General features: G+C 35.2%; 4 protein-coding genes and 5 long non-coding RNA genes across 27 annotated transcripts in view; 1 reads left to right on the top strand and 8 right to left on the bottom strand.

Moving 5' to 3' along the window:
• LOC127845345 (uncharacterized) overlaps window positions 1-43 on the top strand; it is a 1743-nt gene extending 1700 nt beyond the window's left edge. Inside the window, exon 4 of the long non-coding RNA XR_008033184.1 lies at window positions 1-43. This exon is cut by the window's left edge and continues 118 nt beyond it. This is a non-coding gene — a long non-coding RNA (uncharacterized LOC127845345).
• A 6109-nt stretch (window positions 44-6152) lies between these two features.
• Window positions 6153-9653, bottom strand: LOC127845344 (ATP-dependent DNA helicase Q1-like). Its single transcript, XM_052376209.1, has 3 exons — window positions 9188-9653; window positions 8778-8919; window positions 6153-7892 (listed from the first exon to the last, which is right to left on the bottom strand). Exons 1-3 carry the CDS (start codon window positions 9458-9460, stop codon window positions 7627-7629), a joined length of 681 nt encoding a protein of 226 aa, XP_052232169.1. The 5' UTR covers window positions 9461-9653; the 3' UTR covers window positions 6153-7626.
• A 28166-nt stretch (window positions 9654-37819) lies between these two features.
• LOC127845346 (uncharacterized) lies at window positions 37820-39825 on the bottom strand. The gene is made up of 3 exons (XR_008033185.1): window positions 39552-39825; window positions 37998-39252; window positions 37820-37927 (listed from the first exon to the last, which is right to left on the bottom strand). It is a non-coding gene; the product is annotated as an uncharacterized LOC127845346 (long non-coding RNA).
• A 9309-nt stretch (window positions 39826-49134) lies between these two features.
• Window positions 49135-56533, bottom strand: LOC127845513 (uncharacterized). 2 transcript variants are annotated; one of them, XR_008033245.1, is made up of 7 exons: window positions 56436-56533; window positions 51911-51960; window positions 51179-51244; window positions 50840-50903; window positions 50228-50321; window positions 49862-49906; window positions 49135-49646 (listed from the first exon to the last, which is right to left on the bottom strand). It is a non-coding gene; the product is annotated as an uncharacterized LOC127845513 (long non-coding RNA). The 2 variants fall into 2 exon arrangements; XR_008033244.1 differs by lacking the exon at window positions 56436-56533 and adding an exon at window positions 52118-52212.
• A 467-nt stretch (window positions 56534-57000) lies between these two features.
• LOC127845388 (uncharacterized) lies at window positions 57001-60857 on the bottom strand. Its single transcript, XM_052376267.1, has 2 exons — window positions 60596-60857; window positions 57001-60229 (listed from the first exon to the last, which is right to left on the bottom strand). Exon 2 carries the CDS (start codon window positions 60221-60223, stop codon window positions 57815-57817), a length of 2409 nt encoding a protein of 802 aa, XP_052232227.1. The 5' UTR covers window positions 60224-60229; window positions 60596-60857; the 3' UTR covers window positions 57001-57814.
• Window positions 60858-129233: 68376 nt separating this feature from the next.
• Window positions 129234-133096, bottom strand: LOC127845556 (uncharacterized). 2 transcript variants are annotated; one of them, XM_052376571.1, is made up of 2 exons: window positions 132979-133096; window positions 129234-132491 (listed from the first exon to the last, which is right to left on the bottom strand). In XM_052376571.1, the coding sequence occupies exon 2, from the start codon at window positions 132478-132480 to the stop codon at window positions 130786-130788; it is 1695 nt and encodes a 564-aa protein (XP_052232531.1). In that variant the 5' UTR covers window positions 132481-132491; window positions 132979-133096; the 3' UTR covers window positions 129234-130785. The 2 variants fall into 2 exon arrangements, with proteins under 2 accessions (XP_052232531.1, XP_052232533.1); XM_052376573.1 differs by having other exon boundaries at window positions 132887-133023.
• An 11890-nt stretch (window positions 133097-144986) lies between these two features.
• Window positions 144987-286297, bottom strand: LOC127843761 (golgin subfamily B member 1-like). 17 transcript variants are annotated; one of them, XR_008032324.1, is made up of 54 exons: window positions 285974-286296; window positions 281675-281824; window positions 259836-260051; window positions 258830-259042; window positions 258469-258576; window positions 256273-256419; window positions 255013-255096; window positions 241227-241361; window positions 240135-240293; window positions 238588-238650; window positions 233989-234072; window positions 232381-232464; window positions 229889-229963; window positions 227787-227816; window positions 223936-224082; window positions 219954-220037; window positions 219079-219237; window positions 217621-217767; window positions 215175-215192; window positions 213006-213164; window positions 212484-212504; window positions 208982-209065; window positions 204768-204830; window positions 203603-203770; window positions 201900-201983; window positions 201174-201353; window positions 200361-200444; window positions 199527-199694; window positions 196925-197008; window positions 195537-195641; window positions 192365-192427; window positions 191793-191855; window positions 187832-188074; window positions 186707-186874; window positions 185660-185953; window positions 184987-185238; window positions 184429-184671; window positions 175474-175557; window positions 172977-173060; window positions 170715-170856; window positions 169919-170112; window positions 168347-168514; window positions 167854-168021; window positions 166636-166755; window positions 166008-166139; window positions 164905-165156; window positions 163775-163947; window positions 162159-162233; window positions 161407-161571; window positions 158919-159021; window positions 156951-157139; window positions 151849-151941; window positions 146653-148582; window positions 144987-146507 (listed from the first exon to the last, which is right to left on the bottom strand). XR_008032324.1 is itself a non-coding variant. In XM_052373508.1 (54 exons), the coding sequence occupies exons 1-53, from the start codon at window positions 286142-286144 to the stop codon at window positions 150072-150074; spliced, it is 6948 nt and encodes a 2315-aa protein (XP_052229468.1). In that variant the 5' UTR covers window positions 286145-286297; the 3' UTR covers window positions 144987-148582; window positions 150062-150071. The 17 variants fall into 17 exon arrangements, 15 of the variants coding, with proteins under 15 accessions (XP_052229468.1, XP_052229458.1, XP_052229463.1 ...); XR_008032325.1 differs by having other exon boundaries at window positions 144987-146609; window positions 146900-148582; XM_052373508.1 differs by adding an exon at window positions 150062-150077 and having other exon boundaries at window positions 144987-148582; window positions 285974-286297.
• Window positions 202171-203567, bottom strand: LOC127843763 (uncharacterized). Its single transcript, XR_008032326.1, has 3 exons — window positions 202689-203567; window positions 202395-202639; window positions 202171-202345 (listed from the first exon to the last, which is right to left on the bottom strand). It is a non-coding gene; the product is annotated as an uncharacterized LOC127843763 (long non-coding RNA).
• LOC127843764 (uncharacterized) lies at window positions 245085-247164 on the bottom strand. Its single transcript, XR_008032327.1, has 3 exons — window positions 246751-247164; window positions 245614-245714; window positions 245085-245241 (listed from the first exon to the last, which is right to left on the bottom strand). It is a non-coding gene; the product is annotated as an uncharacterized LOC127843764 (long non-coding RNA).
• Window positions 286298-288358: the final 2061 nt, after the last annotated feature.

The raw sequence follows: 288358 nt of genomic DNA, 5'->3' as shown, positions 1-288358 counted from the left end.
AAACAATGTGTGAACCCAGACTGATTTGTCTTTTAATAATAAGCAAAGGCAAGTAAAATTTAATTCTGAAAGTTAATTTGATGATATTGTCTAAAACAATATACAGCTAGGAAATCAGTTACCCACCCAAGTGGTGAAGTCATTGTTCACCCAATTATTTTCTCAAAAATGCATTGTTTAAAGGCTGTTTTTGAACCCGTTAAATTTTTATTTCTGTTTTAACTGAAAGCTGCTTATATTATTACTTTATACTGCCTTGTTTGATTAATAGTCTTTAATTACCATTACCATATTTTATCAGAAGCTCATTCTCATAATTGTGAAAATTGCACTATTAAAAATAATTGTCCCAGACTTTGAAATTTGTATCCAATATCTTTATAAATTTGATTCATATTTTCTAACTTCACTTGGTTTTTGGTACTTTACCAATAATGTTAATTTATTGATAGAAGGGCTCTGAATCATAAATTCTAAATTATATGACAACCACAACTAATTTAATAGTGTAAATTTCACAAGTCTGTGAACCAACTTCTTTAAATGTTTAAAATATGAATAATATATTGTCAGAATGTTTAAATGACTTGCTTGGTAGAACAGAGATATATTTATAGTTTTAAGTAAAGGAATATTAAATGTTTCAGGTCTAACAAACAAGACTGGGTTTTTTTTGAACCACGGAAAAATCTGCAGGGGGTAAGTTAAATACAATATTTTATGTACAAGCTACTGATAATCAACTTCTCACTAGTATGTAAATGTAAGTTTATTTGACAATGTGATTTGATCTGTTTTTAAACTGTTATATGATGACCTAAAGTTAGTGCAACATACTGATGCGCCAGATTTCTTTTCAGTGTTAGTGTATGGACATGAATAGTTGAAGTAGTTTTTGATAAATCTAAATTGTGTTACCGATACACATGATATAGTTCACACAGAATTTTATTAATACTAAATGATTTATATGGTATCTTTTGTCGTTCAATTGCTAGTCAAATTTATATAATAAAACTAGAGTATTGCATGTTGCCTCAAACAACAATGTTCAACCCCAAATCAAAAACTGATAATGGTCATTTCAGACAACGAATGTGTGTGCTGAAACAGTAAATACGGCCGCACTAAGACGTTTAAGGACCTACTTTGAGCTAAAAGAGTCTGAGATACAGGAGATCATACAAAAAATAAGTGAGTATTATTAATGATTAATTGCATTATGCACCAGTCATTTGTATCCACTGCACCCACCATCCCCTGGGAGTATAGAGCCGTGTTTTTACATGTCCAGTTTTCCAGCACTGCAGTGGAAACTGCATCTGGGGAGTGAAGTTTTAAATTAGCTAAGCTATCTCTTCAATCCTTAACAAATATGTATGATATTGTATTATATATGTACATGGTATATGTGTATGTTTTCAAAATAAATATTGTTTAAACTAAACTGCAGTATTTTTGGTAACACAACAGAAACAGTGGGAGATGATAAATGTAGCAAAGGGGTGGGTGATTTTATAAAATAAAAAATCTAAAACAGCTATCAATAAGATATTTTGTTATTGTAAAATATATGACTAATTTTTATTCAATTTGAACAAATTAATTTTTTGAAATGACTACTAATAATGTATAAAACACTTTTTAAGAAGTCTATGATATATAAACATACATTTATGTTTGCTAAAATATAATTATATTGCATTTCTTTAAAAGAAAAAAAAACTGATTTATCAAGCAATATTATCATGTATTTGTTTTATTTATTTTTTTATTATTTTACTTTTTTTGCTTCAATCAGGTTCCAGCTCTCCAAGAGAAGTAGCAGGGCATATATTGTCTTCTCCAATGAGAGGAAGTATCATTGTTGAACTTTTAAATGAAATTGAATATGCAGCAAAAGAATGCTGCAACAAGGACAGTGTTTTGGCCCAAAAGGATTTCTGTGACCTGGCTGAATTTAAATGGCATGAACTCATTGATGAATTATTAGAGCAACAGCCATTGCTAGCTGATGTTCTCTTGGCTGTGTCTCTACCAACTTCTAAGATAGGGAATACAAAATCTGTCCAGAGCCTTATACCGGTCATATCTACTGTGTTTGGAATGTTGATGAAAACACGATACCAGGAGTTGTCGTTAGTTCAAAAGATGATCGCAATGACTTTAGCTAATGAACAAACAAGCCAAAAAGTACAATTTGTTTCAACTGTGTTTGGTGTTTTTTTTTTCAAATGTTATGTTAAAGCCCAATAGCACAAAATATGAGTTTAAGACCTTGTGTATAGAATGCAATATTGTGAAGTGTGCAATTTATATTAAATCATTGTATGAGTAACTCAAGAGAAACTATCATTAAAGAGTTGCCCAACTCAGCTGTGAATGAATGTTTGTTTCATAAAATATTCAATGTATGCATTTTGAATATATCTTTATATGTTTTAAATATTTCACAATATCTAAATACACATACAGATAAAAACATACCAGTTATTTCAAAAAATCTTTCTTAACTAGAACTTTGCAATATATAGTTTCTTGCAATTTGATAAAAAACCAGTAATAAATCGTGTTATATTTTTTTAACATTAAGTTTGTGAAATTGGGCATTTGAATGTTTATGTTCCTGTTACTGTTCATGACACATGTTTTGTTTGGAAATTTAATAAATCTTTTGGAACATCTATTTAATAGCGCTGTCCCAGGCACTTAAGGTCCTTGATGTTTTAGCTCAACTGAGCTCAGATGAGCTCATAGGATCGATGAATGTCCTTCTTCTCTTAACTCCCATTTGATGTTTTGTTCTGCTTATATATCCAGAAACTTTGTCAGGATTTTTGTTTGGAGAAGTTGTAGGTCAAGTTCAAAGACGGGTCAACAGGGGTAAAAAACTAGGTCACTATGCCATTAACAAATATTGGCTAGCTGTACTTAGGTGATTGATATAGGGCCATTATGGCCCTCTTGTTTTAATTCTACCCTTAACACAATCAGGAAAAAGTTTGCAAATCTGCAAATCTTGCAAATTTGTTATTCTTATGTCTTGTCCATTTGAATTGTTTTTGTAGTTCTATATGTAATTAGAACTTCAATTTCATTAATATACCTTAGGTAAACATGTGTTAAATTTGATGTCAAAAGTGATTTCCCAGCAGGATTCTCAGGGTTTGTAATTCTTCACTAATAAATCATTTTAAGCCTTATATAGAAGCCAAAAAAATGTTCCTGTCGATTTCATGAGTCAGTCAGGTATCTCCAAACAATAGAAATTTTAAAGTCAACATTATAAAAGATAAATTGCTCTTCTACACAGCAGATGTCATAAATAAGAAATAAAAAAAAATGTACCTTGTGAATGTTAGTTTGTTGTTTTTTGTTTATACTTTGGATTTGTTTATTTGTTATTTATCCTTAAAGTATCATAGAGCTTCAAAAACCGAACACACTGAATTAGTTAAAGCTGAAAGTTGTTGCTTCAATCTTGTTTTAATATTACTTTACATTTAATGACAATCATCTTTTGACCAAATTTTAAAGAAGAACCAATGGAATGTTTTTCTGTTTGGAGTCACTGTGACCTTGACCATTGACCTAGTGACCTGCAAATCAATAGGGGTCATCTGCAAATCATGGTCAATGTACCTATGAAGTTTCATGATCATAGGCGTAAGCGTTCTTGAGTTATCATCCGGAAACCATTTTTCTGTTTCGAGTCACTGTGACCTTGACCATTGACCTAGTGACCTGAATATCAATAGGGTTCATCTGCGAATCATAATCAATGTACCTATGAAGTTTCATGATCATAGGCGTAAGCGTTCTTATCATCCGGAAACCATTTTACTATTTCTAGTAACTGTGACCTTGACCTTTGACCTATTTACCTCAAAATCAATAGGGGTCATCTGCCAGTCATGATAAATGTACCTATGAAGTTACATGATCCTAGGCCTTAGTGTCTGAGTTATCATCCGGAAACCATCTGGTAGACGGACGGACCGACGGACCGACATGTGCAAAACAACATACGCCCCCTTCTTTGAAGGGGGGCATAAATATGAATTATTCAATGACTACATTTGTATAAAATGTATCCATATTTTTTTATTTTCACTTAATAGAATGCCTTTCAGTTAAATGGAAATATAAGAGTATTACTTAAATGTGTTTGGTTTAGCTTTTCAAACCCATTTTAGTTGATTTATTCAAGGTAATATTAAAATAAAAATAAAAAACTTCAAATGAATCATAGACAAAAATGTTTGATCAGTGTAGGTGTATGACAGACTTCAACCTTTGGGTGTCACTCTGAGCCATTCAGGCATGTTGTATACCATGGATCAGATATCGGGACACTTTAATAATGAACTAATTGATGCCATTGCCAGTGGAAAGAAATTCAGAATTGTTGGGGACAACATTAACTTTCATGTAGGTTTAACCCATGAACGTAAATCAAGAGGAAATGCAGCTCATATGGAGCATTGGTTTGGGTCAATGGCTATCATACAAAACCTAAGTTTTAGTCACCTTTCCCACCATACACCAAGATGTGACCTGCGAGCACTGCCTGTGTCAGTATTCTTGTTAGAAGAAAAGGATATTCAAATACTGAAGAAGAATATCTCCCAGCTGATTTCCCGAGTCATGACAGAGTTCTTCCCCTGGATGAAGTTCGCAAAAGAAACGGCAAACAAACCAATTCTAGGCGAGTTTGCTGAATTTCCAGAGTTTAGAAGAAAAAATCAAGTCATTCCTCTCCCAGTGATGTCGAAAAATGAACAGAAATATTCAGATGTGGTAGAAATACTAGATTCCTATGAAAATCTTGTAAAATCTGTTTGCAACCAGGCAAAAGTTGAAGCAATGGAGGTGCACATTGGTGGAGACCAACTCACTCGAGAAAGATTTTCAGGAGCTAAGCGCTTAAGAGCAGCAGCACTTACTGAAATGGAGAGATTTCACCATTTGACACCAATTACATTTGAGCTTTTCCATTTACAGATGTCTGTTCTCACTTTGTTTTATCAACAACTCTATAATACAACAAACACAGAGCCCTTCACACTCCATGCACAAAAGATTCGTATGCTTCGAACAGATGCTGATGGTAATGACGTCAAAAACCATTATAATCATTGCAAAGAGCTGGCAGTATCTTTTATCAAATCGTACATAATTGAGGCAGCATGTGAGCAATTTGGCATTAATGACTACAATACTGTTCCTGATATTCATCTGCCGAATGATGATGACTCAGTCTCCTCTTGGCTATTGGAAGTAGTTCAACCAGTTACAGAAAAAATTCTCGATGCTTGTAAACTTGATAGTGACTTGGACCATGGATACTGTGACAAAGCATCTGACTATGCGAACCTTGTTCTACAACTAGGTGTTCTGTTCATGGAATTGAATGATGTGGTAAAATACCCAGACAGAGATAGATTACTGGCAGTCCTGAAAATACTTATGGTCATCTTAAAAGGACATAACACCAGATCGAAGTATGCTCTTGAAATTCTTCGTTTATTGTGTCAGCAATTTGCTTTGTTAAGTGAGAGTCAGGCATATTCTAGTTTGTATGGAATGTTTGTTAATACTGGGGGGAAACTTGATACAAACAGTCCAGCTGATTTAGAAATGGAACACCTGGTTAGATTGACAAAAGGTCATCTGAAAGCGATGTGTTCTAACAAGTCCGAGTCTTCAGTGCGGAAACGAAGTTGTGCATTTTATGGTATGAAGAAAATCTGTGACAACTTTGATGAACAAACAAAAGTTGTTCATCGTGCTCAAAGGCACAAAGTGTTGTCATCTGTTGAAGATGAAAAGGCAATTATTAAAGACCTGAGAAAAGTGAGGCCATTTCAGCATGTGTGTGGAAGACAAATTGCTTCAATGAAGCACTGTCCCAAAAATCCGGTAAAGAAGATTAACACGGAAGAACTGCACAAATGGATTTCCCAGAACCAAATTAAGTTTTATTATGAAATTGGACGTTAAGCAATATGGTAACATTGTTATGCTTAATAGTTCTGAACTCTTTATTCAAATTACATAGAATGTTTAAATTTTACAAACATTTTTATAGAAAAGGAATTTGTATTACAGAAACTGTTTCCCATAAGGCCGAAAAAAACAATCTTGTTTCTGGTCACCAGATTGACCCTCTTTTTTCTATTCCCACCCAATCTTTTTGATTGACACTTTCTTTAAATATGTCAAAAGTCAATTATTTATAAATAAGTTCTTTTTAAGGTATATTTGATTTATTTTTAAAGTAAAATAAGCATAGAAGCACAATTAAGAACAGAACACACCTTTATTAGGTAACTTATACTACATGGTATATCGTTACAATCAAATGTTAATTTATAATCATAAATCACGAAACTCCCGTACCATTCTCACACATTTTCACCCATACGCACTCTCCTTACTAACATTTGCATTAAGTCAACATAGAATATATAAATTTTCATCAAACATAAATGATAAATAAATCAACCTAATCAAATATATTTAAGATATTTAAAATATTCGAGGATAGACTTTCCTAAAAAGATGTGAAAATTCAATTAATCAACAAATCTTATTTTTAATAAAACTATTATTTTTTGCAGAACAGATTAAGCCAAATTTAAGACTTCAATTTTTACAGTGAAGAAAAAAAAGTAAATGATGCTGATAGTGTATATCACGAATCAATACTTAACAATAAATACACACAAAGTGTATATAAAATAATAAATGTACTTAAATGTTTCAAGAAGGTCCTATTCATATAGAACCGGTAAATTACTTTAAAAAATTCATTTACAAGATTTAAGCTTATGCTTTAACAATGAAAAAGTTAAAACAAATATACTATACTCGCTGCTATTTTAACAAAAATGCAAAGACACATTATGCATAAATTACAAGATTTAACTATGTGTTAGCAATGAAATCAATAAAAAAATAACAATCTTATGATTTATAGTTTAAAAAAATAAAATGTCACGCTACATGTTAAACAAATAATACTTTGCAATATGAAACAAATAAAAAACATGGTTTAAATTTGATACAAATACTATACTTTTTTGTAACAAAGTCTAAATAAGATTATAACCTTATATGTTGTTAAAAATGGCAATATGAATGTTAAGAATGACTTTCAGATACACTATTGGACCAAGATTGATTAAAAACATCTACTACTTGTTGCCTAAAAATATGCCCGTACATATTTTGGAAAACTCAACTATCTGCCGAAGAAGTTTAGTGAGCTATTCAAAACTATCCCTCAGTAATTATTTACATTATTAACATTTTTTTTGTGGAGAGGAAAAACCTTACCTTCCATCCAACAGTTAGGAAAAACACCAGATTTCAAAATGGCATTAAATAAATCAGGTGAGAGGATAAGATATCAAATGATTCTACAAAATATTCGTTCGTTAAGCAGTACAATCATAAAATACAATTTTATCATCCAAAAATAAAAATAAAAACAGTTGCCAACTAACCAACCCTATTTTAAGGGGATGGTGTGACCAGCAACAGTAATTGTAATAAAAATTAAAAAAAGCTTTGTGCTTACGTGTCATGGTGAAGTTTAAGAAAACTAAGCTATGTATGCTTTTAGTTAGCTGACAGTTTACTAAAATCATATTCTATCCCCAGTTCATTATTGCACAAATCACAACAAATTGAAAACTGTTTGACTTCCTGAGTTTCAAAACCAAAATACTGGTTAACTAAACTTCTTCGGCAGATAGTTGAGTTTACACAATAGTCCTTCATTTCTCTGGTCATATGTTCAGATGCAATGTCTGATTTGTTAAAGAAGAGAATGGCCAGGGCATCATCATGGCTTCTTCCTGCTCTGCCGATCTCTTGTATATAAGCTGCAAATATAATGTGTGTATATATTAGTGTTTTTCCCAGGCCCTCTTAGCGTGGCGATGTGCCATGCCGCCCTCCCGGATCGCCACCCTATTCAAAGGCAAAACTCGCCACGTGCCCTTATCGATAACATCTTTATTGCCTTATGACCTTATTTGTCTTCAACTTAATGATAAATGTTGTAATCACATTATAATTGATAAGTAAAAATAACCTATACAAGTATACCCATAGCCGTTATCATTGATAAGTAATTATCTATAACAGTACTTTCATAGCTTAAAAGGAACCACGCGTATGTCTGCCCTTTTTTGCATAAACGGCGCGTTAAAATGCCCTTTTTGAATTTACTGCAACATGGCCCTTCGCCCTCCTGGGAAAAACACTATATACATATATGAAGATTTTCAAGATATTCATTGGTTTACAATTGTACATTTTGGTAAAAATGTTAGGAAAATTGTTTCTAGTTTTAGGAAAACTTTGTTAAAAGGTAATAAACAGCTCCAGAAAAAATTAGGATTATATGTGACATTATGTGTTATGTTTGAGCTGAGAGCACAGAATAGAACTTAAAGCACAAAATAAAATTATATAAGCTCGGGTCAGTACTGAGGTCAGTTTGTTTGCATCAGCAGATCAAAACTTTGTTAACTTGTTTGTGCTCAATGCTCAATTCTGTGCTCATTGCTCAAACTTCAAATTGTTTTGTTGACTTTTATATCTAATATTGGAGCTTAATTATGCTAACATTATGACCAATGTTGTTGAATGCTGTGTTCGTTACACTACTTTTGGTATAATACTCAAAGCATTTCAATGTTGATAAATATCTATGAAATAAACTTTTTTGAAATTGTTTACTATTTTTAAATACCTAAACTTACTTTCTAAGGAAGTAGGAGGTCCAGCATGAATCACCCTCTTAACATGCCTCAAATCTGCACCCATGCCTAGAGCCACAGATGCAATTATCAGTCGGATCGTAGACCTTTCAGTCTGTACCGTCTCAACAATATGTTTCTTCAACTGAAAATTATTTAAAAGAAACAACATATAAATACTTTGCATGTTGATGGCTCAAAGATTAAACTAGATCCATTCATAATAAAACATCAACTTTACTAAATAGTTTCTGACAAGTAACAATTAAACTAGTGTCATATTTACTGAAACTACATATTTAAAATATGTAAATTGGGCAATTTAGAAAAACAAAATAATGCAATTTTATACTATGATTGATTTTCATATTACTGACTGTATTTTTGTAAATCTAAATAATACAACATCGTACCTTCCCATCAGAGCCTTCCATAGATGAATGGTACATCATGACTCTTGCAGTTTTCTCCGATGGTTTTCCTGAGTAGAATTCATCACCAAGTATTTGCTTTGCAAGTTCATATCCATAACCAATCCAATTAATTGTCTTACAATATACAATAGTTATTTCAAAATTATCAATCTCACTCTTCAGTTGTTGCAAAACCGGTACAAATATATAGTCATATGGTGTAAATGAGGTATTCCCTTTGGAGTTTGGACTAGGACGATTCATAACGACCATCTTAATGTTGTCTTTTGCAGGGCTAGCACTTACAACTTCATAGTTAGTCAAATGCAGACATTTTGCAATTTCAGTTTGACCTGCTTTTGTTATTGTTGCTGACAAAGCAAGAATTGGGCAACTTACAAGAGACTTCAGTTGGTATATTCTTTTAAAGTCCTTCCTAAATTCTCCGCCCCATTCAATAACACAATGAGCCGCGTCGATTACAAGAAACTTGTTATAATCTTGAAATTTAACAGAGCGAAATAGTTTGTTCACTTCAAGAGAGTTTAAAACAGTCTCTGGATGAAAGAAAAAATATTTGGTAATTGATAAGTCAACAGTGTCTATACTCATAGACATAGAAAAAGATTGTCCATAGAGTTTCAGTATTTGCTGTTCTATTATGGCATTTAAAGGCACAATAACAATCACAATACATTTTGGAACAATAAAAGGTAAAATTTCGTAAATTAATGATTTGCCATAACCAGTGGGTAGAGCACAGATGCAGTCTTTTTTTGATAGTAATGTTTGTACTGCTTTAAACTGTAGTGGTTTGAGCTCTGATATATTAGTTTGGAATTCTGAACAATATTTCTGCAATGCATCTGTAATTGACTGGCTGTTTATAACCTGAAAAAACGAAGAAAGAAGTGTAGTGTCAGGGCTAGTCTAAATTATTAGACCTTTGTTACACAGGATTATTATCCCACCATGGAAAATTACAAGCATCTCGATTTAAGCTCAGTCGGTAGTCATAATAGAATAATGATGATCACAGGTTTTAGTCCCGCACATGTCATTTTCTTCCTCTTGTGTATTATCCGAAATTACATTTTCCATTAATTTATCCGAAAACTATTCAACTTATGAAGAATGAAATATCTCATACAAAATCAATCGTTCCGTGAAAATGATTCATACCATTGAAATAATTAATAATAATACTGATCGGGAAATAAATACTTTCAAAACGAACCACCTTTTAATATTTGCTAGTTAACTTACTATTTCCATCGCGTCCGCAATTACTTCGTCTGTGCCTGACTCTTTGTATACAAAGGGGCAGGTAATCCAGACTATATGGACGTGGTGTTTTTTTATAACAGTAAAATATTTGTTTAAAGCATCGAACGGATCCAAAACGTATTTCGGATTGTGTGTTTGTCATGCATAACACCTTAAGAACAGACACTGGAAGTGTATATCGTTGTAACTTTATTGTTATTAGCATTGGATTAAAGTTGCCTTTGAGGTAAGCTTGTCGTTTACAGTATACTAAATTGATTTTCTTTTTGACTCCTGTCAAAGCTAAAATAATTGCATTAATCTATTCTACAGCACAGTTTCAGCTGCAATCGATATTTTAATTATCCAAATACAAAGGACACGCAAAACTGCGTACTGCGCATGCGCGAATGGGACAGTATAATTTTCGAACATTCCGCACGTGATTGCTAAGGCAGCGGGATACAGTATTTTTTTGTCAGTAAATGTTTTCCCGATGGCGGCACGTGATTGCTATGGCAGCGGGATACAGTATATTTTGGACAGTAAATTTATTCCCGCTGGGTCTGACAGTATTTCTATGTCACGATGGCCAATAGGAGTTTAGCATTGTAAATAAAAGTGAGGTATAATAATATGTAATGAAATAGATGCAGGCGTGTGAATTTCAGTGTGAACATTATTTCGTGCTCTCATGACCGTTTTGACTTCGCGTCTTGCACCGTTCGTTTTCATTTTGCTAAATTTACCGTGAACGGCCACCGGAAAAACTTTGCTAAACCGAAATTTCGCAAACTTAAGTACCCTTTTTCTTAAAGATTTGCTACTTTGAGACATAGTATGCGATAAAAGTCTTATCGTTGATTAATAATTGGTTATTTTCACTCAAAAAACGCGTTTTCTTCACTATGAAATTTATAAGCAAAGTTGGGGTTCCCATGGGATTTTTGCATTTTCCCATGGGATTTTCGATTTTCCCATGGGATTTTTTCTCCCATGGGATTTTTTTTCTCCCATAATTTGCAAATGGGAGAAAAATCCCATGGGATTTTGAACATTTTAAAAAACGTGTTTTATTTGCGTTTGCAGGTATTTTAACGTTATTTAAGGACTGTATATTGGTTTTATGCCAATTATATATAAAAATATATAGTAATAAAAAAATCCCATTTTAAAATGGGAGAAAAAAATCCCATGGGATTTTTTCTTATTTTGAGAGATTTGTTCATGAAACTTTCAGAAACATCATATTTTATGAAATGATGAACAACTACGATATTTTAATGCGTTTAGTCGTGTTTAAAAAAAAAATCCCATGGGATTTTAAAATCCCATGGGATTTTAAAACCCATGGGATTTTTTCTCCCATAGGATTTTTTCCAATGGGATTTTTCAGTTCCGTAAGCCGAATAAGTTTCTTAATGCGAAAAACAACAATAAAGGAAATAATAATTATAATTTTGAATAATAAATTGAATAATATAAATAACATTAATATTTTTAAAATGAGTTACAATTAAAGGTTTATGCTAGTAGAACTTATCATTTCTTGTTCGAGCAGATGGTTGAGTCCAATTGGTGAGTATGCCAGCTTAGAACCAGTATAAATGCATCGCAGACAGACAACGCTGTCATACTGTACACACCGCTGAGAAACAATCTTTATTGCATTTCATTTTGCAACAGAAAATGAACTCCGTAGTATAATTGATCTTATATATGCCCTCTGCTTTTGAAAGCGTGCAACACATTAACATAACAATAAGTCCATGCCAAAAACTATGTGCAAATTCCATTCAAAGCTATATACACATTATAAAGGTCAGATGACCCGCGTCATGCGAAAATGGGTCTTATGTCATATGCGGCCAAAGTTGGTCCATCCTAGCTTGTCCAACCGCGCAGTCTGGTCAGGTTCTACGCTGACTGATATATAAAGTCAAGCCATGATTCGTGGTCTCATATCCAAACTCGGTAGCTCCTGTGCGAAACTTTCACCGGAAACGACGGCACCGAGACGGGCGCTCGAACTTTGCGGATGCGCGTTATATGTTATATATAATAGCGCGATGTGTTTGTTCTTGCCTCAAATTAGTAAGCCCAATCAGCGTTTTATTGTGTTCTTTGCTTCTACTATTAACAAGAACTTCAACCGATACGAACATGAATTTTATTTTAATATGTTTATTTAATGCTCGGAAAACTCATTGTATATTTAGACTACTACTTATAAAACAAAGTCGGGTTTTCAACATCTGTTTTCGGCATATAAATTGTTATTCCAAACCAGATTTTACGCACTTTACTGTACAAAATACCGTTAGGGCCACCGTGGTTACTCATTAAAATCCAGAGGGCGAGAATGCGAGAACGCGAAAGTACGATGACGACAGTGCGACAATACGATGGCGACAATGCGTTCGTACGATTGCGAAAACGCGCTAGAACGATGACGACAATGCGACAGTGCGACAATACAATGGCGGCAGTGCGATAGTACGGGGGCGACAATGCGATAGTCATATCGTACTGTCGCCGTGGTATCATCGCAATGTCGCCATCGTTCTATCGCATTGTCGCCATCGTATTGTCGCACTGTCGCCATCGCATTTTCGAATTGCCGCCATCATACTATCGCGTAATCGCATTGGCACCATCGTACTATCGCACTGTCGGCTATCGCCATCGTATTGTCGCACTGTCGTCATCGTATTTTCGAACTGTCGTCATCGTATTATCGCACTATCGAACTGTAGTATTGTCGCCATCGTACTATCTCACTGTCGCCATCGTATTGTCGCACTGTCGTCATCGCACTGTCTGATTGTCGTCATCGTATTATCGCGTTCTCGCATTGTCGCCATCGTACTATCGCATTGTCGCCATCGTATTGTCACCCTGTCATCATCGTATTGTCACATTGTCGCCATCGTACTATCGCGTTCTCGCGTTCTCGCCCTCTGGATTTTAATGTGTAACCACGATGGCACTAACGGTATTCCGTAATACTGCTAAAGCACAGTATGATTAGGTCACTCCCAATGCAGAAATCTCTATGTCTATTTTAGTAACAACACATGTCTATGGAAGGATATTTAGGTAAAAGTTACATCATTTGTGGTGAATATTTACATTATGACTGATGCTTATTCTAATTTGCTTTATGACAATTCCAACATGCTTTTTGTCTATTCGTTTATACTTGATGATTGCTGCAACATTACACCATTCATGATGAATATTTACATTATGCGTGATGTTTATTCCAACATGCTTCATGACAGTTCCAACATGCTTGTTCTCTATCGGTTATACTTGATGATTGTTTCAACATGCTTGGTGACTATCCAATGTTTGTGTTCATTATTCCTGAAACCATTCATAATCGGTTTTGCCACGAGGCGTCATTAACAACGGCAGTTAGCAACAGGCAGTAAGCAGAATGCAAGTTACTAAATTATGACAACAGGTGGCGCGCGTTTATTTTCCGTATGTTGAATAAATTACTTTTCGGAAAAAAAGCGAAAACATCCGAATCATTTTGACTAGTAAACTGAATAAGCTGAATTAGTTCCCTTCGTTATATAATCTCCATTAAACTAAATACGTTCATTATTGCCATGAAGACCAGTAGGTTTACACAATGAATTGACTGCCGTGAATGTTTTTGATATTTGTAAGATGCAATTGGCACTCAAGAAATTATACATGTATTTTATTCAGAACATAACGGGGCTGATGTGTTGGAATTGTGGCCCTTCCCTAGTCCAAATAATTACAGTAGACGTAATCTACCGATGTGCATTGCATATCGACCTCATATTTATAAAGTAGCCCAAACCCCCATTGCCACAGACCTGTGCGTGAAACTTTCAGATTTCTCTAGTCTGTTTACCATGCTATAATTACAATTTCTATAAACACATATTTATCATTTTATGACTATATAATGTCTGTGGTATAAAGAGAAACCTGAAAGTTACAAGTACTCGTGTCTAGTACTGTACAACTATTGTACTCCTCGTTGAGAAAACAACTACTTCATCTACATGTATTAAAATATCATAAAACATAATTTTCAATCAAGTTGGAAAAAACCAATAAATAAATGTCATATAAACAGGTTTGTCATGAACGCTCTTGGTTACCAGAAAAATTCCCACGCACGGATTTCAACCGTCATTGTTTACAATCAATTAAGTGCATAAGTACTTGAATTTGTATAGTGTTTTTTAAAAGTGTCCAGCTACAGGTGGTTAGCGTGTGGCTATAATACTAATTAGTGAAAACATATTTTGGAATGATAAGTAATCATATTATAACGAAAAATCAACTTTTCTTAAAAAAAAAAGTTAAATATATATTCAACAAGGTATCCAACTCGAAATCATCCGAAAACGGGATGCATCGTTTTAAACAGCCATTACTTCATCAATTTTGCAGTGATGTTCACGATCTTGGTCTTATTCAACGCAGAAATAAATTTCCTTTCTGGAAATGTATATGTCTTGCAATATTTTTACAAATACTGGGTCAACTTTTAAGAAATAACACGATACACAACTCGCGTGACCCAGCTGTGATCGATCAGACAGTATTCATGACTGAAATCTTCACGGGGAAAAGGGCATTTTCCCTGCAAAGTTCACGAACCTCGATACCATAATTCAATAAAACGTATGAAAAAAAACATTCTTACCGTGCTTGCCGTAGAAATATGCATCAAAACTAACTGTCCAGCGCATTTTCAAACCTTTGTTTACATACATTTCAACCAACTGACATTTTACACACAAGAGTGATTTCATTGCTCCAATGCGGAGTTGTGTCTTTACAACTGGAGATTTCATTCATAAATACGGTCTGATCGATCACAACTGGGTCAAGCGAAGTATGTATAGCTTTATTTCTTAAAATTTGACCCAGCATGTGTAGAAATATAACAATATATATATATACATTTCCTAAAAGGAAATTCATTTCTGCGTTGAATAAGACCGGGTCATGAAAATCGCTGCAAAATTAATTTAGTAATGGCTGCTCAAAACGATGCACCCCGTTTTCGGATGATTTCGAGTTGGATACCTTGTTATATATAAAACGATAGTGATTTTATTTTATAGAAAATTTGATTTTTCGTTTTAATATGATTATTTAACATTCAAAAAGATGTTTTCACTAATTATTATCATAGCCACACGCTAACCACCTGTGTGTCCAGCACGTGTGCCGGGAGAACAGGTCTTAATATATTTTTTGTTAAGCTCTATAATATTTATATCCAATCTGTATGAAAAAATGTCGGTGAACATTATTCCGGTGTTAATTTTTGAAAATATTGAGGCATTCGTTAATTATGGATCTAAAACGGAACATTAATCCGCAAAAAAAACACCGGGCATATTGCATATTAGATCGGACACATGAAATTATTTCGAAAGAAAGCAATAAGAGTTTCAATTCTACATGAGTAAGTTTCGCTGTGCACGATTACGCTCTTACTGCTCGTATATATTTGACTCTTGGCAAATACCTAGTGTTTTATTTTGCTTAATCTAAATAGTGTCATGCATCTATATATACTTAAAGCAGCATGACCAACAGCTCTTTCATATGTGAAAGAGATTGACACGAAATACCTACCCATCTATAATAAAGTTTATATGTGCACTTCAATATTATTGTTTTATAGCATTTTATGTGGTGCAATATAAAAGTACTCTAGTAAATTTGAAATTATGTAATCGATTTCCTCTCAACATACATGCAAAGTTCCAGATAACTTTTTCAGCAAAATCTTGGTTTACACTCTATAATAATCCAGCCTTAAAGTCTATTATTAATTCTTTTTTTTCAGGTAAATATAATTTTTGGCACATCCGCATTTAGGTTTATAGTCTAAGAAGCGCTCATGACAATTGCCGGGTTACAGCAGACTTTTTGCGATAAAAGGACCAGATAATGGAAAACGTTCGGCTTTTCGACTGTTGTAAAGATGGTCTGTTATTCATAATAACGTTAAAGTGCTGTTGATTTCATAATTGTAATGAGGGCCTAGACGAGTGGGAACTCATTGATAAAATGTTTACATTATATGCATTGATATTGAGTTTTACGAATGATCACACCTTTTGAATTCTTATTTTATTTTTCCAATGTGTAACCGTATGCACAGAATTTAAGTCTACTTTTTTACTAAATTTAATTCAATTTTTTACGACTTTAAAAGGGATCTATACACGCTTTGGTCAATTGACAAAATTGAAAAAAGTTGTTTCAGATTCGTAAATTTTCGTTTTAGTTATGATATTTGTGAGGAAACAGTAATACTGAACATTTACCATGGTCTAATATAGCCATTATATGCATCTTTTGACGATTTTAAAACCTAAAAATTATAAAGCGTTGCAACGCGAAACGATTGAATAATTTGGAGAGTTCTGTTTTTTGTCGTTAAATTTTGTGAAACTACGACGATTGCTTATATAATGTATAAAATACGTCAAGTATGTGTACTCGGCGGAATAGCTCAGTAGGCTAAAGCGTTTTTACTTCAGGACTCTGGCAGGACTCCAGGGGTCACTGGTTCGAAACCTGCTCCGGGCAATGTTCTTTTCCTTTTTTTAATTTTATTCTTGATTTTTTACTGGAGCTTTTACGATCCAATGTTTACATTTATCAATACATGTATAAAGCATTTAACGAATAAGTTAAAAAATGCCAAAATCTGTGAAAAGGCCCCTTTAAGCGTCTTATCTGGAGCTCTGCATACATGCATTAGTAGCATATATTGAAATATATCCATAGACTTTCTTTGGTTATTGAAGGTAAATTACTGTACAAAAATTATGGTTAGTCATTAACCAAAAAAAAGTTAAGTCTACAAACACGCGGTTAATTTCGGTTCAGTAGCAAATATCTTACAAAGGTGCGCAACTTCTCCTATAACATAACATTTCCGTTATACGCCGTAAATTTCCGTAGTCCTCCGTAGCATTTCGGAATGACTGTCAATTGACATCATTGTATCATGCATGATAGTATGTTGCTTTGTGCTTGGGTGAAACTCACATCTTACCATCGCGTTAATTTATTAAACGCATTAATATTTGATTCCATTATGCACTGCGCCTATTGCACAAGTCTCTCTGCACAAACCAACATACACATATGCAGCATGCAATTAACGAACAAAAATGTTGCATCTGTACACATGCATGATACCATTAAGCAGAATGTAAATAGACATTGGACATCAGGCAAGATGTAAGTGTCATCAAGCATGAAAAGGTGTCTACATACTAATTGAAAGTACCATCAAGAATCATGACACAGTCACAAAGAAAGATGTAATTTTTACCTAAATACCCTTCCATATTTGTCGGCACTGTGTGTTTGCTTAATTTACTGAAGAACGTCTACTGGTAAATCTTACAAAAAAGTGATACATAAAACTGAGTAGCAATTTTTTCGGCGTTGCTGTTTAACGTCAAATTTGGCCTTTCAACGAACTTCTTAAAAGCCCATTGAATTTTAATGAAGAAGTTTCCCGCTTGTAGGTCCGAATGAATTAAATCAAATTTTGCAATTGGCAATTTGATAGAAATCCCCATAAAACATTGCACATAGCTTTCTGAAATAAACAGGCCACATTGAACGCATTCACGATATCCAACAGCTCTCTTTGCAAAGACCTATCTAGTGTTTCTTGGCCGTGTAAGATCTATAATTAGAACATCGTCACCTTAACATCTATTAATAGAAGAGCATATTTTGGGGAAACAAATTCAATAAGAGTATAAAACGTCCACGATCAATAATGTGTAGTTTGTTAAAGATATCACGGCAGTAAAAACATAGCACTTTAAAGAGACCACAATCTGGTACATTTGGTCAATTGTTGCGTCCGTGGCGGACAATACATTTTTAAAAAGAAAGCGTACAAAAAAGCAAACACAAAGTTCTTCGTAAGCTTTTTTTAATCTTAAAAACACATAATCGACAGTCATTCCAGTCAAATACAATACTAACAGTCAGCACTCTAGAGATCAAAATTGCGGATATAAATATTTAATTCAGGGATATCAAGTGTATCAAGTTCGAATTCCGGAAAAAATAGCCGGTAGTCTGGGGCATTAGGTCCCTTACAGGGATAAAAGGTAAATCCCCGCCCGAGCCGTAGCTAATTGATTTATTGTAGTCTTTCTAGTTGCAATTTCTGGTGAGTACAATGCGGAATATTACGGATATTTGCAACATGTCGAAGATTTTCGGAAAGTAGCGAAGAAGTTTTCGTCAGTTAATATTCATGTCCTTGCCGGCCGCTAACTTATCAGAATCAATAAAAAAGAACCAGGAAAAATCGGTACCGATCGCAAATTTCCGGAATTCCGATAAAGCTTCAACATTATTTGTTCTCAAATGATCGCGTACTCGAACGAATCTGTCCCTACGCCTCCAACTCCCTTTAAATCTCATCGGACGTACATTGATCTCAAAATCTATCCTTGACGACTCAAATCATATTTCCTGAATAGTTTGGCCTATTGACGTCCCTGTTATTATAACAATGGTCTTTTGGATAAACAACGCTAAGTTGTTGCAATATAATAACCTTTTAAAATAGTTACCGGTTTTCATTTAATAAAATGATTAAGTCATATTCGAGATTTCAGCGATTGCCAATATTTTGCTTTTGTTTCTCATAAGCATATGGTGCTTGGTATCTGCTATTGACTCCTATGTAGATTGCAAATATTACATAACCCTTACAGCGGCCGAGCGCAGATATCTGCACTTGGCCGCTAAAAAGAAAAATCTTTACGCATTAATTTAATTCAAATCTCATTATCATAATCAAAATCATCATCATCGTCGTCGTCGTCACTACTACCACCACCACCATCATCATCATCACCTTCTTCTTCTTCTTCTTCTTCCTCCTCCTCCTCATCATCATCATTAACAACAACAGCAACACCAACTTAACATCATCATCAAACAACAATAAACATCGGTAGCATACAATGTGCTTCATCAACCATACATAATTATATGCGTTAAAACACCATAATAGAACAGCATGAATGAAGCTGTCTATTACTCTTTTATATTTCCTATACCAATATTTTTTTTTTCGTTAATTGAAGGACTAGTTGAAATCTTCTATAAAAGCCCCCCCCCAAAATAATAAAAATAATAATAACCCTAGCAAACAACAATAAACATAGGTTAGTTAGTATACACTGTGCTTTAGCAACCATGCATATTGCATGTTAATGACTTCGGACCGTTGTGATCAAATTTAAAAAAGCAAGATGGTATGTATGCGGCACACAACACATAGATAATTATAGTTTTATACCTTAAACGTAGTTCATCAAAATAAAGATAAGTTATTATCTATGTAATACTTAAATTAGGTTTATAACGTATGCATATTTGTCTACAACTTGTGAAATGTGATTCGTAAGCCGACGACAACATTATCATTCGGACCCTTCTCCCCACCTAACAATCGAGATTAAACACCTGTGGAGATCCCGATCTTATCAATGAATAAACCGGTTCAATGATGTCAAGTCAAATAAAACATACTATTACTATCCAAATAAATATCTATCAAAAATGTAAATTGATATACCTACTTAACTACAACTAAACTTAAACGATTAGCAAGAAAAATATATAAAGAAGAAGCAGGCAAAGTAGACAAATTAATTGTAACATATGTTTTCTCAGTCTCCCACTGTTGAACAATATAAATAGTATTTATCGCCACCCCAAAAGGGATCTTTATCACAAGTTTGGCTCAACTAATATATAATTGTGACAGGACAAACTGTCAACAAATACCTTGTTAATGTTTTATACATAACTCCAATCAAAGGTAAACTTCCAAGGAAACTGCGGCATGTTAAAACTGTTGATTATGACAAAATGGTGTTTAGTACAAATCAGTACAATAGCGTCTGTTATGTGGCCTATACTAATCCAGTTAAATAAAACTTTAATCGCAGACAAGTTTAGATTCTTTACACCTTTAAGAAAATATATATAACAGTTCTTTCCTGTTTTAACATAATGATACATTTAAAAATAAATTATGAAGCATCGCTAGCAATAGTAGAAAGAGAAGTAGAAGGAGAATTATTATCATTAGTAGCAGTAGCAGCAGCAGCAGCAGTAGCAGCAGCAGCAGCAGCAGTAGCAGTAGCAGAATCAGTAGCAGTAGCAGTAGCACTAGCAGTAGCAGTAGAAGTAGCAGTAGAAGTATCAGTAGCAGTAGCCGTATCAGTAGCCGTATCAGTAGCAGTAACAGTAGCAGTAGCAACAGCAGCAGAAGCAGCAGCAGCAGCAGCAGCAGTAGCAGTAGCACTATCAGTAGCAGCAGCAGCGGCAGTGGCAGTAGCAGTGGCAGTAGCAGTAGCACTATCAGTAGCAGCAGCAGCAGCACTGGCAGCGGCAGTGGCAGCGGCAGTGGCAGTGGCAGTGGCAGCGGCAGTGGCAGCGGCAGTGGCAGCGGCAGTGGCAGTGGCAGCGGCAGCGGCAGCAGTAGCAGTAAAAGTAGCCGAAGCAGTAGCAGTAGCGGCTTTTTGCTTTTTTGTTTTAGAAGTGTTTGTCGTATAAGAAGAACGCAAGGAAGACAAATTAATTGTAACATGTGTTATCTTAGTCTCCGTTGTAGTAGTATTTGTTGTATCTACACAGCCATTTTTCAGTCACCTGAGAGACATGTTTTTATAAGAGATTTAATTGTGGACCAATACATCGTGTATTTATATCAGTGTACCCACTGGGACACCACATGGGGCGAGGATTAACAGATAAACTAGGCCTTCAATTAATTATGCGCCTAGAGGCAAACAATACTATAACTTACTGATAATTTTAGGATTGGGATGTGTTTGTATCTTATTTGAAATTAGCTAGCTTAATTCAAAAACTAATTATAGCCTCAATATTATCACAAGAACATCATCACATATTCATTGTGCAATATATAATCATATCACCATCACAATATGCCAGAGCGTTAGTATTTATTGTGCATACATATCCTACAGCAACATTTACAAAACTTATTAGAAACCAACCACTCAAGCTTTAATTAAGATTGATTTCAATTTATATTATGACATACATTAAAGATCACTGTCAATTAATTAAAAAATAGCTTGATGCTTCGTACTCAGCGATTTAAATAAAAGAAACGTTGCGTACACATTAATTGGGGTTAATAAAAAAAGTCTGCAATTAAAATTATCAAATTTAAATAATACTAGATTTAGTTTTAAATTGTCGCTCAAAAAATGTATCAGTTATATCAGTTACTAGGGAATCGATGTGTTTAATCTCCGCAATCCAATAATAATTACGGTGTTTGTATGACAAATTAATAGCTATTCGTCATTGAATGTATGATACTCATAAAAATATTGAAACAATAACCACAACAACAACAACATATGTGATTATGTATATATCTTCTTCAGATACTCTGTGTCATACTTTCAAAATTATCCTCATAAGATTCATAATAATAAAATAAACACTATTGCAATCTTAGTAAAAACCAACTTAGCCGTTATGCTAATGATTTTATGTTCAGTATGCGTGTACATTTCAATATTATATAACAACAAGTGTTCACAAATACCTATGTTTAATAAATATTAAAAACATGAGAACCAATGAAGGTATTGCATTTTAATAGACTAGTTTTACCGTGTGTGTACATTCATATAAAATCTTTTGAAAATCACACTTGAGATAATGTCTTTAGGTTTTGCTATTTCTAATAGATTTAAACACCATAAAACCACCGTATTTTCTCTTACATTCTAAATTTTCTTACATTTCCTTTTTAAGCCAAAATATTTATGTTTTCATGATTCTAAATTTTCGGACATACGGATTTTCGTACAGTCAGTTAAACAGCGCTATTTTATCAGATTTTGGCCCTGTTTTTGCTTATCTGATGACCCTTCGGTCATGCATTTTTACAACCGGATTAAAGTAATAAAACAGAATCATGCCTAAGGGCAATCGACCATTACATTTGCGTACTTGGGTAAATTACCTTGTAAACCTCTAATAAGCAATGGTTCCTTCCAACAGCGTTTGAAATGATATCGTATTAAGAAAGCCAAACGTTTATTGTTTTTACTTTTTAAATATTATTTCAGTTGATTGCAAAGCTGTTAAGTTGTATTTTTAAAGTAAAGAACGAAGGGAACAACACAATAAAATTATGTACACTGATGTATTATTTCTACTTCAATTAAATAATTGACAAACAAACATAACACACTTGTCTCTAAATATTTTTCGTATTTAAATTTTCCAACACGAAAAACAATATCTTTAAGTGAACGGAAACTTATAATTATTACGGCATAGAGTAAAAGCAGAGTTGTCTGAACCATAAGTAAAATAAAAAATAAAAAATGACACAGCTTATTTTTCCCTCAAGTGTTAATGATAATATGGATAAACAATTAAAAATACATAAAGTCAATTGTGTTGATTACTCGTTATTGAAATATTGCAATGTCAATTATAAGACATCTGATTAAAAACAAAATGTATGGTGGAATACCTAATCTGGAAATACAAACTAATGATACTATTAATGCACCAACAACAATCACATCTTTTCAAGCGCAATCAGAAAACTGCTACAGCTTTGTATTAACAAACATAAATATGTTTGTGCTTATAGATTTAGATAAACTTCACATCTTTAAGCGTGCTATGAATTGAATATAATTTATATTTAAAAGTTTTGCTACTCTGTTGATAACTAGCAACAGCAAAAAGGAAGATGCCATTTTTTATCATCTAATTTTATTTATATTTCATTGTTTATTTGTTTATGATCACAAGGATTGTTTGGATAACAGAGTGTGTCTAGATATACCGGTACCCTTAAAAATATTTTTATGAATTGCAATGAAGCGTAGAAATTAAACAGGCCCTAATACAGACACCATTTTTAGATGGTCGCTTTAGCGACCGTCTAATGTGCTTGATGTAAAATTCAGGTCGATACGGCCTGGGTATGATTAGCCTAATTCCCGCTTACACTACGCGCGAAGAAAGAGTTGTATAATTTATGCAAGAGGTTTGAGTTCTCCAATTATGTTTATTCACAAATGGAAACATTATATTAATATCGTGTTAAATGCAATAGTTTCGAATGGTGTTTTATAGAAAAGAATAAAAAAAACAATGATCGTATTGCACGTGTCGCGGAGGAGATTGTTTATGAATGATTAAAATAGTCCACTTTCTGCTGCGTCTGCGTGACGTAGTATTTTCGCTCATCTCATTCATAAATCTGAGGCTGGCGATAAACAAAGGGGAGTCCGGGTGAGAATTACGCACTAGTATAAGGTTACGCTTGTTTATATTCACAGGTCTCAATTAATAACACGTTGACCACGAGTTCAACAATTATTACCGGGATACGATAGACAACATAAAAATGATTCATTATCGCTGAAACTGTTAAAAAACATTTAAATATAACAAGAATATTCTCTAAAAAATGTAGTCTTGCTGTTTTGAAATAAGGTTTGGAATTTTGGTTTCTAAATAACTTAATTAAAAACAAAAGTTTAATTATAGTGTTTTTTACTTTTAGTCGCATATTTACCGCATTATAATGTGTGTTATAATAGGCAAACCATACATTAGTAAAATTCAATCTGCCTTCGCACATAGAAGGAATGGGTCAATTAGGTGCTGCGTTTCCTTTGCTTACTTCAGTTAGAGGTCAATTCTTTACGTAAAAGCAATCACAAGGCCCCGGCTTCAGAGGAATTGCGGAGCGTTCTTACATAATTAAAGTCGTAGTCGCATGGTATTTGCGTTTAGCGTCCTATTTGGTCACGTGGTTCTTTTTCGCGGGTGTTTTGGCATTCATGATATGAGGCTATTAATAGATGCGCCTGTCGATAAACAAAGGAAAGTTTACGGGCGATAACAACGCAATAGGTTACGCTCTCACATACAACTCAATGACGTAGCACAGGTCGTAAATTGAGAGATTTGGGAAAAAGTTGACGCTTATTTATATTCTCAATTTATAAAACGTTGAACATAAGTTCAACAATAACTTCAGCGATACGATAGACTAAAAAAAATCATAATCGCTTAACCCGAATATAACAAATAGTTTATAATAATAATACGAATGACCTGTTTCATAACCTCGTTGAAGCTACTACATCGGGTATTTCTGGAAAGCGTTCTTGGTTCTCAACACATAGCGGCGATCTTTTGTATTTACGGGTGCTAGCAACGCAATAGTAAAAGCTTAGTAGAAGGGTTAGCTTGTTTATATTCACAGTTCTCAATACATTGACAGTTGGATATGAGTTCATCAATTACTCAGGCATACTATAGGCAACCTCGAAAATGCTTTATAATCGCTAAAACCGAAAACAACTAAATATATTATATTAAATATATTTATAAAAATACATGTCTTTTAAAAATGTAGTCGGCGTATACGCCGACTTTGAAATAAAGTTAGCAATTTACTTTTCTAAATAATTGAATACAATTAAACAAAAGTTAAACTATTGTGTTGTGTTTTTCACTTGTAAGCTGCATATTCACCGCATGAAATGTGTGTTAGCATTGTCAAACCACACATTAGTGTGAGTAAATAAAAAATATACTACGGGAGAGCACTTCATATGTGTCCTCATATGCCTTGTTATGAGTATCTTTCTTCATTATCGAAATATATCGTATGTTTATATTTGATTTAAACGCAGTTTTCTTTCGTCACATTTAAATCACACGTCAATAGCGCCGTCATGCGAAAATGGGTCTTATGCGTTTCGGCAAGCGTTTGTTAAACCCAACATGTGCTCTTGCGCAGTCAGGCCATAGGCGACGCTGTTCGCTTTAAAATCACTCAATATGTTATGTTTCTCCTTACCAGAAGGAGGGATAGCTGAGTGGGCTATTTATATGATGGGCGCATATGGAATAAGACCCATTTTCGCATGACGAGGGTCATTACAAATCTCATTGCGAATTGAAAATCCCACATTTAAAAACAATGCTTTTTGATACAAAATTGAATTCAAAATAGCAAACTTGTTAATAATGGCAGCCTATCGACGCATTAAGGAATGATTTCCAGACGTGCTGACCAAGTACGGCAAACATTGTGGTATGATAATTAAACGATTTTCTCTTATCGTGACACTATACTATTTCGCTAATGATTGTTTTCTCATCTTGGAGGCGAAATTGAAATTCTGCGAGATGGATTGTAACGCGTAATTGTAACAGGGCCACAATTTGTGTCGTTTGAGCATACAGAGAGTAGTCCGGAATTTCTTACACTGAACAGTGCTACATCCTTTGAATTGAGCACATACGCAGTGATGTAGCAAAAATTCAGAGGTTGTATCTCGAATCAGCTTATTAAATATTCGAAAATATTCATGCGTGTCTGTTGGCGTTATGTTAAAGTCACTAAGATGAAAACTGAAACAGCTTCGCCTAAAAGCGCATTAGTGCTCTATACCTATGTTTATGTTAGCGTTGTTGACACCGTGTGAACTGCTCGGGTAACAAGTAAAGCATAAACAGCAATGTTTATATACTTTTATTCCTCCATATACAAGATACGAAGATTATTGTATATTTTGAATTTGTATATGGTGTCAAAAATCAAAAGTTTTGTACACGGAACTATCATTATGAATTTATATTCTTGGTGAGATAGTCATTTGATATTAGAAAAAATATTCCTTTAATATGATGGTGACTGCAAATTTTCTTTATATTAAGTTCTCATTACCATTTTCATCATACTTTCTTTGCTTTCAGAACTTCCAAAAAAGCATGCTGTTTTTATTTTGTCTTAGTTATTTCTACGAAATAATAAGGATGATAAAAAGTGCACACAAAACTCGACCCGTGCGCTATGACACACACTTTTTTAAGTTGAATGGCGTGTGTTCATTTCAAACTTGCGATTGATTTTGAAAAATGAATTGCGTGTTAAATTATGCGATTAGCGAACATCTTCAGTGCCTTCAGCGCTTTGATTATCGGAATGCGATTATAGTTTCAATAGCAACTCGTAACGCTTTTTGGATTGAATGTGTAATGAATACTTTTAGCGACAAATTAACTTGGTCAAATACTGCATCTTAAACGGATAAATAAAATTGAAACCATTTATTTTCAATATTATCAACATTATTATTTAGTTATTAATATATTAAGCAGCAAACTCTATTAATCAAAAAGATTTGATATAACATCCGAATTCACTGCAAAAATGAGCTGAGCGATAGGTTTTACGGTTGTTGAAATTGTTCATGATGAGAATGACGATGACGACGATGATGACGATGACGACGACGAGGAGGAGAACAACGACGATAACAATGACGATGATGATGATGATGATGACACTGATGATGATGATCACGACGATGACGACCATAACGATGTTGTTGGTGATAGTGACGATAATGCTGCTGCTGTTGCTGATGACGATGCTGCTGCTGATGATGCGGTGGAGGCGGAGGAGCAGGACGAGGACGAGGACGAGGGCGACGACGATGATGATGATGATGATGATGATGATGATGATGACGATGATGATGACGCTGATGATGACGATGATGATGATGATGATGATGATGATGATGATGATGATGATGATGATGATGATGATGATGATGATGATGATAATGATGATGATGATGATGATAATGATGAGATGATGATTATGTTGATGATGATGATGATGATAACGATGATAACGATGATAACGATGATGTTGATGAAAATAACGATACTGTAAGTAGTAAATTAACTCATTAATTGTTATTATAATACACAAGCACATGCTAATGGATCTGTATCCGCAAGGCGGTCAAATGAAAACTCACTTGGTATAAATATGAAAAATTGAATCAAAATATCATAATGCGGAGTGTTAAAATGTGTTCAAATCTAGCGAAATTGTTGCAGTACTTTTCTACCGAAACCAATGCTTAGCCCAGTTATTTTAAAAATAATTTCAAAATACCACGATACACGTCAATTGGCTAACAAATACATTTGTAAGTTTTACCTCACTCAAAAACAGTATTTATTGAAGACAGGGCGTCAACAATGTCCGAGTTTCTTCAACGTAGCTTAAGTACCTAAAGTACCTTTCCGTTTGATTTATCGAGGATCCTGGGTCCGCACCCACAGTCTTTTAAAGTGTCTGCATTAAAAAAGATAATCATTGTTGTTCGTAATAATCTTTGACAGCTCATAAAAACATGTAAATCCTCAATTCGTAGAGTTTCAGAATGATTTCATTTATTTAAAAAATAAAGACGGTTAACATATTTTATACACACATATATTAGTAGCTATACGCCATATAACATAGGACATAATGTATATTATAAATCAAAGCGCTGGAGGCACTGAAGTTGTTCGCTGTTGTCGTCCTTGATTAGCTTGTTCGCATTGCATATGCTTATCATTGTGCACAGGCTAATCTTATTTGACGTGCATTAAGCCTCGTTTTCCATGAAAGCAGCCAATATGTGCATATTTTAATGATAAACACTAGACTGGCCAATGGCGTTTACAAGCTGGTATATACATTCACTGCTAGAGCAGAATCATTTGTCGTCTGCTGCAGACAGGCAGTGGTAATCGTTCCTAGCAGAGTGAGTTGTGGTTCTTGCCGTACTTAAGTCTTCTAAGCACCTACTGATTTGCATTTATTACCCATTCTCTTGAAACGCCGACTAATAAAGTGCGATAAACCGCCTTTAAGCACTTGGCACATTAACAAATAAGAACATTCCACACCTAACCGAGAACCGACGTCTTTAATCGCGAAACTATTACAAGAAATTGAATACCGCCAGAAACAACAATGAGCTCACTTCCATTAAATATAAATACACTATATTCATTGCGTCCTAAGCAATCAAACATATTAACCGAAAATACCAGCGAATACAGTATTATATATCGCCTCATACATGCGAGAGCGCCACGATGAGTGAAGAGTGTGTATGAGAGTTTGTTTACAGGTCCTACTGGCCTCTTCACGAGATTTGTGTAGCCCGACCTGAATGATGAATGAAATGGATGTAGTAACAGTTATATGAACACGATATATCCGTACCAATATCCATGTGAGCACATACTAATAATAATTAATTTTTTAATCGCCATTAGCTTGAAAATAAACGTTAATAGATACAACAAAGACCAATTCGGAGACTTTAAAATTTTTAAATTACCTCCCCTGCAATAGAAAATATATATGGAGACTCGCATTCTATGGAAAATCAAAATCTCAATATATCTTTCTCCGAATTTTTTTTCTGGTAAAAATCATCTTAAATTTAGCTGTATATTGGTATGTAATTAATTAAACAAGAGTTATAAAAAGGCATCGCAAAAAATATCGCGTTTTACTTGAATAAGTTACCTCCCTTAAGCCTATCGGAATATCAAAAATACGTATATAAACAAAACGCGTTCCTTGCATAAGTGATAATAAAGCGCGTGTCCGTGCCACTCGTCCTCCAAATACTTACTAAATATAGTACAACGTATCTACAATCATTGCGACTAACTCAAACCTCAGTAAATAAGTAATCAGGATAAATATACGTTTAGGTAATTAAGATATAAAACATACATATAAAAATTTACATGTTCCCTGTCTGCCGAACCCGATCCATGGACTATAGCCACAAGAGGTTCCTATGTACCTATGTAGCCGGATTGCGCCCTCAGAGCGCCCAAAGACCTATAGATTACTATAGGATTGTAATCTATAGGTCTTTGGAGCGCCCAACACCGACACAGATCACGCTACTCTCCGGTCAAACACAATACTACATAGGACTGCTGCCTTTGTCACCATATTATCAGAATCATTAACGTGCAAAATGGAAACTTTCAACTGTCCTTTCACTTCATACATAAGCCATTGCCGATCTTCAATGATCGCTTATTTCCGAGAGATGCATTTTATTTTTTTCAAACTTCGAATTTTGAAATATGTTTAACTTATTCATTTAGATTACATTATTTTCACTATAAATATTGACTTTGATCCAATTATCATCTGAAAAATACGATTTCGCGATTTCTTCAAAGATCGAGCGAGCCTTTTTACCTGTTTACTTATATATATCTAATTTAAGGGTACACAGATGTGAAGTTGTCGTGGCCGAGTGGGTAAGGCGATGAATAAGAAATCTTTTGGGATTTTCCCGCGCAGGTTCGATTCCTGCCGACATCGCATACTTTTTGCCACGCCTTTTATTTCTTTTCTAACGTAATTTGATTTAATATAGCACATAACCTATGTTTATTGTCAAATATGTTAAAAATTGAATGCACATCCTTCAATTTTAAAATTAAAACAACGTTATGGCTAAATTGATTAATTTACTGCTGAAAATACGAATGATGCATGTTGCATTTTTATTTTTATTTCAAAAAGTAAACGGTAAATCTGTCTATTTTTTGGTATTTTTGCTGTATATAGTGTTTCTATAAAAACTTAGTTTAAAATATAACTTAAATGATACTATTTTGAATTTTATGACACTTTGTTTTTAACCGACCCAATTTTTACTTGGCTGAAATCACTTACATTTCATGGCGCTATTCCATAGATTAAAATTTGTAAAAAATAAATGTCTGTAAAAGAATACTTATTTCATCTTGTTTAAACTTTAAACACCTTTACTGCATCTGTACACACCAACTGCATGCCCATATTTGGAAATTTGAATGAATTATGGAACTTTTATATACCCCAGGGGTGAAAATAAACTGGACAAAAGCCGAGCGTGAGGGTGGTTTTGAAAAAATCGGTTTATTTTTTTTAAGCGTGGAAAGCCTACCTACAAATTTGCATGTAGTTTAGTGAAATGATGCTGATTAGGAAAATAATTAATTAAATTATATTTGGATATGTGCCCATTAGAGGTGCGCAAGCTTAAAAAGGTAGAATTACCGAAATTCCCGTTCTTACACGTTGTAGCATGGATCGGGTATTGAACACGATACACATGTGTATTAGCACCCTACTGTAGTCCCGGCGGGGTTATCAACTGCACCGATACACCGGTAATCAACCAGGGGAATATCATATGAAAAAAGAACTATCATGCATGTTTAATTTGTTAAAGTGTGTCACAAAATTTCCCTAACTGCCGATGTCGGCTATAATTTTGGTATAAACATGCAAAGAAATTAACATATATATAATGTTAATGCCGATATGTTATTGGACATTTTGTATGTCAAATGTTCATTATTTGTATTAAAATTAAGACGATTGTATTGAACACGATACACGTGTGTATTAGCACCCTACTGTAGTCCCGGCGGGGTTATCAACTGCACCAATACACCGGTAAGCAACCAGGGGAATATCATATGAAAAAAGAACTATCATGAATGTTTAATGTGTTAAAGTGCGTCACAAAATTTCCCTAACTGCCGATGTCGGCTATAATTTCGGTATAAACATGCAAAGAAATTAACATATATATAATGTTATTGCCGGTATGTTATTGGACATTTTGTATGTCAAATGTTCATTATTTGTATTAAAATTAAGACGATGCTTATTTGCCAGAAAGCGTTTATTTCAAATTCAAAACAAGCAATAATCATACATAATACCAAAATATAAAACTAACAAAATGACAACACTCTCGCTTAACGCCACGTTCAGAAGCACGCGCACTTAACAAAACTATTGCAACTAATGCAAGCTGTAATTAATATGTGACTACTTGCTATACAACCAGTATCATGCGAAAATTGATCTTATTTAATTGTGGTTCCCTCTTTGAATTTATGTTGCCTGTCGACTTTTAGAATAATGTGTCAGTAAGAAATGTATTGCTTGCTCTACAACCAGCATCATGCGAAAATGGATCTTATTTAATTGTAAATCCCTCTTTGAACTTAAGTTGTCAGTCGACTTTTAGAATAATGTGTCAGTAATAAATGTTTTTCTTCAGTTTCACATGTTTTTTCAAGAAAATTTAGTGAAAGATGCAAATGTGTCTTATTTATTTTTGTCTGTGTCTTCAATGTATCTTATTTATATGTGACTGCGTGCTTATTTTTTTTTCAAGAAATGAAAGATGCAAATGTGTCTTATTTTAATTTTATCCATGTCTTAAATGTGGCTTATTTATATAAGATAAAATGATATACTGCCAGTGTCATGCAAAAAAGGATCTAATTTCTTAATATCCACATTCACGCTTTGTTCTTTATTAGCACCGTCTTTAATTAGGCTATCTATTTAAAGTACAGATTACTGTGAACTTAATAATTGTGCAACGGTGATGTTGATCCATTATCGTTGTTAATTTAAAATGTAGACAACAAGTTAGCAATTAATGAAATCAGTTATTTTGGAAGTAAATCTAATTTTTTCTGTACAGTAGCCAGGTGGATGTGTATTGAGCGGATAAGATAGGGATCACCACAACAAGTTTCTAATACACAGTATAGACTTCCCCTATTATTGTATTTGTTATTTACCTGATTGGAATAAATAAAGTGTTAAAGATCATTTCATGTGAAAAGCAGAATTTCTGACATAATTTCAATCGTTTTGCTTTTATACAAAATTTCATGGAACAATGAATATATTGGCGCGATGGAACACAATTTATAAATCAAGCTGACAGTATAGCATCCGTTTTTAATTATGTGTAATTTAATTCGCATCTCTCCCTTAACTCGTTCAATGACACGTGAACTTATATCAATTATAAAACATCACGTGCATCATTAATTTTTTTTTTTAATTATGAAAACATATTATATGTTCTACATGGTTTTGTTTAGGTTTTTTTCTCAACCAGAGAGACATTATAAAACATAGTTATATATAAAGCGCTTTACTTTTCTAAATTACATAAAGATATATCGATTTTTTTGTTAAGTGTACGTGCTTGACATATTTATAAAAAGGCAGTGTTTATTTTTGTAATAAAATCGAAAATTGACATTTAATTTGATGCAATCCACATTGTTTAGCGGCCAAGCGCAGTATTCCGCTCTCGGCGGCCGATGGTGTATTGCAATATATACAATGAAAAGCTGGGTTTCTGACATAATTTCAATCGTTTTGTTGACGCGGAAGTGCTTTTTGGTGGCCAAAAATACTATTGTTCCCTTTATTTAAACCTAAATCAGTATTTTTTTACACTTGAAGGTTTGTACAGCGGGGATTTCGGTACCGGCGCGGGTTTATGTGCTTGTTAAGAATTACCGAAATCCCCGCTAAGAGGCAACATATGCTGATTTATGCTTTGATTAAACATTGATAACTAAATTGCAAAAGTGTATAGCATATTGTAAATAAGGTAGTACGATATCATTTGTTTCATCAAATTTGTTTGGAAAATACTTTCTGAAGACTTATTATTACTATGTCATGTTATATTTACATATACTTTTGTGTAACCAATGTTTTAAATGTACATTTTACCTTTTTTACATTCGTTTACACATTTTTCACATTAATAAACTATTTAATAATGGAAAAAATATTCTGATAAGAGTGTTTAAATGATTAACACTAATATGATTGTGTACAAATCAACATTAATGCAAAGCCAAAACCCAAACATAATGACATATAGACCCTTTAAGGCGTAATATGGGGGATTGGCGTAAACATGGGTGATTTCGGCTCTGGGCGTACGAATGTAGCAGTACCGAAATCCCCGCTAATTATTTTCCAAAAGAAGTAACCGAATGGGAGATAATACATATCACTGGTTGCTAATGAAAAAAAAACACTATAATAATTTTGTTGACACTTGAAGGTTTGTACAGCAGGATTTCGGTACCGGCGCGCGTTTAAGTTCTAGTGTAGAATTACCGAAATCCCCACTGAGAGGCAACTTAATGCTGTCAAGAGTGCTTAATAATTAAAATTAATATCATTTTTTTGCACCTTAACATTCATGTGAAGTCAAAAACCATTCATACCGATGACCTATTGACCCTTTAAGGCGTAAATATGGGGATTTCGGTACTAGGCGGGCGAATGTAGAATTACCGAAATCCCCTTTTCATCATCGCACATTAGTGTAACATAAATGTTAACACGATATATGTAGGGAAACTCATATGATTCGCGTAATGTGAAAATGATTATTATGCTATAATTCGACCACGAAACTTGACGTGACTTAATACCGGACATTATGGAATGGAGCTACGCTGGCCGTATTTGACATAAGACCCATTTTCGCATATTATCTTATCAATGCTTATATGAATTTGATTGCTATAATCTAATGCGTATTCGACACGGAATTATTGCCAAGGTTTTTCATTTTGTCAATATTTATCATAGCAGGGGACATTGCTGACATCAATATGGATACTGTTTTCATTTTCTGTCGAGAAATGATATGACTTATTATCAAGATTATTTTATAGTACGGTAGCGTTCTCTACACAAGTGAGATTTATTTGTACTGGTAAATTGCTCTTATACTCACCATTCGGACTCGAAGATCGGCTCGAATAAAAATGTTAGTCGCTTAAAAGTACAAATTCATCATATTGAGCACGATTATTATTATTATTATTATTATTATTATTATTATTATTATTATTATCATTATTATTATTATAATTATTATTATATAGCTTTTAGAAACTTATACCTTAAAAAAAATCCCATTGGAAAAAAATCCCATGGGAAAAAAAATCCCATGGGACAAAAAATCCCATGGGAAAAAAAATCCCATGGGATTTTTATATTTTTTTAAAACACGATTTAACGCGTTGAAATCGCGAGAAATGCTCATCATTTGTTAAAAGGTAGTGTTTCTGAAGGTTACATGACTAAATCTCTAAAAATCAGAAAAAAATCCCATGGGATTTTTTTTTCCCATAAAAAAATGGGATTTTTTTTCTATCAAAGTAAATTGAACGAAAATAAGCACAAATACTTTAACAATGCTTAAAATCGATAACTAAGCACAAACGAACGTGTTTTATGTTTTTGAAAATCCCATGGGATTTTTTCGCCCATAAAAAAAGCTGGAGAAAAATCCCATGGGAGAAACCAAAATTCCCATGGGATAATGAAAAATCCCATGGGAAAATACAAAAATCCCATGGGAACCCCAACTTTGCAAATAAAGTTCATAGTGAAGAAAACGCATTTAACAAGCAAAAATAACCAATTATTAATCACAAGTTAGACTTTTATCTTATACTTTATCACAAATAAGCAAACCTTCAAGAAAAAGGGTACTTAAGTTTGCGAAATTTCGGTTACGCAAAGTTTTTCCGGTGGCCGTTCGTGACAGTTCAGCAAAAGTAAAAATAAACACATATAATTGGTTTCAGATTTGTTTTTTAACGTTCGAGTAAAAATCAGAATAATTAAAACTGAAACATTATTGCAAACAATAAATTTACTTTTGTTTAAATATGATTTTGCTTAGTAGAATACAAACCACAATATAAACATGACGTCGTTACATGTTTTCGTGACACTCTTGATTTTTTTAATTTGTTAACTGTAAACTTGTTTGAATTGCATATTTTAACTGTGAAAATCTAACGTGTTATTACTGCAAACTGTAATACATGTTTCTGTTTTGTTGTGATATTGGAAACACAAGGGAATGTTTTGACTTGCGACCTTGTACTCCGTAAACTGAAGTTGAATTTTGTAGACATTTATAAAATCAATTTAATATCATAATAGTGGGTTTATTTTATAAAGCATTGATTTGTTTGATCAATTGCATTTTACATCTATACATGCCTCGGTAGGTGATTAGTTGATTATTTTTAAACCATTTCCTGATGTATGTTATACATAAACATATCATGATGTTTTAATAATTTTTTCATTGTATATGCAATTGTGTATTTTGTACTCATTTACTAATTGATAAATATAGTTGTATATAAATGTGTAACACACACATTTTTAGTTGTGTAATATGCTGTACATATATTGTCTATTTTCTACTTTTTGAACTGTTCGTATAATTGAATGTAAATCTAATATTCATATTTTATTGTGATGTAATCACAATCAGTACTGATGGGTAAGTATGTTGCATTGATAACATCCTATCTTCCTAATTGGGTATAAAAGAGTTTTAAATGTTTCAATCATTAGGTAAAAACTTCTGTATCGCTTTGTATTGATGTAAGGTATATTTTCCGACTAACTTAGTGTAACATAACTTTTCCAAAACGGTTTTGTGCTTTTCAATATATTGTGCTCACTATTGTATGTGTACAATAGAAACGTGTCATTTTTAATTGATCATAATTTTATCATGTGACTTGATGCATTGACTGAAGATTGTTTAAACATTGTCTGAAACACTTGAAACGTTTGAAATAACTTCTTGTTCTTGGAGTATGTAGTTGTCTGCATTTTCACAAGTGTCTCCTGGTTTATGCATCATGTATACTTGAAACAGGTAATAAAACTATTTTATTTAACACTATATATTCCTCTTATTTGAAATGAAATGTTTCTTTTCAGCGTTTTACAACAGCGTAATTGTTGCAATTAATTAATATTTATAAAAAATATTTTGGGATATGGAACATTTAAATTTAAACGTTTAATATTTTGTCGGAAATATTATGATTTTAAAGACAAGCCTGATATGTTGTTATTTAATTCTTGTTTGCACACCCAGCAGATAGACATGCAACCATGCATTTGTTATTTAATTCTTGCGTCCACAACCAACATATAGACATGCAACCATACATTTGTTATTAATTGATAAACATCATATTAGCATTGCGACCATTGTACATGTGCCTTACTCATAGACATATACCTAGCAAGTTAAGGCGACATTTTCTACTGCATACATTCCATATTACCTGTCATACATTCTGTAATAAAGAAAATAAACAAAAACAATTGTGTTCTGTTATTGTTTTCCTTGCAAGCAATAGAACAAAAGCGTAATGCCAATTGCAGAGCAGTACAAGGGTCTTGACTCTTTTATCAACATTAAGAATTATTTCCGTCGACATGAATACGGCATCATTTTAATGTGTGTGCAATAAACAACTTGGCTGAAATACGAACGATAGAAACAAACATAACACTGATAACGGTGTAATGGGTTGTCAATAAAATGGCAATATACATTTTTCCCTTAATAATTATAAAATTATTTATTATTTGGTTGGTTTATTTTCAAAGAAAACCTGAAGGCGTGCAGAAAGTCACGTGTACAGTGACAAGATGAAACTACGTACTCGTCGATTTTTCCGCAAATATTCATCACTTAATTCTAATCTGTTAATCTTTAGACATTAGACGAAAATATTCTGTATTGGCATTTCAAATACTGTCTGAAGTTACACCTTTGCACAGCGCTTGCATTGAAACTTCAAGTATGTCATCACTTTTAAATGTTAATGTGCACAACACATTTTCCAAGCACAGTGATCCGTTTATTTTTAAGTTATTTGCCATGGGCATGACTGTTATGCCTGTAAGCAAGCGGTGCAGGGGTAAGTTATGTGGTCATTTTACAATGATTCTAAATCATTTAAGAAAACTATCAACTGAAGCAATTGGTGACAATACATTTCACTTTCATCAAGCTAGTAAAATGGCGTCAATATGTTTATTTATTGTCGGCACAACATCGCTGTTAAAAATATACATGTACACAATCGAGGACCTTGGCATCCATTTAGAGAGGACAAAACAGAGAATTGTGTGTATATGTAAATGAACAATAAAGTCATGTCAATGTAACTGTGGTAAGTGCACAGGTATAGTGCCGGCCTATAACAATGATATATATTCAGATTAGAATTTCATTTGGACGTAAAAGTACTTTAATTAAAATGACATAATTAATGTCGAAAATATAATTCTGCGTTACCGGAAGAGTTTCATGTTTTTGTTTCCAAATAAAACCCGTAAACTAGTAAAATAGTTGCCAAAATAAATAGATGTCCAGTTTACAATTGTGAGGCAGATGATTACTATTTTTGTGTACTGCAGACAAATCTTTTGACTATTGTTAAAAATAGTATTGTTTTAACAAGCGCAAAACACTGAAAAAGACTGCGTATGCTAGTTCACCGTTAAATTTTCAATTCAAGTGACAGACGTTTAGTTTGGCTGCTTATTAAAGCGGCAATAATGTCGTTTTTGAATAAACGCACCACCAAGGCGAAGCTTCAAAATTCTGAACGCTATTTATCGTACGAAAAACAACAACAACATATATACCTGTATGATTTTAATATGAACATCAGATCACTACAAATACAAGTTAATCCAATAAATAATGAGTATAGAACATATGATAATAATATTGAACCTCAGATCACTACAAATGAAAGTAAAATTAATCAATAATGAGTATAGAACATTTGATAATAATATTGAACCTCAGATCACTACAAATGCAATTAAAACTAATCAATAATGAATATAGAACATTTGCTAATAAAATTGAACTTCAGATCACTACAAATGCAAGTAAAACCAATCAATTTTGAGTAAAGAACATATAATAATAAAATTAATCTCTTAAATTATACGTTTGTTAGTTTCGGCATTTCAGTATTCAGTCTGTGGTGTTAATTTTATTTAGCCAGTTTACGAAATAACACTTACTGTATACACGCATGCGAAAGACACATTCAACTCTGGCCAGACACAAAGTCAATTCCCCTGCAAAAGCATGTACACAAACCGTCGTAGTCGCGACCGCAAGACTGGTTGCGCTTCCTTGAATCCCGCGAAAATCTTGGCTGGTAGATGGGATAAGGTCAATGGCGATGCTCCATCTAGGAAAACCCACTGCGCTTCATGTTGGCGATTATAGACTAAACAAGATAACTCATTCGTACTCTCGTGGTCGTACGATTGAATTACTTCGTCTTTGGAAATTGAGTGAAATAATTCAAAAAGCATTATTGGGAAGAACAAAAGAATCATTACGCCTACGATGTATGGACCTAGGAAGCATAAAGTCCATTTGTCGTGAGTTATGTTACAAACCGGATCCGAATATTTACTTGTGGTGTAATAATATATTATTTCACAACACGAATATTGAATAAACGGTACTGGATATTGAAGGTAAAGTCCAGCATAATATTCGAATCCAGATTTAGCTCCAGCGATCTCTATTAAATAACAAAAAGATATTTGTTCAAACTGGTGCACCTCATTTACTGTTTCATTAACCACTAGCTCCGACAAAGCTTTTGCAACATTTATCATGGATTCATTTGCACCAAAGTTCACAATACATTTTGATGTAGTGTATGCCTTAAAATCCACATAAGGGATCTAAATCGTTTCTGCGTCTAGAAGACCAAATGTAAGCAACCCAAAGTCGACATTCCAATTCAGATACGGATATGTTTCACCCGCCGTGGAATACGTCCAAAAACAGAGTTTTGGTTTCAAGACTTGTGGCTCAGTGTGTTTAATCACATTTGTCCCATTATAAAATTGTATTCCAAACTTGATAAATTTCGAATTCATTTGGCGCAAACGGTCCACAAAGAATATCTTGCGTTGCTCCCAGATACTAAATTCGCACAATGGTGGATCTTCGGTGAAAACGCGAGGCTCTATAACAGTTGCTGTCGGGCTGCTGATTTGGAATAGCGCGCCATCTGGCGTTAGGTTAACTTCCGGGAGCAACATAGCGCCTAGCACAGCGCACACATAACATTGATATGTTACTTGCATTGTTGTCCTGAAAGAAATGTGTAACTGGATATATTTACTAAACGTTGTTGATTGATAAATATTAAACGGTCAACAATGTTACGGTATTTACAAATTGAAATGTTAATCAACAGTGCCATAAACATTTTGTTCGAATTAAACTTTAATTTAATAGTTCCATCGTTCGATAGGATGTTGTTGAATAAGGCACGTCTATATTTTTTAATGTTTTATAACTTAATAAACATTAAAACGTTAGTTACTTAAATATACCGTTTAAGTAATAAACTGCACATCCCCAATGATATTATGTTTGATAATACATACCTACCGTAAACTGTTTTTCTTTAAGCACAATAATATTGACAATATACACGAACAGAACGATTTATAATAACTTTCGAATTGTTTCGGACAGCTTAACATCCAGTTTGATTTTTTCTGTTTTAATATATATACTGTATGTATTAGCATTACATAAATACTTAACACAAAAATGCATAATTACGATTAGGCTTACTGCTTCGTTAAACTTGCACAATTTAAATTTGAGATGTAAACATCTGTTCACAAAGAATTCGACAAGATAGTTAAACAATTCTTATCGGATTATATATTCATCATCGCAATTTTAAACTTCCGCTTTAACACTTGGGTTAAACAAAGCCGAGTAGTTTCGTATTGATCATGTTCGGTAGGCAATGTACAGCGAAATGGTTCTAGAACAATGGGTAAAATCATATATTCCCCTTTGAACTTGAATTCAGTAAAATAGACTTGGGTTTCATAACGTGTATTGTGCTACAAATTTTTGACAAAAGCAGCATTTAAACATTTAAATTTGCCACACTTAAATAAATGCATAACTATGTATGTGTGCGTTGAATACATGTATAATAATATTTTTAACAAACGTTAGTATATTGGAACGGTGCAAATCCCTTTGCTGAATCTCTAATATGGCTTCAAGGGACCTTTTCGCTTTTTGGTAAATTGACAAAATTAAAAATAGTTGTTTCAGATTCGCTAATTTTCGTTGTAGTTATGATACTTGCGAGGAAACAGTAATACTGAACATTTACCATGCTCTAAAATATCCATTTTATGCATTTTTTAACGATTTAAATTATAAAGCGTTGCAACGCGAAATGATTGAATAATTCGTCCAGAGAGTTCTGCTGTTGTCGTTATATTTTGCGACAGAACGAGGATTGCTTATATGAAGTATAAAATACATCACTTATTGTATGAGCACGGATTGCCATGTGGTCTAAGCATTGGACTTTTACTCCAGGGGTCATTGGTTCGAGCCCAGTTGAGGTTTTTGTTTTTCTTTAATTGTATTCTTGTTTTTTACTGGAGCTTTTTAGATCCAATGTTTACAATATCAATATAAAGCATTAAATGACCAACCTTAATATCTGCCCAAATCTGTGAAAAGGTCCCTTTAAATTATAAGAGTTGCTGCTTAACAAACTGGTGAACGTTACAATGACTAAAACGTTCATAAAAACAAAAGGTATAACTCTATTTTATTCAGCAACCATATCGAGCGATGTGATAGACACAGATAATGCATACTCTATTTAACAGATTGATCTTTTTTACCATTACAACAACATGTATGTTGGTCAAAAATATTTTAAATTATAGTCAATGAAAACTTCCAATTATTTTGTCAAAAACCTTTCCTCGTGTAAAAGCTAATTTTGCAAATATGATCGAAAGAAGCAAACTTTTCAACCTGAAATACCGAAAAAAGGATCTTTCGAACAAAGATGGTCGGTCAAGTGAAAACAAACAAGTATCGATGCCGAAATGTATTGTTAAAGAAAAACAAACAACACAAAACTATACATTAAGCAGCACAGCTTGGTATTGCCTTTGTATTCGTCAACATCTTTATAAGGTTTCGATATACTGTTCGCACTTTTTATATAACATAGGAAATTTCTCAAACATTATTATTTACTTGCGCAAGTCTCTTATTTAAGCCGAGTGATAAATGAAAAACAAAATACAGCACACCGGAAGATGACCTTCTTTTTATACACTCACAGCAAAACATACAGCACACATGAAAAATGGGTCATCATATACAATAACAAGAAAAATACAACACACCAGGAGAATGTGTCATCATATACAATAACAACAAAACATACAACAAATCGGAGGATGGGATCACACACCAACAGATGTTGTCACAACATACCGGAACATACGTCGCAAACAACCAGAAGATGTGATCTAAACATAACGGAAGATAAGGGTCACAACACACCCGAAAATTGATTACAACAAACCAGAAGATAGAGGTCACAAGACACCAGAACAAATTGGTCACAACACACCATAAGATGGGGGTTACAACAAAGCTGAAGATAGAGGTCACAACATACAAGAAGATGGGGGTCACAACAAAACAGAAGTTAGGGTCACAGCACACCAGAAGATGTGGTTACAACAAAACAGAAGATAGAGGTCAAAACACACCAGAAGATATGTGTTACAACACACCAGACGATGGGGTCAAAACAAACCAGAAGATAGAGGTCACATCACACCAAAATATGGGGTCACATCCCACAGAAGATGAGGTCATCGCATAGAGTAAAATAGGATAAGGATAGGTGAGAAGGTTTAACGACTTGATATACTGATGTTACAGTATAGCATTAATTCGAAAAGTACAAAAAATGTACTTCTTCAGTATTTAAAATTGTGAAAAAACACACATAGTGTTACAACTGAGTCAGTTTACAAAGTAACCATGCTATCGAGGAAAAGAAATTACATTTTTACTATGTATACGATACAAAAATTCCTCATACCTTAGTAAGCCTGACGCAATATTTTTAACGGAATAAACACATTAAAAAGTAAAACATATTTTAAAGCAAAGCTAAACCCTATGTTTCTACGACAAAACATGTACTTCCAACCCCGACTGGCTTCTCCTGTTAAATGTTTGCATCCTCAATCTGATTTTTAATGACCTTACTTCCGTCTATAAACTTGACTTCCAAAACCCTTAGCAACTCACCAATTGTTATGACGTCAGTTCCCTCAGATTCTGAGACTGCGTCAAACTGGCCAATAATGTAGTGTCAGCGTGCAAAGTCCGTTTCAGAACCTTTATTTTATGCTTTCCGGTGGTTTATAGAGAAATATCAGTGAATTAAAACTGATATTTCACTGTTTTAAACGGTGAAAAATAACGGTAAAATATCGATATTTTTTCACTGTTTTACTGTGAAATGACTTCATTTTTTCGACGAAATGACGTCATAAATCAAGCGAAATTATCCAGTTAAACTCTTTCACAATGTAAATAAACGGTGCAAAAAGCATAAAATAAAAAGAAAATTTGTTGGATTCAATGGATTATCGATTTTTACTCACTCGTGATCATAAAAAAATATTTTTTCACTCGTGAAACAATTATTGTATATGATCACTCGTGAAATAAAATCGATATTCCATCGAATCCAACAAATATCCTCTATGAATATACACCGGAAAATGTTTTTGATTCAAATAATGGAACAAGTTCCTCGGTATTCCTGTCTTGTGCCCCATTTGCGTACTTTTCAAGCCTTGTGCGTTGCAATCATTCCTTCCAAAGTATAACGAGGAACGTAGATGACGATGCAATTTATACGGATATTTCTGAACATTGTAAGAACATTCGAAACCCCTACCGTGATTTTGTTAATTGTACCGATACCATTCAGTGTACATCGACACTCTTATAAAAAAGTACTGGCAATATTTTTTTAATAAATCAAACGAATCATTCGTGATTATACAACTGGGGCATTTTGCTCAAAGCTAAAAACCAGTCTCGAAGGCACATCCACATTGGAAGCGGAGGTTTACCGTTAAGAAGTATTCAGCTATGACCCTATTTTCTATCTAGAGAAAGGGTGCTGTGACATCAACGAGACCCTCTTGGTCATAAGACTGAATATTTTGTCTTTTGGTACACTGAACAATTTAAAATTGAATATTGGGCAATATGCCAATATAATAATTCCGACTATGTAAGGGCCCGTGGTGGATAAGTTCTATTTCGGCTGCTTTACATTGCATTCCGGCTTTTTGTATACTAACAGTGGATTGTGCTCATGTTACTTGAGACCAGATTGCGCTTGATGTTTTCCGATGCAGCACAATTGCACAGAGACATTGGTGCCGATTGCCATTCGGTCGTATTAGGTACATCTGCCGCTCGATGAACATTGTCACCTGCTCGCGATTGGACACTTCTTGAGCAGACAATGAGTAAAACCATCGAGGTGATACTCCGTTGGATTGCATTTCTGGGGGATTGTCGAATCTAAACCGTTGATATCAAAGATACAAATGCAATACACGGGTATGCAATTTCTAAAAATATGAAGAATTTCCATGTAACTGTTAAAACTGTATATCAGGTTAATAATCTTGACAGGAAAAAATATAACTCATAAACCTACTTTTACTAATTTTCCGGCTTGATAACGTTTTGAAACTGAACGACTAATTGTTTCTTTTTAAACTGTCTTTTGGCAGTAGATAGTTACTCGCTTAATTTTCTAAAGAAGGCCTTTAACTGTTAGTAGAGTAAAACTATAAATATTGTAACGCGAATCCGTACCTTGGCGTTCCGATAAAAATATATCTTTGGCATGTTACATCTTAGAAGAGGGACAAACTTTCTCGGTGTACAAATAACAGACGAAATAGTATACAGTTATTTCATGGATGCGCGGTGAACAGTCAATCGGCCTCGGGCAACAGTTCCAAAGTCATGCCTGTTACCTTGGGACAACAGTTTTGACTTTTCACCAAGCATCCATGAAATAACTGTTTTATTACATAATCAAATTTCAAAGTATACACGAGCGGGCAACAGTTCAAACTATTGACCGGTCAACAGTTCGAAATATTCACCGGTAATAGTTTAAAACATTGCAACATTACTTTTACGACGAGGAAATAGCAAAACATAATTAATTATCATTTATATAAGGCATTAGGTAATAAATGAATTTGATTAGCAACTGTATTTTATTACAGTTCGTACGTCAAGTTTGGTGTCGGTCCAATTATCTTATTAATAATTGTTTGAGAAATAAATGAATAAATAAATTAATTAATAACTATCAACGCATAGTCGTATGTTTAAAGTAATGTTAATGTTTAAATGTAAGACGCAGTCGTCGATCTAATCTTCTCAATTATTAAGATTCAGCATCTATTATTTACGCTTCCATCCTTGATTCCTCTATCCTCCATCTTTTTGTTGTTAAAATGTTAGTGTTTTAAGTTTCCAAATGATAGTAAGTTATATTTTTTCGTCAATAAATTTAGAAGTTGTTGACCGAAAGTTCCAACGTTAAAAGCTTGCGTTCCCGTTTTGTCATCATTTTTATACTATCCTGCGCTCCGATACTTGCGGATCTTGCGGCATGCTCGCAGCCAATCAAAACACTTCCTTACAATGACGAACCTCTACGTTTCGGAAAATTCCAAAAAGACTCCATCAGCCCGAAAGAAATAAACCCGTTGCGGATATTCTGAAAGTACTTAATACACGCAGGCCATAATCTGTTCGGCTGCCTTTTTCGACAATAACAAAAAGTGGAGTGTAGCCACAACAGTAAGGCACAATATTTGGGGAACGTCTTTTTTCCATTGTCTGAAATGTCTCTTTTCCATTGTCTGCAAAAAGGCAGTGAAACACCAAATTACGCAACATTTTTATTCAGCAAAACAGTTCAACGCTAAATAGTTTGTGCATGATGTTCAAAAGATTTAAGTTACATTTAAAAGCGAATACGTTTGTTCGTAATATGTACGGTACCGACGGACTAATACATTTAAAACAAAAAGTCTATTTTTTCAGTTCTTTCCTTCTAGAAGTCTAGCCACGGCGTGAGAAAATAATATTTCAAATTGCATTCGTTAGCACACCTCATCCTTTACCACTAAAGATTATTTCAAAATCGAATTATTGTTCTTGACTATAAAATGTCTATAGTCTTTACTAAAAGTCGAATATGGCCACAGTAAATAACACTGAAAATCGCACCATCGTTCATTTCTGAAAGTCGACTATGGCCACAGTAAATGGCTCTTAAAATGAGACCATCGTTCATTACTGCAAGTCGAATATGGCCACAGTAAATGACTCTTAAAATGACACCTAAGTTCATTACTGCAAGTCATCTATGGCAACAGTATATGACTCTTAAAATAACACCATCGTTCATTACTCAAAGTCTACTATGGCCACAGTAAATGACTCTTAAAATGACACCATCGTTCATTACTAAAAGTCGACTATGGCCGCAGTAAATGACTCTTAAAATGACACCCATCGTTTATTACTACAAATCGACTATGGCCACAGTAAATGACTCTTAAAAAGACACCCATCGTTCATTACTACAAGTCGACTATGGCCACAGTAAATGACTCTTAAAATGACACCACCGTTCATTACTGGCAGTCGACTATGGCCACAGTAAATGATTATTGAAATGTCACCACTGCTCATTACTGCAAGTCGACTATGGCCACAGTAAATGACTCTTAAAATGACACCATCGTTCATAACTGAAAGTCGACTATGGCCACAGTAAATTACACTTAAAATGACACCATCGTTCATTACTGCAAGTCGACTATGGCCACAGTATATGACTCTTAAAATAAGACCATCGTTCATTACTGCAAGTCGACTATGGCCACAGTAAATGACTCTTAAAATGAAACCACCGTTCATTACTTAAGGTCGACTATGGCCACAGTAAATGACTCTTAAAATGACACCATCGTTTAATACTAAAAGTCGACTATGGCCACAGTAAATGACTCTTAAAATAACACCATCGTTCATTACTGCAAGTCGACTATGGCCACATTAAATGACTCTTAAAATGACACCATCGTTCATTACTTAAAGTCGACTATGGCCACAGTAAATGACTTTTAAAATGACACCATCGTTCATTAATGAATGTCGACTATGGCCACAGCAAACGACTCTTAAAATGACACGATCGTTCATTACTGAAAGTCGACTATGGCCACAGTAAATGACACTTAAAATGACACCATCGATTATAACTGGAAGTCGACTATGGCCACAGTATATGACTCTTAAAATAAGACCATCGTTCATTACTGCAAGTCGACTATGGCCACAGCAAATGACTCTTCAAATGACACCATCGTTCATTACTGCAAGTCGACTATGGCCACAGTAAATGACTCTTAAAATGACACCATCGTTCATTACTGCAAAGTCGACTCTGGCCACAGTAAATGACTCTTAAAATAACACCATCGTTTATTACTAAAGGTTGACTATGGCCACAGTAAATGACTCTTAAAATGACACCATCGTTCAATACTAAAAGCCGACTATGGCCACGGTAAATGACTCTTATAATAACACCATCGTTCATTACTGAAAGTCGACTATGGCCACAGTAAATGACTCTTAAAATAAGACCATCGTTCATTACTGCAAGTCGACTATGGCCACAGTAAATGACTCTTAAAATGACACCATCGTTCATTACTTCAATTCGACTATGGCCACAGTAAATGACTCTTAAAATGACACCACCGTTCATTACTGGCAGTCGACTATGGCCACAGTAAATGACTTTTAAAATGTCACCACTGCTCATTACTGCAAGACGACTATGGCCACAGTAAATGACTCTTAAAATGACACCATCGTTCATTACTGAAAGTCGACTATGGCCACAGTAAATGACTCTTAAAATGACACCATCCTTCATTACTAAATGTCGACTATGGCCACAGTAAATGACTCTTAAAATGACACCATCGTTCATTACTGAAAGTCGACTATGGCCACAGTAAATGACTCTTAAAATAAGACCATCGTTCATTACTGCAAATCGACTATGGCCACAGTAAATGACTCTTAAAATGACACCATCGTTATTAATTCAATTCGACTATGGCCACAGTAAATGACTCTTAAAATGACACCACCGTTCATTACCGGCAGTCGACTATGGCCACAGTAAATGACTCTTAAAATAACACCATCGTTCAATACTAAAAGTCGACTATGGCCACGGTAAATGACTCTTATAATAACACCATCGTTCATTACTGAAAGTCGACTATGGCCACAGTAAATGACTCTTGAAATGACACCATCCTTCATTACTAAATGTCGACTATGGCCACAGTAAATGACTCTTAAAATGACACCATCGTTCAATACTAAATGTCGACTATGGCCACAGTAAATGACTCTTAAAATAACACCATCGTTCATTACTGAAAGTCGACTATGGCCACAGTAAATGACTCTTAAAATAACACCATCGTTCATTACTAAAGGTCGACTATGGCCACAGTAAATGACTCTTCAAATGACACCATCGTTCAATACTAAAAGTCGACTATGGCCACAGTATATGACTCTTAAAATAAGACCATCGTTCATTACTGCAAGTCGACTATGGCCACAGTAAATGACTATTAAAATGACACCATCGTTCATTACTGCAAGTCGACTATGGCCACAGTAAATGACTCTTGAAATGACACCATCGTTCATTACTGCTATTCGACTATGGCCACAGTAAATGACTCTCAAAATAACACCATCGTTCATTACTAAAAGTCGACTATGGCCACAGTAAATGACATTAAAATGACACCATCGTTCATTACTGGAAGTCGACTATGGCCACAGTAAATGAATCTTAAAATTACACCATCGTTCATTACTGCAAGTCGACTATGGCCACAGAAAATGACTCTTAAAATGACACCATCGTTCATTACTGAAAGTCGACTATGGCCACAGTAAATAACCCCAATTATCTATGTTTAAGCATTAATACGAAAATGTGAATGAGATTTTGTATAAAGACAAAGGCGCTCTTATGCCATTATAAGCATTGATACAAAATTGTGAACGAGTTTTAGGCAAACCACATAGGCGCTCTTATCCGCCATATAGCCATTAATACGGAAATATGAACGAGATTTAGTCAATATACATAGGCGCTCTTTTCCCTTGATAAGCATTAATACGGAAATATGAACGACATTTTGTTAAAACAAATAGTCTCTTTTATCATCCATATAGGCAATAAATACGGAAATTAGAACGAGATTTAATGAAAAGACAAAGGCGCTCTTATCCCATTATAGGCATTTATTCAAAAGACATAGTCGCTCTTATTCGCCATATAGCCATAAATACTGAAATATGAACGAGATTTAGTCAAAAGACATAGGCGCTCTTATCAACCATATAGCCATAAATATAATACAATGTAAGAGTACTATATTTTACACTTGTATGTATAATGAATATTCCTGATTCACGTATGAGTTTGAGCGCTCATTAACCTGTTTAACCTGCCCAGTAGTTAACATTGACCGTTCCAAAGCGGTGACACCGGCTTTATTGTACTCTTTTTGTATTTTGTTTCGTTTTGTGCCGTTCTGTTTTGGCAATTCATCACCTGCCATGAATAAAGGACCACGTACGTATGTATAATACAGGGTAAGATCTTGGATCCCAAAAGGTACATGGTGCTGCTAGAAAGAAGCAGGGTGGCGATTCGGAACAGAAACTGACATATTCATATAATATCCAGGTATTTTATTAATCAAATACAAACATATTGTCATTAAGAAACAAATTATCTATGGAAAAACCTATGATTGCGTCACTATACACACGCACATACGTTTGCAAATGTTTTGCTAAGATTTGCAGTAGATTTACGCTTGTTGCAAGAAAGATATTTATTGTTGCATGCATTTATTATTGCATGTAGAATACGCATTTAATCCGAATGCACCAACTCTTGTAAGTAGACAAAATTACACCTCCCTTATGATGGCTTTTTACCCCTCTAAGACAGTGAAGGAATATTATTTTGGCGATGTCCGGAGGTGTTTATCAATAATTATTTATTACATTTCATTAAACTTAATATGAATGTGTTCAATCATACAGCGGTGCACGCGTAATTAATTTATTGCCCCTTAATAGATTGAAATTCAGGAAGGTTGTACGTCCGGAGCTGTTTCACAGTACCTATTTCACGAAACTTAAAACAAATATACATCATCATTCGCCGATATTGTTTCTGTGTGGTTCTCCGTCCTTCCACTTTCAATGTCCGGAGCTGTGTGACAGTAACTATTGCATGAAAGTCTATAAAACTTAAATGTCATCATACTGCAGTGGTGCACACTTAAGTTCTGTCCGGATCGATAACTCAACAGTTAACAGTAAACCGGTGTCTGTAATGCAACGATCCCACTTTTGTCCTTACACATCTTCCGACCGTACGGTGTTGTCAGCCATGTTGAACTTTTCTGCAGGATGTTAGCGTCTTTGTGTTCACCAGGCTTTACCTTTGAAATAGATTGCAACAAAATCCAATCTGGTACGACATATTGACTAGGATTCTCACACAGTTTTTGAGTACCATGAAAGTTGTGACATAAGCTACAAGAAAACATGCTTTTTAACATGAATATACATCTACTATCCAGAAAAATTTCTTAAATGAAATTTCATGAGCACCTACAATTTCATCTGTAAAATTTATGTTCCGTGTTTTACTTACGTCTATCCGCTAGGGCGCTTGACCAATATTCTTTTATGCTCGAGCCTGCATTAACTAAAAACACATCAAGTTACATAACAAGTCAAACTTTTAAAGTGTCAAAGGCTACGAAGACACTTATAAGTAATTGTTTTATTTCGATGATACGATAAACTTTTACTAATCATAAATTGCCTGTGACTAGTAATTGTATTAATGGCTTGGTTATGCTAAAACACGTTACAGATATCTCTTTTAACCATTTTGTAAAACGTAAATCCGAATGAAATTTCTATGACATTTATACGAAAAGAAAAACCTAATATGACTGCTATATGTTTTTACAAAACTGATCATTGTAGTATTAATGATATGGACAATACATACGGTGAGTTGTTGCCAGGCTTTATGCTGTGAAAATACTTTTGGCCACCGTTCGTTGCAGAGCCTCTGTGGCCTCTTTATAACTACATCCAGTCGCCTGCAGTTTTATGATTTGAAACAAACGATTATGAGAATATTTAACAAATTTTACATACATGTACTGTGAAATATTTTCTTTACGAATATGTAGTTTACTTTGACACCAAAGAAGAAAATAATTTTTGTATGACATTCGAAACCGATATACTTTTTTCAATTAATTATATAACTTTAAATTTTTGCCTTTACTATTTATATTGTTCGGACTCGCCTTTAAAAACAGCGTAAAATTAAAACGGGATTCTATGTCTATTGACAGTCTAACAGGCATGTTATATGGAGATATTGTACTTTTTAAGACTTTGTTCTTCCCATTAACATTTAAAATATTTACATTTAACGAATTAAATTTACACAAACACAGCGCAAGTTTATACTTTCGTGAATAAAATGTGGTTGTGCACAAAATGAACAAAATGTTACGCACTCTTATAAATAAAATCATGTTTTGAAAACGTATATATTATTGTAAGATAATACTTGTTACAAAAAATAATCAAAGACCATACTCTATACCTCGTGCATGATCACTGAACACGCTTCCTTGACGAGGACGGATTCTGTATACGATGAAACTAGTCTGTAATTTAATATAGAAATGGTATTGGTTTTAATTTTTATAAGTTTAAGTTTAGTTTTTAACAAATGTTGATGGCAGTCTCGATCGAGCACGACCTTAGATGTATATCTTTCCACATACTAATTTTTAACCTTTACAAAATCGGTCATATGCAAGATTATGTTTATTTTTCACTTTCTAAATCCATTGTAAATGGCCCAATGATTATGTTATGGCTGACTGGAATAGTTCATGAAAAAAATCAATACTCAATAAAAAAATATAATACGAAATACCTTTTGTTCTTCTTGAAAGCTGATTTCAGCTTTTCGTTAGCTACGAGCTTTACCAAAGGGTGGTTCCTGTAAATGTCGTCATTATTGACAGTTTAAGTAAGCAATCAATTTCCCATGTTTTGTGAAATTTGTATGAAATCAAAGAAAGGGAAAGTTTTACATTGTGTATGGTACCGTTTGTCAGGAGAAATTGTGAATAAGCGAATAACACATATTTTTTCTTTACAATCGAACCTCGACTTTAATCGTTGATTGATTCAAAATATTTCGGCTCTTATCCTAAATATAAAGTGGTTATATGAATAAGGGAACACAGATAGCTTTCAAAATAATTGGTATTTTGAATGCCAAGCGCTTATGCAATATACAGTTGCCATTGCTAGGCATTGTACTGTACTAAGTGCCTGTTCGTAATGCAACCGGATCATTGCGATACTTTGGTCTTTACGAATTTCTCATATAGAGTTTATCTATTTCGTTCGGAGCTCATAGAATTCGAAGTAGCTCTTGACTTTGGGCAAGTAACAGACGCATAAAGACCAATTCCACAACACCGTCACACATAGGTTTCGGTGGCAAGACCGAGTTCGAATACTACGCCGTTTACAAAGCATTTCTGCTGTTAAAGTCAGTTTTTGTAAGCATTAACGCACATTTTGAATAAGCTTAGTGTATCAGTGCATTGAATTTAATTGCAGAAAAGCTACCTTATTTATGACAATTACAACTTACCCGTTTTCTGAAAAGGTATCTTGGATGTTTTTCTCCACGACAGTCAGTGCCTGAATTACATGAGGAAAAAACTGATAAAAAAGAACCAAATGATTATAGAATGTACACTGTTTCAAGAGTATGACAATACGTTAATGAAATTGTGCATTAATATTTGAATATGATAATCAATAGGCATGCAACGGAGAGTAATGTATGAATTAATACCTCTAACGCGAAAACGCAAAATCCATATCCGAAGGAACTTTTTGGTGCCGCGACTACGTTTGTAATAAATTTGCAATGGTTAAGCAAGCACAAAATGTCACTGAAATATATATAAAAAAGATCGGAATGAAATGGCGATAGAACTTCGACCAAATTCCTATGAACTTATGTGATCCAATGAAGAGTAAAATATATATGACTTTCTTTTACAATATTGTAACCACTAGAACATGTAGAAATCCTATGAAACCATTGCTCACTTTAAGAGTCATTTACTGTGGCCATAGTCGACTTTCAGTAATGAACGATGGTTTTACTGTGGCCATAGTCGACTTGCAGTAATGAACGATGGTGTCAGTTTAAGAGTCATTAACTGTGGCCATAGTCGAACTGCAGTAATGAACAGTGGTGACATTTAAAGAGTCATTTACTGTGGCCATTGTCGACTTCCAGTAATGAACGGTGGTGTCATTTTAAGAGTCATTAACTGTGGCCATAGTCGACTAGCAGTAATGAACGATGGTGTCATTTTAAGAATCATTTACTGTGGCCATAGTCGACTTGCAGTAATGAACAGTGGTGAAATTTTAAGAGTCATTTACTGTGGCCATAGTCGACTTGCAGTAATGTACGATGGTGTCGTTTTTAGAGTCATTTACTGTGGCCATAGTTGACTTGCTGTAATGAACAGTGGTGCCCTTTTAAGAGTCATTTACTGTGGCCATAGTCGACTTTCAGTAATGAACGATGGTTTTACTGTGGCCATAGTCGACTTGCAGTAATGAACGATGGTGTCATTTTAAGAGTCATTTACTGTGGCCATAGTCGACTTGCAGTAATGTACGATGGTGTCATTTTAAGAGTCATTTACTGTGGCCATAGTCGACTTTTAGTAATGAACGATGGTGTCATTTTAAGAGTCTTTTACTAAGGCCATAGTTGACTAGTAGTAATGAACGATGGTGTCATTTTAAGAATCATTTACTGTGGCCATAGTCGACTTGCAGTAATGAACAGTGGTGACATTTTAAGAGTCATTTACTGTGGCCATAGTCGACTTGCAGTAATGTACAATGGGTCATTTTAAGAGTCATTTACAGTGGCCATAGTCGACTTGCAGTAATGTACAATGGTATCATTTTAAGAGTCATTTACTGTGGCCATAGTCGAATTGCAGTAATGAACGATGGTGTTATTTTAAGAGTCATTTACTGTGGCCATAGTCGACTTTTAGTAATGAACGATGGTGTCATTTTAAGAGTCTTTTACTGTGGCCATAGTCGACTAGCAGTTATGAACGATGGTGTCATTTTAAGAATCATTTACTGTGGCCATAGTCGACTTGCAGTAATGAACAGTGGTGACATTTTAAGAGTCATTTACTGTGGCCATAGTCAACTTACAGTAATGAACAATGGTGTAATTTTAAGATTCATTTACTGTGGCCATAGTCGACTTGTAGTATTGGACGTAGGTGTCATTTAAAGAGTCATTTACTGTGGCCATAGTCGACTTGCAGTACTGAAAAATGGTGTCTTTTTGAGTCATTTACTGTGGCCATAGTCGACTTTTAGTAATGAACGATGGTGTTATTTTAAGAGTCATTTACTGTGGCCATAGTCGAATTGAAGTAATGAACAGTGGTGACATTTTAAGAGTTATTTACTGTGGCCATAGTCGACTTCCAGTTATGAACGGTGGTGTCATTTTAAGAGTCATTAACTGTGGCCATAGTCGAATTGCAGTAATGAACGATGGTGTAATTTTAAGAGTAATTTACTGTGGCCATAGTCGACTTTCAGTTATGAACGATGGTGTCATTTTAGGAGTCATTTACTGTGGCCATAGTCGACTTTTAGTAATGAACGATGGTGTCATTTTAAAAGGCATTTACTGTGGCCATAGTCGATTAGCAGTAATGAACGATGGTGTCATTTTAAGAGTCATTTTTTGTGGCCATAGTCGACTTGCAGAAATGAACAGTGGTGACATTTTAAGAGCCATTTACTGTGGCCATAGTCTACTTGCAGTAATGAACAGTGGTGACATTTTAAGAGTCATTTACTGTGGCCATAGTCGACTTTTAGTAATGAACGATGGTGTTATTTTAAGAGTCATTTACTGTGGCCATAGTCGAGCTGCAGTAATGAACAGTGGTGACATTTTAAGAGTCATTTACTGTGGCCATAGTCGACTTTTAGTAATGAACGATGGTGTTATTTTAAGAGTCATTAACTGTGGCCATAGTCGAACTGCAGTAATGAACAGTGGTGACATTTTAAGAGTCATTTACTGTGGCCATAGTCGACTAGCAGTAATGAACGATGGTGTCATTTTAAGAATCATTTACTGTGGCCATAGTCGACTTGCAGTAATGAACAATGGTGACATTTTAAGGGTCATTTACTGTGGCCATAGTCGACTTGCAGTAATGTACGATGGTGTCGTTTTTAGAGTCATTTACTGTGGCCATAGTCGACTTGCAGTAATGAACAGTGGTGCGCTTTTAAGAGTCATTTACTGTGGCCATAGTCGACTTTCAGTAATGAACGATGGTTTTACTGCTGCCATAGTCGACTTGCAGTAATGAACGATGGTGTCATTTTAAGAGTCATTTACTGTGGCCATAGTCGACTTGCAGTAATGTACGATGGTGTCATTTTAAGAGTCATTTACTGTGGCCATAGTCGACTTTAAGTAATGAACGATGGTGTTATTTTAAGAGTCATTTACTGTGGCCATAGTCGAATTGCAGTAATGAACGATGGTGTCATTTTAAGAGTCATTTACTGTGGCCATAGTCGACTTTTAGTAATGAACGATGGTGTCATTTTAAGAGTCTTTTACTGCGGCCATAGTTGACTAGCAGTAATGAACGATGGTGTCATTTTAAGAATCATTTACTGTGGCCATTGTCGACTTGCAGTAATGAACAGTGGTGACATTTTAAGAGTCATTTACTGTGGCCATAGTCAACTTACAGTAATGAACAATGGTGTAATTGTAAGATTCATTTACTGTGGCCATAGTCGACTTGTAGTATTGGACGTAGGTGTCATTTAAAGAGTCATTTACTGTGGCCATAGTCGACTTGCAGTACTGAAAAATGGTGTCTTTTTGAGTCATTTACTGTGGCCATAGTCGACTTTTAGTAATGAACGATGGTGTTATTTTAAGAGTCATTTACTGTGGCCATAGTCGAATTGAAGTAATGAACAGTGGTGACATTTTAAGAGTCATTTACTGTGGCCATAGTCGACTTCCAGTTATGAACGGTGGTGTCATTTTAAGAGTCATTAACTGTGGCCATAGTCGAATTGCAGTAATGAACGATGGTGTAATTTTAAGAGTAATTTACTGTGGCCATAGTCGACTTTCAGTTATGAACGATGGTGTCATTTTAAGAGTCATTTACTGTGGCCATAGTCGACTTTTAGTAATGAACGATGGTGTCATTTTAAAAGGCATTTACTGTGGCCATAGTCGATTAGCAGTAATGAACGATGGTGTCATTTTAAGAGTCATTTTCTGTGGCCATAGTCGACTTGCAGAAATGAACAGTGGTGACATTTTAAGAGCCATTTACTGTGGCCATAGTCTACTTGCAGTAATGAACAGTGGTGACATTTTAAGAGTCATTTACTGTGGCCATAGTCGACTTTTAGTAATGAACGATGGTGTTATTTTAAGAGTCATTTACTTTGGCCATAGTCGAGCTGCAGTAATGAACAGTGGTGACATTTTAAGAGTCATTTACTGTGGCCATAGTCGACTTTTAGTAATGAACGATGGTGTTATTTTAAGAGTCATTAACTGTGGCCATAGTCGAACTGCAGTAATGAACAATTGTGTCATTTTAAGAGTCATTTGCTGTGGTCATAGTCGACTTTCATTAATGAACAGTGGTGACATTTTAAGTTTCATTTACTGTAGCTATATTTGACTTGCAGTAACGAAAAATTGTTTCAGTTTTAGTGTCATTCACTGTGACCATAGTCGACTTGAAGAAATGAGCAATGTTGTCATTTTAATAGTTATTTACTGTGGCCATAGTCGACTTGCAGTAGCGCTCATCACATGCACGCGCACTATCAAGTTGCCTGATTATATATTTATTATCGATGTACATTAAACTTATAAACCATACGTGTAGTACACCATACACATCCATATTTGACCATTGCAGATATAAGACTAGTACCAGTACATATAATTTCATTCGTATTTAAGAATGGAATTTATGTTACTTTTTATCTTTTAGTCCTCCGACGTCTTTCTAAAACTAAATGTTCTATAACCGGTCTTTCTCTTCCATAACCGGTCTTTCTCGTCTATGGCCATACAACTATTTTCCATAGCCGAAACAGCCTATCGAAACAGCCAATGGAATCAGGAACATGGAAAAGAGTGTTTCCCCAATATTTGAGCATATGTACATAAATAAAAACTTTGAACATTTTCAAGCGACAGGTGGCACAAAAAGCAAAACTAATTTCAAATGATGGGGGATTTACACATAACAAATGCATTCCCTAGTGGCAATAAGTAAGTTTTTAATCCGTATTGTCTTTTTGAGTTGTATTAAAAACAACAGAAGTGGGTCCAGTGTGGCTGGAATAGTTTTCATGTTTACAAATAAATGTTGCATGATTTCGAAAACTGTCAATTTGAGTTTATGTATCATGCAATGTCTGGAAAGCTTCTTTCATGAATAGGACGTCATATAATAAGCTTGTATGCTATTGCTTCGATGCTTTATCAGTTATATGAACTTAATATTACACTACAGTATGCTGAAATGCGATCTTATCTACTACATTGACAGGAGCACACGACATTTGACGCATGGTCTGATACATGTGTTTGTTGAATGACAAGAAAACGATGTTGCCTAAGTTTTATTTGATTAATCCGCATACACAAACACAATGTAAGGAATACAATTATGTGCAACAGTTATGTGACCATAGCACGCGCGTTATCGACTAGTTAAAATGACTGCATTTTAACGCATGACATTATTTGTTGTAAGAAAACAATACGTGTTATCATATGGTGTAAAATGTTTGCAAGTAAGGTTTTGTGTGAATGTATTATGGACAAGCATACTTTCAATTGTACAAAACACGTTGTTCATTTGCTTGCTATATTACAATAATTGTGAATTTTGAAAAATACTGCTTCCTTGAAGAATCCTCGAAAACAACATCACACAATATCAAACATTAATACTTGATAAAATCCTTTGGTGTTTTTATTAATTACATTACGACATTTTGTCGTTGAGACTAATATGACGTTATTTTTATAATGTACACACACACACACATATGTGTATATATATATATATATATATGATTTTGATTTGTATACGTCATTACGTCATTTTACACTTTGCCATCACAGAAAATAACTGTTATTAAAACAAGTATAAAAATACATGTTTGGGCGGCAAAATGTTGCATTCATTAAAAAATATTCCACATATTTATTCGAATTCCTCAATTATTGTTAAAAAATATGACAAAATCAAAGCGTGACTAAATGCATTTTTGCAGCTTGCTGCACTGTGGTTAAATCAGTTGTACATAAGCTAATTTACGAGTTATATCTAGTAAGCATTTACACGCCATGTGATATCATTAACCTTCACCTATCACACGTCAATTAAACCGCTTTTATCACCTTTCAAACACTTCATGCGCAATTTTCAAGTTGTACTGTCTGACAATTCCAATAACGTTCAATCGACTTTGCAATCTTTGTTTCTTCTACTTGTCTTTTAATAACGTCACTTTCGTCGATAAAAACGACTTCCAACACCCTTGGCAACGCACCGACTATCACCACGAAGACAACGTGCATGACGTCAGACCTCTCCGAGGGAGACGATACGTTGAACTTGTCAAGTATGTACAGAGTAACAACCCATAATGCTATAATTAGGGTAATGCTTAATAGTAATTTGAGCACATGTAAGTATAAAGGTCGGTGTTTGTTAATCAAATATTCAAACAGACTCCTTGGTATTCCGCGCAGGTTCTTTCTTTGGCGTGTGCGATGGATTGTTGTGCCTGGAGGTGTTCCTGAAGTGTTTTGCACGTCGTTGCCACACACTGTGTCATCGTATGGAACCTTCTGTGATGTATTTTCATACGCAGAAGACTTAATATGGGATTCGGAAACCACAGACTGTTCAACGGCGATTGAAAGCAATTCCAAGTACACATTCCCGAATGATCGAATGAGGCGAGTTACATAGTACAAAATAGCTACAACAAAAAATAAATATCCAAAACTAGAAGAAGGGAACACTACAACTGCTACAAAGCACATTATTGTTATCTGCGATATGAATATGAAACTTTCCAGGAAGATCAAACACAAAATATACAAAAACAGACAGAATAGTATGGAACACGTACAAATAATAAACACGACAGAAAATTTGCAAGAAAACACTATTGAACCAAAATGATAATTTATCTGATCTAATATGGAAACGATATAACCCTTCATTAAAATAACGCCACCGCTAAAGAATGGTACGGCGTTGTAGATAAGGCAAGTAGCGAACTCAAGGAAACTAAGGACGGTCACTGGTATAACGAGTAAAATAAACGCAATTTTGTAACGGACTATTAACCGTAGAAACCGCTTTTTGTTTACATAGCAGACTCTTTTCCAAAATAAACCATTGAAAAGCATAAGAAAGCTCCCTCGACAAAACTCGGAAGCCCTACTGTATCCGGGTGCTGTTTCCGGTTCAAGCATAGCCATGCGCAACACCTCGTCAACTCCAAAAAATAATGGCGACCAAGTTCTCTTTGTCGGCGTTCCGTTTTCAATGATTTGCTTAAAACTGTTTGGCGCAACGATGATAATAATACCAAGAATATAGAATAACCCCAAAACTACCCAAGGCCCTCCTAGAATTGGAACAAATGTTTGCCGTGCGTGTTCATATTTCGCAAGAATAGTCAGGAATCCTAATGGGGTACCTTTTGCAACCAGATCGTCCACTGTTACTGTGTTCTTTGAACCAATGCCGTCTTTGAACAGAAGCACCCTTACAAATAGCAACACGGGAGCAATAAGAACACACAACAGTCGGCTCAGCCTTGAATATGTTAACGGGCGATTTTCTTTCAAGTCCGATAGCAGCCTTGAAGGCAGATCGAATAATCTGAGAGGAGGTCTCCCGTCTAGAAATATCCACATGTCCTCTTCTTGTATATCTTGACATAACGTTAAAGGAGTATCGATGAGACAATTGAAGTCATATGGCTGACATATTTCGTGTTTGCCTACTGTAGTTAAGAATTGAAAGACGAATATAGGACAAAACGCTAGTAAAATTATTCCGGCAAAATATGGCCCTGTTGTACATAGAGTCCATTTCTGCTGTTTTTGATTACATTCCGGATCTGAATACTTTCCCTCGGTGTAGGAGTAATCAAAAATGCAACACGAGTATTGAAATACATTAGTTGGAAAATTAAAGTATAGTCCTGCAAAATTGTCAACTTTTGGAAGTTTTGTCAGATAGCAGAAGAAATGTTTTCGATATGGATGCTCGGGATTATTTGTAACAACAATCTCAAATAAGGCCTTTGCTACATTAATCATGGATGCGTTGTCTCCAATGATTAATCGACAGTTTTCCGTTCGGTTAACCGGTATCACATCTAGAGCCAAATAGTCGAGTTCGAGTGTTCGTGCATCAAGCAGGGAGAATGAAACGACACCATAGTCTATGTACCAGCTTAGATATGGATAATTCGATTTATCGGTTGAGTATGTCCAGACCCAGTTATGCGGCAATATCACGTCGTCGGTGTGACTCAATTCCACGACTGATTTCTCTCTTATCGTTAGGTTGAATTTCACGAATACTGGATCTGATTCGTGAAACTGCACGTCAAAATAACTCTTGCTTCTTTCCCATGCACTGAACTTGCAAAGTGGCGCGGAAGTGTTATCACCATTCTCGATCTCTCTTGCATCGCTGACTATTGTGCCATCTAAGATGCAATCGCCTTTTTGGTACACTGTTACCAGTAGTATAGCGAGTGGTACGTGAGGAATTCGAATCCAAGACATCATGTCGATCTGTAAAAAAACAATTAAGCAGTATTGAACACAGTATAATGTGTATCATATTTAAATGACTTAATATAGTTGATTTGTATTGGACTTGTGTGTATGCCTTTAACGTTTTAAAGGCATATATCGTTATATCGTTTTCATATAAGATTCGAGTCTCGAACTTAACAACCGCATCGAAAGTATCGTATCATACTAGCCGTAACATAACAATTAGTCTATAAGAATTCCCGACCGGAATGACAAGCATGTATAAATATTTCGTAGTTTTGGAAACTGAATGTTTTCGTAGCGAGAATAATACAGTTAATTAAACGTACATTTTTTTCTAAATGAATTAATATTTTTAGTATAATGACAAATTGTACTTACAGAGCACGCCGATGCACCTTTCGTTAACGTTTTGTTGAAACCGAGTTTGTGAAAACAGTAACCGAATATATGCAACAATTTTAAAAAATCCGCAATACTAGTATACTCTTTGTCACTTTACGCTTCACAAAACCCAATAGCCAACTCTAACTAGCTCATCCCATTGAGATTGGCCTTTTAAATCATTCATAGTTTCTGGTATCGGTAAAACCCCGATTTAAATGTTGATTTAGCAATCCAGCATGTCACCTGTCGTTGTCAAGTTAGCCTTCATAGCATATTCAGGCCCGTATCCAGGATTTTTTAACTGGGGGGTGGGGCCAAAATTGGGATGGTGCGGGAGGGGTTTCCCCTCCCTTATATTTTTTTTATTTGGCACTGTTCAAGGTGAATTTTAATGCGTATAAAAACCTTATTTTGTGATATAAAGTTATGGTATATTACAAGTAAATCAACATCTTTCTGAAGTCTAAAGATTTCAGAAATGTATGATGTTTGGTGAAGAAGGAAAAGCAACCTTTGAAAATCAAAAACCTTTATTTATATATGTGACATAAAGAATGACTCTAGAGGAGGTTTGATTTCAAAGATAAAATACTATTATGGTTATATGTCAGTAAAAATACCCAAGTAGTATTTTTTCTTTGAAATCAAACCTCCTCTAAAGTTTCAAAGTAAATAAATAATAAAATGTTTATCATCTACAACACAGTTTGCACAGAAATGTAACTTAAAGTATGACTTTAGAGGAGGTTTGATTTCAACGAGAAAATACTATTATGGTTATATGTCAGTAACTGACATATACCCAACTAGTATTTTTTCTTTGAAATCAAACCCCCCGGTCCTGTCAGCGAAATAACCGGGACGGTAGAAAGGTGTTTAGTCGTAACAAGTTATATCATAATGCACAAAGATCCTGCATATACTGAGGCTTATGTTTTGTTTGAATATTTATGCAAGTGCGCAAAGTAACGTCCCAAATTAGCCGTGCAGTCCGCACATGCTAATCAGGGACAACACTGTTCGCATTAACTTGATTTTTGCTAAGAAGAGGCTTCTTTTAAACAAACAATACCAAAAGAGCGGAAATTGTCTACCCTGACGAGCTTATGCGAACTGCACAGGCTAATATGGGACGAAACTCCACGCAAATGCATTAAGACCAGATTTCCCAGAACGAGGCTTAATTTATTATATTAAAAAATAACTACGACAAAATAGCTATAAGTAAATATAATTTTATGAATTTTATGTCGGAGTTCAGTTTATAATTGTACATAAATTGTACAACTTGACAAACCCCACAGAATCCTTCGTGATCAAAAAATTACTATACAGTTTACGCCGCACTTCATCAGCGGAAAATGTATGTATGAATAAATTGTTATACATGAATATTAAAATATTCACCTAGTTTACCATCCTGCGCTTGATGTGCGTCATCAGCTACATGTACATCTATTATGAACAGTCGTTCTACGGATATCCTCTGCTGTGCTTCCTGTAATCTGATATTATGACACGAGGATGTAGCACAATGTAAACGTTGACCCAAAAAATATGATAAAACATCCAATCCTAGATATTTGAAAACATATATAGCCCACGACTCAGATAATATGACACTAAACCGGATTGAGGTACTGTGTTAGAATACCATTTCCTGCTCTTATTTTTTTCCCAGTGAACGGAAGTCAATCAAATGACTAGAAAGGTATAGAGGTAATATCCTATATCAAGACATGAATTGCCGTTTTGTTGGTCAATAATATCTTGAACAATCGCGCGATTTTCATGAACGAACGTCATTAATTCGTTCACGGTTTTTAATTTGAAGGTTACAGACTATATAAGATTTAATTCTTCCTTAGGAAGATTTCTATATTCCTAAGGAAGAATTCGTGACTTTAGATCCTCATGGTACGTAATAAAGAAAACATAGCCTATGGGCTTATCTCCACTGGCGAGTAAATTAGCGCTAATCCCCTTGTGTATCAGGGGCAATAAAACACATCTGCGCATTTGTTTTGCGGGAAAGTGTACTATGGGCCCTTTCATATGAAAAAAATTTGCAGTAGGCCCATTATTTAAAAAGTCATAACTCGACAGCCGGCTGGGGGGGCCCGGGCCCCTGGGCCCAGTGCCTGGATACGGGCCTGATATTTGTACCTAACTAAACCTTAAGAATCTTATCAAAATAAGGCCATATTTGATCAACTTTGTGTGATAACACGTAAGACTTGAGACACTTTAACACAAAAAGTATAAATCAATAGTTACCCACGAGAATTCATAAAGGGATTCATACATTTTTTAATCCCTAAGTATATATAATAGCGCGATGTGATTTTTCTTGCCTCAAATTAGTAAGCCCAATCAGCGTTTTATTGTGTTCTTTGCTTCTACTATTAACAAGAACTTCACGGATACGAACATGAATTTTATTTTAATATGTTTATTTAATGCTCGGAAAACTCATTGTATATTTAGACTACTACTTATAAAACAAAGTCGGGTTTTCAACATCTGCTTTCGGCATATAAATTGTTATTCCAAACCAAATTTTACGCACTTTACTGTACAAAATACCGTTAGGGCCACCGTGGTTACTCATTAAAATCCAGAGGGCGGGAATGCGAGAACGCGAAAGTACGATGACGACAGTGCGACAATACGATGGCGACAATGCGTTCGTACGATTGCGAAAACGCGCTAGTACGATGACGACAATGCGACAGTGCGACAATACAATGGCGGCAGTGCGATAGTACGGGGGCGACAATGCGATAGTCATATCGTACTGTCGCCGTGGTATCATCGCAATGTCGCCATCGTTCTATCGCATTGTCGCCATCGTATTGTCGCACTGTCGCCATCGCATTTTCGAATTGCCGCCATCATACTATCGCGTTATCGCATTGGCACCATCGTACTATCGCACTGTCGGCTATCGCCATCGTATTGTCGCACTGTCGTCATCGTATTTTCGCACTGTCGTCATCGTATTATCGCACTATCGAACTGTAGCATTGTCGCCATCGTACTATCTCACTGTCGCCATCGTATTGTCGCACTGTCGTCATCGCACTGTCTGATTGTCGTCATCGTATTATCGCGTTCTCGCATTGTCGCCATCGTACTATCGCATTGTCGCCATCGTATTGTCACCCTGTCATCATCGTATTGTCACACTGTCGCCATCGTACTATCGCGTTCTCGCGTTCTCGCCCTCTGGATTTTAATGTGTAACCACGATGGCACTAACGGTATTCCGTAATACTGCCAAAGCACAGTATGATTAGGTCACTCCCAATGCTCAAATCTCTATGTCTATTTTAGTAACAACACACGTCTATGGAAGGATATTTAGGTAAAAATTACATCATTCGTGGTGAATATTTACATTATGACTGATGCTTATTCTAATTTGCTTTATGACAATTCCAGCATGCTTGTTGTCTATTCGTTTATACTTGATGATTGCTGCAACATTACATCATTCATGATGAATATTTACATTATGCGTGATGTTTATTCTAACATGCTTCATGACAGTTTCAACATGCTTGTTCTCTATCGGTTATACTTGATGATTGTTTCAACATGCTTGGTGACTATCCAATGTTTGTGTGTTCATTATTCCTGAAACCAGTCATAATCGGTTTTGCCACTAAGCGTCATTAACAACGGCAGTTAGCAACAGGCAGTAAGCAGAATGCAAGTTACTAAATTATGACAACAGGTGGCGCGCGTTTATTTTCCGTATGTTGAATAAATTACTTTTCGGAAAAAAGCGAAAACATCCGAATCATTTTGACTAGTAAACTGAATAAGCTGAATTAATTCCCTTTGTTATATAATCTCCATTAAACTAAATACGTTCATTATTGCCATGAAGACCAGTAGGCCTACACAATGAATTGACTGCCGTGAATGTTTTTGATATTTGTAAGATGCAATTGGCACTCAAGAAATTATACATGTATTTTATTCAGGACATAGCGGGGCTGATGGGTTGGAATTGTGGCCCTTCCAAAGTCCAAATAATTACAGTAGACGTAATCTACCGATGTGCATTGCATATCGACCTCATATTTATAAAGTAGCCCAAACCCCCATTGCCACAGACCTGTGCGTGAAACTTTCAGATTTCTCTAGTCTGTTTACCATGCTATAATTACAATTTCTATAAACACATATTTATCATTTTATGACTATATAATGTCTGTGGTATAAAGAGAAACCTGAAAGTTACAAGTACTCGTGTCAAGTACTGTACAACTATTGTACTCCTCGTTGAGAAGACAACTACTTCTACTACATGTATTAAAATATCATAAAACATAATTTTCAATCAAGTTGGAAAAAATCAATAAATAAATGTCATATAAACAGGTTTGTCATGAACGTTGACGTCGCTCTTGGTTACCAGAAAAATTCCCACGCACGGATTTCAACCGTCATTGTTTACAATCAATTTAGTGCATAAGTACTTGAATGTGTATAGTGTTTTTTTAAAGGTGTATGTCCAGCCACAGGTGGTTAGCGTGTGGCTATAATGATAATTAGTGAAAACATCTTTTAGAATGATAAGTAATCATAAGTTAAATACATATATAACAAGGTATCCAACTCGAAATCATCCGAAAACGATATGAATCGTTTTAAACAGCCATTACTTCATCAATTTTGCAGCGATTTTCACGATCTTGATCTTATTCAACGCAGAAATAAATTTCCTTTCTGGAAATGTATATGTCTTGCAATATTTTTACAAATACTGGGTCAACTTTTAAGAAATAACACGATACGCAACTCGCGTCACCAAGCTGTGATCGATCAGACAGTATTCATGACTGAAATCTTCACGGAGTAAAGGGCATTTTCCCTGCAAAGTTCACGAACCTCGATACCATAATTCAATAAAACGTATGACAAAACATTCTTACCGTGCTTGCCGTTGCATTATGCATCAAAACTAACTGTCCAGCGCATTTTGAAACCTTTGTTTACATACATTTCAACCAACTGACATTTTAAACACAGGAGTGATTTCATTGCTCCAATGCGGAGGTGTGTCTTTACAACTGGAGATTTCATTCATAAATACGGTCTGATCGATCACAACTGGGTCAAGCGAATTATGTATAGCGTTATTTCTTAAAATTTGACCCAGCATGTGTAGAAATATAACAAGATATATACATTTCCTAAAAGGAAATTCATTTCTGCGTTGAATAAGACCGGGTCATGAAAATCGCTGCAAAATTAATTTAGTAATGGCTGCTCAAAACGATGCATCCCGTTTTCGGATGATTTCGAGTTGGATACCTTGTTATATATAAAAAGATTTTTTTATAGAAAATTTGATTGTTCGTTATAATATGATTATTTATCATTCAAAAAGATGTTTTCACTAATTAGTATCATAGCCACACGCTAACCACCTGTGTGTCCAGCACGTGTGCCGGGAGAACAGGGCTTAATGTATTTTTTTGTTAAGCTCTATAATATTTATATCCAATCTGTATGAAAAAATGTCGGTGAACATTATTCCGGTGTTAATTTTTGAAAATATTGAGGCATTCGTTAATTATGGATCTAAAACGGAACATTAATCCGCATAAAAAAACACCGGGCATATTGCATATTAGATCGTACACATGAAATTATTTCGAAAGAAAGCAATAAGAGTTTCAATTCTACATGAGTAAGTCTCGCTGCGCACGATTACGCTCTTACTGCTCGTATATATTTGACTCTTGGCAAATACCTAGTGTTTTATTTTGCTAAATCTTAATTGTGTCATGCATCTATATGTACTTAAAGCAGCATGACCAACGGCTCTTTCATATGTGAAAGAGATTGACACGAAATACCTACCCATCTATAATAAGGTTTATATGTGCACTTCAATATTATAGTTTTTTTAGCATTTTATGTGGTGCAATATAAAAGTACTCTAGTAAATTTGAAATTATGTAATCGATTTCCTCTCAACATACATGCAAAGTTCCAGATAACTTTTTCAGCAAAATCTTGGTTTACACTCTATAAAAAAGTCCAGCCTTAAAGTCTATTATTAATTCTTGTTTTCAGGTAAGTATAATTTTTGGCACATCCGCATTTAGGTTTATAGTCTAAGAGGAGCTCATGACAATTGCCGGGTTACAGCAGACTTTTTGCGATAAAAGTACCAGATAATGGAAAACGTTCGGCTTTTCGACTGTTGTAAAGATGGTCTGTTATTCATAATAACGTTAAAGTGCTGTTGATTTCATAATTGTAATGAGGGCCTAGACGAGTGGGAACTCATTGATAAAATGTTTACATTATATGCATTGATATTTAGTTTTACGCATGATCACACATTTTGAATTCTTATTTTATTTTTCCAATGTGTAACCGTACGCACAGAATTTAAGTCTACTTTTTTACCATATTTAAATCATTTTTTTACGACTTTAAGCGTCTTATCTGGAGCTCTGCATGCATGCATTAGTAGCATATATTGAAATATATCCATAGACTTTCTTTGGTTATTGAAGGTAAATTACTGTTCAAAAATTATGGTTAGTCATTAACCAAAAAAAAGTTAAGTCTACAAACACGCGGATAATTTCGGTTCAGTAGCAAATATCTTACAAAGGGGCGCAACTTCTCCGATAACATAAAATTTCCGTTATACGCCGTAAATTTCCGTAGTCCTCCGTAGCATTTCGGAATGACTGTCAATTGACATCATTGTATCATGCATGATAGTATGTTGCCTTGTGCTTGGGTGAAACTCACATCTTGCCATCGCGTTAATTTATTAAACGCATTAATATTTGATTCCATTATGCACTGCGCCTATTGCACAAGTCTCTCTGCACAAACCAACATACACATATGCAGCATGCAATTAACGAACAAGAATGTTGCATCTGTACACATGCATGATACCATTAAGGTAGCGCACCTCTAATGGGCACATATCCAAATATAATCTAATTAATTATTTTCTTAATCAGCATCATTTCACTGAACTACATGCAAATTTGTAGGTAGGCTTTCCATGCTTTTTAAAAAAATATACCGATTTTTTCAAAACCACCGCACGCTCGGCTTTTGTCCAGTTTATTTTCACCCCTGGGGTATATAAAAGTTCCATAATTCATTCAAATTTCCAAATATGGGCATGCAGTTGGTGTGTACAGATGCTGTAAAGGTGTTTAAAGTTTAAACAAGATGAAATAAGTATTCTTTTACAGACATTTATTTTTTTACAAATTTTTATCTATGGAAGAGCGCCATGAAATGTTAGTGATTTCAGCCAAGTAAAAATTGGGTCGGTTAAAAACAAAGTGTCATAAAATTCAAAATAGCATCATTTAAATCATATTTTAAACTTAGTTTTTATAGAAACACTATATGCAGCAAAAATACCAAGAAATAGACATATTTACCGTTTACTTTTTGAAATAAAAATAAAAATGCAACATGCATGGTTCGTATTTTCAACAGTAAATCACCCAATTTCGCCATAACGTTGTTTTAATTTTAATAATTGAAGAATGTGCATAAAAATTGCAACATATTTAACAATAAATATAGCTTATATGACATATTAAATCAAATTACGTTAGAAAATAAATAAAACGCGTCGCAAAAAAGTATACGTCGTCGGCAGGATTCGAACCTGCGCGGGAATATCCCAAAAGATTTCTAGTCTATCGCCTTAACCACTAGGCTACGGCACCTAATAGTAGGCTCTTCAACCTTCGAAGAAATCGCGGGAAATCATTAGAGGTGCGCTACCTTAAGCAGAATATAAATAGACATTGGACATCAGGCAAGATGTGTCATCAAGCATGAAAAGGTGTCTACATACTAATTGAAAGTACCATCAAGAATCATGACACAGTCACAAAGAAGGATGTAATTTTTACCTAAATACCCTTCCATACTTGTCGGCACTGTGTGTTTGCTTAATTTCACTGAAGAACGTCTACTGGTAAATCTTACAAAAAAAGTGATAAATAAGACTGAGTAGCAATTTTGTCGGCGTTGCTGTTTAACGTCAAATTTGGCCTTTCAACGAACTTCTTAAAAGCCCATTGAATTTTAATGAAGAAGTTTCCCGCTTGTAGGTCCGAATGAATTAAATCAAATTTTGCAATTGGCATTTTGATAGAAATCCCCATAAAACATTGCACATAGCTTTCTGAAATAAACAGGCCACATTGAACGCATTCACGATATCCAACAGCTCTCTTTGCAAAGACCTATCTAGTGTTGCCTGGCCGTGTAAGATCTATAATTAGAACATCGTCACCTAAACATCTACTAATAGAAGAGCATATTTTGGGGAAACAGATTCAATAAGAGTATAAAACGTCCACGATCAATAATGTGTAGTTCGTTAAAGATATCACGGCAGTAGAAACATAGCACTTTAAAGAGACCACAATCTGGTACATATGGTCAATTGTTGCGTCCGTGGCGGACAATACATTTTTAAAAAGAAAGCGTACAAAAAAGCAAACACAAAGTTCTTCGTAAGCTTGTATTAATCTTAAAAACACATAATCGACAGTCATTCAAGTCAAATACAATACTAACAGTCAGCACTCTAGAGATCAAAATTGCGGATATTAATATTTAATTCAGGGATATCAAGTGTATCAAGTTCGAATTCCGGAAAAAATAGCCGGTCGTCTGGGGCATTAGGTCCCTTACAGGGATAAAAGGTAAATCCCCGCCCGAGCCGTAGCTAATTGATTTATTGTAGTCTTTCTAGTTGCAATTTCTGGTGAGTACAATGCGGAATATTACGGATATTTGCAACATGTCGAAGATTTTCGGAAAGTAGCGAAGAGGTTTTCGTCAGTTAATATTCATGTCCGTGCCGGCCGCTAACTTATCAGAATCAATAAAAAAGAAACAGGAAAATCGGTACCGATCGCAAATTTCCGGAATTCCAATAATGCTTCAACATTATTTGTTCTCAAATGATCGCATACTCGAACGAATCTGTTCCTACGCCTCCAACTCCCTTAAAATCTCATCGGACGTACATTGATCTCAAAATCTATCCTTGACGACTCAAATCATATTTCCTGAATAGTTTGGCCTATTGACGTCCCTGTAATTATAACAATGGTCTTTTGGATAAACAACGCTATGTTGTTGCAATATAATAACAGTTTAAAATAGTTACCGGTTTTCATTTAATAAAATGATTAAGTCATATTCGAGATTTCAGCGATTGCCAATATTTTGCTTTTGTTTCTCATAAACATATGGTGCTTGGTATCTGCTATTGACTCCTATGTAGATTGCAAATATTACATAACCCTTACAGCGGCCGAGCGCAGATATCTGCACTTGGCCGCTAAAAAGAAAATTCTTTGCGCATTAATTTAATTCAAATCTCATTATCATAATCAAAATCATCATCATCGTCGTCGTCGTAACTACCACTACCACCAGCACCATCATCATCATCATCTTCTTCTTCTTCTTCTTCCTCTTCCTCCTCCTCATCATCATCAACAACAACAGCAACACCAACTTAACATCATCATCAAACAACAATAAACATCGGTAGCATACAATGTGCTTCATCAACCATACATAATTATATGCGTTAAAACACCATAATAGAACAGCATGAAGGAAGCTGTCTATTACTCTTTTATATTTCCTATACCAATATTTTTTTTTCGTTAATTGAAGGACTAGTTGAAATCTTCTATAAAAGCCCTCCCCTCCCCCAATAAAAAAATTAAAAAAAAATAACCCTAGCAAACAACAATAAACATAGGTTAGTTAGTATACACTGTGCTTTAGCAACCATGCATAATGAATGTTTATGACTTCGGACCGTTGTGATCAAATTTAAAAAAGCAAGATGGTATGTATGCGGCACACAACAAATAGATAATTATAGTTTTATACCTTAAACGTAGTTCATCAAAATAAAGATAAGTTATTATCTATGTAATACTTAAATTAGGTTTATAATATTTGTCTAAAACTTGTGAAATGTGATTCGTAAGCCGACGACAACATTATCATTCGGACCCTTCTCCCCACCTAACAATCGAGATTAAACACCTGTGGAGATCCCGATCTTATCAATGAATAAACCGGTTCAATGATGTCAAGTCAAATAAAACATACTATTACTATCCAAATAAATATCTATCAAAAAAAGTAAATTGATATACCTACTTAACTAAAACTAAACTTAAACGATTAGCAAGAAAAATATATAAAGAAGAAGCAGGCAAAGTAGACAAATTAATTGTAACATATGTTTTCACAGTCTCCCTCTGTTGAACAATATAAATAGTATTTATCGCCACCCCAAAAGGGATCTTTATCACACGTTTGGCTCAACTAATATATAATTGTGACAGGACAAACTTTCAACAATTACCTTGTTAATGTTTTATACATAAGTCCAATCAAAGGTTAACTTCCAAGGAAACTGCGGCATGTTAAAACTGCTGATTATGACAAAATGTTGTTTAGTACAAATCAGTACAATAGCGTCTGTTATGTGGCCTATACTAATCCAGTTAAATAAAACTTTAATCGCAGAAAAGTTTAGATTCTTTACACGGTGTACGGAAGAAACCCCCTCCGGAAGAAACCCCCTTCGCTAAAAACGGCAGGGCGGAAGAAACCCCCTCGCTAGTTTTGCATAGGCGGAAGAAACCCCCTCGCTAGTTTTGCATAGGCGGAAGAAACCCCCTTCCATAGCGGAACAAACCCCCTTCCAGACGATTTAGTTAAATTCAAACGCACGGTAATTGTTTACAGAAATTCACTTTCATTTTCAGAAAAGTCCTTTTTTGCAACAACAATCTGTTTAATGTTTTCTAGTATATGCTTGCTTGATCTTTGTAAATAAATGTTAATATATGTCATTCTATTTTTGTCTATTTTATCCTTCAATAATAATTATTTCACCCATTCATACATTATTCGTTTTATTACCATCTTGATGAATTCTTCACAGCTTGTGTGAACAAACGGCCGGTACATTCCTTTAATCAGATTTTTGCACCTTCATTCAATTATCACGATAACGATATTTGAGTTTCACAGATTGAATATTAAGTGTGTATCATTAACAACATCATTAACAACTTGTGAACAGACGGCCGGTACATTTCTTTACTGTAAATCCGAAACACACTCCCGTAAGTTGGTGTTAACGCGTTTTTAATACGAAACACACTTCCGAGTGTAAATGTTACCGCAACGTTGAAATATTTTTGCAGTGTAAATTATATTTTGTGTTGACTCTTTTTCTCAATAAAAAGGGCGCGAACATTATGCAGCATAGAAAGCGTGGGTGTATTGAGCGTTGTAACAAGCACACAACTAGTCAGGGGATTGATGCATGTTCGGAGGGAATATTTCATCAAGTCTATAAATAGTCACTTATGCCGAAATTTATTTGATACAAGAGAATAAATGGCAAGGTTTGTGTTAAAGAAATTATAGAGAGCTTTTATAGCAAGCATGCAGTAATAGAGTCGGGTTGAAACGGATGTATTGGGGAATCGTTCGAGTCGGGATTTTACTACCTCTGCGGGAAAGACTTAACACTTAGGAAGGGGGTTTATTCCGCCTCTCTGAAAACACGAAGGGGGTTTATTCCGCCTGTCTGAAAACTTGATGGGGGTTTGTTCCGCCTATGCAAAACTAGCGAGGGGGTTTCTTCCGCGTATGCAAAATGTGAAAGGGGGTTTCTTCCGCTACGCCGTTTTTAGGGATGGGGGTTTCTTCCGAAGGGGGTTTATTCCGGTAATCTCTTTACACCTTTAAGAAAATATATATAACAGAATGTCCTGTTTTAACAAAATGATACATTTAAAAATAAATTATGACGCATCGCTAGCAATAGTAGAAAGAGAAGTAGAATGAGAATTATTATAATTAGTAGCAGCAGCAGCAGCAGCAGCAGTAGCAACAGCAGCAGTAGCAGAAGCAGAATCAGTAGCAGTAGCAGTAGTAGTAGCACAAGCAGTAGCAGTAGCAGAAGAAGTAGCAGTAGAAGTAGCAGTAGCAGTAGCAGTAGCCGTATCAGTAGCAGTAGCAGTAACAGTAGCAGTAGCAACAGCAGCAGAAGCAGCAGCAGCAGTAGCAGTAGCACTATCAGTAGCAGCAGCAGCGGCGGCAGTGGCAGCGGCAGTGGCAATAGCATTGGCAGTAGCACTATCAGTAGCAGTAGCAGCAGCAGCACTGGCAGCGGCAGTGGCAGCGGCAGCGGCAGTGGCAGTGGCAGCGGCAGTGGCAGCGGCAGTGGCAGCGGAAGCGGCAGCAATAGCGGCTTTTTGCTTTTTTGTTTTAGAAGTGTTTGTCGTATAAGAATAACGCAAGGAAGACAAATTAATTGTAACATGTGTTATCTTAGTCTCCGTTGTAGTAGTATTTGTTGTATCTACACAGCCATTTTTCAGTCACCTGAGAGACATGTTTTTATAAGAGATTTAATTGTGGACCAATACATCGTGTATTAATATCAGTGTACCCACTGGGACACCACATGGGGCGAGGATTAACAGATAAACTAGGCCTTCAATTAATTATGCGCTGAGAGGCAAACAATACTATAACTTACTGATAAGTTTAGGATTGGGATGTGTTTGTATCTTATTTGAAATTAGCTAGCTTAATTCAAAAACTAATTATAGCCTCATTATTATCACAAGAACATCATCACATATCCATTGTGCAATATATAATCATATCACCATCACAATATGCCAGAGCGTTAGTATTTATTGTGAATACTAATACTACAGCAACATTTACAAAACTTATTACAAACCAACCACTCAAGCTTTAATTAAGATTGATTTCAATTTATATCATGACATACATTAAAGATCACTGTCAGTTAATTAAAAAATAGCTTGATGCTTCGTACTAAGCGATTTAAATAAATGAAACTTTGCGTACAGATTAATTGGGGTTAATAAAAAAGTCTGCAATTAAAATTATCAGATTTAAATAATACTAGATTTATTTTCAAATTGTCGCTCAAAATATGTATCAGTTATATCAGTTACTAGGGAATCGATTTGTTTAATCTCCGCAATCCAATAATAATTATGGTGTTTGTATGACAAATTAAAAGCTATTCGTCATTGAATGTATGATACTCATAAAAATATTGAAACAATAACCACAACAACAACAACAACATATGTGATTATGTATATATCTTCTTCAGATACTCTGTGTCATACTATCAAAATTATCTTTATAAGATTCATAATAATAAAATAAACACTATTGCAATCTTAGTAAAAACCAACTTAGCCGTTATGCTAATGATTTTATTTTCAGTATGCGTGTACATTTCAATATTATATAACAACAAGTGTTCACAAATACCTATGTTTAATAATTATTAAAAACATGAGAACCAATGAAGGTATTGCATTTTAATAGACTAGTTTTACCGTGTGTGTACATTCATAAAAAATCTTTTGAAAATCACACTTGAGATAATGTCTTTGGGTTTTGCTATTTCTAATCGATTTAAACATCATAAAACCACCGTATTTTCTCTTACATTCTAAGTTTTCTTACATTTCCTTTTTAAGCCAAAATATTTATTTTTTCATAATTCTAAATTTTCTGACATACGGATTTTCCTACAGTCAGTAAACAGCGCTATTTTATCAGATTTTGGCCCTGTTTTTGCTTATCTGATGACCCTTCGATCATGCATTTTTACAACCGGATTAAAGTAATAAAACAGAATCATGCCTAAGGGCAATCGACCATTACATTTGCGTACTTGGGTAAATTACATTGTAAACCTCTAATAAGTAATGGTTCCTTCCAACAGCGTTTGAAATGATAACGTATTAAGAAAGCCAAACGTTTATTGTTTTTACTTTTTATATATTATTTCAGTTGATTGCAAAGCTGTTAAGTTGTATTTTTAAAGTAAAGAACGAAGGGAACAACACACTAAAATTATGTACATTGATGTATTATTTCTACTTCAATTAAATAATTGACAAACAAACATAACACACTTGTCTCTAAATATTTTTCGTATTTAATTTTTCCAACACGAAAAACAATATCTTTAAGTGACCGGAAACTTATAATTATTACGGCATATAGTAAAAGCAGAGTTGTCTGAACCATAAGTAAAATAAAAAATAAAAAATGACACAGCTTATTTTTCCCTCAAGTGTTAATGATAATATGGATAAACAATTAAAAATACATAAAGTCAATTGTGTTGATTACTCGTTATTGAAATATTGCAATGCCAATTATAAGACATCTGATTAAAAACAAAATGTATGGTGGAATACCTAATATGGAAATACAAACTAATGATACTATTAATGCAACAACAACAATCACATCTTTTCAAGCGCAATCAGAAAACTGCTACAGCTTTGTATTAACAAACATAAATATGTTTGTGCTTATAGATTTAGATAAACTTCAAATCTTTAAGCGTGCTATGAATTGAATATAATTTATATTTAAAAGTTTTGCTACTCTGTTGATAACTAGCAACAGCAAAAAGGAAGATACCATTTTTTATCATCTAATTTTATTTATATTTCATTGTTTATTTGTTTATGATCACAAGGATTGTTTGGATAACAGAGTGTGTCTAGATATACCGGTACCCTTATCAATATTTTTATGAATTGCAATAAAGCGTAGAAATTAAACAGGCCCTAATACAGACACCATTTTTATCGGAATGCGATTATAGTTTCAATAGCAACTCGTAACGCTTTTTGGACTAATGAATACTTTTAGCGACAAATGACTTGGTCAAATACTGCATCTTAAACGGATAATTAAATTGAAACCATTTATTTTCAATATTATCAACATTATTATTTAGTTATTAATACATTAAGCAGCAAACTCTATTAATCAAAAAGATTTGATATAACATCCGAATTCACTGCAAAAATGAGCTGAGCGATAGGTTTTACGGTTGTTGAAATTGTTCATGATGATAACGATGATGACGATGACGACGATGATGACGATGACGACGACGAGGAGGAGAACAACGACGATGACAATGACGATGATGATGATGATGATGATGATGATTACGACGATGACGACCATAACGATGTTGTTGGTGATAGTGACGATAATGCTGCTGCTGTTGCTGATGACGATGCTGCTGCTGATGATGCGTTGGAGGCGGAGGAGCAGGACGAGGGCGACGACGACGACGACGATGATGATGATGATGATGATGACGATGATGATGACGATGATGATGACGATGATGATGACGATGATGATGATGATGATGATGATGATGATGATGATGATGATGATGATGATGATGATGATGATGATGATGATGATGATGATGATGAGATGATGATGATGTTGATGATGATAACGATGAAAACGATGATGTAGATGAAAATAACGATACTGTAAGAAGTAAATTAACTCATTAATTGTTATTATAATACACAAGCACATGCTAATGGATCTGTATCCGCAAGGCGGTCAAATGAAAACTCACTTGGTATAAATATGAAAAATTGAATCAAAATATCATAATGCGGAGTTTTAAAATGTGTTCAAATCAAGCGAAATTGTTGCAGTACCTTTCTACCGAAACCAATGCTTAGACCAGTTATTTTAAAAATAATTTTAAAATACCACGATACACGTCAATTGGCTAACAAATACATTTGTAAGTTTTACCTCACTCAAAAACAGTATTTATTAAAGACAGGGCGTCAACAATGTCCGAATTTCATTAACGTAGCTTAAGTACCTAAAGTACCTTTCCGTTTGATTTATCGCAGGATCCTGGGTCCGCACCCACACTCTTTTAAAGTGTCTGCATTAAAAAAGATAATAATTGCTGTTTGTAATAATCTTTTACAGCTCATAAAAAACATGTAAATCCTCGATTCGTAGAGTTTCAGTATGATTTCATTTATTTAAAAAATAAAGACGGTTAACATATTTTATACACACATATATTAGCAGCTATACGCCATATAACATAGGACATAATGTATATTATAAATCAAAGCGCTGAAGGCACTGAAGTAGTTCGCTGTTGTCGTCCTTGATTAGCTTGTTCGCATTGCATATGCTTATCATTGTGCACAGGCTAATCTTATTTGACGTGCATTAAGCCCAGTTTTCCATGAAAGCAGCCAATATGTACATATTTTAATGATAAACACTAGACTGGCCAATGGCGTTTACAAGCTGGTATATACATTCCTAGCAGAGTGAGTTGTGGTTCTTGCCGTACTTAAGTCTTCTAAGCACCTACTGATTTGCATTTATTACCCATTCTCTTGAAACGCCGACTAATAAAGTGCGACAAACCGCCTTTAAGCACTTGGCACATTAACAAATAAGAACATTCCACACCTAACTCCTAACCGAGAACCGACGTCTTTACTCGCGAAACTATTACCAGAATTTGAATACCGCCAGAAACAACAATGAGCTCACTTCGATTAAATATAAATACACTAGATTCATTGTGTCCTAAGCAATCTAACATATTAACCGAAAATACCAGCGAACGCAGTATTATATATGACATCGGTCTTATATATCGCCTCAGACATGCGAGAGCGCCACGATGAGTGAAGAGTGTGTGTATCAGAGTTTGTTTACCTACTAGCCTCTTCACGAGATTTGTGTAGCCCGACCTGAATGATGAATCAAATGGATGTAGTAACAATTATATGAACATGATATATCCGTACCAATATCCATGTGAGCACATACTAATAATAATTAATTTCTTAATCGCCATTAGCTTGAAAATAAACGTAAATAGATACAACAAAGACCAATTCGGAGACTTTAACATTTTAAATTACCTCCCCTGCAATAGAAAATATAAATGAAAACTCGCATTCTATGGAATATCAAAATCTCAATATATCTTTCTCCAAAAAAAAAATTCTGGTAAAAATCATCTTAAATTTAGCTGTATATTCGTATGTAATTAATTAAACAAGAGTTATAAAAAGGCATCGCAAAAAATCTCGCGTTTTACTTGAATAAATTACCTCCCTTAAGCCTATCGGAATATCAAAAATACGTATATAAACAAAACGCGTTCCTTGCATAAGTGATAATAAAGCGCGTGCCCGTGCCACTCGTCCTCCAAATACTTACTAAATATAGTACAAGGTATCTACAATCATTGCGACTAACTCAAACCTCAGTAAATAAGTAACCAGGATAAATATACGTTTAGGTAATTAAGGTATAAAACATACATATAAAAATTTACATGTTCCCTGTCTGCCGAACCCGATCCATGGACTATAGCCACACGAGGTTCCTATGTACCTATGTAGCCGGATTGCGCCCTCAGAGCGCCCAACACCGACACAGATCACGCTACTCTCCGGTCAAACACAATACTACATAGGACTGCTGCCTTTGTCACCATATTATCAGAATCATTAACGTGCAAAATGGAAACTTTCAACTGCCCTTTCACTTCATACATAAGCCTAATTATGATCGTTTATCGGAGTAACGGTGATTTCGATATCCGAGCCTTAAAAAGGTAGAATTACCGAAATTCCCGTTCTTACACGTTGTAGCATGGATCGGGTATTGAACACGATACACGTGTGTATTAGCACCCTACTGTAGTCCCGGCGGGGTGCTCGTTATCAACTGCATCAATACACCGGTAAGCAACCAGGGGGATATCATATGAAAAAAGAACTATCATGCATGTTTGATGTGTTAAAGTGTGTCACAAAATTTCCCTAACTGCCGATGTCGGCTATAATTTCGGTATAAACATGCAAAGAAATTAACATATATATAATGTTATTGCCGGTATGTTATTGGACATTTTGTATGTCAAATGTTCATTATTTGTATTAAAATTAAGACGATGCTTATTTGCCAGAAAGCGTTTATTTCAAATTCAAAACAAGCAATAATCATACATAATACCAAAATATAAAACTAACAAAATGACAACACTCTTGCTTAACGCAACGTTCAGTGGCACGCGCACTTAACAAAATTATTGCAACTAATGCAAGCTGTAATTAATATGTGACTACTTGCTATACAACCAGTATCATGCGAAAATTTATCTTATTTAATTGTGGTTCCCTCTTTGAATTTATGTTGCCTGTCGACTTTTAGAATAATGTGTCAGTAAGAAATGTATTGCTTGCTCTACAACCAGCATCATGCGAAAATGGATCTTATTTAATTGTAAATCCCTCTTTGAACTTAAGTTGGCAGTCGAATTTTAGAATAATGTGTCAGTAATAAATGTTTTTCTTCAGTTTGACATGTTTTTTTTTAAAGAAAATTTAGTGAAAGATGCAAATGTGTCTTTTTTTCTGTGTCTTCAATGTATCTTATTTATATGTGACTGCGTGCTTATTGTTTTCTTCAAGAAATGAAAGATGCAAATGTGTCTTATTTTAATTTTATCCATGTCTTAAATGTGGCTTATTTATATAAGATAAAATGATATACTGCCAGTGTCATGCAAAAAAGGATCTTATTTCTTAATATCCACATTCACGCTTTGTTCTTTATTAGCACCGTCTTTAATTAGGCTATCACTATTTAAAGTACAGATTACTGTGAACTTAATAGTTGTGCAACGGTGATATTGATACATTATCGTTGTTAATTTAAAATGTAGACAACAAGTTAGCAAATAATGAAATCAGTTATTTTGGAAGTAAATCTATTTTTTTCTATACAGTAGCCAGGTGGATGTGTATTGAGCGGATAAGATAGGGATCACCACAACAGGTTGCTAATACACAGTATAGACTTCCCCTATTATTGTATTTGTTATTTACCTGATTGGAATAAATAAAGTGTTAAAGATCATTTCATGTGAAAAAAAGGATTTCTGACATAATTTCAATCGTTTTGCTTTTATACACAATTTCATGGAACAATGAATATATTGGCGCGATGGAACACAATTTATAAATCAAGCTGACAGTATAGTATCCGTTTTTAATTATGTGTAATTTAATTCGCATCTCTCCCTTAACTCGTTCAATGACACGTGAACTTATAACAATTATAAAACATCACGTGCATCATTAAATATTTTTTTTTAATAATGGAAACAAATTATATGTTCTACATGGTGTTGTTTAGTTTTTTTTACTCAACCAGAGAGACATTATAAAACATTGTTATATATAAAGCGCTTTACTTTTCTACATTACATAAAGATATATCGACTTTTTTGTAAAGTGTACGTGCTTGACATATTTATAAAATAGCAGTGTTTATTTTTGTAATAAAATCGAAAATTGACATTTAATTTGATGCAATCCACATTGTTTAGCGGCCAAGCGCAGTATTCCGCTCTCGGCGGCCGATGGTGTATTGCAATATATACAATGAAAAGCTGGGTTTCTGACATAATTTCAATCGTTTTGTTGACGCGGAAGTGCTTTTCGGTGGCCAAAAATACTATTGTGCCCTTTATTTAAACCTAAATCAGTATTTTTTTACACTTGAAGGTTTGTACAGCGGGGATTTTGGTACCGGCGCGGGTTTATGTGCTTGTTAAGAATTACCGAAATCCCCGCTAAGAGGCAACATATGCTGATTTATGCTTTGATTAAACATTGATAACTTAATTGCAAAAGTGTATAGCATATTGTAAATAAGGTAGTACGATATCATTTGTTTCATCTGATTTGTTTTGAAAATACTTTCTGAAGACTTATTATTACTGTGTCATGTTATATTTACATATACTTTTGTGTAACCAATGTTTTAAATGTACATTTTACCTTTTTTACATTCGTTTACACATTTTTCACATTAATAAACTATTTAATAATGGACAAAATATTCTGATAAGAGTGTTTTAATGATTAACACTAATATGATTGTGTGCAAATAAACATTAATGCAAAGCCAAAACCCAAACATAATGACATATAGACCCTTTAAGGCGTAATATGGGGGATTGGCGTAAACATGGGTGATTTCGGCTCTGGGCGTACGAATGTAGCAGTACCGAAATCCCCGCTAATTATTTTCCAAAAGAAGTAACCGAATGGGAGATAATACATGTCACTGGTTGCTAATGAAAAACAACACACTATAATAACTTTGTTGACACTTGAAGGTTTGTACAGCAGGATTTCGGTACCGGCGCGCGTTTAAGTTCTTGTGTAGAATTACCGAAATCCCCACTGAGAGGCAACTTAATGCTGTCAAGAGTGCTTAATAATTAACATTAATATCATTTTTTTGCACCTTAACATTCATGTGAAGTCAAAAACCATTCATACCGATGACCTATTGACCCTTTAAGGCGTAAATATGGGGATTTCGGTACTAGGCGGGCGAATGTAGAATTACCGAAATCCCCGCTATAAGTTTAGCTGCACTTTTAGTTTTTTGTGTAAGTAAGCGTTATGCAATATATACAATCTACATAACATCAAATAGCATATAACAGGCACCATATGTATATGAGAAACAACAACAATTTTTTTTTAAACATTAACGTCAAGTATTACTAAACTTTTTGAAAGAACTTTTTTATTTACCACGGCCGGAGTTCATAAAAGCTCATTGGGATAGTCTTAACCTTAGTTCTTCTGCAATTTTCCGATGCTGGTATTTTGCAAAGAAACACTTAACATCTGAGCAATACAAAAAAAACATGAAAAAAAAAACATACTCAAAATAAAATATTATTTCACGCTTTGAAATTACTATTTTTCAAGATATTCAATATACATGTTATTGTTCATGTACACGGTAGCGGTAAAGTGTATTTGTCTACGACCGGCCGCTTCCGATGTCAGTCGCTGAAATCACGAATAAGACTTAATTATTTTATAAAATGACAACGTTTAACTATTTTAAACTGTTAGTATTTTGTTACAATATAGCGTGTCTTTTTTATTCGAAAGATCATTTTTATAATTAAGGGGTGTCAATAGTCAAAATTATTCCGGAAATCGTATTTGAGCCGTCAAGGATCGATTTTGAGATCAATGTAAATGTTAAAGGGGATTGGGGCGTAGTGACAAATTCGTTCGAGTGCGCGATCATTTGAGAAGAAATGATGTTGACACCGATTTTCCCTGGTCTTTTATTATTGATTTCTGATAAATTAGCTGCCGTCACAGACATGAACATTAACTGACGAAACCTCTTCGCTACTTTTCGAAAATCTTACAATTGCAAATATCCGCCATCTTGAAAATTAAAATGATCGATTAGCAAATTAAATCACTGCAGTAGCGCATTGTAAACGCTATGTTTAGCATATTTTATATATATATATATATATATATATTTATATATATATATATTGCTCATTTGCTAGATTACTGGTGACTGGTTTTAATTTTCTTAAGTCAAACGACATGCATATTTCATTTTATGTGCAAAAGACGTATCACAATATGTTTTCGGACATTCATTGTCCGATACGATATGGTTCGACGATTTAATTTATTTTTGACGTTGTTAATTACATTGTCAGTTTTTTTTATAGAATGACATATGCACATGCATAAAATTCCGCATGTACTCACCAGGAATAGCAACTAGAAGACTACAATAAAACAATTAGCCACGGCTCGGGCGGCTGATCTCCCTTTCATCCCTGTAAGGAACCTACTTTCTCAGACTCACGGTTTTATTTTCCGGATTGTAAACAATTGACAACCCTGAATAAAAATTAATATCCTCAATTTTGATCTCTAGTGTGCTGACTGAAGTATTGTCCTTGACTGGAACTACTGTCGATAATGTGTATTTGAGATTGAAACACGCCTTTGAAGAACTTTGTGTTTTCTTGTTTTATGCTTTGTTGTTTTTCAAAATATTTTGTCCGCCAAGGACGCAACGATTGATAAAATGAACCAAATTGTGGTCTCTCTAAAGGGCTATGTTTCTACTGTCGTAATTTCTTTTACGAACAACACATTACTGATCGTGGACTTTATTTGATTGTTTAGACTTTGGTACGATGCGATGTCAGTCCATCCGTGAAGATAAATTGCTTTGCGCCCGTTTGTGATCTATTCCCGATACAAAAGTCCATGCGTCACCCGTTTACGATTACATAGGTCCGTTAAGAGCGTTCCAATTGAGAAAAATGGGTTTTTAAATAGGCTTTTTCTATGTCCTCGCTGTTTTGCAACCGCACACGAACACATGTCAATGCGGTCAATGAAATTCAACGATCAACACGATCACCAAGATCAAAGCTCTTCGTTACGAAACGATACAATTGTGGTACACTGTATATCTATTATATTATAATTTTCGCAAAGCAAACAATGAGTATGATTTCATATCACGTAGGTTTTATCGTCTTTTTTTCTGTGAATATGCTGTCAGATAGGCCATCAAAACGAAAATCCAAAATTAATTGTACGCACAATTTAATATATACTACGCTAAGCTATGCTATGCTATGCTCTGCTCTGCTCTGCTCTGCTCTGCTCTGCTCTACTCTACTCTACTCTACTCTACTCTACTCTACGATACTTTACTGTACTCTACTGTACTCTACTGTACTCTACTGTACTCTACTCTACTCTACTCTACTCTACTCTACTCTACTCTACTCTACTCTACTCTACTCTACTCTACTCTACTCTACTCTACTCTATTCTACTATACTCTACTCTACTCTACTCTACTCTACTCTACTCTACTCTACTCTACTCTTCTCAACTCAACTCAACTCAACTCTACTCTACTCTACTCTACTCTACTCTTCTCTACTCTACTCTACCATACCATACCATACCATACCATACCATACCATACCATACCATACCATACCATACCATACCCTACCATACCATACCATACCATACCATACCATACCATACCATACCATACCATACCATACCATACCATACCATACCATACCATACCATAATATAATATAATATAATATAATATAATATAATATAATATAATATAATATAATATAATATAATATAATATAATATAATATAATATAGTGTCTCCATCGTGGATATATGTTTGGTGTAATTATTTTCACGCCTGCGCAGGTACTTCGTTAAATTAGTGTATTTCATCATATGCACAGTGTCACCGTAAACTATGTACCGTAGACGTGCCGCGTCTGGAAAAGGTTATAAGTGACTGTATTGTTCGGTTAAATATTAACGTGTATTTGCAGAAAAGAAACATATTTTAACCGAGTCGATTTGCTAAGCCGATTTAAGTGTTATCCAGAAGTATCCAGAAATATCACTATTGAATTTGTCATCGTTTATTGAATTGATTTGAATTTAATCTATTAAGATTAGTGCAAATTTTAAAAATAATACACCTTTTTTGTACCAAAAATCTTAAAACATTCACTATGCACACTAATTAGATATACACATATATAAACAATATAAAATGTAAAATGTTCCATTATTTTATATTTTTCGCATGATATTTGTTATTTTCTCGAATTATTGTTTACCAAATCAATTATGTTATGTATATGGTGTGTACTTTTTGGGCTGGAATAATAATTATTTCTCATTTCACAATAATCAGAATCAAATCACTGATTGTTTTTTGTTTTTATCCCAATATTAAAACAAAAACGTCTATGATCGAAAAATGAATAGTATAGTGGACAATTTTCACTGTTTTCAGGTTTTTTTGCTGAGTGTTCGCTGACTTATTCTGATGAAATCAAATCGACAGCATATGTGATATTAATATTGAGAGGAACAATTGTATTCACCAGACAATGAAATACTGCAACTGTGTATAACGTGGAATAAAAAACTAAAAAACACCTAAACATTCTCTTAGTTCGTGAAGTTGACGCAACATTGAATATGATGACGTCTTTTAAAAGACTGTGAAACTATATGAAGATGGCCGATGTGTGTATACATGTATATCAAATAGAATAATAAATATTGAGCGCTCTTGCATTTTGTGTGTTCCATCATTTATAACGGTTATCTCATTCTATTTGATCTGTGTTAACCGTCAACCGCATTCGGTAATGCATAGCTTATATTAACACAATCAGGAAAGCGTGTTTCGAAAAATCCAAACAATTTTCATCATCGCACAATAGTGTAACATCAATTTTAATACAATATATATAGGGAAACTCATATGTTTCGCGTAATGTGAAAATAATTATCATGCTATAATTCGACCGAGAAACTTGACGTGACTTAATACCGAACAATACGGAATGGAGCTACGCTGGCCGTATATGACATAAGACCCATTTTCTCATATTATCTTATCAATGCTTAAATGAATTTGATTGCTATAATCCGATGCGTATTCGACACGGAATTATTGTGAAGGTTTTTCATTTTGTCAATATTTATCATATTGCTGACATCAATATCCATACTGTTTTCATTTTCAGTCGAGAAATGATATTAATTGTTATCAAGATTATTTGTATAGTACGGTAGCGTTCTCTACACAAGTGAGATTTATATGTACTGGTTAATTGCTGTCATTCTCACCATTCGGACTCGACGATCGGCTCGAATAAAAATGTTAGTCGCTTAAAAGTACAAATTACTCATATTGAGCACGATTATTATTATTATTATTATTATTATTATTATTATTATTATTATTTTCTTTTTTTATTATTATTATATAGCTTTGAGAAACTTATACCTAAAAAAATCCCATTGGAAAAAAATCCCATGGGAAAAAATCCCATGGGTTTTTAATTTTTTTAAAACACGATTTAACGCGTTAAAATCGCGAGAATTGTTCATCATTTGTTAAAATGTAGTGTTTCTGAACGTTACATGAATAAATCTCTAAAAATCAGAAAAAAATCCCATGGATTTTCCCATAAAAAAATGGGATTTTTTTCTATCAACGAAAATTGAACGAAATAAGCACAAATGCTTTAACAAATCTTAAAATCGATAACTTAGCCTAAACGAACGTGTTTTATTTTTTTCAAAATCCCATGGGATTTTTTCTCCCATAAAAAAAGCTGGAGAAAAATCCCATGGGAAAAACCGAAATACCCATGGGAAAAAGAAAAAACCCATGGGATTATTAAAAAATCCCACGGGATTCCCAACTTTGCAAATAAAGTTCATAGTAGAGGAAACGCGTTATTTTAGCAAAAATAACCAATTATTAATCACAAGTAAGACTTTTATCTTATACTTTATCACAAATAAGCAAATCTTCAAGAAAAAGGTTACTTAAGTTTGCGAAATTTCGGTTTCGCAAAGTTTTTCCGGTGGCCGTTATAATAGATATTTAAGAGCATTGTCAATGGTCAGTATTACTATTTCATCAAAAATATCATAACTAAAATGAAAATTTGCGAATCTGAAACAACTTTTTTAAATTTTGTCAAATTATCACAAAGTTGGACGTCCCCTTTAATAAATGAGCCAATGGTACTTCCGAGGGGGCGCAAAGGACCGGATATTGTGAACATTCACGGATAATTTTACAGGGTGAGTAAGTTTTATACGTTTAAGTCTGCATGCCAATCTGCCTTCAAATGATGTATAACTACATAATAATATAAACGTACCAAAAGGAAGTAAAAAGTAAGTAATCATTTTTAGTTGGTCGCGTAGCGACCTGCTAATGCTGTTACTCTAAATTTCAAGTCGGTTCGGCTTCTCTACGGAGAGCCTATTACCTGTCACATCCGCGCGAGAAAGAGTTGTAGAATTTATGCAACAGGTTTGTGTTCTCCAACTATATTCATTCACAAATGGAAACATTATATGAATATCGTTTTAAATGTAATAGTTTTTTTAGTAACAGAGCTTATATAGAAAAGAATCAATAAACAATGATTGTATTATACATGTCGCGGAAGAGATTGTTTATGAATGATTACAATAGTCCACTTTCTGCTGTGTCTTCATGATGTAGTATTTTTGCTCAGCTCATTCATAATCCGAGCCTATTAATAGATGCGGCTGCTGATAAACAAGGAAGAGTCCAATTGCACGGGTGATAAAAACGCAATAGTATAAGGTTACGCTTGTTAATCTGAGGCTATTAATAGATTCGGGAAAATATAGCAATTGTATGAGGTTTCGCTTGTTTATAGTCTCAACTTATAAAACGTTGAACATGAGTTCAACAATAACATCAGGGATACGATAAACAACAAGAACAATGCTTCATAATCGCGAAAACCGAAAATAACAAACAATTAAATATATCACGAATGATCTGTTTCGTAACCTCGTTCATTCTTTTACAGCGGGGTTTTCTGGGAAACGTTATTTTGTTCTCAGCAGCGATCTTTTGTATTTACGGGTGCTAACAACGCAATAGTATAAAACGTTGGAATGAGTTCACCAATTACTAAAGGTATACTATAGACAACCTCAAATATCCTTTATAATCGCTAAAACCGAAAACGACTAAATAAAACAAGAAATATCGTTTTTAAATGTAGTCGGCGTAAACGCTGACTTTGAAATAAAGTTTGCAATTTACTTTTCCAAATAAATAAATAAAATGAAAACAAAAGTTTAACTATTGTGGGGGTTTTCATTTATAAGTTGCATATTCACCGCATGAAATGTGTTGTTAGTGTCAAACCACACATAAGTGTAAGTATATAAAAAATATACTACGGGAGTGCACATCATGTGTGTCTTCACATGCCTTATTATGAGTATATTTCTTCACTATCGAAATATATCGTATGTTAATGTTTGATTTAAACGCAGTTTTCTTTCGACACATTTAAATCACACTTTCATAGCCGCGTCATGCGAAAATGGGTCTTATGCGTTTCGGCCAGCGTTTCTTAAACCTAACATGTGCATTTGCGCAGTTTGGTCAGAGACTATGCCGTTCGCTATAAACTCACTCAATACGTTATGGTCTCATTATGTAACTCCTGACCAGCATGAGAGATTAGCAGGCTGAGTGGGCTATATATATATATATATATATATATATATATATATATATATATATATATATATATATATATATATATATATATATATATATATATATATATATATATATATATATATATTTATAAACAACTGGAAGCAAGATGATTTGTGTCGTATAAACGAATCTGCACCAAAACTAAATTTAGGTTCACATCTTACATGCATGATCAGTTGTCAAACGAAAGTACGATTGATATTCAAATGCATTATTTTTTTCTTTTCGGGATATTGTTTTAGTATGTTGATGCTGCATTAACAAATATGAGTGTATATGAAATGAAAAAATAAACAACGGTTGCGATAGACACCTTTAAACTGCTAGATGCCCATAATATCACTTTAAAACGAATTAACTCTTTTATTATCCGACAGATGATATAACCATCAACGTTAAAATTTAATTTTATTTTAATTGGCAACACTGTAGCGCCCATCGTTGTTTTGAGTCAACAATCTAAACAAGCAACATAAATATCGTCTTTGAATCGTTTCATGTACTCAATAATGTCATTCGACATATGATATAATGCAATCAAATTAAGCAAATGTTTTTAAAAAGAAATTGTTTGCTACACCATGTAACGAAACTCGTGATCATTAATACATTCCTCACAGATAAACAGATGTCCCCTACTTGATTAATATTGTCGGAAAACGAACAGGATTTCCTTATATTTTATTAGTTTTCGTTAGTTTTATTTTCAATTATTTATGTAACCGTAGAAACCCCATTTTAAGTGTGACGAAAAACAAATGAAATAACGTGAATATTCACTATATGCCCATCTATCTTCATTCTAGTTTTGTAAAACTACTTTAAGTATTTTTTTATTTCTAGAAGGATCCAGATATATAAGTTATACCTCATCTTTAAAACTTTTCGGGTTATGTTAGAATACAGATTTTAAGGGCGGATGGATAGACGGACGTACATGCATCAAAAACTGAAAAAAACTTGCATAATTCCCATGCGGCCATCTGTTAACATATCGAGTTTCATCAAAATAGCTTACGTATTTTTTTACATGATCATGGTTTTAGTTTTCCTTACTTCTGCAACCATGGCTAATGTGATTTTTTTCTGACGAAAAAACCTCAAGAAATAACGTTCATATTTCCTATGTTGCTCACTATCAAAAAAGGTTTTGTCAACCTTGCTTATGCACGCTTTGAGTTATCAAAGTACACATGTATATATTTCTTGTCGAAAGGACACATGGACGGACGGACAGATGAACGAACTGAAATACTGTGCATATTCCTTATATGGCCCTCAAATAACATACATCTAACTAGTTTATACACGTGAAAAAAAACGTGCATATTTCACACATTGCCATTGAGTTATCGCAGGATCCAGAAATTAGTTTACTCTTCTTAATCTTAAAAACCACACTTTTGTCTGCCGGAAAAGAACTGTAATGCTATACATATTCCTCACATTACCCTCTATCCACGTACATACCAAGTCAAATCAACATAGCTAAAGAACGTTTTTGAGTTATCGCAGGATCCAGAATTGGACTGGCAGACGGGCCCACGGACGAACCCGGGATAAACCTATAGTCTTTTCCCGTAGGAGACTCAACGGGTAATAAAAGTAACATCTTTCTAATAGGTCCAAAGTTGCGTGTATGACACAAGTTCAAGCTTTTCTTGGCGAACAAACTTTACATTCGCACATACCCAAATCTCCGTAGTTTATATGACGTAATTTAACACAGAACCGAATATGTAAAGAGATATCTGTGACCTACAAGCTAGGAGACGATTTGTTTGAGAAATCGAAATGAAATGTTCCTAAAATTGATTCATAAACCTGAACATATTAAGTCTCACGAAAACACAATCAAAGTATGCATATGCATAAAATATGAGACGGTGATGATAAAAATAATAATAATTGAAAGGTTACACACACACACCCTTACGCACACACACACGCGCACACACAAGAAAGAAGATTTAACAAAAGTGATTTAAAATCACACAAACACTAAATTGTCTTGACCCAAACGGAAAAACAATTTATAGGAACCAAACCAACTCCGTGAAACACACAGATTAGATGTAACATGTCACAACATAAATGGTGACAGGGTCACTCAATATTACACACTTAATCACCCGTAATTCAACAGTTCTTTTAGATAATATAAACGTCTTTATCTAAATACAGGTATACAGTTCTATTTTATCACCTCACCTTAGCACAACATGATCATGTTGAGCTATAGCGATTCCGTGATGTTCGTCTTCCATCTGGTAGTGCATGATGTGAGGATGTACGTGAACTTTTTTCTTCAAATCTCCTTCTTAACCGGTGGGCAGACTTTGACAAAACTTAATAAGCATGTTCCTTAGGGGTCCTCTACATAAGACAATCAAATCATTCCGTACCGTTGGTTAATTGGTGGCGCGAGGCTTTTTATCCTCTGAAACCACAAGACCCACATGTTCATACTTGGTTTGTAACCTCGTACTGTAGTCCTTCACACAAATTATTTAAATTAAGCACCTCGCGCCTCAGTGGTCCTCTCTCCATGGGTCAACTGTTTACATGTAGACTTAAGTGCGGTAAATCTTTTTATTTAACATCTCTAATATTCGGCAGTCAGTATACTCTTGATTTCGTCTTCGAAGTTTATTCAAATTATGCCGCTATGGTCCAAACTGGCCTTGTCCACTCTGAGCTTACAATGGTATATTAAAGGGACTGTCAACCACGAATGACCAAAAAAGAAAAGTTTTAAAATATCGTATTATTTTACAATTATAAGTTTATATTGATTAAAATATCACGAATGGTATAAAATTACTTGAAAAAAGTTGTTCTCAGTATATTCGGTAATAAATTTTACTGGGTATGTCTACCAGGTAACTACCAGTTAACTATAAATAACGCAAGTAGATTGATCATCATCGTCACGTGGTTTAACCCAGGAATGCAAATTGAGCATACGTAGTGAATTGCATATATTATATATATATAATGATCAATCTACTTGCGTTATTTATAGTGTATATATCGTTATGTCACATATTTTCGCGATGTAATTTCGATTTCACATTGCGAAATTTTATTACCGAATATACTGAAAATATGAACTTTTTTCAAGTAATGTTATATACCGGTCGTGATATCTTAATCAATATAAACTAATAATTGTAAAAAATACGGTATTTTAGAAATTTTCTTTTTTGGTCATTCGTGGTCCACAGTCCCTTTAACCCTTTCCCACTCGTATGCAAAGTGACAATAGCTATATGCAAACAGCATAAAACCAGAACAGCCTGCGAGTAACTCGCAGTGTGTAACTATATATTTATTATATTCAGATTATATTCCTATGAGCTCGTGACTATTCGAACAACAATGTACACATGTAATCGATTTTGCTTCGGTGCAGCAAATGATAAAGGAAAATAGTTAATTTGTTATCCATTAGTAGATAAAATGATTTTTTTGAATTCACCGTACTATATGCACACCTAAAAAGCAAGGTGTAAAAATTAAAATTGAATTGCCATTTAAAAGATAAATACGTAACCTCGCTATAAAGCTTGAATGTTGCAAAAAATACAATAGACACTATGTTACAGTGCGGAATATTCTACACTTATTTTCTATATAAATCCATGTGTGTACATTATTTTGTAAACAAAACATTATTTAATCAGACAATAATCTACAACTTAACGATATGAACATACATAAGGCAACAACAATGTGAAGCTATCTATATTTTAAATCAGGAACAATGATAGCTTTACCAAGATGCTTTGTACTGTATATTTCAGGTCAAAACTAGTTACAATAAATGCAATCACAAACATCTGTGCTTAACGATTGCTAAATTCCAAAAAGAATGATAACGTTATAAACACATCGATAGATAGATACAGGAATAATAAAACTCCCTAAACGTAACTTAATGCCATCATCATACCATCTGATCGCCTGTTATATAAGACAAGGTTCCAATTGCCACAATAACAATACATGTCAAAACACGTATAAATATAACGCGACTCAACAAATAAAATGATTTCAGCTGTGGTCGCGAAAAGTCATTACACGGCTTTTGCGATTTTAACCCAATTTTCAGGCATGTACTTCCATACATAAACACATTTAGATACACATTTAAATAAACAAACAAAGGTTAAACATTACGAATACAGTGATGGAAAAGTAAAGCAAATCAAACCGTTTTGAAGACGCGGACGTATTTCGCAGCCTAAAATACGAATCTATACAGACCTTATCTACCCTGGATGCATTTGTTTGGAGATCTGACGGATGACAGTTATTTGTTATGTTTCTAAAGTACGATATGTTCATCAGGTTCAGATCATTTGACTTCATAGCAATACAATCGCTAAAGGTCAGATTGTTCATTTCAGCGTTTGCAATGCCGGCGTTGTTCATGTCTGCAAAGGATAACTCTACACTCGGACACTCGTGCACAGGAATTGCCAAACTGGCAACAAAATAGACCTGATTACAACCCGTGACAATCGGCTTGACTTGAGGCCCGAACACTGCTACATTGGCAAACACAGGCACGGTTATCAGACGTCCGCTGATCGTCACATTAAGATATGTCAGCCTCGTTGACATTTCCCGCACAATTTTGTGTAAAGTTTCCATTGGACATGTGGAACTTACCGCTAAACGCACAATTGCGGAATTCAAATTCATTTCACGAACTCGACACATTTCGCAGGAAATATTGTATGCCGTTAAGACGTACTCTTCAAGAATTCTCGCAAACTCAAGAAAGTCACGTGATGTCGTTTGGCCTTTTAATTGGACATACGTCAATTCTGTAGGAACTGGAAACAAAATTGCCATACCAGTAATTTTAACAAAGTTCACACATTGACCATCGATCGCCATAGATCCTCGTGGACAAAGGAGCGTTCGGCATTTTTTCTGAAAATACAAGACAGTTATCATTTCATGCTATGCGATAAATGAGTAGACATACCAAGTTAATTTTAATCAAGTATGGATCAAATAAAAACTGATAAACTTTGATAATGTCATTCTCAGTCATAAAAAATAAAATTATTTATTTGTGTTTTTTTAAAATTAATATCAGTTTTTTCACGCGGTCTGTCTAAACGTGTATGCAGATTTTGTTTCAAATGATATCTGGGCGCCTCTCGTATTCCAGCTTCAATAGAAAGTGTCAATTTTTAAGGCGTTGTGACATGATATTAATCTTGTTAAAAAACACGAGCCTTCAGACGCTCAGGCTTATCGCGCATATTAAAATTGGATTTTGATTCACCATTTTACCATGAAATAAAAATGCTTGATTACTGAGTAAGATGAATTTTTATGGTACGTGATTACATATAAAACTTATATTTGGCCGATATTTTGCCTTGATAATTTTCATATAAAAACAAAATAAACAAAACCTATTTAAAGTATGTCTTTTCAACAAAAGCAATGCACCATCCTACTTTATGTTTCTATTCGAAGAAAACATGATTTATTTCGGCTGGTAAGACTCCAAAGTACAAGGTTTGTATAGGCTTAAATAGCTGTTGTTATGCAAAGTTCTCACTGTCGTGCGATTTTCTACGAACGCCGCGATTTGCCATACGTAAATAATTGATGTCTTTAGATACTTCAGAATTAGATACGATGTGATTGATGCGTGCGCATGCGTTATGATTTTTTTAATCCGCCCGGGTGCGATCTGTTCACGAGTATATAATTACAGGTTTCACGATTTTAACGGCTTAAACTTTAGTTCAAATTCGCAAACATACAGAATATTGGGGGTCGTCGATTCTGTCGCGATACGACACGATTTTCCGAATATGTGCGTTCTAGTACGAGGTGATACGTTGTATTAAGTTTATAAGGAGTCAATGCGCTCCGTGACGAAATGATATGATGGCCGTTTCGATATTGTATACGATTTTACAAAAACAATTCAAGATAAAAGCCACAACTCGACCCGTATAATATAAATATCGCAATATTTCGAATCAGAATATGTGCACAAGATCGATTTGGAAGTACGAATCCATTAAATAAGATTTGCGGCACTTTTTAAACAATAATACGATCTGATACGATTTATAACGACATGTTCATTGTGCACATTTTAAACCGTTCCAACAATTTACATCGAATAACACGATTTAGCAGAAATCAAGTTCAAATTATACCTGATAAGATCTTATAGAATCACCACGATATGGTCATTATTAAGACCACAATATAAATCGTTGCGCCTATCGTGATAGTGGGTACGTAGCCTATGGATAAATACAGTGACCATCCTAACAAAAATGGCGATGCACAAATCCAGTGAATAAAACGCATGCAAAGCTTCCAATTAAAATTGGTTCAGTGTTCATAAAGACTATATACCAACCGTAATGTAGTCATAGACTTCTGTCACCTTACAATATTTATCACTCGTCTGCTGGTGTGTGTTGACCGACTTTTTGTAGTCAATAAGTGTAGTTATCAGCAAGTTTTTAAATATTCCCATATTCTTGCTTCCAAAATAATCGAAATTACATAAGTGGGTAATATTGCTATTTCCATAGAGGGGATTATTACACAGGTAACAATCTGCGTTAGCATATGCAATCAGTGTTTTAGAAGACGGTCTATATATTATTATGTTATTAGCGTTATCAGTACAGGCATCCATTCGGACAGAATCTAAGTCATTTGTTTGTACACATTGTCGGTGTGGGCTGAGCACGCATCTAGTTACTTTCTCTTTTGGTGGGACGGCCACTACTAAACAATTGTTACGGACAAAGTTGTCCCGGTCCTCCGGTCTGTCGAACGTTTGGAAAAACAGACCATCGCACTTATTTAAACGTATATCCCACCTTATGAAGGCGGTTACTCCATGACACAGCGCACAGTCCTCATTACGGTACACCCGCCCTTTGGATTCGGAAACTATAATGTCGAGGAATCGCGAAGCCTTTCCGCACAGCTCCGTGCTTTTATGAAAAATATTTCCAGGAGGACATGAGGAGATGATTCTGTAGCCATATTGTTCAGAAGGGTCGACGATGCTAAAATTTATGCCGTACACATTATACCAGGGTACACAGGGGATAATTGGCGGTTGATCTGGGACGTCAAATGTAACCGCATCGGGGCAGCAATTTTGAAACGAGTAACAGTCAGCTTCACAGGAGCACTCTTCGCAGCACGGGGTCACATCCGGATGGGTATTCAACTAATACAATATAAAGATATTCAAAAACATACTTATAAACTAAGAAAATGGTTTTCTTAGTATTGTGTTTTCAATTATATAAATTATTTTTGTAATGGTTTAATAAGGGATAAATTACAACGAAAAAAATATATTCGTTTTTTTAACATTTCAATTTTATGAGAAAAGATCACTAGAGTAAGCGACTTAATATATAGATATATATATAAGTTTATAAGCAAACAATCTGGAAAAAGTATGTTAAGCAAAGCATTCAGTAAGTAGTTATTATATCTGTCTATGAAAAGTTTTGATCGAAAAATATATCGCCAAGAGTGCTGATTATGATCGAGATGTGTTTTGTGCTGTACGCTGCATTTGGTGTTCTAAATCGAACAACGGAAATCATTCAGTGAAATTAACGGTAAATATATTTTATGTATTTTATGCATGTAGGTTTGCTAGTTAGTTTTTGTTGACGATGATGCTGTCGAGAAAATGTACGCATATTATTTTTTTTAAATAAATTATAAACGTGATTTGTTGAGTTTATTCTAACGATATTGATCGCTTTCAAAGTGGTTTCTAGACTGTTATAAGCATTCTAAAGCAGTTGTTTATTTATATATTTTTAACAATTATATATAAGTATTTATTTATGGAAAAGATTTAATTTTCACCTTGGAACATGAAACCGAAGTACGAAGGAAACCAAACAAAACTCTATAAACGTTATTTAGAGAACATATCTTATTATTCTTCAGATGACATTTCAAATACTAAGCTAATAAACCGTATTGTAGAACGTTGTCTTTTCTTTTTTTTATGTCAAGGAACCAATCAGAGCATGTACATATTTGGCAAAAGTCAATAGGTATCATAGACAAATATAAAAGCTTACCTGTGATGCATTTGCATTGCAGAGATTGCTGTATGGACACACTTCTTTAAAGCTTTGGATATATTGTTCTGAATGTATCCCGCACACACAAGAAAGTACGTGGTTCAGTATGAGAACCACGCATGTCCTTTTCATTTTGTAGTTTCTTCTTCCAGAAATTAACATTATTTAATTCTATGAAAGTCGCGTGATTGGTGTTTAGGAAATGATTAAAGATGAATACACTAAATAGGCATTGGGTTATACCAAGCTAGTCATTTACTATTTTTCTGCTCTTAGTTAATGATATTGTTTCGAATTATGTTTAAAGAAAAATCAAGCAAAGAAGAATTCAAACGCGTCTATTTATTCGCAATATATTTCCTAGAGAAACGTTCAGCACGTCTCAATGGTGAAAAACAAACAGCATTGTCAAATGTTTCTTACGCCACAAAAATATATTAAAGAATTGAAACGAAAGCGAACGTTTTAAACAGGAGCATGTTCGAAAGAGAAAACAGTTTCCAACTAAGTGATATATACGTATTTACGGGTTACTCATTTGTCCAATACAAGGAAACCATACGCTATACAACCAACGTATTAAACAAGCATTGGACACAACGACTGTATTATCAACGCCTTTCACAATTGTCCAACCAATAGCATCTAAATATAAGCAAACTATTATTGACCAGATAACGAACACATACAGTTAGATCCAGTAAAAGAAAATATCCTTTTAATTGCAGAACAAATCTTAAATTTCTTGTCGATGTCTTTCTAAATCATAAGATTTTTGTTATAAATTTCCTTTGTGTATCACTTAATTCTCCCGACAAATAATGATGACATCAAAGTCAAAGACTAATGTCCTTTCATTTGGCACCAGCTGCGTGCCGATATTAAAGATGAATGATAATTTAGATTAAGAATTGAATGATGAAGTAAATTGTAATATTACTAATGTGTATGAAAAAAACACAGTATATCATAATGTGGTTATGATATTTTGAATGTTCAAGAACCGCAATAAAAGTAATGAAAATCATTTCTAATATGAAGATAGCAAAACCAATAGAATAACCATTACAAGTAATCCACATGTTAATTGAATTGGTCATACATAATATTAAGGCACTTAAACTATAACAAATCATTCAAATTATGCATATATTATAGAAGCATATAGTTTTATTACCTATGATAAATTAACAATAATAGGAAAATAAATAGTACATGGAAATAAATCACAGCATTGTGCAGTATACTAACAAAATTGTAGAGGACCAACCATTTAATAACATTATTTCTAAGGACATGCAATACATCTAATTGTGACACTGACATTCTTAAGTAAGGGTAACATCGGTTCTAGTCATGAAACGTAACTATGTGTATCATCGATCCTAAACATACTAATAGATCATATATATTTTACGAAACGTTTCTTTAAAAGTAGTCTTATGAGCTATATGTAAGAACCAACTTGTGACACTGTCGTTTTAAGTAACTTGTATCGTATTTTGCATAGATAAGTGAGCGTTTTGTCTTGACTTTACTTTGGTATTGCCGTTGATCGTCTATCAATTAATGTTACCATCAACGTTAAAATATAATTTTAGTGAAGCGCCGATTATGTTTAAAGAGAACCATCTAAACAACCCATATAACTTTCTGTCTTTGAATATTTTCATTTAATTCATCAATGTCAGTCGACGTTTTTTTAAACGCAATTAAGGAAAACAGGTTTAGAGACTGAGTATATAAGTGGACTTAAGAAAAGTACCGCCTTTGAATATGTTGTCCGAGAAAAGCTTTGGTGCAAACCCATTAAACTAGGAATACAAGGTACCAAGTTTGATATTGTTAAAACGATATACTCAGTAATCATCGGTTAAATCTAGAGTTAAGTATTGTAAAAGATACAATTGAGATTTCGAAAGTATTCTAGGGGATAGGAATGAGAATCAGCGATTTAGTTTTTTATCTTGTATATAATTAAGAATCATTCTTTTCTGACTGTTGTATTATTGTAATAGATGTAGATAATTTCAGACTACTAGTATTTCTTGTGTTACACGCATGTGATATATATGTTTCTTTCCATTGCTCGGCAATTGCAACATAATCTGAATGTATTTAATGAATATTGCAGAAGTTTGAAGTTAGTAATGAACACCAATAAAACTAAAGTTATGATTTTCAGGATAAGAGGGACGGCACACAGTATATAGTTCCACTACAATGATACTGAATTAAAGATACGTACGAAGTTGTATTACCGTGTTGTTGTATTAGCACTTGGTGGTCCTTTTTCTGATGAACAAAGAACAATAGCGAGCTGAAATGTGAAGCTGATATTTGAATAAATATCTTTAAAAATGTACTCGAATTACTGTGAAAGACTGTCTAGATTTATTTGATAGACTTTAATAACCGCTGCTCAATTATAAAAGCGAAATGAGGGGGTTTGCCATTTGCGAAAAACGTATTTCAATGCACTTTTATCAAAGTCTGCTTGGTTTAAAAAAAGTTCTCAAAATGATATTAAATGCGTCGAACTTTGGCGTTTAAAACTGTAAAACAAGTAGATATAATAACATGAATCAAAAATGGGCTAAAATATTACGCACTAATATTAATACATTCATAGGAAAATATATATAGTTGTTTATTGACTGCGAAAGATAACCCAACAAAAAAAAGGGAGGTCCCTACTACGTGTTTATTAAACAAGCTTGATTTTTACGATGCCTGGTAAATCCAGGATGTTGAAGTACGGATTAGTGAGTGTAACGACCATTGAAATATAGGAGGAAAAAATCGGGACTGAAAAATGGTGGTCGTCTTAGCGAGTTAGTCTTAATACCGAGGTGGTCGTAAAGAGAGTTTTTTCTGTAGTTTATAGTTGTGGTAGTAGTTTTGGTAGAGGTAGTGGTGGTCGTAATGGTAGCGGTTGTGGTTGTAATAATGGTAATAATAGTAGTAATTATTATAGCAGTAGCAGTAGTAGCAGATGCGGTAGCCTTAGCTGTATCTGTTGCTTAAGCTGTATCAGTAGCTAAAGCAGAAGCAGTAGAAGTAGCAGTAGAAGTAGAGGCAGTAGTAGTAGTAGTAGAAGTAGTAGTAGTAGTAGAAGTAGTAGTAGTAGTAGTAGTAGTAGTAGTAGTAGTAGTAGTAGTAGTAGTAGTAGTAGTAGTAGTAGTAGTAGTAGAAGTTAGTAGTAGTAGTAGTAGTAGTAGTAGTAGTAGTAGTAGTGTAGTAGTAGTAGTAGTAGTAGTAGTAGTAGTAGTAGTAGTAGTAGTAGTAGTCGTAGTAGTAGTAGTAGTAGTAGTAGTAGTAGTAGTAGTAGTAGTAGTAGTAGTAGTAGTAGTAGTAGTAGTAGTAGTAGTAGTAGTAGTAGTAGTAGTAGTAGTAGTAGTAGTAGTAGTAGTAGTAGTAGTAGTAGTAGTAGTAGTCGTAGTAGTAGTAGTAGTAGTAGTAGTAGTAGTAGTAGTCGTAGTCGTAGTAGTAGTAGTAGTAGTAGTAGTAGTAGTAGTAGTAGTAGTAGTAGTAGTAGTAGTAGTAGTAGTCGTAGTAGTAGTAGTAGTAGTAGTAGTAGTAGTCGTAGTAGTAGTAGTAGTAGTAGTAGTAGTAGTAGTAGTAGTAGTAGTAGTAGTAGTAGTAGTAGTAGTAGTAGTAGTAGTAGTAGTAGTAGTAGTAGTAGTAGTAGTAGTAGTAGTAGTAGTAGTAGTAGTAGTAGTAGTAGTAGTAGTAGTAGTAGTAGTAGTAGTAGTAGTAGTAGTAGTAGTAGTAGTCGTAGTAGTAGTAGTAGTAGTAGTAGTAGTAGTAGTAGTAGTAGTAGTAGTAGTAGTAGTAGTAGTAGTAGTAGTAGTAGTAGTAGTAGTAGTAGTAGTAGTAGTAGTAGTAGTAGTAGTAGTAGTAGTAGTAGTAGTAGTAGTAGTAGTAGTAGTAGTAGTAGTAGTAGTAGTAGTAGTAGTAGTCGTAGTAGTAGTAGTAGTAGTAGTAGTAGTAGTAGTAGTAGTAGTAGTAGTAGTAGTAGTAGTAGTAGTAGTAGTAGTAGTAGTAGTAGTAGTAGTAGTAGTAGTAGTAGTAGTAGTAGTAGTAGTAGTAGTAGTAGTAGTAGTAGTAGTAGTAGTAGTAGTAGTAGTAGTAGTAGTAGTAGTAGTAGTAGTAGTAGTAGTAGTAGTAGTAGTAGTAGTAGTAGTAGTAGTAGTAGTAGTAGTAGTAGTAGTAGTAGTAGTAGTAGTGTAGTAGTAGTAGTAGTAGTAGTAGTAGTAGTAGTAGTAGTAGTAGTAGTAGTAGTAGTAGTAGTAGTAGTAGTAGTAGTAGTAGTAGTAGTAGTAGTAGTAGTAGTAGTAGTAGTAGTAGTAGTAGTAGTAGTAGTAGTAGTAGTAGTAGTAGTAGTAGTAGTAGTAGTAGTAGTAGTAGTAGTAGTAGTAGTAGTAGTAGTAGTAGTAGTAGTAGTAGTAGTAGTAGTAGTAGTAGTAGTAGTAGTAGTAGTAGTAGTAGTAGTAGTAGTAGTAGTAGTAGTAGTAGTAGTAGTAGTAGTAGTAGTAGTAGTCGTAGTAGTAGTAGTAGTAGTAGTAGTAGTAGTAGTAGTAGTAGTAGTAGTAGTAGTAGTAGTAGTAGTAGTAGTAGTAGTAGTAGTAGTAGTAGTAGTAGTAGTAGTAGTAGTAGTAGTAGTAGTAGTAGTAGTAGTAGTAGTAGTAGTAGTAGTAGTAGTAGTAGTAGTAGTAGTAGTAGTAGTAGTAGTAGTCTGTGTAGTAGTGTAGTCGTCTGTAGCAGTAGCAGTTGTAGTAGTGTCGCAGCCAGTAGTCGTTGTCGTCGTGTAGTAGTAGTAGTCGTAGCTTAGTAGTCGTAGTAGTGTATGTAGTAGTAGTAGTCGTAGAGTGTAGTGTAGTCGTACGTCGTAGTCGTCTAGTAGTATCAGATAGTCGTCGTAGTCGTCGTCGTCGTCGTATGTCGTCGTAGTAGACGTAGTACGTCGTAGTCGTAGTAAGTGTAGTCGTAGAGTGTAGTAGTAGTAGTGTAGTAGTAAGTAGTAGTGTAGTAGTAGTAGTAGTAGTAGTAGTAGTGGTGGTGGAGCGTAATTTAGCAAATTACGTAGCGCCATGGATTCTGACAAATAGAAGAAATAGTCTTGCCACTTAAACATATTCTTCATGGTTTATATATATATATAGGCTTGACATGATCTTAATTCGCTTCACAAAAGCAGCTTTGGACATTTCTGTCAAATAATTTTATTATAAATATCATAGAATTCGCTTATTGTGTGATAAAAATGACCTCCTTGCCAATTTCGACGCCGAGTTTTCTCGACTAGACAATTTATCTGCACGTTTTGCAACGTGTTGATCTTAGTTTGGAAATAACCAAAACATATTGCAACCAAAGGCGTCATCTTCCCAGCATATTATTGCACCTTCTCGTTTTATTTCGCGAGTCCTCGTGATTTCCTATTGCGGCCCGGTCGGATATCATACGCGAACATTCGATAATACGATAACAATGAGCGAAATCAAGGGACGATTTACAAAAATAGCATGCAAACATTTTTGGCAAAATACAGAAGTAAGATTATTTTTTTCAATAACAATTCTCAAAAAAACTGTTTTCAGATATTGTCTGTAGGACAACAAGCATATGAACACCGAAAACCCTTTAATAATTACAAAGATGTATTTATACGGGCAAAAGCCCGCGAAGCGGGCGTTGACCGTTCATACATATGGAAATTTAGACATAAAAAATACACAAAGGGATGCATCTCAAAAAAAAATGCCACGCGACATATATTTTTGCGATGCTTTTTATGAACTTGAACAAATCAAAAATACTTTGACATATGCTAAATCACACGTTAATACATACCTCAGGAAAAAATATATCAATGACATCATTATTGTGTAGCGAATCGCACTAAATATTCACGCATTATATGTTTTGTCCGCTACTTGAGACCATTTCAGAATTAAGATTACACAATTATCTCCTCTGAATACTCTTCTTCTTCATGTTCTGTCTCATAGACTGGCTCACACTACAGTCTTAACCAAACACAAATGTTTTACCTGAATCTCCGATTTCTTTCGAATTTATTTGCTTTAATCTCATTTTTATCTTATTGTTATTATTATCCTGACAAATCACAAACGCTTGTTAAAAAATAATTTGTTTTTAACATTAAAGTTGGCATCTATATTCTAGCAGTATTCTCGCGGTATTTCAATAATGACACCCTACTGTTAACTTGTCAGATTTCGTGACGCATTTTCCATTCGCTCTCAGACAGCAGTTTTAAGTGTGATCATGAGCAATATTCTGGTAAGTTGTGGTTGTTATCCATCAGAAATACCTAAATTCACAAAATTTAACGATATTCCGATTTAACTTTTTAGTCGTTTAGCTTATTTTAAACGTATTTACACCTCGTCTGCTCGCACTTTGCCGATATCCCGAACTTTGCCGTTACTAATCATCCAGATTCGAAATGAATAAAATCCACAAAATTGACATTTAGAAATTGTCTGCAGATTCGAAAAGAAAAGAAAAGAAAAACAACAACATTGACATTTAGAAATTGTTTAGAAACTTATCCAATTTTAAGATATTTGTTGGTTTTCCGTTTTTAGAAGCTTTTTGCCAAGGCAAGAGCTGGGCATCACACAACTCCAGCCATTCTATTGAGCAAAACTGACAGTTTTGGTTTCCAGAAATAAACAAAGAAGGGATTCCTGAAATATCGATGTTTTCAAGCTATACACACAGTTATTTGTTGTAGTGATCTTATTATTTATTGGTTCTGTTGGTTTACTTGGATGGAACATTTGTAAACTTTTATAGAACTTTGAAAAGTCTATATCTGTCTATCTATAACAAAAACAGCAATGGCATTATACGATCAGATGTGCAAACATTGTCAAAGGGTTGTTAAATTAACAATTTGAAGGCAATGATGCTGAAGAAATATGAAGGTTCCCTTGCAAATTTAGTCTGTATATTGACAAGTGTCTGCCAGTAAATGTCAAACTAGTAATACAAAACTTACCACAAATATGTAAAAGAACTAAGTACCTGTTGCGATCAGTTTAAGTAAGATAGTGTTATTCTAAACAGTAGCAAATAGCTTGTTTAGTTAGTGCATAATGCCATTAATATGATTTCCTTTCTATTGTGTAATAAATAAATTTGTTGTAACTTGTTGTACCATGAGAAATGTTTTATGCACTAGAACAAAATCAGCATTGTTATCCCCACGCTTTTCGGAGAAAAATTGGGGATATTGTGGTTATCTCCGTCTTCCGGCCCGGCCGTCTGTCCGTCCTGGCCACTATCTCCTCCTACACTGTAAGCACTAGAACCTTGAAACTTACACATCTGGTAGCTATGGGCATATGTGCGACCCTGCACTATTTGGAATTTTGATCTGACCCCTTGGTCAAAAGTTATGGGATGGGGCCGGGTCAGAGATTTTCATTCATTTTTTTTATGTCATTTTACATTAACTTCTTCATTTCTACCCCGATTTATTTCAAATTGATCATAGAGCACGCCCACCCAAAATTGCATTTTACTATTATTTATGTATAATTTCTTCATTTCTACACCGATTCACTTCTAATTGATACTGAACTTCTCTTATGACAATACGGCAAATCTCAATTATGCATGGCCCCCATTACCAACCCTGGGGCGCCCCGCCCACATAGACCACACCAATCCAAAATTGCCTTTTACTATAACTTCTTCATTTCTACATCGATTTACTTCAAATTGATACTGAAACTCTCTTATGACAATACGGTAAATCTCAACTATGCATTGCCACATTACCAACCCTGGGGCGCCCCGCCCACATAGACCACACCCACCCAAAATTGCCTTTTACTATAATTTCATTATTTCTACACCGATTCACTTCACATTGATACTGAACTTCTCTTATGACAATACGGTCAATCTCAACTATGCATGGCCCCATTTATATCAACCCTGGGGCGCCCCGCCCATATAGGCCACACCTATCAAAAATTACCTTTTACTATAATTTCTTCATTTCTACACCGATTCACTTCTAATTGATACTGAACTTCTCTAATGACAATATGGTAAATCTCAACTATGCATTGCCCCATTACCAACCCTGGGGCGCCCCTGGGTCAAACATGCGGCGTGGGGATACGCGCCGGCCTCTGCAGCGCCATTTCTAGTTAATTTTGTAAAAGGTTATAAAATGCTACTTCATTGATTCCACAGTTTTTCAAAAGCTAACATCACTTTGTAACTTCATATACGTAAATATTCTTGTAAGTTGATGACAGTGTTAAAGTATTACTGATTGTGTAACTATTATTTTATGTGCAAATAAATGATGTGAAGCGTTTTGTATCTCCACAAACAGGGTTCTTAATAAGAGCAGGCCGCCGGCCAAATCAGCCGTTTGAAATCAGATTTTGGCCGGTTGAAATTTGCTCAGATTTGGAAAATCGGCAATTGAATTTGCGTGTCTTTTCGGTAATTTGGTCACTATTTCCTATTTAGCAAAGACGTCGATTCATTATCTCCCTTAACGCATTACAACAACAACAATGAAAAGGCGCATATTGGAATCGGTCAAAAGCAGTAAAATATTTTGACGTTCTGTTCATCACATGTTGAGTTAAAATTTTACAAAAGTAATAAAGAGCTTTTTCCAATTATCTTTTTGAAGTAAAAAAAAGCTAAAATTCATAAAATGCACACAAAAATGCTCAAATTTAAGTGACTGGTTGACCACGAAAAAAAGCCATAAAATGGCCCAAAATGCAGAAATTCAAGTGCTCAATTTTTAAATTTTCAGGGGGAGCATGCCCCCGGACCCCCCTAGTAGGCCTGTTGGTTTCACATTTGGGCCTGTTGGCTCAAAAGTTATTGAAAACTCTGCACACAATACCACACACCTTTTTATATAATATGTACTGAATATATATACTAACATTATTTACATGCTTCTGCTAGCGGCTTACCCAAGAAAGACAATGACTTCTTTAGCATAAGAATTCCCGGGTACATTTCAGTAAATTTTCTGTACCTGGTGTACATCTAAGTATACTTAAGAGTACCCCGGGTACATTTAAGTAGTACCAGAACCGACAATGAGTAGTACTTAGTGTCTTAAGGGTGATCTAAAGAACGCTCCCACTTAAGGGATCAATACAGAGACCTCCCAGCTACTAAGCAGACACCATATCCACTATACCGCAGCCACCGAACCAGCTTTAAATTCCTGCGGCTAGAAAACACACACAATTATAAGATGCTGGATCTTAAAGCTAGGAACATGTTACTCATTTGAAGATTGAATTTTTTGGATGCATTACTTTATTTTTGAAACAATTATACTATTTTGAACACAATAATGTAAAATATTATTTATTAAAAATACATGGTTATCAAAAACGCTTTTGCCCGTAAATTAGGTAGCACCAATAAACATATTAGTCTAGTAGGAACGAAGGTCCACGGTGCATGATGGGGACCTTTTTTTAATATGCTGATTATGTTCTACATTGTCTTGAGTAAAAGAAAAAAAGAAAAATAATTATGCCCACGGGGTCTAATGCCAAGATGGCCGCCAAGATGGCCGACCAAAATCATGGGAAATACCTTTTTTTCGCTAATGGCACAAACAGCATATATTTCCATGATTTTGGTGAGCATTTTAATTTAAGCAATTGAGAACATATTATTCCTATTAAACCCATACGTTTTGGTGAAATATTAAACATTTTATTAAACACATGACCGTATCAATGAAAAAAGGTACAAACAACATGTGTGTTTGTGCTAATGATATGTTTCAAATTGTACTTGAACAAAAGTTTAGATACACTTGTCATCCTAACTACAGTAATACATACTTATCGGACTAAGAAATATACATTTATAATATTTCATGTGAATAAAATCAATAATTGTGATTTGTAAGACAAAAAAAAATGGGGCGGGGTTTATGACGAATGTAAAGAGAAAATGCCTAATGTGCATATTGATATATTTTGAGATATACTAGGCTTGTTAACTTGTGTAAAAGTTTACCAAAATCATGGTAAATACATGTTGTTTGTGTCATAAGCAATCTTGGATTTAGACCCCGTGGGTGTAATTATTTTATTGGGAACAAACATTTTTTTTACCCAAGACAATGTAGAATATCATCAGCATATAAAAAAAGGTTCCAATCATGCACAGTGGACCTACGTTCCTTCTAGTCTAGTATGTTACTTCCACCGATTGAAAATATTTTTTCACAAATATCACCATAAACATCATCATATTTTGGCTTGCTTAACTTTTCTTCGATGTTTCCTTATAGATGCTCTGATCATATATTGATAATACTGTCACCCTGTAAAACATAAAGTGGCATATAGGGACATTCACTCCATTTGTTTAATGCTTACCTCTTTTCTCTATCTCGTTCCTACGAAATACCTACTGGAGGGAAAGACTCACTTGCTCGTGGGAACGAGTAGCTATGTCATGGGAACGACTTACTAAGTCGTGGGAACGAGATAGAAAAAAAGAGAAGTGCACAACTAAATGTATGAGGAGTGCAATGAAAAAAAGCGATGCAGTAAATAAAGAAGGGTTGCATTTAACAAAAGAGGAAATAATTTTAGCTATCTCGAGGGATCGAGTTATTCAGCCAATCAAATTTTGCGTAACATGTGCAAATATTCTAGAAGCATATATATAGTCGGCGTGGTATGAATTAACACCGGATACATGTGAGTTTAGTTGGTGGTCACTATACCGGACAGATGGGGTTTTCCTTTTGGCACTCTGGCTTCCCCTACAGCACAGGACCACACCAACATTAGAATATATTTCAGTAAAAAGTTTTCAGGTTTTTTTTCAAACATGTATCGACACAGTGTTTTCTTTAGCCCTGAATGTCAATGATTGCTTTCTAAACTATGTTTATTATTGCAAATCCACGTTGTTGTGTAGTTGCTCTCTTTTTGTCTTCACGACCGTGGGTACAATTATTGTGTATGACATTCAGAACTACTTTGATTGCGCAAATTCATACATTTTGATCAACATATACAATTAAATAAAATCGCGTATGTGAAAAAGCACAGCTTGAGAAATTTAAAAAAGTATAACACATAATAAAAGACACTAGTAATATTCATGATATGAAAACATTATTTGAAGCACAGCTTGAGCAATTTATAAAAGTATAACACATATTGAAAGCCATAAGTTATAATCGTGATATAGAAATAGTATGTGTATGATACTGAAAACTACTTTGATTGCGCTAATTAATACATTTGGATCAATGTATATATAATTAAATAAAATCACGTGCATGCACAAGCACGGCCCGATTGCGCTAATTAATACATTTGGATCAATATATATATATATAATTTAATAAAATCACGTGCATGCACAAGCACGACCCGAGCCATTTATAATATTATAAAAACACACATGTTAAAACATTAGTAACAATCGCGATATATAAAAACTGTGCTGATTAAGTGCTATGTATACTATTTTTATTATTAAGAAATGAATTAAATATTGTTTTGTTACATTAACCACTCAGTAATAATCGTGATATATAAAAACTGTGCTGATTAAGTGTTATGTATACTATTATTATTATTAAGAAATGAATTAAATATTGTTTTGTTACATTAACCACTCAGTAATAATCGTGATATATAAAAACTGTGCAGATTAAGTGTTATGTTGTTTTTTTTATTATTAAGAAATGAATTAAATATTGTTTTGTGACAATTAACAACTCAGTAAAAATCGCGATATATTAAAACTGTGCTGATCAAGTGTTATGTATACTATTCTTATCATAAGGAAATGAATAAGATATTGTTTATGTTACCATTAATCACTTAGTAAGTCTTGTACAACGTGTTATATACGGTTATTAATATATTTTCCTTTTTGCTTTTATAATAACTTCAGCCATAAATAAGATTTTTGTAATACGTACTGATTATAAAAAGATGTTATTAAATTTATACGCATATAAAGTTTAATTGACGCAATTGATCATCAACCTATGCATACTGAGCAGGACATTATCGATAGTTTTTGTTCATGTGCACATGAATAGTGAATGTTAATTGACTCGAATAATATGTACTGATTATTAAAAGATGTTATCACATTTTTACGCATATAAAGGTTAATTGACGCAATTGATCATCAACCTATGCATACTGAGCAGGACATTATCGATAGTTTTTGTTCATGTGCACGTGAATAGTTAATGTTAATTGACTCGAATTAGTATATAATTATGTATACGGAGCTAAACTCATCGATAGTTGCGTGCATGTGTACTTGAATAGTTTCGAAAGAATGCTTATTGAAATATATTAATAATCAATGTAATACAACAAAACCTGGAAATACTGTACAAAACACTGTTATTGTATTGTATGATGTATATGTTACTTAACATTTAACCTGTTCGTAAATGTAAACATACAGTATTATTGTGTTCAGGTTAGAAAGAAACAGTAACTTTTGTTTTTCGTAATTTTGTTCATGTTTATGCTTTTTTTAAATATGTTCTACTTATAAAACATGCATAAAGTATTTAGAACACACAATTAACTCAAACAGCAATTTAATATGCTGTTTCCCTTTTTTAAGTTGTACAGTATTACTGTACGCTAAAGATGTTATATCATTTTTTCTTAACATTACTTAACATTTAACCTGTTCGTAAATGTAAACATACAATATTATTGTGTTCAGGTTAGAAAGAAACAGTAACTTTTGTTTTTCGTAATTTTGTTCATGTTTATGCTTTTTTTAATATGTTCTACTTATAAAACATGCATAAATTATTTAGAACACACAATTAACTCAAACAGCAATTTAGCATGCTGTTACCCTTTTTAAGTTGTGCAGTATTACTGTGCGCTAAAGATATTATATCATTTTTTTATATTTTGCTCATAAAATACTAGAACTTGTTTCTACGTACAATTAACAAATTAAACATGAACTTGTGCAGGTTTTTTTCATGACTATCGTTCACCCTGTACTAAGAAATGCGCATTTTAACCGCTTCTTTGTTAATTGAAATATTCGTGCGTTTTTTGTGTTATGCTTTTTGTTTGTTTTTGTTGTTTGTTTTTGTCTAGCTATATAGACGCTTAAGTAGCATAAAAAACTCCATCTACCATTTAAAACGTTATTTATCATCGATAATTATAAATCCTTCGCCATTTATTAAAAAAGTAACTAAAATGTTAAAAAGAAGAAGGATTAAGTAATTGTATTTAAAAACTACAACATGTTCTTTGAAGCATCATCTCTGTCTTTGTTAAATTTCGTTTTTCGACACTCAACCGACAAAAACTCCAACAATATAAATATCTAACTTTTTAAGTCGCATATTATACTTTATACGTATTATACAACCTACCTTTTAGGATTCTTTAATGACATACAAGACACTATGACAAACACTATGAATCACACAATTCAAATATCAGTTGACATAAAATCAAACTTGATTAAAAACAAATGTTATAACATGAGCTATCTATTACATAAATGGAAACCATAATACTAACATTAAACGTGAGGGGTTTAGGAAACAAAGATAAAAGAATGCAAGTGTTTGAATGGCTATACGGTCTTAATTATTCGATTTATATGTTACAAGAGACACATTTGAGTAACTCTAATTATGAACAATGGAAACAAGACTGGTCTGGCCGATTTGTTTATAGTGGATATAAGTCAAATAGCGAAGGTGTAGGGATATTTTTAAATCCAAATAGTGACATGGAACTAGTAAACTTCACTGAAATTGTTATTGGAAGGTTAATAGCTATAGACATTAAAATACAAGATATTACCATCACACTTATTAACATTTACGGGTAAAACAAAGATGATCCATATGTATTCTCAAAACTAAATAGCTTTTTATTGTCAAATGCTGATAAAAAAATTATTATAGGCGGAGATTTTAATACTGTCTAAACAGGACTTGACAAGAAAAACGGTAATTTTAATACCCATAAATCCCGCAGAAAATCTCTAATAGATTTAATGGCCACCAATGAACTCAGCGACATCTGGAGGATAAAACATCCAGACAAAAACCAATTCACATGGCACTCCAATTGTAAATTACATATATTCTGCTGACTTGACTTCTTCTTGATATCAAATAACTTATGTAATCTTATATCAAAATGTAACATCAAACCTGGATATAAAACGGACCACTCTCTTGTACAGTTAAACATAGATACCTTACTCTTAGGAAAAGGACGTGGGTACTTTAAAATTAATAATGCCATTCTACTAGATGTTGAATATCAAAACAAAATAAAGCAAAGTATCAATGATATAACGAATTTAAATAAAGAATGTAATCCAAACACAATGTGGGAACTTATTAAAAGTACAATTCGTAATGAAACAATAACATACTGTTCAATAATTAAAAAAAATCTAAAAAGGAAGAAGAAGAGTTAATAAAAGAAATCACGACACTACAACAAAATTAAATAAATTGTAACTCTACTGATTCTATAGAAAATATAACAAACATAATAAAAGCTAAACAACAATAACTAGAACACATTTATGATAAAAAGGTTAATGGATATATTTTAAGATCAAAAGCTATTCAGGTCGAAGGAAATAAAAAAAATCAGCATACTTTGCCAACCTAGAAAAACAGAGAGCCGAAAAGAAAACAATTCATAAATTGATTGTTGATAACATAGTGTTAAAAGATAAAGACAAAATATTAGAAGCAGAAGCCAACTATTATGAAACACTTTATAAACAGAATCATACAGAAGAAACTGCATCGGAATTTTTTAATGTACCTATAAATAAACTAAACGAAGAGCAAAAAGAACAATGTGAAGGCAAACTTACTGATTATGAATGTGGTTGTGCATTATTAGAAATGGCGAATAATAAAAGCCCAAGCTCTGACGGACTGACTAATGAATTTTATAAAATATTCTGGCCAACATTAAAAGAATACTATACCAAATCAATTAACTATTCTTTTGACAATGGTGAACTAACTGCTCTACAAAAACAGGGTATAATTACACTTATTCCTAAGTCAGATAAAAACTTGGATTACATTTCAAACTGGCGACCAATTAGTCTATTAAACATCGATTACAAAATTGCAACCAAATCTATAGCTAACCGGTTGAAAAAAGTATTAAATAAAATAATTAGTTATGACCAAACAGGTTTCATGAAAGACAGATATATAGGTGAAAATGTTAGATTAATATTCGATGTAATTGAATATCTTGAAAGTCACGATAAGCCTGGACTGTTATTCTTTGCAGACTTCGAAAAAGCATTCGACAGCTTGAACCACTCTTTTATCTTACATTGTCTTGATCATCTCAATTTCGGACCAGCTTATTCGATGGATTAAAGTATTTTACACTAATATAAATAGCATCATTATAAACAATGGTAATCTTTCTAGAAGCTTTAAAATAGAAAAAGGAGTTCGGCAAGGTTGTCCACTATCGTCGTCCTTATTTATTTTATGTTTGGAAATTCTATCGAATTATATAAATACTAATGCAGTGATTAAAGGAATAAAAATCAATGACCAAGAAATTAAGCAAACCTTTTTTGCGGACGATGCAACTTTTGTCAATGATGGATCAGCAACGACCTTTGAAACACTAGTGGAAACCCTCCATAAATTTAGAAAAATATCAGGACTAAACCTAAACTCAACAAAATCCACTATAATGAGAATAGGATCTCTAAAAAAACTCAAACTTAAAATATTGTACCGAAAAAAAGTTTACTTGGACATCTAATGGGGCAAAAACTCTAGGAATGAATTTTTATAATCAGCATAAACTTAATATAGAAAAAAACTTAATGCCAAAAATTAAAGACTTTGAAGCCTGCTTAAAACAGTGGCAACATAGAAAACTTACCTTAATGGGAAAAATTACTGTTATAAAAACGTTTGCGTTACCAAAGTTAATTTATCCATTTTCGGTTCTCCAAAATCCACCAAAGCAAGTAATAGATGGATTAATAACAACTATGTTTAAATTTATTTGGGATGATAAACCAGACAAAATCAAAAGAAAACGATTACATCAACCTTATGAAAATGGAGGCTTAAAACTTACAGACATTAATTTCTTTTTGAACGCGATTAAAGCGGTCTGGGTTAAACGATTGCTAGATGAAAACAATCATGGCAAATGGAAACTCTTACTACACGAAAAGCTCAAACATTTTGGTACCAGTCTAATATTTGAAAGTAACTTAGATGAAGCTATAATTCATGACATTAGTAAAGGAAATATATTTTTGAAAGATATACTTACCGCATGGCAAAACATCAAGAACGAATATAACTGTTCAAAAGGGGGCATTCCTTTAAGTAAACATGTCATAGGGAATAACAAAAATATAAAAATAAATAACAAATCCATATTTCTGGTAAACTGGTTTAACAATGGGATAAAATTGGACACTAATATAATTATCAAAAAAATACATATTATACGTTTAATGATATACAACGCTTATATAATATAAATCCACTTGAAGTTTTAAATTATTATTCACTATTATCTGCGATTCCCACAGAATATAAAACATTATTGCAAACACAAGGGATTAACACTATAACAATGTCGGAATAAACTTTTGGTAATTTGATAGATAATACCAAACAAATAAATAAAACACTTTATAACATACAACAAAAAACACAAAATACAATTGATAACTGTATCGAAATGAAATGGGACAAACAATTGAATCTTAAAGAAAATGCAGACTGCAAAAAAATATATATACGATTCCATTTAAGTCAACGATTGATACATATCTACGCAATTTTCAATACAAGTTTTTATCTAGAATAGTACCAACAAATAGATTCTTAACCAAATGTGGACTGAAAGCATGTAGCTTGTGTGATTTTTGCCAATCAAATATTGAAACAATTAACCATTTATTTCGGGAATGCACCTACATTCAAGAAATATGGACAAAACTGCAACACTTTCTGAAAGATGTGAACATTTACATACAATTTAGCAAAGAAATAGCCTTCCTTGGTTTTATGGACAAAAAAGTATACAATCATGTTCTAAATTTTACACTAATTTTAATGAAAACGTTTATATTTAATATGAAAATAAAAAAATGCATCCCAAATTTCAATATTTTTCTAAATTATCTCAAGATAAAAATACAGACAGAAGCAGAAATTGCCCTCATTAAAAACAAATATGAAACACATAATCAAAAATGGATCCACCTCATACAATATTTTTCAACCAACAGAATTTCTCTTTAGTACAAATTATTTTTTGCCCATGCTGTCAACCATTTAAACCTATGAATAAAATGTCAACCGCAAAGTACTAACAATACCATAATCAAGAAATATTGTACTATGTATTGTAAATGCTTTTAAATTACTTGATATTTTTCTTGGACCATTTAAACAAAAATATGTATTGTTTGTATGTATGTAAGTGCGAACGTGCATGCGTGTACGTGCGCGCGGGTGTGTGTGCGTGTGTGCGTGTGTATGTAAAAGCGAGTGTGAATTCACCTGAGTGCATGCCTTTTTTTTGCCTCTCATGAAATGATTAATACTGACAATGAATGTAGTATTTGTGTGAACTATATGAATGAATGCACTGTATATTGTTTTACTCTTTTGAAAATCAAAAAAAAATATGAACGAGTGATCAATATATGTTATATTATATAACCAATGTGTTATGTATGAACATGTAAATGCTGCATATGTATATGTCAAACATGGTAAAATAAATGAAAAAAATAAAATATTTCAGTAAAAAAAAAATAGCTGGACATTGCAGTTTTAATCCACAATTCGTAATTCGTAAATTTGTTCGTGTGTCAAATAGTTAATTAATAAGGAGTGCTGGGAACACACCGGGCCCTCATATAATGTAGCCTCGGGCGTGGAAGTACCTCATAAACTTCGAAAGACACACAAATTTAACACCGAAAACCCACGCAAAATCTGCGAAACCTCAAGACAACGTATTAAACACCAATGTATCAATGTGTAACGCATATTCTGGCAATGAAATAAAGATATTTGACAAATAAGGTTCAATGAACAAATTTAAATTGGGGTTTAATTTGAAGTTGATTTTCCTTTGATTCAATTCGCTTCATTTCTTTAGGTTTAAAGATTACACAATTGACGATATGAAAGTCCTTTCTGAAAAAACCTTACCGTCATCTCGTTTCTGTCGGCCATGATGATCATGGGTTAAGGTTAAATTTATATAGGAAAAAATTTGATTTGCTGACTAACACATGTAAACAAATAAGCGAACTCTTTCCCTCGAGATAGCTAAACTTCTTTCCTCTTTTGATTATTTCACCCTTCCTTAATTTACTGCATCGCTATTTTTTTCATTGCACTCCTCTTTTATTTAGTTTTAAGCTCCTCTTTTTTCTCGTTCCCTCGACTTAATGAGTCGTTTCTACGACATGGTAACCTTGTTCCCACGAGTTAGTGCATGAATGTTGTTCCCTTGAGTTAGTATTCCGTGTGAACGAGATGAAAAAATAGAGGAATGCAAATTTAAAGCAAGCAGAGTAAATCTCACCTCTATGCCACTGTAAAAATACTTACACGCATATACACTTATATCTTCTCTAACCATCATTTATTGGTTAATAGGTGAAGTACAAATCATCATTTGTTATTTTACAAGCTCACACTTCAATCACATGACACGTTTAGATTCCGGCGTTTGGGTGTTTTGGAGTTTGGTTGATGGTCAACATATCGGAAACAAGTCCAGTTATAAGCAGTTTATAAATAAGCACATGTATGAACTATTTTTTTACGTGTAAGGGGATAATGCAAACAAATACAAAGCAAATGCAATAAGCCGATCAAGTTTGATTGTACAGATATGAACATTCCTTGTGCGAATCAGAATACAATATTTAAAGCATACGCATGTATACACGAAATTAATACATTTGCCGTTTTGACGTTTTGTCATCGTGATGACTGTTTAACCTGTCGCATTGAGAAAAAAACATCAAAAACGACGTAAAGTCAAATATCTGTTGAATCCGTTGTTGTTTTAGCACATTTCACTCCGATATAATGCTTGATAGGAGGCGCCGTCGTGCAAAAAGTATCACCGTAACAAAATATGCAAGGTGCGGTGTTACCTCGACGTGAAACCTTTGGTAATATTATCGCTCTTATTTTATAGATGTAGGAAATATGCATATTAAGGCAGTGCATGGACTGTCATTGTCCCTAAAGCTGTCGTTTCTAACGCCGTAACAAAATATGCAAGGTGCGCTGTTACCTCGACGTGAACCCTTTGTTAATATTATCGCACTTATTTCATATAGGTGGGAAATATGCATTTAATAAGGCAGTACATGCGCTGCAATTGTCGCTATAGATGTCGTTTATTAACTTACGTGTTAGTTTTAGCGCCGCGATAATGCAATGATACAATTTCATTAAAAAGGCAAATGCACCGGGAAGTAAAATATTCTTCCAAGTTATTTTACAATAAGGAATAACAATTTTGTAAAACAAATACGAAATTGATAACATAAATTTAAATAATAATAAACTCAATCAACATGCGAACACATGTGACATGAGGAAGAACTGCGGTTTCGTTGATATAGTTAGCCAGCAAACAAAACTATACGTTATAGTATTTAAAAAATCGCATACATATATAATTTTCTTATTAACTTGTTTATATATCAACAACATAATGATTGTTGCACTCATATGTATGAGAAATTGGAAAGTATTTACCGTCGGATCGGGAGAGTGCGGGAGGAATAAGGCCAAAATATACGTCTAAGTATTTACCAGCCCGACTCATTTATTGACGAAGCCCAATTATGTAAGCACGAAATCATGCAAAAGTCAAAAGAAGTATACTTTCAACGTCAATATTATTATTGAATGACCCAGGGGTCTTGCTTATGGTGTTATCTCTTTTGCACTTCATATGAACAACATATTGCAAATCACTGATCTTAAAGCAGGTGCTTAACATATACATGAGTACTTGGAATAAAAGTAAGTGTCGGTTTTCGAATCATGTAAATTCGATGCTAATGCAGTCCATCACAATACTCACAAAAAATGACATTATAAAGCGCATTTTAAGTTTAATCCAAGGTTCATGTTTCCGAGCTATAAACTTATCTTTTAATGGATAAAACAAAGTATCAGGAATAAGCCATTAGAAAAACATGTATTTATAATGCATTAACAAACGAAGGATAGTAATTTAACGCCGCTAAATACATAGAGGATATTTGTTAATGTCAGTGTTAGATCGTTTGTTATTTCACCCGTGATCATAGAAAATATATTTTCACGCGTGGCGCACGATCTTAAACTGACATGAACACATTTTCTGTTTCTTTAATGCCCCTTTTTCAAGAAAATAATTAACAGTTGTTTCCCTTTCGCTGAAAAGTTACCCTTTCTCCCGTTGCGTTCCCTCAATACATTTCAATACACAAAATGACGTCATAAATCCAGCGAAATAATCCAGTTAACCTCTTTTACAATGTAAATAAACGGTGAAAAAAGCATAACATAAAAATAAAATATGTTGGATTCGATGGAAAATTGATTTTAATTCACTCGCGGTCATAAAAAAAATACATAGTAAATATTGATATGATAATCTAAAAATAGAAAAAGTAGTTCCGAAAATGTGTTATTTTCATCGGTGAAAATAACAATTTATTTATTTTAACTGCTGTTATTTCACTGCATGAATGTCATATTTTATCATTAGGTATAAAAGAATAAGATATATTCATTCTTTTTCGGTTTGTGATCCCTGCGATTCCATCGGGACTTTTTGCCCACTGTTTCTTTGCGAGCAAACAATCTACGTAATTCCATTTAAACGTTAATTTTATATACAAAAATTGTGCGCAGCATTTTGTAACGTAGTGGTAAAATTGTTTCTTGTTCGAACTAAAACAAATTAATTAAACAAAACACTAAACCATTGTGAAATGCTTAACCTTAGTATTTAACTCCAGCGTGATTAGGTCACTTTCTCACTAGGCTGGGATAGAGTGTCTTTGACTTGTCCGATTCGTTTGCTGATGCCAATCTTCACGTCTTTTTTAAGTTCGTCGAACAACGTAGTAGTCAGTGAAAATGCAATATCTAAAAAAGTAATGTTTTAACATGAATTTATTATTTTATAAAACCATAAAATTTCTGTATTTTAAGTTAAAAGACAAATAACTACATTGCATAAACATTTTAACAATAAACAAGGTAAGTTTAACACAAAACGTTATTGCGTTGAAACGATATGCAATTTGTTTTTTTGTGGATAAATAATCCTTTTGATGAAATCGACTCCGATATAACAAAATTAACCCAATTATGCCAAACAAAAGCACATCACTTTAGGGGAAACGGTTGTGGCCATTTTTTGTGTTGATTAAAATTTTCAACATTTTAATGTTTCTCCAAACTTACCGTAAAATTATCGCACGTTTCGCAAAATCAAACACAGTTTCTTTCACAAACAAATGTGCAAATTAAGTTGCGTACAAAAGGCGAACAAAATAACGGAGTGTACTGCTTAATTACGAACAAAGTACTAATGGATAGTAATTATCTAAGTATATGAACCGATTGAGCATACGCTGTGACATACACAAGGGTCTATCATTCCCACTCCACCTAAATACTCATGGTTTTTATCATTTGTTACGTTGTGTGGTTGACTTAAAGCATTGATCAGGAAAAATTCTACTTAAATTTGAAAAAAAACACTGACTTACAGTGCATATTACTACTATATCTAAAATGTATTCAACTATACACATTTTCGGATATCCGATAAGCAGTTATATAAATATATATATATATATATATATATATATATATATATATATATATATATATATATATATATATATATATAACAAAGTCTCTATTAGCCTTGTTGTATTTAAACAAAAACGCTGTATTATGTTTTGCCGAAGCTTTCGACCTCACGGAAAATCAAGAATAAAATTTAAAAAAGGAAAAAAAGTAGCCGGTATCAGGGCTCGAACCAGTGACCCCTGGAGTCCTGGAGTTAGTCTGAAGTAAAAACGCATTAGCCCTCTCGGCTATTACGCCGGGCATACACAGTTTAAGTATTTTATACCTTATATAAGCAATCTTCGTAGTTTCGTAATTTACACGACAACAACAGAACTCTCCAAATTATTCAATCGTTTCGCGTTGCAACGCTTTATAATTTTTAGGTTTTCAAATCGTCAAAAGATACATATAATGATCCCTTAACAACAATGTACGGGTCAACAGGGCTGTCTTGATGACTACCTCATTCGTGAGTAAAAAGTATTGCTCGCAGATTTATTTTTTATTATTTTCATCAATGATCTGCTTGTATATTTTGAATTTGTATATGGTGTCAAAAATAAAAAGTTTTGTAAAGTGAATTTTCATCATGAAATTATATTCTTAGTGAGCAACACTATTCATTTAATATGATGGTGAATGCAAATTATATTCAGTTCTCAATGCCATTTTCATCATATTTTCTATACATTCAGAACGTCCAAAAAGGCCATGTTGTTTTTATTTTGTCTAAGCTATATCTATGAAATAAATAGGATGATAAAAAGTGCACACAAAGCTCCACCCGTACGCTATGACACATTATTCATAAATGTGAATGGCGTGTGTTCATTTCAAACTTGCGATTAATTTTGAAAAATGAACTGCGTCTTAAATTATGCAACAGCGAACAACTTCTCTGCTTTGATTTATGATTGTTTGAAGTACAACAGGGCTATTCTAAACAGTGACATCAAGCTTGTTTAATGCATTCATTTATATAGTTTCTTGTGCAATAAATAAATTGGCAGTTACTTTTTGTTCTATAATAAATCATTCTTACCCGTGTAAAAAAACAGCATGATTTATTTATTATATACTAAATGATGTTTCTTGTACGGTAGTATTTCGAACATACTGCATTCTGAGCTGTATTGTATTTGTTTTTCATACATGCATTGAATGGTTTATGATACATAAATCATAGATTCCACGGAAGTTACAGATATAAATGTTATCTGTACCTATGAGGATTTATATATGTTTTTTTACAAAATACTGCAGATGTGGGCACTGGGCTGTATGGTTTTGTTTTGCTTGTTTTAGGCAAAGTTCCACAAAAATACGAACAGACTAAACTTAGTCGGCAATTTATTGCAACACGCGCAGTTAAGAAAACAAGAATTATAGTTTTCAGAAAATGTTGCGCTGTACGCGAGGACGAGCGACGGTTGTATAAAAATGAAACAATACACATTCATGTTAAGTTTAATTACGTTTATTATGTAAATTTTGTTTTACAGACATCGGGAATTTTACAGCCGATAGTCAGTTCATAATTGATAAATCGTTAAAAAAAACAAGATTTCATTATTTTATTATGTTGTGGCTGACCTGGAGTGTGGCGTGTGACCTACCGGGAGCGCGGGAAGGAGCATGCGCAGACGGAATAGACGCCGAAAAAGAAAGACGATTGTTGAAATTAGCTTTTGCATTATAATCATTAAAGTATTGTTATATCTTGATCTGTGTGTTTTATTAGTACGCGGAAGTCAAATCACAGGATTAACAACATTGGCGACGGGGTTAATTGCGGAAATCACCGGGTTTCAGGGTGCACTAGAACTATCGCAGTTTGCGGTGGTACACAGGGGTGGAGCGCAGTTTGTGCAGGGAATCTTCTAGCAATCGCAGGTTGCGGAGGTGCACAGAGGTGTTGCAGTTTGCAACCAGGGGCCCTACTGCAGTGATAAGGAGGGAGGTGCTTGGAACATGGCTGCTCACATACGTCTAACCAGTTTGGTTGGTATGTATAGTATGGTGGGCCCTTGTTGCCATTAATTAAGTGAACATTTGTTAACATCGTTATAAAAAATTTATAAAAATAACAAAAACAACTTGGTTTTAATACATTGGTTTTACTATTTTGGTAACTTCAGATTGAAACTAAAGAGTACAATATATACATAACAAAACTCTGTATAGTTTAAATAGACTTGCAACACACCCGTGCTTGTTTCATTTAGTTCATAAAATAAATAAAAATGGTTGTTCAAATTAATACTGCATCAGAGGCAGAGTTACGTGCAATTCCGGGGGTGGGACAAAAGACTGCGAAGGTTATTGTTCGATTAAGGGAAAAACATGGGTCTATGACACTAGAGTTATTGTCATTAGCATTGGGAAGAACCGTCCCCAGGCATGTGCTGGAGCTCGTGGAGTTTCCCGAGGCAGAGCAGGATTTCAGTTTAGTCGTTTCAGATGACCTTAGCGAGCAGTTTGCATAGGTTGAGCAGTTTGTTCTCTCACTACCAGCAGGCGTACAGGTCCAGTCCCCAGGTACAGCCAAGCTGGATGTTGCAGTAAGGCTTAAAAGCACATTCTCTGCCACCAAATTAGAGAAAGGCCAGCAGCAAGTCGAACAGAAGCCTAATCTGAAAAATGTTGACATTTTGCAGCCGAAAAAAGATGAAAAATCATGTAAGCCCTTGGAGCGACAAAGCGGTGCACGATACAAGAAACACGAGACTAGTGACTCCGAGAGTCATTCACCGGTGCGAGCAGAGAAATGGCGTAAAGGTGAAAAATCCAGGACATCTGGCCATTTAAGGCGTCGCCGTTCCCATGATAGTTTATCAAGGGAAGACGATGACAGCGACTGCGATGACAGACGGTCGGTTCGCAAACATACCCGCCATAGTCATGCTCCATCCGGTGGGAGGTCAAAGCGCAGGAACCACTCCAGCGACTCAAGTTCAAGATCGGGGTCGAGACACGGTGGTAAAGCAAGGAGTCATCGTCATGGGCATGGTCGCCGTAGGTCAAGGTCATCAGGATCCAGGTTCTACTATCGGTCGAGTTCAGAGTCTGGTAGTTTATCAGAGGATGATTACCACTCTAAAGTCCATGGTGATCCCAAGTAGATGCCGAAGAACCTACGGTATGATGAACGTACCAGTTGGCTGTCATTCAAACAGAATTTTGACAGCTACAGAAAGGTGTACAAATGGTCCGACCATGAATGCCGGGATTACCTCAACTGGTGTTTAGAAGAAAAGGCTCTGGACTACTTTACCATCGAGACGCGCATGGGAGAACGTTTTTCTTTCCGCGACATTATGAGAAAGATGGAAGGGCGCTTTGGTTCCAAGGAACTACCCGAGACCAGTAGAGCCGAATTCCAGCAGGCTACACAGCAGCCGGGGTAATCCTTAGAAGATTGGGCGGATAGAGTGTTAACTCTGGCAACGCCTGCTTTTAGGGACCTTCCAGATCAGTTTGGTCAACGGGAGGCAGTTTCTAGGTTCTGTCAAGGTTGTATTGACAGGGAAGCGGGAAAGCACGCCTGCTTTGAACGACCACGAACGATTCAACATGCTCTTGATCTGGTACGACATCATCAGTAAGTTTCGCAAGTGGTTGATGGCAAGAAGGCCAGGAAATATGACCAAGAAGTAACGGTCAATGCGGTTCAGTCCCCGGGAGACGTGAGAATGGAGAGACTGGAAAAGGCGATTGAGCAGTTAACTTGTAAGTTTGAAGCTAGCATCAAACAGTTCAACAAATAACAAGGACATGAAGTTCCCACAGAAGACCTTTAGATGTTTTCATTGTAATGGCAGGGACCATATAAAAAAGAGACTGTAGGGAGTATCAGGAATCCCTTAAACAAAAGTCTGGAGGTCAAGTGGTTGAAAGGAGTCCACAGAAGCCTTTAAACTCAAAGGGGCCGGTGGCGTAGGCCAGGCACCGCAGCCCGATGTAGATAGAGGCCATTTGTTAGCGCCGGTTGAAGTGCAGCAGGATACTTCATCTCGATTGGTGGCGGAAATAGAAGAGGGCAAATCCGTGTCAGCAAGTGGAGGGGAGACGATAGCAGTCAAGGTCGTGATGGCAGGGTCCTCTTATGTGAATATGTTGGTGGGAGACCGGCAGGTTAGGGCTCGGGTAGACTTTGGGGCGGATATATCCATACTGTCTTCAGAAGTTTATGACCGGTTAAAGCGGAAACCAGGCAAGGTCAAGGAGATCAACATGCAGCTTGCTGATAAGAATTCTATTCTAAAGGGATTTGTGACACAGCCTATCCATGTACAGCTGGGAAAACAGTCTTCCAGGGAAGGGATATGCGTTGCGCCAATCAGCGATAAGATGTTGCTGGGACATGACCTGCTGTGTCACTTCAAGGCATTGATTGATTTGCACTCAGACTGCCTATTGGTCAATGGCGACAGTATACCTTTGAATACGACAAACCGGTGGTTTCAAGGACATTGGTACCTCCAAATTCGGTTGTAAGAGTCCGCTGTACATTGGAAGGAAGGTAAGGGGCACATTACATGGAACGAGTGAAGAACATGACCGTGGCTGGTCAGCTCGATTCATATCCCTGGGATACCGGGGGGGCGAGCCGTTCTCTCGGTTGTATTCGGCGCCATCGGAAGTTAAAGGTGTGGCTGCGTTGTTGGCGGAACTTAATAGAAGGTGACAATACGGCACATTCTTGAGGTCACCACAAGGAACGCCTTAAACCTGTTTTGTGCGATCCCCATGGGGCAGGTTGCCCTGTAGATCGACTGAGGTAATGGATGGCCCCCAATGTATGCCAGTTGTGCAATCCAGGATGGACACGAGGAACCACATCCCGACAATTTGCAGTTTATCGTTTCCGGATGTGGTTCCAGGGAGCGGTCCTCAACGATCAAGACGGGGGGAGTGTTGTGGCTGACCTGGAGTGTGGCGTGTGACCTACCGGAAGCGCGGGAAGGAGCATGCGCAGACAGAAAAGACGCCGAAAAAGAAAGACGATTGTTGAAATTAGCTGTTGCATTATAATCATTAAAGTATTGTTATATCTTGATCTGTGTGTTTTATTAGTACGCGGAAGTCAAATCACAGTATTTATAACAGTTATATAATTTAAAAGGTCCAATACGTTTAAAGACATGTTGTCGATTGTTCGATGCTTTTGTAGGTTCTACACTTTATTATGCGCCATAAGTTTTGGGTTAACCCAGGTTTAAAGATATTCAACGTGTGTATTTAAAATTGTGTAAATCAATTAAATGTAAGGAAGTCTGTTTCATCTTTATTAGGTGTATTCGGCGAGTTGAGGCGATTTGTTTACCTGAGGAAATGTGCGACACGCTTAAGGATTTGAGAACACTCATAAGAATTTAAATGGGTTGTTATGGTTCTTTTAATATTTCAAGAAACGAAAGATACTGTTTGTATTGAGGTAGTCGCGATTTAGTAGGCGTGTACCATTCTAAATGCATTTGCCCACGTTACATTATCATAAGGCGAATATTTCTCGATGAAAGATTTTACCTTAGACCTTCATTATACAAATTCAATTCACTATTGGGATCTGCTAACGAAAACGTTCTTAAAAATGTTACAAACTATAAAAATATGCACTAGATATACGAGAATCGGCCACCGTCTAATTCATGTATAAATCACACTCCATGTATATGTCACAGAGTCTGTACAATGTAATTGTATTAAGGTTTGTATTTTTTTTTGATAAAAACGTAACCTGAACGAACCGCCCATCGTGTATTTACGCACATTATTTTCTAGATTATGTACTTTGTAATGATCTCCAGTGAAACTCTTGTCTTGCTCGTCCTGTCTTGCTTGAAAATTCAAGCTATAAGAACGAAGGGCACCTTTAACAATACCGCCTTACATTCAATGTAGAATGTATTGGTTATAACTACAAACACTTTAAGTATATTTTATAATCATCTTAGACAAGAGTGAGATAAGAACTTACGCCTAGTCACCGTTTATAATCCTTCGCAATAGTTGTCACTTAACGACATGCCGCCCATAGTCATATCTTACAGCAGACTTATTGCTCTATGCTATATTTAGCTGGAACTTGATGACTTCATGTCCTTCGAATATTAAAAACTTTTTTGTATTAAGTGCTATAAAAATTGCCAATATATGACTAAAACAATACTTAAAATAATATGCGCTTTATTTGCTATCAAAATTGGTTTAAACTATGTCTAAAAAGCTATGGAGAAACTTATGATCAGAGATCAAACAAGACATATATTCAGTTTTTATCACGGCCGACCTAAGACTCAAAATAATGCCGTGGTTTAAATGTCCACGCTTGTCTCACAATTCCAGAATCGTACTATTGACTTTTCTATATTTGCTCCCTCCATTTGTCTTTTAATAATGTCACTTTCATCGATAAAAACGACTTCCATCACTCTTGGCAACGCACCAACTGTTACCACAAAGACCACATGCATGACGTCTTCCCGTTCAGAAGCAGCTGAAACATTAAATGTATTCATAATATAAAGTGTCACAGCTGACAAAGTTATAATAAGCGTAATTTTAAAAAGTAGCATGATGACCTGAAAGTATATAGAGCGATACTTCCGGATCAAGTATTCAAACAAATTTCTAGGAATTCCATGGAAGCTTCCTTTCTGGCGTATTTTTTTAGACTTATTTGTAAGGGAAGTTCTTTCTAGGGTTGCATCGTCATTAACAGACACATTGATGCCTGAAACTTCTACATCATAAGCTTGAGCTACAACATTATTGCGGGTGTCCAAAATAAAACACTTTTCAACAGCTATGGACAGTAGCTCCAAATAAAGATTCCCAAATTGTCGAATAAGTCGAAAAAGTACAATATGGCTACAAAGACAAAAATATAGCCAAAACTGGAAGAAGGAAATACTACAGCTGCTACAAAGCACATTATTAGTATCTGCGATATGAATATAAAAATATCAAGGAAAATTAAACTTGTCACATATGAAAACAATGTAAAAACTATAAAACAGATAACACAAATAAAGACAAGAACAGATTTGGATGACAACAACCTCGAACCAGGATAAAACTTCCTTTGTTCCATAATGGATACCACAAAGCCTTTTATGATAATGCCTCCACCGTTAAATAACGGAAAAGCATTGAAGATAAAGTAAATAACAATTTCCAAAGAACAAAATATATTTAACAGTAAAACAATTGTAAAGAACATGAGTTTATGTCTGTATAACTGCATAAAATGCACATTTTGGGAGAAGAAAAGTCTACGCCAAAACATCCGCTGAAAAGCATCAGAAAGCTGTCTTTACACAATGCAGTCGCCCTGTAATATTCGGGCTTAGTTTCCGGTTCAAGGTGAATCATACATAATACTTCGTCAAGTCCGAAAAATAACGGAGACCATTGTCGTTTTGTCGGCATTCCATTTTCAACAATCTGTTTCAAACTTCTGGGAATTACCGTTATAATAATTCCACGAATACAATAGATGCATATAACTGTTATCGGCCCTCCTAGAATCGGTACAAATGTTTTTCGGCCATCATCAGCCGCGGCTAGAAAAGACACGAATCCTAAAGGCTTGCCTTTAGAAACAAGATCACCTACAGTTATTGTGTTAATTGAACCAATACCGTCTTTATACATTAAAAATTATTAAAACAATAACACGGGTACACTAAGCACGCACAAAAATCGTCTCAGACGGGAAAACATTAAGGAATGATTATGTTTGAAGCCGGATACCATTCTCGAAGGCAAATCTGACAAAGTCAATGGTTGTTTTCCATCAAGGAATATCCATTTGTCGTCTTCTTGTCTTTCTTGAGATAAAGATGCAGATATATTCAGTCTGTCGTGGTCATATGGTTAAATGATTTCCGATTTTGACATTGCGCCGAGTATATTGAATCCAAATAACGGAAAGAATATCAAAATAGAATTCCGACAAAATACGGTCCAGTAGTGCACATTGTCCATTTATTCTGCTTTTGGTTGCATTCCGGCTTTGAATGTGTTCCGTTAGCGTAATCATAGTTTAATTCACAGCATGAGTATGCAAAGATATTAGTTGGAAAATTAAAATAAAGTCCAGCAAGATAGCCGATGCTGGTACTGAAATCTTTTAGTAATGTCACATAACAGAAATACTGTTGTTGAAATCTATGTTCGTCATTCGTGTATTTGAAACCTCTTCAGAAAATGCCGTCACTGCGTTCATCATTGACATGTTATCACCAAATATTACTTTACACTGAAGAGAATTTTCATCTGGTATTGATTCGACAGCCATATATGTAAATTCTAATGTCCTTGCATCTAGCAGGGAAAATGAGACTATACCGAAGTCAATAAACCACCTGAGGTTCGGATATTTTGAGCGCTTGGTTGAGTAGGTCCAGAATCAATGATGTGGCAATACCACGTCAGCATGGCTCGACTCCACGACGGAGGTCCCAATGATTCTCTGTCGGAATTTGACGAATGCTGGATTCGATTCATGGTATTGAATATAGAAAAAGTGTTGGCTTTCGTTCCACACCTTAAATTTGCACAATGGTAAAGTATCATTGCTTACATTCTCCTCGGCGTAACTGCTCATGGTTGGAGTCAAAGCGACTTCACCGAACGTATCCACTGCTTAAAGCGCTATGGCAAATAACAGGTGTAAACTTCGAACCCCCTTCATGAGGTTTTTGCTATAAATTTGTCAAACATACTGGTGTTTGTATCGATACGAAACGTCTTATTCAAAGTTTATGATTTTCATTTTTTTACAAAACGATATACTTCTACTTTTGCAAATACCCGACGCATTTTATATGATAATCAATATAGCAAAGATACCATTACATTTTTCTTTAACTATTTTCAAACAACCATTTTGCATTTTCTTTTGCGTTATACAATAGTTATATGAAACATTATTAGCAAAATATCGAATACAATTATTTGCGCTTTTCATATATTATTTTCAATGTAAATTCTGATGTACTTACTGTGTACTTATTTAACAGTCTGATCTCGATACTTTATACATATGGGCGATCCTTATATGCCTTGACGCAGATAAATATGGAGTTAAAAAATCTTCAGTAAATTGATCTATAACACCTTTGTATTGTCTTTAACACTTTCATGTGATTTTTATTAACAGCTTTGACTTGGTATAGGTCAATAGAGACAACGGAACAAAAACAACTACTCTGCCATGCGCATTGGTTAAAATGACTCCATTCACGTTTGTCTATTCGGACACCACAGGGCGGTAGTTAAACATTAATCGCACAGTTAAATCTTCCCGAATGCCGCGTTTCACAATTGTGAAATTTGAAGTAAATATGATAAATTACCTATAACTTCCGTCATATGATTAAAAAAAATTATATACACGGGCTTATTCGTTTTAAAAACGTAATATTATTGTAAATTGTATTCCCGGTTTTAATTTTTACATTCCTTAAGAATGTATTTAATTTTATTTCAGTTAGCTTTAAATTAAAGCTCGGATGAAGTTTGCTTAACATAATTTTTAGTATTCCTAGATTTAATGTAATCAACAACCGTGTTTTCATATTCTGACTTGAACAGTTTTTGTTACTTTTCATTGGTCAATCAGTATTCACGTGACATACTTATACATACACATGTGTATTTGATTAATCTTTTTTGTCCGCAGGCATATATTGCAAAATAGTGTAGCCATTAAAGATGACACTTAGAAAGATTAGTATGCAACGAGCTGTGGCATTATCATGCATGGATAATGCCCTTGTAAGTTCATGTTAATGTCTTTAACAAAATCAAGTTAATCACTGTAGTGTTATATTTCTAAAGCATATTATATTCCAAAATTATTATAACTAGAACTTCCATTAAACCGTCGCATTTAAATTCAAAATACACACATTTAAGCTACGACATTAAAAAAGACACATTTTTTTTATAAATAAATGCAGAAAAACAAGTCACACAAGAGAATAAATGACTGGCCCCTACGTCCTTACGACATTTATATAGAATTCGTGTTAAAAAATATTTTGAAATCAATACTGTGTTATCATCATAAGACGTTCATAGATAGTCCATTCTGTCTTCCCCTGAAAATTTGCAGACCAAGTATTGACCCTGAAATTCTGCGATATTGAATATAATGCGTTATTGTAACTGGGCCGACATGTATATCAATGTTGCGTATGAACATGCAAAGAACAGTCTGGATTTCTCTACACTGATCAGTGTTACATACTTGACGCTGTTGTCATTCATCTCCAAAACGACGCAGTGATGAGACCAATGTTATATGGAATTTCTCTCAAATCAGTCTATAAAATATTCACAAATTTTCATTCGGGTCTACTGGCGGAAAAGTTTTCCAGAATTTAATTAGCTGTTGATTAAAGGCATGTAAGGTGAACTGCAGAGTTAGCAGCTTCCTCGAAAAAACAACAACAGTTATTTCGTGCGTTTGAGTATAGAACACAACCAATCAGAAATAAAATGTAAAGCAAATATGCTCGAAGCAGTTTCAAAATCTCGTTTTTTAAGTGTGTTCTGAAAGTTGTCAGCAGGCATGGGTCTGTTATACGTGGATTGTTTCCTTATAGTCAGCGAACAGAAACAAAACATGTGAAATTAGGGATGGAAGGTAAATTATAAACAACGATAACATTTTCCGCTCGGTAGGGATGTTAATGTGTATATACTTCAAAATTATAGTCGTGTAACAACCTTTTTTGAGATGGGTAACTTTAGTATACTTCCCTTTATGTTTATCTTCCTTAGTTAAGTTTCTTTAAAAAAAAAAGTATGTTTAAAGGTAAATATATCTTCCGTGAAAAATGTCGAGTTTGTTTAAAATAAATGTTTACTTGTGAGATTGTATAGGTGTGTTCTTTAAACATGTCTCAACGCGAGAGTGTCTATGAAGACCATTTGTGGTTCATTTTCCCAGTACACTTACATGTGATCGGCTCATTTTAGAACGTTTAGTCAGTCATTAATGCATTACTGAAATGTTATCACGCTTAAACCAGTTTCGATGTGTTTGAAAAAATAAACACAATCATCATTTGGTTTTATGTAGCAATACACTTCGAAAAAATTTTATTTCAATTTCTTTTTTAAATTGTGTAGGTAATTTAACAGGGAAGAGGACAATTACAACGAGCGAGGCATGGTATAGGGGACATAACCCATGGTTATGGTTAGGTTAGGGTTAGGATTAGGGGTCGGGTAAGGGTTAAGGTATGGGTTAAGGCTAACTCTAACCCAAACCTGACCCCTAACTCTAACCCTAACCCTAACCCTCTAACCCCCACATGCGCATTACTATACCATGCCTCGCTCGTTGTCGTTGTCCGCTTCCACATTTAACAGACCCATTCTTTGTCAAAAAATCTTGGACATTTCTTCACAGCTATCACAGGTGGTCAGATTTCCGGTTAAAATATACGTGGTTTGTTACCAATCCCATCTGTAATCATTGTTTTATGTGTTATGTTTGTGAATCTGTATTATTCTATTATTATTGTACTATTGAATTATGTGTTATTATGTATGATTATACAAGTAAGAACAATTTCATTTGATTGGTTTTATCAAGCGATTGAAAAGACACATTTGAGCACAAGTGTATTTCGATTCTAAGAAAATATAACAAGTAAATAAAAATATTTTGGAAAAAGTATTATACATTTACGTTTAGAAAATAAACATGATGCAAATATAAACCATAATTTAACACAATATAAAGGCTTTATAAGATTATGTATTTTTTTATTTTGTAATTTATACTCAATATACTTAATAACTTAACAAATATTAAAATTTAAAACAATAAAATGTCACAATGTTGGTAGTATGAAAACGGCCCTGGTTCAAATAAGTTTCAACACAATAAGTAATTCATATACATAAGCACAACATAAACAAATTCCTTATTATATAAAACTCAATTATAGCCTTAATATGCTTGAAAAATTCGCACTTTCTTTTAATTGTAAATGAATTATTGATTGGTAAAATAAACCTACTTTAGCGCGCGCTGTGTGAGGCAAAAGTGCACAGCTTTTATCTCAATGGTGGCTACAATTTCCATAACAGATTCGGTTTGTCTATTTCTATGAATTTTGAATTTGGTACCAGCATTTTAAATTGCGAAGATTTTAATACTTGTGCAGAATTGTTTGTCCTTGAGTTTATAAGTAAATTCAATACTTAATATGTAAGTCCCACTCAGCAACGCTCTGACCGTAACTAAAAGTATCACTTGATTTTGTCAGAGAATCTGATGACGTCAGCTTTCGGCATTTTGAAACTATAAACATGCCAAACACGCGTTACGTGAACATTTCGGTATTTCAAGTTAGGAGCTAAGAACTTGTTTTACACCGTCCAAGGTCTTCGGTTATTTCAGACCGATTCCTCCAGTACCTCAGAATGGACTGTTCAATCTTGTTCTCCTCTAACTGTCGTTTTAACATATCATTGTCATCTAACATGATAATCTCCAAAACTCTTGGCAACGCACCGACAATAACTATGAATATCACGTGCATGACGTCAGACGACTCCGATGGTTTTTGCATTTTATATTTGGCCATTATTGACATCGTCAAAATAACTAATATTATAATCAGCGCGAAGTGAAATATCAGCTTCAAAACCTGAATATGTACGGGTCGATGTTTGTTGACTAAGTATTCAAAAAGGTCTTTTGGTATGCCATGCGTATGTCCCTTCTGATGTGTTTTCCTTGGAGGTTGCTCAAGTTTTATTCTCTGCAACGTGTTGTGTGGAACTTCAATAACAACGTTATTCACACGAATGTTTCGGACACCCGTAGCCCGCACGTTGGAGATTTCTATTGTTCCGCGTTGAATACACACGTGGTTAACATGGACGTCCAGATCCTGTGATTTCTCAACAGCCATTGATAGCAGATCGAAATAAGTTTCCCCAAATCCTCGAGCAAGTCGAAACAGGTAATACAGCAGAACTACAAAGAAAAACAGATGACCGAACGCAACGGAAGGGAAAAGAATGACTGCTACAAACTTAAAAATAGCAACTTGTGAGATGAACACAAAACTCTCAAGGAAAATCAAAATAAGTATGTATCCAAACAAAGATTACAGAACTACACAGATTAAGACACAAAACAAGAATAATGGAGTCGGACAAATGCAGCTCAGCCATTTATAGTACCGCCGTTGAGCCATTTTTGTCAATACTGCTCCTTTAATTATAATACCGGTAATGTTGATTAATGGAATCAGGTTATAAACGACACACAGTACTATTTCCATTAAACAAAGGAATGCAACAAAAGGCAAAACCACAAAGAATAAACACCCAGTTGAGCGTTTTAATCGTTGTATCCTCTTCTGCTGCATATAAAACAATTTGTGCCAAAATGACTTTGTGAACATCATATAAAAGCTCCCCCGACAGACAGCTGCCGCTCGGTGGTATCCGGGCTCCGTCACTTGCTCTATTTGCGCCATGCAAAGAATTTCATCAAGACCGAGGAAAAACGGCGACCACGGTCGTTCCTTTGGCGTTCCATTCTCTATCACCTGTTTTAAACTTCGAGGTAGGACAAGCAGAACGATTCCGATGCACACGTAAAGAATCATAGCCCCGGTCGGACAACCAAGTATTGGGACAAACACCTCTCGGGCATCAGTTGAATTCGCAAGAACTGAAAGAAAGCCCAGTGGATTGCCTCGTCTAACCAGATCATCTACAGTTATCTTGTTATTAACTCCCATGCCGTTTCTGTACATAAATAGTTTGATATACAGTATGACTGGAGTAAAAAACATGCACAGAAAACGTCGCAATCTCGAAAAAAGAACCGGATGTGCGGTTTTGAATCGTGTCATACTTTGTGCAGGAAGATGTGATAATGTCATAGGCGACTTTCCATCGAGGTAGACCCATTTACGATCATGTTCATTATTAGAAAAAGAACAAAGTTCAGACAAACTATCGTGGTCAAAGGATTTAATAATTTCGTCCGTTCCCAAGCAGTGCAATAAATCCAAAACAAGAATTGGAATGTACATAAGTAAACTAACGCCAACGATATATGGACCAATGGTGCACAGTGTCCATTTCTCTTGTAACGTATCGCAAACCGGTTCCGAATACTCGCTTAAGACGTAATCATAAGTAATAACGCAGCAAGAATATTTCAAAGACGGCGTTGGGTAATTCAAGTAGAGTCCGGCATAATATCCGAGTCGAGACGTAGCTCCTTTCATTTCAGTCAAATAACAGAAGTATATTTCTTCAAACACATGAACGCCGTTCACAGTTTCATTATCCACAAGTTCAGCCAGGGCATTCGCGATATTGATCATGGAGTAATTTGCACCAAAGTCTACCAAACACCGTGACGTTGATCGACTCCTGAGATCAACGAAAGGGATTTCTAGCGTTTTCGTGTCGAGGAGGTCAAACGTAAGCAGCCCGAAGTCGAGATTCCAAAACAGGTACGGATATTTTGTAGTCGCTGTCGATGACGTAAAGAACCAGATGTGCGGCTTCAATACCTGAGGTTCACATTTTTCAACAACAAAGTTGTCCGCGAATTGTATTCTAAACTTAACGAATTTTGGATCTAGTTGACGCAGTCGGCTTTGAAAATAAAATTTAGAATTTTCCCAAATATAGAATTCACACAAGGGAATTTGTTTTGTTACAGCGGGTCCATTTAAAGATGCGATGCTTTCGGGTATATGGAGTTCAGCCGTTGATGGCATGAAGAATGTCCAACACCATATTGCGCCCAGATTTTTTTTGAATATATGATACTGCATTGTTTAAATATCTGAAAACAATTAATGACAGTTTATATTAAGACAATCGGGTTTTTGACTCGGAGCAATAAGGGCAATGAGGTTCGGCTAGATCACATTAGTAAATACAAAGGTCCCAGTGTTGATAAATAACCTATTGTTTTTTTTTATGTATTTCTTTTTTTAAAATAATATTTTTTTATAATAAAATCACATCAAAGCAAGTAAAATAATATTGTCATAACAATTATATTATTTTATAAGTAACGACATGATTTATGAATTATTGTCATATTGTGTCGTCTTTTACATGTATTTACATAAGACATAACCGTAACTTTAACGCGGAAGACAATACATATATTTCTACATGAACTTGAAAGATCATTGTTTATATTGGTAAAACTGCAATATATAACGCACTTACTAATTAAGTCCCAATTTTCATATCCAGTAACATTTATTTAACTTTAAAAAGTTAACAAGTAAGACCGTGTTAATATTATACGGCGAACTTACTCTGAAATAACGTTGTGCTCAACAATCGCTTTCCTTAAATACAACTTGTTACTTAGGTTACAAAATTAAACAACATGTTGAAGAAAAACGGCATTGCTTAACTAGGTAAATAATCTTCCTTGATGCTATCATTTTACGAACATTGGTAGGATGTTTATTTCAACTTAAACTACCTGTACAATCGGAAAAATATTGGGCAATAGAGTGATTACTAATGAGGATATACATGTCCGTCGTGCTTACTGAGTTAACAAACAGAACTAAGTCACTTTGAAAGATAGCATAAAACCACACAAAAAATCGTGTTTTTTTTGTTTTAAATATACAACATGTGAAGGTTTAAGCAATACAAATTGTAAAACGAAATTAACTTTTGAATTTGTTTTTAATTTTTAAACATAATGTCCTGAAACTATCCTATAATCAAGTTAATAAATGTTATCTGTGAAGCACACAGATGATTGTTTATTAAGTGATCGCAAATCAAACTGGCTTCGTGGATGGGAGATCTCGATCGAATTATTAAGAACAATTTTAAATATATATTGACCTTAACAGAAGTTGACAAAATAAAAATACAACCGCATGCAGATGTTCGGAACAAAAATAGTATGTCTCCTCTTTGCTGGACTGTAAAATGGGGAATTTGGAACGATTGTGCTCAACACTTGTCAACAAGATTCAACAAGTGCCGCAACACTCCGGTCATTTTTACCTTAAGTGATTGGTTTACTAATTGACCATTTAGTCGATAAGTAATTTTGTCATGCTATAATGTTGCTCTAACTGTGTGTTCAAAACCAGTTTCACTAAATCTATAAGAGTGTATATGAGTTCAAATCATTCATTTGGTTCTCAATATATGACATTTGACATACACATCTTAAATCTATCTTCAAGATAAAAATCGCATACAAGATATTCTTGAAATAAGATGTGTACTCATGGCGTGCAGTCAGTCGCGTAACTTAACTGACAGGTTTTTGAAAAGCAAATGTAGCCATGGGCAGAGATTTTTTTATTAAACGCATTTACTGTTGTCAGTACCCTTATTATATCCAATAACTTGGAAATAAAATGTTCATTTTCAGATGGTGTTTAAACAGAATCTAAAAACTTTCTTAGTGATGATTATTATGACAATCAACGTTACTCAAACTGACGACGCAAAGTAGTCTCACCAGTATCATAAAGCATTACTAATGCTGATGATATTGCTATTACTTTCTTTTCTATTTTAAGATTTGTTCACTTATGTATTTTATATTCAATGCGGAAATGAATTAAGACAACGTGCGACTGAAACATGATTACAAAACGAAATAGCAGGAACAAAATAGCAGGAACATAAAATAGTTCATGACAACCGAGTCCTTCGGAAAATTTATACCAAAAGAGAGGACTGGACAAGAAGGAAATGAAATTCAAAGAAGATTACTAAATGTGAATTAAAATATATGTAAGATAGCCTCTGCTGTATTACCAATCAACATACAAATAATATGCTTATAACGTAAATTTGATTATAAAGACAATTCTATTTTATTAACGAACATTTTTTAGATAATAGCCAGGTAATTTATTTACTTTATCCGTAAATTAACTGGAATCTCGACTTCGGCTGCGTGCTCGCCATATACCTTCTTCAAACAAAGACGATAGAAATACCCTTTGAAGCTCTGAAGACTGAATCAAATCCAAGTTGTTTTGTTAACTACGGTGCAAATGAATCCATGATCAATGTTGCCAATGCTTTATCGGAACTTGTGGTTAATGAAACAATGCGAGAATTACACGAGTTTGAACATATATTTCTCTGCTATTTATCTGAAATCAATGAAACGAAATCAGCATGAGGGTTTAATGCTGGTATATGCATTAATTATCCGGCTGCATTTGTACAATGGTCTTGCTGAAAGATGGACTACCATTACAGCGTTGAACAATATTCAAAAATCGGTGTGCAACAAAACAACGGGAGAAATAGACAATATGTGCAATTGGCCGATACATATATCGTGTGCGTCCTTATTTTGTTTCACTGTCCTATACTGGAATTCCAATTACTTCATGCAATATCGTTGGAAAAATTCGTTCAGTTAAATGTTCAAGAGGATATGATTGATTTCACAATCGAAATGCATAAAATCAATATTGATGCCCACTGGATTTTCCTCGACAGAACTACGCCTTTGACCTTGTCGCATCTATCAGCAAAGCAGGTGGCGGTATTGAAGAACGGGCATACGAGCGTATGCTCGCGAATACAATTATGGATATTAATACATTTTTTTCAAGTAAAATTCATTTTAATTACTACATATTAATACTTACCTGCTATCTAATAGCTACTACCTCCAAGGTGGGTAATTTATCCGGAAATTTCTGGATCCGCCGCCTAATGCCCGCGATTGAGACTAGGTCGGAACATAGTGTAAGGTTACCTAGCTAAACCGATGCCCCGCAATACACATTCCTCTTCCAATATATACAAAAATATTAGTCGAAGAGCGGGGTGAGAGGTGGGACTCACCGATAGCAGGTAAGTATTCAGTTATTAAAATGAATTTTACTTGAAAGATTTGCTTTAATGTCATACATACGTTACCTGCTATCTAATAGCTGAATTTGCAGCTGCGGCTGGAAGTTTCGCGTATAGCGCCCCAATCCCCATCATAGCAAAACCCATATCCAGGGTTATCAGCTAATGATAGCAGAACCCATACCCATGGCTAATCTTCGTTAGTACGGTATTGACTTTGACCTCTCGGATAAGAGTAAGTACGTCTATGTCGTAAAAGACACTACCGTTTGTGAAACTACAAGGGGCCCAACAAATACATGTTGTCTTGTTGGCACTCAAGAGAACGAAGATAAAAGGAGGAGAAGGTGGTCGGATTCCGCCAGAAAGCATATTGGAGCACGTCAGAGAGTGGGGTGTGATTATATACACACCCACGAAGCTGAAAGAGCTCGAAATGCATGCGGTCTGCTCTTAAAAAGGGATGAATCCATGGATGAGAGAAAAGAGTAAGCATTTCATTGTTGAGGCTACCCAATGAGAAATATAAGCAGCAGACACATCGCTCCCCCACCCCTTTTTAAAGGAATGAATAGTCTTTTGCGAGAACCTCGAATGAACTTAACTCTGCTGAGGTAAAACTTCAAAGCTCTGACTGGGCAGAGGAGTCTATCTTCATCTTCATGTCCACAAGTTCAAGAAAGACTTGGGACCTTGAAGGGTATAGAAGCCATAGAGGGGAGAATATTTAGCAAGGAATCCTGGCTGACACATCAAAGTGACGGAGCCATCGGATCAAAACGAAGATTGCCGTCTTCGATAGAAAGAGCATGCATTTCACTTCTCCTTTAGGCTGAAGCCATAGTTAGAAGGAAAACGGTCTTCCAGGTCAGGAACTGTAAAGAAGCCTGATGAATGGGTTCATATGGAGCCTAAGTAAGCGACCAAAGAACGCAAGTCAAATTCCATTTAGGGGTAAGGGAACGAGAAACAGGCCGTTGAAGTTCCATGGCTCGGAACAGTTTCGAAATGGCTGGGTCTTGTGATGACTTACGAAAAGCCAATGAAGCGAAAGCATAGATCTGTATCCTTTGATTGGGGTAAGAGAAAGTTTCTTATCATCAAAGAAATAGATGAGAAAAATCCGCTATGCGTCTAGCAAAGGGATTGAGGGGATCAATTGTCCTTGAATACACCAGTCAGAGAAGAGCTTCCAAAGAGCATCGTAGACTGTTCTGGTGGAATTTCCCCTTGCAGAGGCAACGAGGGTTTAATCCCTAACAGAAAACCTGTTCTTCTGTAGGGATTGCCGGTTAACGGCCAGACATGTAGTGGAACATGTCTGGATCTGACTGAAATCTGCCTCTCTGAGATAGGAGATCTGACTTGTGAGGAAGTTTCACAAGAGACTGAGAAGGTCGTTGAACCAGAATATCCTGGGCCACCAAGGGGCGACCAGGAGGATCTGGCGAGAGCTCACCATAATTTCTCCAACATTTGGGGAATTAGAATGGGTGAGAGATAGGCGTAAGCGTCCAGTTGGTCCCCAGCAAACGAAAGAGCTTCTACCTCGCTGCTGGATCGTAAACTGGACTCACGTACAGAGGAAGTCTGTGGTTGACTCTGGTCGCAAACATATCGACCAGTGGATAACCGAACGTGAGAAAAATCTGGTTAGCCACTTCCTTATGAAGTGTCCAATCAGACGGAAGGAACTGGTGTTTGCGAGACAAACCGTCCAACAGGGCGTTGAGGCGACATGGTATGTGTTTGGACGAGAGAGATGTTGAGGCTTTTGCAAATAACGAGTAAGTTCCTGGTTTCCGGACATAGGAAGTGAGAGTGTTTTCACCCCTGTGCCTGGATGTAAGCCACGACTGATGTGTTTTCTGTTGGCACAATCACACAGGAGTCCCGATGATGTGATTGGAAATGAGATACAGCTAGAACAAGAGATGTGTTTGTCAGAAACACAATGCCCCCTACTTCGCCGCTTTGATTTGTGTTTTTGTTTTTTTATTATATCCCTTAAACGAATATAACTTCCCTTGTAAAAATGAGCTGTACCTGCCAAATGATAAATATAAATTATCTTCCTTTAAAGCTTGTTACTTTCCTTGGATTTGTTTTTTTATCTTTGACCTTGAAGGATGACCTTTACCTTTCACCACTCAAAATGTGCAGCTTCATGAGATACACATGCATGCCAAATACCAAGTTGCTATCTTCAATATTGCGAAAATTATGGCCAATGTTAAAGTTTTCGGACGGACGGACGGACCGACAGTTAAAATGTTTTATTCCACCCTATCGGTGGCATAATAACTGCTCGCATTTCGAGATTGTTGATGTGCAGTTGAGAATACTGAGGAGACCACATTCCTGTGTTTATCAGGCTGAGTGGTTCCAGGTGAGCGCCCCAAACTTCCTTGCTCGCATCCGTATGAGATGTAAGGAATGTACTCCTGCCAAAAAGAGTCTCCTAGTCTAGCCACCACTGAAGGACGGAAGGATGGGAATCTGTTAGCAGATTGTCCGAAGACCATTTCCAACAAGCTGAGAGATAATGCTGAAGAGGAGGTAGGAAGAGACGTCCCAGCAGAATGCCCGTTGACCGGACCGGTCATAGAATGCCCTGTGACCGGACCGGTTAATGACCGACCGGTGGCCGAAGCCACGTGGTCAAGGACGGGTGGGGAAAAGTCGCGGCAAGCCGAACTTTCCCCACTCCGACCAGACTTGAAAGTCGGTTGACTAGAAAAGTGTTGAACACTTTTAACTCAATGACCGGTCTCGAGTTATCGCTTTTCTTCAACCTGGAAAAAGGCGACTGTAAAATCCTTGAGAATAAGGGTCTTGAACCATTTCTATCGCCTGTTATTCCAAGAATCCGAGAACGGAATATGGAATTTGTGGATGAGGAGAAACCAGATCTATTGGGACGCGGGAAAGTGGAGGCCTTTTTTCGAATTGAAAGGTGAGGCTTTTTGTAACAAGGAAATGAACCCACGCGTCCGAAGTAATTTGGAGTAATCGATTAGCAAAGTGCAGAAGTATGGCCGTGACTGGTACCTCCGGCATCGGAGGTGGTGGCGGTATAAAGGTGGGATCCCTAGGGCTGACATTGGGAAGGTCCGCCCTTGCCGGTCGAAGGTTGAAAGTCTTCTGATCCGGCTTGGGTTTGCCTTTTTTCCAAGAATCCTTACCAGAAGACTTCTGTATGAAGACGGCCTGTATAGGAAGACGGCCTGTCAGGGGCCGAATGTGGAATAGGAGAAGGCCTTTTAGACAAAAAGTTGTTCGGGGGCTTAGAAGCTGGACTCTTAAAAACCCCTTGGCGCAGGCCAGAGTTGTTTCTCGCTAAAGAAGCAAATACCTGGCCTTCCCTGTCAGCCGTGATTGTCGCCTGTATCCTGCCTCCAAAAAGGGAATCTGCTGTGAAAGGAGCAGTTCTGAGCGAGTTCACGCCTGGCTCCAACAGGAAATTTTGAGGCAGGGAAGAGAAGATGATATCCCTTTAGATCCTTAGCATCTCAGACATTAAAGACGCAGCATTATGTGATAAAAACTGCGTAGTCCGCGAAAGATTAAGAAATAAGGCAATGAGTTCCTCTGAAACTGAGTCCGATAGCTCCCAAGCCATCTTCAAGGCTGTGGCCGCCATGAGGTCTAGCTGGTAGTGAGACCTATGGATCGGCGCTCTCTCAGTTCCCTATACTCCAACATTGAGTAAGGAAGTGAGATAGGGATAGAAGCAAGTGGCATAGTAAGCGAAAGCTTGCCGAACCATCTGCAAGACCAGTGGTCTGCATGTAGCAAGCTGAGACAGAAGAAGGAATACCAGATGGAGGTATTTCGTAAGCTTCTAGCATCAGTGGTTCATTACCGGCACCAGAATGAAAATAGCTTGGGAGGAAGGCCGACCAGAGACCAAGTCTGCGGAGTGACTTTTGAAACAGCCAGTCGCCGGTAGAGCATCAGTTTTGAAAGGCACAAAGTGTCCTGAAGACTGCTGAATCCATTATTTTCTTGGATTCGATGGAGTTGCAGCCTGGGAGTATACGAATACTCCCAGAAGATACCCTTGGGCTGAAAAGTTAACCGTAGTGGCGAGTGTCCCCTGACCCTGGAGCCTGAGAGTTAAACGAACTTAAGTTCGTAGACAAATTAGGCCCAGTGGCTGTAGAAACGGCTGAAACGTGTGGTTGAGGCCAATTAGAAGACCGACACATGTGGAAGGGAGTCCTGAGATTCCGTCAAGGAATAAGACACTGAAGTCTCCTGAAGTAGCGTTTCCGCGAGCGTTGGCGTGATCGCTTACGAAAGGATCGACGTCGAGAACTGCTGGAATAAGGAGAGCGTGCCCGATGTCCACTCCGGTAGTGATGAGGGCTTGTCGAAGCAAACGATGAGTCCCGCGACGACGAGTCAGAGAAGGAGGAATGTCCGGAGACATCTGACGATAAACGTTTACGTCTGTGGCTAGGGGTAGGAAAGCTACTGCGCCTACGGTTGTGAAGTGCCGACAACGTCATGTTAACGTCTAGCCGGATGTTGTAATCCGGTGTCTCTCTCTCTCTCTTCTTTTTCATTGTTTTCTTTCTGTTTTATGTTTCTTTCTTTTCTAGTTTTCCATTTTCTTTTCCCTTTTCTCTTCTTTCTTTACCCGGTGCCCGGTAACCGGTGTCCGGTGACCGGTACCCGGTGAACGGACCGGTCATAATATGACCGGCGACGTCACCGGGCAATGCCTGGTGCCCGGTGAACGGACCGGTCATAAAATGACCGATGGCGTCACCGGGCAAAGACCGACATATGGCCGGAGCCACGAGGTAGGCGTCAGACCGACGTATGGCCGGAGCCACATGGTCGACGTCACCGGGCAAAAACCGACGTAGCCACGTAGTCTGGCCAGTAACCGTTGCCCGGCACAGGAGCCAAGTGGTCAAGGACGGGTGGGGGAAAAGTCGCGGCAAACTTAACTTCCCCCACTCCGACAAGCCAGACGCCAAAGAGCCACAGGGACGGGATGTTTTCCACGATTTCGGCTCTGGAACGTCCTACGGTTCGTAGCCTTACGCCAGTTCCCATCTGACCATTCTTCTTGTAGAATTGCATCTGCGATCATGCGTGCAGCAGGTACATGAAAGACAAGAGTAATACATATGAAAACAATTAACTGGCCATCTACCAGAGTGTCATGCGGCACAGTAAATTCATTATTGCACATAATGCAAATGATTAATATTCTCTCAGTTTATTATTCTAAAAGAGAACGTTACGTGCACGCTTGAATACACTCTGCCCTCTCATGACCACAAAAACCGCGATTGGGCATAAATTAAACAAAAGTGTGATACAATTCAATGAAAATAAAACGGATAATAAGTTGATAGACAAATATAAAACTTCTCTAAACAAAAACCCGACGTGAATACAGTGAACAAATCGAAATTTAAATCAATTTTCAAAGACAACAAAATGGCGTTGTTTATAGGTTACGCATGCGCAATTAATTTCCTTCTATATTACATATAACAGTTGAAGTTCCATTTCAATTTTTACCATGACCAAGCGTTTCAGCACTATATCATTATACATCATTGGACAGATAAATGCATAATCTTTTGAAAAAAAAATGTCATCAAATTCTATCAAGTTGACTGCATGTAACCCTGCAAACAGGAGTTCCGGTTTTGGGTTATGTGACCTTTAAGAGCACCCAAACCCTTCAAATTTGAATTAAAGGCACTTTTCCCATCGGTATAGTCTGTTATGAGAAAGATCACAAAGTTACGGTACAATAACACACAGATTTATTCATAAAAGTTGCCGTTGAAAGCGTCATGCGTAACAGCGTTTCGCGTCGAGAATTAAGGTAGAAAAGCCAAACTTGGTTACATCATACATGCAGCACTTAGACTCCATAAAAGGCATCACTTTCGATTCTAATACGCAAATCTGATTAACATATGACTTAATAAGTGAAAAAAATCATCAATGGCAATATTTGTGCGTCAAAGCAGGTTTTAAACCGGATTCGAACAAACTTTTTTTTTGGCACATTTTAGGTAAAATCCATGTAGAAGCAGCATTTCTGATCTCATTTGACCCAACAAAAGGGCTTGCCTGCATGGAAAAACAAAACACTTCGACTTCCTGACTAAAAAAAGTCATCGTCAGACATCAGCTTTAAGTCTTTTGTCACACCTGGACCTATGATTCCTCGGCACGAGTTCTGTCTCGGACAGGCTCCGGAAAGTGTCAGTCTGGCCCGGGTGCTCAATTCCGTGTTATCTGAGAAAACACAAGGTTTTTTGTGCACATTTACCCATTACGGTGCCAACATATGTCAGTTAGATACAATTAGAGTAAGCTTTCAATAGTCTTTGTTGCTTTGTTTGCTGTAAATGGTTAATTCACCACGCCGGCATCACATTGTCGGGTACACTGGCAAAGTTATAGCCACAAAATGTGGTTTCAGAGCTGCAGTAAATGTGTAACACCCAATTTTCCTAATTATGGTGACAAAAGTGTGCCAGGATATCAAAGAAATCATTTTACAATAGATTTAATTGAAAATAACGGCGTACTAACCTGCAAAGACGCCGATCCTCTCGACACGACTGGGCGAGTGTGGAGGGCCATCTCCGAATCAGTCGTGCTGTACAGTTTTTGATGGCCTGTCACTGCAGCCGGACTTGTAAACCTATTGGACGACAGTTCAGGCAGAGCTATAGACCCATTTCGACACCGACTACAAATGCACACTTAGGTTTACGCATAATATTGAGGTCACTTAAATACAGATTCCCTAGTTTTTTTCACGCAGGGTCTATCACAACAACATTCTTCCAGGAAAGAAAGCACAATTCTATTATCATTTTTGTGTTTTCAGCTGAATACTTGATTTTACTTGAGCAAGATATCCAAACAGGAAAAATAAGGCAAAGTAGTGCTATTCTGAGTAGATCTGCCTGACGGGGTTGAAGACGAAGGCAGCTAGCAGTGTCGGTCCAAAATTGGCGGGCATTTTTAACAGTAAAAGGCTCAAAAAGTAAACAATAATAATAATAACACATGAAATAAAGACATGCATAAGGTGCATTATTGAGATTGATGCAAATAAATGTCAAAATGTCACTGAAAAACAATATCGAGTGTCTAAGTAGTCTTAGAATATGTCTCCGGAACAGGTTTCGGTGTGATTTTCCAGCATTTACCCCCCTTATGACCCAAAGTGCAACATCCCAATTGCGAACAGCCCTAATTTGGGTCAAAATGACATCTGGCGGTTAAGTTTTGCAATACAGAGAGTTCTTGATGGTCAATTGTCAAAATTCTGGCAGACGACTAACTTTCTCGGCAGTTCTTAAAGGTTACGCATGCGCAATTAATTTCCTTCTATATTACATATAAAATAGTTGAAGTTCGATATCAATTTTTACCATGACCAAGCGTTTCAGCACTATATCAGTATACATCATTGGAAAGATAAATGCATAATCTTTTGAAAAAAATGCATGTCATCAAATTCTATGTGTTGTAACTCAAAATATTTACCTTAGAATAGGCAAACCAGTTTTGACAGATGTGGAAGCGACCATTTTGAGCTCAAATAGTATGACCTACATTCAAAGCCGGGAACCATGAACAGAAAAAGTAGAGCACAAAAATGGCTATTTTTCTTATTGCTTACAAATATACCTTCAAATTGATACCAAAACGTACCATTTGCAATATACTTAACAAATCCTAGGCAGCATGCACTGAACAATGTGTGCTAAGTATCAAGTTGACTGCATGTTACCCTGCAAACAGGAGTTCCGGTTTTGGGTTATGTGACCTTATATTCACGCATCCGGAAGAAGAATGAGTATTGTGGGGCATAGGTTTAGCTAGGTTACATTACACTATGTTCCGACCTAGTCTACATCGCGGGCATTAGGTGACGGCTTCAGAAATTTCCGGATAAATAATCCACCTTCAGAGGTAGTAGCTATTAGATAGCAGGTAACATATTTATGACATTAAAACTCTTGGTCACTGTATTACTTTTTGCTAAATCTGTCACTATTTGCACGTTCCTATGAAAGGCCTTAGCCTGTTTTTGTACACCACTCATTATTGTTTGTATTACGACATTATATGTACTTTTTTCTGCTCGCGTATACAATTGATCTTTCTTGTTTGTAAGTGTTGTGTTCATCTCAGAAGTTGCTATATTATTTTTTGTTGTTGCAATCATTATTCTTCCATATGTTGCATTTGGTCATCAGTTTTTCTCAGTAGTTATGATATATTACATATTTAGACTAACTCAAGGATTCGGAGATACTCATTTCGACCTGCGGACGATGGTCGTTAAGAAATCATTTGAATTGGACGTTCTTTACAACAATTTGTCACTCCAAAATGTAAATTTCTCAATCACAAATGGGCAGGCAACGGATGTCAAGAGTGTCAATGTAAATAACGTTGTCATTGACGTCGCACATAACACGCTTGAGAGAATTAGAATCAAAAACCCCGAATAATAACCGACAAAAAGAAGATGCCCATTGAATACTAAGAGATCTTTTCGAGTATCTTGAAACCAAACAACGCACCGTTCATATTCAGTTCCTAAAGCCCGTGTCTCACTTCGATAAAAAGCTTTTGGTAAGTCGATACTACCCAAAGTCAAAATGGCGAGGACATCGTTGTTGTCGGACTTCATGCACGTGATCACCATAGTAACCGTAGGTGCGTTGCCACGAGTTTTAGAGATTTGGATGAAGATGAAACGGTAACAAGGCAACTGGAGGAGAGCACGATTGGGCGTTCTATCCTTTGGTACTGAAGAAATTGCGTGGACTCTGCATGTGTCTGATCATCGTTTGAATAATTCTGAGTTTCATTGCTTGCTTACTATTTCTTACTCTTTCTTGGATGATTTGAGTATTATCTTTGTTTAAAACAATGCTGTTGTGTGCCATTATATATCGCTGTGTTTTACAACGTATTTGATGCTGTATACCAATCTGTATTTTATCAAGCAAAATGGAAAATAAGCAAGAGAAACCTTAATTTCTCATAGGGTGGGCTTTTTTTATACAAAACCTAACCAATATATTAAACAAGATGTAAATTAAGCTTTACGTTGCAATCAACTGTTCTTGCTTTATCTTAAATATAATGTTAATGGGTTCGGCCATTAGCATTCAAAACAGTATGCCAAGAGGTAGATTGAATAGTATACCGTAGTTGCATATAATATATACAGGTGTCTGTCCCTGAGCCAATTCTGAAGTGATGACTCAATGATTTTGTGATACTTAATCTGGACCTGCTAATAATGGCCAACAAGGTTTCGTTGCACCTGGACCTTTTCCAACGTGTCAATCCATGATTCAAGTTTGCAATTTGCATGTTCGAAAAACATTTAGCAAAAGATTATAGTGCTCAGACACTGCCTTTCACACACATACATTTCAGAAAAACTAAGTTCATTTATCTTCGCTTTATTGACAATCAAAGTTTTGTGTATACTCGTAATAATCTGTCAACTAGACATGATCTGTAGCCAAACATTTTAACTAAAATCGTGCATCAATATCAAACTAATCTACAGTTCAGCACACAAATCAAGTTCTAAGTGTTCTAAATATAGGCATATTCCAGCTCAGAATCTCTGTGGCTCTTTGCTCTAAACTCTAAGACATATAGTACCTCACGTCAAAACTCATGAATCTAAGATATCACAGTTCCATTATTGGAATAAGCGTGAAATTTCTATTGAAATCAAATACAATGTATATTCAAATTCAATTAAATTGTCAAAAATAATTTTCTTCCCTTTTTGAAATTATTTTATGATTATGGGAATCTCCAACACATTATCTATTTCAAGACGTATTTTACTTATTTTTAAGTCCTCTTGAAGGATGTATTTAGAGAATTGTTGAGACTTCTAAACTAATAATAAAACTAGAAAAAAAACACTGATAAATATCCTATAAAATTATCACAAGCGTTACATTTCAAGAAATGAAATAAAACAAAATAAATATGATATTAAAATAGTAATAACAACAGAGTTAAGCTGCAAAATGTTTACCAGTAAAATACAATATGACACCATTGTACCCTGTTAGGGCAAAACAAGAACTTGTATAATTATTGAAAAATAGACACATGGTATTAGATTACACTAGCTGAATTAGGAAATATGGAAAACAACCAAATCAAAAAATGTGCATTGTACTGTAGGTGTATATAGCACTTAGTTATTAAATAAACATGTGTTACTTGTGACAGATATTCCTGCTGAAAAATGAAATGGCGGAGACAGTGGTGTCATAAAGAATGTATATACAAGTGCATTTTATAAAAAGGTTAAGAAACATATAACATACAACTGGCAGTCTCAATAAAATCCTTTCACATATACAAAACAATAGTTTTGCTTAGTAAGCACATAGCTGCATATAAATATGGACGGACCTAGATAAAATGATCTTGTATCAGTAAAATAATCAGCTTCATTATGCAGTACATCTATAAAACATACTCATCTAATATATTATACTACTATACAATTCAAAGATTGTGGTTGCAAGTAACTCACTATCCAATTGACTGTCATCCCTAAAAATATATCAGGAATCACAATAATACTTGCAAGGACAACTGTTTGATTTATAAGACCCTCAGAATTTAATCAAAACAAGGGCTGTTTGTAAAACATGCATGCCCCCCATATGGGCTGTCCGTTGTAGTGGCAGCCATTGTGTGAATACGATTTTTGTCACTGTGACCTTGACCTTTGACCTAGTGACCTGAAAATCAATAGGGGTCATCTGCGGGACACGATCAATGTACCTATGAAGTGTCATGATCCTAGGCAAAAGCGTTCTTGAGTAATCATCCGAAAATCATTTTACTATTTCGGGTCACCGTGACCTTGACCTTTGACCTTGTGACCTCAAAATCAATAGGGGTCATCTGCAAGTCATGATCAATCTACCTATGAAGTTTCATGATCCTAGGCGTATGCGTTCTTGAGTTATTATTAGAAAACCATTTTACTATTTCAGGTCACCGTGACCTTGACCTTTGACCTAGTGACCTCAAAATCAATAGGGGTCATCTGCGAGTCATGATCAATCTACCCATGAAGTTTCATGATCCTAGGCGTATGCGTTCTTGAGTTATCATCCGGAAACCATTTTACTATTTCGGGTCACCATGACCTTGACCTTTGACCTAGTGACCTCAAAATCAATAGGGGTCATCTGCAAGTCATGATCAATCTACCCATGAAGTTTCATGATCCTAGGTGTATGCGTTCTTGAGTTATCATTCACAAATCATTTTACTATTTCTGGTCACCGTGACCTTGACCTTTGACCTAGTGACCTCAAAATCAATAGGGGTCATCTGCGAGTCATGATTAATGTACCTATGAAGTTTCATGATCCTAGGCCCAAGCGTTCTTGAGTTATCGTCTGACAACCACCTGGTGGACGGACCGACAGACCGACATACAGACAGACCGACCGACATGAGCAAAGCAATATACCCCCTCTTCTTCGAAGGGGGGCATAATGAAGACTAAAAAAGATCTTGATAATTACCAATTTAATTAAATGAAGATCACACAGAATTCAAAAGAGCTATATGATTATTAATCTTATTAATCTAAATTCATACATCTTATGTAATTACTTTGATCTACGTTTTTTTAACAATCACTTTCTTAAAGGATAAGGCCAAATATTTAATTACAAAAAGCATTTCAGTTCTTTTTTTCTTTTTCCACAAACACAATCTATAGTATAACAACCGTATAATAACCACAAGTAGTAAGCTATCAATACAATTAGTTATAGATTATAAATAAAACCAGATGATTTATAAATAAATAATAAAAAATAGTACATGTACAAGGTAAAAGAAAACATCACAGATACTTTCCACAACATTCAACAAAAATGTAAATAACATATCGCTTTTTTTTTCATCTCTTACATACATACAAAGACATTTCACAACCAACAGTATTTCAGAGCAAAACTATGCTCCTCGCAATAACACAGTTCAATACTTGCCTTAATATCTTTGCAATGGCAAAGGTCAGCCTTAATATCTTTGCAATGGCAATGGTCAGCGAAAAGCAAATGAATTAACATTCGAAACTGGACGAAATAGTATTCAAATGGCAAACTGACCACGTAACTTTGCAATTTATTAACATGTAAAATTAACACGAATTCTGAAAAATGGATATCACACAAATATGAGCAGCTTTCAGCAGAATGGAGGGAATACTGTAAAGGTCTCTCAACATTTAATCAGTTACATCAAGCTTTTCCCAACATGTCACACTTATAATATTGTTTTAACAAAATTGTGAACCCATGCATTACTTTGCTTTGTTCCTTTTATTGAACTCTGCACAAAACCAGTCTGAAAGTGTGACAATGTTTCTTTGGTGCTAGAAGGACAAGTACTGCAACTGTTCAACAACTGAGACAGTATAATACTGGACATGTGCATATTCATCAAAGAGTCAAATAGTTTCTAATCAAAATATGCTTTCAATTTAATAAAAATTTATTTATAAACCTAACTAAATGAGCGGATAGAAAATATTTTCATTCATGTAAAGAGAAAAGAAAGAAACCAAGAAAAACCTGAAAACATAAATTCTCTTACAGTGACAATTTCAAAATTAAAAATTGAAAACTGAAGTCAATAAGATTATTTTTTCTGTACATGTTTAACCCTTTCTCAGATCTCAACAATATCAAGTGGTGTTTTACTCAGACTTAACATACTTTCATTAAATTGTTTCACCTTGAAAGGTTCTAGACACAAGAACAAACCTAACATATACAAATGGGACAACACAAGAACAAACCTAACATATAAAAATGGGACACTGTCCAGTAATGGTGTATGAAGCACGGTGGGTGGTGGGTGGGGTAAGTGCTATCGTCGAGGGCTGGCAACCAATGATTTAGCCTGGCCCAGCTGCTGGGTGAGCTCGCGTACTTTGTCAGACCAGTACTCACTGCTCTGCTGAAGCTGGATGGACAGCTGAAACACAAAATAATGCTCTCAGGTTGTAATTTAAAATAAAAACAGGGATTAATGCATGTGCGTAAAGTGTCGTCCCAGATTAGATGTGCAGTCTTATCAGGGACGACACTTTTCCCTTTTATGACAGTATAAAGGAAGTCTCTGATAAGCCTGTGCGGCTTCACACGCTTATCTGCAATGACACTTATTGCACATGCTTTAATCCGAGTTTCCCAGAACAAGGCCACATAAATTAATAAGGAACAAAATCATTTGAGTAACATGTTTATCTGCATGAACTCATAAACAAAGAGCATGTAAGGTATTTTCCGACAATCTTTACATCCGTTTAAACACACAGCTGAATTTTTATTAAATTTTGCTTACTGTAAGTGTTTAAGAAAACCACATTTTATAATAAGATAATTATCATGCATATCTGTTAAACATGACATGATTTTCCTGTCTTAATTTCAAATAATTATTAATAAGAATGTTAGAAATAAGCTGAATACTTTAAAATAGACATGCTTGTATGTACTGCTTTTGTGTACAGAACAATATGGGCCTTGCTCTGTGAAAAAGGGGTTAAATGCATGTGTGTAAAGTGTCGTCCCAGATTAGCCTGTGCAGTCCAGACAGGCCACAGGCTAATCAAGGACGGTACTTTCCGCTTTTATGATATATTTTGTTTAAAGAAAGTCTCTTTTTAGCAAAAATCTAGTTTAGGCAGACAGTGTTGTCCCTGATTAGCCAGTGTGGACTGTACGGGCTTATCTAGGACGACAGTTTACGCACATGCATTAAACCCCTTTTTCACAGAGTACGACTCATATTGTTTGATTTATATCATTTACAACTACATACTATATATCATATTAAAAATAACTTATGGGTGTCATTCTATAAAGTCTGGACTTTCATCAGCCTTTATAAACAAATTCCAACGATGGCAACAAATACCAACTTCAGTTACAATATAACTGAACTTCACAATGCTTATTTCAACCTGACCAAACAATTTAACATTTTTCCAATCAACCATTGATTAAAATAATCAATTTGATTAAACACCGAAGTATTTAAAAGCAGTCATCTGCAAAACACATCCATCTTTGTTAAATTGGCAAACTTGTTAAAATTGAATTCAATAGAAAGGAAAGAAGTTGAAACATGTTGTGAATGAAAATGGTTTTGCTTTTTTATTGTCATACAACGAAACTAAAAAGTCTACAAATAAGTGAACTATCACATGAAGTAGATTACAAGATGCCAGTGATTTTTTTAAAAATGTTTCTCACTTGAACTTCAGTTGAAGGCCCACTTTATGTATTAACTACGAGTTTAATGAAATAATGTAAAAGCAATATTTCACTTCTAAAAAGCATGGTGCAGGTTAGAAATCAATAATTGAAAATGTAGCAAATTAACATGGTTAAACAAGCAAAAACTTAACAAGAATTATATACAACTAAATAATTACAGTGGACAACATACTTGTTGCAGACTAGAGCTGTGGAAAGTCAAAACAGTGCTCAAAATTAATTGGAAAGGATGAGCCGATGGAAATGAAGCTATGAAATTGCAACATGATTATAAATATTAATATTAAATGCTTGCTGATTAAAATATATCAAACAATACAGAAAATGCTAAAAAGAAATAATTATTTCTTCCCATCGACAATGAATAATACTTTCTACATGACTTTAGAAAATATTTGCACTATAAGTAATGTTTTTCAAGTGTGCTTATCACCAGAAATATATTTCAATTATATGGAACAAAATATTACATGAAAAGCAACATTGCGAATATCAAGTGTGTTTCTGGGGCCTTCACTATGTTTTTTACGGGGAAATGATTCAGAAGCAAAGTATGTATTTTACGGGTACTAAAAGCAGAAAAGCCTGCGGACAAGGCAAATGACTTACTGAAATAATTTATTCCCATTAAGTAAGAAGTTTACTGTCTTAAAACACAGCTTCTTAGATTAAAACTTCCCACAACAAACAATATCAATTTAGTAAATGTCCACAGACTTTTACATAGATGTCATTTCACATGTTCAACACAACAACATGATCTTAAGATTAACAAAAGATCACACTTAATAACTGCTCAATTCTGCATTAAAGAAGTTTTATATGACAAAGCATCATACTCTAAAGACCACTACTTGAAAGTTCCTCTTCGAACAAAAACTTAACAATGTGCAATTTCTTATCTACTGCTGATAATTGTAAATGATTTGAATAAAGAATAAAAAGTAAAATGTAGAACTTGTTAATTATACCTAATTCTTCAAACTCCCACTTTGACTGAAAGCTCCCAAAATGTAGAGCTTTTTGAGAGTAAGAGTAAATGAATGACATTTAAGATCTATAACATGCTGCCATACAGCTAAAACTCAAACTAGGGTTCAAAGCCCTGCAAAAATATAATGTCTTGGCAAAACAATTTATTTGTATATAGATCATTCTGTAGAACTACAATCCCATATGACCTTGACCTTTGACCTCAATTTTCATAGGCATCTAACTTCATATCCAAGCTACCAGTACACAGATCTACATTGTCATAAGTAAAAGCTTTCTCAAAATATTATGAGGAAGCACATTTTCTGCTACAAGCCTTGTGACCTTGACCTTTGACCTGTTTCCCAAAAAATCCACAGTCATCATTCATTTTTCAGAAGTAACCATCGTAACTAGTGAAATAATCACAGGTCAAAACCTTCTCTTGATATCATAAAAAACAACAATTTATTGATACAAGCTCACGTGACCTAAACCTTTACATGGGGACCTAGCAATGTGTCTTCTTTTCCTCCCATGTCACCACCACCCCAATTTTGCATTATTGTAGCTAATAGTTTTTTTCAATTAATCATGCCAAAACTATTTTCCTGTTCAACTTGTGTCTTCAAGGTCAAGGTGTCATCCTTTTCTCAGAAGAAACCACAATACCAATTTTGTTTATCTCAGTCAAAGCAATCTCAGAACATCTTAAAGGAACAAGTTAACTGTGACAAGCCTTGTTACCTTGACTTTTGACCTTTCATTAAACACCATACTAATGTGTGTGGATGAAGGTCAAAGAGTTCCAACCCACACATGCAAAACAATACATCAATACTTAATTTCCTCAAACATTACATAAATTATGCCTTTTTTCCAAAAAAATTCACAGACTTACTCTATGGAATAATCTTACACTGTTATAAAATTGAAAGTTGATCCCACTTAAAGCTAAATCTTTTCAAGTTTGCCCTTTGAGCTCACCTCTCCGACACGCTGGATCCAGTAGTTCTTGTCCATGGAATTGGGATCCGAAACTCCGTTCTCCTCCATCACCTTCTTGTAAGCAGCCCGGGTCTGTAACCATAGCAATCATGACGGTTTGATCAAAACTCAGTCTATGTTTCAACTATTATCTTTTATCTTATTATATAGAGGCTTTTATTCATAAGATGTATTAATATTTATCCATATGGTGTATGCTGTATGAAATTCAAATTCAGCATTCTTACATAGTGATTTGATTATTGTATCAGGGGTTTTATCCTATTGTTGAACCTGCCAAATATTGGCTTTTTCCCTTTATAGTTTTTACTGACAGAATAAGAATCATTGATGTGAAAAATAATTTATTCTTCTATGGTGAGACACATAACTTCTTGGTTGTTAAGTGGGTATTTTCGGAAAAACAAACTGTTCTTTGTGTTAAAATCAGTTAACATTGAAAGAACTTCTAAACTATGAAAAACTATATGACAAATCAAACTGACAAATGAAAATGACAACTGGATCTTAATACAATACCTTTACATGTATGACCTATTAGATTAAAATGAGCAATCAAGTTAGAATCAAAGATTATACATGTATGCTAAACTACTTTAATATTTTCATACACACAATCAATGCAAACAGAACATGTTTTTCTAATTCATTTTCCTTTTCAATATCATACTTTTCTTAGTGGTATTGATTGGTACAAAAATCCAAGGTAGCAAAACTATATTAAACACAAAACTTTGCTGTTAACAAGTCATGACCAACAAAATATCAACAATCATTTTGAATATGAATAAACTATACGGTTGTTTTTTTAATATTAACATTTAGCTGGTGTTAGAATCTATCTAAAGGCCTACTTCAGCCATAGTAATATACAGCATTATAACATAACCTATGTGACAAATTATTTTACAATAATCACAGAACTTTATATACATATAGGCCAAGATGCTCAAACACAAACCAATGATGAAAACTGCCTTAAAATTTTATATCTAAAAAAAACTGAAATATTAAAAGCAACATTTTTGTGAAAAAAAAAATTTTTAATAGCAGCTTATTTTGACTAACTCAAAATAAAATTACTTTAATTCTATACAAGATAAATGTAATCATCATTATTCTTAAAACTGTTAGCCATGCTGGTTATCAAGGTCTTGAGAAACTTGCCCCAGCTTGAGAAATACAGAGTCTTGGTCAGTAAGAGAAGGTAGACAACCTATAGCCCAACAGACTGAACCGTTACCTTTTCATTGTCAAGGACATATCGGGAATCCCTCTGAAAGGCATGCACACACCACTATACTTGTGAACATCCACTACCAATTATTGCTATGACAAATGAGGCTACACATGCTTTGTGACCAGTAGAGTTGTGCATGATCAGGAAGCAAACAACCAGCCAATGATAATGCACCTTCATTTAAATTGTCTAATCAAAAAAATTAACTGTTTATTTTAATGCCTCAATTTTTTTTTTACCATTGTCTTAAAGCAGATTTTAAGACTAAGTTCGATTGATTTATTAAAAACATGTGTATGTCCAGTTATGACCAATTCTAATGCAAACTAGAGCTTTGTCACAGACGTGACGTATACCCCCACGTGCCACATTGACAGAGACTATTTTGCATGCTGTCTTCACAAAACAAGAGAATCTAATTTATGGCAATTTTTAAGAATTATTTATGGCCATTTTGACCTTTGAACTCTTGAATTCTTTCGCATGACATGCCGTCCAATTACTGTGAACAAAATTAATGTACACAGTCATTTTGAAATCTCACAATGAATTACATAGTTATGACCAAGACAAGCTCATTTATGGCCATTTTTCACTTTTGAACTCCAAGTGTGACCTTGACCTTGGAGATATCGACGAAATTCTTTCGAATGACACATTGTCCAATGATTGTGAACGAATGTACCAAGTAATTTTAAAATCTCACAATGATCGAATGACACAGTTATGGCCCTGACAAAATCATTTATGGCCATTTTTGACCTTTGAACTAACAGTGTGACCTTGACGATATCGACGTAATTCTTTCCCGCGACACACTGTCATATGATGGTGAACAAATGTGCCAAATGATTTTAAAATCTCACAATGAATGACTTAGTTATGGCCCGGACAAGCTCATTTATGGCCATTTTTTACCTTTGAACTTAAAGTAAGACCTTCACCTTGGAGATATCAGCGTAATTCTTTCGCGCGACACACCGGCCAATGATGGTGAACAAATGTGCCAAATGATTTTAAAATCTCATAATGAACAACATAGTTATTGCCCCGGCAAGCTCATTTATGGCCATTTTTGATCTTTGAACTAAAAGTGTGACCTTGACCTTGGAGATAAGGACATAATTCTTTCGCGCGACACACCAACCCATGATGGTGAACAAATATGCCAAATGATTTTAAAATCTCACAATAAATGATAAAGTTATGGCCCGGACAAGAATTTGACCCTTGAACTCCAAGTGTGACCTTGACCTTGGATATATTGACATACTTTTTTCACACGACAAACCGTCCCATGATGGTGAACAAATGTACCAAGTTATTTAAAATCTAACAATAAATGACATAGTTATGGTCCGGACAAACTTCTGTTTAAAACACACTAAGTGACCCCGTGACCTAGTTTTTGACCCGGCATGGCCCATATTCAAACATCACCTATATATCATCAAGATACAACTTGTGACCAAGGTTGGTGAAGATCGGATGAAATTTCGGGACAGACAGACAGACAGACCGACAGACCGACCGACAAAGTGACTCCTATATAGCTCCCATTACCAATGGTAATGGAGGTATAATGATCTAATTACTGTCCAATAAAAAAAGTATTTTGTCATGGTCAACTTTATAGTCATCTACAAAAGGACTATTATAGCAATAAACAAATGCACATCTACATGTATAAGTCATTCTTAATGTTGCTGTATTATGTATTTTAAAGCTATTAAATACACATGTTTTAGTTATTTATTTTTTAATTCACTTCATATGACATGGTTATTTACCTATAAATCATTAATATTATATTTAAAAAAAAAATCTTTTGATGATATTAAAGGTGCAATTTTACTGGCATGGCTACTAAATGATAATCTTATTTCTAACATGACCTTTTTGTTCATATATCAAGAATATGGCGATACACTACATATATAAAACCCCATATCTACCAAACCAATTTAGCATTTTTCAGATCAAATGTGAAGTTATGAATCGATACAGGGTGCAAAGAATATTAGTAATACGATGCAGTTATTTCCCTTTGTGTACCATTAAGTACATTATATATCTTACTACGCGATACCTACCCCATGATCCCCCTAATCAAAATACAATACAAAATACATTAACATTTCAGTTGAACTTTGTCTAAAATATAGACAATAACACTTTTGTTACTCAACCTGCTATAATTGCATGAATAAATGTAAGAACTTTGATTTTGTATATATTTCTCAAAAGTGCATGTGTAACCTCAAAAAAATCGTTTAGTCGCATGCTTGCATTTCTTTTAAATTTAATTTTCATCAATAAGTACTACAAAAGAATGGCTATATGTTACAAAAACATACACTACTGAATTCATTGATTCATTTAAGGTGCATTTGTTGGCTTAATCCATTATAACATGGCTAGGATTTATAACCACTTTCTCAGACTTGAGGCTCTTCCAAAATGTACAATTAAGAACTTATTTTTTCCATGAGCAGACGTAATCCCTACACAAGGGTGAAATCAGGAAACCCTGTGGATATTTACATCCCATTTATTTATTTTTTTATCTCAGTTGTCCAAATAACTTTTGTTTAACCCTTTCCCACTTAGAAGCAAAGAGCAAATAGATATGTGCATACAGCACAAAACCAGAACAGCCTGCAAGTAACTCGCAGTGTGTTCAGGTTTTATGCTGTTCGCTGCTCATCAGTATCTAAGGGTTTTAAATGAAGCCTTTAAAACTTGAATTAAGTAAAAAGGGTCTTTAATTAACTATAACTTTCTAACGGTAATACATGTACAAATGCGTCATAATACAAATGGACCGTGCTCTGTGAAAAAGTGATATAATGCATGTGCGTTAAGTGTCATCCCAGATTAGCCTGTGCAGTCCACACAAGCGTATCTGAGATGACACTATACGCATAAACTGGATTTTTGCAAAGAAGAAACTCTCTGTAGAAGAAAAATACCATGAAGGGGGAAAGTCTTGCATTAAACTCCCTTTTCATATTTAAGTGGTGAAGGGTTAAACAATTAAACACAATGGATAGTTTAATCTTTCCGTATTTAAATGTTCTGAAAGCAAGGCTTTAGGACATGGTCCTGGCTATTAAGTCAATTTCATTTTGCATTTTCAGACCACTTGCAGGAAGAGCAGTGCTATATAGATAACATACTGGGGGTGAGGCAATAAGACCAGGTCCTTCCTTATTGCCCACAATTTTATAATGGACATTCAGAGCCCTTGAAGGAAGAGCAATAATACATAGATAAGATTCCTTACTGAGGTAAATAGATCTGAGATGTTCTTACAGTATATTTGTGTTCCTTAATGCTAGCTTATGAACAGAAACAAATGAGCAAAAGCAGGTGAGCAGAAACCTTGAAGCGCATGAAGGCAGGGGTCTTTTAATGGAGTTTCAATTCCTTAATAATTATTGAAGCTCAAGCAAACGCACAAGGCATGACAAGGCCTGCATAGAGTGCAGGAACAAAAGTAGAGCATTGACTCATTCAAGCTACACTCAGAGATAAAGGGGGCTTAAGGCATGTGTGTAATGTATTGTCCCAGATTAGCCTGTGCAGTTTCAACAGGCTAATCAGGGACAACACTTTCCGCTTTTATAGTATGTGTTGGTTGAAAAGAAAGTCTGATCTTAGCACAAATGAAGTTTAGGAAACAAGTGTTCTCCATCACTATAAGAGTGCACAGGCTAATATGGGACAACCAAATTACGCACATGCATTATGCCCCCTCTTCAAAGAGCGAGGTTCATTTTCTTATATACTTGGGTTTCCTTTCATCTGGGAGGGGTGGGTCAACAATTGTTTTACTTACAGCGCGTTCAGGGTCCTTAAGTGGAGAGCTGTGTTCTATGAGCAGGTGTTTCTTGGCCTCCAGCTGGGTCTTGAGGCTGTTGATGGTCTGCTCCTTGCTCTCTATCTGCAGCTCCAGGGTCTGCCGTGTGCCGATCTCTCGCTCAAGGTCACTGCGCAGGCGCTGGTTGTCCTTCTGCATGGAATTCAGCTGACAATCGGGACAAATGGTGTAAATTATATTTATATTGTAAAGTTCATTAGAGATGTTCTATAACTAAAAACTGTTTAGTTGGAAAACTTCTTGTGTATGCTTCTAGAATCAGTTATAAAGGTGACTGTATCATATCAGAGACGTAGGAAAACATGCCTCTATAAGTGTTTTTTTTCTGCATTGAAATAATCCAAAAATGAGTTAAGCTGTATTAAAATACATTTTTGTTACTTGTCCAAACAATAGGACTGTTTTTGTAAATTATTGATTTAAGAAAGCGCATTTTCAGAAAAAGATAAAATTTGTGTTTAAACTTCACAACAATTTTGGCATGGAGAAACAAGAGCTGTCACCATAGGATGACTTATGCCCCCTATAAACGCTTTACAGAAGTTATGAGAATTTTTCGAAACCTAAACGCAGATTTCGAAACCTAAACACGGACCCTTAGTTCAAGGTCAAGGTCACAGGGGTCAAAATTTGTGTGCGTATGGAAAGGCCTTGTCCGTATACACATGCATACCAAATATGAAGGTTATATCTCAAGGGACATAGAAGTTATGAGCATTTTTCAAAACCTAAACGCAGATTTCGAAACATAAACGCGGACCCTAACTTCAAGGTCAAGGTCACAGGGGTCAAAATTGTTGTGCCTATGGAAAGGCCTTGTCCATATACACATGCATACCAAATATTAAGGTCATATCTCAAGGGACATAGAAGTCATGAGCATTTTCTGAAACCTAAACGCTGATTTCGAAACCTAAACGCGGACCCTAAGTTCAAGGTCAAGGTCACAGGGGTAAAAATGTTTATGTGTATGGAAAGGCCTTGTCCATATACACATGCATACCAAATATGAAGGTTATATCTCAAGGGACATAGAAGTTATGAGCATTTTTCGAAACCTAAACGTTGATTTGGAAACCTAAACGCGGACCCTAAGTTCAAAGTCAAGGTCACAGGGGTAAAAATTTGTGTACTTATGGAAAGGCCTTGTCCATATACACATGCATACCAAATATATAAGGTTTTATCTCTAAAGGGACATAGAAGTTATGAGCATTTTTCGAAACCTAAACGCAGATTTCCAAACCTAAACGCGGACCCTTAGTTCAAGGTCAAGGTCACAGGGGTAAAAATGTGTGTGCGTATGGAAAGGCCTTGTCCATATACACATGCATACCAAATATAAAGGTTATATCTCAAGGGACATACAAGTTATGAGCATTTTTCGAAACCTAAACGCTAAGTGTGACGGAAAGACGGACAGACAGACAGACAGACGGACAGACAGTCCTATCACTATATGCCCCCTGTTCTTCAAAAAGGCGCATAAAAAATAAAAACAATCAATGGCAATGACATGTTATGACAATAGCACAACATTTACACGATAATATGCGTGTTATGACAGGTTACAACTTGCAAGAACTCACAGAACAACTTGTGTGTTTAACATACTTATTATGAAAAGTGAAAAAAAGATATCACTGTGACATATTACAAGCTGTCTACAAGCTCTACATGATAACTAGAAAGTTGTGTTGGGTCATAACTTGAAAAACTTGTAGCTGAACTTGTATAATGTTTTAACCCTTTAGTGAAAATGGCTTTTGCAACCAGCATAAAAACCAGAACAGTGTGTTCAGGTTTTACCCTGTTAGCTACTCATCAGTATCTTAGAGTTGGAAATGAAGCCTTTCAAACATGAATATATTAAGAAAGCACTTGAATTTAATTTGATTGTCTAAAGGACTTCCCCATTAAGGTTACCTGTGAGTTGAGCTGCTGTATGTTGTCAATGTTCAGTTTGAGGCGGTTGTGCAGGTCCTCTATAGTGGCCATCTTGCTGGACATCTCTTGGTCCTGCTCCATTCTACACACAGAAAAATGGGTATTACATCTTTTATCATGCTTTCAGAATTGTGCATTTGTTGCGTTTTTTTAATAGCTGAATGATTGTTTAATAACGGAAAACCAAATGATCACTAAGTTTTCTATAGACAGACATCCACAATGTTCAATTATGCAAGACAAAGCCAAATCATTTTTATTGACTGATAAACGATAACAATTTTGAAATAAGTTTTTGAATAATCAACTTGATTGCTGCAATTTTTATCTGTTTTAATTATAAGTGATCTTTGAAGTTATACTATCTTTGATGTTTTACTATCAGTTCTAGAAAAGAAACATCCCTCACAATGATAGGCATTTTTAAAGGCTAAAATCTTTATGGTCACAATATCAGTGAAACTGATGGATGATCCCCGATGATGCGCTTTGTAAATGTATGTGTTAATAAACACCTAAAAAATCTATTATTAGCCTTGGTGACCTTGACCCAGTGACCTCAAACCTCATCAAAAGGTAGAGCTCCATGCAAGGTACCTACATGCCAAATATGAAAGCGATTGGTAAAGTATTGAAGGCGCTATGAGAAACGGTAGCAAAAGTGTAACAGAAGGAAGTCTTTTATTAGCCACGGTGACCTTGACCCCAGTGACCTCAAACCTCATCAAAAGGTAGAGGTCCATGCAAGGTACCTACATGCCAAATATGAAAGCGATTGGTAAAGTATTGAAGGCGCTATGAGAAACAGTAGCAAAAGTGTGACAGAAGGAAGTCTATTATTAGCCACGGTGACCTTGACCCCAGTGACCTCAAACCTCATCAAAAGGTAGAGGTCCATGCAAGGAACCTACATGCTAAATATGAAATCAGTTGGTTAAGTATTGAAGGCGCTATGAGAAATGGTAGCAAAAGTGTGACAGAAGGAAGTCTATTTTTAGCCTCGGTGACCTTGACTTTGAACTCAGTGACCTCAAACCTCATCAAAAGGTAGAGGTCCATGCAAGGTACCTACATGCTAAATATGAAAGCGATTTGTTAAGTATTGAAGGGGCTATGAGAAATGGTAGCAAATGTGTGACAGAAGGAAGTCTATTATTAGCCTCGGTGACCTTGACTTTGACCTCAGTGACCTCAAACCTCATCAAAAGGTAGAACTTCATGCAAGATACCTACATGCCAAATATGAAAGCGATTTGTTAAGTATTGAAGGCGCTATGAGAAACGGTAGCAAGTGTGACAGAAGGAAGTCTATTATTAGCCTCAGTGACCTTGACCCCAGTGACCTCAAACCTCATCAAAAGGTAGAGGTCCATGCAAGGTACCTACATGCCAAATATGAAAGCGATTGGTAAAGTATTGAAGGCGCTATGAGAAATGGTAGCAAAAGTGTGACAGAAGGAAGTCTATTTTTAGCCTCGGTGACCTTGACTTTGAACTCAGTGACCTCAAACCTCATCAAAAGGTAGAGGTCCATGCAAGGTACCTACATGCTAAATATGAAAGCGATTTGTTAAGTATTGAAGGCGCTATGAGAAATGGTAGCAAATGTGTGACAGAAGGAAGTCTATTATTAGCCTCGGTGACCTTGACTTTGACCTCAGTGACCTCAAACCTCATCAAAAGGTAGAAGTTCATGCAAGGTACCTACATGCCAAATATGAAAGCGATTTGTTAAGTATTGAAGGCGCTATGAGAAACAGTAGCAAGTGTGACAGAAGGAAGTCTATTATTAGCCTCAGTGACCTTGACCCCAGTGACCTCAAACCTCATCAAAAGGTAGAGGTCCATGCAAGGTACCTACATGCCAAATATGAAAGCGATTGGTAAAGTATTGAAGGCGCTATGAGAAACGGTAGCAAAAGTGTGACGGAAGGAAGTAAGGAATAACAGAACTACAAACTGACAACTATATGCTCCACCGAAAATATTTTCAGGGAGCATAATAACAGTTGGAATCACAAGTAAAATGTACACTGCATACACATAACACTATAAATCACAAAGCACCTAATTTGCATATTAGAATCAAAGGAGCTGAATGGAAATGCTAAGACCCAAGAAAATCACACCCACAAAATACAGATGAAAATACAAGTCATTTGGGAAATGAATCAAACACACACATTGGAAAATGCCAATGCCTCGGAAAATACCAATTATAAATGCCAATTAACACTTTCCCCCATAAGAAGCAAACTGAAAATGGCTTTTGCAACCAGCATAAAACCAGGAGAAACTCGCAGTCTGTTCAGGTTTTATGCTGTTTGCTGCTCATCAGTAGCTAATGGTTGGAAATAAAGCCTTTAAAACTTGAATTTGGTAAGAAAGGTATTTTATTGAATGTTACTTTCTAAGGGACTACAAATGCGTCAAAATACCTATGATAGTGGTAAAGGGTTATACATACTCGTGTTCCTCGAGTCGTGACCTCAGCTGGTTGAGGAGCACCTGTTGGTGGCTGCTGTGGTTCTGGAGCGCCTTGAACCTCTCCGCCTCGTTACGCCGCTCGTCAAGCTCGATCTTCAGCTTGTTGTTCTGCTTCTGGTACTTGTTGATCTGATCCAACATTTGTCTGAAATCACAAGGCAAAATGTATTGAACTGCAAGCTGGTTCAAGTCGATAGCTGCTGCCCACATAACAAATACGCTAAGGTCATTGTTTTACAAAGTCAACAACAACTGTTGGCTAACGGATCTTGAATCTGTGTAAAATAGTCTAGAGATGATCATTAAAGCTGAGATATTGCATACTTGACGTCCGCTACATTTTGTCAATAAATCACTGAAAGCTTGGTTCAATGTACAAAATTCCTGCACAACTACGCAATTACCGTGGCCACTTGGGCCACTTGACTTAGTGAATGTTAACATGTGCTTGATGCTAGGCCAGTGCAAGTAAGTCGTAATAGAGCGATGGAAAAGATGTCAGCCTCGTCAACAAGAGGTCCCAAGTTTGATGCTAAGTCAGGCAGCATTTTCAAAATATTGTAAGTGTAGTATATATCAATTTATTATCTCCCTTTTCATTAGGTAGAATAGGTCAATGTTACTTCATAAGTAATAGTTCATCACGGGTAACCCCCTTAAGCCATAGGCTCTTGATGCAGTGAAGCTTAATCAAATAGGCTTAAACTAAAACAAGCAACAACTTCTACTTACTCTTTCTCAGCAGTTAGCTGCATGATGGCCTTGCTCTGTTCTCGAATCTTGTTGCCAAGTTTCTCATTAGCATGTCTGAAATAACAGTGTAACAAGTAGACATCAACTTTGACTAAAGGAATAACACGTTACCGCTGAAATCATTTGACATTTGTATTTTAAAAGAGATCTCTTCTAAGCATTAACTACCATCAAAGACAACACAATTGTGCACAAAACCAACCAATGAAAGTTTATTAATACTGAAACTGAAATATATTTACCCTTTCCCACTTAGATACGTATTTTCACACATTTGTAGTCCCTAAGAAAGTTATATTTAATTTAAGACCTCTCTTACTAGATTCACGTTTTTAAGGCTTCATCTCCAAACCTTTGATACCAATGAGCAGCAGCAAACAGCATAAAACCTGAACAGACTGCGAGTTACTCGCAGGCTGTTCTGGTTTTACGCTGTTTGCACATAGCCATTGCCACTTTGGCTCTGAGTGGGAAAGGGTTAAATAATAAAAGATGCATCCTACTGCTAATAGTTCATTATCAGGTGAATAAAAAGAACTTGATCAGCACACAAATAAACAGAGCCGGCTTTGCGAAACACAATGCTGCACTTCGAAGCTGCACAGCAGCTATTTTAGAGAAAATGGTCCAAGGCAAGTAAATTTATCAAAAATCAATGGACTGGAAACGTAACTAAACGCTTGATTTGTAAAGCATTTAATAGTTAAACTCACACACCAAATAGGTCGGTATCTAAAAGCATTTCTTGGGGAAACAAGAGCTGTCACCATAGGATGACTCATGCCCCCTATAAATGCTTGATAGAAGTTATGAGCTTTTTTCGAAACCTAAACGCGGACCCTGAGTTCAAGGTCAAGGTCACAGGGGTCAAAATTTATGTGCGAATGGAAAGGCCTTGTCCGTATACACATGCATACCAAATATGAAGGTTATATCTCAAGGGACATACACATGTAGAAGTTATGAGCATTTTTCAAAACCTAAACGCAGATTTCGAAACCTAAACGCGGACCCTAAGTTCAAGGTCAAGGTCACAGGGGTAAAAAAAATTGTGCGTTTGGAAAGGCCTTGTCCATATACACACGCATACCAAATATGAAGGTTATATCTCAAGGGACATAGACGTTATGAGCATTTTTCGAAACCTAAACGCAAAGTGTGACAGAAAGACAGACAGACGGACAGTCAGACAGACAGACAGACAGACGGCCAGTCCGATCACTATATGCCACCTTTTCTTCCAAAATAAAGGGTATAAAAATAAGGAAAAATTTATTTTGAAGAAAATTTCTAAGGCATGTTACATTATAAAAAATCAATGGATTGGAAACAAACTCGTACTAGATCTGTAAGTCAATCAGGTTATTTACACATTAAAAATCAGTTAAATAACTCCAGAAATGGAGTCTGGAGGGATTGACAGACGGATGTATGGACAGGACAGAGCAACTGCTAATTGCAAACCAACCATGGCCATAAAAAATATTACTAAATAGTTAATTATTGTTAAGATTTGTGTAAGTACGAGCTCTCCAAAGTTAAGATCTAGAGTGTTAATTATTTTCCAAAAAACACTATAAAAACAAGTGCCCTACTTCTGTTCCTGCACCCATGTGTTGACGTTCTGCACCACCAGCTCGCTCTCCTTGTGTAGCCGGTCCCCGTTGGTACGCGACTCCTCCAGGGCCATACGCAGGCCCTTTATCTCCTCGTTGGCGCTGTGGTAGTTCTGACGCATCAGATCCAGCTCATTCAGAATCTTCTCAGACTGTAACCAATAATGACGCTAATAATGTATGATTGCATTTCTTATCCAATCAAAGAATGCACAAATTACATACCTTATAAATTGTACACGTTTTTTCATATACTGCTCCATTAAATGATCTATTCTAAGCATAAACAAAAGCTGTCTCCATAGGATGGCATATGCACACAAAAAAATGCTTTGATAGAAGTTATGAGCATTTTTCGAAACCTAAACGCAGATTTTAAAACCTAATCACGGATCCTAAGTTCAAGGTCAAAGAGGTCAAAATGTGTGTGCGTATGGTGTGCCTTGTCCATATACACATGCATACCTAAACATGAAGGTTACATCTGAAGCGACACGACAGAAGTTATGAGCATTTTTCGAAACCTAAACGCAAAGTGTGACGGACAGACAGACGGACGGACAGACAGACAGACAAAGCGATCACTATATGCCCTCCTTCAAGGCCAGAAAAAAAATATTTTGGTAATGTGTCTGGTATATCTTTTTGACTACAAAATCTTTATAGCTTAAAACTATTTCTACAAATTAGGTGTTAAGTTGAATAATACCAAAATCACTTAAGACATTGTAGCAATTTAGAAGGGGGGGCTTATAAGAAGCTCTTACACAGTCTAGCTATATGAGCTTGCTTTTACTGCGACGCTTTACAGCACTTTTCTTAAACACTCAAAGGCCTCATTGGTGTCAATTCTGAGACCAGTATTTTCTAAATGGTGTAACAATAAGCTATCAGCTAACTTACTGTTTAATCAAACAGGTGGCCATGGCGTAGTGCATATGGTGTTTACCTAGCAACCGGGATGTCAAAGGAGTCCCTGCTAAGAGAGTGTCTTTTCACCCATTCCCAAACACAGATACCAAATACTGGTTCGAGCCAGGAAATAGACTCGAGAACATTTCATAAACCTAAGGCTAAATCAAACGACTGAAAAAATCACCGCTACCCACCTCGTTACATCTCAGCTTGTATTTCTCGTGGAGGGCAGACAACTCCACCTTGACGACGACCAGCTCCTCCTCTTTGGCGGAGAGCTCCTGCAGACTCTGGCGGTTCCTGTCCTGGGATTGGATGGCATCCTGCTGCAGGTCTGCATACTTCATCTCGAAGGACTGGAGCTCCGTTTCGGAGGCTCGCGTGTGGTCCTGTAGCTTCTTCAGCTCGTTCTTCAGCTGCTTCGTCTTCTGCTCGTACTGGGACAGCTGGAGATATGGCATGGAAATTGTGATAATTTGCGAGTATAATGATAGGTAGGCTAAGGGTAGATATGTGATAGAATATGCAATGAAATTTGTGATGGATAAATGAGAGTACATATCAGAGGTATCCAAAGAATCTTTCACAAATTTTTGTCATATTTAAACAAAATTTTACTGTTTTACCATTTGCATGTCAAAACAGTACTGTCTGGCCAATTAAGTTGATACACAAGCAAAAAATGATATTGGTAAAAAAGCAAATGTGAAATGATGCAGATAGTAAATCTGTATTTATAAGAGGCTTTTATATCTTTTCATGGAGATGTCATCACAGAAAAAAGTATTCAAATAACTCATTATAAGCAGCAAAGAACTTAATAGCATAAAAATGAGGACTGGCTCTGGCTCTTTAAAAAATCTGAAGGCATGTCATACATATTTTTGTTTGAGTTGAATTTTTGGCAGAAACATGGTCAATCAATTAGATTATCTTTTTAACCTTTTCACCTATAAGAAGCAAAGTGAAAATTGCTATGTACACACAGCATAAAACCAGAACAGCCTGCAAATAACTCCCAGTCTATTCAGGTTCTATTAGGTTTGCTGCTCATCAGTATCTAAGGATTGGAAATGAAGTTTTGAAAACTTGAATCTAGTAAGAAAGGCCTTTAATTTAATTTAAATTTCTGAAGGACTACAAATGAGTAAAAATACGTATCTATGTGGTAAAGGGCTAACATACAGTTTTCCATGTTCGTTTCAGACATAAGTTTGTCAAACCTTGCCAATATTTTTTAGATTTGCCTCACACGTTTCACTGAATTTGGAATGCTTTTGTTAAAAGAATGACTCACATCGTCAGCCATGGCCTCGTTCTGCTGCTGTACCCGTGAGATCTCGTTGCGGAGCATGGCCACCTGCTGACTTTTGTCTCCCAGCTGCTCCATGGACTCCTTGTGGTTGCCCTGCACCGTGGTCAGCTGGACCTGTGTACAGATGGGAAGAGATATATTGACAGGAAACGGTCCACAAACCTCTGGATTTTAACTCCAGAGTGCTTATAACAAGACCAACACACCAACCAAACCTCTGGATTTTAAATCCAGAGTGCTTACCACTAGACCCACACACTCACCATTTAACTTGAAATGATAGCATTGCATAAAACAGATTTAGGGTCATAGCTTGTACAAAGAGGTGGTGGAAGTTCTGTGAAATAAAAATAGTTATTTTTCAGCATTTTCAACATTTTAATTTAACATATTACAGTATATAAACGTTGAACATTTTATTTGTGCATATTAGTGTACATGCGAACATTTCATCTGATATTACACTTCCTTTGCTGATCATCAATCCCCCTCTGAGTGAACCACAATACAGAGGTGTGGTTTGAGAACCAAAAAGGAGCAGTTATGGGGCTTTTCCTGACCTTTACCTCCACCCCCCTCCATATGTTTTCATGGTGATTATTCTGCTCACCTTAAGGTCGTGTAGTCTCTCCTCATTCTGCATGAGCTGCGCGTGTGCCTTGCGGTAGTTCTCCTGGCTCCGCTCTAGATCGGCCTGCAGCTGCTGTAGGGTCTCCTCGTAGCGCTTGATCTGGGGGAGGAAACAGAGGGACCGAGTGGTAACCATGGAATATAGAAGAATCTAGGAATATGTTTACCCCCTAATTTTGCATATTTCACACACTTAAATCACACACAAACAAAAAATTGTCTCAAATCGTGTCTTGGGGGACGCATAATATTTAAATCATGAAAATTGACGCAGATAAAAAAAAGGCAAATTTTGTTTCCCAAATTCTCCTGTACTGGTTCACAGCGTAAATAAGTTCAGCGCATAGTTTGCAGGTGAACAAATAATACACAAATTATTTTTTTCCAAAACTAGACTGAAAACCACTTTCTTTTAAATATAAATAGGTGAGACTTTAATTCTCCTTATGATACTACTTACTTTTTTATCGGCTCACTTGCACAATTTTTTATAATTCTTTGGCCAATGCAAAGAATTTAAATATCCACGAAAAACCAGCAATAAATGCACTGTTCTCAAAAACCTCTTTCAATAAATATAGAATAAAAATAATACACTAATACATAAGAAATTCATAGTAAGCTGGTTTAATAAAACCAGTTGTACAATGGCATGTATCAATACAAGATTTTTCCACTCTCAGTTATCTGCAGCCCCCAGCACTTTTCACTTCCAATAAACTTTGGCACAAAGCACTTTCCAGTCCCAATAAACTACGGCCCTCAGCACTTTGACTCCCAATAAACTTCAGCCCCCAGCACTTTCCACTGCCAATAAACTTCAGCCCTCAGCACTTTCCACTCCCAATAAACTTCAGCCCTCAGCACTTTCCACTCCCAATAAACTTCAGCCCATAGCCATTTCCACTCCCAATAAACTTCAGATCCCAGCACTTTCCACTCCCAATAAACAACGGCCCCCAGCACTTTCCACTCCCAATAAACTGTGGTCCCAAGCACTTTCCACTCCCAATTAACTTCAGCCCCCAGCACTTTCCACTCCCAATTTACTTCGGCCCTCAGCACTTTCCACTCCCATAAAAAGTTGCCCCCAACACTTTTCACTCCAAATAAACTTCAGCCCCCAGCACTGTTCACTCCCAATAAACTTTGGCCCCCATCACTGCAGCCCTACTCCCACACTTAACTATGGCCCTACCTCCTGCTGGTGCAGCTGGTTCTGTTTCTGCTGCTGCTGCAGGTTCATCCTGGCAACATGGAGCTGCCCGTCCCTCTCTGCCAGGTCCTCCTTCAGTGCCTGGATACGCTTGCTTTGGTCCTCCAGGTCGTCTCGCAGCTTCTTTACCAGTTCCTCTCGCTCCAGGAGCTAGATAAGAGAACAGAGAGTAAAATTATGAATACAAACATAGAAACGAGAAAACTTAGAGGACAACTGTGAATATAAACATGAGAAAAAAAAGTTTGTCTTTATCAAATGAGGGCCTTCTGTGTTGTACACAAATCTGTATAATTCAGTAAAAAAACAAAAATACTTGTGTTGTGTCACACTTAAAACCTGTTTTATAATTTTAAAAATAAAACTTAAAATGTTTTGTGGCTAAACAACCCTTATACATGCACAAAACAAAAGAAAACAGACAACCAAACAGAGAACCAATAGCCTTGCTGACAACAAATCACCCCAAACCCACCTTGTTGGAGAGCTCCTTAATGTCCTTGTTGTTGATCTCCATGGTATCTTCGAGGTCAGAGTTGGCCCTACGGGCTGCCTGAAGCATCTGCGCTGTCTCCTGGTGCCGGTCCCTTTCCCCACGCAGCTCAGTCTGCAGCTGGGTCAGGATCGAGTCTTGTTGCTCAACCTGCAAGCAGCAGTGCCAAGTTTCAAGTTTCTTCATAATCTTAAGATTACATGTTATAAAATGCTGTTTATGTAACAAATTTACTAAATAACAAAGCAGTAGTAAACGTTTTAAGTTTCATCATGTGTGACAATCTTTAGATAACTTACTATGAGATGCTGTTTATTTTAACATGAAACAAAAACAGTTTACAAATTAACCAAAAAAGGGTTGAACAATTAAAAACCATGTAATATAATGCAGCAATAAAGCAAAAATCATTGAGGTGTTTGGAAAATCAAATATAATAGAAATGTTGAATTGTATTACACTTTTTAACTCTAGTTGTTTATCAGTGAGTACATTTGAGCTTGTCTCAGGGAAACGATGCTAAAAACATGTGTGTAAAGTGTCATCCCAGATTCGCTTGTGCAGTCCACACACAGGGATGACACTTTCCCCCTAATTTGGATTTTTCACTGAAATGACACTTCCATTTAACAAAAAAGTATCACAAAAGTGAAAAGGGTTGGTCCTGATTATAGCACACTGCACAAAGTGGAAAGGGTTGGTCATGATTATAGCTTGTGCACACTGCACAAAGTGGAAAGGGTTGGTCCTGATTATAGCTTGTGCACACTGCAGTGGAAAGGGTTGGTCCTGATTATAGCTTGTGCACACTGCACAGTGGAAAGGGTTGGTCCTAATTATAGCTTGTGCACACTGCAGTGGAAAGGGTTGGTCCTGATTATAGCTTGTGCACACTGCACAAAGTGGAAAGGGTTGGTCCTGATTATAGCTTGTGCACACTGCAGTGGAAAGGGTTGGTCCTGATTATAGCTTGTGCACACTGCACAGTGGAAAGGGTTGGTCCTAATAATAGCTTGTGCACACTGCAGTGGAAAGGGTTGGTCCTGATTATAGCTTGTGCACACTGCACAGTGGAAAGGGTTGGTCCTAATTATAGCTTGTGCACACTGCAGTGGAAAGGGTTGGTCCTGATTATAGCTTGTGCACACTGCATAGTGGAAAGGGTTGGTCCTGATTATAGCTTGTGCACACTGCACAGTGGAAAGGGTTGGTCCTGATTATAGCTTGTGCACACTGCACAGGCTAATCTGGACAACACTACACACACATGCATTAAGCTCCTTTTTTCAATTGTTAAACTGTGCTTCAAATCTAAGATTCCTCCCAACTTCTGGTTTTCACAAGCCCATAACCAGTTTTCACATGCCCAAAACCATTTTTCACAAACCCACAGCCATTTTTCACAAGCCCACAACTGGTTTTCACAAGGCCTCAACGTTTTTCACAAGCCCACAACTGGTTTTTACAAGCCCACAACAGGTTTTCACAAGCCCACAACCAGTTTTCACACCCCAACAACCCATTTTCAACATTTTCTAACCCCCCACAACGCACCTGTTCAGTGAGCATCTTCTCCTGCTCCGTTGCACCCTCCAGCTCCACCTGACACTTGTGGGCCTGCTGTTTGTACGCCAGCCCCTCCTGCACCGCCGCATGGTGGTCCTCCTTGACGTGCATCATGTCCTTACGCAGCTTGTCTATCACACACTTCTGTTCCTCTATCTCCTCCTCAGAGTTTGAGTTGCGGTCTGAAATAGGTACCGGTATATATAAGTGTGTTTGTTTTTTGAACATTTTTTTTACTATTTATTACAGTCTTATCATAGCGGTCAGTTTACCTACTCACACTTATCAAGTGAGTTCTAGTTGAAGTCTGAAACAGGTATATACCTGCTTGTTTTTTGTTGCTTTTTATACATTTGTCAGTATGTTTAACAGGCATATAATAGTTGCCAGTTTACCGACTAGTTTGATGCAGTATGATATAAGTATATACTTGCTTGTTTGTTTGTTTTTTAGATCATTTTCACTATATTTTACAGGGATATAATAAGGGTCAGCTATCACAATGTTTATGCCAGCCTAGCTACTTGTAAATCAGAATTGTACACTTAAAAAAAGTATGAGAATTATTACTCTACATTATTTTATACAAGAATCTGTCCACATATTATTATATTATGAGAGGCAGTGATATTTAAAGAACATCAGGCAAGTCTTATAAACAGATAAAGTCTATCATGTGAGACATACAAACAGAATTGAGCGTGCAAGGATTGGCAATTTAGTTTTCTTCCCTTCAAAATACTTATTTTAAGGACACAAATAATTATATCTGAAGAATACATACCTCTCAATGTTTTCAGTTCCATCTCGAGCTTCCTGTTGACCTGCTCGTGCCTCACGACCTCTGTGACCCGCTGACTCAGCTGCTCCTGGGTCGTCTGGAGGCTTTGTTCCATCAACATCAGCTTCTCCTCGTGGTGCGCAAGCTGCTCAGTGACACAGAGTCGAAAACATGTACATTGAGCATGGGGATGCAAAAGTACTAATCAGAAAATCAAAAAATGTATTTCGAGACTGCTTCTGCAGTTATATGGATAAGAGAATGTACTTTTGAGAGTGCTTCTGCAGTTATATGGATAAGATAATGTACTTTTGAGAGTGCTTCTTCAGTTAAGCGTATAAGAAAATGTACTTTTGAGCAGGCAGTTACTTACATCAGTAACTGTAGATTGAGCTAACTCTGTGGTTACACAGATCATAAAATATACTTTGCATAATTCTTAATTACTTAGAAAAGCAAACAAACAGAGCAAGGGAATTTTCTTTTCGTAAACACTACTTTGGTATAAAAAATAACAATTAAAACAAAGTCATAGTAACGCCTACCCTAATGTCTATACTACCGTAATTGCTCTATGTTTTCTATGAAAACTTAGATACGAAAAATATTCACAAAATACAGGTGTCCGAAAACTCATAGACGAAAATTTAAGTGTCAGAAAATAGCGTCCATTGTTTTAACGACTACCGGTAATAGCATGCGCTTGTAAAATACCATGCCGTATAGTATAAATTACAGTTATATATGTTTGCACTGCATTTTAAATAATTTTAAATGCTTAAATTATTTGACAGAAAGTTACTACAAGGTTGTACTTTGACCAACGAGTTCAAAGATGAGCATGTGATGTACCGATACTCGCTAGTATGTACCTGTAATTAACGCAATAAAAAAAGCAAACTATGAATTCTTTGTTTGTTCATTTCCAATAGTTGTTGTCTAACACCTTCCATTGTTCGTAAAACTTGCAATAGGGTGCATCAGACTTTGAAGCGTTTAGTATTTGTCACAGTTATTTTACTGAGAAGAGGTAGTACCATTGCGGCAGATAATCGAACTGTTAATTGGCACTACCCCTGGTAATTGTCATAACGCTTATGCTATCGGGCGAAACCATTGTTTAATACCAGTTTACAAGGTTATTTACCCAATAACGCAAATGTAATGGTCCGTTGCCCTCAGGCATGCACCTACCATGTCTTATGATGTTAATCTGGTTGTAAAACCCCATGATAGAAGTGTCATTAGATATCGAAAACAGGACCGAAATTTGGTAAAATAGCGCTGTAAAATATACTGCCCGAAAACTTAGAGACATTAATTATGGACGAAAAGTCGTGTGTCCAAAAATTAAGAATCACGAAAAATAATTATTTTTGCTAAAAAAGGGGTGTCCGAAAACTTAAGAGTGTCCGAAAACATAGAGTAATTACGGTATTTACAGTAAAAACAAATTATAATCAAAATTATGATAACTAATTTTAACTAAACTTGCTAATTTGTAAAACTAAATTGCAAAAGAAATGTATCAATAATTTTACTATACATCAGGTCCAAAATAACCCTAGGTCACCCACCAAGGCTAAATTAATGAATTCGCATTCAACAATTTAAGAACAGATACACCAACAAATACTCAACGTGCCAAGGTGAGCCAAAATCAAACATACTTGTAAGTCATACATGAAAACTTAAAAGATGTTAAGGATTTAACACTTAAAACAAAATTGGATGCTTTTGTCAGGGGGCTTTCTAGCCATTTAGGGAAAAGGAGTCTGGTCAAATTGGGATTATTTAATCGATAAAAGTGGCAATTTTGGGAAATATTTATAGACAAAAAGGACTTAATTAAAGTTAAAAATTGTGTAGGATCTTTAAAAAAATAAATTTGAGATATAGAATCTAATAATCATAAGTCATAAGAGACTTCTTTGTTTAAAAAAAAAAAAAGATTTTTTTTTTTTTTGGGGGGGGGGGGGGGGGGAAGGGGGGGATGGGGATCCGGTCCGTTTGCTTTAGGATCGGGTCTGTTTTAAAGACTTTTTTACATAGCAGAAAAACCCATGTTTGTGTTCAATCTATATCATCTAGTCATGGCAATTAAGGGCTGCACAAGGCCAGTTGCCTCTAAATTGTGTGTGTGGTCGGTAGATTTTATAAGAAAACCCACATATTCTCTGAAAAAGCAAATGGAAAGACCCAAGATGTGCAACCTACAGTTTACATGTATGTTTTGGACCCTGACAGGCAACTCACTCCACCCACCTCCTGGGCGCAGTCCTTGTACTGAGCCCTGGCCTCCCCCAGGTCAGACTTCAAACTGTCAGAGTCACTCTGCAACTCTGCAATCTGAAACCATACAAAACATGGATAAAACATACAATATTTGTTATATAACTAATCAAACACAGGCTGACAATCATTTATATAGATACATTTGTAATGGAAATATCATTGGTATGTGATCTGCATGGGCCACCAGTATGTCATAATATGCAGGAATTTTTGTGAAACAATTTTGCTAGTCCACTTACAATTTTTAATGTAAGAAATGCTGTTAAGGTTAGTTTTTTCCAATGATATACATATGACATTTTAAATAAATAAATGGGGAGCTTTCCCTAACACTGTTGTGCAACAACAAAAGATGATGAATCTAGTGTAAGATCATTTTGAAAGTTTTTCTTTTTTAATGCAAATAACTCATTTTCGCACAATGTTAAGTGTATCAGTAAAACAAGCATTCAAAGGGGAAAATATTTATTCATAAAATTCAATGCATCTTGTCAATTCCATGAGCATGACTTCTATGGGAGACGCTGGTCATGAAATATTAAACATTTTGTCATCTATTATGACTGTTATCTTTTCATCACAACAGCAGTTTTGTGAAAACGGTATTGAACGGATCAGAATTCTAACACCATTACGGTAAAATATTTACAACGAATACCAGAAGGTGACACTCGGGGACTGGCACTACGCTGGCACCGGGACGGATGTCAATTCGACAGTGTCAACAATAGTTGAACCAAATTGATTATAGCAAATCCTATTATTAGTTAACACAGCTGGAGCTTAACATTAATCTGTACCATGCTTTGAGAAAAGGGGGTTTAATGCATGTGCGTAAGGTGATGTCCCAGATTAGCCTGTGCAATCTGCACAGGCTAATCAGGGATGACACTTTCTGCTTTAATAGTATTTTTTGTTTACAGAAAGTCTCTTCTAAGCAAAAATCCAGATGAATCAGAAAGTGTAGTCGACAGGCTAATCTGGGACAACACTTTAAGCACATTCATTAAACCCCCTTTAAACAGAGCACGGCTCATGAGAAGGGTGAGCTATTTTAATCTGGTTGTCTAAGCATAATACAAAACAATACATGCAGTTTTTCATACCAGAAATTAACGAGAATTTTATGTAATTACTCAACTTGTTAATGATATACCAATATTTATAGCTAACTTACTTATCACTGGGTAGAAACACTTAATCAAATCAAAGAATCCTCCAAAAAGGATTTAACTTGCTACATAATAAGATGCAATAAAAAGGCGAGTTCATGAAATCAATATTGAAATTTAATGAAAAGTGAAGTCAGTTTGATTAATATCCCGCAGTCATAAATTCAATTGATTGTAACCAAATATCGAGCAGAGCTTCCATTTCAATACCTTTCAACATGATAGATTACACCCAAATTTTAATTAGATGGTATGTCACATCATTTAATTGGATAGAATTTCTAACTGAAATTAAGAGAATAATTACAAGGCACTGCAACGCTTTGGGTGACAAGGCCATATCAGATAATACTTTCATTCAATTTATTTGCCAAATTATGCAGCACTGATAATTTGAATAGGGAGAATTTGTATATTCTTCCTCTACTTTTGCTTGATGAGCTTTAACAAGACATGAGCAAAAGTATTTTACCATGAATATAATATAATAAATATTCATTAAGTGCACCTGAAAGTTCAGTTTTGTAAACACAAATTCTAATTCTGGATTTAATCTGAATATTAAATGAATACCGTCAAAGTTTAAATGGATACTAATTAAATTATTCTGCATTTACATTTTGATGAAAGGTTTTCAATACAATTATTTCCATAAGGAAATTATATTTCATCTCTGACCCCATACAAAATATTGTCGAGTCAATGAACTCATTTTTTAAATAGAAGGTACACAGTCATAAACTGGTTAAAACTTCAAACATGAAATATTTTCTGTGGGGCTTATTTGTTAACAAAAAAAATTAACTTAGCAAATAATGATGATGGCAAAGTATGGTTTTTTCTGACAACATTAAAAAAACATAAATAACTGATGAAGGATCACATAAAAAAAAACTCATAACAGAACAGATCTTTGTAAGTATGTGTTAAATATAATTGATCTCAATTTAAGTTGCCAATGCAAGCCTAGTCCTTAGATTTCAGACTCGTGTTAAACTTAAGCCTGAAAAACGTTAATGAACACATGGTCTTATGAACAAATCAGATCTCATTCTGAGAAAACTGAGCTTAATGCGTGTAAAGTGCCCTCCCTGATTAGCCTGTGAACTCCACACAGGCTTATTGGGGACGACACTATCCAGCCCCACTGGATTTTTGCTGAGAAGAGATCAGAAAAGTGTCGTCCCTTAAAAGCATGTGCGGACTGCACAGGCTTATCTTGGATGAAATTTTACGCACATTCATCAAGCAAACTTTTTCCTAGAGGGGCCTCAAATAAATAAATAATTGCTTACCCTCATTTCAGCTTGCTTCTTAGACGCAGACAGGCTGTTAACTTCCATTCGCAGACATTTGATGTTCGCTTCCAGCTTGTCAATCTGCAAAACAGCATTTTCATATTTTCTCATTATCGAGTCATTACGTACTTGAGTCTGAGTTTTTGACCCCAAATCTGTGCCAAGGTCATCACGAAAATTGTCAGACTTGCTTCGATAATGATTCTTAATAGGTTTGCTCACAGTCTTGGACATTCTGGCCCTGTATTTGCTACTTAGTTCATCCACTCTTTCATCACTGACTTTGTTATACACTTTATTAATAATACTAGCAGCACTTGGCGTTGTTTGACCTGTGACCCTTGAACCATCCGGTGAAGGTTCATTGAAATCTGTTCTAATTGTACTAACGATAGGCCCATAGTAAGGTTGTGTATGTATCTCATCCTGAATGGGGCCTCTGTAAGGGCTATAGGTCATCTGGGCCCCTAGCGAAGGGGGTGGAACATTGCCTCTGTTATTTTGTACTTCCTCTTCCATTTCCACATCTGATTCTGGTCTATCATCCACTCTTGGAAGTTCACGAGGTGAAGAATATTTTCTCACAATATCATCAATTGTTTCCTTTCTTGTTTCCTTTCTTGCGTAGGGAGATTGCTGACTAGACTCCAATAGACTTTCATCGAAGCCATAACTTTGATTTCCTGGTGACCTTGACATGTTTCTGTCAAGGTCATGATGATGGTCAATATAAATCTCACATTGTTGTCCTCATCCATTTGAGGATTGCCGTTGTTGGACCTCCTTGTGGCCTCCTGACCTTTGTAAGGGGTCGAGGTCACCATCTGACCTTGACTAAAGGGCTCCACCACATCCTCCACTACCACTCGTGGATACGAAATGTTGGCCAACTCTTCGTAGCGTTCCAACCATGTTTTAGATGGTGCACACAAATAATCCTCTGTATTTTGTGCCATATTTCCTTTATAATTCTCTATCTATGCTTAATCCATTTCAGTACAGTGTCATGCTTTACTATAAACTCCTGTTAATAACAAAATATACACACAGTTAAATATGTGCGTTCTCTTTCAAATTATACTGAAGCAGTGCAGAAATGAATTGAACACTGTTGAAATCAAATCCTGTTAAACCACCAATTAAACAAATTACAACCGCGTCCAAATAATTACTGAGTCAACTAATCAATAAATCTAACAAACTTCACTAGCAATCTGATAACGGAGGCACAGAAAATCACCCTGACAGGGGGGAAAGATTCCAGTTTAATAATTAAACTAACAGAAACAACACAATCCAAATGTACCCAATGTCAATAATCAACTCTGAACATTGAAACCAGCTTCCGATAAAAACATCCCATAAATGCTTACATGGCACTCAACCAAAGTGAAATTAAAAAGATACCCAATTCCACAGCACTGATTTACTGTCACAAATTTAATGTAATATAAAGCCGGCCATTTATAAGAACCATTACATGGTATTCAACAATCACAAAAGCTGCAATAAAACTTATCATTTTAGAATAGTTCTCCTGTCACCACCAATAATGGCAGAAATCAAAATTGATTTTTAATGTTTGAAAGATGACACCCACAAAGGCAATGTGACAGGCACTTGTGAAACACTGTTTGGAAAGGGGGAAGTTATCAAATTCTGTTGACTGTACTTTCAATCTGTCTAGGCAGGAATGTGTGAAAAATAGTGGCTCCCAATCTTCACTTAAAATTGCTTCACATTCTATTTTAATAAATTAATAATAAATTATAGTCAGTATACAAAAATTTATAATTCATAATACTATTTTATAGTTTTGCTTTATATTTTAATTATGCATGTTATGATTCTAATTGGATAAATACTACACTATGTAGAACAATTTATTCACATAATTAATAAAAACAGTTTATTTTTTTATTTATAAATTTATATATTTAACCTTACTTTCTTGTAAACAATTTTTCAATTAAATTTTGACATTGTTCTTTAAATATTGTTCAACAATGTTTTATTATAAGTTTATAACACCTTGCAAATTTACAGATGAATATTTGAGCCAATATTGGTTTATACCATCAACAGTTTGCTTACAGATAATACCAGAGATTATGCACATACTGAACATTCAACAATTGAAATTTACAAATAGTATATAAAGCCTGGTCTGATTTCAAGACCAATTCATGCAACTTTAACTGTTCAAAAATTCTTTATCATCTTAAAAACATCAGAACAATGCAACAACATAAATTGTGAACTGGCTCGACTTAAAACAGATAACCAACAAATTTTGCTATGAGTATAAAAATGTTCTTGATTTACATAACCTTTATATTTTATTTTCCTAATGTTTTCACATAATGAATGTAACATTACACAAAATGTTTGTATCAATGTATGAAGCAGAATTCAATCAAGTTCAATCAACACTTCAAAAAAAATAAAAAAATCACTTGAAACGCACAACGCTGTTAAAAGCCTTATCAGAAATGTTTATAGCTTCTTATATCAGTGTTCTAAGTGGAGATCACCACTTAACTTCAAATAGCACACACAGGGGACAATAGTGGAGTAAAACAATCAAAGATAGGAACCCGCCTGGGGATCAATAAGACCCATACCATAAAGATGAACATATTGAACAAACCAAATCCTGGGCATTCAATGATATCTAGGTAAACACATTATGTAACCATTAGAATGTAACACTGCAAGTGATACACCAGACCAGGACTGATTTTCAATTCTCTTTCAACTGTTGCAGAAAAGTTCCCTGTGACATTCAAACAAAATCAATTTAAACAAATAAATTTCCAGCAATCAGACCTTGTTTATGTTGCAATAATACCAGCATCACTTAGGCAACAGGCTGGCAATCTCCATAGAGTAGCCTGCTAAGAGCTGTTCAAGCGTGTAACTGAATACCATTAGCTTTGATGCAGTTTGAAATTACACTGAATATGTATTAGGTAAAAGTCAAAGCCATTACACTACTGATGCATCCACCCACAGCTACACAAGCAGGCTAAATTGTACACATTTCATTTGAAATATGCAAACATGTCGCTGAGCATCAGACATCTTTAGAAAAGAAATATTTCAAAAACAAAGCACGTTAAAACTTTAAATAGTCAAGAAAATGGAAGTTTTCTTCTAACAACTTGTGCCAAAATAATAACCCTTTTATTCTATAAAAAAAAAACTTGGTAACCAAAATATTTGAATTATAAATTACAAAAGGTTAAGACGTGTCCTCATTCACACAATCCCAATACTGTTCAACATTCAAACATACAAGATCCATGTACATCAATAACACACACTCAGCGCGCCTGTCAAGGAAACCCTCATTAAGTGATAACTGCCAATATTTAATAAACCTTTCTTAAGTCCTTCAATATCTCCAGCATGTAAGAATTCCCCCACTGCCTTCCACCCATCCAAATCATGCCCATCTATGGAGCAGCCTTACATTTCCCACATAAACCACACAGAGTCACACACACACACGAATATCCACTGTATACTGAAGAATGTTTGTGAACGTTTGCCAAAACTTTCGATCCATTGAATAAGCGCTGATAAAATAGGCAACTCATACTTGAATATTGACATTCAGTATTTGATTTTGTACTATCAAAGTGGGCAAAAATTAAATTGAGAAAGTTTAATTTTAATTTTAAACATCAAAACTTTTCAGCTAGTTCATTTTTTGCCCCATTCATTTAACTACAATAGGCATTTAACCTTAAAACAAAGCTTTTCAAGAGAGATAATCTTGTAGATAACAAGTTTTTGCATGTTCACAAATAAGTGGGAAAATTTGAGAACTCAATAAATCTGTGTCACAGAAAGTGAGAGCAGCTGTGTCACAGTTAAAACTAATGAAGCTAACTTTTGAGTTGAACAAATCATTTCCTGCTTACAAAAAACAAGTTTATCATACTCCTTTCTGCCAGATAAATTCCTAGAAATAAACAGCTTACACATTTTAAGTAAAATAGACTTAAATATTAATAAAAAAATAACTCCAGGTAAAGTAACACATAATTCTTTCACAACTCCTATTTTTAAGGTGCAACATGAAATATGGAATTTCAATGCAAATGGTTTGATGGTATTATTGAATAGTTTTGATGGTATTATTGAACAAATATTTTTCAGACGTTTATTCAACACTTTGGATAGGGAGCTTTAGTAAGCAAATGAAGCACAAACTGACGAAAGATCAAATCATGACCAATTGACCAGCTACAATACAGTGTTCATAAACGTATCAAATATTCCACACTTAAAAAGAGCAATTCATAGACAAATCAAGAAGGCTATCAAAGGACTTGATACAAATCTGATTCTTTACAATGAACAAGGATTACAATGGGTAAATAACAACAAGGGTATATGATTTAGTCAAGATTTTTGTGTTCTGTTGATAGGAATTTGACACTCTTGTTCAGTTAAAATGAAATAACTGTTCCAAAGTACAGTTATATATTTAATTTACAGTAGGATTCTTAAACTATTTACACTATACAAAGTCAAAAAAAGATTTTCTTAATCTTGTTACCAAAAAGATAGATTAATATTTTGAAGTATGATGTTTAAAACAAGTGCTGAGGCAAGCCTCAATAGCAAATTTCAGTTTTGAAATGTTTTGTGATCATAAAATGTCAAATAATTGATACTGGAAACAACTGTCAATTAATTAAACCTCTGTTCAAAGGGGCACTTTTGTGACTTATCAGTGATTTACTCTTAATTTTTTTTCACATAATAAGCCAGTTAACCCAGAATTTGAGAGAAAAAAAGAACAATACTGTCATGATAACAACCAAACAGATTGCATTTTGCTACAGGCAAACTATTCCATTGTAAACATGTACATCTATATTTTAGTCCTGAACTTTTTGTTTGGACCAGCAACTTATAAAAAAAAGCCAGTCTGGATGACCAGGGTTTTTAGCCAATGCACAAAGACTGCAAGCTTTAGTGTAGTTGCGCACTTGAGGACTCGAACCATGCCACTTCAATATCAATTACTGTTGTTTTAATAACAATAATTACTGCTTAACAGGCATTTGTTGTGATAACAAGAGCTGTCTCCATAGGAAGACATATGTCTCCGAAAAACACTTTTTTCGAAACCTAAACACAGACCCTTAGTTCGAGGTCAAGGTCAAAGGGGTCAAAATTTGTGTGCGTATGGAAAGGCCTTGTCCATATACACATGTATACCAAATATGAAGGTTACATCTGAAGCGTCATAGAAGTTATGAGCATTTTTCGAAACCTGAACACAAAAGTGTGACGGAATGACAGACAGACAGACAGACAAACAGACGGACAGTGCAATCACTATATGCCCTCCTTCGGAGGCATAAAAAGAAACTTATCTAAAAGTGATAAGAAATGAGAAATTTTTATATTATGCAAATTGTTGGTCAAACCATAACCCTGACCAAAGAATTTGTTTACAACTTGGCCATTACCCATTGGGAATATAAAGCAAATATTGTCACACTATAATCTTAAGCTGTTTAGATAAGGTAAGAACCTCTGTATGTTGCCCTTTCATCCATTATATTTGCAAATGTCCATAGCAAAATAAATTTCTTGAATTGATAAATAGAAGTACAATTACTTATGTGTGTCCAATTGTAACAAATTACTGCGTAACTTAGTATACATTTGAAAAGAGAGCTATAAATTTCTGATTGACCAAAACTAATTAAATCTTAATAATTATTTGCAAGTAGATGTTAATTCCCCAAAATGAACTTAATTTTCAATTGGAAAATTATTTTAACATAAAAGTTCTTAAATAAAAGATTTTGCAAACAATTCCTAATCACAGCTGTTTACAACACTATACTGTTTCCCCAATTCTTTTAACACACACTTTAAATTTATTGCTTGACTACTGTCACAATGATCTAGTAGTTAACATTCTTACAGCGCAAGTCGAACAAATAATAGCGACAAATACACAATAGAGAAGACGCCATTTACACAATTCTTTCAATATTTTTTAGAATAGTTTAAACAATTGAGAAGTTATCAAACAGGCTGCAAATAAAAAGCAATAATCAAGTCCAAGCAGGTCAGATGGGAGTGTACAGCAATGGTTGTAATTCAAGTTCTTTGAAAAATAATCCCATACAGTTTCAACCAGATTATCTCCCTTTAAAGTTAAACACTTTAATCTCTTTTTACAACTGTGAGCGTGCCAGAACCACGTAAGAGGCATTGACAATCAATACCCTGATCTGCTTTTTTGCATCAGCTCTTCACACATGAGTTTGAATGTGCTTTTTAAGTGGTCCTTGAAGGCGACATGGCACACTTGAGGTTGCTAAAAACAATGATGTAACATGAGAGTTTATGAGATTGCCTGACAGCCCGACACTTGAATGTGTCACAATCACCCGGGCTTCTGTTGCACATTGACAAGACATTCCTTTTTACCCCTAAGTACACAAACTGTACCATCCTTTAAGGCAATGTCTTACTTTAAATAAAATTTCTTTGATTAAAACAGAAGAAATCTCATGTGCATGACATAATAAAAGCCTCTGCATGTGAACATATAATTTTTCCATACAGGCTTCCCTATCTGGAGTACATTATTTGGAACTAACAATCAAATACTCAATTCTGCTAAGTCAGCATTTTAGTCAAACTGCGTTCATCGAAAAAGGTTATTATTCAGATCTGTGAAAAAACTGGCATAGTCTTTGCCAACAGTGAACACAACGCTTGAATGAAACAAAATGTGGTTTAATGCACAGACAAGCAAGTTTATGTAGATACCTTGCATTAAACCAGTTGCAAAGAAAAAACTATTCTGCTTTTGTGGTTGTCTAATGGTAAGAGCATGAGCATGCACAATACTATTACTGCTTGCTGGATTGAATCTCCCTCATTGAACTAACTGTAGTTGATAAAAAACAAGAGCTGTGTTTGTGAAACACAATGCCCCCTACTGCGCCGCTTTGAAGCCATATATTTTACCTTTGACCTTGAAGGATGGCCTTGACCTTTCACCACTCAAAATGTGCAGCTCCATGAGATACACATGCATGCCAAATATCAAGTTGCTATCTTCAATATTGCAAAAGTTATGACCAACCTTAAAGTTTTGGGACAGACAGACACACACACAATGACAGACAGACAGACAGGCTAAGATCAATATACCCCCGATCATTCAATCCAGGGGCATACAAATCTTGGGCTTTATGAACCTCAGCTGGCATGATCATTAAAACAATTAAAACAATTAAAACAATGGCTATCAACTGTTTTGCTGACCAAGGATTTTCTTGCGCTTCATTGAGCCAATTTTGGTTTCACTTATATGCCATCATGGTGAAGAAGCCATCTTCTTCAGTCATATAATGGCTCTATCTTGAATATGCTTCATCTGTCCTCCAAGATTAGTTTTGAAAACTGTCCATATTTCAATGATCACGTAGGATAAGGTTGCAATATCTTCAGGCTGGTGTTCCTTCAGATTGTATTTACTTGCATTTACTTACATTTCATTCATCTATGTCACCCTGTTGAAATTAGTTTGAAATAGGACCGTAAAATAAATTGCATGGTTCAATTTAAAAATTATGTCACTATTGAAGACAAAGGCCATAATTCAGTGCAAGTCAAGCACAAATTAAAAAGAAAGTCTGACATCATCATAAAGTAATGCACCTGAAGACATTACCTTTGAGCTTAAAACATATGTTAATTTGTTTCCCTATTCATAAAAAATCTGCATTGAAAGGTATAAAGGCCCTTTCATTTAGTTCTTTAGATAGTGGGGTGCACAACTTAATGAATAGGCCATCTCTGACTTATGTCAGATCTATTTGCACTTAGCTGCCGAGTATAAACCACAGACAATCTAGCTGAGGATTTATACATTAGCCCCATAAATTCCCTGCTGGCAGAATAATCAATTCAAATCAATTTATTGTGCATTTGAGATGACAAACTGCTCAGATAACAGAAGAATATTTAATGCACTATAAAGACCTACATCAAGTGATTCCAGAAACGGAACATTGAAATACATTCTGAAAACATGATAAAGAAACACTAAGCCTTTTAATCGCATTTCAAATGCAAAACACCCAACGCTTTGACATTAAATTATCTCAACTCAGAAAATTGACTCAGAAAATTGACAGGATGTTGATATAATTCAGTGTAAAATATTAGACATCACAAACAGGTTAATATTCCTTATTCATTATTTGAACATTCTGCAATTTCAGCTGAAACGGCAGACATGTAAATTAACAACAAATCTCTGTTCATGCTCATATCACATCTTCTCCTACAGGCTTAATGCAGGGAATTGTCAGAAAAATGAATACTTTTTATTAGGAAACACACTGAAAAGCTTCTACAGATTTATACATTTGTGCCTTGCTTCCTGAAAAAGGGGTTTAATGCATGTGCGTAAAGTGTTGTCCCAGATAAGCCTGTGCATTCCACACAGGCTAATCATGGTTGACACTTCTACACTTATATGATATTTTCTGTTTAAAGAAAGTCTTTTCTTAGAAAAAAATCAAGTTTAGGCGGAAAGTGTAGTCCCTGATTATCCTGTATGGACTACACAGGCTAATCTGGGACAAAACTTTAGGCACATGCTTTAAGCCCCGTTTTGCACAATGCAATTCAAAATATTTGTGACTTACGGACACCAACTCCTAAGCCTGGCTTTAACTCTTTCAATGCTGGAACTGAATTTTGAAGGCCTTTGCAAACAGTTTGGATCCAGATGAGACGCTACAAAATGTGGCGTCTCATCAGGATCCAAACTGTTTGCTATTCTGATAGTATTCTTTGAAAAAAATCGAAGAAAATGCTAATTTTAGAAATTCAGCAGAGGACATTTTAGCAGAAGACAAATATCCCAGCATGCAAAGGGTGTACATCACATACCTCCTCCCCCCTGTTGTGAAGGTTGTCCTTGAGGGCCTTGATCTCAGCCTCGTTCCTCTTGATCTGGTCCTCCTTGCGCGCGATCTCCTGTTCCAGGGCTGTGCCCCTAGCCTGCGCCTGGCGCTGGCTGTTGTCCAGCTTGGAGATGTGCTCCTCCAGCTGGCGGATGTCGTCCTTGTGACGCTGCTGGGCTGACGCCAGGTTCATCTGCAGCTGACCACAGTTCTGCTCCAGGCGGTCAATCTACAGATGATGAGGAACATGGATGAAATAGAGTAGCCCCTAGGGTGATGACCAGAAAAGCATGAAGACTCATTTGCATGAACAAGCTGGGATAGCAACTGTTACTAATAATTATCTGTTATCCAATTAAGTTGGTAGCATTCTTTGAATTAAAAAAAAACATGTATAAAACATTTTAAGGGTACAGGATGTTTAAAAAAAATTCAATCATAATTTTGAATAAATTATTTTTATATTCACCTAGGATGTACAACAAAAGTAATCAAAACAAAAGTCCTTTTCCATGAGGTCATACAAGGGCACATGAATACATACCTCCTTCAAGGCAGCTATCTTCTGCTCCCTCACACCTGCAAAGTCCACTTTGAGCTCGTTAAGCTGGTCCTGGTGGTCTGAGAGCACGCGCAGTTTGTTGTGCAGCTCTCCCTGGGTCTGGTCTAGCGTGTACTCCAGCTGGGTGATCCGTTCTTCCTTTTCTATGAATTCCTGGTCGCTATGGTTATGGTCGCCACGGTATGTGTGCAGCTCGTTCTCCAGACGTTTGGACTTCTCCTCGTACTTGTACGACTGATATGTAACAAATATTATTGAAAATTAATTACTTCTCAATTATGAATTTAAAGTATGAATCATACAGATTTATTGTTTGCACATGCAGTTTCACAATGTGAATTGGAAATCTAGGTCATAAAACTGAAATATTAAGAATTGCATTACGAATACTGTTGTAGTGACCACTAAAAAAATATGGCTGTAAAACATCATTTTTACACATATGTGAGACACTTTTATATTTATATCATGAACAGAAGACTCGCAAATTTCTTCTTAACAAATAAATGACAATGAATAAAATGCTGCCCTTTGTTAACTTGAAAAAAATACCATCATTTAAGTCTCTGTTAGTATTACAAACATACGCACTTCCATACATACAATGTCCAAAAAACAACAACAACCAATCCAGATTCTGACCAGTCATGCCTACCTCTGCTTGCAGATCTGCCACCTTGTCTTTCAGGTTCTTAATGTTTTCCTCTGCCTCGTGTATTCTAGAGTTAGCGAGGGACAGTTCCTCCTGACTCGAGTTCAGCTCCGATGTAAGCTGCTCTATAACATCCTCACACTTCTCTACCTCGCGTTTGGACTCCGCGTACATCTTGTTCAGGTTGTCAAGGTCGTTTCTAAGGGCGTCGTTGGTGCTGTCCTTCTCGAGTTCACGGTTCCTGCTCTCTGCCAGCTTCTCTTGCAGGTTCTTTACTGTCCCGTCCAGGTGTGAAACCTAGGGGCAACAAGAAACTTGGTGTGTGTATTTTCATTTATTTACTTGATTTAAATCAAGAAAAAGAACAACATACTGCTTTCATAACAATTATTCACCTATTTAAATCAAGAAAAAGTACAATATAATGCTTTTATAATGATAATTTACCTAGTTTTAATCAAGAAAAAAAAGCTTTTGCAATGAATATTTACTAAGTTTTGAGTCAGCAAAGAGTAAAATATTATATGAGTTGAGGTTTCATATTTAAGTTTGTCTTTTTTTTCATACCTGGCTACAAGTAGGGTTACAAAAAGGTTGCAGTGGATATGGTGTCCGACTAGAAATCAAGAGGTCAAGGGTTTGATGTCCATTGTAAGAAACTTATTTAGATTTACTCAAAAGACACCAAATAATTGTTCTACCCAGAAACTGGCCCAAAGAGCCTTGAAATAATCTTTTTCGGCTTTCAGTGCAATTGAGCTAAAATGAGTCGTGTTCTGGGAAAACTGGGCATAATGCATGTGCGGAAAGTGTCGTCCCTGATTAGCCTGTGCAATCTGCACAGGCTAATCAGGGACGACACTTTCCGCTTTTATGATATTTTTCATTTAAATGAAGTCTCTTCTTAGCAAAAATCCAATTTAGGTGGAAAGTGGCATCCCTGATTAGCCTGTGCGGACTGCACAGGCTAATCTGGGACGACACTTTACGCACATGCATTATTCCCAGTTTTCTCAGAACAGGACTCAAATAGATAATAACAACAAATACCTGACTACTGGACTGGGCGTACTTCTGCTTGTACTGGGCCAGGGTGGCATCCAGGACCTGCAGTTCCTCCTGAGCCTTGTGCAGCGTGTCCTCCAGGACAAGCACCTGCTGCTTGTGGTCCGTGATTGTCTTGTCCTGGTGCTTAATGTTGTCTATATGACGCTGCATCTGTTACAACAGGAGTATACCCTCATTAGAGATCTTCACCCTTTACCACTTTAATACGTGTTTTGACGCCTTTATAGTCCCTTAGAAAGTTTCATTTAATTTAAGACCTTTTTATTACTAAATTCAAGTTTAAAGGCTTCATTTCCAACCTTAGCTACCGATTTTATTCAGTCACTACAGAAGTTGATAATCAAGAGATTATGTTTTTGACATTTTGTTGAGAAATTATCAGTTAATTTAGAATTTAACCATTATGTTACAGAAATTCTTCTCGCACAGGGAAGAGGTTGCTTTTAAGAATAATCCCATGGAATATTGCAAGACCTTTTTCATTCCAAATCAATATGAAAGAATAAAGTCATAGTTGGTAGATATACAAATGATACATCAATAGCAAATCATGCTTTGTTGAAAATTTGATAACTTAAAAATCATTCATTTTAATATATATTTCTCACAATTCCAATCCTATCACACAGACTTATCTCACAACCAGCTTTTTAAATTTTATCTCATGTTTTTATAACACATTACAAAGGTGTACTGAACTCAAATGATTCTATAACCAGTGAAATCACAAATTAATGTGTACATTTTTGACATCACGTTCCATTCAAACCTATCAAAAGTCTTATCCCAAACAATCAGCCATGTTCTGGACCATCTGGGCATCAGGAATATGTGTAAGGTGTCATCCCACATTAGCCTGGGCAGTACCCATTGGCTAATCAGGGACAACGCTTTCCCTTTACTATATTGCTATTAAGATCAGACCATCTCAAAAAGAAACAAAAAACAACCATGAACACAGAAAACGGCATCCCTGATAAGCCTGTGCGGACTACAAAAGCTAATCTCGGACTACACTTTACCCACATGCATTAAACCCCATATTCCCAGATAAGGCTCAGAATGATTTCACAACGTTTTTCATACGATTGGCCCCGTTCCTCTCACCTCGATGGAAGACTCTTCCTGCATGCTCCTGAAGCGATCCAACTCATCATTAAGTGACTTGATGTTTGCTGACATCTCCATGTTCTGCTGCTGCGACTCATCCAGCTCTGACCTCGTGCCCTTCAACTCTGATCCCATGATCTCCAGGTCTCCCTGGAAACGCTTCACCTCCTGGTTGTGCGTCTGCTTCATCACAGACATGTCCGACTTCATTTGTTCGATCGTTCGAAGGTGGTTCTTAATCTATAAATTTGTGGCAGTGTCAGCAAGTTATATTTACCAACGCTTTTACATTTGGTTATATAACTCTATTTATGTCTGTTGTAGAATTTTCTGTTCACTTCAACATATAATAATTATTTTATCATAAAAACCATTACCGGTATATTTGTGTTATATAAATATATTATACAAAATATAATCAAACACTGATTTTGCTAACTATTTATCTAAGGGGGAGTGTTCTGGTTTACAGGCAACATAAATTGGGGAGCAGAAATTCTCACGTAATATTATACATTCTGTGTTCATAACACTTTATATTGTAAACATATCTTTTAGATCCTTTTATTTACAAACACAACAATTTTGTGTAAAATGATGCTCTTATTGCCAAAGAAACTCAGAACATATTTGTTTGTATTACTTGAACGGTTCATATTAATTTGCAGTAAAAGATGCATCACATACAACAAACAAGATGCCATTTTTTATTAGGTTTAGTAGACATGCTACAGGTAAATTAATGATTTTGTTTGTTTATTAAAAGTTCATGAAAGTTTACTAACAAGAATTATTAAAAGAAAGTGAAAGTGGTCAGACATTTTAACCGCTAAATTATAAACAAGGAATGTTCATCTAGAATCAACATGTACATTTGACAGAAAGGAAATTTACAATATTGCAAATACATGTATAGTTTTGTGTCTTTAAGCTCAAAAAGATAAATACATTTAAAAAGGGTCTTTCAATTAAAAAAACAAGTGATATGTTTGTGAAACACTATGTTCCCATATATTTGATCTTAGACCTTGAAGGATGACCTTGACCTTCACCTTTCACCACTCAAAATCTGCAGCTCCATGAGATACACATGCATACCAAATATCAAGTTGCTATCCTCAATATGGCAAAAGTGTACATAAGCAATTTTGACCCATATATTTGACCTTTGACCTTGAAGGATGACCTTGACCATTCACCACTCAAAATGTGCAGCTCCATGAGATACACATGCATGCCAATATATGAAGTTGCTATCTTTAATATTGCAAAAGTTATGGCAAATGTTAAAGTTTGACGCAAACACACAAACAAACAAACCAACAGACAGGGCAAAAACAATATGTCCGCCACTATAGTAGTGGGGGACATAAATATCCATTTGTTTCATAACAGTTTTGAGACATGAGTAATACGTTAATGAGTTAGATTAGAATTTTTAAATATGGAAGCAATAAATTGGCCCTATGTCATTTATTTATTAAGAAAACCTTCCCAAAAGAAATGTATACGGGGTACAATTACTTCTCTGTCAAATGTACACATATTGACTCTGGTCCCATCACCAAGTATTATTTCATTTAAATAATCCCGCGAACCAAAAATATCTGTTATGTTGCTAGAGTTCACATCTAGTCATAACTTGGGGTCTGCAGTATGAACTCTCTCTACAGCTACCACATTACCACTAAAGGAACTTGGATCAGAAAAGAAATCTTTGCAAAGACATGTGATGAAAAAATGGGTTTAATTTTTTTATTAATTAAAAAAAAATCAACATAGATGTGAATACAGAGATATGTAGATTAATAATCTTTTTTAAATAATGTTATTTGAAAAACATACTTCTTTTGTTAGTAGCTTTTGAAAACAATATGAAATTAAATTTGTATGCAAAAATAATATGAGCGTTATATCAGAAATATTTAACATTCCACAAAACAGATGCAAATGTAATTATGTTATACAGTCAAAACTCTGCTGACACATACAGTTGTGAAGCGTAGAACAAAAACTCTGTACGGAATAGACCATTTACCTGATGTTGTGTCTAAAGTAAAAGCAATTAAAACACAACTAATATAAATAACAATTAAGAAAATGAAATCAACCTTAAAATCATCATAAAGTATGGCATCTCATTACAATTCATGTACTCAGAAAACTTGTGTATTATGTTTAAAATATAATTCTTGAAACAAACTATATGCATCTAGTATAAGTGCACTATATTTGTGTTTTCAAGTTTTTGCTCAGAAATTAGGAACTAGTTGAATTGTTATTAATAACAAAATGTTTTATGAAGATCATTAAACATTGATAGCTTTGCCGCGAATACTTTGCATGTTAACGCGCTATGCCCTAATACTCTGAAACTAATAAACCCAGAACATGAATCCGAACAAGATGCCACAACAGACTAAAGTAAAATACTAACAATAAATGTGCGTCATAAAGCCATCAGTGCATGGGCAGAATTAGAACTTTACAAACTGCAGGTACTTTTACATAAGGCAGGCTGCATATACCCAGGATATATTTCCAGAAATAATTTACAAGCTAACAAATGAAGTATTCAAAATTGCCTCGAGCTCCATTTAAGTTAAAAAAACCCAGAGCTTTTATGTTCTACAAAAAGCACTATAAACTATTAAAAATAGCACAATTTTAGACAATTCAATAACAATGGTTATTTAATCCTAATTATAAATAAAAGAAATATATTTGTGATATCTGAAAAAACAATTCATGTTACAAATTAAATAAGTGACCACATATGAACATCACAGTTTACCATTCAAAATATTCAAACACATGCCTCTTGGTTGCAGTGAGACATGCTGATATTCACAAACGTCATAATGAAGAGTCGTGTTCTGAGAAAACTGGGCTTAATGCATGTGCGTAAAGTGTCATCCCAGATTAGCCTATGCAGTCCGCACAGGCTAATCAGGGACGACACTTTCCACTTTTATTTCAAGGAAGTCCCTCCTTACCAAAAATCAAGTTTAGACGGAAAGTGTCGCCCTGATTAGCCTGTGCAGACTGCACAGGCTAATCTGGGAAACACTTGACGCACATGCATTATGCCCAGTTTTGCCACAAACGTCATAATGAAGTACTTGTTAACTTGCATTTTACCTTTCTGGTTTTCACACATTGCAACAGAATAAAGAACTGGCTTTCTGTCTAGGTTTTTGTAATGTTTAAACAGAACGGTTCAATGAGAAATGTAAAGTATTATTCTAATAGCATTTCTTCAGCAGGGGCTAAAGTGTACCAGCAAAACAACATTTCATATCGCTGAAAAACAACACAATATGCCTTTAATACTACCCAAGTGGTTATCACATTTAGTTTGACCTTTAATGGTTTTATTCCTGAAACAGGTGGCCACATTCAGTTGTAGGTATGTCATAGCATAATTAATAAAAAATAGCATGCACATTTAATAGAACATCAATAAACTTGAATTCAAAAACAAATAAAGATCAAATTGAAACAATACTATAGGTAAATAATAATGTTTTTTACAAAGACAACATAAGTTTTAAACATAATTTATAAAAGCCAGTTCTTAAATTCTATTTCAATGAGAAGACGGCCTCAAATGAAAACTTGAAAATTGAAAGAACAAAATAGTCAATTAAACTGTAAAACAATCATATTTCACTATGCAATACTGTGATCCTATCATAACAAACTTTATAATGTGAAAAATAAAATTATAAATAAGGAATGATCTTGTCCAACAACATTTGTGACTATGATTTGGAAAATCGTTTGCCTATTGTTACAAGCTAGAATGTGCCATGTATAAGCAGTCATATGAAAAACATTTCTAAGTTTTGGTTTGCATAAACCAGCAACATAACTGTACATTAAGTCAATTACACTAGTCCCTGGGTAAACAGCACTGATGCCTTATGTGCATCATAATTGGTACAAGAACAAACACCTGCTGGGCTACTCCACCCATCATATCTATGGCTGCCAATATCTCTCTATCCTTATAATTTTCCTTAAAGTGCAAGAGTATGAATACAACATTTGATTTAGAAGCGAGTTTTTACCTGAAATATACATTCCAAAATCCAATGTACCAAGAAAAAGGGCATATTATACCATTGCTAGAAAAGTTTAAATGTTTTATACACAACCAATTTGCAGAGACTTATGTTTGTGCAACCAATAACACTTTTGCAACAACCAGAATAAACATTCATGAAATACAGAAACTGGATGAAGAGAAAGAATTTATGCACGGCACTTGAATTCTCAATAAAACTGCTACAGCAATTAACACTTGCTATTGTTTTTATCAAAAATTATATCTTAATAAAAAATTATTTAATTTTTAAAAAGTCTAAACATCTCTAGTATAGAATATTACATATTGTAAGTGCCTAAGGAACATAGTAAACTGTCAACATTTTTTTTAGTGAAGTATTTACAAAACACAAAACTGACCCCATCCCTGCCCACCGCCCTATCTACTAAGCCAGGTGAGCAATCAGGGCCCATACATACCTCTTGTAAAGTGATTTCCTGATCATGCTGAAGCTGCTGAATTGTCTTCTGGTCCCTTGTACCCTGAAGCACAGAAACTTGATATTTTAAGAGGCTTTTCCCAAAAAATTATAATGATTAAAAAAAAAACGCACTTCAGTTCCTGTAACAATTGAACCCTTTACCACTTATATACCTATTTTCAGGCCTTTGTAGTCCCCTAGAAAATTAAATTAAATTAAAGACCTTTCTTATTAGATTCAAATTTTACAGGCTTAATTTCAAACCCTTAGATACTGATGAGCAGCAGACAGCATCAAACCTTAACAGACTACGAGTTACTTGCAGGCTGTTTTCGTTTTATGCTGTTTGCACATACTGTGAAACCATTATTAATCGTCAGGCATTAATTTTTCGTGTATTTCGTCAGTCGACCGATTGACGAATTCAAGATTCTTACGAACAATCATGTCCCATATTTGAAAAAAAATAAGACTGAATTACCGAAGGCATGAGGTATTAAAATCCAACGTAATCCACGCATACACACTCCGACTGTTTCGTAATCAAGATAATCCGGTTTGACACAAATGGGGTGTATATTACACTATGTACTTATCTGACACGTGACATTGCTGGCTGTAAAACGCGAGTGCAGTACCCCTGTATCGACTGTGTTTACTTCGTTTAGGTAGAATAGTAATGATTAGCGCTAATTGTTAACAACTTTATTGCCCAGTGTGTGAATTGTGTTTTTCAGTGTTGTTGCAGATTATACATCCTCCACGCAGCGGATCCGGAGCAAAGACAATAAACCAGTTAAAAGATGATGATGTGTGATCAACACCTGACTGATATACATTCTCTGCATTGATTTCAAATAAATACAGAACATATTGATTTGTGTTTGGTTGTTAGCGTTTGACTACAATACAGGTGTGAAAATCAGGGATCATATTTTTTTCGGTTTTGTCGGTCCTAGACCGATTGGGGTCATGAAAGACCGATTGAAAATCCTAAACAGTCGGTCCGATTCTGTTTGCTAAAATTCCCGTGTCATGAAATACACAGTGCACATGCTAACACCCCCTAATGACATTCTTATCTCGATTGGGTGTGATAAACCATTCGCTGCAGTCTCTAAATCAGTCAGGACCGGTTTATTGCATGACAGACCAAGAATAAAAAACTTGTGAACAAAGGATTAAAGACGCGTCCGAAATTAACGAGGGTGGTCGAAAATTGTGCACCTTATACACTGAAGCACGCGCTGTAACTAAACAAAACATGCCGATACATTTTCCACCAGCGTAATAATGCGGTAATATAATTATGAATGAAAGTCACGGATCTGATCGACAGAACAGCCGAAAGTTATTTTTATGGGTGGAACTTCACATAAAATAGTACATAAAAAAAATAATATACATTGTATAAATCTTTAGTAAAAAACGCGTTAGAATGGAAATAATTCGTGTAATTTATAGTTTGTTGTTGAATAACCCACCACCGGAAAATTAGATGCGTGGTTTAATATCATTCTTGCTTCTCTCTTGTGATTTAATCCCTATGCATCTAAACTATCGGCCGTGGGTTATTTGACAACAAACTATAAGGTACAGAGATTATTTCTTAATTATTTTGTTTTGTTATTGTCAGTAGCCAACCCATGTGCGATTGTAGCCAACCTACGCACAGACATTTGTTTGGTTCAGTGCATGTTTGTAAGCTATTATCGAGTCGACAACGATTTAAAACATCGGTATAGACTTACACAGATTAATGACTGTAAAAAAAAAGTCTGATAAAACAGCACATGAAACAACAATGAAATAGCAAATGATAAAACCAGTTGAGAAAACTCATATGTTCCGTTAAAAAAATGACTAAGGGAATTTTACTGGTACATTTATTTTTCCACCTTCATGAATGGCAAAATCAATGGTATATATTTTAACGTAATTTGTCATAATTTCGGACATAAATATTCGGATACCTTTTCCCCATTTATATCCAGGCCAATTGATGATGCGGGAAAATATGATCCCTGGTGAAAATAGCTTGTGTTTCCTTTATCGGCTATCAATCTTTTTAATCGTTTGCAACTTTGACAAATTTTGCAATACATGTTTTAAATCATTGTTATTTGCAGCAATTGAAAACGTAACAGGTAAAGAGAAATTAGCAATTATGAGATTAGTTCCATCCAAATGTAGGGTAATTGTTTACACAAATTCGCTTTCATTTTCGCGCGATTTTCAGAAAATCACCGGGAAGCACGTTTTTTGAATGACTTGAGTATGACACAATAAAACATTGCTTTGTATCCTATTGCATTCAATTTTTAAACACATTTATCGAGACTTGGACCCCGCCATGTGCTTTTTATTGGAATCAGTGTATTAATTTAAATTTGCTTAATTCATTGACATTATTAAAAGTGACATGTAAAACAAATTACTGTACTTAAAGTACTCAAATATTTACGATGCAAAACTCTTGAAACTTTATTGAAAACTGACCAAATAGTTTGCTAACACTAATTATAACCAATAATGTTCGCACCTTCTCTAATTTGCGCCGATAAAGGTAAGGTTGTTATCAGTTTGGCAATGATAGTAAATGAATAGGACCAATTGGCAATCGACTTCACTGTTTCAAAAACTCGTTAACAGTTATTCGTTCTCACTAATCCGCTAATCATAATTATGATACACTTATGGGTGCCCATTACTGATGACCTGATAACAAAAGACTAGTATATTGGCATGTGACAAACCTCCTGCAAGTGAATCTCAAGTGTCCTCCCTCTTTCCCCACTACAATTTATCGCAACCGCGATATATTTCGGACATGTTTAATAAACAAATCGGATATTGACTGAAGCATTTTCAAAGTCGGGAATCGGTGAATTTAAGTGCTGACGAAAACGTCATTTTCTAAAAAATGACAAAAATTTGTGCTGGCGAAAATGAATGGTTTCACACTAGCCATTTTCACCTTGCTTCTGAGTGGGAAAGGGTTAACTATACCAAACTGTGTATTATTTGTATGATCGCCACATCAATTGTAAAATATAATTGACAATATCAACATTGCAAATCTGACAACATATTTGTTAAGAAAAAGCATTACACTTGATCCATATTTCATTATGTTACCCATTAGAGCATTCCTCATTTATCTAACATACCTTTTGGTCCCGCTCTTCCATTGCCCCATTAAGATTACGAATCTCCTGCTGAAGTTGTTTCACCTTGCCATTCAGTCTCTGCACCTCGTTGTCACGAATATTACACTGAAAACATTCATTATAAATAAAAGTCAAAATCAATACTATTAATTTATTAATATATCTTCTCCGCAAAACAATTTTACCCTTTGATATTAGCAAATTCGAACATCACACATTAAAATCAACAAACGATAAAATAAATGTATAAATGCGAAATGATTGAATAATTTGAAGAGTTCTGTTGTTATTGTTATATTTTGTGATAGTATGAGGATTGCTTATATAAGGTATAAAATACTCATTGTAAGAGGAGGGATGACCGAGTGGTCTAAGCGATAGACTTACTCCTGGGGTCAGTGGTTCGAGCCCAGTTTAAGATTAGTTTTTTCACTTTCTTTAATTTTATTCTTGTTTTTTACGGGAGCTTTTTAGATCAAATGTTTATATTTATTAATATAAAGAATTTAATGACCAACTTCAATACATGCCAAAATCTCTGAAAAGGCCCTTTTAACATAATTACTCAACATTAAGCTTTTCTTAACCACATTACATGTAAAGAAAATTTTGCAATACAATGAAAATTTAAATACAGTACAGTGAAATTGCTGATATACAAATATTTTTCGGACAGACTAGAGTATTCGTATACTAGCATTTTGTTTACAATCACATATTTCGTAAACAACACAAAACATCATTAAAAGTCATAAATAATGGAGTGTGGTTTGACCTACTATAATTTATTCTGAGTACTGCACATTAAATATATAAATATTTATTTTTAATTCAAGTTTAAACAAGGGACAAAATTGTCACAAAACCAGGTTTTCATTGTGAAAAAAAATCTGATAAAGGGAGACAACTCAAACTGAACTTTTGAAATGAACAAACAAAATTAACCCCCTTTGTAAGTTTGTTTTAAAATAAATCTATTTTTAGTCGTGGCGACCTTGACATTGGAGATATTGACGTGATTCTTTCGTGCGACACACCGTCCCATGGTGGTGAACAAATGTGCCAAATGATTTTAAAATCTTATAATGAATGACATAGTTATAGCCCAGACAAGCTCATTTATGGCTATTTTTTACCTTTGAACTCAAAGTGTGACCTTGACCTTGGAGATATTGACGTAATTTTTTTGCTCGACACACCGTCTAATGATGGTTAACAAATGTGCCAAATGATTTTAAAATCTCACAATGAACGACAAAGTTATGGCCCGGACAAGCTTGTTCCGCCCGCCCGCCAGCCCGCCCGCATTCGCCAATCTTATTACCAGTTTTTTCCTTCGGAAAACCTGGTTAAATATTATATTTAGATGCTACTTTAGAAGTGAGTACCTCTTCAACAGCTCCCGAGTATTTCTCTTGAGTGGTGTCGAGATCTGTCTGTAACTTCAAGATAACCTGGTCTCTATTAGCCACCTAGGGGACACAAGAAAAAGACAGCAAATCAAAACAATATATTGGTTAGCCTCAGATTAAAGTATACAAAATATTTGTTCAACGCTTTTTCCTCTAAAAAAGGGAACTGCATTTATTTGAAGACACAATCCTTGGTTTGGGCACTTGCCATGACTTTATTTTTTAATATTCCTGTGTTCATGTGCCGTGGTAGGGGAAACATCCTTGTATACTACAAATTCCCTTTTTGCTTTTAGGTTGGAGACTACATGAGACTTTGACAGTTGGCGGGAAAACCTCATCAACTGGAGAGAAACAGGTAAAAAGATGTCATGGAGTTCTTTCTAACATACCACGTGGCCTATCTTTTTTGTTGTTTAAATCAATTCAACTTGGAATGCCATTTAAGAATAGGTACGGTTATGAGGGTCTCTACGTGCAAAAGTTTGACTATTTTTTATTAAAGTTATTGCTTTCACATTAAATTTGTTAAGGAAATCTTTTAGTACATTGTGACCTAAATGGTTAGCATCAGTGTTGCTACTACACTTATGAAGCTGGATGATGCAGTTAGGAGGAATTTTCAAGCCATACCCAGATGGTGGTCAATCATGGCAAGACATTAAAAAATTGCAAGATGAATGATTTGGATAATTGTTTTTTGTGCACATTTACATGTAGTTTATACAATACATGTGTCTGTAACGTACAGATGCCCCAACATTCATTTTTGTTTCTCAAAACTCCATAAATATCAAAAAAAAGAGGGCCATGATGGCCCTGAATCGCTCACCTGACAAACCTTGCTACATCAACTTAAATTCTATCAGACTATGGCTAGCTAAATCATGAAGTACAAATGGGCCGAATAAAATTTCATTAAGAGGTGATGAAAACTTTGACCTCTTTCATCTACACAAGATTTTACTAGAATTGGCCCGGTGACCTAATTTTTGACCCCAGATGACCCATATACGATCCAACATCAGATATTATCAAGATAAACATTCTGACCACATTTCATTAAGATCAGATGGAAACTATGACCTCTATTGTCTACACAAGGTTTTTCTATGATTTGACCTAGTGACCTAGTTTCTGACCCCAGGTGACCCAAATACAATCCCAATCCAGATTTCATCAAGATAAACATTCTGACAAAATTTCATAAAGATTGGATGAAAACTGTGACCTCTATTGTCTACACAACGTTTTTCTATGATTTGACCTAGTGACCTAGTTTTTGATCCCAGATGACCCAAATACAATCCCAACTCAGATTTTATCAAGATTTACATTCTGGCCAAATTTTATAAAGATTGGATAAAAACTGTGACCTCTACTGTGTACACAAGTTGTTTTTTTTTAACTTTGACCTAGTGACCTAGTTTTTTACCCTAAATGACCCTAATTTGATCCAAACCCAGAATTTTAACAAGACAAACATTCTGACCACATTTCATTAAAATCTGATGAAAACTGTGACCTCTATTGTCTACACAAGGTTTTTCTAAGATTTGACCTAGTGACCTAGTTTCTGACCCCAGATGACCCAAATACAATCCCAATCCAGATTTCATCAAGATAAACATTCTGACCAAATTTCATAAAGATTGGATGAAAACTGTGACCTCTATTGTCTACACAACGTTTTTCTATTATTTGACCTAGTGACCTAGTTTTAGACCCCAGATGACCCAAATACATTCCCAACCCAGATTTCATCAAGATAAACATTCTGACCAAATTTCATAAAGATTGGATGAAAACTGTGACCTCTATTGTCTACACAAGGTTTTTCTATTATTTGACCTAGTGACCTAGTCTTTGACCCCAGGTGACCCAATACAATCCCAACCCAGATTTCATCAAGATAAACATTCTGACTAAATTTCATAAAGATTGGATGAAAACTGTGACCTCTATTGTCTACACAAGTTTTTTTTATTATTTGACCTAGTGACCTAGTTTTTTACCCCAGGTGACCAAAATACAATCCCAACCATTAAGATAAACATTCTGACCAAATTTCATAAAGATTGGATGAAAACTGTGACCTCTATTGTCTACACAAGGTTTTTCTATTATTTGACCTAGTGACCTAGTTTTTTACCCCAGATGACCCAAATACATTCCCAACCCAGATTTCATCAAGATTAACATTCTGACCAAATTTCATAAAGATTGGATGAAAATTGTGACCTCTACTGTCTACACAAACAAATTAATGACGGACGCACGCACGACGGACGCCAGACATCACACGGTCACATAAGCTCACCATGTCACTTCGTGAAAGGTGAGCTAACAAGGTATTGTATGGCCAAATTGGAGTTCTGACCTCTTAGTGTCACCTTGACTTTTGAGGTAGCGAGACAGGTGTTACATGTGACACATTGTCTTATGATGGTTTAAATTTGTGAAAAGTTATTTCAAAATACCTCAATATGCACAGGCTAGTCAGGGACAACACTTAAACCACATGCACTTATCAAAGTTTTCTCAGAACGCGGCTCTTATGTCGAAGGTAACGTCATACTTCTTTCTGACAGGTCCTGTGCTTCTCCTGGGAGATGGTCAGGTCGAGCTCCAGCTGGTGCACCTGCTCTTGCAGGGAAGACAACTCTTCCGTATTGGACATGCCAATCTTGTTCAGGTTGGAGTTGTCTCCCTTTAGATTCTCTATATCGTCCTCTGCCTTCATCAACTGTGAGAAAATTTGGAGGGATCTCTCAGTGAACATAATATTTAAATGTAAGGACAATGATTCTTATTTTTCTTAACCCTTTACCCCTTAGATACGTAATTTGACGCATTTGTAGTCCCTTAGAAAGTTAAATTTAATTAAAGGCCTTTCTTACTAGATTTAAGTTTTAAGGGTTTCATTTCCAACCTTTGGTTACTGATGAGCGGCAAACAGCATTAAACCTGAACAGGCTGCAAGTTACTCGCAGGCTGTTCTGGTTTTATGCTGTTTGCAAATAGCCATTTTCACTTTGCTTCTGATGGGGATAAGGGTTTAATTAAGGATTGACAAGGTAACAAACATTCCTTAATGTTGAAACTCCTAAATGAACATTTTTCAGGCATTGAAAAAAACAGGTATTCCTACCCACGACTGATGCTGCATGTAAAGAGCAATTGAATCCAGAATAAAAAAACATGGTTACTAAGAGCAAGCTTGGGGTAAAATCTTAGAAAGACGTGTGAATTCATTTTGGAAACACCTCCGGGGAAGAAGATTACTCTTCCCCCTTAAAGTAGGGTAAAAATAGAATGAATAATGAAGCAATTTTGACAATCAAACGGAGAAAAGCAGCTGGAAATCACACATTGATTATTAGACTAGGTTCAGGGTGTCTAATGTACTCACATCATTGTAACACTTGCTGTACTGGGACTGGGACTCCAACAGATCCTCCTGCAGATGTTTCACCTGCTCATCCATGCTAATTTTCTGGAGAACAGATAGTGGACATTGTTGGATTCAGCACAAAATCATACATGAACTGCAAGGTCAAAGAAGTATCAGTTGTTTACTTTTACTGATGGTATAAATGTTTGATTGGTTTTGTTGCATATGAAGCATTTTTAGTTTCCTTTGTCCAGAACACAATTTAAAATCTTGATCATTTAAAAAAAAGTTTCACTGGTAATTAACTAGCAGGCTTCTGAAGATTGGTAGGCATTTTTCTTTTTCAATGATAGGTTTTCAAAGGATTTGCAAAGACGTAACAATGAAGTTGATTGACTCAAAATAATAAATCAAAACATTTCATAGCATAACTAACAATTTGCTACCAAAACATTCAATGAAATACCAGCAATGTGGAGGGATTTCAGTGTTTTTTTATTCAAAATCGGGTCAGGTAATCAGCAGTATATATTTTTCCCAAACGGAGGCGAAAAAATTCCCAATGGAAGGTTTCAAAAAAAAATAATTCTTTTTTAGATCTGAATATTTTGTTCAACTCCCATCCATATAAGTTCAACCTGAGTAAATATAATACTGAAAACACTTGTATTCTCAATTTTTAAGCATGTCTTTAGCAAAACAACAACAACACTTAATTCCCAATTTTAGTCCAAATGCTGCAAATTTTCCTAATCCATAGGGACCCGGCCCCTTTGACAAAATGGTGAAAAAAACACTGGATTTTTACAGACTCTTTCCAGATCATCTCACCTCCTCTTCCGACTTCTTGCGTGACTCGTCCAGGTCGTAGTGACACTGTGTGAGCGCGTCCTGCAACTTCTTGATGGTCTCTGTCTGCTTCTGACACTCGCGTAGTTTCTCCTCGTGTTTGCCCTTCAGCTTGCCGATGTCTGCGTTCAGCTTTTGAATAGTGTCGTCACGAATAACAACCTGCAATAGACAGAACAGGAAGTTTTAACACGTGTCTGATGTTTCTTTTTTCCTATAGCTATTCACTTAGATGGTTTGTTTTGTTGTAGTTATAAATAATTCTCACATGCTTTATCAATTTCAATATAACCTCAGTGATTGACATTAACAATTCAATGCAAACATTATTGACTTAGAAAGAAAATGTTTCAAGTCTGCTTATATAATTTTTTAAAATATAAAAAAGCCAGATTTAACATATATCAGCAAATGACTTAGCACCTTGTGTATATTAACTCACTGCCATCTACTACAATTTGTGAAAGAAATTGCACACATTTGTTTGTTTTAACTGCGTGATTTCATTACACCAATATCCACAAAAATTGTATTATAGAATTGTGTCCGCTCTGGAAACACCATGCTTAATGCATGAGGGTAAAGTACTAGTATATTGTCCCAATTTTACCTGATGGGAAAATAAAAGAATTTGGATAGATGGACAAAGCTGCAAATATTTGCTCCAACCCACTTTCCGGTCTGAAAGCGTCTGTTTTTCCATCCTACCTTTTCTGTGGTCTCCTTCTGCTGTCTGTGTATGGAGGCCAGATCTGCCTTCAGTTGCTGAATGAAGTCATCCTTGTTGGCCATCTACACAGGGCGACACACAACAGATATAGGTTTATATGCAATAGTTGAAAAAGAAATACATGAAAATCTTTATCAATGTAATGTCCTTTTGGACATGGTAATTATTATGTATTCACTTAACTTAATTCAAACCTAATTATTTTAGCTTGATTGCATTGAAAGCCTTAGGCTTGTTTGAAATGCCCTCAAGTCCATTTCCTGGGACTAGAATCAGTACTTGGTGTCTATGGGGGAAATCTTCAAATACAGGATCCAACCTGTGACCTCCTGATCACTAGGCGGACACCATATCTACTACACCACTAGCTGTGACCTCCTGATCACTAGGCAGACACCATATCTACTACACCACTAGCTGTGACCTCCTGATCACTAGGCAGACACCATATCTACTAAACCACTAGCTGTGACCTCCTGATCACTAGGCAGACACCATATCTACTACACCACTAGCTGTGACCTCCTGATCACTAGGCAGACACCATATCTACTACACCACTAGCTGTGACCTCCTGATCACTAGGCAGACACCATATCTACTACACCACTAGCTGTGACCTCCTGATCACTAGGCAGACACCATATCTACTACACCACTAGCTGTGACCTCCTGATCACTAGGCAGACACCATATCTACTACACCACTAGCTGTGACCTCCTGATCACTAGGCAGACACCATATCTACTAAACCACTAGCTGTGACCTCCTGATCACTAGGCAGACACCATATCTACTACACCACTAGCTGTGACCTCCTGATCACTAGGCAGACACCATATCTACTACACCACTAGCTGTGACCTCCTGATCACTAGGCAGACACCATATCTACTACACCACTAGCTGTGACCTCCTGATCACTAGGCAGACACCATATCTACTACACCACTAGCTGTGACCTCCTGATCACTAGGCAGACACCATATCTACTACACCACTAGCTGTGACCTCCTGATCACTAGGCAGACACCATATCTACTACACCACTAGCTGTGACCTCCTGATCACTAGGCAGACACCATATCTACTACACCACTAGCTGTGACCTCCTGATCACTAGGCAGACACCATATCTACTACACCACTAGGACCTGTTTATGTATTTATTTGTGTATGTGTATTGTGAAGGTTATGAGATGCCTTTCGTGCCTGAGGCTGAATCATATGAGCATCCTGAATTGATACCAAATGAACAAACCAAACTTACTAAAGTTGGAGCTTATCTAAAATAACAACTGTAATCTACAGCTCTTCAGTTTTTACTGATATATGTTTCACTTTGGCTTTGCTTTGTGCTGCAGTGGAGTTTCCACTGTTTGGGGACATTGTATTGCCAGGAGGAAACCCCATCAGGCCTGTATATTGTGACCACCAACAACTAGCAGTCTGAGTAACACGCAGTCTGTTCAGGATTTATGCTTTTTGCTGTGCATCAGTATCTAAGGGTTGGAAATAACGCCTTTAAAACTTAAATCTTGTAAGAAATGTCTAATTAAATTTAACTTTCTAAGGGACTGCAAAAGCGTTAAAATAAGTCTCTAAGTGGTTAAGTATTACCAGAAGGAAACACCACCTGGCCGGTTTAACGGGGACCAACCAAACAGCATGATGACTTACGTTCGACTGTAGTTGTTCAATCTTTGAGTGCATGGCTGTCTGGTCGATGGTCATGGCGCGGACCTGGTCCTCCAGGCGGTTGATCTCATCCAGCTGGTTGCCCGAGCGCTTCTTAAGCTCCTCCACCTGGCCTTCCAGCGTCGCTATTGACGACTTCCTGCCCTCGATCTGTGAAGCAATAAATATTTGAGTCGGGTTCTGAGAAAACTAGGCATGATGCTTGTGCGTAAAGTGTCATCCCAGATAAGCCTGTGCAGTCCGCACAGGCTAATCAGGGACGACACTTTCCGCTTTTATGACATTTTTAAATGAAGTCTCTTCTTAGCAAAAATCCAATTTAAGCGGAAAGTATCGTCCCTGATTAGCCTGTGCAGACTGCAGCACAGTCTAATCTGGGACTACACTTTGCGCACAAGCATTATGCCCCATTTTCTCAGAACATGACTCATTTATGTAAGTCACCTTGTAGATCCATTCGTATTGGGTAGCCAAACAAAATGTCTTACATCATTCATCATTAGAAAATATGATCATGAGGCAAGTCAAATACAAGCCATAGCTATACAATACAAATTATCGACCTCTTTCACCCCTCAATCTGCGAGCAGGAGGAGTGAGTTGCACATAACAATTTTTTGTTTGATCATTTTGATAAACTAAGTATATTGTGTTGGAAAGTGTGCGAACAAACTTACAATAACAAACCAAAAGAGAAAAGGCCAAGAACATTATCACGCTTTTTTTTAAACATTTAGATATTTGACTTTTTTTCTTCACCATGCGGCAAAGTGAGAATTTTTCTTAAGCCTTGGAAAAATTATTTGTATAATGGTATGGTATCCAAACTAGTTATACAAACTTCTAATTTTGAAACCAAACCACGGAAGAAAATACATGTATATAAGTTTCTCTTGGAAAATGGGCCTTAATGCATGTGCTTAAAGTGTTGTCCCAGAATAGCCTGTGCAGTCTGCACAGGCTAATAAGAGATCACACATTTGAATTGTTTGTTTAAAGGAAGTTTCTCTCAAGTACAAATCTTGTTTAGGAGAGTGTCGTCCCTTATTAGCCTGTGCGGACTGCACATGCTATGCTGGGAAGACACTTTACGGTCATGCTTTAAAACACCAGCTTTCCCAGATCTGGACCCATATGTGTCCCATACCTCTGCGTTGGCTGTTCTCAGCTGGGTCTTCAGCTGCTCAATCTCACGCTCAAGCTGGTTTATCTAAACAAGAAAACACCACATAATTACTACAGCAAACGTCCTCAGCAAAACAAGGCAATATAATATGCTTATGACAAAATGTTTACCTCCGTATCATACAAAGTGCAACCTAATAGTACTCATACTTGTCAATCTGTATAGTATGTACTAATAAGCGCACTTGAAATCATAAATATGAGCCTTGCTCTGTGAAAAGGGGGTTCAATGCATGTGCGTAAAGTGTTGTTCCAGATAAGCCTGTGCAAAGCGCACAAGCTAATCAGGGACTACACTTTCCGCCTAAACTGGACTGTTGCAAAGAAGATACTTTCTTTGAACGAAACATATCATATAAGCTGAAAGTGTTATCCCTGATTAGCCTGTGCAGACTGAACGGGTTTATCTGGGGCAACACTTAAAGCACAGGTATTACCCCCCTTTTCACAAAGGGAGGCTCATATATAATGTACTTAAAACATAAAAAAAATCCAGACCAGTTACATCATAGGTTGTCTAAAAAATAGGTGTTTTACAAGAAAAAAGGGAAATGAATTGTATACGCTAATAATCAAATGCAAATAAAACTATCCAACCCGAAAAACAAGGATATATTTTTAAGCTATTAGCTAAAAGCATTAAACTGTGTGCATCCGATTTGTCTTTTTGCAATATTCAACTGTTTGATGTTCTTTTAATTGCGATAACTTACAAAAAGCAAACTGCTCTACAAAGCACTAAAATATGGTTTTGATTGGACAATTACATGAATGTAACTAGTTTGATTGAAGTAACATAAATAATCAAAATCAACAAATATTCTGTACAATTTTGAAACAAGAGCTGTGTTTGTGAAACACACTGCCCCCTACTGCGCCGCTTTGAAGCCACATATTTGACTTTTGACCTTGAAGGATGACCTTGACCTTCCACCACTTAAAATGTGCAGCTCCATGAGATTCACATGCATGCCAAATATCAAGTTGCTATCTTCAATATTGCAAAATATATGACCAAGGTTAAAGTTTTGTGACAGACACACAGACAGACACATACAAAGACAGACAGACAATTGAATATTGTATGAAATATTCGTTGATTTTGAGGGTTTATGAGCTTTTAAGTTTAAAATGTTTTAACCCTTTCCCACTCTGAAGCAAAATCAAAATAACTATGTGCAAACAGCATAAAACCAGAACAGCCTGTGAGTAACTCGCAGTCTGTTCAGGTTTTATGCTGTTTGCTGCTCAACAGTATCTAAGGGTTGGAAATAAAGCCTTAAAAACTTCAATCTAGTAAGAAAGGTCTTAATTAAATATAACTTTCTAAGGGACTACAAATGCGTGAAAATACGTATCTAAGTGGTAAAGGGTTAATCACCTAGCTGTGCATTCAGAAAGTAATTTTTACAAACCAGATTATTAACTGAGTTATTTAACTACCTTTAAGCTTAAATGTATTGTCATACAATTTCAATGCAACTCTTTTAAAATCATACTAGCTGCAATGCTGTACAGTCATCTTTTAAAAATACTGCAATTTTTAGAGGTGATTTTTGTTTGTGTCATTACATGATATGAAATGAGACATATTTATATATTTTTTTTATATAAACATATACCAGTATATCACATGTGAGGCATGATATTATCAACAAGTTCTATATAGCTTTTGATAAACAGCATTTTACCATAACCAAAATTAGTGATATTACAATATTAAGCTATGAGTACGAAGCATTTTAGTTGAATATTTATATACATGTGCATATTTGCTATACACAACTTACTCCATTTATCCCCCTCTAAAATTGCAAGAACCATTGGAGTAATACAATAAAGTAAATTACAACTAAAACGCTTGTATAAGTTTAAGTAAATAGCCCGGTCACACATAAAACAGCTCTTCCGTTCGCTTTGGAGACAACAAAACCTTGAGTGATTTTATATCAAACAGCATAGTTCCTTACCATCAGACTGCACTGGTCTTGAACTATCACCCATTTTGTATGAAAATGGTTGTATATAACTTATACTGATTTCCAGTGATTTGACATAACATACATAATATTTAAAATGTACAAAACTTATGTAAAAAATTACTAAAAATAACTCAATACCGTAATTGAATCAGTTAATAGAAAAAAACATCATGTGATTCATATGAGGAGTAATTTGTTGTAAGTTTGTTGAAGTTACAGCCCTTGGACCTCAGGGACTGAACTTGATAATTATTTTAAAATATTAACCAAGTGAATACAATGCTGTTTATATATTAGACCCATTGGATGAAATATTAACAGACAGAGAACTGTAAGTAAAATGGGCTGGATACAATAAATACCATTATAACTGTTACTGAAGTGAAGGTTCTGATATAGTGTTTAAATAATTGTGATACATATGTTCCTTTCTCTGTGAAAAGGGGGTTTAAAGCATGTGCGTAAAGTGTCATCCCAGATTAGCTTGTGTAGTCCCCACAGGCTAATCAGGGACAAGACTTTATGCTTAAACTGGATTTTCGACAAGAACAGTCTTCCTTTTAACAAACAAAATAATTAAAGAAGAAAGTGTCATTCCTGATTAGCCTAAGCAGACAGCACAGGCTCATCTGGTTCGACAACTAAAGCACAGACTGCACAGGCTCATCTGGTACAACAACTTAAGCACAGATTGCACAGGCTACTCTGGTACAACAACTAAAGCACAGACTGCACAGGCTCATCTGGTACAAAAACTAAAGCACAGACTGCACAGGCTCATCTGGTACAACAACTAAAGCACAGACTGCACAGGCTCATCTGGTACAACAACTTAAGCACAGACTGCACAGGCTCATCTGGTACAACAACTAAAGCACAGACTGCACAGGCTCATCTGGTACAACAACTAAAGCACAGACTGCACAGGCTCATCTGGTACAACAACTAAAGCACAGACTGCACAGGCTCATCTGGCACAACAACTTAAGCACCGACTGCACAGGCTCATCTGGTACAACAACTAAAGCACAGACTGCACAGGCTCATCTGGTACAACAACTAAAGCACCGACTGCACAGGCTCATCTGGTACGACAACTAAAGCACAGACTGCACAGGCTCATCTGGTACAACAACTTAAGCACAGACTGCACAGGCTCATCTGGTACAACAACTAAAGCACAGACTACACAGGCTCATCTGGTATGACAACTAAAGCACAGACTGCACAGGCTCATCTGGTATGACAACTAAAGCGCAGACTGCACAGACTCATCTGGTACAACAACTAAAGCACAGACTGCACAGGCTCATCTGGTACAACAACTAAAGCACAGACTGCACAGACTCATCTGGTATGACAACTAAAGCACAGACTGCACAGACTCATCTGGTATGACAACTAAAGCACATGCGTCAAATCCCCTTTTCACAGAGTGTGGCCCATATAAAATACAAATTGCATATAAACATTGATTATCTAAAATACAGCCTGTTAATAAGATATGTAAAGGGAATTCACATCTGTAGTCTTTTTTACACGCAGAGGTATGATTGAGTGAGGGCTGAAACAAATCAAACACATTTGTCCATCCATATATTTACTTACAGTTCCATCCATTTTATCCAATCTATGTAAACTATACTTCATCTGCCAAATACATTGTTTACTTTATTCATTTTTCAAAGCAGTTTTGTTCATAACTAATTCAAATTACTTTAAAAGTGTAACAATTGTTTTTATAACAATAGGTGCTGCAGGTGTTTCTTAGTTATTCATGTTGCTAAGTCTATTGAAATAACCAGAAAGTTTACTGCTGTAATTCAATTAACAAACCTTAAAACAACAACTGGGGGATGTATTCAAAAAGCTACCTACAGAAAACATACAAAAATGCATGAAATTTCTTCAATGCCTCAAGTCATTGACTTCTTTATTAATAACCACATTATACCCCCGCTCCAATTCGGAGCGTGGGGATAATTATTTTGAACAGTGACGTATTAGAGTTGAACATATATTAGTTAATAATACAAAATTCTGTGAGAATCAGTTTGACTCTACCTTATCAACATGTTCTGTAAGTGCCTTACAAATTGAATTTAACCATATGAAAACTATGTTTTCATATTCTTTAATAGGAGTTTGAATAACCAAGGTATGCGTGTCAAGAAAGGCATAAAGATGAGTTCACCTTTTCCTCTCGTTTGTTGTTGATCTCCTGCAGATTCACATAGTCCATCTTGAGTCTCTTGATCGTGTCCTCTCGTCTCTTCACCTGTCACACACATCAATACATGCATAGAAATAATAAACTACATCTATAACCACATAATGCCACATAATTTATGACAGCTATTTTACCTTGTACTCGATGTAAAATAGTAGGTATTTGTTTTGTTTTGGTAGATTATCAATATTCTACCTTAACCATTTTTTTCCTTTTCCACCATTTGTATCATTCTAAAAGGGCCTTCACAGGAAAAAAAAAATTGGGGGGAGGGGGGGGGATCATAACATAGATTTATTATTATTGAAATAACTAAGTCATTTACAAAGGTTCAGCCCAGTATCGCTGATGCTTGCTTTCATCCAATGTCTTATTTCAGGAAAAAGAAAAAGAATTGACAGTGGAACTGTGGAAATTGTTAATCATTACCATCTTTTGTTTTCACTGTTTTGAAGAGTGAAGTACCCAATATTAATTAAATCATTGAAAATCCCTGTAAACAAAAGATATGCAAGAAATACACTTTAATAAGTCACATTTTACAAGATTGCAGAAAAATAACAAAAATTATGTAAAGAGACCCTACACTTATTAGCTTATACCTAAACACTGACCGCAAAAAAAATGCATTTAAAATAATGTAACTGAAACAATGACGGAAATGTATGCCCAGTCAATGATAAAAAGTTATTTTATTTCAAAGATCAAGAATATTTAAAACAAGAGCACCGCCTTGCGGGTGCAGACCGCTCATCTATTTTCTTTTTAAAGGTGAAAAGACTCTCATTTTCAATCACAAAGGAGGGAGGGGTGGAGTGAAGAGGGGTGTATAGTGTGGGGGTGTGGAATTGATTACATAATCTTCCCAAAAATGCGAAAAGAAAAAAAAAAATCGGGTGGGGGGGGGGGAGTTGGGGGGGATTCTTGGGTGCGATGGTTGGACGGTATTTCAAACATAAAATAATAAAAATAAATATTTGTGTTTTTTAACCGTTTCAAAAAAAAAATAAAATTTGGGGGTGGGGTGTATAGTGTGAGGGTGTGGTGGTAATTTGTGAGATGATCTTAAAAAAAAATTGAGGGGGGGGGGGGGGGGGGGGGATTCGGGTGGGGGAGGGGGGGGGGGGGGGTGGATTCTTGGGTGCGATGGTTGGACGGTATTTCAAACATAAAGTAATTAAAGTAAATATTTGTGTTTTTAACCGTTTCAAAAAAAAAATTGAGGGGGGTGGGGTGGGGGGGGGGTGTAGTGTGAGGGTGTGGTGGTCATTTGTGAGATGATCTTAAAAAAAAAATAAAAAAAAATTAGGGGGGGGGGGGGGGCATGGGGGATGGTTTGGGTGGAGTCTATTGTGGTATGTCAGGTAAGAGTAGTTATGTCAAAGTATCAATCAAATCTAATCATAAATAAAGAAGTTATGGCAATTTTAGCAAAATTTAATAATTTGACCTTGAGAGTCAAGGTAATTCAAAGGTCAAGGTAAAATTCAACTTGCCAGGTACAGTAACCTCATGATAGCATGAAAGTATTTGAAGTTTGAAAGCAATAGCCTTGATACTTAAGTAAAGTGGATCGAAACACAAAATTTAACCATATATTCAAAGTTACTAAGTCAAAAAAGGGCCATAATTCCGTAAAAATGACAACCAGAGTTCTGCAACTTGTCCTTTTACTGTACCCTTATGATAGTTTGCGAGTGTTCCAAGTATGAAAGCAATATTTATGATACTTTAGGGGTAAAGTGGACCAAAGCACAAAACTTCACCAAATTTTCAATTTTCAAAGTAAAAAGGGCCCATTAATAAATAAATAAATAAATTCCGTCCAAATGCCAGTCAGAGTTACATAACTTTGCGTGCACAGTCAACTTATGATAGTTAATAAGTGTTGCAAGTATGAAAGCAATAGCTTTGATACTGTAGGAATAAAGTGGACCTAAACACAAAACTTAACCAAATTTTCAGTTTTCTAAGTATAAAAAGGGCACATAATTCTGTCAAAATGCCAGTCAGAGTTACATTACTTTGCCTGCACAGTCCCCTTATGATAGTTAGTAAGTGTTGCAAGTATGCAAGCAATAGCTTTGATACTTAAGGAATAAAATGGACCTAAACACAAAACTTAACCAAAATTTTCAATTTTCTAAGTATAAAAAGGGCACATAATTCTGTCAAAATGCACGCCAAAGTTATCTAACTTTGCCTGCCCAGTCCCCTCATGATAGTTAGTAAGTGTACCAAGTTTGAATGCAATAGCATTGATACTTTCTGAGAAAAGTGGACCTAAACGCAAAACTTAACCAAAATTATCAATTTTCTAAGTATAAAAAGGGCACATAATTCTATCAAAATGCACGCCAGAGTTATCTAACTTTGTCTGCCCAGTCCCCTCATCATAGTAAGCAAGTGTACCAAGTTTGAATGCAATAGCATACTTTCTCATACTTTCTGAGAAAAGTGGACCTAAACGCAAAACTTAACCGGACGCCGACGCCAACGCCAACGCCGACGCCGACGCCTAGGTGATGACAATAGCTCATAATTTTTTTTAAAAAAATAGATGAGCTAATAAAATGAAGCAACTGGGATTTGTATCATACAAAATGACTTGGAAAAACAATCTCAGATCACCCTAACGTATTGAACAAGCACCTCCAGCTCCGAGAGGTCCAGTTTCTTCCTGCCTGGAGAAGCCATGGCAATCTCTCCCTGACTCTTTAATTGCCTCCGACTAATCCAATAACTTATGGAAGTGTTTGAAAGGTAACATTATTCCTATACTATTTTATAAAGCTGTTCAGGGTTCTATAAGTCCTATAAAAGTTTACCAATATGATAGACCTATTCCCAAAATTGGTCAATTATCGCAAAAAATATTAATGTAACCAATTTTGTAAACGCTTCATATCAAATATTCATGTATCCAATCATGTTAAACTAGTTCATTTCAGTAAATTATTCCATGCAAACATTTCACCAGCAAAATGTTCCTTCTTAACACATTTAACAATTTAACAGAATGGAAGTCACAACTGATTTATTTTTACTCCATATTAAGCACTTGGTAATTTAGCAATGAATAAACAAGTTCTTCAACTTGCAACACACTTGTATAATATCTCCAGAACAAATCTGATAGTGTCATGTACATAAACAATTATCTGGAGTAATCATCGGAGCTCAAACATTCAAGTGTAACTCAACCCAATAAATGGCTCACTGTGATGAGTCCAAGATTTACTATTTGAGAGCGTCCTGCCATTGAGACGCATATTGTTCACTGCTGATGACAGATTAGAACACATTGTATTAAATGCAAATGAATAGGAAATTGTGATGGCTCAAATATTTGCAATAGTAAACACAGACAAATAATTGAACAATGTGAAACAGAATTGCCAACAACAAGACAAATAATTTAAAGAAACTGTTTTATAATCAACTTGAAAATTAAACAAATACATACCTCCACAATGATATCAATTTGCTTTAATGTGTAAAAAAAATAAAATCAGCCAATACAGGAATAAAGGAAATATATTAACTGAATCAATATTGTTTTCATATTTGTATTTCCAATTTAAACACAAGCAAATTCGTTGAATTGATATCCCCCGCTAATATGCTTCTGGACACAAAAGTGTTATATTTGACACTAAAAAGCATTTTTTTAAGATACAAAGGGCCATAACTCCGTTATTAACAGATGGTGTACTATGCCATTTGGCTTGCATCATCCTCTTATCCATATATATACTCATACCAAGTTTCAATGAAATCCGCCGAAGCACTTCCAAGATAATTGGCTCCGGACACAAAAGTGCCGGATAGACAGACGGACTGAAAAACGGACGGACAACGCCAAAACAATATTCCTCCGCCTATGGCGTGGGATAAAAAGGAACACAATTTGAAACAATTTCAATTTCAGGAAATTTATATTTTTCCAGAAAGCTTGTTTGAAGTTTTGTCGTGGTTGAGCACTGACCTCGGTGTTGAGAACATCCTGTTCACTCTGAGCGTTGATAGCGAAGGCCTGTATGCGTGCCTCCAGGCGTCCGTTCTCCTCCACCGCCTCTCGATACTGGGTCTTCACCTGGGACAGCTCGTGCTCTAGCTGCTGTATGGTGATCTCACGACGGGACAACTGCAAGCATGGGCAATGTTAAGATGTGCAGGATATATATAACCCTCGCTGCAAGCATGGGCTAGGGTAAGATGTGCAGGATATATATGACCCTGGCTCTGGGAAAATAGGGTTAAACGCATGTCTGTAAAGAGTCACCCCAGATTTGCCTCAATATTTCCTGCTTTTGTCAAATATTTTGTGTACAGACAGTCCCTTTTTAAAGAAAATCCACTTAACTCTTTCAGTGCTGGAACCGAATTTTGAAGGCCTTTGCAAACAGTTTGTATCCAGATGAGATGCCACAGAACATGGCATCTCATCAGGATCCAAACTGTTGCTATTCTGATAGTATTCTTTGGAAAAAAAATCGAAGAAAATGCTAATTTAAGAAATTCAGCAGACAACATTTTAGCAGACTACAAATTACCCAGCATGCAAAGGGTTAAGTAGGAATGTGTGGTTCCTGATGAACCTATGTGGACACCACAGGCTAATCTGGGACGACAGTTTACGCAAATGCATAAAACCCGATATTCACAGAGAGAGGCTCATGTGGAAGCAGCCAGATATTTTACTGCAACATCTGTTAATAAAACTTCAATTTTAGAAATGGGGGTGTTAAATTTGCAGTATTATGCATTACAGAGGGGGTTAGCACATTATAGTCAAGATGGCGACATCCATGCTGAGACAGGTCATTTTTGCCATTTTATACCCTTTATCACTTTTGTGTAATTTTGAAATGACGCTCCATTTCCTGCCATATCAGTAAGAAAGTGATTTGCCTTAAAAGTAAGTTGAAATATAGAACGAATATTAATACGAAATAAACGCAGTACCTTTCTTGCTGATATGGCGGCGAAAAATACCTCTTGACATAAACGTCGCCATCTTGACTATCACGTGATTACCACCTCTGCATTAGAGGATAATTTTTGTTCATGGAAATCGAAGAACAAAATTCATGTACAAAGGGTAATCTCTTGATGCAAGAAACATAATGTGTGATATGTAGAAAGTTCAACAGTGTTGTGTTGTATCCCACTTCAATCAGAATATTGAATAAATCATCATTATATGTGATACAGAATTCTCATGTCATTGTTTAGGGGTATAATCTATCTAATGTATTAAATATTGTACTTTTGAGAGAGAAAAATATGGAGAATCGATGGTGTCTGCGCTTTATAAGATAAAAGCAGACGATTGTCGATAATTACAATGTACACATTAACAGACCGAAAAAAAAAACTATTACATAATCCCTGGCATTCTCAAGAGAATTATCTTAAAATTAGCAAAAATTATAATTCCATGTAACTAATGCTCATTATAAACTCTAAATATTTTGAATACTTAATACCTTTTTGCCCCCTTGGTGCAAAAAGGTTCTATGTAACATTGAAATTAGAAGGCACATGGTGCCTTTTTGCACCAATATGGCGATTTATACATTCAATGACACGAATGAATGTTGAAGTCACATGATCAACCATTTGTGCAGTAATACATGGCATCAATTTGTGATCAAATTTTGCCAGTTTTTATTATAAGAAAACTTTTTTCCTCCATTTCGTGTTTCACATGGTTGTGCGTAATGTTAAAGTACAATAAAGGACAGCAAGAAATCTCCAAAGTTATTTCAGTATATCAAAACATTATTGTTTGCCTGCAAACTAGTAACAATTCACAAGATATCAGCAGCTGATCAACAGTCGCATAGGTTGTTATTCAAATGCATTATTCACACTTGCATTAAGCATTCATTCTTCGATGTTTGTGCTTTTTATCTTTCATTTGTTATGAAATACTCGAAAGTAAACACTCTTTCTTGCAAGAGTGTTAACTAATGTAAAACAAAGAAAAAATTAAATTTACTCTGAAAAAATTTCCAGCACTGGAATTAAAATTGTGATTATAATTTTATATCGAACAATACATGTATATGCTGCAATCACACGCTAAACAAGGCAGTTGTTTATTTCTAGCAACATAACGATTTAACAAGCTGCATTGGTATTAACTTACCCCTTCCAAAAGGAATTCCTAAATTGAGAAGGCTTCACACTTTAATGTCAAGGTCATATTACTGCACTAAAATAGTCCTTACACTTTCTAACAACTAATCACTACTGTTAGATTAAATTAACTAGTCTTAACTTACAGAAATACAAATTCAGGAATTTGGGGAACAAGGAGTATTGAATTTAACTGAATTTCAAACTACAGTGATCAACAGGACATCTCACAAACTTCCTCAGCAATCAGAATGGCAAATGACATTGGAACAAAAGATAACATTTGAATAATAAGAAATGAGGTCTTAAGTTATCAACAATAACTTTACAGTTAGCTAATAAACTCCTATTTGCCATCAGTATTATGAACCAGTTTAACAACAATAGAATGCATAATTTAGTATATGTAACATTTTTATAATAGTTAGATTAACTACTGGTTAGCAAGTATTTGTCGGACAGCAGTATTTACCGGACGTTCTATTTATTTCGTGTATTGTAACGCTGCAACGCAATTTGCTTCGTCAGATACTTAAAGATGTTTGTTTTCTTGAAGTTGACAGCAAAAATTCGTTAAATGCTTGTATTAAAGTTAAGCAAGTGTGATGTTTTCAAATCTCGTAGGAATGTAATGCGACCTCCTGGCGGGGGATATTAACAGCCCGCGCATGCTCAAAATAAATCCCTTACTGAAACCCAAACTATGTGCTTAAGTTTTTCGTTGTCTACTGTAATAGAGCAGGTCTCAATTATTTGTATTACAATCTTTTATTTTACCAAGACCTCATGTGTTTAACACGCAAACATAATTTAAATTATAGATTTTTTACATTAAAATTTCACACAATTTGCTGTTTACATATATTTGATTTGCTCACAAAATGTACTAAGTCAACAATTAATTAAATAGAAACAAATCTCATTTAAAATTATAAATTCACTGCTTGGATTTTCTCCCTTGAAAAATAATAAGCTTCTTTCCACAAAGATCTATAATAAACATGCTTATTTATAGTTATTTGTTCGAACTGATATTGGAAACAAATAATTAATCTATTGCACTCAAAAAGCGACATATTTCACCATCAAAGTAATGTATTTACGTCATTAGAATGTTAATGTTAAGACAAGTTTCATTTAAACTCTTATTTGTTTCAAAAGACTAAATGTATATTAATGTCCGGTAAATACTTATGTAAAGTGGAAAATTACCTCCCTTTAAAGACTCCATATACGGCCCATGTACATACGCAAGCGCACATCAAAAAATATTTTGTTTACAATCGCTTGAAGATGACAAACTCAGGATGTATCAGTAATTTTTTAATATTTTTTTTTGTATCATTTTCAAAGTTATTCAATAAAAACTGTTACTTTCGTCCGAGAAATACTCGCTGACCAGTAAGTCACACTGTTATCCATCTTCTAGTTTTTCGTGAGAAACAATTAGACAAAAAAAAAACACTGTAGACAAAATTCTAAATTTGTCACAACCTTTTGGAATACTCAATTTTAATAAATGTAGCCCGTTGTGACATGGCAGTATAAAATTATTATTATTCTCATGTTTGTTTCAGCTAACACTAAGGCAATAAAGAACTTTAAGGTTCGTTTGATAAGCATGTAGTCAAACACCCAATCTAATTACATAAATTTACATGTTCAACACAACATCGGAGATAAATGCACCATGAAATTCATATTGACCAACTATAAAGACATACGTGTTTCTATAGAGTATTTAGTTGATGTAACTGACTAAGTTTAACACATAGCCTTTGTTCTGGGAAAACAGGACTTAATGCATGTGTGTTAAGTGTCATGAAAGGCTAGCTAGACTTAATGCATGTGCGTAAAGTGTCATGAAAGGCTAGCTAGACTTAATGCATGTGCGTAAAGTGTCATGAAAGGCTAGCTAGACTTAATGCATGTGCGTAAAGTGTCATGAAAGGCTAGCTTGTGCAGTCTCAAAGGCTGATCAGGGACGACACGTTCGGCCTAAACCAGGGGTCGTATTCCAGAAGCATCTTAAGTTAAATTTTATTCTTATCCTTAAATTTTGAAATTTTCTTAAGTGTTTCATGCCATATTGCAATAGATTGGCATCAAGATATACATTTAAATAACATCATTATGCCAATGTTATTTTAGGAATACCCCAAAAACATGTGTTTCCTTATTTAGTAAAGAAATATAAAACATTGTAACTTTGAGCTTTAGTGAAATTATTTAAGAAATGACTTAAGATGTTTCTGGAATACCACCCCAGAAATGAGTTCAGAAGAGACTTACTTTTAACAAAAAATTCCATTTAGGCTGAAAGTGTCGTCACTGATTAGCCTGTGCCAACAGCATAAGCTTATCTGGGACAACACTGTACACACATGATGCATCAAGCCCAGCTGTTCCAGAACCAAGGCTGACATAATTAACCGAACTCTGCAAGCTGCACTCACGCTATCGTCAGTCTTGTGCCTGCCGTCCTCAGCCAGTTTGAGGTCCCTCTCCATTTTCTGGAGGACCATCTCCTTCTTTGCACTCTCATCCGTCAGGTCACGCACACTGCTCTGAAGGCGCCCTATCTGGTCCTCTCGAGACAGCATCTGCCATGGTATGGATTAAATGGTGCTTAATATTCAGTTTTAGCAGATTTGATTTAGCTCAAATGCATCAAAAGTATAGGTCTTATTATGATACGCTTGAGTCTGTGCCCTCAGGTTAAGAAATAATTAGAATATTGGTGGAGATTTTTTTTTTAGAAAACTCCCAGTGTATGGATTTTCCATCCTCAAAGCTGACACCCTATCCACTATGCAATTACTCTAAGTTTGATAACAAACAACATTTAACACATATTAGAAAGAGCTTAAATATTATACATCACTCTTTTATAAGATTTGCCTGCATAGCACAATTGTTTAGACATGCATAGAAATAACTTTAGAAACCATTCATCCCTCCTTATACCTACAATCAGAGCCATTTGCCCTATGCATAGCAACTAACAAGCACAACATGTCAGATCTTATGCCCATATTTTGAAAACATCTCAGAAAATTACCTAACCCCCTTAATTGAGTTCACTGAAATTTGTCATTATTTAATTGATCCGCTCAAATTAAAAACTAAATGTGAAGCAATGATAGCACTCGAAAAGAGGAAATCAGCTCAAAGGTGGAGACATTAGCTCAAAGGAGAAGAAATTAGCTCAAAGGAAAAGAAATTAGCTCAAAGGAGGAGAAACTAGAAACAACTTTTGACCAAGTTTGGTGAAGATTGGATAAAAACTACTTTAATTAGAGAGCGGACAACATGCTCAATGTTTAAATCGCACTAAGCGACCCCGTGACCTAGTTTTTGACCCAGCAAAGCCCATGTTCGAGCTTGACCTAGGCATCATCTACATACAACTTCTGACCAGGTTTGGTGAAGATCGGATGAAAACTACTTGAATTAGAGAGCAGACACCATGCTGAATGTTAAAAATCGCACTAAGTGACCCCATAACCTAGTTTTTGACCCGGCATGGCCCATGTTAGAACTTGGCCTAGAGATCATCTCGATACAACTTCTGACAAAGTTTGTTGAATATCAGATGAAAACTACTTGAATTACCGAGCGGACAACATGCTGAATGTTTAAAACACACTAAGTGACCCTGTGACCTAGTTTTTAACCCGGCAAGGCCCATGTTCGAACATGACCTAGACATCATCTAGATACAACTTCTGACCAAGTTTGGTGAAGATCAGATGAAAACAACTTGAATTAGAAAGCGGACACTGAATACGGGCCGACCGACCGACTGACCAACCGGCCGACAGACAGACCGACAAACAGACAGACAGACAAGCTCACTCCTATTTACCCCCCTAAACTTTGTTTGTGGGGGATATGACTACACTCCAGTTTACCTGAGCCTGTGTCTGTGAGAGTTTCTCATGCAGGATGTTGATCTCAGCCTTCAGCCTTGCCACCTCCTCCTCCTTGTCTGTCAGCTTGGACTTGAACAGGGTCTCCGACTGGCCGGACACCATGTCTCGCTCCTGGAGGCTCACCTGCATGCGATCCAGCTGTGGATAAAGGTATGAGATACAGTCAAAACTGAGAATAGCGGTCAGTCAAGGGAAATAGCCAATGTGATCGTTGTCAAAAATTAACTTCTATTCTTGAATCACCACTTTTTAGATGGTTGGTCAATTGGTAGTATTGCCATGTCGTTACCCCGCCCAGTCGTTCGCAAAGTGTTAAACAAAGGCTCATTGCTGATAACTAGGCCTAAGCGTTCTTGAGTTATCATCCGAAAACCATCTGGTGGACAGACGGAGAGACGGACGGACTGACATGTGCAAAACAATATACCCCCTCTTCTTCGAAGGGGGGCATAAAAATACAGAATAATGTCTTATAAATTGATTAAGTTTTACTATTTTTAAACTGAATCTATGACTTTATCAACAATAGAATTGTTGTTTACTCATGCATCTTGTTCATTCAATAAACCCGAGAGTTTGTAATACATTCATTGGGATGTGTTTTTAAGTTAAGATTGTCATGAGTCATTGACGTCATGTCCAATCAATTATAAAAGCAGATTCTCTGTCATGAACCTAAAGTACGGTATTACTGTATCGTTTTGTTATATCAATTAACAAAATTGATATACTAGTAGAAATGCACCATGGAGATATTCATGATCCATAGGAATTCATAAAAGTATAAGGTTTCACAGTTTTTACTATACAAGAAATTTCCCTTCTGCAATTGATGGCAAATGCATTGTTCATACCTCTCTAGTTGCAGAGGAGTAACGGCTATGTAGTGTCTGAAACTCCTTGTCCATATGTTCCATACGGCGGTCTGCCTCCGTACACTGAAACCAAGGGAGGTCAGTCAGTCAGGGGGCACAACTACAGGTTGGCAATCATGTTTAAAAGAAAATATAGGAAATATATGTACAACCTTATTCAGCAAAACATAAGAGTTGTGAGTACTTTTTCAAGAAAAATATAGGAATTTCTTGACAGTTTAGTCTTCATTTACATCCTTGTTTCTTCCTGCCACCTTTTTCCTCTTATTTTGTTCATAAATAAACCAGTCAAATTACAACATATATCCTAAACTCAGACATCCTCAGGGCTTATCTTATCCTTTAAATACAGGATGTTTGAACTTCTTCCCTCTGGTTATGGACATTTTGCTAAAATAATTTGTATGTTTTTACATATAGCCAGGGGTGGCGAAATCTCAAAAAACTATACTTGTCCACGGACAACCATTTAGGAAATTTAGATTGTCCGTTGCTGAACTACACTTGTCCGTTAGTGTTTATATAAATTATACACGCATATTTTGATTAATTTAATATAATGTGGAATATATCAAAATGAGTATGATTTGCTTGTTTTGTTTATATTTGTATTTCAATGGTATATTCATTATAGCAGCATATTATAAACAATATAAACACTTTCTAAAACGTTTAATCTTGCAAAGCTAGTGTTATTAAAACATGTGTTGAACATAAGTACATCGTAATCTTAACAAACTAAACTAGTCCAATATGTGGACCTCATAAAACTGAGGCTGTGCACCGCTACTGGTAGCAATTTGATTATCATCAACTGGTAACAATTGAAAATCTGTGAGCCAAGTTTCTTGAAAAGTTTCGGTGCGTTTACTTAGATCATATTTTTTTATCATAATCTTTCTTAGTTTTTTTGGGAGGTGGACTGCTAAAAGCTTCGGGTTTCTGCTCCGTTGTTGAAGATTTAAAAAAAACCTATATGTTCCATTTTTACCATTAAAGTCGTCTTAAATAACTAGGTAGACCGTGTTTTCTTTATCTTAGTTTGATTCTTTTTATTTTCGTCTGATTGTAAAAATAAAGAAACCAGTCTGTACACTGTCTAACAGTCGGGCCGAATGTCGAAAATGCGGCATGCTCCCGGTCTCTTATAGAATAAGGGAGATCACTGCGCAGGAGAGTGCCCGTATGTTAGCTTGATTGCTCCGCAAATAGCACTGACAATGTTATCGCGTGTCAACATCCGGTTTTGTAAAACTTAATTACGGCTTTAATACAATGTATTTTTGTGTATACCTGGACCCGACTTTTAAAAAACTTGTTGTCCACGGACAACTTACTTGAAAACATTCAGTTGCCCAGATAAGCAAATGTACGACTCGGGCAACTCGGACATTTGATTTCGCCACCCCTGATAGCATATTGATAAACCAATTTATCATTTCAACAGAACAGCTTCATACATTACTTATTCTTGATTTATGTCTTAACATAAAGCACTTTTAAGAAAACTAGTAATTTTGTAATATTTTACACACACAAAATTGAACATTAAATTTTAATTAATTAATTAATTAATTGTCAGTAGTTTAGGCAACCTATAGTAATGTTACAGTAAAAATACTATTATAACAAGAGCACTGCATAATGGGTGCCAACGCTCGGCTGTGAGTGCAGCTTTGAACAAGAGCACCGCCTTACGGGTGCAGACCGCTCATCTATTTTTCTTTTTAAAGGTGAAGGGACCTATCTCAATTTCAATCCCAAAGGAGGGAGGGGTGGAGTGGAGAGGGTGTATAGTGTGGGGGTGTGGTCATTTATTACATTATCTTTCAAAAATGAAAAAAATATGCACAAAAAATATGTTTCAAAAAAAAAAATTTTTTTTTGGGGGGGGGGGGGTTGGTCGGGGTAGTGTGAGGTTGTGGTGGTCATTTATAAGATGATCTTTAAAAAAAAAAAAAAAAAAAAAAACTTTTTTTTGAGGGGGGGGGATTCGGGGGGGGGGGGGGGGGGGATGGTTTGGGTGGAGTCTATTGTGGTATGTCAGGTAAGTGTTGTTTTGTCAAAGTATCAATCAAATCTAATCATAAATCAAGAATAGCAAAATTTGATAATTTGACCTTGAGAGTCAAGGTCATTTAAAGGTCAAGGTAAAATTCAACTTGCCAGGTACAGTACCCTCATGATAGCATTTAAGTATTTGAAGTTTGAAAGCAATAGCCTTGATACTTTAGAAGTAAAGTGGATCTAAACACAAAATTTAACCATATATTCAAAGTTACTAAGTCAAAAAAGGGCCATAAGTCCGTAAAAACGACAACCAGAGTTACTTGTCCTTTACTGTCCCCTTATGATAGTTTGAGAGTGTTCAAAGTATGAAAGCAATATCTATGATACTTTAGGGGTAAAGTAGACCAAAACACAAAACTAAACCAAATTTTCAATTTTATAAGTATAAAGGGCCCATAATTCCGTCAAAATGCCAGTCAAAGATACATAACTTTGTCTGCACAGTCCCCTTATGATAGTTAGTAAGTGGTGCAAGTATGAAAGCAATAGCTTTGATACTTAAGGAATAAAGTGGACCTAAACACAAAACTAAACCAATTTTCAATTTTCTAAGTATAAAAAGGGCACATAATTCTGTTGAAATGCAAGTCAGAGTTACATAACTTTGCCTGCTCAGTCCCCTTATGATAGTTAGTAAGTGTTGCAAGTATGAAAGCAATAGCTTTGATACTTAAGGAATAAAATGGACCTAAACACAAAACTTAACCAAAATTTTCAATTTTCTAAGTATAAAAAGGGCACATAATTCTGTCAAAATGCAAGCCAGAATTATCTAACTTTGCCTGCCCAGTCCCCTCATGATAGAAAGTAAGTGTACCAAGTTTGAATGCAATAGCATTGATACTTTGAGAAAAGTGGACCTAAACGCAAAACTTAACCGCACGCCGACGCTGACGCCAACGCCAAGGTGATGACAATAGCTCATAATTTTTTTTCAAAAAATAGATGAGCTAATAAATAAAAGCTTGTCAGAATTTTTTATTAAAAATTTAGAGGTCACAGTGACCTTGATCTTTGACCTTGTGACCCAAAAATGGGTGTGGCGTGTAGAATTCATCAAGGTGCATCTACATATGAAGTTTCACAGTTGTAGGAGGAAGCACTTTGATTTAATAGCAAAATGTCAAGGTTTTAGCACAACGCCGGCAGATGGCGGACGACACGAGGAACTGGCTATGACAATACCTCAGGTTTTCTCCGAAAACAGCCAAGCTAAAAATTATATTGTTATATATTTACCTCTTTCAGGTTGTTTTTGATTACTAAGTATAACTGAACACTTTCATTAATTGTCAACTGAGGCATGTATGATATGACCAAACACTAATCTGAGTTAAATGCACGGAAAGTGAGTAAAGAAAATATTAATAAATGGCTTCAAATTTCTGTTCACTCTTAAATTATTGAAGCCTTTTGACAAAATTTTGAAAAAAATATAGAAAATAGCAGGAAAATAAGGAAAATATGGGAGGGTTTTCAGTAAATAGAATTCCTATATAAAATTAAGGAACAAAAAGGAAGATAGAAATCAGTTGAAAGCCTGCAACTATAGTAGCTGGCTAGTCAACATGATATTTTTTTACAATAAGTCTTATCTAAAAAATATGGGCCGTACTCTGTGAAAAGAGGGTTTAATGCATGTGCATAGAGTTTTGTCTCAGATAAGCCTGTGCAGTCAGCACAGTCTAATCAGGGACAACACTCTCAGCTTTAATTTTATTTTCCGTTAACAAAAAGTCTCTTCTTAGCAAAATGTTAATGCGGAAAGTGTCTTCCCGGATTAGCCTGTGGGGACTGAACAGGCTAATCTGGGATGACACTTGATGCACATGCATTAAATCCCCTTTTCACAGAGCACGACTCATATCAAATGCCCCTATGCTTCTCCTACCTTGTTATTGGCCAGCTTGAGTTCGTCTCTGAGCTGTTTGATGGCGTCCCCACGGTGCTGGGCACTCCCCAGGGCCTCCCGTAACTTCTCCTCTATCTCTCGGTTCTCGTTACGCAGCTTCACTATGGCATCGTGGCGATCCGCAACCTGTCATAGGATTACAGAATGGGTCATTTGCAAAAGTTTTTTTTGATGCCTGACAAAATATTATGTTAAGGCAAAAAAGCAACTTTTTTTTCAATTTCTATAATAATAATTTTTTATGTGGTTTTATTGTGGTATTGGCATAACAACATAATGTAATAAACATCTATAATATAAAAATACATGTATAGAATATACTCATTAGTTAACCTACTAAAGAAATACAAACTATACAGGAACAAAATATACAAATAAAGTGACAAGTAAGCAGTACATGTATAGCTAATGGGAAGAATTAATGAACATTCCATACACATAGCTAAGCCCAGCAAATACTGAATAGCTGCGAAACAAAATACTGATATTCGCAAGAAAAAAATGCAAACATGTTGTTAACAAGAGCACCGCCTTGCGGGTGCAGACCGCTCATCTATTTTCTTTTTAAAGGTGAAGGGACTCTCATTTTCAATCACAAAGGAGGGAGGGGTGGAGTGAAGAGCGGTGCATTGTGTGGGGGTGTGGACATTTATTACATTTTCTTCCAAAAATGCGAAAAAAAGGAAAAAAAAAATCGGGGGTGGGGGGGGGGTGGGGGGGGATTCTTGGGTGCGATGGTTGGACGGTATTTCAAACATAAAATAATAAAAATAAATATTTGTGTTTTTTAACCGTTTCATAAAAAAAAATTGGGGGGGGGTGAGGTGGGGGGGTATAGTGTGAGGGTGTGGTGGTAATTTGTGAGATGATCTTAAAAAAAAAAAAAAAAAAAAAATAGGGGGGGGGATTCGGGTGGGGGGGTCGGGGGAGGGGATTATTGGGTGCGATGGTTGGACGGTATTTCAAACATAAAATAATCAAAATAAATAGTTTTGTTTTTTAACCGTTTAAAAAAAAAATTGGGGAGGGGGTGGGGTGGGGGGGGGTAAAGTGTGAGGGTGTGGTGGTCATTTGTGAGATGATCTTAAAAAAAAGAAAAAAAAAAAAAAAAAAAAAAAAATAGGGGGGGGGGGTGGGGGGGGGGGGGGGGGGGGGAAACGGGCGATGGTTTGGGTGGAGTCTATTGTGGTTTGTCAGGTAAGAGTAGTTTTGTCAAAGTATCAATCAAATCTAATCATAAATAAAGAAGTTATGGCAATTTTAGAGAAATTTAATAATTTGACCTTGAGAGTCAAGGTCATTCAAAGGTCAAGGTAAAATTCAACTTGCCAGGTACAGTAACCTCATGATAGCATGAAAGTATTTGAAGTTTGAAAGCAATAGCCTTGATACTTAAGAAGTAAAGTGGATCGAAACACAAAATTTAACCATATATTCAAAGTTACTAAGTCAAAAAAGGGCCATAATTCCGTAAAAATGACATCCAGAGTTATGCAACTTGTCCTTTTACTGTACCCTTATGATAGTTTGCGAGTGTTCCAAGCATGAAAGCAATATCTATGATACTTTAGGGGTAAAGTGGACCAAAACACAAAACTTAATCAAACTTTCAATTTTCTAAGTATAAAGGGCCCATAATTCCGTCCAAATGCCAGTCAGAGTTACATAACTTTGCCTGCACAGTCCCCTTACGGTAGTTAGTAAGTGTTGCAAGTATGAAAGCAATAGCTTTGATACTTAAGGAATAAAATGGACCTTAACACAAAACTTAACCAAAATTTTCAATTTTCTAAGTATAAAAAGTGCACATAATTCTGTCAAAATGCACGCCAGAGTTATCTAACTTTGCCTGCCCAGTCCCCTCATGATAGTTAGTAAGTGTACCAAGTTTGAATGCAATAGCATTGATACTTTCTGAAAAAAGTGGACCTAAACGCAAAACTTAACCAAAATTTTCAATTTTCTAAGTATAAAAAGGGCACATAATTCAGTCAAAATGCACGCCAGAGTTATCTAACTTTGCCTGCCCAGTCCCCTCATGATAGTAAGTAAGTGTACCAAGTTTGAATGCAATAGCATTGATACTTTCTGAGAAAAGTGGACCTAAACGCAAAACTTAACCGGACGCCGACGCCGACGCCGACGCCAAGGTGATGACAATAGCTCATAATTTTTTTTCTAAGCGAAAAACCTCCTTCACTTACAAATAACTAATTTAAATGCATAGAGCAGGCAATTTCACTCTATTAAAAAGAAAAAAATGGAGCCTACATAAAATATTTCTTGCTTCAACTCCAATGACTGAACTAAAAATGTTTTATGTTTCCATTAAAATTCTTTTCATTTGCAATAAATGAAAGATACCTATAAACATGTATTCAAGGTAAAAAAAAACACACAATTATTACTTTAAAAACATTGATATTGTCAGAATTATTTGTATAAAGAATCATTAGCAAATTAAAATACATAATAAACTGGTTCTTTTAACTGTACATCCACCGACACATGCAAGTCATGGTACAGCAAAGAAACAAATAACATTTTATTGTAGGCCTTAAACTGAAAAATAAATTAAAATTCATCATGCATTAAACATTAAGTGACAACTGGATTTAAAAGTGCAGATATATATATATATATTTGCATATACATGGGAATTTAACAAGACAGTGCTAGCATGTCATTCACATTCTGACAAAGTTGTTACGTCCTGCATACATCTACTTCTTAAGCTGATCTCATTTTAGACAGGTTAGGATCTGCCACACAATGTTAAGCTGTTACTTCATTATACACTATCATGCTTAGAATTACCGCTTTAAAAATTACTCAATTGATTTCCAATACTTTAAATTAAGTATATATATGGGCGGTGCTCTGTGAAAAGGGCTTTAATGCAGACTGCAGTGCAGTCTGCACAGGCTAATCAGGGACGACACTTTCCACATTTATGATCTTTTTTTGTTTCAAGACAGTCTCTTCTTAGCAAAAATCAAGGTAAGGTGGAAATTGTTTTTCCTGGTCTAATCACAGGGTAATCTTGGACGACACTTTACGCACATGCATTAAACCCTCTTTTCAGAGAGCAAGGCACATATATATTTAAGGTAGCAGAAGCATATCAAAAGTTTAATGGATGTTTCTAGTGAATCAGTGTTCCAAGTTGTAAATTCTGATAATTTGGCATTATTTGTTTGAAATATTGCAAAAAAATGTGATCACTTTACTTCCGACAAGAAGTTGTATTTGAAACAGTACAAGTGATTGAGTCATTGACAGGTAAAGTGACTGCAGTAAACAAACGTAAAATGACACATACATAACTACTTGAAAATATGGATGTACATGTACACAAATAAATAGTAGAAGACAATTTGATATTATCTGACACTAATAATGTTAAAAACATTTTTGAATTATTATCAATTTTCTACAATTTGTCCACGATTTGTTTATACTTAATGCCAATATTATATGAACAATTGTTGTTTATATAAAAGTCTAACTAATTGATAATATTTGTTCTGTCATATTGTTTTCTGTTTGTCACAAACTTGATATTTAACTTTATACGTATCCTATAAAAGCAAAGCAAACAATTTGCAAAAAAAGCATAACTCAATGAATCTCTACAGAATTTGAACTGATTCATAAAAATGTTTTCCTGCACAGAATTGGTTCAAATTAATGAGATCATACAGCACTTATAAGCAGCAAACAAAAAATAAACATCCATATAAAGTGTCTGGGTTTATGCAAATAATGTTATACACGAGAAAGCAAGAATTGTTACAAGTCAGAGTACAAATCAGGACATAAAAACCTACTTCTGCCTTTTCACGTTTCAATTTTTCAACCTGTTAAAAACCAACATTTAATTTATTGTAATGCATAATATTTATAAAGATAAGAACAACAAAATAAAAATATCAGTGAGATTGATGGATGCCTGATGATGTGTTTGATGACGTCAATTTTTGAGTTAACCCTTTGCATGCTGGGTAATTTGTCTTCTGCTAAAATGTCGTCTGCTGAATTTCTAAAATTAGCATTTTCTTCGATTTTTTTCAAAGAATACTATCAGAATAGCAAACAGTTTGGATCCTGATGAGACGCCACGTTCTGTGGCGTCTCATCTGGATCCAAACTGTTTGCAAAGGCCTTCATAATTCGGTTCCCGCACTGAAAGGGTTAATACTTATTATTATCAAATTACACAAATTAATGTTAAAAGGGCAATAACTCAGTGTAAACTCACTGAAGCCAAACAACATGACAACATGTGTATATCCACTGTTTAGGGGTACTACATAACAAGAGCACTGCATAATGGGCGCCACGCTTAGCTGCAAAGCTTTTTTTTTTTTTTTTTTAGAGGTCACAGTGACCTTGACCTTTACCCTAGAGACCCAAAAATGGGTGTGGCATGTAGAACTCATCAAGGTGCAGCTACATGTGAAGTTTCAAAGTTGTAGGTAGAAGCACTTTGATTTTAGAGCCAATGTTAAAAACAAAATGTTAAGGTTTAAGCATGACGCAGACTTCACGACGACGGACATGAAGAGCTGGCTATGACAATACCTCGGGTTTTCTCCAAAAACAGCCGAGCTAAAAATTTCTTCAAACAAAGTTGGATAACTAGTTCCTGTGATCTGACGCAGAGATGTAAAAGTCATTAGTTTCTGATATTAAACAGGCAAAGGAATTAACTTTCAAAGGGCAATAACTCCCTGAAAAATCAACAGAGCAAACCAAACTGACAACATGAACATGTTCATCCTTAATGGAAAGTGCATATAAACTTTCTTTAAATTCATCATCAGCTTCTGCGATCTTGGGCTGAAACAATACATCCCATAGAAAATGACATTCTCATAATCAAGGGGCATGTCCGACATATTGCGATGCTGCATATTGCGTTTCATCAAGTTTTGATCATTAGTGTGTGCGATAACGAAAATTACATTTTAATAATCAAAGGACAATAACTCCTTGTAAGAAAATTGAACCGGAATGACCTGACAACATTGCACATTTCCACTTTATATGGATGATGCAGATAACCTTCCATCCCACTGGGTTCAATAGTGCATGAGATCTCGCATGGAAATGCTAAATCTAAAAGAACATTACTTATAATTACCAAAAGGGTAAAATCTCCCTGCAAAATAATCGGTCACAAAAGAACTGACAATGATGCTCCTGTTCAAGATATGGGATGCGGCATATCAAGTTCAACACAATTCGGATCATAACTGTCTGAGGTTTTTGGCCGAAATAAAAAGAGGACATATTAATGATAAGCAGGACAATAACTCATTAAAAAATCTTATTTGAACGGACAACCTGACAATGATCATATTTTAACACTAAATGGATGATGCATGGAAAATGTTATCAAATTTTATCCATAAGTATTTGATCTTGCTCAGATATAAAAAGTGTGATGGATAGAAAGACAGACGGAAGACCAGACTGACCTCAATTTAATTAATAATCAGAGAAATTTGTCCAAGACCCGAAACAATTCCATCATAATTTAGATTCAGAGGTATGGAAAAAGCAAAGAATATATGCTCCTTCCCCCATTTTGGGAGCATAATAAAACATTGAGCCCTATTCAGGTAGAAAATAAATCCTTTGGTTCATGCGATCATATCCAAAAAAAGATTTTTTACATTTTCTACAAATTATTTATTAAAAGAAGTAAAATAAATGCTTAAATAAATACTGTAATGATAAAGCATGCATGTTTATGACAATAACATGAAATTTTAAATCATGAATAACACAACTTTTTCTTCAATTAATTTTAAGTATTTTTTAGGCCATCTGGCAAATGTGTTGAGTTTGTTTTTTTGAATACGAGTGCTTCTTATATTTACCAAATACAAATATGCAATAGTCACAATATTGGTGACATGCTTACCTCTGATGCAAGAGTGTCCCTGGTTTCCTTTGAGGTGGACTGCAGCTTCTGAAGACTGTTGGTTAACATGGAGATCTGAAAATCAGGGGAGAGAACACTGTACAATCTGTACATTGCAAATGGCCATCCATGGAATAAAGCGTGGCAAATGTTGCTTTCTTTCCGAGAGGAAAGGGGAAAAATGTGCTGTAAGTATAAATTCAATATTAAAGCAAGAACTTCGTGAATATTTGTAACAATAATGTAACACAAAATTATTAAATGAATAAAATATCAAAATAGTATTTATAGAAATTACCACATAATCAGTTCAATTGATGTAGTCTAAATGTTACTTAGGTTGTGTAAGAGGAGGTTTCAAACATACTTAACATAGCCTAGCTTACAAGAATGTTGCATAAATATTCTTTATTTGCTCAAAAAATCAGCCATGGTATGTATTACAGAAAAACATTTAAAAACTGATATTACACTTGTTTAAGACATGAAAGTGTTCACCATATACAGAGTAGTAAAATACATGCATAATCAAACTATTGTATATGTAAGTGTAAATATTCAATAAAACAATGGGTCAATAATGATCATGTCAGTATAGTTTTCCTATATGGACAACACATAAATAAAACACTTATCATAACAGACGCAAAATATAAGACACAATGAAAGCTGCAAACACAAATCCTGCTCAACAAACCGATGTATTTCTTCCAAGCTAAGCATAATGCATCACAAAACAAACATAATTTAACACATACGATATTAAATTAGCATTATTTATATAGGCTTCATATCATTAAAATTACAGATAGAAATCATAACCTGAAAGATAATGTAACTGACACACGCATTTTGTCAAGATCTCACATTTAGAATTTGGTTCTATCGTACATAAAACACATAAATTAAAAGTACAATGAAAAGAAAAAGCATATTGTGTTCTTTTTTATTTTATGCTTTAATTTTATGAAATAATAATCAATTAAACAGAAGTTGTTCCTTCAAAAACAGTTCTTGTAAAAACCTTATGACTTTCACATGACCAATTATTAAATGAGCATAATTGGTTACACCACTGTTGACATCATGAAGTTGCGTCCACTTATAATACTCTATGATCAGAATGGAAAAATACTGGTATCTTAGGTGTGTGTTTCTATTTCATTAATCATGTGGCATATAAACAATATTTTTACTACATGTAATTATTCTTTATACAAAACTGTGTGCTATACTTATGTATTCTTTCAATTTCTCTTATCAAACATTTAAAGCTAATATAAAAAGACCTGGAAGTGACAAAAAAACAAATCTATGAAATTCTGAATTGCATATTCATGCATGTTATTATATCACATGTTAGATGACATTATATGCATGTGTTGACAAGGGAGTCTTTCCATGCATAAAGTACGCAGAAATGTGCACTTGGGATTTGTTCAATAAAATGAAATCTGTATACATGTCATGCAAACAACTCTGTCTTTGGTCAAACAGCTGTTTAAAGTTTATTATCTATAGCTTTCTCACAGAGTGGCAGAAAGTGAACAAATAATTTCAATACCCCAATGCTTAAAAATACACATAAAACTGTGCAGTCATAGACATGTTTAAAATTGATTTACAGCCATTGATAACTAACTGCTTTTGTTGCAAATACTTTCAAACATTTTTTTTAGAAAAAAAAACAACACTTTTTTTAGTTCATGAACATGCAAAGGCCTGTTCTACAATTATGAAGAAAAAAAAATCAAATCGCTTATCTGTGAGGAAGCTATTTGCAAAATTGAGTGTTGCCTGTAAAACTTTTGAATCTGCTGAACAGATACTCTTGTTTCACACTCAGTTCTGGAAATATGGTACTTTGATTACGTGGAGAACGCAGCTTGTAGACAATCAATGTTTATCACCAATGACCCTATTAACATCTCTTAATATTTATTTGAACAACCCAATCTGTTGTTAACATCTAAAGCCCATCCAACTAAAATACTGACCACCATTAAATCTTTCATCAAATACAAAACTAAATGCTATACACAAACCTTAACTCTTTCAACCACACTTAAAAAGTCACAAAACAAATATTGATACACCAATCCCCAATAAATTTTAACCAAAGCAAACATAGTGTTTCAAATAGCCCTATCAGAGTTACTTCCCATAGATAGTGAATGCATTAGCATCTTAGTAATACAAAAATACACCTTTAAAAATATATATAAATAATATTTTAGCACATATAATTAAAATCCCTTAATACTGCTATGGATGAATTCCTGGTCAAATAACAATTTAATTTCAAACGTATTTTGTGTTCCTGGTCCAAGTACTTTTTAATGTAAAGGTTTTTTTTGTTTCTTAATCAAGGGTTGTTGCTCTGATTTATGTGTAAATCCAACAAACAACCGTCCACAGAAAAAAAAAGAGATCTACAAAGGTCACACAATGAACATGCAAGGTCGTTGCCAGTGCAACGTGAGTATGGTTACCTGCTCGCATGCCTCTGTGTGCTGGCTACGTAAGGAGGTCAGTTCACCGTCTTTACGTGCCAGTTTTGTTACATATTCACTCACCTGAACGGGCAGGTCAAACATTGAAAGAAAGAAATTGTATCAATAAAATGCACAAATGCACATAATTTTTATTGTTTTTGGAAGAAGAAAAATAAAATTATAACATGATTGTGTATGATGAACAAAGCACTGAAAAGTTTTACTAAGAGACCGTAAGTCTTTAAACAGCTGCTGTTATTATTTAACAGCAAACACATTTTTCAGCATATTTTGTTGTTAAATTTGTACAATTTCACTGTATCCAAATATTATTCACACAGCATTTTAAGTCAAACATAAAATCCTAAAGAAATGGATTGATAAGAACCATGCAGTGGACAGTATCTTGTAAAGTGCCCAGAATGTTCAAGTTTTGCAATGTAAATATCACTTCAATGGAATTCTAAAAAATCTTAAATGTTTAATTCAACATACCAGTACATGAAATAATACACAATTTTATTACATTTGATAAATAACATTCATGGATAGTTTCCTTTAAGTTAATTATTGTAAATTGTATGTGACTGTGTAGCTTTTTAACCCTTTGCATGCTGGGAAATTTGTCGTCTGCTAAATTGTCGTCTGCTGAATTGATAAAATTCGCAATTTCTTCGATTTTTTTCAAAGAATACTATCAGAATAGCAAACAGTTTGGATCCTGATGAGACGCCACGTTCTGTGGCGTCTCATCTGGATCCAAACTGTTTGCAAAGGCCTTAAAATTCGGTTTCCGCACTGAAAGGGTTAACACATAACATCTTCTTTCAGCATTAATACAAAGCTGACAATATTGACTCCTGGAACAAGTTAGATGGTTACTATTAGTTACAGCCAAACTAGATCACAGCTATTAGTTCCATGGTTACAAGTTCAGGTAGCGTGTGACGTGAAAGCGTGATCACTCAACAGCATATTAAATAATGAAATTAAATTAAACAAGACTATTGCCAAGCAATAAAAGTCCCCTACCGGCTCCACCATTGTCAGAAATTCCACCATTGTCAGAAAAAAAAATTGTTGTTGCCATAGCAACCAGAATTTTTGACGTAGGAACAAAATGAAATGACATGCATAATTTTCATATTGCCATTTATCCATGTTTCAAGTTTCATGAAAAAATATGAAGAACTTTTTAAGTTATCGCAGGATCCAGAAAATCACCATTTTCAGCAGTATTTCTAGTCTATTTTTTGCCATAGCAACCATAATTTTTGACGTAGGAATAAAATGAAATGACGTGCATAATGTCTATATTGCCATCTATCCATGTTTCAAGTTTCATGAAAAAATATTTAGAACTTTAAAAGTTATCGCAGGATCCAGAAAAGAGTGACAGACTCACAGACTGACAGACTGACGGACACACAGAGTGCAAACCATAAGTCCCCTCCGTTGAAACCGGTAGGGGACTAATAAATGCCAATTAAATTCAACAAAACTGAAAATTCGCAGTTGACACTGAATTGCAACATGCGACAAAACATATTTAGGACGGGATGCAATAAAATCTGTTTAATAGGGAGAGGTTATATGTTTACATACTTCCGTTTTTGCCTCCTCTGTTTGTTTCTTGGAAGAAGAAAGTTCGTCTTCCAGGGACTTAACTCTCGTTTCTAATCTATGGAGCTAAAAATAGCAAAATGTGTTACAAGTAGCAAAATACACAAACCCTATCTGAATGCCATTCACTAGGTGATGTTGATACATTAGCGGATTATTATAAAATTAATATGATTATGTAATGTCAATGGAAACAATTGTTAAGTGTATTAAATGTGTAAATATATATATATATATATAATCTTAAAGCATGTGCTGATAGTATTACTTTTGTTATTACTACCGGTAATGTTATTGTAACAAAATGAATTGTCTTAAAAAGAAAAAAATTAAAATGTGACCATATTCACAAACTTACTCTTAGACTTAAGAATATAGGAAAATAGACTTAAAAATGACATATACGTTCAGTGTTTCAATTTATACAGTCGACAAATGTTGCTTAGGCCATTTATAAATTGCTCTTAATGAAGAATTGTGTAATAAGAATTGCCATATTCTGTTTCATATTAAACTCAAATAGCACATTACATTTTACTGGATATTCTTTATTTTTATACTTAAGTCTAAGAATTCTTTAGTGAATACACATTTTGAAAGAGCTATGATCTCATTTCCAAGGACCATCATGGTAACTTCTGTACTTTTCACAGATATAACACCCAGTTACATCAGTCCCATCCTGTACCCTTAATTATGTTTATAATAATACTAGATTATTAACCCTTTACCACTTAGATACGTATTTTGAAACATTAGTGGTCCCTTTGAAAGTTATATTTAATTAAAAACCTTTCTTACTAGACTCGGATTTTAAAGGCTTCATTTCCAACACTTAGATACTGATGAGCAGCAAACAGCATAAAACCTGAACAGAGAGTGAGTTACTCACAGGCTGTTCTGGTTTTATGCTGTTTGCACATAGCCATTTTTACTTTAAGTGGGAAAGGGTTAACTCAGTGTGGGAAGGAAATAACTATCATATATTTAAACAAGAGGGCCTGAAAGGCCCAAAGTCGCTCACCTGAGATAACAAGATATTATTGGGACAAATCTTCTGACCAAGTTTCACGAAGATCGTAAAATAAATGTGGCCTCTAGAGTGTTAACAAGGTTTTACAATAGCCATATAAGGAAAAATGCCCCGCCCCTGGCAGCCATGTTTTTCAACCAACCGGCATCATTTTTTAACTCTTTCAAGATATTATCGGGATGAATCTTCTGACCAAGTTTCATGAACATCGGACAGTAAATGTGGCCTCTAGAGTGTTAACAAGATTTTACAATAGCCATACTGTGAAACCATTATTATTCGTCAGACATTAATTTTCGTCTTTTTAGTCCTTCGACCGATGGACGAATTCAAGATCCTAACGAACAATCATGTCCCATATTTGAAACAAATAACACTGAACTACCGTAGGCATGAGAGATTTAAATCCAGCGTAATCCACGCATATACACAGGGCTTGAAATTAACACTTGTACACTCGCAAAATGCGAGAAAAAAAGATTGCAAGGTAAGTTATAAGCCACTAGTATTTTTTGCAAGAAAAAAAAATGGGGAAAAAAAAAATTTATATTGCTAAATGCGTTTGACGGCGTGAACGCTAAACCGTAGGTCAATTCTTTTAACGTCCAAATACCCATATGCGAAGCGCACACCTTGTTTGTAGACTGGTATACTTATAGTACAGATACCTGGATGGTATTGATACAAAGAACATGAAACAGTCGACTATTCACACTCAAGTTAAATCCGGTTTTGACACAAAGGGGTGTACATTAAACAGTGTACTGACAACTGAAATTTCCTGTAAAACGCGAATGCAATAAGGCTGTATCGAATGCGTCGACTTCGTTTAGGTATAAAAGTGTTATTTAGTGCTAATTGTTAACAATTTTATTACCCATTGTGTGTATTGTGTTTTTCAAGGGGTGTTGCAGATTATACAGCCAACACCCGGCGAATCCGGATTAAAGACAATACTATTAAATGCAATTAAAATATGACGATGTGTGATCAACACCTGACTGAAATACATTCTGCGCTTTTATTACAAATTAATAAAGAACATATTGATGTGTGTTTGGTTGTCCCTGATTGTAATGGAAAAAGACTAATTGGCAATTGACTTCGTTGTTTAAAACACTCGTTAACGCTTATTCAGTCCCACTTATCCGCTAATCATAACAAAGAACGTGTCAATGACATAAAATAATTAGGGACAGTAACTATCACCTGAAATAACAGACTTGTTAATTGACATATGCCAAACAAGGCCTACCTCCTGCAAGTGTCACCCCTCTTTCCCCAGCACGATTTTTTCGCAACCGTATATTACATGTATTACAAACATTACAAACAAATCGGACGCTTTTTTTTCAAAACCAGAAATGGACGAATTTAAGTGCTGACGAAAAAGTCATTTTTTTTAAAAGGATGAAATTTCGTGCTGACGAAAATAAATGGTTTCACAGTATAAGCAAAAATGCCCCGCCCCTTGGAAGCCATTGTTTTCAAGCAAACATAATTATTTTCGAACTCATCCAAGATATCATTGAGACCAATCTTCTGACCAAATTTCATAAAGATTGAACAATAAATGTGGCCTCTAGAGTGTTAACAAGGTTTTACTATAGCTATATATAGCCATATAAGGAAAAATGCCCCGCCCCTAGTGGCGATGTTTTTAAAGCAACCAAAACCATTTTTCGAACTCATCCAAGATATCATTGGGATAAATCTTCTGACCAAGTTTCATGATGATCGGAAAATAAATGTGACCTCTATAGAGTGTTAACAAGGTTTTACTATAGCCATATAAGGAAAATAGCCCCGCCCCCCATTGTGGCCATGTTTTTCAACCAAACGGCATCATTTTTGAACTCGTCCAAGATATTATTGGGATGAATCTTCGTACAGAGGCCCGTATTCACCAAACAATTCTTAGACTTAAGTCTAAGAATAAAGAAAATATAGTTTCATGAAGATTGGACTATAAATGTGGCCTCTAGAGTGTTAACAAGATTTTACTTTAGCCTTATAAAAAAAAAGGAAAAATGCCCCGCCCCTTGGCGGCCATGTTTTTCAAGCAAACGTAACCATTTTCGAACTCATCCAAGACATCATTAAGACAAATCTTCTGATCATATTTCATCAAGATTGGACAATAAATGTGGCCTCTAGAGTGTTAACAAGGTTTTACCATAGCCATATAAGGAAAAATGCCCCGCCCCCTGGCGGCCATGTTTTTCAACCAATCGGCATCATTTTTTAACTTGTCCAAGATATAATGAAAAGAATCTTCTGACCAAGTTTCATGAAGATTGGCCAATAAATGTGGCCTCTAGAGTGTTAACAAGATTTTACTATAGCCATATACAGCCATATAAGGAAAAATGCCCTGCCCCTTGAAAGTCATGTTTTTCAAGCAAAGGTTACCATTTTTGAACTCATCCAAGATATAAGTGGGACAAATCTTCTGAGCAAGTTTCATGAAGATCGGAAAATAAATGTGGCCTCTTGAGTGTAAACAAGGTTTTACTATAGCCATATAAGGAAAAATGCCCGGCCCCCTGGCGGCCATGTTTTTCAACCAACCGGCATAATTTTCGAACTCGTCCAAGATATTATTGGGATGAATCTTCTGACCAAGTTTTATGAAGATCAGACAATAACTGTGGCCTCTCGAGTGTTTACAAGATTTTACTAAAGCCATATATAGCCATATTAGGAAAAATGCCACATACCTTGGCAGCCATGTTTTTTCAAGCAAACGTAACCATTTTCGAACTCATCCAAGATATCATTAAAACCAATCTTCTGACCAAATTTCATGAAGATTGGACAATAAATGTGGCCTCTAGAGAGTTAACAAGGCAAATGTTGACGCTGAACAACGGACAACAGACGACGGACAAAAAGCGATCACAAAAGCTCACCATGAGCACAACGTGCTCAGGTGAGCTAACAAAACATGATCCCAAAAATTACTTGATTACTTACTGCATTGAAACTAGGCCCAAAATGTTTTATGATAAGAGATCAGTCAAGTTAAAAATTGTATACACTTCATTTAAATGTTCAGGCAGACGGTGTTGAATTGTTTGCCATGCAAATAGGATTACCTTTGAGATTATTAAAACATAATGTTACATGACAAAATGACTTCTTTCTTATTTAAAATGGGCACATTTTTTAGGAAGTAATGACAAGAAAATTCTAATATTAAAACCATAAAATACAACAGTAATTATTTGGATTGATATGCCTTGCACCCAATTTATCTACAAGGATGGGTAACAGTGTCAAATCAGAGCAGAGGACATAGGGTAGACGGCGAAGATTTAAAGTATTATCTATTTGTGTAATTAGTGTCAATAACTGTTAGTAGAAGAAAGGACAACAGCAGAGCTCTGTAGTTTGTCTGTATCAAAGACTTTAACAGCTTCAAAGCAAAAAGCAATGCTTGCAGATTGGTAAAGTGCGGGAAAGAAGGAAAGATTTGGAAAAAAGGGAGGAAACTGTGTACTATGGGAGACAACCACCACATGTGTGACACAGAAACTTGGAGTTACCTCCTCTTGCTGATGTTTAACCTTATCCTCAGTTATATGCAGACATTTTGTTTGTTGATCGAGCTAAAATATGACCACAGATTGCATAACATAAAAAAATCTACTACACTTCCTCTAATTGCTTTTATCATTTCGTTTAGATTTGTAACACACTTTAAACAGTTAAACAATTATAATAATAACCTGAAGAAATTTAGTTATTGTTTTAAAGATCGGAGTTTTCTTTTGCAAATATAAATAAAATTGTCAATACAAGAAAACATCATCTAGCCAAAAGCCAAAATTTGAAAACACACAAAAGGCAAAAATAAAACTGCTAGCATTGAAACTAACCTATCAAAATATAAAAACAATGTATTGTCTTGAAAGCATCTTAAAGACTTAAGAATGCAAAACATCAACTTCAAGCATTTAAACATTGCATTTAAACTTCAAGCATTTAAACATGACCTCTAATTAAACATCTATACAACCCAGTATGAAAATAACAATTATGTTACATTAGAGCAATATATTTTGCCTATTATTCTTCTTCCTTATTTACCAAGAAGCAGATTATAATTTATTATATTAAGCATATTTTTAATACTGGAAGAATATTCATATACATACTCAGTATTGTACATGCAGCTTCTGATGTTTTAGTGCAAAACTATGCTCTATGGCATGCGTTACCTAGCAACATTTTTATTACTTGAAACTGTTTTTTCACAGTCACTGATTCACAGGCTATTTCTTAAGCCTGATTCTAAATCCAATAGTATATGAGCCCTGCTCTGAGGAAACATGGCTTAAAGTGTTATTTTTAATTGTTCAGTCCGTACAGGAAAACATGGCTTAAAGTGTCATTCTCAATTGTTCAGTCCGTACAGGAAAATATGGCTTAAAGTGTCATTCTCAATTGTTCAGTCCGTACAGGAAAATATGGCTTAAAGTGTCATTCTCAATTGTTCAGTCCGTACAGGAAAACAAGGCTTAAAGTGTTATTCTCAATTGTTCAGTCCGTACAGGCTAATACATGGCTTAACGTGTTATTCTCAATTGTTCAGTCCGTACAGGAAAACATGGCTTAAAGTGTTATTCTCAATTGTTCAGTGTGTACAGGAAAACAAGGCTTAAAGTGTCATTCTCAATTGTTCAGTCCGTACAGGAAAATATGACTTTAAGTGTCATTCTCAATTGTTCAGTCCGTACAGGGAAACAAGGCTTAAAGTGTCATTCTCAATTGTTCAGTCCGTTCAGGAAAATATGGCTTAAAGTGTTATTCTCAATTGTTCAGTCCATACAGGCTAATCAGTGACATAACTTGCTCTTTAATAGAATTTTTTGTTTTAAAGAAGTCTCATTTTAACAAAAATCCACTCTAGGCAGACAGTGATGACCCTGAGTAGCCTGTGCACGTGCTAAGGGCTAATCTGGGACAACATATTAGGTTTATGAATTAAGCGTCATCTTCCGAGAGCAAGCACCATATCAATTATGCAAAAATCTCGCACAGTTTTGCTCTGATCCATCAGGAAATACAACCCTATCGTAACCATGGTTACCTCAGCGACTGCAGCATCTCGCTTCTCCTGGAGACCGAGCACGTCTCGTCTCAGTTTCTGGATGGTTTCGTCCCGCCGCGCCAGCTCAGACTTGAGCACGGAGTGGTGGTCCTTGGTGGACACCTGACCATCTCGGATACGGTCCTGCAGCTGACCAATCTGTGGGGCAAGGGCAGATGATGAGAATATGAGAAAGGAATAAGTGTTACATACATTGTTATGTTACTGCTAAAATAGAGCAAAAAGGTTAGCCTGACTGATACCCTTTTTTAATAAGCTATGTCATATGATTCAATTTTAATACTTTCAGGAGTTTTGCATTATCTTTTAAATATTTTAAAAATTGAGGTGATTTCAATATGAACAAGAGATGTGTTTGTCAGAAACACAATGCCCCCTATTGCTCCGCTTTGAAGCCATATATTTGACCTTTGACCTTGAAGGATGACCTTGACCTTTCACCACTCAAAATGGTGAAATATCAAGTTGCTATGTTCAATATTGCAAAAGTTATGACCAAGGTTAAAGTTTTGACGCCGCTTTGAAGCCATATATTTGACCTTTGACCTTCAAGGATGACCTTGACGTTGACCTTTCACCACTCAAAATGTGCAGCTCCATGAGATACACATGCATGCCAAATATCAAGTTGCTATCTTCAATATTGCAAAAGTAAAAGTTAAAGTTTAACCAAGGTTAAAGTTTTGGGACAGAATGACAGACAGGCCAAAAACAATATACCCCCGACCATTGGATCCAGGGGCATAAAAAACATGTAAACCCATATCTGATTCTCTATATTCTGCTTTGTTCATCAGAGCTTTCATTGAGGGAATAGCTTAATGTTTCATACAAAGAAACAATGTAGAAATTAGATACAAATAATTAGCAAATAGAAAAAATTAATATGAATATATAAGCATCAAAGTGCCATTTAAAATATTCAACAAAAGTGGTTGTAAGAGGTGCTGTAAGTCAATGGAAAAACTGGACTTAATGCATGTGCCCTTAAACTGGACTTACCCTAAGAATTAGAGACTTCCTTCAAACAAATACCAGTACAGCAAAAGTGTCATAACTTATTATCTTCACCTGCATTAAGCCCAGTTTTTCCACAGCGGGGCTGACAGAATGACACGTTACCTCTTCAAGGGCCCGCCTTCTCTGCTCCTTGGAGTCCTTAAGCTCCGCCTCCAAGGTCTGAATTCGCCGCTCAAAGTGAGACACCTGCAGCGAGACATTGGGGTTTTATGCGTGTGCGAATTGTCCCAGACAAAATCCAGTTTAGGCGGAAAGTGTTGTTCCTGATCAGCCTGTGTGGAATGCACAGGCTTATTTTGAGACAACACTTTAAGCACATATGCTTGAAACCAACTTTTCACAGAGCTTATATCAAGTTTAGGCATCATCTAACTTTTAACCTTTTCCCGCTCACATGCAGACTTAAAATTGCCTCATGCAGCCAGTATAAAACCAGAACAGCCTGTAACTTGCAGTCTGTTTTATGCTGTTTGCTGCTCATTATTACCCAAGGATTGGAAATGAAGCCTTAAAAACTTGAATATAGTAAAAAATGTCTTCAATTTGATTTTCTAAGGCCAGTAAGGGACTGTTGACGTGTAAAAGACTCAAAGTGCGTATCTGCGTGATAAAGGGCCTAACATTTCATGATATAGATGCAACATAATTTGATTTTAGTTTGATTAATAACACAATTACACTATATTTTGATTAGATTAATATTCTTTTATGTATATGCTTTGACAGCGTTCTAAATAAGCTGCGCATCAACCTAATATACGCATTAGAAATATCAAGATACGCTCAATTTATCATTTCCGTGCGTACATTTAAGCAAGCCAATCTGGACTTTCGCAAATGATGTAAATTCTCTGCGTACAACGTTTACAAACAGCTGATTGTCTTACGCCAAAATATGAGACTGGTTATTGTAAAAATTAGAGCTTATTTGTGCACTTGATTGTAGAAATAGTTAGCCAGTCAGTATGTATCATCCAGATGCATGGTAAACTTAGTATTGATATTTTAACAGACAGTCAAGCGCTCTAATGTGTTTATTAAATTACATGAAGAGGTCAGGATGGCTTCTTCGAAGCCAAAACAAATTACTTCTCAAAGTAAAATTGATTCTTTTTATACGGCAAAAGTTGTATCAAGTAAAAACATTGTACTGCCAATACTGAATGATTTAATATCCTCTGTTTTCAAATCAAAAAGGACACACTTAAATGCTAATACAACAACTGTTGAAAGTTGGCAAAAAAGTTTTCCGTGGCTCATGGTGGTGGAAGCCTTTTAACCAAGGACAGTTAAAAAAAAACACTTTAAGAAACCTACAACTATGACGGAATACACATAGTTAATGGTTTATTGTGTTTAACATGATTCAAGTAGTGTGTCTGTACCCCGGCTATATTCTTGTTTTACTTGTATCAAATTACCCTTCCAGCAAGGCAAAATTTGACCATTTACCCCCATGCTTTGAAAAGTGGGGGTATTTACCCCCATGGGTAAAAAAATTATCTATAACGCTGCTTTGAGTGATGTTGTTTTTTTGGCTTATTCACGTGTCATGACTTGCAAATTTGGAATTATTTACATTTTTTAAATTATTAATTTGTTTTGGGGCCAAAAAAAAAGGTTTGTTTCGGGTCTCCCGACTGTGTCTCCCGAATTGGCGCCGACCCTCAACTTTTTATTGCGGTCGCCAAAAAAAAAAAAAAATTGTTCATTTTAGTTCATATAAGATGTGATATCAAGCAAACAAAGATATATATATACATGTATTTCTTATAATAAGCTTTAGTAGCCTTCCATTCTAGTACCCCGAAAGACAAAAAAAAATCGCTACCTACCGACCCTGTTTTTTTCCCCAAGGAGACCCCAAACGGACCTTTTTTTTTTGTTTGGCCTTCGTAGGCTTGAACAATAAATATCAATATAAGCTTACGCAGACTGAAAAATGGCCATAACATTTAACTTGTATAAAAACAACCATTAAGTCATGATCCATATATGTGACTACCCTCTAAGAAAACATTAAGGTAATTAAAAGCTATATGGCAAACCATCAAGAAATAAATTACATTGTACAAAAATGTTCTGGTTTAGTTTCACTAACAAATTCAAGTCATTTACAATCAATTTGTTAACATATATGTATATATATATATATATATATATATATATATATATATATATATATATATATATATATATATATATATATATATATATAAGGAATTGTTGCTGCTCTGTTGACTGAAATATATTTATGTTTACAAGGAATGCGTAATGTAAGCAAAATATACAAAAGTGTTTCAAAACAGTGGAGTATGATTTCATATAATAAATTGGGTGAGAAAAGTCTATAGCACTCCATGCTTAAAGGGCGTACTAAACTCATTTTTTAACAATTGCAGACAAAACAGTTGAAATAAACCCCTAAAGACAAACATGGTTGGACAAAAATGCAAATAATGTACAAAGGAACAATTATAAATGACAATCAATACCAAAATTGTAACAGACTACAAAACAAGCAGATATATTACAGAGTAATGGACATTTTCATACTCTACTGATGGAAAAATACATTTATAAACAACTTTTTTGTAAATTATTATCATATAAAACCTAAAAAAAAATTGATGATCTGGTGTGAAAGTGAGTATCCCGTCTGTAGATCTGCCGTGGAATCATATGGAATTCTATGGAAACCGTTAGATGGAATTCCGTGGAGTATTGGCACTAACTTTCCATCCGATTCCATGCAATCAATGGAAAAGTGAAAAAAAAACAGAAGGGGGACTTGATATGGGATGGAATTCCATAAAATGCCGTGGAATTCCATAGAATGCCGTGGCATTCGATATAATGCCGTGGAATTCCATAGAATGCCGTGGAATTCCATAGAATGCCGTGGAATTCCAAAGAATTCCGTGGAATTCCATAGAACGCCGTGGAAATCCATGGAACGCCGTGGAATTCCATGGAATGCCGTGGAATTCCATAGAATGCCGTGGAATTCCATAGAATGCCGTGGAATTCCGTGAAAAGCTATGGAATTTAATAAAAAGCTGGAATAAAATAGAAAAAAAAACAGATTATATATCAAAGGCATTTTATTGATTTTGAAAAACAAATGTGAATGTAACTAAAGGTTTCATCATAGAAGTTAAACAAGAACAAGATCTGGCATCAATCATTAACCACACACATGCAGTCACAGTACATATTAAAAAATGAGTGGTTTTACATTTTCATAAAGTACCAACTCTCTTAACCACAGGCATGCATGCACACATTCAAAAACACATCCATAAACATGCACGCATATACAGGTGAGAAAAGAAAAACTTATAAAAGGCACAATATAAAACATAGAAGTAGAATTTTACATTTCGCTTATGACAAGTATACTTCCTTTCTCACATATGTTCATAAACACACACAATTACATGCACACACACATCACGCACAATTGTTCTAGAGTTTTTTCTCATAAATTTAACGTTCAACAACTGTTCCTTATTAATTCTAGAACACTTTCAGTATGATAACAGAAGTTCAGTTCTAGTTGATGTGTTCCAGTACAATTCTAGAAAAGTTCCGAAGGTTAACTTCAAATATTTAAGTCTGAAACCAACTTTCTAGAAAACAAATTCCCATGCAGACAGCCAGTATTCAAGTACTGAGCATAGTTAATAATAATACATAACAAATTAACAACTGTTGTAAATTTGTTATTTATTATACTATGCTCAGTACCGTTGAACACGGACTTAATTCAATTATCCAAGTTTCAAATTCCTAAATTAAAAAAACAACAAATAAATTAAGACAAAAAACAAACACAAATACAATTCACAAAATAAATAACTGGTCTTTTTTATACAAGAAGTTACCAAAATAAAACATGTCACCAGCCACAGACTGCCAGGCTTAACACAGAGGCTAGTTTTTAAAAATGTTTGTCCAAGTCTCCCACTGCCATTTTCCTTTTCTTCTGAGAATATTGAACACCAGTCACTGCCTCCGGGTCGTTTTTTGGTATGAGGTACATTGTATACTGCTCACATGTGCTCTACAGAATAAAAAATCATAAAAATGTCTAAAGCAAAGAGTTATTTACATTCAAACTATAACAAGAGATTGCAAAGCAATATGGTCCCCTACCTGTTAATCTTCACTATTTTAAGTTTGTTAAATATATTTGTTGCCATAGCAACCAGAATTCTTGCATTATAAACAACATGAAATGACATGCAAAATGTCCTTATTGTCATCTGTTCATGTTTCAAGTTTCATGAAAAAATACTTAGAACTTTTAAAGTTATCCCAGGATCCAGAAAAGTGTAACTGACTTAGACCAATATATTGAATTCCAAGAAGACAAAATACTTTCAGGTGGTTAACATTAAATAACTTATCTAGCCCAGGGCATGACAATATTTACCATGAATTTGTGGCCCTGTAAGTCCTCTAGGTAAATGCGCTTAAAGAGCCGCTTTGCTGTTGGATTATTTCCCTGCCAAACTCTGCAGTATCTTCCATCAACTGGTCAATGGTAATTAAAGCACATAATGAAAATGTATAGGGAACGTAATTCATGAATTGTTTTAAATATTAAGTTGTTAAATGGTCTTTAGAAAGAGAACTAAAAACGAAGTGAATACATCGCAAAGCACTAAGCATAACTTAATTTGTTGGTATGATTAGTACAAATTTATTATTGCTATAATTAGAATGATGTGTAATTCTATTGGTATGAAAATGCACACTCAGATACCTAAAAACCAATTCCATTGGTTTAATTTTTTATTTACAAGCAAATACGTTGAATTGATATCCCCCGCCAACATGCTTCTGGACACATAAGTATTATATTTGACACTCAAACAAGCATTTTTTAAAGATACAAAGGGCCATAACCCCGTTTTTAACAGATGGTGTACAATTCCATTTGGCGTGCATCATCCTCTTATCCATATATATACTCGAACCAGGTTTCAATGAAATCCGCCCATGCACTTCCAGGATATGGCCTTGGACACACAAAAAGCATTTTTTCAAGATACAAAGGGCCATAACTCTGTTATTAACTAATGGTGTACAATGCCATTTGGCATGCATGTCCTCTTATCCATATACATACTCATACCAAGTTTCAGTGAAATCTGCCAAAGCACTTCCAAGATATGGCTACGGACGGATGGAAAGACGGACAGACGGAAGGAAGGCAACGCCAAAACAATATCCCTCCGCCTATCGCGGGGGATAATAATAAACATTAACACCATTTATGAGCATTGAGTGCTCAACATGCACAGTAAAAAACTTCCTTAGCCTGCAGTTCCATAACCTTGCATGATAAAATTCCGATACTACATTTAACGTTATTAATTTCTCCACATAGGTCTTATTACTTCCTTTTTCAACCTGCAAACTCCACTAAGTGAAAATTTGGGTGACAGCTGCTTTTAAACTAATATTTGCCATACTAAAACCTCAAATATCACATAAAAAGGTCTACAATAATGTCATAAGAAGATTAAATTTAAAGGAATATTTAGAAATAATAAAAATCACAAACCTTCAGTTGTTGTTCTATTCCTAGACAGACTGCTCAAACACTGTATGCATCACTCTTTAGCAATATTTCATGTCACTTTCCAAATGATATAAATACATAAGTATTTTAAGAAAGTGTTTTTAATGGAAAAACTAATGAACTCTTCTGTTTGTTAAATGTCTTTAACTTTATTTTAACAAGTTAAACCAGTACATTGTCCACCATGTTTCATGTTTCAATCTAACAGGTAAACTTTCTGTATTTGAATTCAGCCAATTAGAAAAGGCTGTTATATCTTATAACCAATAGATTTGCAGCAAACATACCCAACATCTGATGTACAACACATGCTTGGCTTATCAGATAGATTGTTATTTGACAACCTGGACTGGCTGAGTTTGATATTGAGAAAAAACAGTGTGTATACCACTTGGACAGGGTTAAGAAATTTAAACTTGTAGAAATTGCTTTGAAAGTAACAACTACTCCTACTTCTGCAGAACTACTACTTTAATTAAAACAGCATCAACAACACCACCACCACCAACAACAACAACAATAACAGCAGCAACAGCAACAGCAGCAACAACAACAGCAGCAACAACAACAGCAGCAACAGCAGCAGCAACAACTGCTACTACAGCAACAACTGCTACTACTGCTACTTCTATTGCTACTACTATTGCTACAGAAACTGTTAATGCTACTACTTCTACTACTACTACTACCACCACAACCTCTACTGATATAAAAAACACTACTGCTACTACATCAATTACTACAACAACAACACCTACTACAACAACAACAACTACTACTACTAATACAGCTACTACATCTACAACTACTACTACTACTGCTGCTGCTGCTGTCGCTACTATGAAGTCTATTTGGCTATTTGTAAGTGTAAGGTGTTCTATATGTGTTCTTATTCCCCATAAGAACTTAAAGCGTTCTAGATGTGTTCTAGAACTACATTTTAAAACATTTTTAGAAATTTTTGACCATATTTTGTCCTTGAAATGTTCTAAAAAGGTTCTTGAAATTATTGGAACAGTTTCAGTCCTAAGCCATTTTCCACAAATGTTCTGGATTTATTCTAAAAAAATGTTTTGGAACAATTCCAGAACATACGTTTTGGAACACAAATATGGAACAGTTCCAGACCTGTTCCAATTTCTAGAACAAATTTATAATTATCTTTATTGCATTTTCTTTTAAATACAAAATACATGATGCAAATAAATTCATACATGTATTAAACTACAAATACATTTCAGACAACCAGCGAAAATTTTCTAAGTTATTTTCCATTGATTTCCATCCAAGAAAATGTATAAGTTATTTTCCATAACGATTTCCGTTGAAAAAAATGGCTAAGTCCAACTTTCCATGGTGTTTTCCATACATTCCGTGGAAATGTATGGAATTTAAGTCGAGATTCAGATGGAAAATTGGCAAGTGGATGGAATTCCATCAAATTCCATGGATTTCCATCGATTTCCGTAGAATTCCATAATATTTTCTATGGAATTCCATAGAAAAGTGCTAATGACTATGGCAGATCTACAGACGGGATATGCCTTCAATAAATGAAAACAAAGACGCATACCTGACTCATTGTGACATATTTCTATCCATTTTATCAAAATTAAAATTAAACATTCAACTCCACACGTTGGGACAGAGAGCCCTTTTACTGCACAATTATTTAATTAAATATCCACTGGTATGAGGCCCATTAGAACACAAGAAGTTTTCAATGCATAGTTGATCCCTCATTATAAAGCCAAGATGTAATTTAATAACACTAAGTATTGATAAGTTGGAGATAGGCTGATTGGAACGCATAATTTGAAATCCAATCAAGAAACCTTTCAAACTTGAGGCAACTACATTATGGCATGCTTTGATATTCAGCTTGTTATAAAGAATGAGATTTTGTGAAGGACAGTGTCACCATATTTTAATTGCTGTTTCGAAATTGATGCCAAAGTGCTCTTTATCCCAATTTTTAGGACAATATTCATGCTGTATCAAATTGTATTCTGTGTTTCTATACAAACTAGTACAAGTTAATATTAAAACTTCAAATGATCTCCATTCCAGTCATTTGGGACAGAAACTAAGTAGCACAAAGGGCAGACCATAATCTCTTACTGATTGTCATTATATGTCAACAAAATTTCAATAGATGCCACGAAACAGACCAGTCAATATTTGAGAAAATATTCATAAAACACTCAACAAACTAACTCACAGCACTGGACTAGTGAGCTATATTGAAAATGGCAATCAATTTCATATGATAAATACTGAAACATTACAGCAAAAAAGCTTCACGAAAACAATAATTGTTCCATAATGCAAACCTTCAACATGGATTTTACATAAATTCTACCTAAAGGGACTGACAATGATCATTTGATACAAGAAAGCATTCAGCCTAAGTAAGCACAAGATAAAAACTATGCAAAGACAGCGATTGTTGAAATCCCTTGAAAGTCTGTATGGTCAGGACCTCGCCTCTGAGTAAACACTGAGCAATCAAGATAAATCCTCTATCAACTTTTTGGAGGTTTTTAATCTTTGCCATATCTCAATAGACATTCATTTCTTTCTTTATAAAGATAAAATATTATCATTGTGTCACCTTCTTTCTTATTTTGCATTCATTTCTTTCTTTATAAAGATAAAATATTATCATTGTGTCACCTTCTTTCTTATTTCACAAAATTTTCATAGTTCTGGAATGATCATTGACAGCATTTGGTTTGATACACAAATATAGCAAATAATGATTGTGTAACATAATATAAACTTATATACTGTTCAAATACAAATTCATTTCTTAATGAGATATTTAATAAGTAACTATGTAATAAGTGATGCCATTTTGATGAATAAGACTAAGCTTCTAAATAAAAATATAAATCAGCTGACAAATTAAAACAAGAGCACCGCCTTGCAGGTGCAGACCGCTCATCTATTTTCTTTTTAAAGGTGAAGGGACTCTCATTTTCAATCACAAAGGAGGGAGGGGTTGAGTGAATAGGGGTGTATTGTGTGGGCATTTATTACATTATTTTCCAAAAATACAAAAAAAGGCAAAAAAAAACACAAAAAATCGGGGGGGGGGGGGGGGGGGGGGAGGGGGTGGGGGGGGTGGGGCGGGAGGGGGGGGTGGGGGGGGTGGGGGGGGGGATTCTTGGGTGCGATGGTTGGACGGTATTTCAAACATAAAATAATAAATATAAATATTTGTGTTTTTTAACCGTTTCAAAAAAAAATAATTTGGGGGGGTGGGGGGGGGGGTATAGTGTGAGTGTGTGGTGGTCATTTGTGAGATGATCTTGAAAAAAAAAAAAAAAAAAAAAAAAGGGGGGGGATTCGGGGGGGGGGGGGGGGGAGGGCACGGGGGATGGTTTGGGTGGAGTCTATTGTGGTATGTCAGGTAAGAGTAGTTTTGTCAAAGTATCAATCAAATCTAATCATAAATAAAGAAGTTATGGCAATTTTAGCAAAATTTAATAATTTGACCTTGAGAGTCAAGGTCATTCAAAGGTCAAGGTAAAATTCAACTTGCCAGGTACAGTAACCTCATGATAGCATGAAAGTATTTGAAGTTTGAAAGCAATAGCCTTGATAGTTAAGAAGTAAAGTGGATCGAAACACAAAATTTAACCAAATATTCAAAGTTACTAAGTCAAAAAAGGGCCATAATTCCGTAAAAATGACAACCAGAGTTATGCAACTTGTCCTTTTACTGTACCCTTATGATAATTTGCGAGTGTTCCAAGTATGAAAGCAATATCTATGATACTTTAGGGGTAAAGTGGACCAAAACACGAAACTTAACCAAATTTTCAATTTTCTAAGTATAAAGGGCCCATAATTCCGTACAAATGCCAGTCAGAGTTACATAACTTTGCCTGCACAGTCCCCTTATGATAGTTAATAAGTGTTGCAAGTATGAAGCAATAGCTTTGATACTTTAGGAATAAAGTGGACCTAAACACAAAACTTAACCAAATTTTCAATTTTCTAAGTATAAAAAGGGCCCATAATTCTGTCAAAATGCCAGTCAGAGTTACATTACTTTGCCTGCACATTCCCCTTATGATAGTTAGTAAGTGTTGCAAGTATGAAAGCAAAAACACAAAACTTAACCAAAATTTTCAATTTTCTAAGTATAAAAAGGGCACATAATTCTGTAAAAATGCACGCCAGAGTTATCTAACTTTGCCTGCCCAGTCCCCTCATGAAAGTAAGTAAGTGTACCAAGTTTGAATGCAATAGCATTGATACTTTCTGAGAAAAGTGGACCTAAACGCAAAACTTAACCAAAATTTTCAATTTTCTAAGTATAAAAAGGGCACATAATTCTGTCAAATTGCACGCCAGAGTTATCTTACTTTGCCTGCCCAGTCCTCTCATGATAGTAAGTAAGTGTACCAAGTTTGAATGCAATAGCATTGATACTTTCTGAGAAAAGTGGACCTAAACGCAAAACTTAACCGGACGCCAACGCCGACGCAGACGCAGACGCCAAGGTGATGACAATAGCTCATAATTTTTTTTCAAAAAATAGATGAGCTAATAACATCTAACAACCAAATTCATGCATTTTTTTTCAGTATCACATTATTAAATTTTCGCAATCTCACAAATATTTTCCTAATTGTCTTTGACCCTGATGTTTAGCACCAATTAGCAACTATTCCCTGTTCATGACTTATGAAAATCAAACAGTAGTCAAGATATATTAACTAAAGGAAGTTGTAAGAAACGAAGCCTAAAACAAACAATGCGAGAACCAAACTGTCACTGTTTAAACATCTGAAGAATACAGATTTACTATGCAAGCAAACCAGCCGGCATATCTTAAATGGTTTAAACTCGATGATCATTAAAATTGTAAGATTTATATACTTTCCACACACCCAATAGCTTATCTTTATCTTAAACGAAATGGCGGGACACTTTGAATCAAGTTGTAACACATTTTGCAAAGTGATGACAATTAAGATGAAAGTTAAAGAAGTTGAAAAAGAGACTTTCTGTTCAAGAAATATTCCAGACAAGCGGAAAGTGTTGTCACAGATAAGCCTGTGTGGACGGCACAGGCTGATCCAGGATGACACTTTACACACATGCATTAACCCTTTATCACTTAAAAACATATTTTGACACAATTTTGTAGTCCTATAGAAAGTTTAATTTAATTAAAGACCTTTCTTCCTTGAGTCAAGTTTTGAAGGCTTTATGTCCAACACTTTGATACTGATGAGCAGCAAACAGCATGCAACCTGAACAGGCTGCTAGTTACTCACAGGCTGTTCTGGTTTTATGCTGTTTGCACACTGCCATTTTCACTTTGCCTCCGAGTGGGAAAGGGTTATGATAAAAAACAAAGAAGTTAAATGAGATTTTCTGTAAAAGGAAAATAACATACAAGCAGAAAGTGTTGTCACAGATGAGCCTGTGACTAGACAGGCTTATCTGGGATGACACTACACACATGCATCAAGCCCAGTTTTTCCCAGAATACGGCTCATACAAGCCCAGTTTTACCAGAATGCAGCTCATATAAGCCCAGTTTTTCCCAGAATACAGCTCATATAAGACCAGTTTTACCAGAATGCAGCTCATATAAGCCCAGTTTTCCCAGAATACAGCTCATATTAGCCCAGTTTTCCCAGAAAACGGCTCATATAAGCCCAGTTTTTCCCAGAATACGGCTCATATAAGCCCAGTTTTCCCAGAATACTGCTCATATAAGCCCAGTTTTCCCAGAATACAGCTCATATAAGCAAAGTTTTCCCAGAATGCAGCTCATATAAGCCCAGTTTTCCCAGAATACAGCTCATATAAGCCCAGTTTTCCCAGAATACGGCTCATATAAGCCCAGTTTTCAGAGAATACGGCTCATATAAGCCCAGTTTTCAGAGAATACTGCTCATATAAGCCCAGTTTTCCCAGAATACTGCTCATATAAGCCCAGTTTTCCCAGAATGCAGCTCATATTAGCCCAGTTTTCCCAGAATACGGCTCATATAAGCCCAGTTTTCCCAGAATACTGCTCATATAAGCCCAGTTTTCCCAGAATACAGCTCATATAAGCCCAGTTTTCCCAGAATACAGCTCATATAAGCCCAGTTTTCCCAGAATACAGCTCATATAAGCCCAGTTTTCCCAGAATACAGCTCATATAAGCCCAGTTTTCCCAGAATACAGCTCATATAAGCCCAGTTTTCCCAGAATACGGCTCATATAAGTCCAGTTTTCCCAGAATACAGCTCATATTAGCCCAGTTTTCCCAGAATACGGCTCATATAAGCCCAGTTTTCCCAGAATACTGCTCATATAAGCCCAGTTTTCCCAGAATACAGCTCATATAAGCCCAGTTTTCCCAGAATACAGCTCATATAAGCCCAGTTTTCCCAGAATACGGCTCATATTAGCCCAGTTTTCCCAGAATGCGGCTCATATAAGCCCAGTTTTACCAGAATGCTGCTCATATAAGCCCAATTTTTCCCAGAATACTGCTCATATAAGCCCAGTTTTCCCAGAATGCAGATCATATAAGCCCAGTTTTCCCAGAATACGGCTCATATAAGCCCAGTTTTCCCAGAATCTGGCACATATAAGCCCAGTTTTCCCAGAATATGGCTCATATAAGCCCAGTTTTCCCAGAATACAGCTCATATAAGCCCAGTTTTCCCAGAATACGGCTCATATAAGCCCAGTTTTCAGTGAATACGGCTCATATAAGCCCAGTTTTCAGAGAATACGGCTCATATAAGCCCAGGTTTCAGAGAATGCAGCTCATATAAGCCCAGTTTCCCCAGAATACAGCTCATATAAGCCCAGTTTCCCAGAATACAGCTCATATAAGCCCAGTTTTCCCAGAATACAGCTCATATAAGCCCAGTTTTCAGTGAATACGGCTCATATAAGCCCAGTTTTCAGAGAATACGGCTCATATAAGCCCAGGTGTCAGAGAATACGGCTCATATAAGCCCAATTTTCCCCAGAATACGGCTCATATAAGCCCAATTTTCCCAGAATATGGCTCATATAAGCCCAATTTTCCCAGAATACGGCTCATATAAGCCCAGTTTTCCCAGAATACAGCTCATATAAGCCCAGTTTTCTCAAAATGTGGATCATATAAGCCCAATTTTCCCAGAATACGGCTCATATAAGCCCAGTTTTCCCAGAATATGGCTCATATAAGCCCAGTTTTCTCAGAATGCGGCTCATATAAGCCCAGTTTTCCCAGAATATGGCTAATATTAGCCCAGTTTTCCCAGAATACAGCTCATATAAGCCCAGTTTTCCCAGAATACAGCTCATATAAGCCCAGTTTTCTCAGAATGCGGCTCATATAAGCCCAATTTTCCCAGAATGCGGCTCATATAAGCCCAGTTTTCAGAGAATGCGGCTCATATAAGCCCAGTTTTCAGAGAATACGGCTCATATAAGCCCAGTTTTCCCAGAATACGGCACATATAAGCCCAGTTTTACCAGAATGCTGCTCATATAAGCCCAGTTTTCCCAGAATACGGCTCATATAAGCCCAGTTTTCAGTGAATACGGCTCATATAAGCCCAGTTTTCAGAGAATACGGCTCATATAAGCCCAGGTTTCAGAGAATACGGCTCATATAAGCCCAGTTTTCAGAGAATACGGCACATATAAGCCCAGTTTTACCAGAATGCTGCTCATATAAGCCCAGTTTTCCCAGAATACAGCTCATATAAGCCCAGTTTTCTCAGAATACGGCTCATATAAGCCCAGTTTTCCCAGAATGCGGCTCATATAACCCCAGTTTTCTCAGAATGCGGCTCATATAAGCCCAGTTTTCCCAGAATGCGGCTCATAAGCCCAGTTTTACCAGAATGCGGCTCATATAAGCCCAATTTTTCCCAGAAAACGGCTCATATTAGCCCTGTTTTCCCAGAATGCGGCTCATAAAAGCCCAGTTTTCCCAGAATGCGGCTCATATAAGCCCAGTTTTCTCAGAATACAGCTCATATTAGCCCAGTTTTCCCAGAATACGGCTCATATAAGCCCAGTTTTCTCAGAATACGGCTCACATAAGCCCAGTTTTCCCAGAATACGGCTCATATAAGCCCAGTTTTCTCAGAATACGGCTCATATAAGCCCAGTCTTCTCAGAATGCGGCTCATATAAGCCCAGTTTTCATAGAATACGGCTCATATAAGCCCAGTTTTCAGAGAATGCTAGTCATATGCCCTTTTAACAGCAATCACTTACATCATGTGAGGATCGTGAGTATTCTTCTTTCACACGGGCTAGTTCCTCCCTCAGCTGGCGTACAATGTCATCAGACTTTTGCACCTGGAATATAAACATGTTTTTACACATATTTACATGATATTCATTACTTGGTTCTAATAAGAAATGAAGAACAAACAATAAGAGATGAACTTCCATGTTAAACGGTTAAATTATGGTACTACTAAACTAAGTTTCATTTTAAAAAAAGAAACGAGTTAATAAATAAATTGTATGAATAAAAGATAACAGAGCACAATTCAAAGCTTACAACAGCTAGATGTCGCTTTAATGATGGTTATTGATTAGTTAAAACTATAGTCACATAGATGTTGTTCTAATGAAAACTTTGCCAATTGTTAATGAAAAGCTTAGGGAACAACCACCAATCACCAAAAGCTAGTACCATATACCAAACAATTAGTTAAAGACACATTAACCATCAAAATTATAAAATCATTATTTTATTAAGATCATTCACAACAGGTGTACAATTCTTGCTATAAAATTTCTTAAAATTGGCAGGGTAAAGATTAAACACCACATTTCATGCTTTATGGAAGTTTTCCCAAATGTTTGTTACTCTTTTTTATGAATTGTGCATTAATGCTCCTTTGCCTATATTCGCCTTACATGTTAGCTACTTATTCCACTAAACCTCCTTTCATGCATATTATAATTTCCATAACTTACAAAGACACTACTTTCCTGAGCATTAAGCCACATCAGTCATATTATGAATGTTACATTACAAATAAGCCATCTTTATATAAGCCAACATTTCCACTTTGGTTCTTTACATAATAATGTACCGTCAGGGCCTGCTCTGCCATTCACCAAATTAGCATATCGTACCAAATTAGAAACTTTGGCTTAATAAATTTCCATTGCTATAACTTTTTCATCATAAAAACCCATAAAATGTGTATGTGGGGCCTGGTCATCAGACATTTCCCTTGCACTAAATTCTTAGAGGGACTGTCAACCACGACGATTAAAATTAAAATTGAAATATCACAACTGGTATCGTACATGTATATTACATTACTTGAAAAAGTTCATATTTTCAGTATATTCCGTAATAAAATTTCGCGACGTGAAATTGAAAATACATCGCGAAAATAGGTGACATAACCATATGCGCACTATTAATAGCGCAAGTAGATTAAAATCCTTCCTGTCCTGTATTATTTCCCTACAATTGACCCATTATTCCTTTTAATTGATGGCCTACTGTACCTCTCCCTGATGGACGCGTTGTTTATCCTGCAACATTTTCACGAGGTGTTTTTGTGTACCAAATTCGGTCTCCGTTCGTGCAATCTCCGCGTGGAGATCGGAGATTTGTGTTGACAGGGAGGCGATCTTTCGCTCACGATTAGTCACCTACCAGTGGAATTATGGGATTGACACGTGAGAGGAATATCAAAGCACCCAACACAAACAAGCGTACATGGTGTATGTATGAAAAGTATTATTAACATAAATTGACAAGGAAATAATAGTTTCCTCACATTTTTACATTAATTATAGTAAGATTTTTTTTTTATCATCTACAACAAGAGATGTGTTTGTCAAAAAAACAAAGCCCTCTACTGCGCCGCTTTGAAGCCATATATTCAACCTTTGACCTTGAAGAATGACCTTGACCTTTCACCACTCATAATGTGCAGCTCCATGAGATACACATGCATGCCAAATATCAAGTTGCTATCTTCAATATTGCAAAAGTTATGGCCAATGTTAAAGTTTTTGGATGGACGCACAGACTGACGGACAGTTCAGCTGCTATATGCCACCCTACCGGGGGCATAAAAACCTACTACTTAAGACTTAGTATAGATAACTTTCAACCATTTTTTCTTGTTTGTGCTTTTGAGAAATAAAGGTATGACAACTGTGTTAACTGAAAATGATCACATCATACAACAGTGGAAGAATATACAACAGTTTATGTGCCTTTTAAATTAAACATTTCAGACGCAAAGATCTCAAATTATTAACAAAATTTAATATATATAATCTATAAATGTATGGGATTTGGGTCTGAAAAGTCTCTCATAATGCATGCCTGAACAATCAAATCAACTCATACACAGTAAAACACCATGCATATAAGTATCATAAACATATCATACACAGGTGCATACTTTGTACTTACAAAAGCATGTGTTTGAAAAACTTCTACACTTTATATCTAACGTTTGTCTCTCATCACACATTGTTTTATTTAAAAGAAATTGTGTCAGAAAAGAGTATTTGTAGCCACAAAGATGCAATGACGTTTTTATTGTTTAACATGGTAACTTAAACAAGGCAAAAATTACATGTTCCACTGTAGACAAACAGGATTTTTAATTTAACCCTTTACCACTTAGATGAGTATTTTGACACATTTGTAGTCCCTTAGAAAGTTATATGTAAGACCTTTCTTACCAGATTTACAGGCTTTATTTCAAAGCCTTAGATACTGATGAGCAGCAAACAGCATAAAACTTGAACAGACTGCAAGTTACTCGCAGGCTTTCTGGTTTTATGCTGGTTGCAAGAGCAATTGTCACTTTGCTTCTTATGGGGGAAAGGGATAATTTGATATATTAATTCAATACTAATATATCAGAAATACTGATTAAAGTTGCTTATTAAAATATTTTCTAAAAATTATTACAATTTGAATAGATAATAAATTACATGTAATATAGCAATCACATAAAATAAAATTTTAACATTTTTTTATCAATTAAATTTAATTTCAATAAATAAAACAATCCAAAGTTGGATCTGCGTTTAAGCTTAACTTCGCATTAAGCTTAAGCATAATATCTCAATCCAAACTAAAGCTATTGGGTGGAGACAGTTTTAAATATCTATTTTTAGTAACATTGACCTTGACCTTAATCCAAATGGCCGTAAATGCAATCCCTAGTAAGTTTTGCATGTATTAAGCAAACAATATGTTAAGCATGTCCGACATTAAAAATATGTAAAACCTTTTGGTTGAAAATGAAAGCAAAACTAGGAATACGTAAAAGAATATAGACGGGTGCATGTTTATTTAAATTCCATAGATTATTAAACCATAAAATAAAACAGATTTTACCTAACAGTCCAACTTGATATCTTTGCTGATGACATAACAAAATCAAAATGCAATTCTTATAAAAGGTTGTTTTTTGGGGGATTAAAGGTACAAGGTCTGGTAAAATCTGGCGAGGTTCTAATTAAGTGGCATATACACTAGAATTCTAATTCCTTTTCACAACATTTTTTGGTGTAGACAATATCATTTTTAAAATAATGAAGTAAACAACTTTAATAAGTATTGTCCTTTATGTGATGGAAGACAACGGCTACAAACTTCATAGAACCACTAAGTGCAAGTACCCCCAACAAATAAACTGGGTAAAGGGAGAGGTCACAGCACACTAATTTTACCTCCATGTTAAGATCTTCAACACGTTGTTCTGAACGCCGAAGGTCTGTTTTTAACTTGACTATTGTATAATCTTTCTCAGATTGACTAGATTGGGGATCTGAAGATCTCTAAAACCATAAGCAAAGAAACATTTACAATTTATACCATATAAATGTAACCACCATTATTACAGGTTATTCAATTTTTAGCAACGTGCATTAATTAGATACATTCAAATAAACATAATCATATTTACATATATCAATACAACTGTGAACCTGTATATCAATTATTTAAACCAGAAACAGGATTTTTAGATAACTCATTGAGCAAAATAATACTTTTTTGTCTAGATACCAAAAAAAATCATTGACAACCCACCAGTTCTAAAGATGAACGTGTGTGCTGCATTTGGGCATTTTCAAGGTCAGCTTGCAGCCTATTTATGACCTCATCCTTCTTCATTATTGCTTCTCGAAGGTCACGAATATCACTCGAAACGCCTTCGTCTGACATGCGCATTCTCATCAAAGTTTCATGCATTGAACCGAAAACTTGCTCAACAGTGAGTTCCCGAAAGCGGACATTTTCAATCTGCAAAAAACAAGAGAGCAGACATTTTATTTAAAGTAGTCTCTTGCAAAAAAAATATTTAAATATTGTTAAGGACCAGAATAATGTTCACAATATCTTAACTCTTCCCTTTCCCACTTAGAAGCAAAGTGAAAACAGCTAGGTGCAAACAGCATAAAACCAGAACAGTCTGCGAGTAACTCGCAGTCTGTTCAGGTTTTATGCTGTTTGCTGATCATCAGTATCTAAGGGTTGGAAATGAAGCCTTTAAAACTTGAATACAGTAAGAAAGGTCTTAAGTTAAATTTAACTTTTTTATGGACATGCGTTAAAATACGTATGTAAGTGGTAAATGGCTAAAAAAAGGAGAGTTATAAAAAGGAGAGTTATATGATAATACCCTAGCAACTAAAAGGTTTTTACAAAAACACATTATTTTTACAATCCTTTAAAATGAAGCTTTTTATTGTTACCTTCTGCTTTCTTAAGTAGGGAACCAGTTAGCATAATGCATAATCATGCACCTTGATAACTCTATTTAACTGATAAAAATGCCTGAGAAAATAAGAAAATAGTTGAAGAAGAATTGCAAGACGAAATGAATAAAATACTATTTACATACAATTCAAAATCGGGGGGGAATTTTGGGGAGAGCTCAGGTGAACATTTCATTAAACATAATTATCTAGTAAAGCTCAGAATATTTTTTTAATATTTTCTCCATTCTTAATGAGAAAATCAGCAAAAAGGAGAAGAAATAACACACCTGCATAAGAAAGACAACTTTACAGAATCACTCCTCGCGATGCCCTACCTCCCACTTTCCCGTGGTTCTGGCAGAACTGATCACGTTGATCAGCTGATCAAGATCGTGGTTGAGGTTTGAGTTCTCTTCCCTGAGACGTGAGATGTTCTCCTCCTGTCGGTTCACGCGCACCTGAAGGTCCTCCATGCTCGCCTCTGCCCGTGCTTTCTCGATGGTGAGGGCACGTAACTCCCTCTCAAGGTCTCGTGCTTTAGCCATGTACTCCTGTACAAAAATAAAATGGTTATCTATACTTCAGATATAAGCTTTGACCAAAACTTATGTAGTATTAATTAATGGAACTATGGCAAGGAAAACTAACTTGATTCATACTTAAAAACATTTGTTTGTTTGTTTGTTAACAAATGCACTTTTTGAAAACCTAAACCTTGAATTAATCAAATAAAACAAAATTAACAAGAGATATTTGTCAGAAACACAATGCCCCCTATTGCGCCGCTTTGAAGCCATATATTTGACCTTTGACCTTGAAGGATGACCTTGACCTTTCACCACTCAACATGTGCAGCTCCATGAGATACACGTGCATGTCAAATATCAAGTTGCTATCTTCAATATTGCAAAGTTATCGCAAAACTTTAACCAAAGTTAAAGTTTTGGGACAGAATGACAGAGTGACAGACAGACAGACATGCCAAAAACAATATGCCCCCGATCATTCAATCCGGGGGGCATAAAAATTAAAATTTGACAAACACAATTTAGGAAGTGTTAAGTCAGAAAATTAAACCCATAGTAGGTTTCAATCTGAAGACTTAGGAGCCATACAAAATCATGAAAGCATACATAACTTGAACCAACAACAAAAGCTTGGTAAATTAACCTGTCCAACCTTTGGTTAAACAAAATACTTACAATTATGACAAAGATGAGATTTACCAGAGAATGTTTTCAAAGAACTTAATTTGCATCAATAAAAAAATTTTGCAACATGACATTGCTACAAAACAATTTCAGATTTAAAATCTACTTGATCACTTTCTGTTTGAACCTACTTCATTCAAAAGAACTCTATGACAGCCATAAATATGAAATAATTAAGTAAATGGCATCTGCTGAAGCAAATACATGAAATGATGTAAACTACATTTAGTCAGTCAGTTTAACTTGCATTACAATAAGCATGTGATGATACATCACCCATGGATGATCACAGCTCAACACACATTTACAAACATTTGCCATCTTACATCATTGACATGCCTGTTGAATCTTGCCGTTCCTTCCCCGGTCATTTTACATCCACATTACAAGAATATAAATACAATTCACATCACTGACAAGCATTAACTAATGTACCAAAAACAGATCCTTAATTAACCGCTTGAAATCAACATTTCAAGTTCACAGATCAATCTATGCTATTTTCATTGTTCAAATTAACTTTATCATTATATAAATATAAATGAAAGATAAGGTGAAAAAGTTTGCCTGTGCTTTAAGATTATGAGTGAAGCAGATACATTTGGCCTTTATCTATCGGACTTACAAAGTCTTGAATTAAGCAAACTTGCTAAGGTTGATTTGGTCAACACTAGAGTAGCCATAAAACACTGACTGGAGTACACATAAGTGATAGATTTACAAGACCATGGATATAAAATCAAATTTCTTAACAAACAGTCAAGCCTTCATAACTGTTTAAACAAAATCAACACTTTTGAAACCTGTTATTTTATGGTAATAAATTTTTGCGCATGAAATTGGTTTAAAACAAGTTTTGTTTGTGCACACTGTACATTATAGGTAAATATAAGACAACTTAGTAAGAAAACAGAATCCTTAAACATTATGTTTATAATATGCCTTTTTGACAAAATACTGCGCCCTTGAATGTGCCCTGTTGACAAAATAGCCCCCCCCCCCCTGCCCTATTCAAATCCTAGCTGGGGCACTGATTATGGTAGATCTGGTCATAAGGCATTCGTGCATGTAGTTTGGGAACAATAACTCAATTGTCTGTATTATGTGGGAACCATTAATCTATATTTAGTAACTGTGACCTTGGCCCATATCTGCACTTTCAAAATATGATATGATGTAACAAATATATGTTTGAAGTTGCATGACCATAGCTTAATTGTTTTTAAGTAACTAAACATAATCCATATTTATTTTTTCTAACAGTGACTTTGCCCTTGTCCTCATGCATGACACAATTACAACCCTAGCTAGGTCTGGATATAAGGTATTAACATATTTAATTTCATTACAATAGTTTTTGGCAGAAAGATTTTTTCTATATTTACTATCCATGCCCTTGACCTTCACCCAACCCACCCCAAAAGCAATCCAAAGCTAGGTCTGGATACCAGGTATTCTGTTTGAAGTTTTATTACGATGACTCAATTTCTTATTGAAAAATTTAGTTGGATCCAGTTTGCATTTTTGCATTTTTTTGGTAACCGTGACCTTGACCCTTACCCATCTCATATGCAATCCCAAGAGGGAGAGGGACGGTGTTTTGGTATGAGGTATCTAAATAATACTGAAGTTTGATGACAATATCTAGGTTTGATTACCTGTAACCTGTCTATATAGACTATAAGTGAAATTTCAAAGTGGTTACAAGGCCATTAAACTTTGCCTATGGTGTCACCTCAATATGGGCCGTTATGAATAATATTCATAAGTTTGAATAAGTTTGAATGAAATCCAACTCAAGCCATTCCTTGAAAATTAGCTTACCATGCAACTTCAACCTGCCTTTAAAATGTCCTAAAATTTTGAAAAAATCCAAACTCAAGTTACATAACTTGGCCAATTGAGTAATTTCACAGGGGGTATACATGCTTGAAGTTTGAATGAAATCCCTCAAGCCATTTGTAAGAAACTAGTTAAAACTAAAACCTACATCTGACCTGAAAATAGAGGTCCGACTCTAAACACCTAATACTGATGTTTTAGTGGATAATCTTATTTCGTATTATAAAAAAACCCATCTACCTTAGACATGCCACTTGCCCCCCCCCCCCCCCCCCGATCACCTTTATATTAAGGGCTATGGTCATAGGCTCATAGCTATTTTAAAACAAAATACAACATGTTTTTCATTTAAACATGAGAATTATTCAAAATGAAAAACAAATGCATACATTAAGTTTCAAACAAAAAAAAGGAAAGTATGTGAGTAGTTTTTCCAACATTTCTCTTCTTTTTTTAAACAATCGACCCTAACTGTATGCATGTCAGACACAATGGTTTTATCTGTCAAATCTGGGGACTCTTGAAAACCAAGCTAGCATGTAAACATTAAACAAGAAAATGTGTTAGAAGCAAAGATAAAGATAGGGTGCCTAAACAAACTAAACAGACCAATGAAATGGGTATTTCATTAATTTTATGAAAAGCAATGAATAAGTTTATTTTATTTCTTTTACCTTTGAAAAGTGTAGTTTTAAATAAAGACTGTCATAGAAGTAATAAAATGCATTCCACAGGGTACTACTTAAATATGGACTTTTACAAAATTTCAAAAAATAGGGTTTCATGAACTGTATAACTAACAAATGTATGATTCTATCTACATTCATTTTTTTATTAATATTGTTCAGCCTTTGCCTTTTGGATTGGGAAAAATCATGTGATAAGGGAATAATGGAATTTTCTATCAATATGTTTATAAATATTAGTATTCCAATTGATTATAAGTGCATGTTTAACGGTTATTTTGTTATTTACATTAAAAAGCCCTGCTTAAATTTCTGCTTACAATATAGATATTATTAAGTTACAATCCTTTCAAATGCAAGTGAATCTTGCACTAATCTATAAATACACAATTGAAACAAAGCCTTTTTAATGTATGAATTCAATAAATTAAAATAAATTATTTTATTAAATATCCTATTGGGAAAACATATACAAATATACATGTACACAAGTGTTCTTGTTGTGTCATTGATGTGTTAAACTGAGTTTCATGAATAAATTTGATTTGTTCACCTTTTAATATCTTGCATTTCACATTTTAAGTTGCAAGTTATTAATCAGTATTTAACTGTTTAGTGTGACATACATTTTAAACAGAATTGCAAATGGAAGCTGATTATTCCCAGATCCACAAACATAACAAGATTTCCGCAGTTGAAGGCAAATCCCCCCCCCCCCTTCAAACAGGACCTTGACATAGGTTTTTTTGCAACCATAAGAGTTAATCTTATCATATTAGTGTGACTTTACCACTGAAATAAGTTTTTAGTTGCCACAAAATTATTCTGTTTTAACATCCTTATAGTACATGTGTTAGTATTATTATAGTATTATATAGTATTATTAATAGGGGTCATCTACTAAACAAGGTCAAAGGAAAGTATCAAGCCAGTCGGTCAATTTGTTGATGAGTTATTGATCAGAAACGATTTTCACACTTATTGTGACAGTGACCTTGACCTTTGATCTAGTGACTCCAATTTCAAAAGGGGTCATCTAGTGTCCAAGGCCAATGCACATGTGATGTATCAAGCCAATAGGTCAATTCATTGACGAGTTGTCATTCGGAAACAAACTGATCCACGGACAAACAGATCAACTGACCAATAACCGACATCCAGCAAAACAATGTACCCCCTCTTTGCATAAAAATCACAGAATTGTACTTTTCGCTTATGAAAAGATAATTTTTTAAAGGTTTTTTTTTACTTTGCAAGTAGACTGAACTCAAATTTGCAAACTCTTGTTTCAATGGTATAAATTCACGGTGAAAAATGCTAATAAATATTTGTTGTTTGTTTCTTAAACGAATTTCCTTTTGTAAATTCACACACGCATTTCATCAATTTCTACTTTGTGATGTCAAATGTCAATTCAATTGATATTAATTTAGTCATTTTCGCTGAGAATCATTATTTAGTTTCTCCATTTTTCCCGATTTGGATAATGACGTATGCAACAGGTGTGCATAGCAACATAATATTTCCTGCTAGATTCGCCAACCAATAGTTATATATATTAGTCTGTTGTCGTTTTGCAACAACTCGACACGCTCTTTTTGCACTCGTGCTACGGAATAATTGCTTTCTAACATTTCTCATATTACTGATTTTATTGGAAAGTTTTGCCAGGGCTTTCCTTTGACCCGAGCTCCCGGGTTTTGACGCTTGAAAATTACAGAAGACCCCTTTTTGACTCTTGAGAAAATTACGTCATGCGTCACATTTGACCCGGAGGAATATACCGACTTGCGTCAATGAGATCAAAAGTTGTGCAGACTAAGCGATAATTGGCTCGGGGCGGAGTATCTCATTTAGTACACGCTAATCGTTAACGCCCGTTTCAAATCATCGAAGCACAAGTCCACCCAGTAGGCGGAGTTTGGTTAATTAAGAAATCTAGTATTGACCAATTAAAACCCTGCTGGTTTGATGACGCGTGTATTAACTTTCCATTATTTATCATAGCGTTTGTTATCAGCTGTTTGCGGAAAAGACGTGTATTAAACCCACCTAGTTGCAATAATCCAACTCCCAGCTATTGACCCTCTGAGCTGTACGTATGTACTCATAAAAGCTCAGAGCATTTAAGAAGAACTATAAACCCACCAAAACAGAATGGACTCATCCGCGTCAGTTTTAATAATATTCAATACAAGAAATATCTTTAAAAAAGATATACGGCGTTGATTGTGGTCGATGTTTATGAACGATCAAAAGTTATCTCTATGAGATAAAAAGTAGCGGATGCCTTTTTTCTGCGCAGTTCTTAGCTACATCATAAGCAAATCAATTACGGGGTGTTGCGCCAGATTTCGTGGCTTATTATGCTTTATGTGATATTATTACTCAGATATCTATATTTACAGAATAGAAAAACACAAGAAACATGAAAATAAACAAGTGCATATAGGTCAGCCGGCAATACTCGAATCTTATTTAATTGCATAATTATAGTATAGTGAATTATTGTGCTCATGCTTAATAAACTGGTCTAAATGGATAAATATTTCTAATTAATTTTATCCAAATTGGTCCTTATCATGCCAATGTTGAAACCATATTAAAAATCGATGATTGACATACCACAATAATATCGCCGAATATCTTTATTTAGTATCTTTCTGATCAAAACAGACTTCAAGTGCACAAAGTTTACGAGGCGGCGTTTATATAAAGATTTCTGCAACTGACCGCAAACTGACAAACTGACCTTGATACCTTGCGGATTGGAATGCAATGCATTACAGTCACTACGTTATTGTCAGTAAGACCGGTGTAACACAATGATCGCAACCCCTTCTGCGAACTCCGACGATGAACTGTATATAAACTATGACTTTCACAAATAGCCGCTTATTGACCCGAAACCTCGCGGGTTGAAATGCAATGCAAGTAAGTACTAAATATGACAACATAGCCTTAAGTATAAACGCTTTTGCGCTGGTAATTCTCTGAAAATAAAAGGTGAACGCACAAACTGTATTTATGTCGAAAATTGATTGTAAAACTGTTCTATCTATTGAGCCTTTTCATTAGAGATAAAATTGTTTCATGCAGTAAAACAGTGTTACAAAGACGCGGATATGTTTCCAATGTTCTGGTGTTATACTCAAATCAGCCAATGGAATAAATGAAGTGTATTCATTCGTACCTAGCCGCGGGAAATTTTATTTGAGTATTATTGGACCCTTACAAAGGTCAAGTCAGGGTGAAAAGCTGGCTTAATACAGCTTACGCCGAATAAAATAATAACATCCATATCCACAGAACACCGTAAAGCATATTTTGAGATATTTCCAGAGTATGGCAGAATGTATTTCCAAAGCTGAATGCACCCATCACTGTTTTACTTCATGATTGCTCAGTTCAAAGACGCGCGAAAGTTATGCTGGCATATGTATGTACTGTCTACAACGTCAAATTACACGCTTTGCATCAAAGTTGCTAAAAATAACTATAGAACCGATATTACTGACCTTGTGGCAAAGTGACAATTTTTGCATGAGCTAATTGATTACAAAATACATGTAGGCGTAATAATTGACCGTTTGAGAAGGCATAGAAAACAGCGTGTTTGTCGCACGTCTTCAGTGAAGATGGCACATGAAATAATTAAAGGGCGTCGGAATTTTTGATGGGATTAAATACGGAGGAACCTTTATCGGCGAGTAGAAATAATTTCCTTTTATAGTTTACCAATTTATATAGGCTATTGTGTTTAGGTACCACCCGTATGTTTTTTGTTGTTGTTTTTTTGTGATAGCCAGCGGAAATGTGTTTTTTTCACATTTTGTATTTCATTCTTAATTTAATAGCCACGCGAAACGGTCAAACAAAGTTATTGGATAAAGTGTAATTGTGCTTGTGCATTCGGAAAATGTCGCAGAGAAACCTTTTCGAATTCGGAATCGGTAGTAACTCTGAAAGTGTGTGTAAGACGCCAACGACAAAGCGTACTTTAGATCTAAATGACAGTGCTCCTAACACCCCCAAACGTGCGAAAGAAGAACATATGACATATTACTCTGCTGTATACATGAAGTTAATGTTGTATTAGAAAACATGTTTTGTATTTATTAATCCTTGAAATATTGTGTTTAAATGCATAGTGTTGTAGTGACAGTAAAATGAAAGAAATAAATGTTAACATACCTGTATCTTTTAAGTTGTTGCTTTTTATATATTATGTCTCAGTAATTTGCTTAAATTGCAAAAAATCATTGAATCTCCTGCGTTATTATTAGGACTCTCAGAAGTTTGATTTTGACTCTTGAAAATATGGTCCCAAGAGTCCTTGACTCTTGAGATTTGAGGTCTAAGGAAAGCCCTGTTTTGCTGTTTATTTTAAATTGGTAAGTATTTGGGAAAAATGTTACTTTTAATCATTTGGAAATTAATAGGCAAATATCCACAGTAATTTGGTGAAAAGTGCAAAAAACAATCACTGAACTATGAAACTATTAAATGAAAATGGGAGCTTCTACTGCTTTTTCCAAGTTTTTTATATAAGGGTACCAGTCCAATTAATTTCATAGTTAATTTTCTGTTGGGGTTAAGGTTTGTTTATTTATATGTTAGAATGAGTTTATACGATCAAAGTAATATTGATATTTATACAAATAAAATATTGATAAAAAATTAATTCTAATAATAGTTTTCAAGAAGTGGTAAAAGAATATCAACTGTATTAAGAGTTTCATGTAATTAAAAACAATTTTAAGCCGTACAGTCAACAAACTCATTAATGTACAAAAGATATGTGCACTTTTCTGTGCAGATTTGTTCATACAACACATAGACACAAGTTTTCATTCTACAACAGGAATGAATCAATGTGCAGTAACCATCGTAAGCATGGTGGTTATTGAATTGTATGATAGTAAACAACAGTGATAAAGTGTATCATTATAATATGATAGTTATTCAATTGAATTTTAAATTCCTCTTTCACATTCATTTACTGGTTAAAAAGAATAGAAACTAAAAGGATGACTTTAAAAATCATATAAACTCGCTATTAGAAAGGTTCATATAAATCGTTTTCAACGATATGATTTTTTTTCTGACATTTTATTGAGTATGCATGATTTGTTAAAATGTGTTAAATATTCAGTGTTGTTGTCATATGTAGTGTTATATCTGCATGCTATCCAATATTAATAAATAATCCATGTTTGATACTCTGCGATACCATGAAATTCAGTCCAATACATCAGAACACAGACAATGCTAATGATGAACAGATATCGGAGATTAAGCAAGGTAGTTAATTAATTACATTGAAGCAATCTGCAGCTTAAAGACTTGCATGAAAAGACCATGTCACATTATCTTTCAATGATTTCAATCAAAATGCCAACTACCTCAAATTTAATGATTACATTAAGAAGCGCAGCATTAGGATAAATACATCTAAATGGTATAGGTATATAAAACACATTTCTTTTAAAGATTAACTCAAGTTATAATAACATTAAAACTCTAATCCAAAATATTTCCAAACCGAAACTAAGCACTTGTCCAACAACATTAAACTTGTACGTATGCTAATTTGTAACAGACATTTTAAAAGGTAATGGTTTCAAACATTACAATTATAAAGGAACTGGGTGCTTTAAAAAGAAAGCCTTAAATTAATATTTGATGAAGTTAATACAATTATATTGAAATCAAAATAAATGTTAAATGTATGAACAGAAATGTGCATCATGAAGAGTTACCTTAAACAAAATAATACTTTGTGTTACTATAAACAGCAATAAAAAAAAATGAAAAAATATAATAATTTAACGTTTCATTTGAGTCTGCAACATGCATACATGGTTTTTTATCAAAATAATAAAATATGTAAGAAACATTTGTCTCACCTTATGGGATATCATTTTATACATAATAAACTATTTATAATTTCCACTGGTCAATTTAACGTACAAAACTATTTATAATTTCCACTTGTCAATTCAACGTACATTTACACACTTCTAACATTTCACAAGGAAAACTGTTTTAATGTTAATTTCCATGCACAGACTTGCCATTCCCCAAACAATAATACAACATTAACACAAATAAATCCATTTGATGACAGGCATTTCCATACCCATTGTCACCTATAATAACTACATTGATTTGAAGATAAAAACTGATAATATTTAATATGATTAATATTAGTTCTGTTGTTCTGTTTGATCAAAATTTGAGATTACCAAAACCAGCCATGCAAAATTACAAATGTATATGACAGTTTGTTTTTTCATAACTATATTGAATTCGGAGATGAAAACTGAAAATATTTAATCTGATCAAAATTTGAGATTACCAAAACCAGCCTTTCAAACTTACAAAGTTTTTTTTAAGAAATAATCAAAATACCTAGATTTATATTTCCGAAAAATGTTAATATTCCTTTTAAGTTTTGAAGACAAAATCAATATAGCGCATGTACAAACTAATTGTATCTATAAACAATAAATTTTACTGGTAAAAATGATATAAGACAAATTCATAAAAAAAAGTTTTTTGTGACAAAACAACATAATCTTGTGGCAACATTATAATGACTGTTCGTAAGCACCTAAACATTTAAGGCAACTAGTACCAGTATTTGGTTTAATAAATTACTGACAAAGTATAAAATTCATGCAGACAAAACTGATGCAATTATATTGATTTTTATAACAACAAACACCAAAAGATACCTATACACCAAAAGATCCCAAACCAAAACTGATCATTATTCTTGAATTCTGTTGTAAAGCTTGAACACAACGCAACTCATATGCAGTTGTTTTTTTTTCCGACATTTCACTTTCAAACAAGTCCATTATCAGACAGGGGCATGCCACATACGCTTTGGAGAAGTATTGATTTAACTGCTTGAAGTGCATCTTGAAGTCTGAACATGCATTGAAAATGAAACATTTCACCTATGGCTACAATTTAATGTGTTTTAAGTCTGTACCACCATGCTGTATTACGATTTTCACATCTACACTATAATATTTGCACATAAGGGAAATTAACTGTATGCATTTCATGCATAACTTAAAACCTGAAAAGATTCTCATATAATTCAATGTGAAGAATACTGTTTTCAACTAATTAGTTTTTTAAATTAAATTCATTTAATTATTTGACACTTTTCTTCAAACATACACAGAAATAACATATAATAATTTAAATTATTGTAATCAAGACTTAGTACATGTATACCTTTTACTCACAAAAATGGTTTCACAATTAGCATTTTCTTTTTACACAGTGCTTTGCGTGACAGAACCACTCAATAACTCAGCATACTTATAATTGTACGAGCACTTTGAGACTAAAAATGATTGTCTTAGAAACTATGCATCCATGGTCAAGAATGTACAGTCATTTATATAAATTTATTCCAATAAATATCATAAGATATAGTTAACTTGCGCACTATATAATGATTATTACATCATATCAAAACTTGAGACCAAATGTAATGAAAGACCTAAACAAAAATCTCAGACAAGAAAGAATATAGAAAGCTTAAAACTCTATATATTGTAAAATTTGTTAACAAGAGCACCGCCTTGCGGGTGCAGACCGCTCATCTATTTTCTTTTTAAAGGTGAAGGGACTCTCATTTTCAATCACAAAGGAGGGAGGAGTGGAGTGAAGAGGGGTGTATAGTGTGGGGTTGTGGACATTTATTACATTATCTTCCAAAAAAAAGCGAAAAAAAAAAAAAAAAAAAAAAAAAAAAAAATCGGGGGGGGGGGGTATAGTGTGAGGGTGTGGTGATAATTTGTGAGATGATCTTAAAAAAAAAAAAAAAAAAAAAAAAAAAAAATCAAAAAAAAAAAATTTGGGGGGGGGGGTGGGGGGGTGGGGTGGGGGGTATAGTGTGAGGGTGTGGTGGTCATTTGTGAGATGATCTTATAAAAAAAAAAAAAAAAAAAAAAAAAATTAGGGGGGGGGGGGGAGGGGGGGGGAGGGGGGGGAGGGCACGGGGGATGGTTTGGGTGAAGTCTATTGTGGTATGTCAGGTAAGAGTAGTTTCATCAAAGTATCAATCAAATCTAATCATAAATAAAGAAGTTATGGCAATTTTAGCAAAATTTAATAATTTGACCTTGAGAGTCAAGGTCATTCAAAGGTCAAAGTAAAATTCAAGTTGCCAGGTACAGTAACCTCATGATAGCATGTAAGTATTTGAAGTTTGAAAGCAATAGCCTTGATACTTCGAGTGGATCGAAACACAAAATTTAACCATATATTAAAAGTTACTAAGTCAAAAAAGGGCCATAATTCCGTAACAATGACAACCAGAGTTATGCAACTTGTCCTTTTACTGTACCCTTATGATAGTTTGTGAGTGTTCCAAGTATGAAAGCAATATCTATGATACTTTAGGGGTAAAGTGACCAAAACATAAATCTTAACCAAATTTTCAATTTTCTAAGTATAAAGGGCCCATAATTCCGTCCAAATGCCAGTCAGAGTTACATAACTTTGCCTGCACCGTCCCCTTATGATAGTTCATAAATCTTGCAAGTATGAAAGCAATAGCTTTGATACTGTAGGAATAAAGTGGACCTAAACACAAAACTTAATCAAATTTTCAATTTTCTAAGTATAAAAAGGGCACATAATTCTGTCAAAATGCCAGTCAGAGTTACATTACTTTGCCTGCACAGTCCCCTTATGATAGTTAGTAAGTGTTGCAAGTATGAAAGCAATAGCTTTGATGCTTAAGGAATAAAATGGACCTAAACACAAAACTTAACCAAAATTGTCAATTTTCTAAGTATAAAAAGGGCACATAATTCTGTCAAAATGCATGCCAGAGTTATCTAACTTTGCCTGCCCAGTCCCCTCATGATAGTAAGTAAGTGTACCAAGTTTGAATGCAATAGCATTGATACTTACTGAGAAAAGTGGAACTAAACGCAAAACTTAACCAAAATTTGCAATTTTTTAAGTACAAAAAGGGCACATAATTCTGTCAAAATGCACGCCAGAGTTATCTAACTTTGCCTGCCTAGTCCCCTCATGATAGTAAGTAAGTGTACCAAGTTTGAATGCAATAGCATTGATACTTTCTGAGAAAAGTGGACCTAAACGCAAAACTTAACCGGACGCCGACGCCAACGCCAACGCCAACGCCAACGCCAACGCCAACGCCGACGCCAAGGTGATGACAATAGCTCATAATTTTTTTTCAAAAAATAGATGAGCTAAAAATAATCATGAAATGAGAGAAAGTAGAAGATTAATTAATGACAGAATAATAACTGCAGTTCTATTATTTGCTTTCATATGATACTGCATCTACAGCATCGTCCTGTTCTAAGACCTCACTTACAGCTTGCTCGATGGGCTCTTTCCACGTCACCTTCTTATTGGGCCCTGGACTCCCTGCGTAACCCCTGTCCCCCTCCATGGTCCCAGGAGTACCTTGTTAGATACCACCACTACCTCCAAACCACATTATTCCAAAGAGTAGACAGTTCTTTCCTTATTATTGAACATTCAGGTTCTGTACACCATCATCTCTTGTTTATTCAACAATATTTCAACAACACATTTAACACCAGTTAACACATATTTGTGAAATTACACACACCCAGCACCGTTTACCTTCAGCACCAATAATAAGTACTTAACCACAGTTTTCACAGGCATATACAAGAAATCAACAATATCCCACCAATTCAATAAAGCACCAAAACCGTCTTGGATTTTGTTAAAATTGTATGCTATTTAAATGCCACAACATGTAAATTACAAGGTAATTACCAAAAGCCAACACCAAATACAACAACAATTACAGACAATCCGTTAATACACCCGGCCCAGCATGACGCATTTCCCCACCCGCTTGGCTGATCATAATCCGCTTTTCCTTTTTCGATTTCACATTTAACGTTCCATTCAAGCTGCCGGTAAAAAGAGTCCCCCTATTCAGCACGAACTGATTACAGGTTCAACATAGGCAAACTTTATCAGCTTATCTACTGAGCGGGAATTGGAGGTATTTCTCTGGAGCGTGCTGTCACACGCACCCCCAACTCCATACTATCAACAAAGCCGTGCATTCAATACATAACAAAACAAACAATTAACCTCAAATAGGACAAACATTACTAATTTACTGCAGGGCACTGTATTGTGGGCACATGTCAGATTAGAGGCTATTGAAGGCATCTGATGACAGAATTGATATTGTTTGGATTTGTGAAAATTGACAGTTTACTAATATTTAACATCTTTAGAAACATATCAGGTTTCAAGATCTTCAATAATTTGTGATACTTACAAAATATGAAAGTAGTATTGTTAATAAAATATGCAATGACAAAAGAAAGAGAAATTTACCTTGAATGAAATGCTATTGAAATATTTATGTATTTTCATTGGAATCATAAAAGTAATCAATAATTGATTTTGCAAAATAACAAACTCGCCTATATGTACATCATAAATTACAATGTCATTTTTTGGACATGTTTTTCATAGAAAACTCTAAAATGTTGATAACTTTCTATTTTTATCACTATGGGACACAGTTTTGACCGGTCCATGATAATGATCAAACAAATCAATTTTAAATTATGTTTACCACAATAAAACGCATGGCTGTCAAAGGTATGGTCTCACTATTAATTTGTTTCAAATGATAGGATAGTGAACCACAATCGTTGAGTTTTTCAATGCATGGGTTTGACAAAGCTATATTTTTCCCTGATCAAACGCTATAAACATTTTCAAATGATTTAATTTATTCAAAAGTAAATTCACATTATTGGAACCAACATATGCTCAGAATAAAATAAAGTTGTTATGCATTTGAATAATAAAACACATTTACATGTACCTGGTACCTGAATAAATGTTTATTTTATGGCCATGGATGTTACCATTAATTTCACACTTGATTATACTCTGCTATGATTTCTTATAATAACAGAGATATAAAGTCTAACACTCATACTAACAAAGCACTATTGATTTATAATGATAAGTTGATTATTTTGTCAATTTTCTTCTACATTTAAATGCAAGGACACATCTTTGTTCGTCAAAAATCAATATGTACTTAATCATATGGCAATTCATAAAAGCCGGCAAGTTTACATTGCCTGATCCAATGGTAAACAGACCGTTCAAATAATACTCAATGGATGAATATAGGCTCAGACTTGCTTGTAAACAACTCTACAAGACAACTTTGCAATACTATCGTCTATAGACACTTCAGAGTAGTCCCCCTTTGCTCTCTATTTAAATATAAGCTTCTTTAGTTTCATACTTTTCACTTATATAAATATAGAAAGGTACATGTAACAACTTTTTTTGCACAAACTATACATGTATAAACAGCATTTACTTCATTTATTTTCTTATTCTTCAATAAAAAAAACATCATAATAAATTTTTAATAAATTGCACTCAATCAACCCTGATGCCCACCATGAAAACCCTGTCAATATTTTTTTTAATTGCATAATTGAAAACATGTTATAATAGACAAAAAGCTCAATAGATAATCAATTTATTTATGGTACACAAAAAGTAATGTTGAATGGGACACAATAGTTCACTACATGTATTATTAATGGTAAAAGCATTATTTATTAAACAATAAGAAAATAATTCCGTTTTCTAATACTGTGAAACCATTTATTTTCGACAGCACAAAATTTCGTCATTTTTATAAAAATGACTATTTCGTCAGCACTTAAATTCGCCGATTTTTGATTTTGAATTTTTAAAAAAAATGCGTCAGTCAATATCCGATTTGTGTGTAATACATATTCGCGATCAATCGCAGTTGCGAAAAATCGTGGTACGAATGCTGGAACACACTTGAGAATCACTGCAGGAGGTGGGGCCTGTTTGTCACATGCCAATTAACTAGTCTTTTGTTATCAAGGGACAGTAATGGACCTTCTTAATGTATGCCATTCACACGTTCATTGTTATGATTAGCGGACAAGTGGTATCGAATAACCGTTAACGAGTGTTTGTAACAACCAAGCCAATTGCCAATTAGTCTTCATCTATTGATCACACATCGTAATCTTTTCATTTGGTTTATTGTCTTTCATCGGCATTCGCTGCGTGATGGCTAATATGCAACACCACTGAAAAACACAATGCACCTAATGGGTAATAAAGTTATAAACAATTAGCGCTAATGCATTACCATTCTACATAAACGAAGTCAACGCATTCGATACAGCTGTACTGCACACGCGTTTTAAAGAAGTGTAACATGTCAGTTAAGTACCTTGTGTAATCTACATCCCTTTGTGTCAAAACCGGATTAATCTTGATTACGAAACAGCAGGGAATGTGTGCATGGATTATGTTAGAATTTAATTCCTCATGTCTACGGTAAAGTTTTAAAATATTGTTCAACTTAGTGTTTGTTTTTGTGCAAACATAGAGCATGATTGTTCGTAAGGTTCTTAAATTCGCCGATCGGTCGACTGACGAAACTTAAGAAAATTAATGCCTGACGATTAATAATGGTTTCACAGTAATTAATCTCATTTTTATAAATTATTTAACCTAACTAACTACACCACATGTGTAGCCTAACTACTCATGTATAGTCGGAAAATCTAAAAAACAAATTTTAATGAAATTCAATGTTCGATCCGGCAAGCATTATAATTCTTAAAGCATTGTGTTAATTTACTATCTACATTGTAGCTGCAATCTTGAAGATTAGGATACAGCTGAAGAGCGTTTTCTAGCAACTGTTAAGTTCTCTATGATTAATGACTTTCATGAACTCGAAATCTGTATCTGTCTGCTTATGAAGTGGTCAGTCTAACCCTTTACCACTAAGATACATATTTTTACGCATTTGTAGTCGCTTAGAAAGTTTAATCTAATTAAAGACCTTTTTTACTAGATTTAAGTTTAAAAGGTTTCATTTCAGTTACTGATGAGCAGCAAACAGCTTATAATCTGAAAAGACTGCCATTTATAGCAACTCGCAGGCTGTTCTGGTTTTATGCTGTTTGCACATTTTCACTTCGCTTCTGAGTGGTCAGTTTAATAGAATATAAGATACACCAGATTAATGGCATCATCAAATTCAAACTGACATTACAGTCAATAGTAGTTTGTTAATCCAAAACAACTGATTACTAAGATCAAATATAATTAATTATTAAGAAAATGATTTTTATTTCCCAAGAACATATGTACAACTTTAAAGTACTAGTTAGAGCAGCTTTGAAACAACAAGAGATGTGTTCGTAAGAAACACAATGCCCCCTATTGCGCCGCTTTGAAATAAAAAAATAAAAAATTGACCTTGAAGGTTGACCTTGACCTTGAACTTCCACCACTAAAAATGTGCACCTTTATAAGAAACACATGCATGACAAATATCAAGTTGCTATCTTCAATATTGCAAAAGTTATGGCCAACGTTTTGTTTTTTTTCGGATGGACGGACAGACTGACATACTGACTGACATACTGACGGACAGTTCAACTGCTATATTCCACCCTACCGGGGGCATAAAACTTATAGGTATAATCCAAATCAGATTCATGTGATCATGATTCAAAGTAAATGTTTTCCATAATGCATTTACAACTACTCTGCTTGTAGTTTCATTACTTCAAACAATTAAGAATATTATGTAAAGAATGGTGTGCACCAAAAAGTATACATTTTTCGATTGGAAGCCTGACCAGGTATTAATTCCTGCTCTTGTGTCTTGCACTTAATAATAGCCAATAACCCAACTAATGCTTGTTTGGTCAATGTAGGCTCAGGTACTACTTAAATGTACCCTGGGTACAAACAAGAGCTGTCAGAGGACAGCGCGCTCGACTATTCGAGTGCTTGACAGTATAACGTAAGTCATCATGGGGAAATTGTTCATATTCAATAATTTATTAGACGATCTTTCAAAAATAAAAAAGGAAAAAAAAAATTGGGGGGGAGGGGGGTAAGGTGGTAGAGGGGGGTATAATGTGGGGTGTGGTAATTAATTAGATGATGTTTACACACAAAAAAAAATCTTTTTTTTTGGGGGGGGGGTATATTGTGGGGAGTGGTAATTTATTAGATGATGTTTGAGGGGAGGGTGGGGGGAGGAATATCGGTAGGCAGGGTTCGACACTAAGGCACGTCTGACAGACATGGTCTAGTAAGATCGGTGGTCGGGCTAGTAAAACTGTGGGCTAGCTTGTCCGACTGGTCGTACATACAAAATCTATACTGATTCATATAACTAACTAACCGAAAACCTTTTTCTCTTAATGTGTAAGATAACTATTGTATCCATTATTTACAGCAGAACAAAACTAGCGTATATAAATAAACGCGGAGCATTCACATGATTCATCGCTATTTTTAGACGCGAAGGAGAGCTTCCCGCAGAAATAGCTTGTTTCCATTGGTAAGTTGTCATGAATATTAACCCTTTGCATGCTGGGAAATTTGTAGTCTGATAAAATGTTGTCTGCTGAATTTCTAAAATTAGCATTTTCTTCAATTTTTTTCAAAGAATACTATCAGAATAGCAAACAGTTTGGATCCAGATGAGACGCCACGTTCTGTGGCGTCTCATCTGGATCCAAACTGTTTGCAAAGACCTTCAAAATTCGGTTCCAGCACTGAAAGAGTTAATGATTTTCTGCAGTGTCTATCGAAAATCGGTATCGTCAATGTAAACATTTTGGCGTAGCAGACGAGAGAATGGCTTTGTTCAAGATTGGATTTTCGTCCGACAAATAAGTTAATAAAGAAGAATCCGACGGTAAAACTGACACAGATTATGATGGAAAAGGGCCTTGGAGCTGTGGTAGCATGGAGCACAGCGGTCAAGGAGGCCAGAATTTAATAACGTTTAATAAATGTCACCTGCTGTACAGACATCATTTGTTTAACTGGTGATAAACAGTGAAATTACAACAAACAATTTATGTTGTTAAATAGTTTTATTTTATTTTTTACTCTGTGCATCAAAATAACTTTCTTGTGTTCACTAAATTTTCTGATAAAACCTGATTAAACAGTTACACGACACCATTCTGTTTATTTGCTATGTCATTTATGGTCTAATAGACATCAGATTCGGGCTAGTACATTTTAAGAGGAGCTGGTCCGATGGTCTGGCAGTAAAAAAAGTTAATGTCGAACCCTGGTAGGGGCGTGGGGTATTGTTTGGGTGGAATCCATTGTGGTATTCAGGCAAGTGTTGTTTTGTCAAAGCAAAGTAATTATAAAATGTGATCATAAATAAAGAAGTTATGGCAATTTAGGCAAAATGTTCAATTACAATGTACCTAAGTGTAAAAAGGGCCATAAGTATGTCAAAACGCTTGATAAAGTGGTCTGCTCTTGTTTATAGGTTGTTGTCATGTTGGTACACAAGTATGCAACATATAAAAGCAATATGTCAAAGGATATAGGATATATTTGGGATAGTACGCAAACTTTAACATAGATTTATCAATACAGGGCTCAACATTAACCTAAAAACCAACTTGCCCTGCCGGGCAAATACATGTACTTAGAAAATCTACTTGCCCTGAACGTAAACCACTTGCCCAAACATGAAATGTCACATTAACTGTAAACCTCATATTTTTTTTATAAAGATCAAAATGATACACCAGGAAAGCTTTTTTATTTTTGCACATTTAACAAAATGATTACAGCAATTAAAGTCTAATTAAAATCTAAATTAAATGCACTTTGTTCTTTTTTGCACTTGCCTGGGCTGGCAACTAGATTATACAAGAGCACCGCCTTGCGGGTGCAGACCGCTCATCTATTTTCTTTTTAAAGGTGAAGGGACTCTCATTTTCAATCACAAAGGAGGGAGGAGTGGAGTGAAGAGGGGTGTATAGTGTGGGGTTGTGGACATTTATTACATTATCTTCCAAAAAGCGAAAAAAAAAAAAAAAAAAAAAAAAATCGGGGGGGGGGGGTATAGTGTGAGGGTGTGGTGATAATTTGTGAGATGATCTTAAAAAAAAAAAAAAAAAAAAAAAAAAAAAAATCAAAAAAAAAAATTTGGGGGGGGGGGTGGGGGGGGTGGGGTGGGGGTATAGTGTGAGGGTGTGGTGGTCATTTGTGAGATGATCTTATAAAAAAAAAAAAAAAAAAAAAAAATTAGGGGGGGGGGGGAGGGGGGGAGGGGGGGAGGGCACGGGGGATGGTTTGGGTGAAGTCTATTGTGGTATGTCAGGTAAGAGTAGTTTCATCAAAGTATCAATCAAATCTAATCATAAATAAAGAAGTTATGGCAATTTTAGCAAAATTTAATAATTTGACCTTGAGAGTCAAGGTCATTCAAAGGTCAAAGTAAAATTCAAGTTGCCAGGTACAGTAACCTCATGATAGCATGTAAGTATTTGAAGTTTGAAAGCAATAGCCTTGATACTTCGAGTGGATCGAAACACAAAATTTAACCATATATTAAAAGTTACTAAGTCAAAAAAGGGCCATAATTCCGTAACAATGACAACCAGAGTTATGCAACTTGTCCTTTTACTGTACCCTTATGATAGTTTGTGAGTGTTCCAAGTATGAAAGCAATATCTATGATACTTTAGGGGTAAAGTGACCAAAACATAAATCTTAACCAAATTTTCAATTTTCTAAGTATAAAGGGCCCATAATTCCGTCCAAATGCCAGTCAGAGTTACATAACTTTGCCTGCACCGTCCCCTTATGATAGTTCATAAATCTTGCAAGTATGAAAGCAATAGCTTTGATACTGTAGGAATAAAGTGGACCTAAACACAAAACTTAATCAAATTTTCAATTTTCTAAGTATAAAAAGGGCACATAATTCTGTCAAAATGCCAGTCAGAGTTACATTACTTTGCCTGCACAGTCCCCTTATGATAGTTAGTAAGTGTTGCAAGTATGAAAGCAATAGCTTTGATGCTTAAGGAATAAAATGGACCTAAACACAAAACTTAACCAAAATTGTCAATTTTCTAAGTATAAAAAGGGCACATAATTCTGTCAAAATGCATGCCAGAGTTATCTAACTTTGCCTGCCCAGTCCCCTCATGATAGTAAGTAAGTGTACCAAGTTTGAATGCAATAGCATTGATACTTACTGAGAAAAGTGGAACTAAACGCAAAACTTAACCAAAATTTGCAATTTTTTAAGTACAAAAAGGGCACATAATTCTGTCAAAATGCACGCCAGAGTTATCTAACTTTGCCTGCCTAGTCCCCTCATGATAGTAAGTAAGTGTACCAAGTTTGAATGCAATAGCATTGATACTTTCTGAGAAAAGTGGACCTAAACGCAAAACTTAACCGGACGCCGACGCCAACGCCAACGCCAACGCCAACGCCAACGCCGACGCCAAGGTGATGACAATAGCTCATAATTTTTTTTCAAAAAATAGATGAGCTAAAAATGACTTGCCCAGACCCAACTTTTACTTGCCAGAGGCAAAAGGACAACCGTTAATGTTGAGCCCTGCAATAATATGCATATTCTAAGTATAAAAGGGGCAATAATTAAGACAAAATGCTTGATAGAGTTGTCTGCTCTTGTTTATATGTTGGGGTGATGTTGGTAAACAAGTATGCAAAATATGAAAGTAATATGTCAAGGGACAATGAAAATAAATGGGGTATGTAGTACGAAAACTTTAACATTTGCTGCATACCTTGTATTCTAAGTGGAAAAGGTGCCATAATTATGACAAAATGCTTGATAGAGTTGTCTGCTCTTGTTTATATGGGGTCATGTTGGTAAACAAGTATGCAAAATATGAAAACAATATGTCAAGGGACAATAAAAATAATTGGGGTTGTACAAAACTTTAATATTTGCACGCTAACGCAGACGCTAACGCCGGGGTGAGTAGGATAGCTCCACTATATATATTTTATATATTATAGTCGAGCTAAAAATATACTAAAAGGTATTTGAGAATCTTAACATTGAATTGGTCCTTGCCGGCTATTGTTTTCAATTTAATTATTTCATGTTATGTATATATTTATGTCAATTTTCTGTAAAATGGCCTCTATAATATCAAAACTCATACAAAAACAAGACTATTGTCAAGCAATATGGTCCCCTTACGGTGAAACTCCACCATTTTCAGCAATATTTCTAGTCTATATTTCATAGAGTCATGTCTCTAGGGAATTTAAAACCTTCTTGAAGTCCTGCTTGAATTGTGTCAAATTTTCATTCTCAGTTTTGTAAGCGCATGTGTTTCAATAGACAAATGACAATACAGCAGTAATTTAGCTTCATATTATTTAATCTATTAAACTTCAAAAAGAAAACATATTTTCCATTATAATGATACTTTAATACTCACGTTCATGCATAACTTTAATATTGACAAGCAACACACATGCAATACAACACAGACCAAGCTCTACTGAACTACTGACCTTGTGAGTGGTGGATGTTTTCTGCAGTTTTGACTCGAGCATTTCCACACGCTCGTTGGCCTCCCGTTCGAGTTCCTCCACTGTCTGTACAAGGACCTCATTCTGTTCACTGAGGTCATTCACGTAGGCCTGCAGGACTCGCACACGGGCCTGGGAAAACAGTACACTTTTAGCGTCTCACACCTCTACCCCTAAGATCATGCATTTTGAAGAGATTTTAGACTCATAGAAAATATAATTAATGACCTTTTCTAACTAGATTCATATATTTAAGGATTTATATCCAACCCTAAAATACTGAACAGACTTCGAGTTACAGGTTGTTTTTGTTTAATGCTGCATGGTTGCATACAGCCATTTTCAATTTGCTTCTGAGTAGGGAAGTATTATACATAGCTCTGAATGAAAAGAAATTGTTGACTTCTTTAGCTTTAACCCCTGCTGTGATTTTTTTTTTACCTTCAAGTGGTGACCTAAAGACATTAAGGTGACTTAAGACTGCCTCAGGTCATGGCATCAATGGGATATGCATTTGTGTTAAATTACATGAAGATACTTTAGAGGGCACAGGAGATGTAGAACAGGCATAAAAATACAGCCTCAAATATGTGTCCTCCAAGTCATGTTTTTAAGTGTTACCTTGAGTTTGCGAGTCTTCCTTATCCCTTCAGCACATGGTCTAAGCGAGTAATTCATTTAAGCAAAGCATTAAAATTATTTTCATGAGAATCATTTAAACAGTCAAACTTTAAGGGTTAATGGAATAGTGTTTGAAATAGCGGTCTTCAACTGTATATGTTTTTCTTGCAGTAGCAAAAAGTAAAATCTTAGAAAAGCATACATGTTGTATTCATTACACTGTTCTAGTAATATTTGAACTCAAGCTTACAGAAATTGCAGCCTTAGATGAAAATTAAGTTACAGTACATCCAGCAATTTTTTTCCTACCTTATTAAGAAACGGAAAAAGGCACTTTCCCAATTTAGAAAAAAAATACAAATTTTCCAATTGCTGTCAAAAAAAATCTTAATTAAAGGTTTCATAAAACAACAAACAACTTTATAAATAAAATGCATCATTTAGTAACATTTTGGTTTCCCTTTATGCAGCTCTATGGCTTAAACCTAAGTAAATATAATATTGACAGCTTGACAACACTTAGTAATCAATTTTAAAATCTTTGGGAGAAAAAATCAAATACACCAATTTCCCAATTTGAAGACTTCACAATTCCAATTTTCCCAATTTCAGGGTTTTTCATGCACATTTTTCAAAATGGGCTGGTCCGGATTATTTTTTTTTTATTGGGAAAAAAATCGCTGGTACATCAGTTCAGATATCACAGCTGTGCTTTTCTGTTATACAACTACCTATAGCATAGTGCCTGCAAAAGGTGTCTTGTTGACAACGTGTTCTTATCATTGTAAAATTATTTTACACTGAGACTATAATTTAATAAATCATTTTACAATTACTTATTAAAATAAAATAAAAATTGAAAGTATCATATCATATTTGCCATTGATATTCCCTGAAAAGAAATTTAAACCTTTTTCTGTACTTTTGACAGGTGCAAACGTTTGTGTGATAAAAGCATAGATCTGAATAAAAAACTTTAACATATCCAACATTTAACATTTTTCCCCATGCATAATTAAACGTCAGCTACAAATTCAGAAACATAAATGTACCCCCAAAAAATAAGAATAAAGAAATCACACAGAACTGGGGATTATTGTTTAAAATGCTTATACATGTGTATGCTTATTTGCATTCAAGATACCTTGTTTATCAAATTATCTAAGATTAAATTTCTTCAACCCGATATTTACAATCCTGTCAAAGTAATTTGTATTTATATGGCTTTGATTTCACTCTGTTGGACACTCAATAAACCTATTTGCGCTAGTAATTTTATAGGGCAATCGTCTTATTAATGCCTATTATGGGTCGTATGTGAATCAATCCCATTGTGATATTGTTATCTGCCTAACTCGCAGTTTAATATTCCAACACAAAGTTGTAAAATGAAAAATGGTTTCAAGCTATAATAGTTATAAATGATCCACTTACTAATAAAAAATTTAACATAAAAAAAATCTGATAAAATCAATCGCCTTTATTTATATTAAATAAGCCTTTATAATTAACACTGCAGAATGTATTCAGGGATTTCAATTGTGCAGAATGTTTTGCTATTTATGCAAGCAAGCATTTCGCAATTTTCTTACTTCAGCTCCGGCGAAGTATCTCTGCCTTGCATTATTTTCATCCAAACATTTGCATGAAGCTACATCTAGCTCAGGAAATCAGAAGTGTTAACATATTCTCAACCAATTGATATATCATCACTAATTTTTTATTTTATTTATATATCATCACTATTTGAATTGACTTCAACAAAACAAAAAGTTGTAAACTGAAATTGCAAAACATAGCCTAATGAAAACCATTAAATAACTCAACACTCTGTGTATATAACTTGCCACACATTATTACCACACAATTAAATTCTTTGTACAAAATGGAACCTTAAAACTCCCAAATTGCAGATTAAACAAGAGATTGCCAAGCAATATTTTCCCCTACCAGTGAAACTCCACCATTGTCATTAAATTATTTTTTTTTATTTGTTGCCATATAGCAACCAGAATTCTTGATGTAAAAACAAAATGAAATGACATGCATCATCTCCATATTGCCATCTATCCATGTTTCAAGTTTTTTGGATAAATATTTAATATCAAGAACTTTTAAAGTTATCGCCACAGACATTCGGCATTAGCTACTACCCCCCTTGACAAAAAAAGTTTGTCGAAAAATTATTATTTTTTACTTATATATTTAACAAGGTACATGTATGTGACTTAGACACTTGAATTGCTGATTTCGGCATACCAGCCAATTTCAGACACTCACTACTCAGATCGATTTTTGGATATGTTGTTGCAAGTTTGTTTTTTGATGACTGTTTTACGGTAGACTTATGCGAACATACATCGATTTATTCATTTAGAATGAAGTCTTCTGCGCTGTTTGATACCAGAATTGTGCAAATCGGTTGAAAATTGATGGAGCTAGTAGTCAGTTTCAGAAATTGGCTGGTATGCCGAAATCAGCAAATCAAGTGTCTAAGTCACATACCTTGTTATATATATAAGTAAAAAAAATAATTCGACAAACTTTTTTGTCATGGGGGGTAGTAGGTAATGCCGAATGCCTGTGGTTATCGCAGGATCCAGATTGATTGAATCTCAACACTCAGTTCATCTCCCATCCAGCTCTATAATTTGGACCTTTGTAAATATGATTTTCAAAACACAGTTAACACTCTTAAGTCTTTTTCTCAATTGTTGAGCATTTGTTAGCCAAAAAACAACACTAATTTCCCAATTTAAGCCAAAACACAGCAATTGTTGACACTCCAAAGGGACACAGCCCCATTTCCATAATTGTGAAAAAAACACTGCTGACAAAACATCACCAACAATATCTCAACCCAGGGCCCTCTATTTTCACTTTTTACCCCCGAATATCAGCGGCTTTCCCCATGAAAAAAGTATACTTTTCCCCCTATTGCAGCTAAAATTCCCCCCTCCAAAAAAAAATAAATTATTATTTTACTTTAATACCTATGTTGCCAGCAGGTATCGTGCTATTAACCTTTGTTTAAATGTATATTTATTTAAATTACATTAAAATATAGAAATTTCAAGTGTTGAATGGTTGGTGAAAAGATCTTAAATTCCCCTTTTCGCCCAAACCGACGCGAAATTTCCCCCTCTAAGGGCCCCGGCCCCGACACTTTAAGTCGACAACTTTATGACAGTTTTCAAATAGTGGATAGTGTACTTAAGAATAACATGAAAAGAAATTATTTCTTGCTTTAATGGTACCATTTGCACGATTATGTGCTTTAGACAGGAATGTTTTTGCAGTATCAGAGTTCCTTAGTGCTTGCAGTGGTTATCAAATTTTGCAGCCTAGGACAATAGACTGCGCATTGCAACTCTAAGCAACCCTTTGGGTTAGAAACTTTATAAAGCTAAGAGTTGAATTATTGCAACTAATACAGATTGCAGAAGCGAATGGCTCCATCTAATTGATTACTCTGCAATGTATGAAAATATGTTTATTCTGGAGTTGCATAATTTCCTGATAGTTACATGTATTCGAACCTTACATCAATAAACAACATATTAAATTATCAATTTATAAAAAAAAGGTTTGAAGTTTTAAATCCATTGACAAAACTTTAACAGTCATTTTTCATTTACTAATAAAACTATATTATCTTACCTTGGTATTTTCTTCACCATTCTTTTCACCCTCCTCTAAGCGTTTCAATCTACCTTCATATAAGCCTTTAAATTCCCCTAAAAGATTCTGCATCTGACCCCCTTCATTTCTATTTCTAGACAACGATCTTCTTGCGGTTATAATGGTTTCTCCGCTTATACTTTCTGCCATGATGCACGAAATTTAGCCGCAGTGCTAAAATTCCATAGCAGTAAAAATAGTTTAATTTTAAAATGATTTTAACATTTAAAGTTTATTAAAAGTAAAATTCCAGTCTATGTATGTTTTCCTTTCTAACAGCGGAAGAGCCTCACTACCGAAATCAGATGAAAGTCCCTTCATGATTGGTTAACAGGTTTTACTAACTTACTTTAAACCAATGAAAGGAGGCGTACTTTCACTGCCTATTGTTTTCATTGGATTCATGCACTCAGAAACTGTATTTTCCATATTTCGAAAAAAGCGTGATTCGTGTTGGCAAATTGATGTCTGAATACACAACATGTTTTTAAATTGTTTAGCATGCTCTATGGTGTAATCTGATGTGTTTGTTATAAAGCCCTTTAAACTCGAGTATTAATTACATGCTTTGCAAACATGTTTTGTCCTGTTGGAAATCGATCGATGCAAGGGAGAGTAATATTCCGCAATTCATGAATGTACGACTTACATCCCCTGGATACTCGTGCATTTCGTTCTCATTTCAACAAGATATCCCAGTATCCAATTTGCATAAATCTGGATTTTTCTTATCAAGCGGATAATTTTTGGTTATCTTCAATTTTATGATATCTGTTTTGGTTACTGTAGTGATTGTACAAAGAATATCAGGGGTGTCAATTTTCCGGATTATTCCGGAAATCCGGATTTGAGCCGTCCAGGGCTGATTTTGAGGTGAATGTAAATCCGATGAGTTTGTTTAAGGCGGGTGGGGGTAGGGACAAAATTCTTTTAGTGCGGGATCATTTCAGAACGAATATTGTTATAGCATCGTCGGCATTCCGGACATTTGCGCTTGGTACCGATTTTATTTATTGATTTCTGATTGGTAAGCGGCTGGCACTGACATGAGCAGGCACTGGCTAAGTAAAGCACTGCAATATCATATTTTAAAACAATATGTTAATCAAATTATTTATTGACTGCGTATTTGCTAGGTTACTGGTTACTGGTTTTCATTTTCTGCAGTCAAACGATATGCATATTTAATTACATTTGCAAATGATGTATCGCGACATGTTTTCGGACAGTCGTTTTCGGATACGCTGGTTTGTTAATTACATTTAGAAGTTCTTAATATCATTTGTTTAGAATGACAAATATACCTGCGGTGTTATGGATGGTTTGGTTTATAATATTTCGCATTGTACTCACCAGAAATTGCACCTACAGTACAGCAAAAGCGGCACAAACAAAATCTACGGCTACACCACGGCCAGATTATTAGTACGCGGCGGCCGAATCGTGTGTTGACGCGGCGTATCGCCGTGGCACTCGGCATCGATCAGCGCATCGACGCTGAGTCTGTATTTACCTCGCGTACTTTCGCGGAGTAAATCCGCCGCATACGTACGCGGCGGATCGAGTGAAAAGATATCCACCAACATGTACATACATGTATGTGTAGCGTAGAATTAATTACGCGCAACTGTTAATGTTTCGTTCGCTTATCATTATTAAATTTGTAATCCGAAACACACTTCCGAATTTGAATGCTAACGCGACCTTTGGCAAATTCTAGTGTCAAATAAACAGTGCTAAAATATCCTTTGTTTCATAAAAAGCGCGCGATAATTATGCAGACATGTAGAACGTCGTTTGGAAAGTTTGGGTGTATTTTATGTTGTATAAATACATGAACATCAGGTCAGGCGTAAATTGCGTGTTCAGTGGAAAAACGCCTCGATTAGACTTTATTTCATCATCTCTATAAATAGTAACAAATGCCAAAATGTATTTGATACTAAAGGAAATATCGAGAATGTTTGTGTATCGTAAATATTTACTAGCATTGCTTCAAAATTGGAATATACGAGATTATCGGTTAATTAGTAGCGATATTAACTGTATAATATGATCAAAATAGAACTTGTTTATATACGCACATTCAAACAATAGTTATAATAAGCTGATAATTAACAAAACAACAAATACGTCGTCACCGTCTTGATTATCGATGTGGCTTCAAACTGCTAATTTTCTCAGCTTAAATATAATAGCAAAATCAACATGCAATTAATTTATAAATCCATCATATGCTGGAGCCTTGGCCACTTGTATGTGGGAAAACATATTTACGCGACCTTGTTTATGTGTGAAATACATACACTATGGGCGGGAAACAAACTTAATTGGCCAGACACATTAACTATGCTTACATGTATA

This window comes from Dreissena polymorpha, chromosome 9, assembly GCF_020536995.1.
Source record: "Dreissena polymorpha isolate Duluth1 chromosome 9, UMN_Dpol_1.0, whole genome shotgun sequence".
In the NCBI taxonomy this organism is placed as follows: Eukaryota; Metazoa; Mollusca; class Bivalvia; order Myida; family Dreissenidae; genus Dreissena; species Dreissena polymorpha.
This window is presented reverse-complemented; position numbering and strand designations above follow the sequence as displayed.

What these genes read in the sequence shown, in the direction of transcription:
- LOC127845556 (XM_052376571.1), bottom strand. Translation starts at nt 132,480, where the DNA reads ATGCAGTATCATATATTCAAAAAAAATCTGGGCGCAATATGGTGTTGG.
- LOC127843761 (XM_052373498.1), bottom strand. Translation starts at nt 286,144, where the DNA reads ATGGCAGAAAGTATAAGCGGAGAAACCATTATAACCGCAAGAAGATCG. An exon ending in ACTCACGATCCTCACATGAT is followed by an intron (nt 241,362 to 255,012) that starts GTAAGTGATTGC and finishes GTCTCGCTGCAG; the next exon opens with GTGTCTCACTTTGAGCGGCG. An exon ending in TGGAAGAGCGGGACCAAAAG is followed by an intron (nt 192,428 to 195,536) that starts GTATGTTAGATA and finishes TCTGTGCTTCAG; the next exon opens with GGTACAAGGGACCAGAAGAC.
- LOC127845344 (XM_052376209.1), bottom strand. Translation starts at nt 9,460, where the DNA reads ATGGTCGTTATGAATCGTCCTAGTCCAAACTCCAAAGGGAATACCTCA. An exon ending in TGGAAGGCTCTGATGGGAAG is followed by an intron (nt 8,920 to 9,187) that starts GTACGATGTTGT and finishes AATAATTTTCAG; the next exon opens with TTGAAGAAACATATTGTTGA. An exon ending in ACCTCCTACTTCCTTAGAAA is followed by an intron (nt 7,893 to 8,777) that starts GTAAGTTTAGGT and finishes TTATATTTGCAG; the next exon opens with CTTATATACAAGAGATCGGC.
- LOC127845388 (XM_052376267.1), bottom strand. Translation starts at nt 60,223, where the DNA reads ATGATGTCTTGGATTCGAATTCCTCACGTACCACTCGCTATACTACTG.